Here is a 242,278-nt window from a genome sequence, read left to right on the forward strand (position 1 = left end):
GAAAGCGGCCAACATACATTTATTGATTAAGCGCCGGCATCGCCAACGTCCGTCAAGTCCATCGGGCCAGCTTTGTTGCTGTCTCTTAAACACACCCTGCTCGGCCCCAACCCCGCGCCTCTCCCCCAGCCTTCTCCCCGCGTTAGAACCCGAGCCGCTCTAAAACTCCTCCTCTTAGCCCTGCTCCTTCCCGCGGCCGCGGGGAGACCACGATCGTGGGAGACCTGGGAGAGAACTGGAGGTCTAGTGCAAGACTCCCATTCTGTAGACGGGGGAAGTGGAGGCCAGGCCGGCTCGGGCCGGAGGTGGTGAAGGAGCAGGTGATACAGCAGCGGGCAGCAGCAGGAGGCCGGTCCTGGGAGCTCGGACCTGGGCTGGCTGGGCCACCGCTCGAGCCCGTGATCCCGGCTGCCCGTGTCCTGGTCAGTAAGTGAGCTGGAGAAGGGCATGGCGTGGCCAGCCCCAGGTGCCCGCGGCTTACCGTCACCTAGCCGTTTGGCAGGGTTGTTTTTTTATGGCAGAAAGCAATCTTTGAGGCCCAAGATCTGAGTCCCGGTTCTGATACTGGCTACTTGCGTGACCTTGAGCGCATCCTGTCCGTTTACAGGTGATTTCAGCCCCGGAGGTCACCAAGGCCTTCATCCAGCAAGGGCCTGTGAAGCCCTGTGCTCTCACACGTATATGTGTGTGTATATGTATAACACACACGCACACAGTCCACGGCCTCAGTTTTCTCCTCTGCAGAAGGAAGGGCTGGATAAAATTATCAATACCATAAATCTTCCATTTCCTTTGTATTCCCTTTTCCACCCTGCATAGTATTACATATGAAGATTCAATGAGATAATCTGTAAGTGCCACCGTACCAACATACTGCACACTTAATAGGTAAGGTGCTTTACAAACCTTAAAGAGCTGTATAAACATCAGGTATGATGATGATGGTGATGGTTCTGTGTTCTAATACATTTACTAAATGAATGTTCTGATCCTGACTTTTCTCCTCTTGAAACTTGCTTTCCAGAGTGTCCCAGCCTCTCAGGACCCCTGTTCTCCACTTACAAGTGTGGAAAAGAGTAAATCCAAAGGAAACTCAGTCTCAGGATTCTCCTCTCACTTGTCAAAACCATCCCAGTATTGAATACAGTTTATCAATAAAACAAAGAGGCAGGAATATTCTCACAGATCAGAAACTTAATATCAGCGATAGTCATTTATGAAAGCCTAATGTCACACATCAAAACAGCCTGTGATAATTCTTACCAATTTAAGTGTAAATAGCTTTGAGTTCAACTGCTGAAAAGGGCAGATTCAGAAAATACTAGAGGACCATATACATGCAGGTAAGTGTAGTCTCCTAACTTTAATAGATCAATAATGCGTCTCCTTGTACAAGTATGCTCTTTTCCAAAACAGACCTGAGCCTGCAGTAGCAAATACATCAGAACCCAGATTTCAGAGTATGCTGATTGAGAAGCTGGGAAGTATTGTTGACCAGAAGCAACGGTGACTGTGTAAAAGCTAATTTACAGCTCTGAGGTATAGGGCAGTTAGAGAATTAAATAATTGGGACTGCAGTAGAAAGTCCCATTTCCCTTTCTGATGTGCTTCTAAGAAAAGGCAAGATAATCATGAACTGAAAATTGGCAGAGTCTAAGGTCAAGCAGCTCTCAATTTTCCATAAGCCTGAACTGGGTTACAACTACCTAATGAAAGGATCCATAGAACCAAAATGCAATTATCACACAAGCTAAAAATGGAGATTAACTTCAGAACAGAGGTTGCTAAGGATAATGGTCACAAGGTCAAACCAATTTTGCAACTGCGTACACAAAGTTAAAGGGAGCGTTTTAGCAATGCTGGAAAGAGGGCCTGGTCAGGAGCTCACCTTCAGTCTCAGTCTACCAGTGACGCATGATGAATTGATGTTTCCTCAAGTGTTATTCAAAGCTTTAAGTAAGGTTTGGGGCTGCAAGGAAGTTGATGTAGTAGAAGGAACACTGGATCAGGAAAACTGAGACCAGTATTCTAGTCGTATCTCTGTCATTAACAAGGAACATCACCCTTCTTCATCTCTCTGGACCTCAGTTTCCTGACCTATACAACAAGAACATTGAACTCAATTACCTCTAAGGTGCATTGCAACTCTAAGCCCTATAAATTCAAATGTATCTATGAATTCATCAGTCAATAAGCTTTTATTAAGTGCTTATTATGTGCTGTCATCAGCATGAGCACTCACACTAAGATGGTAGCCTCTGCATGCCTGCCCAACCTTCAGTGATTTTTGTCCATGTTCTCAAATAATTTCACAAATGGCTCCACCCAATATATCAGGGGCCTTCCTTTAATTATCCTGACATCCCAAGGGTATCACTATATAGCCAATTGGCTATGACTCCTTTGTGACAAATGACTAGGCCATCTTCTTTTTGGCGTAATATACTTCTTTGTACCAGATTTTATACCACTTATCTTTTGTAATTCTTTATTTGAAATGTGTTACAACCTGCCCATGCCCATCATTCACTTCTCTGACCCTTTGATTGATCCTCAGCTTTAGTTCTCTGGAGATGTCATGTTCTAAGGTGTGCAGTCACACAACATATCCAAAAGAACAGTCATCCAAAAGGTGGGAGTTTGTATCAAGGAAACCATGCAATCAGTTGAAACAACAAAACATCTTTGTAGTTTCCCCAAAGCAATCAATCTACCTCAATTTCCTCTAGTTAAATTCTTAGTCTTCCTAATTTTCTATTTGCTGTGTCTTTCTAAGATAGAGGAGGGGGACAAATTTAAATAGATCTATTTATGTACATTTATATAATTTATATAGAGATGTATGTAGAAATTCATGCTATAAAACTTGGACTCAATCAAAAGATTCCTCTGGGCTGTATTAACTTAAAAAACCATAAATTAATATTATCTATGTTTTATTGTGTCCAGAGAAGCTAGGTAACAAAGTGGATAGAATTCTGGGACTCGAGTCAGAAAGACTAATCTTCCTGAATTCAAATCTGGCCTCAGACTCTTACTAGCTGGGTGATCCTGAAAGGTCACTTAAACCTATTTGTCTCAGTTTCCTCATCTGAAAAAAAAAGCTGGAGAAGGAAATGGCAAACCACTCTAGTCTCTTTGCCAGGAAACCCCAAATATGGAGTCACAATGAAGACACAATGACGATGTTTTATTGTATTTTAAAATTTATTTTGTTAAATATTTCTCAATTATATCTTTTTTGGGGGAAGAGAGAGAGGCAATCTGGGTTTAATGACTTGCCCAGGGTCACACAGCTAGTTAGTATCTGAGGGCAAATTTGAGTTCAGGTCTTCCTGACTTCGGATTCCGTTCTCTCTCCACTGGACCACCTAGTAGCCTCTCCCAATTATGTTTTAATTCGGTGCCCCAACCTCCCTTAAGGATTTGGCAGCTCAATGGCAGGTGTATTTGACACCTCTGGATCAGTGATGTCAAATTCAAATAGAAAAGAAGGTATATAAGGGTCCTTGCTGTCACCTGTTGACTTGGGAAACCACATATTGACATTATGTTTACTTGTGAGATTATTTATTTCATTAACTATTGCTCAATTACATTTTAATCTGGTTTGGCTAGCAAGTATTGCTGGCAAAGTGTTTTAACACCTCTGGTCAAGACCAAAGGCATTCTTCATCCATTTTTTTTCTTAAAAAAAAAAAAAACCAACTTTTCAAATTGCTTTTAAAAAAATTATAAGGGGTTGGAGCCAAGATGGCAGAGTAGAAAGATGCACATACTCTAGCTCTTCCCCTACATCCCATAAAATACCTGTAAAAAATGACTCTCAACAAATTTTAGAGCAGCAGAAGCCACAGAATGACAGAGTGAGATTTCCAGCCAAAGGTAACCTGGAAGACCGACAGGAAAGGTCTATTGCATGGGACACGGAGTAGAGGGGAGCCCAGCCCTGGCCCTGTGGAAGGGAGGAACAGGACCAGAACAGGCCTGAAGGGCAAAATTCCCAGTAGCAGTGGAGGGTTTCAGATCCCTCAACTCACAAGCGCCAAAGAGACCTTCAACGATCAGTGAGAAGGCTTTCTCAACAGGGCGAGGGGGGAGCAGGGTCCCCCCCTAGCACCGGCCCCAGGCAGCAGCAGTAGTGGTGGTGGCAGCAGCTGCAGCAACCATTTGTGAAGCACTCTGCCTAAAGCCCCTGGGGGAATTGAGCAGCTGATCTGAACCTCAGCCCTGAGCACAGTCCTGGGGTGAGGAGGAGCACTAGGACCCTCCTCTTGACAAAGGATTCAGAAGTCAACTAACTGGCTGGGAAAATGCCCAAAAAAAGGAGAAAAAAAAATAAGACCATAGAAGGTTACTTACTCAGTGAATGGGTATTTCCTTCCATCTTTTCAGATGAGGAAGACAAGGCATACTGTCAAAGGAAGTCAAGGCTTCTGTGACTAGTACCTCCAAAATAAATATGCAGTGGTCTCAGGCCATGGAAGAGCTTGAAAAGTGAGTTAACAGCTTGCTAAAGGAGACCAAAAAAATGCTGAAGAAAATAACACCTTTAAAAATAGGCTAACTCAATTGGAAAAAGAGGTCCAAAAAGCCAATGAGAAGAAGATTTTAAAAAGCAGAATTAGCCAAATGGAAAAAGAGATTCAAAAACTCACTAGAGAAAATAGTTCTTTAAAAATGAGAGTGGAGCAGATGGAAGCTAATGACTTTATGAGAAACCAAGAAATTATCAAACAAAACCAAAAGAATGAAAAAATAGAAGACAATGTGAAATATCTCATTGGAGAAACAACTGACCTGGAAAATAGATCCAGGAGAGACAATTTAAAAATTAGGGACTACCTGAAAGCCATAATCAAAAAAAGAGCCTAGACATCATCTTTCATGAAATTATCAAGGAAAACTGTCCTGATATCTCTGGTAGCTTTCAAAGTTGTTTTTCAAATGTGGTGAATATTATATGAATTATTCTGGTTCTGCTCATTTCTGTTTTCATCACTTCATTTAAATTTCTCCATGTCCCTTGGAAATCATCACATTGCCCTCTGTTCTAAGAAGTCTGAGCAATTTTCTTTGATATCTAGATTCTTTCTTGGTCATGGGTTTCAGGTATTTATATGAGATATCTTACATTTTTCTCTATTTGTTCAGTTTTTGCTTTTGTTTTAATTTTGTGTTGTCTTGGAGTCATTATTTGGTTTATTCTATTTTTAGGTAGTTTGTTACTAGGGTAAGGTTTATCTTGTGTTAAGCTGTTAAATTTTTGGTGGTGGTCTTGTTTTCTGAATGACTCATTTATTTTGCATTATCATGTTTTCCCTCTTCCTGGAATTCTTTTATCATTTCTTCTAGGAACTAATTATTCTTGTGAGCAAACTGTTTTTTTTCCTTTGGTGCATTGATGATAAGTGTTTTTGAATGATTTCTCCTCCTTTGGATTTGCTCTTTGTTCTTGGTTTTTCCTATGTGACTAGTTAGGTCAAACTCTTATGTGATTATTTATCTTATTTAGAAGGCTCTTCAGTGCTCCTGGACTTGATTCAAATGACATAATAGCATCTGAAAATGGTAGAATCTGTAGTATCTCACTTTCCACATGGGGCACTGTGCTTTCCCTTTAGCTCCTATCAGGTTTGATATATTTATGGTTACAGAGGCTTTATGGAGAAGTAGCATGATATAACACAAAGAGTGCTGGACCAGGAGTTATGAAGAATGGGGTCTCAGTCCTCCTTCAGACACTTACTAGCTACATGATACAGTGTAAATCATTTAACCTCAATCTGCCTCAATTTCTTCAGCTGTAAAATGAGAATAATTACAGCACTTACATCATAGAGTAGAAGGTAGGAATCAAATAAAGATAATATTTAAAAAGTGATTATCACAGTGCTGGGCACATAGTAGGTACTTTATAAATGCTTATGTCTGCTAAGACTCAGTTTCCCAATCTGTAAAAGAATGATAGTCCACAGGCTTTTCACAAGACTCAAACAAGAAAATGCCTGTAAAGTGATTTGCAAAATCTAAAAATACTGTATAAATATTAGTCCTACTGTGTTAGGTGGTAATGATATATCAGGGCAGCTAGGTGATGCAGTAGATAGAGCACCAGGTCTGGAGTCAGGAAGATTCATTTTTGTGAGTTCATTTTAAATCTGCCTTTATTCATTTACTAAATCTGTGACCCTGGGGAAGTCACTTAACCCCATTTGCCTCAATTCCTCATCTGTAAAATGAGCTGGAGAAGGAAATGGCAAACCACTCCAGTACTTTTGCCAAGAAAACCCCAATGGGGTCACAAAGAGTCAGACACAATTGAAATGACTGAACAATAACAACAACGGTGATGTTTCATATTTATGTATTACAGTAAAAAGTACTTTCTTCAGAAAATTCTGAACATTTTATATATGAAGATACCAAGGTTAAGAGAGTCTAAATAACCTTTTCAAGGTGATACTTCTTGCAAATGGCAGTTGTAGGTTCAAATACTCCCTACTACATGGAATCCCTGGATTCCTGCAAGCCTTGGCTCAGGGGCCACCTTACATAGTCTCTACAGTGATTAGTGTTTTCTTTTTTCTCAAAGTAGCTCACGTTTACTTATCTGTGTATCTAGGTATCTGTAGTCTGACTTCTCCATGTTGGTTCTTCAGTTCAACAAACATTTATCATTCCCCTTTTGCAGGAATTTTTTTCCAAATTATGTTTCTTCCACGAGAGAGCAGAAAACTAAACAAATAATAATAATGTCAGTTATTGAACTTTTAAGTCCAACCCCTGCCTAAATACATCCACATTTTCAGTGATTAAAAAAAAAGGTCAACTAAAAATCAACAGGAGTGAGACTATCACTGTGAATTTGACCCCACCAACAGTGAATACAGCTCAGCAACAATTTAATGTTCTATGCATAAAGATCAAATATAAGTCTGTGTGCGTCAAGATATTCCCGAGGAAGGTGCCCTTGTCATTCTGTTTCTTAGTGACACGGTACAGAGCTGGCTCTACATGACCTGCTTTTCTGATGTTAAATGTCCCTGAAATATAGGCCTGAATGGGTCTTTTATCACCCTTATGAAGCAGATAGAAAGTGTAGCAATCCCCTTTTTCTTATCCAAAGCTAGAGATTTTGCCTAAATTAATTTTTCTGTTATCCAGTTGTTTTTTATTTGTGTCCAACTATTCCATGCCCCCATTTGGGGTTTTCTTGGCAAAAATACTGGACTGATTTTCCATTTCCTTCTACAGTTCATTTTACATATGAGGAAACTGAGGCAAGAAGGGTTAAGTGACTTCCCCAAGATCACAGAATTAGTAAGGGTTTGAGGCCAGATTTGAATTCAGGAGGATGAGTTTTCCTGACTCCAGGCCTGGCAATCTATCCACTGTGCCATCTAGGTACCTAAGTTAACTAATCGCAGAGATGGGGAGAGCCTAGAATTCCTATATCTTAGAAAATGCATTTTTAACATATATAAATGTACAAAAATGGAATGAAAGGCAAAAGTAATACAATGGATATATGGTCAGGCTTAGAATCTCAGAAAGACCTGCATACAAACCTTGACTCTGATACATACCAGCTAAATGACCATGGACTTGGCCTCTCAATGCCCTGAAAAACTCTTAAAGACTATAAATGAAAAATTAACTAGCTATCTCAGTCATAGAAGGAATTTTCATTCTTTGAGCTTCCCACAGCCATGAAATCCTAAGTCTGGACCAATGTGTTTCCCCTTTTACCCCCATCCCCACCCCCTTGAAAATTTTTTTCTGGACAAAAAAGTTTAAAATTAACCACTTAAAAAAATTTTTTTTTCCATATACAGCTTTCAAGAATTCCACAGACTTAACAGTTTGTTTATTGATTGTTACTAACTTTGTCAGCATGAGCTGTGTTTGAGGTTCACCTTTTTCACAACCACTCAGTGCCCCAGGTAATAACCACCCCCCAAAAAAAGCTACCCTGAAATTTTTGTCATTTGTTTCCAGCATAGTATATAATATTTCCAGTATAGAATCAAAGATCAAAGACAAGGCCACAGAGATTATTTTTTAAAAACTTATGTTATCAAAATTCTATCACTCCTTGGCCTTCTTGGTCTGCTATATCCTTCTTTGTACTTTATTAGATGTTCTCTAATTCTAGATGTTCTTGGGTTGACTAGGAAGGCAATATCACCCCACTACCTGCTCTCCCACTTAGTATATTTTATGAAGAATATGGCTATCAACAACTTACACTTCAAATTTTATTCCTTCTCTGGAGGTCATACACAAATATTTCTTTTTGAACATAGTATAGGTTGAGAATAGCACAAGAATAACTTTGAGTTACTTTCCACATTTGCTTAGATGGAACAAATATTTATGAAACAGGAGGGGGAAGTTGTAAAAAGAATCAGCCATCAAATACCTTATGAATTTGTCTTACAAATATTATCTTCCAGAGCAGATCTTAAGGCAGAGTGAATTGAAGTACACGGCCCAGACCTGTGTTTTGCAAGAATATGTGGTCAAACAAATCATCAGCATTTCTGTATGTTGCCCACAAAATCTATCAGGAAGAGATGTAAAGAGAAATCCCATTTAAAATAACTAGAAACAGTATAAAATGCTTGGGAATTTATCTGCCAAGACACACACAGGAACTACGTGAACATGATTACAAAACACTCTACACAAATAAAGACATCTAAAATTGGAGAAATTTTAATTGCTGGTGAGTAGACATAGCCAATATAATAAAAATGACAATGTTATCTAAATTAGTTTACTTATTCAATGCCAAACCAATCAAATTACCAAAGAATTATTTATAGAGCTAGAAAAAAGTAATAAAATTCATCGGAAGGAATAAAATGTGAAGGATATCAAGGGAATTAATGAAAAAAAGTAGGAAGGAAGAGGGCTTAGCAATACCAGATCTCAAAGTTGTAATCACTAAAACAATTTGCTACTGGATTAAGAAATAGTTTTATCAGTGGAACAGATACAGATATATAGATATAATAGATATACAGATATATCTATCTATATATATATAGATCATGTTATATTTATATAACATTATTATATGTGTATATACACATATATTGATCACAATAGCCCTAGTGTCTGATGAATCCCTAGATCCAAGGGTAAGACTACTATCTGACAAAAACTACTGGCAAAACTTAAAAGCAGGCAGGTAGAAACTAGGTATAAACCAACATTTCACATCATACACCAAGATGAGCTCCAAGGGGTACATAATTTAGACATAAGGGTGGCGGGGCATGATAAGCAAACTGAATAAGCAAAGAAGTTACCTGTCAGAACAATGCACAGGAGAGTTCATGACCAAACAAGAAATAAAGAAGTTCACAGGAGGTAAAATAGAAAATTTTAATTATATAAAATTTTAAAAGTTTGTAAGCAAGCAAAACCAATTTAGTTATAAAGTTAGAAAGTTGGGGAAAATCTTTGCAGCAAGTTTCTCTCATAAAGATTTCATCTCTGAGATATATAGGGACTTGAAGGCAAATTTATAATAATAAAAACCATTTCACATTTGATAAATAATAAAGGGACATAAATATTTTCAGAGGAAGAAATTCAAACTATCACCAGGCATAAATCTAAATCAGCTCTAAATCACTGAAAATTAGAGAAATTCAAATCATGATAACTTTGGGGTTCCACTTCACAACCATCAGATTGGCAATGATGACCAAAAAAAGAAAATGACAAATACTGGAGGGACTATGGGAAAACAGATACATTAATGCACAGTTGATGGAACTGTGAATCAGTCTAGCCATTCTGGAAAGCAATTTGGAACTACGCCCAGAAAGCTATTAAACTGTATATTCCCTCTGTCCCATTGATACCACTATTAGGTCTCTATGCCAAAGAGATCAAAGAAATAAGAAAGGGACCCACATGTACAAAAATATTTAGAGTAACTCTTTTTGTGGTGGCAAAGAAATGGAAGCTGAGGGGGTGCCCATTAATTGGGGAACAGCTGAAGAAGTTAAGGCCTATAAATGTGATGGAATAGTATTGTTCTGTAAGATATGATGAAGGCAATGGTTTCAGAGAAGCCTATAAATAAACTGATGCAATGAAGTAAATAGAACCAGGAGAAAAGTTTTATGTAATAATAATATTGTAAAGACAACTTTGAGAGACTTAGGAACACTGATAAACACAATGACCAATCACAAGTCCATGGGACTCATGATAAAACATCCAGGCCCCTCTTATACATCCCCCAAAATGAAGCAATACTTCACACTATAAATCGCATAAAAGTTGCTAATATGAATTGGTAGATAATCTCTCCTTTATATTTTGAGATTCTATCGTCTCCTGGTTCTTCTCTAAGAAGAACCATGTCTGACCACTAAGGTCAAGCTCACCAACCATGGGTATTTCCTGAGTCTATCCTGGACTGCTTTCTCTTTCTATACTATCACATTTGGTGATCTCACCAACTCCCGTGGTTTCAATTGTCATATCTATACAAATGATTCCCAGATGATAAATCCAACCCTTGACCAGATCCCCTTGACCATCATTGTCCAATTCATGGGATTTTGGTGTCATTCAATCAGTAAATACATTAGGAAGCACTGAATAATTTTCTACTATGTACTCAGACTGTCTTAACCATTTATTCTTTTTTTTTTTATTCAATTTTATTTTCAGGTACACGTTCTCTCCTTCCTAGTTCACTCTCTCCCACCACTCCCTCTCAATGAAAAAGCAAAGAAAACAAAATCTGTTACAAACATGTGTAGTCATGCAAAGTAAATTCCTATATTACCCATGTCCTATAAATAAATAACAGCAAGCCTCAACCTGCACTCTGAGTATATTTCCTTTTTCATCTAGAAGTAGATAGTATGTTTTATCATGAGTCCTCTGGAATTGTATAGCTGTGTGACCCTGGGCAAGTCATTTAACCCTGATTGCCTAAGAAAAAAAGAGAGATGAAATGATGTACCTGAAGTCACTCAGGTAGCAAGTGTGTCAGAGATAGCATTTAAACTGATATCCTCTGACTCTAGAGGTGATATTATTTCCACTGTACCATGTATAAATTAAAGGAGTTGGACTAGATAATTTCTAAAGTATTCTTATCTAAAATTCTGAGATTCTAAGTAATATGCTTCCTTTGGAATAAAAGCTTAGGTTCATCTTATTTCCAGATGGAATTGAGACAGTACTTTTTAAAAAATTAAGTATAAACCACTATTTATATAGTGGTTACTTATTTTTCCAATTAATTATTAGTAGACAAGAGATGTGGTGAACTGTGTGCCTTTAAATATTAGTGGAATTTTCTAAAGATTGGTGAAAGCCAGAAAAATCTCCAAAGTGTCTTCTCTATAAGAGGAAAAAGGGACTAACCCATTATAGTGAACTACAACTATAGCGGGTATGCTTTTCCAGTACTGTGGAACAAAAATATGTTTGCTATAAATATATGTTCTTTGATTCATATTTTCTGTCATGTGATCCTTTAGGCCCACAAACTATACTATACTATACATACTATACACACACACACACACACACATACTATACTGTTATGTTATATAATATTATGCCATGTTATATGTTATATTACAGTAATTTTGGGGTAGTAAATAAAGCAACATATAATAGTTAGAGGGCAATCTTGGAGGAAGCAAGCCCCAAGTTCAATGCCTTCCTCTAATAACTATTATCTAGGTGACCATGGAGAAATCACAACCTCCCATTGCTAAGGCAATTTAAAAACTTTTATTATATTTTTCAATTAACAAACTTTAAAAATTAATTTGTCTCTCCTACTACTTCAAAAAAAATAAAACCCTCAGTATATAGCTACATAATCTGGAAAAACAAATTCTCACATTAGCCATGCCCAAAAATGTCTGTCTGTCTATCTGCATTTTAAATTCATTAATTCTCTGACAAAAGTTGAGTGATTATTTCATCTTTATTCTTTTGCACTTAGGGTTTATTATTTTGTTGATCAAAGTTTAAAAATTTTTCAAAGTTGCATTTCTCTATAATGTTATAATAATATAGATTGTTCTCCTATTTTGCTCTGCATCAGTATATAAAAATCTTCTCAGGTTCATGTGAAATTGCCATTTCATCATTTCTTATGGTACAAAACTATTCCATTATATTCATACATTGTAGTTTGATTCCTCAAAAGGAGGATATCCCCAATCCTCTTAATTTTCAATTTTTGGCTATTACAAAAAGATCAGCTATAAATATTATTTTAATATGAAAATCCCTTTCTTTTTTCTTTGATTTTATTGGGATATAAGCCTAGTAGTGATAGAGCTAGGGCAAAGTGTATATACAGTGTGATAATTTTCTGGGCATTGACCAAATTGCTTTCCAGAAGGGCTGGATCAATTTAAATCTCCATCAACAGAGCACAGCTCTTCCATTTAGACAACGTGCCAGGCCAAGAAGTTAAAAAGATGAGGATAGCAGGTGGTATTGCCTTTGGGAAATCATGAAGTCTGTAATGATCTTAAGCGTGTTCCTGAAACAAAGGCCCATCTATTTAATGGCAGTATTCTTCCAATGATGTGCATGACTAGAAATGATAGCTCACCATAGGCTCCAAAGAATTAAACACCCTTGGGCAGTCAGTTGGTCAACAAGCATTTATTAAGTGCTTATGGTATGCCAGCCATCATGATAAGCCCTGGGGATATGAAGAGAGGTAAAAACATGGTACCTGTTCTTGAGGAGCTCACATTCTATTGGGGAAGACATCATAGAGAAAATTGTACATAAAAGATTTGTATAATAGAAATGAAAAGTAATCTCTGAGGGAACATATTGAGAGGAGGGGGAGAGATAGCAGGAAAAGTCTTCTGTAGGAAATGGGATTTCTGATGAGTCTTGAATGAAGTCAAGGAAGCCAGGAGACTAAGGTAAGTATTCTAGGGATGGTGCAAAGGCACATAGTCAAAAGATGGGAAGTGATACTTAGTCACTCCTCTCCTAATTTCACCCATCACTCCTCTGTTTAAGATATGTCTATATCTGATATTTCTCAGTGTAAATAACAATTTGATTGAAACTTTGAAAAAGGAAATTTTGTTTGAAGGTGAATTTTTTTCTAATCAGATAATATAAGAGAAGTAGCCCAATGTAACAGGACAAGCACTGGATTTGGAGTCTGAGCATCTGAACTTAAATCCTAACTATTTCTACCTGAATGAGCCTGAGAAAGTTACTAAACTTTACAAGGTTAGTGTTTTCTCATTGGTAAAATGACAATTGGACTAAATAATATGAAAGGTTCCATTCAACTCTTAGACCTATGAAACAAGGTATTATGGAAGGTACAAGTGATCAGAATTAATAGAATATACTGTTGCCTGATTAACCAAGATCAAAAGGATAGATTTAAACACCAGGTGGCACTGCTAACCACTACCTTGCTTCTACTCAGTTATTAGCATCTAGATGAGCATTCCTATGCTCAACCATGCAGTTAGGTGTATTTCCCCTGGACAGAAATCAGTGTTTCTTTTGGATTTCAGAGGGTCATTCCACCTTTCTTTGTGGGGTAGTGCTCACTCAGTTGTGTCTGCCTCTTCGTGACCCATAGAGGGTTTTGTTGGCAAAGGTAGCAGAGTAGTTTGCCATTTCCTTCTCAGGGGAATTAAGGGAAAGAGAGGTTAAGTGATTTGCCTGGGGTCATAAAGCTAGTAAGTTCCTGAGGCTGGATTTGAATTTAGATATTCTTGACTCCAGGCCCTGCACTCTATTCTCTAAACCACCTAGCAGCCTCTGGATTATTGTAGATTTACCCAGTTAGAAGCCAGGGCTCAAGCCCCCACCTCTGGCAAACTCTACACCTTCTGAACTTGTTATACTTCCTTAGTCCTTATTGTGCCCTTTGCACAATGCAGTTAATTTTCCATGGAAATCAGGCAAACATGCTTGACTGCATACAATGCCTCAATTCCTGGCATAAAATCAATAAGCAATAAACAGTACATAACACCAATAACACAATGGATAATAAAACCTAAGATCATGGATTTAGAACTGGAAAGGACCTCTTTAAAAACCAGGAGAAAACTGAGGCTAAGACAGGCTAAATGATTTACCAAGGCTCGTAGAACTACTGAGTATCTGAGGCAGGATGCAAATATGTTTTTAATTTAGTTCAGTCATCTTCTCTATTGTGTTTAATTTGTGATCCTATTTAGGGTTTTCTTGGTAAAGATACTGGAGTGGTTTGCCATTTCCTTCTTCAGCTCATTTACAGATGATAAATGGGGTTAAGTACCTTGTCCAGGGTTATACCGCTAGTGTTTGAGGCCAGATTTAAGCTGAGGAAGATGAGTCTTTCTGACTCCAGGCCCAGGGCTCTATCTACTGAACCACCTAGCTGCCCTAAACATAGCCACCTAGCTGTCCTTTATCTACAAATGACTTTATCTCCTAAGGACCAGTCAGTTCCCAGTTAGTATAGTAGCTACTCCAAACCCAAGAGTGCAAGGAAATGTGAAATCAACTTGCCTACCCCATTATTAGAACAGAGCTTTTGTGATTTAATTTGTTCCAAATTTAAAATAGCACCAACATTCACCTGCTTCCTCTTAGAGGAGTAATTATATTAGTAATTTTCAATTAGCACCTATGATTAGTTAGATAGTATGAATGCTAATTTGGCTGAATTTCCAGGCATGGGTGTATGTTCTCTTTTGTTGCATCTCTGATCAACAGACTGGTTTGAGAATATGGGCCTATCATGTACCACAGATGTTGAGTAATTAAATGGGCTATCAGTGATGCATGGTAAGCCTAGCAGGATTGCCCATATTAGCCACCATATAGTTCCTACCCATTACTGGTTATCACTCTAAGAACAAATCATCTCAATCTTGAGTGTTTGGTAGAAGCTGAGAGCTTTCTAAAACCTGTTATCTGTGATAATAGCCTTCATAACTGTCAGTAACATACCTCTCCCTGGAAGTATGAATTTCATATTCCCTGTTCCAAGTGAGGAAACTATGGTTACTCTTTGAGAACAAAGTTGTCCTGTTTTCTGTGGGAGTCACTACTAGGATGTGTAGAGTTGGGAGTTGGAATCTCCCAGTGCCTGGTCCTAAGTTAACAGAGTTTGAGCAGGTCTATTGTCTAGAGTAAGAGCCAGACAACAGATTTCTGTATGAGACAATATACTCTAAGGTCCAACTTTTAGCCACTAGCAGTAGGAATAGAATAAGGAGAGACTGATAGCCGTAGTGGTTAATTAGCTAATAGCTAGTCAAGGGTAAAGAGCTAAAAATATAGAGACTTAAAGGTGATTGCATAGTATGGGCAGAGATGAGGAAGTGCCAAAGACAAACTTCATCTGCTTTATAATCTTGCCTCTAGAACTTTCTCTATTGTCCAAGTTGAGGTTCAGCTATAGAGAAGGAATATTTGTGAGAAGAGTGAAGATCATAGAATTTTAGATCTGTATAATCTTAAGTTAAATTGAAACTCAAGAGGTTTAATTAGGGTAGAATCTCTTGCTTCCATGGCAAAAAATAGAGTAAACTTAAACAGTATAATGGCAATGATTATATATAGTATTATGAATACAGTGAAATGTCCTTTTTTGGACCAGACATATGATTTAGTGAAAACTCCCTCTGTCAGTGCAGGATAGTACCTGCTCTGCAACCTAGTCTTAGAGAGTTGCCTGGGGGACTGAGAGGTGAAGTGCCTAGTGTCTTAGCCAATAGGAATTAAGGCAGAACTTGAACCCAGTTCTTCACTGGCAGGACAGTTCTCCATCCATTATGCCATGTAGTAAGATTAGGTCAACCAATGAGTTTTTTTAATGTAAAGTCTTATAGTAGATTTCTGTTGTAAGTGGTTATTTAATCCACTGTGTAGCCAATTGAATTTACTAATAAGCCATGTTATATTGTTCCACTAAAAAACCATATGATAGTTCAATAAGTTTACTTATCAACCATTATTTAACACTTTGGTACTTCAAAAGGATACATGACCACATTAATGTGTGTACTATCTCCAACAATGTAGGTCATAGCTTGTCTATTGCTGCCCATCCTGCCTGATTTGTCCATATGCTCTCATAAATTCACCATAAAAGTTCCATTTTTACCTATGAAAAAACTATTGAATAAGGAATTAAAATTAATTATATGTGTTACAAGTCTTTAAGGGACAAACATTTGGAAATAAGGCCTCAGAATAATTTATGCAATGATAATAACATTATAAAGAAAGAAAATTTTGGAAGACTTGAGAACTCTGATCAATGCAATGAAACCACAAATCCAAAATAATGAAGATGAAACATACCATTCATCTACTGCCAGAGAGGTGATAGATTAAAAATGCATAAAAAGATGTGCATTTTTGGATAGGGTCAAAAGAAGGAGGAGGAGGAGAAAGCAGTCTCATCTTCCTCTTCTTCTTCTTTAATTTGTTCAATGGGAATAAGCACTACTTTGATGGTGTAGGATTGCTATGCTATCATCATCATCATCATCATCATCATCATCATTATCATTAGGAAAGACAGAGGAGAATTTATGAGAAAATATGTTAATTGCACAGGATTTAAAGAGGACAACCTTTGTATTTTTAAATCATTGCATTGCCAAGGCACATATGTTGTATAGTAATATTAAATAAAATAGAATAAATATTTTACATTAAAGTCTTTGTATCTATAAATCCTTAAGTCACACATAAGTCAGGTATTCCCAAGCTACACATTTCTGTAACTTACTTAGTTAAATATTGCTAGAACGTGATTAATTCTTGTATTTTGAGCTAAGTCATCAATGCTGTTGAAAGAAAGCCAGAGTAATAGAGTTTACAGTCACTTAAAAATGCCACAAAAAAGGAAGTATGGCTGAGGTGCCCTAGAAAACCAGAGACTTCTAAATGAATGCTTTTTTTAAAATGAATCCTTTTAAAATTAAGATTGTACTTGACTACAGTAGATTCTTGTAAAGAGTAAATAAAACAACAGGCACTCAGTCATGATATTTCATACTTCTGGTTACTATTCTTTTTATGTTTTCAAGACTTCAGAAGGAAGATTATTCAGAGTAAAATGATGTAACTGATACAACCTTACTTAAAAGAAGAAAACAAAGCCTTTTACTAGAAACCAATGATCCAGGTTCAACATTAGAAGGCATTACAAGTACTAGAAGGAAATAGGCTGTATCCTCCTCAGGCCTATGATCTTGCATGGAAGAGACTGATCATTTAGGGTCATATATGTAGCTGTTACTAGACTTAATGTGCTGTTAGTTTATGACATGAGTAATGAATGAATGGACGTGGTACATCATAAGAACTCACTAAGTCAGGAATAATGATTACTGCCATTTATATAACATTGTAAAGGTTGTGAAGGTCTTTACATGTAGCATGGCATGTGTCCCTTCTAATAGCCCTGAGAGGTGGGTGCTACAAGTATTTGTAACCTACCTAGGTTGGGCAAGAGCCTCTGATTCTGCCCAAAAATCTTTGGAAGGGGGGTGGTGTGAAAATGGAAAAAAGGTGAAAGCTGAGTTAGTTTAAAGAGGATCAAGGAAGTTAGCTGGACTAACCCAGTCTATTTATGCCCTTTCAGGACTATGCCTGAGCCAGCTCATACCACCTTCCCAGAAGATTATTAAAATTTCAGCATGATTATTCACACCTGGGAAATCAATTTGATTTATTGTTTTGTTGATTGTCTACATGGAAAAAGTTGTTCCCCCTATGTAGCATGGGGGTGTTGCTGTACAGCTTGAAGTGTGGTAGAATAGACATCTCCAGCCTCTTTTCTTCCCTCTCTTCTCCAGAGAACACTTTAATTCCTGCCAGAACAGGAAATAAGAGGTTGGGTCTGAAGGTCACTCTACTGTCCTCAGAGAGAGGGAATACTGGGCTAGAATTATATCTCTCTGTTCCCTTAATTTTATTATTTTTTATATTTATATAATTTTAAAATGCTTATATCACTAATAATTTTATTAATTAATTTTATTGTTAGTTTAGTGGATATGATCAGGTTCAAGGTAACTTCTGTTTGCCATATCATTATTGGGAAGGAAGAAAGACCCCAAGCTTTATATTCAAGGCTTGACCCCTTTCCCACCAAATACTAGTACAACAATGAACACACCTAGCAAATAGTCAAGAAAACACAAATCCTAACAAAATATACCAAAGAAGGTATACACAAGAGAATATATAAGTAAAGGTGCTCTCACATTGGGAGTGAGGTAATTCAGTTCAGTCAAGAGAGAGAAAGAGATCTCACTCAGGAGGAAACTCTTTGAAGTCTCTAGTGTAGTAAGCTGAGGACAGGGACATGATGGAAACTTTTCTCATATCTTCTCAGAGTGTTTCCTTTAGAAACCTTAAGTGGGTGTTGGCCTTTTCTTCTCAAAGCTGGAAACTAGGAGCACTGGAAGTGACTTGAAGGTCCAAAGAAAAACTAAAGGCTTGAGTTCTCCCACTCTTGCCAATTCCACCCTGTCCCTCACTAAGGTCAGGACATTCATTTCTACCAATGAAGAGAGACTCCCCTGTCAATGGGCTTTGGGACTGAGGTTACATCTAGACTTAAAAAAGTGATGGAGAAAATATTAGTAATACAAATTGTATGTGAAAGTGTGCTGCTTCCGCTTTGTTTCCAGAGAGCCAATTACATTTTTACCAGCATAGAGGAAATCTCCTTCCTCCACTATACTTGCTAGCGTAAAAGGGAACAGAGGCATAACTAACTGAATTGAGAAAGAGCTAGGGATGAGAAGTAGAGGCATGTTGCCTGGAGGAGGGCTCAGACCCTTTTGCAGAATGCCACAGAAGCCAGAGATCAATAAGAGCTCTGAGTTCCTGAGTCATCTCCACAAAGAGGACACTGACCTTCTAGGCTAGGAAGAAGTTCTAAAATCTTGGGTTTAGGATTACTTGCTGAAAAGGAGGTTGGGCTCCATCACAATGAGATCACTAGCTGTGATATATGGTCAAAGACGTGTTGACGTATTTATTTACATTCATTGATAATATGATTAAAGAGATATATGAAGTTTTATGCCTTTGTTAATGACTTGGATTGAAACTCACTTGAATCTGGGCAAGGTTTCCTGGAGTAGGATGGAGGCTAACTGTGACTTGATTGAATACATTCCAAACCTTAGACTAATGAGACAAGTATTGACACACACAAAAGGGATAGAATTAATGAGAGAGAGGCAGTCATCTCTTTGGGAGTCAGAGGGAGCTAGACCGTCCTCCAGAATATTTGGCATTAGTTGCTGTCCTTAATCATTAGGAATGAACAGTGAGTTGACATCACTTGGTCTCAATTACTGAGTAGGATCAGATGACTGGTCTCAGTACCTCTGGGGTCAAAATGCACCAGAAGAGACATAGACATGCTATGTGAAGTGTCTGAAAGTGCTACCTTTGTAACTGACAGCAAACATCCTCATTCTTAGGCTGATCATTCATGTACTTGCTATCACACTACTGACTGAGATAACTCACTTTGATGTTTTTCAGTTTCCCTGTTTTCCTTCAACTTCTCTGAAAGAACCTCATACTTGTTCATTTTTTAAACAACAAAGATTTTCGTGATGTTTTACTGAGTAAGATAGCTAGATCAAAACTTCATTTTGTCACTGGTTTATAGCAAACAGTACTATCTGTAACTGAATATCAGGCCTGTTTTGGAGCTTTATCTCAGAACTTTCTCTAAGATGATCACTTCACAAATCCTTATCTGGTATGTTCCTCTCCACACCCCTCATACCAATGCTCTGTGAATGTCTCCCCAAATTTAAACCTAATATCAAACTAATATCTCCTCAATATGAATTAACCAATGAACATCAATTTAGTTCTCCAAAGTGATAATTATTAAGAAAGTATAACAAGGGCAGAATTACCAAACAAAATACTTCCAAACTAGAGCACACACTCAATTTTAAGCAGCCAAGGACAAAGTGGAGTATAGAGGAAATGGATTATGCCAGTGGGTTTTCTGGGTTATTTTACTCCAAGACTTGAGCCTGTGTCTTATATATAAGATGAGAGGGTGGGACTAGATAGTTGCTGAAGTCTATTTTGGCTTTAAATCTTTGTATGAGACAATATGGTAAGGATTCCTTGATTCTCAGTCATTCAAGTGTTCATGGAAAGTCTACGTTTCAACTGGGGAGGATTTGCCATGAGTGATTAAAACCACCTCCCTCCCGTTACCCAGAGGAAGTAAGAATGTTTGTATTAAGCATGAACTTTTGTTTATCTCATTTGTCAAGAGGAGTCAAAAAGGAAAGGATGGAGAACTAAATGTTTTCAAGTTATAAGATTCAGTGCCTGTTGCCTTGCATTTTAGTACCCTTTTACCTAATCCAGTTAAACTGTTTACTTAAATAAAATGTTTATCTGAGGGATTGTGGCTAGCCTAGAAAACTGGCTTTAGAGTTAGGAAGGTCTGGATTAAATTGAAAACTATGGAGGAAAATAAATAAAAATACAATAAAATATAGAAAATGTTAATATATGGTTTTCTAAGTCAACATGTACTTGTTAGGATTCTTATGTATTGTTTAATGGCCCCTGTTTCTATTTGAGTTTGATATCACCCATCTAATCCAGCCTTTTACAGTTGAGGACATTGAGGTTTGATGAGGGGAAATGATTTGTCCAAGGTCAAATAGAGATTAATTAACAAAGTCAAATTTTTAATTCTCTTCTCCTCTCCCTGTCCCTCCAATCTCCTCTCTTCTCCTGTTTTCAAACCAAAGTAATAACTTCTGATAAAGGAGAAAAACAAAGTTATGTTTGGCAATCGAAGTGATATAAAAATTAAATATATGGAAAAAAATAAAATTAAAGAAAAAAGGAGCACCAAAAAGTTCTCTTCCCTCAAAATGTCTTCTATTGCCTTGGTAGCCTATCAGGGGCCAACATCAGCTATCAGACTCTCACCATTTTTTTGTCTTAAAAGTCTTCCTATCTTTAAGTCCATCTATTAAAATAGTATCTTAGATTTAGAGCTAGAAGGAAAGAGATACTATTTAATCCGGTCTCTCATTTTACAGTGTAGAAAACTGAGGCTTAGAGACTTTATGTGACTTAGGTCACTTACATAGGAAGGTCACATGTAGTGAGAGAGTCAGGATTCAACCACAGGTTCTTTATCAGAGGTCTACTGATAAATTTAATAATTTCTAGGGATAGGGGAAATATACACATGCCTACTTTTAAGTTTAATCTCCATTATTAGTATTTTCTCTATCACTTTATGAAATCTGAATAATCAACAAAACAATAAATCAAGACCTAATTTGTAGGGTTTGCTGATTTCCAAGGTATATATGTTCACACTGCAAATTTAACAATTCATGTTTCCAAGTTGGTTCCACCACATCCTGGTCCATGGTAAGTGGGCTCCTTGGTTACCAGTGCACCAGAAATAGAGAGGAGTGAAGTGGAAGGGGAGATAAAAGTGCACCAAAACGAAATTTCATCTATTTCACAATATCTCCTCAGATGCACCTAAGCCCAATGAGCACTCTATTATTTAGGAATTTACATAATAGACAAAATATTTTATCACAAACATTCAGGAGAAAAATGAATTCTGAAAAAAATTCAAAACTTGAAGAAGTAGTCCTAGGGTAATATTTCTCAACATTTCCACATGCTTTCCTAAGTTTTAAGAAGTGTCTAAACAACAGATTTCATAGGAAATTCGATTTTTTAATGATTTCATTTGCTAACATCATTTATTGATAATCAAGAAAGTTTTTGATTCAGCAAAATAAAGCACTTGTAAAGCTTAAAGTCTCTTCTAACAAAATTTCTCATGCACTTAATATCATGCAAGACTCCTTAATAAATAATAGTGATAGTGAGAACCCTTGTCAAAAGTGTTTACCACAGTCATAGAAGATGTCTTATGCAAGATCCAAAAGGAAGAAACATTTCATACAGGTGGTGGGGTTCTCCAAATATGTGTGTGTATTTGTCCTTCATTGCCAAAGAAGACCATGCCATCAGAGAAATGATGATATAACTTGCACTTGACTTTGTTTTGAGTGAGGGAGGGCTGTGCAGGTCACCAGCCTCACTTCTCCTCCAGAGTCATCTGAATCCAGTGACCAGATATTCATCAGGATGACTGGAGTTGACCCAGGATGAGGCAACTGGGGTTAAGTGACTTGCCCAAGGTCACACAGCCAGTGAGTGTCAAATGTCTGAGGTGAGATTTGAACTCAGGTCCTCCTGACTCCTGCACTGGAGCTCTATCCACTGCACCACCTAGTTGCCTCTGGTTCTCCAAATAGATCTCTTTACAGATGACATTGTACTGATAGCACCAACTTGCAGAACATAACCAAGATTCTCTCTTCCCTTTCTGTCTCCTCCTCTCCCTTCTCTCCTCATCTCCTTTCTTTTCTCCTTTCTCTTCTTTTCCCATCCAAGTTCACAGGCTCCCTGAAATCTTTCCAGGGACCTCAGGCTGAGAATACTTGCAGTAGATACAGGCTGATGGTAGAAATATGCCAATGAAGGATTCTAGGGGTAGGTCATTTATTTGAAGGGTGGAGTGAGACAGAAAGGACAGGGGAAGGCCATAAATGCTTTCAGTAGTTGGGCAGGCAGGGGAAGAAGCAATAGTAAGTGTTTAACAATCAGCTCTCTGGGAGAAAAAATGTGTATACACAACACATTTAAGTTTAATCTGTGTTTTAGTACTTTATCTTTTCCTTAAATTTAAATAATCAATAAAACAATAAATCAAGCTCTGATTTATGGAATTTGATGATTTCAGAGGTATCATTTCAGAGCCCATATCAAAATTTTAACAATCAGCTCTCCTGGGCTTGTTCAACCTGGGTCCAGCACAACCCTAAAGAAAAAGCATTCCCAGGAAAGTGCTGTCAATGCTGTCTAAACCTATTACTGTAGAGCAAACCCTTCATTACAATTCTAACAACACTACAGCTATCTTTCAATAAACTTTTAACAGCACTGGGGTTTTGCCTATTAAGAAAAATAAGTAAAAAAATAAAACAAAAAATAAGTTTAAAAATCCAAAGAAAACTATCAGTAAGACAAGAACATGAATAAAACCATTTCTCAAAGTTAGAGCAAGGAACAGATTCATTTAATTTAGCTCAACATATCAGTCTTGTGAGCAAATATAGCATCTAAGCCTCTATCCTGCAATATTTAAAACTATGGCTTTTGGCAGCAAATTATTCTGTCATGACTAACACTTATAGTGATGCAATATTTTCTAATAATGAAGTTTGCAAAGTGCTTTATAAACTTTTTTCATTTGATTCTCACAAGAGAGGTAGGTGCAATTTTATCTCTATTTTGCAGATGAGAAAACATACTGAGAAAAGTTAAGAGACTTGACCAAGGTCACTTAAACATAGGTCTTCCTGATCTCGAGTTCAGTGTTTTATTAATTTACCACACCCTATCAGACTTCTATTTTATAGAAAAACAAAAGTTGGCTAGATCTACAAGGAAAGGTTTGCTTAAGAAAGGCCATCATAATCCAGATATAGTCACTGTCAGTTAATGTAAGAGTCTTCGAGCAGGAATATGAGAGTCATATATGAAGCCACGTTAAGAGCTTTAGAAATTGGATAGCTGGTTGGTTGGGTGTCGAAGAGGAACAAATGACATCACTATGCTAGAGTGAAGTTACCGTGTATCTGATTGTGGCTGATCAGACCAATAAGAGCTCTGAATGTCCTACCACAGGTCGGGTACAAATAGTCCTTGTGAACATTTGGGGTGGATTCTCTAAATCTGTGCATCTCACATTTCTTTTGAGCTACTTCAATTCTGTTGTCCTTATAGAGAATAACATCTTCACTGATGAGAGCACGCCATTGTGCTCCTGGGAGTTCTCTTGGGCCAGTGTCTCCCATATTATTCAGTTAATTCCAGTTGAGTTGATAGAATCATGTAGGTTCTACTAGCTGGTCACAGAAGTTTCCAAAGCCCCTGGATATCAGAAAAATGTCCATTAACATTCATCCAAGGATCAGAGTTTTTATAGATGGTATTTATTGAGAAAATATAATATGGTAGAATTAAGAGACACCATTGGGCTAATCAAGGCTGACAACTCACAGAAACAGTCATTAGGAACCATGGTTATGGACAGCTTGGTGGCACAGTGGATAGAGTGCTGGGCTTAGAGTCAGGAGGGCTTGAGATTAAATATGACCTCAGATACTTACTAGCTGTATGGCCCTGGATAAGTCATTAACCTCAATCTGCCTCAGAATGGGCATAATAACAGCATCTAGCTCCTAGTATTGTTGTGAGGACCAAATGAGATAATATTTATAATGTTTTTAGCATAGTACCTGGCACAGAGAAAGCACTATATAAAGGTTTATTATTATTATTAAAATCTCTTTATGCAAAAATTTTCAATTTAATGTAATCAAAATTATCCATTTTGCACTTCATAATGTTCTCTATCTCTTGTTCTGTCATAAATTTCTCCATTCTCCATAAATCTGACAAATACACTATTCCTTGCTCCCTTAATTTGTTTATATTATCAGCCCTTATACCTAGATGGTGTACCTATTTGAACTTTACTATGGTATACAGTGTCAGGCATTGGTGTATGCTCAGTTTTCACCACACTATTTTCCAGTTTTCCCAGTAGTTTTTGTCAAACAGTGAGTTCTTATCCCAGAAGCTGGGGTCCTTGGGTTTATCAAACTGGAGATTGCTACAGTCATTGACTGCTGTGTCTTGTATACCTAACCTATTCCACTGGTCTACCCCTCTGTTTCTTAGCCAATACCGAGTGGTTTTGATGACTGCTGTTTTATAATACAATCTGAGATCTGGTATGGTTAGGCCACTTTCCCTAGCATTTCTTTTCATTAATTCCCTTGATATTCTGGATCTTTTGTTCTTCTAGACGAATTTTGATATTATTTTTTCTAGCTTTATAAAATAATTTTTTGGTACTTTGATTGTATGGCATTGAATAAGTAAATTAATTTAGCTAGAATTGTCATTTGTATTATATTAGCTTGGCCTATGCATGAGCAACTAATGTTTTCCCAATTATTTAGATCTGACTTTATTTGTGTGAAAAGTGTTTTGTAATTGTGTTCATATAGTCCCTGGGTTTGTTTTGGCAGGTAGACTCCCAAGTATTTTATAGTGACTATAGTAACTTTAAATGAATTTCTCTATCTCTTGCTGTTGGGCTTTGTTAGTAATATATAGAAATGCAAATGATTTATGTCGTTTTATTTTGTATCCTGCAACTTTGCCAAAGTTGTTTATTATTTCAAGTAGTTTTTTAATTTGATTTTGTAGGATCCCTAAGTATATCACTGTATCATCTGCAAAGAGTGATAACTTGGTTTCTTCTTTACCTATTTTAATTCCTTCAATTTCTTTCTCTTCTCATATCTAAAGCTAACATTTCTCGTATCATATTGAATCACAGTGGTGATAATGGACATCTTCGCTTCATCCCCGATCTTATTGGAAATGCATTGAGCTTACGCCCATCGCATATAATGTGTGCTGATGTTTTTAGGTAGATAATTTTAAGGAAGGCTCCATTTATTCCTATGCAACCAAGATTAGCAGGGAAGCAGAAAACTAAGAAAGAATTTTTACTAGTGTCTATCATAAAGGCCTCATTTCTAAAATATGTAGAGAACTGAGTCAAATATATAAGAATACAAGTCATTCCCCAAGTGCTAAATGGTCAAAGGATATGAACAAGCAGTTTTCAGAGGAAGAAATTAAAGCTATCTATAGTCATATGAAAAAATGCTCTAAATCACTATTGATTAGAGATGCAAATCAAAACAACTCTGAGATGCCACATCACACCCAGCAGATTGCCTAACATGACAAAACAGGAAAATGATACATGTTGGAGAAGGTGTGGGAGAGTTGGAACACTAATTCATTGTTGGCAGAGCTGTGAGCTGATCCAACTATTCTGAGAGCAATTTGGAACTATGCCCAAAGGGCTATAAAAATGTGCACACCCTCTGACCCAGCAATATTGCTTCTAGAGCTGTATCCCAAAGAGATCATACAAATGGGAAAAGGACCCAGTGTGCAAAAATGTTTATAGCAGCTCTTTTTGTGGTGGCCAACAACTAGGAATCGAGAGGATACCCATCAATTGGGGAATGGCTGAACAAGTTGTAGTATGTGAATGTAATGGTATAATATTGTGCTATAAGAAATGATGAAGAGGTAGACTTCAGAAAGACTTATATGAACTGATGCTGAGTGAAATGGGCAGAACCAGGAGAACCTTATACATAGTAAGAGCCACAGTGTGCAAGGACTGTTTATGATAGCCTTTCACAGCAATGCAAGGACCTAAAACATTTCCAAAGGACTTGATGCAAAATGCCATCCACATCCAGAGAAAGAACTATAGATTCAGAACACAGAATGAAGCAGACTATTTTCTCTTTTGTTATATTTTGTTTTGTTTTAATTTTTCTCAAGGTTTCTTACATTCATTTTAATTCTATGCAACATGACTAATGTGAAAATATGTTTAATAAGAATGCATATGTAGAACCCATATAAGAATGCATGCCATCTTAAGGAGAGAGTAGGAGGGAAGGGGACAAAATTTAAAACTTAAGGAAGTGATTGTTGAAAAAAACTAATTTAAAATATTTTTTAAAAGTAAAGAAAAAAGAGTTAATAACTAATACGAAGTGCTAAAAAGGGGAGGCCTGGCTAGAAGAAAGTCTCAAATCATTCTGCCCAAATAAAAATGGGATATTTAGTAGTTATATAATGGGATGTTTTATCTTCTGCTTCAATATCAATAAATGGAATATTCTATCTTAAAAAAACTTTTTAAGAAGTGAGTCAAGGGATGGCCCCTTTAATAAAAAAAATAAAACTGACAGAGGAAGATCTCAGGATTTCTAGTCAAAAGAGAAACAGTTACTATTTCATTTATTCTGAGTCTTCTTAAAGAGGTCTATTCATTGGATGGGCATTGGTTGCCTCACTCAAAGTGAGAACCTGAAAAGACCTTAGCTTAAAAGGGCCAAGGTCTCCCACTGCATCCTGGGTCCTCTCCAGTCATCCTAATCATTATCAGGCCATTAGACCCAGATGGGTGATGACTTTGCACAGCCCTCCCTCACTCAAATCAAAGACAATTGCAAATCTTGCTATCATATCCCTGATGTCATGATCCTCTTAGAAAACAAAAAACAATCACAACCACAGCCACAACCACACAATTTTAAAACCACCAAATGAACATATACTTAGCTATATAATTTTTAATTTTTAAATATCATTATGGCTAACAGCTAAATTGATAAACTCAGCCACAGGGAGTAGACCGTGAAAAATGTAGGACTCCAACTGCAGGTACAGGCAGATGAGACAATAAAAGCAGTGATTTATCCAGGGTAGAATGGGGAAGAGTGATGAATAATATAATCATATTCCCACGTTGAAGTAAACCAGTGATTAAAGGCTTCAAGCAAGGGAATTTTTTTGCTCAGAGGTCTATCAAGTCTGCCAGCAAAATCCATCCATAACAGTGCCAGAGCTGGAGTCAGGAAGACCTGAGTTAGAATTTTGCCTCAGACATTTGCTACATATGTGAACCTGGACAAGTCATTAAATTTCTCTGATCTGGTTTCTTTATCTCTCTGTTGGGAATAATAATAGCACTTACTACACACATGACTGCTGTGAAGATGAAATGGTATGTATGTAAACTTCACCAAAAACCTTAGAAGTTCAGATAGCTATCAGCTGTCATCATCATTGTATCCACAGGAGGTCATGGCAGATATAGATTCCTACTCATAATTAGGTAAGGTTTTATCCTGTTTATCTAATGGTCAAATATATAGCAATCTTAGTTACTGAGAGCATGGTCCTATACTCTCTCTCAACTCTGGATTCATCTGGACTTCACTGTGGAATGTTTTGGAAGATGTGTATCATATTTAGCTTTGGCCCTTACTGTACCTCACTTGGGAGATTCTAAGGTCATCTTTCTGTTTCGACTACAGCAGGGAAATAGGTAATGAAGTTTAGAAAAAAAATTGTCTAAATCGTTAACACTTTCCCTATTTCATGGTTAAAGGAAGCTGTTTCCTGATTTAAGAGAGAAAGCTTTGGTGGTCTAAAAAAAAACCAAAAACAAACCAATGATGAGACAATGCCAAATGAATGAGGCATTACTATATTTCATATGAGAAGGCAATTCCTATAATTTGAGACTCTTAGTCCATCAAGTTCATTCTGCCTCTGTACTCTTGAATTATCCAGGTATTTAAAAATATGTTCACCTCTAGAAGTTAAATATTTTGTCAGGTTTTTAAAGAAAGGATTTAAAAAAATGTTTCAGATCTTCAAGTTCAATGGTTACTAAGCTTTGACATTATTCTGCATTAAAGAAAATGTATCTCACCCTATAAGGATTAGTTCTAAAGCAATAAAGGTCCATAGAGGAAAATGTATCTTCATTTTTTATTGATTTACACTTGAGTGTCCATTAAAATACCAAGCACTCTAGTTAAACTAGATGAATGGTTATGGCATTTTCTCCTAAAGGCAGTGGCAAAAGGATTCTCTGAAGTTCAATGAGGAAAACAGAGTAAAAGACTAAACAAGTAATACCAGACCATGACTTGAATGACTGCATAGATGGCACACTTATCAAAATTTTGTTGCCACAAAGTTGGATAGTGTAACTCACAGTTAACATTCTGTAACATTAAGCACCCCAGCATACACAGGAGGACCTGCTACACAGGTTCTTAGATCTTCTGAAAGAAAAGCAACTTTTGAGGGGTCAACAATCTTCTTTAATTACATTCACCAACAGAGAAAACACAAACAGAGAAATAAAGAGCAACAGAGAGGGCTTCTAACTGTCGGACCATAAGCAATACATCACAGATCAACAGATAGATCCAGCTGTCTGACCATTACATACGTACATAGTTACCAGAGAGAGAAGCATCAACATCTGGGGGGCTTCTTAAGAGCTACCCAGAGTCTTATCTGGGCATCTGACCCAGTACCTCATTGAAATGAACAAAAGCTTCCCTTAATGGGCTTCAGGTGAGGCCTATTAATGGGTGGTGAAGATCTTTAACTTCAATTAACATTACACATGCTGGAGTCAGGAATGGAAAAGATGTTGACGGGAGAAATTTGGATCTATTCTAATAGGATGAAATTTAAGAGGGTTAAAGGAAAAGGCCTATATTTAGGTTCATAATTTCAATGGCACAAGCATAGGGTGGGAAGACATGGCTAATTCATGTGAAAAATATCTGGGGGGTTTTCAGGCATTACAATAATCCTGTGAGTCAACATAATGATGTGGCAGCTAAAAACTAACACAACATTAAGTATCATGAAGAGTGAAACATACATGGAGAATAAGGGAGGGGACAGTCTGGCTATATTGAACACTGATCAGACTACATCTGGAGCATTATGTTTGATTTTGGGCACTACATTTCAGGAAGGATGTAGACCACTTGGAATGTGTTCAGAGGAGGGGGGACCAAAATGGCTAGAGGACTAGAGACCCTGTCATAGAAGAATCAGTGGAAATAGCTGGAAATATTTAGATTGGGGAAGAGAAATTTTAGAAGATCTATTACTCTTCAAATAATAGAAGACAATTTTCAGGTTGAAGAATGATGATTTTTTTTTTTTTTTGCTTGACCTGAGGAGGCAGAACTAGGACCAATAGTTGGAAATTGCAGTGAATTCTCCTGTGACCATTCTCAGGTCCCTCATTCCTATATGCCTTAGCCTTACCTATCCTATACCCCTATTTAGCTCTACCCTCCCTGTCCATTGTATCCTCTGGAGCCTGAATCTTTTTTCTTTTTAAACAAATTCTCCTTCATTTTAGATTTCTTTCTTTCACACTCTTTCTATCTTTTTGAATTCATGGAAACCTGGCTTCCCCAAGTAGCTTCATGCTTTGTCATGAATTCTTTATAATCAAGGTTGATCACTGCATTGATCAGAGTTTTAAAATATTTCAAATCTGTTTATCTTTACAATATTGCTGTCTTTATACAAACTGAGGCAGTTAGTGGCTAAGTAGTTAGAGCTCTAGTCCTGGAATCAAGAAGATCTGAGTTCGAACCCAGCCTCAGACACTTAGCTGTCTGACCTTGGGCAAATCACTTCACCTCTGACTCAGTTTCCTCATTAGGATAATAGTGATAATAACAGCACATATCTCCTAGATTTTTGTGAGGAATAAATGAGATAATATTTGTAAAAAAAAAAAAAAGAGAGAGAGAGCTTAGTACAATGCCTGGCACATAGTAGGAGCTATATAAAGACTTATTCCCTTTCCTTTCCCCTCCTCCATTTTCTGTTTCTAGATACTCCTTTTCTCACTGGGCCAAGAGAAGTAGATCTATTCATTCCTTCCTACTAGTACTTTGTCTCACTTTTGCCATCATTCAGCAGCCTAAGATTCCTCATTTGCAAAGTGAGGGAAGTGTGATTCCTTCTGGCTCTAGCTGTGAGAGCTGTGAAGCTCCATCCTGCCTAGACCTTGGTTGTGTGACCTACCCCCTCCACCTCACCTCCTATCCTGGGAGGTCACTCTCTTGCCTCTTTCAAAGATGTCAGTACTGGTTCATAGCCAGTGATATTTAGGTATCAGCTTGGAATCAACTCTCCAAAGATGATGGTTAGATTTTCAGAGTAGGGATTTATACCTCTGAAAAATGAGCAAACCCACAAATCAGTACTGAATTGATTATTTTGTAGATTGTCTAGAAAGTGATGAAAAAATGTTAATAATATAGATTAAACTTAAAAGAGGATTATATTGTTTTGGGTTTTTTTTTAAGAACTGGTTGTTAAAACATTTACTAGCACATCCCTGTGTACAGTCTTCCATTCCAGTCCAACCCTTGCCCTCATACTAAAGATTTCAGTAGATGTTTTCATTCTCTCAAGCACCCTGATTTCCAGGTTCATAAACTTCCTCAGTTCTCATGATTTGCACCTTCTTTCCACTCTGCACCTCACAAAAAGATGTGACATCATTATTATCCACAAATGTTCTTCTACAACCTAGAACTCAAACATTCCTTTATCTCACCATAATCTCCTTCCAGTTCTCCCTATCCCTCATTCCTTCTAATTGATTCTTTTTTTAATTTATTCATTTTTTCAAGTTGAATTTTATTTTTTCAATCAATAATCATTGCCTTCAGATTCCACCCCTCTCCCCAATCCCTAATGGGAAAGGATGTAGAGCAAAATTCCTGTTATAAACATGTGTAGTCAAACAAAACAAATTCCTGCATTGGTCATGTCTTAATTTGCACTCTAAATCCTTCACCTCTCTATCAGGAGGAGGGCAGCATGCTTTATCATGAATTTCCCAATAGTATTGCTGGTCACTGCATTGGTCAGAGCTTACAAATATTTCAAAGCTGTCTTTACAAAATGGTTGTTTCTATATAAATTGTTCTGGTTCTGCTTATCTCATTCTGCATCATTTCATTCAAGTCTTCCCAGTATTATCTGAAACTGTTCCCCTCATTATTACTGCACAGTGATATTCCATCACATTTACAATCAATTCTCAACATTCATGCATTTAACTTTCATGACTTCAAGATAGAATTTTAATTGTAACCTCATTTTCCCTTTTGCATTGGCGACCATGCACATTCATTGGTATGAACAGTAGAGAAAAAAACGAAAGGTACAACCACACAAGTTGGTGAAGTGGCTGGTCGTGCTCTCTCTACTGTTATAAAGGGCTCCCCATGCATTTGTTGAATATTTCCATTGTTTGTCTTTGAAACTGGAGTTTTGTGTTACAGCTTTGCCCCCAAAGCATAGCACAAGTCCTTTGGGCTCCAAATCCAAGCATGCAAAGTCAGTGATGTGGCTTAATGAGAAAATAAAGGTGTTAGATAAGCCTTGTGGCTGAAATGTCTATAGCTGCAGTTAGTCACAAGTTTGGTGTTAATGAATTTATGATTTGTTGAGTCACAGAATGCCAAAGAATTGTGAGCAAGAAATAGTGTTTTGCATGTTACCAATTTTATTTTGTGTACTGCATTTTATGGATTATTTCATGGTTACTGTGTTAGGAAAAGTGCATATTACTAGAATTAATGTTTTTTTTTAAAGGAATTATATGCAGAAAACTGCATTTTCAGCAATCTCTAGTGAAAGGTTACAGTTTTGGGTAGATTCAATATATCAACCTTTATGTTTTTGACTCTTACACCATTTTCTAGGGATGTTACCCCCACAAGAATTGAGGATTGACTGTCTATACCATAACTTGTTCTGCCATTCCTCAACTGTTGAGCACCCCTTCAATTGCCACTGGAAAAAGAACAACTATGAATCTTTTGTACATCCTTAGAGTTTCTTTTGCTTGGAAACAATTCCTCCTTTAAGTTATCTCTCTCTTATTCCCCACCCTTCTTTCTGTGCCTCTTCTTCTCCTGTTTCTCTCTTGGATGAAATGTATTTCTGTAACCCAACTCTGTGTGTGTGTGTGTGTGTGTGTGTGTGTGTGTGTGTGTGTGTGTGTGTGTACACGTGTATGTGCATGCACCCACAGGCATGTATTTTTCCCTCCTTTGACCAATTTGGATGAGAGTGAAGTTCAAGTGTCACCAATTTCCCATTCTTTTCTCTTCCTTTCCCTTCCCCATATGTTCCTCTTCTCTTCTCATTCTTCTTTTAAGATCATCAAAACATAATAGAATCACTTCCAGGCTCTCTGTCTAATTAAATTCCCTCTATGACTCCTGATGATGATAGAGTCCTGAGGGGAAACATGGATCCTCACCCACATTAGAATGTAAATAGTTTATTCTTATTTAGTCATGCTTGCCTTTTTCATTTTTTTCTTGATTCCTGTGTTTGCACTTCAAAGTTTCTGTGCTCTGTTTTCATTATCCTATATTTTATGGTTTCATTATTTTGTATTCTCTCTTCATTAGACATGTTTAGAAGTCCTCTATTTCATTAAAAATTCATTTTCCCCAGCAGGATTATAGTCAGTATTGCTGCATAACTTGTTCTTGGTTGTAAACCTATGTCCTTTGCCTGTTGGAGTATCATATTACAAGTCATTTGCTTTTTTATATTGGTGGTTTCTAAATCTTGTGTGATTCTTTAATTCTTTCTTTCTGACTACTTATAATATTTTTTCTTTGACCTGAAACCTCTAGATTATGACTATAATGTTCCTGGGATTTTTCATTTTAGGGGTTTCTTTCAAATTCTATTTCTACTCTGCCCTTTGACTATAAGAAATTTGGGCAGTTTTCCTTTATGATTTCTTAAAATATGATGTCAAGGCTGTTTTTTTCTTTCTTTCACTATGACCATCAGGTGGTCGAATCATTTTAAAATTATCTCACTTCAATTCATTTTCCAGGTTAGTTATCTTTGCAGTTGAGATACCTTACAGTGTCTTCTATTTTTTCAGTCTTTTGACTATTTTAATATTTCTTATTGTTTCATAGTGTTATTGTCTTGTTTTATTCAGACAAATTTTCAGATTTGTTGCCTTAGCAAAGTTTTGTAACTCTTGTGCCAAGCAGTTAATTTCCTTTCCTATTCTTTCTTCTACAGTTCTTATTTCCTTTCCAATTTTTCCTCTAGTGCTTTCATTTTATTGAAGAAAAAAACTGACACATTTTTAACTCTTTTAAAAATTTTGCTTCATTTCTTCCAGGAACTGTAATTGAACTTGTGTTCAAACTATAGTTTTCTTCAAGGCAATGAAGTCCTCTGTTTCCTTCGGGTTTGTGTCTTGAGTGTTCTGTCAGCATAGTAGTTTTGTTGGCTCATGCTTCTAGCTTTCTTCTTACTTTTAGGCTTTCTTTTAGGGCAGGGCTCTGAGCACTTTTAGAGGAAAAATGCTGGCACAGTGCCTAGGGTAGAGAATTTTTTTTTTTTTTTTTTTTTTTTTTTTACTATTATTGGCTCTGTTGTAGTAGATGCTTAATAAAAGTTTATTGGCTACTGTTGGTTCTAGTGTTGCTTTCTTGGGATACTGAGAGAAGTAGAAGAGAGGGGCAGAGAGAGGAGAAGAGAAGAGAGTGGAAGGGATCTCCCAGGAAGCTTGGTTAGGGATTTGTAAGCTATTAGTGTTCCTCATATGGTCTGATCTGGGGCAAAAACTAATTTCTGCTCTCCTAGTCTGAGCTCTTCCATTTTCTGATCTGGGTTTGAGTTGGAGCAGCAGTAGATTACTGCTGAACTCAGCCATTATCAGCCTGCTAGAGAACTCTGCTGGTTCAAAATGACAGAACTAGAAGCTCCCCTTTAGTCTGGGATTCCTACTTGGAGTATTCCACTCCAAGTTTCAGCCCCGGCCTGGAAGGTGGAGCTAAGATCTCTCATGTAGTTGCTGCTTGTTCCTTGCTCAGCACACAGCTTAGGGCCCTTGATGGCTCCTCACCTTGGGATGCCACTCGTAGGTAAAGATCCCCTCTTTAGTCTGCTCTGGATCTGTGACCCTGAACTGGGGAGTGAGCAAGAAAGCTATCACTCAGTAGCTATTCCTGCCCCCCACCCATATTTAGAAGCTTTGATGCTGGATTTGGTATCCCTTCTTATGCAAGTGCATAGCCTTTCACTGCACTGGAATTCTCTGCATAGCTTTTCTTGGCTATATCTCATTTCCAGTGTCTGTAGCCGTCTTTTGTCTCATGATGCCAATCCAGGCTGAAAAAAAAAATGGCTCATGGAGATTTTTTTTCTTGGATTTCCCAATAAGGACTTGGTCTTGTGCCTTTTCTAGATCTCTTTGGAGGAGTTGTGGGGTAGAGCTCAGCTGTATTTCTTCCTGCTACTCCATCGTCTGAGCTCCACACCCTCCCTCCACCGCCTATTCTTCATTATCACAGGAACCTCTTAGTCACTCCACCCCTCCCCACTTTCCAAGGCCATGTACCCCTGTTTTGTCACTGCTTTCTTTCCATTGCAGTCTTTACCTTAGAATTAGCCAGTCAGAGGTTTTTGCCCTTTTTGTGTGTGACATGGATCCCTTTGGCAATCTGGTGAAACATAGGGAAACCTTCCAAGAATGTTTTTAAATGCATAAAATAAAATATATATCAGATTGCCAAGGAAACCAATTGTATTGAAATACAGGTAAATTTTTTTAAAAACCAGGCAAACAACTTCAAGTTCACTAGCCCTTAAAGAACTCTGTATATAAAGTGTCAGGCCTGCAGGAAGACATCTTCCCAAGTTCAAATCTAGCCTCAGACACTTACTAGTTGTGTGACCCTGGGCAAGTTACTCAACTTTGTTTGCCTAGTTTCCTAATTTTTAAAATGAACTGGAGAAGGAAATGGCAAACCACTTTACTATCTTTCCCAAGAAAACCCCAAATGGGGTCATGAAGAGTCAGATACGACTGAAAAAAATGACTGATCATTTGCCCCATTGTCCTGTCTCTGTTAATCTTTTTCTAAGATTACTCCCACCATCACTCTGCTCTGTTCCTCTTTGTTAGCTGCTAAACATTTCTGGAAGAAGTCACACAATCACACTTACTGGATCCATTACAGATTTGTGATTTTTAGTTTTTGCTGGACCTTCAGTGTCCCACAGCCATCCTTTTTCCCCTTTCTAATTACACATCGCCCTAATACGCTCCTAACATCATCTATTCTAAACCTCGTCTATCCACTAACCCTCAGATCACCCCCTCCCTCCCTCCTCTAAACAAAGAATCTTGACTTTTTCTTGATGAATTTGAGGTCTAAGAAGATTCCTCATCTTCTCACCTATACCCCTCAAATTATATCTATTCAATCTTCTATTTTTTCTCCTTTGTTCCAGTCTTGGGGAAGATATGATCCTTTTCCTTATGAAGGCCAACCCCTCTACCTGTGCCTTTGATCCCATCCTCTCCCATCTCTCCCCTTCTTAAAAAAATCTTTATTTGACTCTATGGTCCAGGAAAATTGGGTTTGTTTATGTCTCCTAAAAAATTCCATTCATTTCCCTGCCTTTGTGACTTTGCTAATATTGTTCTCTGTGCCTGTAATGTCCCCTTTTCTTTCTTTGTCAATGGAATTCTTTCACAATCTCTGAAGATCAGCTCAAGTCACCTCCTTTCCTACTCCTCCCCTATTCACCCGATGTCAAGAGAAGAACTTCCTTTCCACCTCATATCTCACAAAACATTTTGTTGAATACATTTCTGATGCCCTTAGTTTAAATTTTATTATATTGGTGCCATATCTTGACACTAAAGCGTAAGTTCTATCAATGCAGGATCTATTGTCTTATCTAAACTTTGTTTATTCCCCAGCTCTTAGTACAGTAGTTTGTATACCTTACATACAGTAGAATCTTGGTTTTCGAGTAACCTGGTTTGTGTATGCTTTGCTGGATGAGGAAAAAATTTTTGCATAATTTGTCTTGCAGTACGAACAATAATTTGCAGTACAAACATCATGTTTGGATTTGAACAGCTCGCAAAGGGATGACGCTCAAATAGGGCAATGGTTTTGTTTTTTTTTTAACCCATATAAGATTGCATGCCATCTCAGGGAGGAAGGAGGAGAAAATGTAAAACTTATGGAAGTGATTGTTGAAAACTGAAAACAAAAAAATTAATTAAAAAAAAGTAAAAAACAAGTGTTATTGGATAGATTCCTAGTCAGAAGTTAACGTATAGAAAAAAAATTCAATGAGTCAAAACACGAAAGTGATTCTAAAAAAGCAAAAAATAAGTGAAAGCAGTACTTCTAGTCTTACTTTTAGTGAAAGTGTGTTCATCCTTTGTTGCTGAAGAAGACCATGCCATCAGAGAGATAATGACATGACTTGCCCTTGACTTTGTTTTGAGTGAGGGAGGGCTGGGCAGTTCACCAGCCTCACTTCTCCTCCAGAGCCATCTGAATCCAGTGACCAGATATTCATCAGGATGACTGGAGATGACCCAGGATGAGGCAATTGGGATTAAGTGACTTGTCCAAGGTCACACAGCTAGTGAGTGCCAAGTGTCTGAGGTGAGATTTGAACTCAGGTCCTCCTGACTCTTGCACTGGAGCTCTATCCACTGCACCACCTAGTTGCCCCAGTTTAGTGAAGGTAGCCTAAGGGAGAATACTCCTGACATTGAAATCCCTGATATTCTTACAGAAGGAGATTCTTCTTCCAAGCAATAACTCTTCCACCTGCTTCTTGTCTCCTTTATGCCAGCCACAACTCTTCTCAAAGGTAAAGTGCAGGTTAATTTATTTTTGGTTTATATTGTATACTAAGCATTGCTATTGTATTTCAGGAGCACTAGGGACAAAAAACTTACTTGAAATTAAAAGTAATTATTTTTAAATGAATATTGTCGGGGATGTGATACCGATCATCCGACTTTACATTATTTCCTATGGGAAGATTCTCTTTGCAATATGAACAAATTGCATAATGAATAGAAGCTTGGAATGAATTAAATTTGTAAACTGAGGTTCTACTGTACTTAATAAAGGTTTATTTCACTGAATCAAGTTAAAGAGAGATGTATGTTGACTATTTTCTTCATTTCAACATTTATGTATGGAGTAGTATTTCTCATAAATATTTGCTTTTGATGTTAACTTAAGGTACGACTAGTTTTGAAAATCCTAATCATTTCATCCTAAATTAAAGAGGTGACATTTCAGACACTTGGGTAGAATTATGTAGGGGATATTTTGGGGCAAGTTGACTTTTTGACCTTCTTCGTATTAATAATAGCTAGCATTTATACAGCACTTCACAATTATTAGCTCAATTTATCCTTACAGCAATCCTGGGAGGTAGGTTCTATTATTTTCCCCATTTTACAGATGAGGACATTAAGGTTAAATGACTTGCCCAGAGTCACACAGCTAGTAAATATCTGAGGCTAGATTTGAACTGATGAACATGAGTCTTTCTGATTCCAGACCCAGCACTCTATCTGCTATGTCTCAGGCTAGATTTGAACTCAGATCTTACTGTTTCTGGGTGCAGTGTTCTATGCACTGTGCCACCTAGGAACCTGTAATGCCCCCTACTCAGCCTATTGGTAGAAGTGACCTTGGTCATCAGAGTCCTAGGTTTCTCCTCCTTAGTGAACCTAAAACAACGACAATAATAACTCAAATTTATACAGCCCATCATCCAATGGGTGGCCTGCATGAATGGTCAAGTGGGTTTGTGTAAAGCTAATAGTTACAACAGGAAATGTTATAACTTAGTAGTTATTTCAAATTCAGGCTTCCAGAATTTATTCTAATTAAAATTTCCATCTTGCCACTAATCTTACACTATAATACAGCTTTTGTGTGTCTAAGAATATATAACCATGTCCAAATGCTGTAACATCATCATTATAAATATAACTTATTAGCCACTAACATAGTTGACTGCCTCCATTGTCTGCCAATTTGTGCTTAATAGGGCCTCAAGAAACCTTGAGAGAGTGGAGAGGTGTTGTCATCCCTTTATGTCTAGTCATTCTGCTGGAATTGGTAAATTTCTGTTCAAATCAATGCCAAGAAGGTAATTAGCCAAGCCAATATATGCATAACATTCTCCAAAGGAGATTGAAGAATTCATAATCCACATTTTTTGACCCAGAAACCAATCTAATTAGAGAAGCTCAGACAGAAGAAAACAACCATTAAATATAATTAGAACCATCTTACACCAGGAGGTAGGAGATAAATGGGGAAGATCTCTGTCTAAGTTATCATTCAGGCAACCAGCTCCCTGAGTGATTCTCATGCTTCCTTTCATGACAGCCCAGGGTGGCGCCAATTATCTCAAGCAATCTCATGAAATTCTCAATGTATATGAATATCTTCATTTTAATTTTAAAATGTGCCAGATTATAGTGCTTGAAGGGTACATCCCATAAAATCAAATAAAAGTTGATAGAATGACACTGTTTCAAAAAGTCTTGGAATCATCCCTTTAGTTCATAGTGAATGAAATGACACCATTTTTCTTTTTTAGACTTGCTTAACTTGGGAAGTACCTTTTGAGAAATATGTCCCTAGATGACACTTTCTATTCTGGACTGATCAGTACCGAGCCAAGTCTCATTATTCTTTTCTCCAGTCCTCCCCCTCCATCCTGCCACCTCTACTTTCTCCACTCAGTTAGGTGCCAGCTTGGTTCAGACCTTTATAACCACTCATCTAGATTACTGCAACAGCCTTCTCATTGGCTCTTCCTGACTCCAGTACATCTTCCACCTTGCTGCCCAAGTGATGTTCCTTAGGGGTTGCTGTGACCATGTCATTCCCCGACTAGATAAACTGTAGTGGCTTCTTATTACTTCTAGATAACATAAACTAAGTTTAGCTTTTAAAGACAGATAGAACATTTATTAAGCACTTGCTGTGTGTAACACTGTGCTAAGTGCTGGAGGTGCCAAATACAGTAAAACAAGATAGTCCCAAGTATCAAGGAGTTTATAGCTTTATGTTGTTGTTCAATTGCTTCAGTCACATCTGACTCTTCCTGACCCCAAATGGGGTTTTCTTGGCAAAGATACTGGAGTGGTTTGCCATTTCCTTCTCCGACTCATTTTACAGATGAGGAAACTCAGGCAGACAGGGTAAAGTAACTTGCCTAGGGTCACAAAGCTAGTAAGTGCCTGAAGCCAGATTTGAACTCAAAAAGATGAGTCTTCTGGACTCATAGAATTCATACCATCTTACACCTGAAGTAGTAGGTAAATAGGAAAGATCTCTGTTTCAGCTGTCCCAGCACTCTATCCACTGTGTCACCTCGCTGATGAGGATAGTTAATATTTGTATAGTGCTTACTGTGTGCTAAATGTTTTACAAATATTATCTCACTTGATCCTTACAACAACACTAGGTAAGTGCGATTATTATCTACGTTTTTACATCCGAGGAAACTAAGGCAGCAGAGGTCAAGTGACTTGCACAGGGTCACACAGCTATTATGTGTCTGAGGCTGAATTTGAACTCAGGTCTTCCTGACTTTGGACCTAGAGCTCTATCCTCAGAGAAGAACAATGAATTATATATTTGGAGGAAAGATCTATTTATTTGATAATAATGTTTCCTTCCGACCTTGAGGACAAGGATAATTTTGCCAGCATTTTATCAAAGCTATCTGATATAACAAAGTTTAGCATGATCTAGGCTGTTTAAAAGATAACACACTAGCATTTATGTCAAAGTGCATATTGTCTACTTTTCAGAGACATTGTCTCTAAAAAGTTCATTTCTAAATGTCATCCTATCTCTTGATTTTGTTGTTCTCCTTATCTGATATATCTGTCTAGTTAATTTCACACAGAAAAATGTAAATGTAAAGCCTTTTGTATTACAGATAAGATGTTAATTCATAGTAATCTGAATTTAAAATCATTAAAACCAAGTATGAAACTCTGTTCTAATATCTCCACTGTGTTAGGAATATATAATAGTTTTATTATTTGAAAATGTTCTTTTTTCAGTATGAGAAGATAAATTCTTTCCCTGCTAATAGCATAATAATATAAGTTTGAAATGCATGAATAGTATAGGGGAAAATAACTTCAGGAAGAAGGCATACATTTCTGCCATTAAAAGAATTTTCTTTATTTCATTTGCCCATCACTCTTTAGCCAGAATGTGCTGTCTCACAGTCATAGTTTCTTTGACGTTGAATATAATTTCTTTTTCCTGTTACCATTAAATCATCAAATGAACATACTCTGAAAAGATTATTAAAACCCAATTCTCCCACACTAAACCCTCACTAAAAAGAGCTAGTAGCTTTGTTCTTGCTCTGCTGTTTCATCTGTGTCTGAATCTTTGTGACCCTATTTGGGATTTTCTTGGTAAAGACACTGGAGTGATTTGCCATTTCCTTTTCCAGTTCATTTTGTAGAGGCAAAAGTCATGGTTAAGTGACCTTCCAAGAGTCACACAACCAGTAAGTATCTAAGACTATATTTGAACTCAGGAAGATGAATCTTCTTGACTGCAGGCCCTCTATTCACTGCTCCATCTATTTGCTAGTAGTTTACCAGCATGTAAATTGCTTCTGTGCTATATATTTGAAAGTTATGGTGAAGAAATAAATAATTATAGGAAATACTAACAAATTTGAACACCTGGATACTAAATATTGCTCCATTGGTGGTCTCCATTATTATTGTTAGTGTTTCATCTTTCCAAACTTGGGGTCAACTATGACAAATATGAAAGATATGAAATAACTGAGGTATCTACCAAGACCTCTGTCTCTTCTTACATCGCCCACATACTGACTCACCATTTCTTCAGCTAAGTATGAAGCAAGGACCAGTAGGCAGATGGGCAAGGCCAAACAAAGAGCTAGGAGGATTCTTCTGTCGGTGCCCAAGAGCAACTGGGTGAAGCTGTTTCACAAAAATTCTTTGATCCCTCATCACCTCAGGGCATATGTCAACCCCTATTAGCTATTTAAACATATGGGGGAGGCACATCCATTCATTTGGGCCACTGGACCAGACTGTCATTTGGTATATTTAGTCTCTGACTGAATAGTCCTTGATGACCGTGTAACTTACACCCTAGGCAGAATTTGGTTTGTTTTATTCACCCACTTGTTTTGCCATTAAGAATTTGAATTATCTAAGTCTAACACTCCAATAATTCTCAAAAATAGAAACCAGAATTCCAAGATCTTAATTCAGTAGAATGAGTCACAACTTTTTTTTCTTTCAATCAAGAGTGGCTTAGGAATCTATCCACAGCTTAAATTCTCCATGAAATTCTGTGGGATTTAAAAAAAAATGAGAATGATGCAGAAGGGTGTGGAAATTTGTGGCTTGGGAGAGAATACCACAGGAGAATTAAAGACAAAAGAGTGTATGCTCTATATATGCCTTTCTGAAACATATAAAGTTATTGGATCTAAAGGAACTTTCCATAAACAACAATGAAGATTTGCCCATTAAACAATTTTTAGAACTTTAGAAGTTGTTCGTACAATCTCAAATTGGCCATTTAAAAATGCTTAACTTTACCTTGCTTTTTACATTTGTAAGATAAGAACTTCTCATGTATTTTCTACTGGGAGATGGGAAATAGTTGCTCAGTACTCTATGGGAGATGATTTGTACCTTTTAAACTTTTAGAGTGTTTTTAGGGAACACCATTGGCCTACCACTTCAGAAAACTTCTAGTGGTCTGGAATCATGGGAATTTGCTTGATTGGCTTAATGGAGATATCTCAACCTTGTATTCTCACAGCAGTGGCAGACTGGAGATTGAATAGAGAAAACCTCCAATCTTTGGAACTCATAAGAGGGCTAAGGGGTTTCCACATAGGCCACAAAGGAAAAGCAGGCAACTGGGGAACTTATTTTGTTGTTTTTTTACACAGAAGCCCTTTAACAGCAGAAATGAATCTTCAGCAAACAATTTGTCACACCATTCACTAGGGTTTAGTCCAGTTCCTACAACGGCTGAGACCTTCAAATATTCAGATACTACTCGAAGAGTTGTCATCATTAAATCACAAGCTCCCAACAAAAGGAATGGGATATTTATCCTTTGGAAAAACAAACTGCAGATCAATAAGTAATAACATCTCACTGTGCTTTGGATTAACATGAAGCATGCCACCTATAATCTGATCAAGATAGTATTATGCATCATCTCATTTGTTTCCCTTCAATAACCATGTGAGATAGGTGCTACCGTGGTTTGTATTTTATGCCAGAGGAAACAGATTCAGAGGTGTTGTAAATAGGTGCCCCCCAATCCCTTCTGTGCAAGGCTCACGCTCGGCCCAATGCCAACACTAAAGTCCGGAGTGAAAGAAGAATCTTTAATTACGATCCTTACAAGAAGAGGGCACATTCCCTACCATGGGAGAAGTGCTCACCTCAAATAAAGAACAATATTTGTTGTGAAATCAGGAAAGCTTTCATTAATTTTTACATTCAGAATGAACAGGTAGTTCCTAGAGGAGTACTACAATTTGTTCAGATCAATGCAAGCCCCTTTATACTGTTCCAAAATTCAAATCCTCCACCTCACCATCTAGAAGGAGCCTCTTCATGTTCTCTCTCTGACAGGCTTCCCCTCAAACAGCTCCTTGAGCCTGCACACAAGTTTCTGACCTTTTACCTGACCATGCTAGGTCACAACTCTGATTACTTACTATCACTTAAAGCTGAGAGGAGTTTTAACTCTGTGGAAACAGAACGTCATTTGTTTCCCACAAGAGAGTAAGTGACTTATTCAGGACCCCACAGCTAGAGTTGGAGGGAGGATTGGAACTCAGATCTTCTGGCTCCAGGTACAGCACTTTATTCACACTCCCTCTTAAAATAAACTTCAAAAGCACAAGTACTACACAGACAGGGATGCAAAGAATAGTAGTTTAAAATATCATGTACATATTTTTCATTAAGCCAACCAACCCAATCTATGGAAACAAAAGGTTAGGAACAGACTCTTCAAAAAGAAGGTTTTCCAAAAGGAGAGGATGGTAGCATTTACTTCTTATCAGAGATGGTCTTTGGAACAGAAACAGAATAAATAATATTTATCATTGTTCTGGCAATTGCCTATAAACCCAGCTTGGTTTTTCTCCAGCATGTCCTCTTTGATTTGTGACTGATCTTATCAGTTTTTTATGGAAATCCATTGACAAATGGAATAATTTTTTTGTGTGTTTGCAAGAAACGTTTTGATTTTGAAAGGCTTATGGGAAGACTTGGTGAGGAGGTCACTGTTGTGCCTGAACCTCCAGGGCAAGACAAGTAAAAAGAACAAAGTCTGGCAACATAGTTTGATATCTGAACCTTAAAGATAACAATTAAAATAAGAATGATAGAGGCAGAGTAGTATACTGGAAATAGAGCTGGCATAGTCAGGAAGACCTGAGCCCAAGTGCCGTCTCGGACACTATACTGTCTGTGCGTCTGTTGGCCAGGCCCTTACGCTCATGGGGCTCCAAGTGACACAGGGAAGACCTACGTTAAGTTGCAGTGCACCTGCTTTGTTGGGGGCGGTTTCCTCAGTGAAATTTCTTTACACTAATGAAATCTCAGCTTCAATTAAAAAAATAAGAAGAACTGACTTTTTTTTTTTATAAGGCTAGCGAGATGGGGAACCTGTGGCCTCAAGGTCATATGTGACCTTCTAGGTCCTCAGGTATACAGCTTTTTGACTGAGTCTAAGTTTTACAGAACAAATTCTTTTATAAAGGCGATTTGTTTTGTGAAGTTTGGATTCGGTCAAAGGGCTGTACTTGAGGACCTGGAAGGCCACATGTGGACTTGAGGCCACAGGTTCCCCACTCCTGTTTAAGGTGGGTTTTACATACAGTGTTTCATTTGAACCTTAGAAGAGCCCTGTGAGATAAGATCTACAGGTATTATTGTCACCATTTAAATTTTTTTTTCATTTATTTTTCCATTTAATACTTTATTAGTTATTCCTCCTTACTACTCCTCCTCCCAACCAACTGAACTATTCAAAATAATAAACATATCTCTTACAGACTTTTTAATTCCCTATTTGTTGTGTGTTGTGGCCTGTTTATACCCACCATATATTATGTTATGATGAGATATGATGAGATGAGATGAGATGTTGTTGTATCTTCATGCACTTTGGATAATACTCAGTTTCACCTCTTCAGAGATTGTATTGTCTGTCCTCTGACTCAAAGTCATACAACAACAGTAGTAGAATATTGACATTTAAAAAGATAGGTCTTGTTTTCAGGGAGAAATTTGGCACAAATAAAATAACTTTACAACTTCCTAAAGACAATTCAATCTGTTTTCTTCCTCTCATTCAACTCTAGATTCAATTCATTGTCCATTTGTTGGGTTGGTCTAAGGAAAAGCTCTATAGGTTGTCTATTCAACTGCATGCCACTTTGAGCAAAAGGCATTCTTTATCCACTTGGATTTTCCTGTCTGAATAGTTAGAATAAACTCTTTAGAGCAAACGTGGATCTCATTTAGAAGGCTCTGACATGTTTTTAAGTTTAATACAATCAACACAACAACATATGAACAGGAGCATCTGAAGGATGTTATCCTTTACAGGGAATCACTTTGTATCTTGGACCCTGTGTTAGCTCTCTTTGGTGACAGTGGTGAATACTTTTCATAAGCTTAAAAATCTCCCCATTTTGTGCCTTGTTTGAAGGTTGTTGAAAAATTTTCTCTGTCATATCTTTCAAAGAACTTTGTATAATACTTTCATATGCATGGGTACCCTTGTTGGAAGAGATCCTTTGAGGCAGTATCTTGCTCTACTGATTCAAATGCTTTTTGAAATACATAGTAAAAAACAAAAAAAGAAACAATGCACAAAGTGGGATCTTATATTGTGTATATCTTTCAATCAACTGTATGATGGAAAAAATGTCCATGGTGAAATTTCAATTGCAAAAGCTTTTGGATTCTCTTCTAATACAATCTTCAAAAATGTCTTGAATAAATGTATGGATAATTCTCATATAAGTTTTATATAGATGAATAAGTAGGCATATAAATTCATAGTTAGGAGGCAGTGTGGATTCCTACCTCAGACACTTATTGTTGGTGTGATCCTGGTCAAACCACTTAACTTATGGATGATTTAGTTTCTTCACCTTTAAGATGAAGAAACTAGATTTAATGGATCCAAAAATCCTTTACAGATATAACTGGATGATTATATGAGTTAAATTATTATTATCTAGGTCACCCTTTAAAATATATATTTTTCTATTTTGTCTGTCATTTTTTACATTTGAAGCTTTTACTCATATCCATGGTACCTTTCAGAAATGAAGAAATGTCTGAATCCAGGGAAGGGTGGCCAGGATGGTAAGGTGGCCAGAAATGATGCCACTTGAGGATTAGTTGAAAGAACTAAGGCTATTTTGTTAGGAGTATCAAAGTGCAACAATGTCGAAAAGACCTGAATTCAAATTCTTAGATGCTTACTAACTGTGTGATCCTGGAAAAATCACTTAACTTCTCTCTATTCCAGTTGTTAACTTCTCTTTAGCACTAAAAGTTTTATAACTTAAACAAATCAAACAAAAAATGCACAATAATGGCTGTAGCAAGATGGAAGCCAGATTCAAGATGAGACTAAGCACATAGCAATGCCCAGAAATGGGATGCTGATTAGCTTTTATGGTTTGTTCTGTGGGCATGGGTGGAGGCAGTACAATTTCACTGACTCAGATACCCTAGTGATATTAATTACTTCAACAAACATTTATTTGTTAAGCATCTGCAAAGTTCAAGACTTTGCACCAGGTGCTAGATGGTTACAAAGGTAGGTATGATCCAAACTTAGTTCTCAAGTAGCTAATAATTTATCACAGGAAAATGCCATGTAGACATCCTAACCTATGTATCTACATGGGCTGGATTCAATCTATTGGAACTTGTCCCCCAAATTCCATCTCACTGACTTATTTTGCTCCCACATAGATTCTCTCCTTTAAAACATAAAAAGCAATTCATGAGTGTAAGTCAAAAAAAGAGATTGGCAAAATGGCTCTCATTCCCATGAAAGCAACTGGTCCACAACATTGTACACAGGAGGACCTTTATTTCACCCCCACAGAAAATGTAAAACTCAAAAAACAATCAAGACACTCTGGTGACTTCAACTTTCTACTTCAGGGACCTCTAGTGTTCCAGACTAGCCCTCTGGTCTTATAGTACTACCCTATGGGTTTGGAGTTCTACAAGGTAAATGAATTGAGGCTTACCAGAGGGTCAGTCTCTCACACTCCATTCCATCTTGTACATTTTACCTCAGAGACCAGCCTTAGAGTAAGACCTAAAGAATTTGAACTGCCACTGGAAAATAATTTAAGTTGGTATTGCTGGAGAGGTGATTTCCTTCTCATTGAATCTACTTCTTGGGATTAGAGATGGACAAATGCTTCTATTTTTCTCTTTATAAATTATCCTCATTTATTTTTAACATTTTTTTCTCCAGTTTTGAAAATTTCTCCCTTCCTTTAGCCCCTTCCCCACCCACCGAGAAGGCAAGCAATGTGCTGTCAATTACATAGGCAAAATCATGCAAAGCATATTTCTATATTGGCCATGCTGCAAAAAAAGCAAGAAAAATAAAATGATAAAATCATGTTTCAATTTGCACTCAGAGTTCATCTCTCTGGAGGTGAATAAATGCTTCTATTTTGAGAAAGGAGAAAGATATCAATATTTCAAACTATATTAGCTTGGGAATTTGATGTCTATTTCTGGTACAATTCTAGAATGGATTGGTAAAAGGACAATTTGGGAGAATTTAGGGCAGAGGTGATTAATAAAAGGCAGCAAGAGTTTTTTGTTTTGTTTTGCTTTTTGAAAAAAATCATTCCAGATAACCTCATTTTCTTTTTTGGGTTTTATAGACTCAGGTACTCCGATTTCAAATCCAGTGTGCTTTTCTCTTTTAAATTTTTTTTTTTAGTATGAACTTGGCAAACATCAATAAAGATGAACATTTCCTGATACAAACTATAGAAAAAGAGTGTTGCATGTCATATCTATATGAAATCTATACTTTATACATCTTTAAAAAAAAAAGAAGCATGTGTTAGATTAAACTCAGTAGTTCCAACGCTGTCCTTCTTGTCTGTATCTCCTTCTGAACTCCCTTCTGCTTTTTTCTGTATCTAAAGCACTTTGCTCTATAGCACATCATCTCAATTTTACTTATTTTTAATAGATGCCAATTAATGTTGGTAATTATTATTATTCTCATCTCTTAATAGCTGAGAAATAGGAAGAGAATCTAGGAACCAGAGAGTGAGAAATGGAAGACTTCTTAAAAGAACTAGGACAATAAACATTCAAGTAACGAGGCAGGCATATTGCTGTCTAGCCTAAGAAATTAAAATGGCCAATTTTTGTTTTAAGTCAGTTGATGAAAAACAGGTGTAATTAAACAAAAATCCCAAAGACTTGGAGAAAAAAAGGTAGGGCCATAAAAGGCCCTGTGTTCGTTACATGCTAAGAGAACAAAGGTACCCAAAGCTTAATGGCTTAGATTTCAGGATAACATTCTCATTAGGGATGCTCCACATTGAATTATTTATTTATTTTTCTTTTCCTTTAAAGTTTCAAAAGTTTTCTGGTCATTAGATTCAGGTAAAGTTGTTAATACCACTAGTTCTGCTTTTCTGAGTTCAATAATTGTAAGCCATCAATGAAGCAGCAACAAAAACTTTGAGAATAGGGTGCATTTCTGCTTCATCCAAAATAGAAATGTGTCCAGAACTGCAGGTGACGCATTGTTCCAATTTACTCAACTCAGGGCTTAAATGGACATGTAATCATCTTGATTCAGAAGTTCTCTCCAATGGTGCAGACTCGTATAATCCAACCATCTATGCTTGACCGTCCTGTGCTTATGTCCTCCACTATGTACACCACAAAAGATCAACCCAACATGCTCGAGTTCTTCCTTGCTTTCTCTTGACATTAAGAGGATGCCTGTGGAACACGCTGGCTGTCATCCACTTGTCGTCTGTCCATCTTCTCTTTCTGTAATACAATTCCTTGATGACATCTTTCACTCCTGTTTTTCTTTGGAGTTCCTCAATGTTATATGTTGAAGCCTGTTCACATCCACCATCCATCTCCCTATTGGCTTCCACGTGATTTGAATTTTAATTCCTCAGAGACAATATATTCTATGTCATACCGTCATATAACACTTAGAAGCAGTTAGTTCTTGGAATCAGGAAGACCAAAATTCAAATAGGGTCTTAGATACTTCATAGTTGTTGTGACCCTACACAACTCATTTAACTGCTGTCTGCCTCAGTTTCTTCTTCTGTAAAATAAGGATCACCTGTCTCCCACAAGGTTGTTGTGAGGCTAAAATGAGATAATATTTTTAAAGCTCTTTGCAAATCTTAAAGTATTATGTGTTATCTATAATAATAATAATTTTTATTATTGCCATTATTACATAGCAAAATCAACATGATGTTGGCATTAAAAAGATGGGGTTTTGCTTTCTTAGGAAGCTTAGGGCCAGTAAAGGAACTTTGTAGTTTCCCCAAAGGAATTCAACTTATTCTCCATCTGTTAAATTCAGCCCAACTCATTGTCCATCTCTACTATTGTTCCAGAAATACAGACAGATGGATAAATTCTAAGGCAGAGTGTTTGAATCATTTTTTCTGTCATGGACCCAATTTCATGAGAGCTATGCATTCTTTCTCAGAATAAGGTTTTTAAATAAATAAAAATACACAGAATTATAAGGGAAACCGATTATAATGAAAGATGCAGTTTTTTTATCACATCCAAGTTCATGAGTCCCTTGAAATCTTAATTTCTGGTTAAGAGCCCTGTAGTGACCATCCAAATGTATGCTAAAATCTAGGCAATAGATATTCATCTTTTTGTCTTTCTGTGTGTATGGGAAGGCCAAATTCCTTTGAATGATCCCTATGACAGATCTCTTCCAGGAGACATGATAATATTCCGGGGCTTGATGAAATCAGAACAATGTAATCTGCAAATACAAGCCTCTGAAGGACCTCACCATCCTTAGGAAATCTTTCTTTGACCTGGACTCTGTGGTCCTGGATTCCCTTCTATCATAGTGGTGAACAACTTTGTTCATCCTGATTCTTTGCCTAATGTTAATCATCAGAGGGTCAGAAAACAAAGTTATTTTTATGGTTATGTATCCCAAGGAATCTTTACTGATCTTGATGCATGAATGGGAGGCATCTTATTGTAAGAGTCTTTAAATCAGCATTTTGTTTTCTCAGATTAAATGATTTTTTTATAATAAAAAATAAGTTCAATGGGATTTTATATTTTCTATATTTTTCATTTCATTAATTCAGAAATTCACTTATCTGTTCACAATCTATTGTCATTCCACCTTTCCCTCTGCTCTTTGTGACCTATAGGCCCTTGACCTCTCAGTTCTTTCCCAGGCCATCACGCTTACACTGGCTATACTCTCTTTCCTTCCCCTCTGAGTTCTTAGTGAATCAGTTCAATATCCTACTCACCATAGTGGCTTTTCTAAACTTTGTTTTCTCTCTCCTCCTCCTTTCCCTATTTCAACTCAAAACTTTGTCTCATATTTCACTGAAAAAAAACTGAGATCATTTGCTAAGAGCTTCCTCATTTCTCCTGCTCTTTCTCTCACAATTTTTTGATACCTTCTGCCAATAAATACCTCCTCCTTTATCTCTATTTCACATGAAGTGGTCTTTCATGCTAAATCAAACTATTATACATGCACAAGTGATCACATTCCATCTTGCCCTCTCTGATTTACCCCCTTGAACATCTCCACTCTCACTGATCTTCAGAGACTCTCTATCTACAAATATGCCATGTCCCCTATCCTCAAAAAACTTCACTTGAACCTTTCATTCCCACTAGCCTATATCTCTCCTCCCTTTGGGGATTAAATTCCTTGAGAAAGATGTCTACAATAGAAGCCTCTATTTCCTTTCCTCTCATTTTCTTCTTATCTCTTTGCAGTCTGACTTCTGACCTAATCACTCAGCTGAAATGCTTTCTCCAAAACTAACAATAATCTGTTAATTGCCAAATCTAATGTTCTTTTCTCAGTCATCACCCTCAACTTCTCACCCTTCTTCTCATCTTTGTTCCTTGATATTTTCCTCTCTGACCTCCCTTGGTTCTCCTCCCTATATACTGCTTCTTCTCCATGTTCTTTCCTGAATCTTCATCCATCTCATGTCTGCTGATGGTGGGGGCCCCTCAAGGTTCTGTCCTCTTCCCTCTTCTCTTCTCCCTCCACACTATTTCATTGATGATCTCATCAGCTCTGATGGATTCAATTACGATCTCTATGCTGATGGTTCTCCAATCTACTTATTCAACCCTACACTCTCTGCTTACCTCTAGTCACATATGTCTATGTATTGGACATCTTGAATTGGATGTTCTGTAGACATCTCCAATTGAAGATGTTCAAAACTGAACTCACTATCTTTCCCCTCAAGTCCTTCCCTCTTCCTAATTCCCTGTTACTGTCAAGGACAGCACCACCATTTTAGTTAGCCAGATTGGCAGCCTAGGCATTATCCTCAACTCCTCATTCTCATCTCCCCCAATTCAATCAGTTGTCAAGAATTATATTTTTTACATTTATAATATATCTTATATATGCCTCCTTTTCTTCTTTGACACTGCCACCACCTTGGTGCAGGCCCTCATCTGTGTACCCCTGGACTATTACACCAGCCTGCTGGTTGGTCTCCCTGCCTCAATTCTTTCCCCACTCCAATCCTATCCTCCATCACTTGTCAAGAGAATCTTCCTAAAATGCCAGTGTTGCATCTAAAAACCATCTCCTTCCAGTCGGCAAGTCAGATATTTGCTGACTAAGGTGCTTACTGTTCTCTCTGTATCTTACTGTGGCTATTAATTTACATTGGTTAAACTTCTGGATACAATGATTATGGACAGGGTTGATGTCATTTCTCATGTTCATTTCCATTTTTTTATTATCAGTTCCTTGAATAAATGAATATATTAATAAATAAATGAATGGATTAAAAAAACCTTTCATTTAGTCTTTATTATAGTATAGGAGCTACACTAAGTGCTAGAGATATAAGTACAGGTGAGTAAAATAGTCCCTGCTCTCAAGGAACTTAAATTCTAGTAGAAGACAACAACTGTAGGGGAACAAGAATTAGAATGTGCATAACTTAGACATGGCAAGTAGTGATGTGGTGGGCCTAGAATTCAAGTATAGAGGTGCCATTGCCATGTGGCATGATTTAGCTGCCACCATTATATTCACAGTTGTAGGTTGGGGTATATATTGGTAAATATTTAATAAAGGAGCTCAAAAATGTGTATAATAGACTTTAAAGTTTAATTTGCCTCATTAACAATTTTCCATAACTTATTTAAGTCTAGATTATCAACGAAACCACAAATCAAGTGCTGATCCACGCAGTCTTGCCTATGTCTGAAGTATAAAAGTTCATGCTGAAAATTTAACAATTGACTCTCTCAAGACTGCTAGAGTTGGCTGCAGCACACCCCTGGTTTTAGGCTTTTAGATGAAGCCACAATTTGAGCTCACAGCATTAATCTCTTCATTCATTCTACCCAACTACTCGTCTATGTAGGGCATTGGAACAGACATCTATTTTTCATTCCAATATAAGCTGCCAGCAAAAACAATGGGCATTCAGTACATTTTGAGTCCTACGTTGCTCCATTTGGATGTACCTCAGACTTTGGTGGTAACCTCCACCTCTCCTTCCCTAAGATCTGGGCTATTGTGATGTTTGGTTTATTTGCTGTAACCATGGGTGTACTGTGGCAGTGCTGGAATTCCTAGCCAGTCCTAATTGGCCCATTAGACTGTGGTCCATTTAATTATATCCTCTTTTATAGTTTGCCATTAGGTCCTCACCTCTAGTAACCTGGTTACTCTATATCTCTGGTACATCCCCATGGCTAACACTGCACAGAGATCAGGATTCAGGACCCTATAAAAATATGTTGAAGATTACATTAGTAATCTTTTCCAGTGGCACTTACACTGTTAGTCCAATTAGCAGGAGGAAAAGGTGGAGAAATACACACCCGAGTCAGCTGATAACTGAATCAGCAGACTCTTGTGGGAACTGTTGTCAAAACTTAAAAGCGAGATAGCAGAAACTTGAGTTTCTAGCCTCAGATGGAAGAAGGGAAGGGAAAGAAAAGGAAGAAAGAGTCAGCATGGTAAAGCAGAAAGCTTGCTGCATTACAGTCGGGAAATCTGTATTCAAAGCTGCTTAGCAGCCATGGGACCTTAGACAAATCACTTGACTTTTCTAGGTCTCCAATTCCTTATCTTCAAAATGGGAAAATTGGGATAGATGATCCCTAGAGTTCCTTCCAGCTCTAAATCTTCTGAGTTTGCTCCCTGTTTTGTTAATGTTCGTACCACTCACCCCATTCTACATTTAGGAAGATGATAGTAGTATTACTAGAAGGCAAAACTTTACAGTACAATTACAGAAATAGTCTACTTTTTCTGAGAAGTTGCTAACGCTTGATTATATCCTTGTCTTCATCCCCTCCCAAAGCCCTACATATTGTCATTTCCATATTAAGGGATTCAAGGGTTTAAAATGATGACCTAAAACTGAAAGTTAGGTTCTAAGTGGACATTACAGTGGTCTTGGAATATTTATTGGTCAGTTACTAATTGTTCTTCCAAAATTCTTATAATAGAATGGTTCCCTTAATACATAAGGTGTTTAATATGTTTTTCTATCTACTTGTAGATTAAATTGATAATAGGAATAATAAATTATCTTAGATATGGTCTATTTTTTGACCATTACTCTATACTCCAGATAATAAAAAAGTTTTGGTAGAATTAATGTTGTTAGATTATATTTCTAGAGAGAAGACTCTTGGACTTTGGAATTTGTTATGCAATAAAAAGTAGATTGTGTTAACATCTGGTAACTGTCCATTCAAATATAAAGAAGCAAATGCAGAACTGAAGGAAAATAAGTTCTATTAGAATTACTTTGCAAACTCCCATCCAATCTTTTGGGAATGCAGTAGTTTCAAAGAGGACTTGTAGTCTGGACCTGGATCATGTATTTACATATTAGTATTCTAGACCCACAGGCCTAGACACAACATGCCCCATGTTTACATATTAGCGTTCTGGACCCACAAACTACAAAGTCATTTCTGATACTGAAAACATTAGCACTTCCTATTTCAGGACCACAGCAGTCAGCGTCATTGAAATATAGGTCAAAGATCTGGAATAATATCACAGGATCACAGATTTAGGGCTGAAAGGGATCTTAGAGATCATCAAATTCAACCCCCTCATTCTTATAAATAAGGAAACTAAGACCTAGATAGAGAGAATAACTTATCCAAGGTCACACAAGCAGTAAGTGGCAGATCTGGGATTTGAACCTAGGTCCTCTGACCCCAAATCTAGCATTCTTTTAAAGGGTATGTCCGTGTCTGGGGCAGCTAAGTGGTACAGTGGATAGAGTGCAGGCCTTGAGTCAGGAAGCTCTGAGTTCAAATCTAGTCTCAGATACTTACGAGCTATGTGATCCTAATCAAGTCACTTAACCCTCTTTGCCTCAGTTTCTCATCTGTAAAATGACAAGGAAATGCAAACCACACTACAATCTATGCCAAAAAAACCCCAAATGGAGCACAAAGAGTTGGACAATACTGAAAACGACTGAACAACAACAAGCTTGTGTCTGAATTCAGACTGTGGGCTTCATGCTCCTAGAGCTAGATGATAACAGAATTTCTATTTCCAGCTATGACTTATGGGCTCATAGTGGTTACTCATTAAACATAAGGAACTCCAGTAGGTTCCTATTGCTTCCAATAACAAACAAAATGCTCTGTATGGCATTGAAAATCCTTCATAACCTAGGACTCTCCTACCTTTCTAGGCTCCTTATACTTTGTTTCCTAACAAGTGCTCTTCCATCCAGTGACACAGGTCTCCTGGTTGTTCCATGAACAAGACAATCTCTCTCTTGTTTCCAGGCATTTTCTCTGGCTGTCACCCATGCCTGGAATGCTCTCCTTCCTCTTTTTCAGCTACTGATCTCTCTGGTCCCTTTAACCTAAATCCCACCTTCTACAGGAAATCTTCCCTAATCTTTCTCTTAATTCAAGTGCTTTCTCTCTTTTAATGATTTCCTATTTATCCTTCATGTAGTTTGTTTTATATATATTTGCATGTCATCTCCCCTATTAGACAATAAGCTCTTTGAGGGTAAAGACTGTTTTTTGTCTCTTTTTATATCCCCAGCACTTAGCACAGTGCCTGGCACATGTAGGCGATTGATAAATGCTTATTGAATGAACAAATTCCTAAAACAAAACAAAAAACATCCTTTGCCAAACAAGGTAATGAATTTCATAGTCTTTCAATAACTACAAAATGCTTTCTAATTTATCTTAAGCTACAATATGATTTGATACATTTAAAAAAAAATCTCTTCCTCATCTGTAAATAGTTAAAAGAAAATAGAGGGGAACAATGATGGAAAGACAAGATTCTATTGGATATTTAAAAATGTGACCCCTCTAATTCTCCATCATCTAATTGGGCATCATCTTTTTATATCAAAATTTTTTACACCCCCCCCCCCAGTTACTTCTTTGAAGATAAACTAGCAAATTCTGATGAACAGGTTTTCTTAGTCAAATAAAAAATCATTTGGATAAGTTGATGGGAAATAATAGTTTAAGTAGTTAAGTAGCACCATATGTTCTTTCCCTCTAGGGAACCATACCCTATCCAGCAAAGCATTTAGGCTCAGTAATCCAATATCCTTTTCCATTTTTGAAAAGATTAGTCATTATCCAAGCCATTAGTAGCAATTATACATATACTTTTAAGTTTGTCGTCAAATTTTTAAAACATAATTCAATTTTTAAAAATCCCATGAGATGAATAAAATAATGTTCTCTTTGCTGAATAATGAGGTAGAGACAAGAAAGTGACTTGTTCATTCTAGCAGTAATCAAACAGGAGCATGTTACATTTGCAAAATGTTTTGTGTTTTTACCTGCCATTAAGGTTGTTTTCCATGAAACTGCCTACAAATAAATCCGTGTGTGTCTACTACTGGGCTGTGCTACGAAGCTAGCTCGCACTGTATAAACTTGGTCTAGTTCTAAGAGGAGAATCAGATACGGTTGTTCGGTCGGCTATTGTCTTTCACTCTTGAAGAGGATTGAAATGAATCAACATGTTGGAGTCAAGATCCAGGGTGTCTGACTGACTGAGCAACAAGTTCAGAATGCTTTACCACGGCTTGGACGCAAGGAGTCTGGATGATTCAGATATCTCTGAGGAAACAACGATGATTAATGCGAATAGGAGCTAGAAAGGGATAGGAACTGTTTTACTATCCTTTGTAATCCTTAAAGTATGAAAGATAGAAACTGTCCTTTTCTCTGATATATATTAGCTGCATGAACATGGGAAATTCATTTAACCTTTCAGTTCCCAAGGGGCTCTTTGAGATCCCAAGTTACAAAAGAGATGCTGATCTATATTGGTGGAAGGCATTTCCAAATCAAGGAAAATGGAAGTAGAGGTGGAGGTGGAAGAAGGAGAAGAAAAAGCAGAATTAGAGGAAGAGGAAGACATAAAGGAGGAGCTGGGTATAGTAAACAGGCTCTCTGACTTTTTGAGTTCAAATCTCGCTTATGAGTTAGTTACCTGTGTCACCTTGGACAAATTTATTGACCTTCCTGGGCCTTTGTTTCCTCTTCTTTAAAAGAAGGGACTTGGATTAGCTGGCTTCTGAAGCCCTGGGCATACTGGAAAATGCTTAACAACTGAGTCTCTAAAAAATTGCATACATGACACACTTTTAAATTAATCTGCATTATTAACATTTTCTCTTTCACTTTCTTAAGTCTAGACAATCAATGCAACAATAAATTAAGCCCTTCTTTCTCTTTTTTGGGGAGTCATTGGGGGTTAAATGACTTACCTAGGTCACACAGCTAGTAAGTATCGGAAGCCACATTTGAACTCAGATCCTTCTAACTCCAGGGCTAGTGGTTTATCCACCACATCACCTAGTTGGCCCTAAACCCATATTTCTGAGGTATAAATGCTCATACTGATAATTTAACAATCAGTTCTCCAGAGACAGTTCAAGCTGACTCCAGCACACCCCTCCTTGTAGCTCATAGTCCTATGAGGAAGTGACAGTACAGCATACTCTATAGAAAGCTAACCATGGAGACAGGAAGATCTGAGTTCAACTTCTATATTAGGCACACGCTAGTCATGTGACTACAGGCAAGTCATTTAGCTTCTCTCAGGAAATTCTGTAAGAATCAATCTTCATCACTGGAGTATTTCAACAATCACTTCCCCAAAGTTTTCTGTGCCTCCTAATCATAAAGCTTCTCTCTCTCTCTCTCTCTGTCTCTCTGTCTCTCTCTCATATATATATATATATGTTTTCTCTTGCACTTCCAACACCTGAGTACCTGTTAGAGGAAGAAACAACCTCTGTAAGATTTGATGTTTGATATAAGGCAGCACTTACCAAGATTGGAGGGATCTTTTGTAAGAAAAATGTCTCTTGGAATTTCCACTTTAATCAAGTCTTTTGGTGCAAGTAGATGATAGTGTCATTGATTTATGTATAAGTGTTAATAACCTTGAGGCTCCAAATGGGACCTTCAGGTGCTATGGATTAAATCCTGACATTAGTCTTAAAAGCAATCATTCTTCAGAAAACTCTTTGAATCAAGTAATTGACTGAGGGTATAGGTCTGGACACCACCCTGGAAACCTTTTTTTAAGATTCATTGTCAGACTTCTATTTCTCTTACTTAGAAAGAGTTTGAACTCAGTGACATTGATGGGCATCATTTTTTCCCCATAGGATCATAGATCTAGGCTTGGGAAGAAACTTTCAGGCCATTTTGCCCAACACGCTTATTTTTACAAATGAAGAAACAAGTTAGAAAGGCAAAGTGATTTGTCTGAGTGATAGAGTAATAGAGACTGAGTTTGAACCCAGGATCTCTGCCTCCAAAATCAGGGAATTTTCCACTGCCTGACACTGCCTTTTATTAAATGAGCATTGAGTTTGAAGAAAGCAATAAGAAATGGGCTGACCAGTAAAGGCTTTGTATGAGAAATGGCACCTGAGTTGGGCCCTGAAGGAAGCAAATGATTATCAGAAGAAGGCATGAAGAGGGAATGTATTCCATGCATGGGGAACAGATCATATGGATATATGAAAGGTAGAGCACAGAATAAGATTAGAGGACAATTGACAAGTCTACTCTGGATGGAGGATTGGACTTAAAAGGTAAATAGTATGAGATTACAAAGGTAAGCTGAGGCTGGAACTAGAACATACAGGGCCTTAAAGGCCAGATAAGGAGGGAATAGAAAGGCATTGATGGTTATAGATCAAAGATGTGGTCAGATCCCTGCATTTGGAAAATCATTTTGTATTTCAGGTCCACCACATACATAATAGATGAATACTTACAGCCTCAGAAGACTAACCCAGTTATGAAATACTTTATGGGTCATCCCATAATGAGGGTCAGTCACCATTCCTTAGTTTTCTTTTGGTTGGCTCCTGCCCAATGGCAACTGTTTCTGAGAAAGTTAGCATTCACTTAGATCTCAAAAACATAAACACAGAAAGAGGGATGGGGGAGGGGAAGGGAGGGAGAGAGAGAATCCATTTTAAGTCTTGGTCCTGGCACAGGCACAGACAGTTCCTGCCATTACCACATGACCATATCAATCAGAGTCTGTTTCAACAAAGGTCAGGGGCTGAATGGGAGGAGGTAAAAACCTTTCTAACTACATCCTCTAGAGCATTCTTCTTTCATCTTTCTCCTTTAAGCTCAAGTAAACTGGGTGATGCAATGGATAGAGGGCTGGGCCTAGAGTCAAGAAGCACCTAAAAGCAGTGTGACTCTGGGCAAGGAACTTAACTTCTGTCTGCCTCAGTTCCCTCAACTAATAAAATGGAGAGCATGATAACATCCAAACCACATGGTTGTTGTGAAGATCAGATGAGGTGATATTGGTAAAGAGCTTAGCTTAGTGTCTGGCACACATGCGGATTTTCTTCCTTTAAACTCTATCACTATTCATTTTGCCTCACATCTGAAAGATAAGCCCATGTTAGGACCACAACCAAGTGAAAGAATGTTCTATTACTAGAAGTTAGAGACACTTTCCTCTAGTTTCTGGGATTATATCTCAATGGACTCCCTTCATTTGGTAGTTGTGTGGAGAAGGAATTGGAGAAAGGGGAGATTGGATGCACAGATCCTCAGAAGAGCACAAAGCATTAGGGCGATGGCTTTGATAGAGGCAAGGGAGGGGAGGTGCAAATACTAGAGATGCAGCTTGATGTGGTATGTAAAATGCTGGACGTGGAGTTAGGAATTTCTGGGTTCAAATTCTGCCATCTGCTAGCTGGGTACCCATCAGCAAGACATTTAACCTTTCTTGGCCTCACTTTTCTCGTCTGTAAAATGGGGGTAATAATCGCACTCACTTCTCAGCGTTGTTGTGAGTATCAGCTGAGATTACATATGTACAGCTCTTTGCAAACTTTCAAGTGCTATATAAGCCTTAACTATTATTAACATTAGCCTGGAGTCAGGAAGACCTGAGTTAAAATCTGGCCTCAGGTACTCACTAGCTGTGTGACCCTGGGCGAGTCAATGAACCTTGTCTGTCCCAGCTTCCTCATCTGCAAAATGGCTGGAGAAGGAAATGGCAAACTACTCCAGTATCTTTGTAATTATGAAAATTTAGATGTGACTGAAATGACTAAACAACAATGATATAATTAATATTAATTACATGTTATACACAAATTAATACTAATTATGTTATATACAATTATGTGTTATATACAAATATATTGTACTACGCATAATATAATGTTGTATAACATCAACAGTAATGATAATGATAATAAGAACCTCTCTAATCTTTAGTTTCCTCACCTACAAAATGAAGGACTTGAATCTAATGGTTTCTGAGGCCCCTTCCAGCTCTAGATCTATGATCCTAAGTTGTGGACTTTTGTTTTAAAGATGAGGAAACTGAGTCACAGAGAGGTTAAATGATGTAAGATATAAGGTCAAATATAAGCTTCTTCAAATCTAATTTCAAATCTAACTTCAAATCTAACTTCAAATCTAATTCTCTTTCTGTTACACCTTCACGACCACTTTCCCTTTCACCATCATTTGATATTTTAATATCAGGATAAATTGTATTACAGAGTCTGACTCATTCTGCCTGTTCAGGATCTCTCTGCTGTCAAGAGACATAAGAATTATGAACATTACTGAGTGGACTTTATACATCATGTGTAGGGAGAAGAAATCTCTCTCAGTCTTTCCATTAGATGATGAACCATGACACATTAACCTATTGCAAACTTAGCTGAGTAAATCAAAGATAAAACTGGGTGCAGAGTTGTACCATCTTTCCTTTCTCCTTTGGTACCTTTCCTTTTTCTTTCAGGGTCTACCTTCAATAGTAGATTACTACCGAGACAATTCATGGCTGAAGTAAACTCAAAGACAGAGCATGGAATGAAACACTTCTTAAAAACAGAATCTTTGATACTTTGATGGATCCTTGAAATTGATGTGGGCACATTTCTCACCGGTGCAAGTTACAATCCAATTATACCTTTGCAACTTAGGTGATACTTGCCCATGCTTTCTCTTAAATCCTCCACAGAAGATATAACCACTATGTTGGAGAGCTTCCTCTAAATCTTTGGATATTTTGTGGGTGCCAGTAGAATTCTTGGATAGTGCATTTATGATCCCTTGACCTTGACATATGACTGCCTCATGTCCTTCTTTTAATCATATAGTTCCTTGATACCATTTATGCTACTTTTTATGGTATAGCTGGGCGGCACAGTGGATAGAGTGAGAGGCCTGGCGTCAGAAAGATTTGTCTTCCTAAGTTCAAATCACACATCAGATACTTCCCAACTGTATGACCCTGGGCAAGTCACTTAACCATTTGCCTCAGTTTCCTCATCTGTAAAAAGAGTTGGAGAAGGAAATGGTAAAAACCATTTCAGTATCTTTGCTAAGAAAACCCCATGAAGAGTCAGATAAGACTGAAGTGACTCAATATCAACAAAAAAGTATCCTTTTCCTTCCTTATCACCACTCCTCATCTCTTTACAATCAGGCCTATGGCTGCACCTCTATCCAAAATTGGCTCTTCCCAAGAATCCCATACTTGATGCCTTTCCTGCTTCGTAGGACCTGTAAGAGCTAGTCTTTTTCTGACATGGCCTCTGAAAATCCAGGCTCTCCTAGAGTCAGTCAACAAACATTTACTGAGTGCTTAGTATGTGCCAGAGGCTGGGCTTAGTGCAAAAACTCATACCACGATAAGACATCTTAGGAACAGGATCTCAGTGGAGGTTAAACATTAAAGAAATATTAAATCATAGTCTATGATATATAATAAAGCAAGAATAAGGACTAACATATACATCTGTTTTTAAAAATTTTATTGTTAATTTTGGTTTCTATACCACAGCTACTATTTAACTACTGTCTCCCATCTTGTTCACTCCAATTGTAAGGGGGAAAAAGCCCTTTAAGCAAAACCAACAGACACAGTGACCACATCTGATAATACACCCCTCAATTCATATCTGAAGTCTATGGCAGGGGTTCTTAACCTTTGTTATTTCATTTGGGGACTGTTGAATCTTAATTCTTTCCAGAATAATATTTATTACCTTCATTTAAAAATTTTAAAATTCATTTTGAAATTAAATACAAAAAATAGGAAAAGAATATTTCCACATACACAGCACAACAAAAAGGACAATTAATATAAAACTATGAATTTCCATTTCACACTGCTTACTTTTAAAAAAATTTATGTAATAAATACTACACTCCATTTTCAAAGCTACCTTGTTTTTCTCTGCTTCCTTCTAAGTTTTCTTTTGTTCTCTGCTGCGCACTTTTTTCTCCCTCCCTCCTTCCCCACTCACCACCCCAGCCCTTGAGGTTACCACTAGACACAAACACACATATACACACATATTTGTGTCTAGTATCCTTTTTACATATATATGTATGTATTATGTAAAACCATACTATACATACTCCTATTTATCAGTTCTTTCTCTGGAGGGAGACAGCACCTTCCTTCCTAGGTCCTTTGTAATTGATTTGAGTATAATACTCAAAATGACTTAGTTATTCAGAATTGTTCTTAGAACAGTATTGCTATTATTGTATACAATGTTCTGTTGGTTTTGTTCATTTCATTCTTCATTATTTCATGCAAGTCTTTCCATGTTTTTCTAAAATCAACCAGTTCATGATTTCTTATAACACAGTAGTATCATATATCACAACTTGTTTAGCCATTCCTTAATTGATGGACATCCCTTCAATTTCCAGTTCCATAAAGAGAGCTGCTAAATATTTTAGAACATGTAAGTTCTTTTCCTTTTCCCCTAAACCTTGGGAAACATACCTAATAATGGTATTTCTGGGTCAAAGGGAATATACACTTTTATAACTCGTAGAGCATAATTCCAGTTTGCTCTCCAAAATGGTTGAGTCAATTCACAATTCCACCACAGCGAGTTAGTGTCCCAATTTTTCCATATAATCTCCAACATTTGTTAGTTTCCCCTTATATAATTTTAGCCAATCTAAGAGTTATAAGATGATATCTCAAAGTTGCATTAATTTGCATTTCTCTCATCAAGAATGATTTAGAGAATTTTTTCATATGATTATATATAGTTTTGATTTCTCCATCAAAATAATGCATGTTCACATTCTTTGACTATTTATCAATTGAGGAATGACTCATATTCTTAAAAATTTGACAAAGTATTTTATTTGAAATATGAGACTTTCATCTGAGAAATTGTCTATAAACCCCTCACCCCCAATTTTCTGCTTTTCTTCTAATCTTGGATACATTGGTTTTATTTCTACAACTTTTAAATTTAATGTAATAGAAATTATCCATTTTACATCTACAATGCTCTCTATTGTTTAATCATAAATTGTTCTCCTATACATGTCTGAGAGGTAATATGTTTCATGTTCTTCTAATTTCCTTGTGATATCTCCCTTTATATTTTGGTAATGTATCCATTTGAATATTGTCTAGGTAAATGGTATAAGATATTGGTCTATGCCCAATTTCTGCCAGGCTGCTTTCCAGCTTTCCCAACAATTTTTACCTAGTAGTGAATTCCTATTCCAAAAGCTTCAATCTTTTATGTTTGTCGAATACAAAGTTACATTTGTTACTGTGTATTGTATGTCTCCTCTGTTCTACTGATTTTCTTTTCTATTTCTTACAAGATAGTTTTGATGCCTTCATTTTTAATTGAAGGGAAATATAAATTTTAGTTAGTGAAAATAAAGATTTTTAAAAAATATTTTTTCCCATCTAAATTCACTGACTTGAATAAAACTAACCCAGGTCTATGAATTCTTGAAAGATCATTTCTTTCAAATATTAAATGACTTATTCCTTTCTTCCAAAAGTTTTGATATTACTATTCTGAATTACAAGTTAGGGTTTGAACTTATAAAAAGACTCAAAGCACACAAACAAAAAACTTAGCATCTTCTAACACTGCCAGCAGAAATTTATCAATCAATCAGTAGACAAATTTATGAAGTACTTATTATGTATCACACCTTGGGCTGAATTCTGGGAATACAAAAAGAAGCAGAAGATAGTCCTTGCTCTCACGGAGCGGAGTGACACTGATTTTTGTTGTAATACAACGATGGACCTTTGGGTTCACAGATGCAGCTGTTCCCTTTACTGATACACAGAGTTATCACTTTACATCTTCTCATCCTGTATGACTCTTATTTATTTCCACGTATCCACCAGAGAGGATATACTTGATGGGACTGATTTCCTTTGGTTTGCTTAAGATTTCAGGAATAGTTATTCAATAGCATTCTCTTATTTCCAGTATACAACTAGCTCACTTCTTTATCTCCTCAGTGATGTCTTTTATACCAGTGATTGTGTGCTAGTTATCAATGATGATATAGGCTATAACCTGTGTATGCCCACTATGTCTCTTTCTACTCACTGTCTTTTGGGCTACTTATAATTCTGATTTTTCTGAGATTATGATGTTCCATGATTTGCATCCACTGGTGTTAATGAAAGGTTTCTGTGCCTTTGGGATCAATGAAATTTTCCAATTCAGATCAATCTCATTTTCCTATTGAATCTTGGGACAATATCCATAGTCCAAAGAAGTTTTAATTAAAAACTAGTCATTTATAGACCAACTCAGTGGATTATTTGTCTAAATGCACATGATTATTTTTTAAGTCACACATTATTCTCCTTCTAGCACTCTTAGTTCCAGTCAACCTGGCATTCATGCTTTGACTCATGCTTTTCCATCTTCCATCTTTATGCCTTTGCCTGAGCTCTTCCTCTTGCTTGGAACATTCTCCTAGAATCTCTGGTTTCCTTCAAAGCTTACCTCTAGCACTATGTCCTACATTAGGCTCTTCCTAATTTTCCTCAGTTTCTAATACCATTTTTTGCCCCACTCCTCCTACAAATAAGCTTGCGTATACTTTGTATATATTTAATATTTTCTTATGTGTATATGTTGTGTCCCCTAAAAGAATGTAAACTCTTTACATGTAGGACCTATATTATATTTATCTTTGTATACCTAGTGCCTAACACAGTGCAAGATATATGGTATAATAAGCACTTAAAATGCTTTTTGAAAATGCATGACTGATCAATTGTCCAATATACAGTTTTCATCCATTTTGGTTTTTCTACTGTAGAAGGTCAGGCTGATTTCAATTCCTTGTTGACTATATCCAAAAGGTTTTGTAGTGCTCTGGGTCTCAATGTCCTTAGCATGATGACCATTACAAATGGGAACATTTAGAAGATGTCACCATCAATAGATAACCCTTTACTCATGTTGTCCCTGCAGCACATATTCTATGACACTAGCAAATCCCTTAGGTGAGTAAAGGTCAATCCATAATAGGTCATTGCACAAGGTCACCTCTACAGTCACATCTGTCAGAATCTTATATAATTTAAATGTTTGTGCAGGAAGTAGCTTGTTTGTACAGAGTCTAGTTGGTTCCACTATTAATTTTAAAAAATCAGCAGAAAGTAGACCCAGAAGGATCTTTTGTTCTCTCTACTTTGACAGTTGGATAGCCATATTGGTTTTGTGCTGATGCCTCACTTCATTGTAAAAGTGACACTTGTTTCTTGAAAGCCATGGAGCCAAGTTCTGGAAGGTTCTATCAAGCTAGAGAGGCTTCAAGTATGGAACTGGTGCCATGGTGCTCTTCAAGGACTAGCCTAGCTAAGTTGGGAGAGTCTCACCAACAGAAGGAAGGGAGGCTATCAGGCGATTTTTTTTAAACCAAATTGGTCTCAGAAATGGAGAGAAATACAATGGAAAACAATAAAATTCTCATAATGGAAAACAACAGAATTGGCACACATGAAATAGAAATTAAGCAAGTCAATGTATTATTATGGAAACAGGCTCAGGCTTCCATTTTCTATTTAATCACTGATATCATAGCTCATACTCACATTGCATTTATTTAATTGAGTCTTATTGTTCAGTTGGCTTGATTCATTTACCATCTGAGTGCCAATGGCTGGTGCCATAGTGGCTCAGCTGTTTGGGGGAATGGAAAAGCTCTATTGAGGTTGCCCCTTTTAGTGTTATTCATAATGCTAATTGGAAGGCTATTTAATTCTTTATTAGAAACTAGCAATTTCACTAAGTTTAAGTATATTTGTAGGAATGGAGAGTGAGTTATAGTGTTGGGTTTCTAAGACATAAATCACTTTTATTTCATGGCAAAGAATTCTCCACGTGGTTATGTATTATGCATTATTCAGTTATTCTGATCTCATGCCAATCTGTTTGGTGAATGTCAACATCAGCCAGCATATCCAGATGCTACATTTTATTTGGTGCTGCCAGTGAAAGAGGCACAATAATGCACAAGCGCAGGTGCCATCCATATTACAGCAGGGGATGTCTGATATTTCTGCAGTAATTCTGTCTTATTAGCTTAATCCACTCACATTATGGGTCTTACATGCTTAATTGGCTTTCCAAATGTCACTGCAGTAATCAGTTTTTTTAACAAACTTTAATTTCAGCTATGGCCTGAGAATTCAACCTCTGAGTTACTGGAAAGGAAGATAAGCTAGTTTCCTGTTTTATAATGATCCCTGGTACTTATTCTAAGTCTAATCAGTTTAAAGAGTCAGCCACCTAGGAACCATACTAATTATTTCCCAAGACAAAAGGGGCAAGTGAGAGTCAAAACATAACTATAAATGGAAGGTTTCTCTTCAATATTTTTTATTTTTTTTTTAAAAATTGGCATTTAATTAGCTTGTTAGAGGCAAGTTGTTAGATCTTATGTATGAGTGATTTCAAGCTTATAATAAAATAGAAACATTTTTCAAATAAAATGGGGAAAGAGGATGCTTCAGGTTTTCTTTTGAAATGGAAAGGACCAATTACATGAAAATTTCAGTCATTCATCATATATATTTAAAGTTGAGGAGGAAGGGAACATAAATTATTCCAAGATACTCTAACATCCAAAGGCAAATAATGAAGCATTTGAAAAAATTTCTCATGTTGCTCTTGCGGAAAAGATGGATCTGGACCTGTTTAAATGGTCAGACACAGAATAGTCATTGGTGGTTCAATGACAACTTGAAAAGGGTCACCAGTGGAGTTCCTTAGGGATCTTTGCTTGGCTTTGTGCTACTTAACATTTTTATCAATGACTTGGGCAAATGCAGAGATATCATGCTCTTTTTCAGGTGATGCAAAGCTGATAACACACTGGATGATAGAACTTCCAAAACCATCTTGACAGACCAAAGCACTGCATCAAACTGAGAAAAATAAAAATTAATAGGAATGTCTTTTTCTTTCCAGTTTTGAAACATGAAGAGTATCTGAACCATGTTTGGAGTAGTCAGATAGGGGAATGGTGGAAGATTTTGCCTGCATTTGGCCCCGTATAGCCAGGAGCACACATCCTACTGAGTACAGAAAAAGAGAGAGAGACAGAGTGAGAGAGAGAGATAGACAGAGAGAGACAGAGAGAGATAGAGGTAGAAAGAGACAGAGAGAGACAGAATGACAGAGACAGAGAGGAAAAGAGAGAGAGAGAGAGAGACAGAGACAGAGAGACAGAGACAGAGACAGAGAAAGAGACAGAGACAGAGAGACAGAGAGAGAGACAGAGAGAGAGAGAGAGAGAGTGGCTGGAAAAGGTAATCATGCCTGGGGTGTGAGCAAGGGTATGTGCTCAGTACAGGTGAATTGTAAAATAGTTAAGTAGTAGAATTGCCGAACTGTATTAGGTCTTGATGAAGACTACTAGATATAGATTGAGTTTCTGAATCATGTTTCAGTCGTTGTGTTAGCACCTGCTGCAATTCTCTTACGTTTATCATTATTTTCCTTGTACTAATAAAATGATATCACCAATAAAATCATCGATCCTTAAAGTATGAAGATGAAAAGGAAAGTTCAAAAACAAGCCAACAGCAAACTGGCATTTGACTCAATATAAAGAAGACAGTTTGAGGCAAATAGGATCATATGCAATTTTGAATCCTTTGTAACACTCTTGGAAATACTCTGTTAGGATTTCTCATGCATTATGGGTCATCATCAAATGATAAATTTTAAAAAATTGTCTCCTGGGATAGACGTGGAGATGGAGAGGTACTTTAATATGTTGTATCTATGACTTAGATAATCATGAGTACTACCCTCAAAAACATAGATCATTACCTGGCCATCCTCTCTCCCCACAATCTGTTCAACTTTTGTCTGTATCTTTCAGTACATCCACTCAACTGCATCCACCTACTATAGGGGGGCCTTCTAGAATGAATGCCATTTTGTGGATAACAGTAGAACACACGGGCTATCCATTAACCCTAAATCTTCAAGCATTTTTATTTCTTCCATGTATACATTTCTCTGATGATACCCTCATACTGCTTTACTTACTTAGAACTGAAAAGGACTTTAATTTAATAATTCTAAATCTTAAAAAATGTTGTCTTAGATCTTTTATATGTATTAAAATATCCATTCTTTCTTTGAATGATAGGGAAAGAATCCATTCAAACCTCTTATAGTATTAAAAAACAAACAAGACTTCTGTAAAGCCAAATGCATTTAATGTAAATCTACTAGAAGTAGTAAAGCTATTCCCACCAATGACCCTTTAATAGACCGCCAAGGTCATTATCTCCATGAGTGGGAAAATTGGCAACAATTTGTATTTCACTTGATAGAACCTGAAAGAGGAATTTCTTACTAGGCACTGGGTGACCATCTGTACATATTGGGCAATGCTATTCCCTGAAACAGATCAACACTGTGTAGCAAAGGTTAAGTCTGTCAGACAGCTTCATAGAATGAAAGAAAAAGAAAAAAGGAATTAAAGATAAAAGACGGACATCCCAAATAGATGAAGGAGGGAAACCCACCACACATGTGTAACATAAGCAAAAATAATGCTACTGACTAATTAATCAACTATGTGGATCTTTTTTTGGAGAGGTAATCAAATATTTCTTTTGAACTAAAAATTCATTTTATTTAAACTTACAAAATGTTCTGTCTTTGATACAAGCCATGCTAGAATAGCCTCCTAGTTAAAAATGGAACAGAGAATGATACCGACAGTTACACATAATAAAGTTCCAGTCAAAGTATAAAGAGTAATACGGTAGGAAATAGGAGACTGATAAGTTATCAGAGGAAAAAATTATTAGCAACAAAATAAAATTAGGTGTATGACATCATGTTATTTATCACATAGCATTCAGAAATAGCACCAGGACAATGAAAGACATGGAAAGCTACTAAAACATTAAAGTATACAGCATGTAACAAATGAGTCTGGAGCAAGTATTTTCTTTCAATTGGAATGGAACTTGTGATTTGTCTTTCTTTCTAAAATTCCAAACATAAAATCTTTCAGTGATAATATTGAATGAAATTTTTCAAAGATTTTGACCTTGAATTCCAACCACTGTGAATGAATTATCTGAAATCATTTAAAAGTCAATCAATATAAGTATGATTTTATACATTTGGGTATTTGAACTTTTCTCTGACTTTATTAAAGAATTCTGTCAATTCTCAAATGTAAGAGTTAAAATGCTAAACTCAACTTCTTATTTCAAATGTGCTTTCATAGATAGTTTCATTTGTATTTCTGCTTCCTAGCACATAGCAGGTACTTAATCAATGCTTATTAACTAATTGAATCTAATCCAATTAAATCCAATGAAATGCCTAATTGGAAATATTGATAACTTAAAATAGAGGTTAACCAGAAAGTATACAATTCTTATTTTAGTAAAAAGTTTGGCACTTGATTATACTCATAATCACCATATCATAGATAGTTCACTGTTATAGGAAGACACTAGCAGTATCTATGAGCAGTGTCCAAATATAATCTTAAAATGGCAAAAAGGTTTTTTTAACCAAACATTCCAAATGTGTTCACAAAATGTGTCTGTATGTAGTAAACCTCTTACTGACTCGTTTTGAAAGTATGCTGAATCCTATGAGTTTGAATATTGTTATTAAAAATGGACCTTCAAAATGAACTTCCTGTGAGTTTTTGTTTAAACAATTATCCTCTCTTAAGTGAGCATATATGGAAGCTGTAGAAATCAGCAGACAGGGCATCAGGAAGACTGGAAACTGCATCTTCCAGGTAGGTGTTTTTAGCCCATTGGGTGGAGAAAAATAGTCTCTTTGTCTTTGTTAAAACACTTCACAGAGTTGAATGTCCCTTTGTCAGAGTCTAGTGAAAAAAGGTTAAATGTGGTGGCAAAATCATATCAATGTTCAACCAAAAATATTTATTTCCAATATTTATTATGTACCAGGCACTGGGCTGGGCAAAAAAGAAACAAAGGAAAAGAAATAATCTTTTTGAGTTTGTATTCTATTGAGGGTCAGAGGATATAACCACAAGTAAAAACAATCATGTTCAAAATACAGAATAATGGCTTTTTTTTGGTGAAGGGAGTGGGGAGTACTAACAATTAGAGGAATCAAGAATGAGATTTTTAGTCATTTGTATTTGAGCTAAGTACTGGAGAATTCTAGGAGTTCTAAAAGGGAGAGGTGAGGAAGGGGGACAGCCTGTGCAGGGGCATGAAGATGGAACATGAAATATCCTGCAAGAAAATACCTAGTAGATCAGACTGGTTGGATTGTAGAATGAGAATGGGCAAGGTACAACCATTCTGTTAAGAGAGATTTAAACCAGATTGTGAAAGGCTTTAAATTCTATATAAGGGAGGTTTCATTTTATTCTAAAGGATATAGGGAGCCATTGAAACTTCTTGAGCAGGGCAATGACATGGTCTGACCTGTGCTTTAGGAATATCAATTTTGGAAACCGTGTGAATGAATTGAAGAGGGGGATAGTTTCATGTCAGATGGCCCATTAGCATATTATTGCAAGAGTCCAGGGAAGAGGTGATGAGGGCTTTAATTATGGTGGTTTGTGGTATAGAGAGTAGAATAGATTGATATGGGAGAGAAAAGGTCATGAAGGTAGAATTGATAAGACTTAAAAACTTATTAGATTTAGGGTGCATAGAAGATTAAAGAGTTGGGCATAATATGGAACCTAGATTTGGAACCTGGATTACTGGAAGTATGGTGGTATCTTGATAGTACCAACTCCAGAGATGATACTTCTCTAGAAATGGAGATGTTAGGAGGAGAGGTGGATTTAGAGTGAAAGATAATGATATCTGTTCTAGATATGTTGAATTTGCAATACCTAGGGCCATCCAGGTGGAGACGTGCAGTAGGCAGTTGGAGATAAAGGACTAGAGGTTAGGCAAGAGGTAAAGGGTGGATGTACAGATTTGGGAGTCACTGCATAAAGATGATAGCTGAGCCAATGCAAATTTATGAGATTACCAACAAAGATATAAGAAAGTTAGAACATTTTTTGTGCCATTACCTTCACAGAGATCACTGATTCAAATACTGTCTTAGACAGGTTTTTGGGGTTCTTTTTGCTAAGTGATAGAATAAGCTAGTATTTTTATGGTAGCTAGTATTGCTACTGTAATTATTACCTTTTGTCTACTGTGATTACAAATACATTCCCAATTTTGGGGACACTTCTGAGAAGAAGAAATTTATGTATTAAATTGGTTTATTGAAATCTTTTCTGCTTGCATATTATGAGCTAACAGTTTTTTTTGTAGCATAGTTATCTGTAGCTTCATAAATTTGAATGTTAAAAGTGCAACAGATTTTCCCCCTTCCTTTTGTATAACTTCTGTAAAAAGTTTTGCTACTGTTCCCTTCAATGATTATAAAAGCTTCTGTGGAGGTATTATCGATTAGTATCTGAGCTGCACAGATTGCCCATTCTGAGACAGCTTCTGCCTCCCCATCTCACTGGCTGTATAGATCTGTAGGTTAATTACAAAGACTAGCTCTTCATACATAGGTTTCTCTTTAGACAAACAAGTTTGAGATGTATGCCAAGGCGAAAGATCATGAGGATAACAAAGACCACGAGTTAGGCTTGTGTGCCCTGATCAAGTAACATTCTGGGATCTTCACTGACTCTGGAGTCAGGTAGATCTGAGTTCAAATATGACCTCAGATACTAATTAAATAACTCCTAACTAAAAAAATGCCTCCTCCCAACTACCTTCCCCCTCAGCCCCCCCCAAAATACAACACTGTCAGAAGTGGAGCTTTAAAAAAAAATCATATAAGCAGTAGCAATCCAACTTCAAATCACACTGCTCCTAAAGCAGTGTGACCCTGTGACCCTGATATGGATACTGGCTCTTATATTGACATGGAGAAGACCAGAAGAAATTCTATGGGTCTGGAGGAGTGTGCCCTTCTTCATCTGTAACCACCCAATGGGGCCATAGGAAGCATTTTACTCCAGAACTTTCTATCCACCTTAGATTCAGTTGTAATTCACCTCTGAAATATTTCCAATATCCTTTAAAAAGACTCAGCAGAATATGAGTCAGGCTTGGTTTTTACTTTCACCTTTTAGTGGCACAGGCTATATATTCTGCATAAATTTGTTTAAAGAGCATTTGCTGCTAAGTATTGGGGAATGGGCAGAAGAACTTATCCACCTTTCCAAACTTTGGAATTATCCCTAGAAAACTAGGATAGGTATTTTCACATTTTTAGTTTATAGTCTTCTTAGCCTTGAGAGGCTTATATGAAGGTAAAAAAGGAACACATTTTAAAATGATGATAATGATAGGAAGGCAAATGGTTATTAAATTTCTTCAGTCAGTTATGTGATTTCTTTGGGTCTTAAACACAGAGGAGGCTGTTATTCACATATTAAGTTTTTATGGAACTTGAACTCATTGTTAAGCTATATACCAGTCTTTCTGTGAGAAAAACTAACTGGAGAATCAAATTACATGTATCAGGGTTTTAGAAATGCAGGTCTAAAAGAGTATTCAAGAAGCCAACTAGTCCAAAATTCTGTCCCTATCTGTGACTGGACTGCATTCAGGAAAATACCACAAAGTCCTCTAGCCTTTAAAAAAAAGCCATCAAATATAATTTAACAATCAATGTTCTTGGAAACTCACTTTTTTTCTTTTGCCTTAAATGCTTCCTAATATCTAACCAAAGTCTGTTCTGGGTGCCTTTTACTCTTTACCTCTTCTCCCGTCCTCACTGGCAATGGTGACTATTCACCATCCTATGTCTGGAATGCTCTCTTCACTCTAACTTGTGGCTTTTCCTGGTTCATGCCCTACTCTCATCCCTCTCAACACGGCTAGTGCCCTCTCTCTGAGATGACCATCTCCAGTCATCCTGATCTATATCTTGCCACTGGACCCAGATGGCTCCAGAGGAGAGAATGAGGCTGATGACTTTCCACAGCCCTGCCTCACTTAAATCCAATTCACTTTTAAGTCATGACATCACCTTCCCAATATCATGGTCCTCTTTGAGAACGAAGGACAAACATTAATCAACAATCTGTGTGAGTAGTAGAGTAGTAGTAGCTGCCTCACTGGGGACCCAACTGGCCAGTTCCATTTGGACAATGCATCTCTCTTCCTCCCTCCTTTACTCCTTCCTTCCTTCCTTCCTTCCTTCCTTCCTTCCTTCCTTCCTTCCTTCCTTCCTTCCTTCCTTCCTTCCTTCCTTCTTTCCTTCCTTCCTCTTTCCCTTTTTTTCCGCTGTTTACATAGGGAATTAGACTCTTACCTGCAGGTACTCTGCCCAAAGGAATATAAATTTTGATCACTAAAACCTTGCAAGGTATATGGGCTAGACACCGTTCTTTTTAAGGACCATGCCTTAAACCCAAATCACTCTGGTTCTCATTGATTGGCCAACAACAGGTCCCAGCCCATTTGGTCATTGTTTGGCCTCTGATGGCTCAGAGTGTGTGTAAATAGCAATTGTTTTGGTCAGAAACCTTGATGGTCTTTACCTTTCAGTCTAATTTTTTTTTTTTGGACTAGGTAAAAGAGGCCATTTTTTGCCTCATTTCTTATGTAGCCTTCATCACTGACTGGGTGTTGCCTCAGATAAAGGCCAAGATCTCTCTCAGCATCCAGGGCCACTCCAGTCATCCTGAGCTCTATCTCACTATTGGACCCAGATGGATCTGGAGGAGAGAGTGAGGCTGGTGACTGTGCCCCTCCCTCACTTAAATCCAATTCATTTACAATTCATGGTATCACTTTCCTGAGGTCATGGTCCTCCTTTGAGAATAAAAGACAAACATCATCTTTCATTTAAACTGTATATAGCCTGAAGCAACCCTGTATTCTTGGTGTAAATACAATATGTCATACTGTATAAAACATGTTGATGTTCTTTTCTTTTGAGATTGGATCTCAAAGTTCAGAAGCCACTCTTAGGTTTGACTCCATTGTTGACGGGCAAGGAAGCTTTGACCTGCTCCAATTTCCAGCCTGAGACTGTTTATCCCTTCTTGGTGACCTCCTACTCTCTAGTTCTCTGTATATTGATGCTGGACTTGCAGACACTAGGTTGACCTTAACCCTACTACAGCTCAAAACTCTTGAACTCTAGCAATTTTCCAGTGGTAGGACCTATAGGTATGTGCTGTCAAGCTTAGTGATGCAGCTTTCTTGTTTTTCCCCCCAATATTTTTGGATCAATTTAATTTTATCTCCCTGATTTAGGTATCAAAACATTATCTGTATGATAGGAGGAGTCTAGCAGGATCCCTTCTTTTTCAATTTTTGCAGTTCTTATTTTGGAACTAATTGTTCTTTGAATGCTTTGTACTTTTATGGCGTTCTTTTTCTGATATTTAAATTTTCTTTTTTGTTCTACTAACCTGAGCATTTTTTTGTAAATATTCGTCTATTTTATCTGTATTGTTGATGCATAATTGGGCAAAATAGTTTCTAATAATTTGCTTTATTACCTTTTAATTTGTTGAAAATTTTAATTTATTTTTGATAATAGCTATTTTGTTTTTCTTTTTTTCTTTTAAAATTGGTTTATAGTTTATTTTATAATTTAAAAAACTGCTCCTAGTTTTTTTAAACAATTCAAGTTTCCCTTGCTTTAAATATGTTAATATTTTAATTTTCAGAATGTTTTTATATTGAGGTTTTCTGATTTGTTGCTTTTCTAAATTTTGCATGCTCAAATTACATTTTTTCAATATCAATAAATGGATGAATGGATAGATAAATAAAATTTCTTCTAAGGATTGAGTTGACTACATCCCCAAAGTTTTGGTTCGTTACCTTGCAGCTTATGTAATTATTTCATTCACACTTCTACATGTTATTTCCTTTCATTCTAGTACCTTATACTTTTTCCTCTCTTCTCTCTCCCCTTTCTCTCTTTCCTCTCTCCCTCTCTGCCCCTTTCAAGAATTTGGTAAAAGAGATGTGGCCAACATAAGGAATCTATAATGGAATCAATCTGCTTCTGTGCCACCGTCCTGCCTTTCTTACCCCTCTCCAGAGCCTGATCACTGTTTTTTATCCTTATATTCTTTACCTTTCAAACCAGAACTTTGTTTTGATTTTGACCATTCCCTGTACACTCTCTCTTAGTTCTTTTTCTCCCTATACATATTTGTATCTCTGATAAGTTTAATAGATTTCTATTTCAAATTCTAAGAGGTGTATGTGCACATGCATGTGAATGCATGTGTGCAAATGTATGTGCATTCGATTCTCCTGTGTCCATTTAAGATAAAAGTTTATATAATGCCTGTTCCTCTCTTTCCTTTATGTTTATATAATCTTATCACAAACTCTGATTATAAGAAATGGTAAGTTTAAGCCTTTTCCTCATTCTTTGCTGGTATATTTCCCCTTTTCTTTACTCTCTAGAGACCATCAAAACAGAAAAAAAACCCATGCTTAGGCTCTTTGTTTTAATAGCACCTATTACCTTTGAAGTTATAAGGGTTTTGAAGGTATACTTGTGTATATTCTCCAGCTATTGGAATATAATCACTTCATCATTGGCTCCTTCAAATAGCTCAAATATATTAATTTTAAAATTTTCTTTTGGCTCTTTTGTTTGCATTTCAAAGCATTTATTCAGCTTTGACATTTTCATCAGGAATGTTTCAAAATTGTCTCATCCATTACAGTTCTACTTCTTGTCCCTTACTCTCCCCAACTCAGATTCTATTTTAGTCCTTCACAGTAAGTTATTCTTGGTTATGACTTAATAATTTGCCTTTTGTAATATCACATTCTAAGATTTGTCTTCCTGATATTATTATTTAAAGAATAATTTGCCAAGTCTTGTACGATCATGGCTGTGTTTCCTTGGTACTTGAACTCTTTTCTTTTTGGTGCTTGCTGTATTTTTCTTTGACCTAGAATCTGGTGATTTTGGCTACGGCTTTCCTGAGTATTTTATTTTGGAGTTTATTTCAGGAAGCAATTGACAGATTATTTCTGTTTTTTCCTTTCCCCTCTGGTTCTAATAGATCTGGATAGTTTTCATTCATGACTTCTTAAAACATAGAAGTCAGGTTATTCTTTAGCCAAGGTTTTCAGGTTATTATTCTTAAAATGCTCTTCCTTGACTCATTTCCCAAGTTTTTTTTTTTTTAATTAACTGACACCTTATGTTTTCTTTTATTTAAAATTTTTTTGATTTGTTTTAATATTTCTTGTCTCATAGTGTTCTTGAGTTCTAATTTTCAAGAAGTCTGTTAGTTTGGTAAGATTTGTCATCTTTTTTTAAAGTTTGGTAATAGTAAGCAGGGTAAAATACGTTGCATTCTTCACATTGTTTTGGTGAGGTTTCAATTTTTGTTACTGAGTTTCAGTTTTTGGTGTGACATTATAGTATTTCAAGTGGCTAAGTCCTTTTGGATGTTTTATGAATTGATACTGGACATAATTGTGCGCTATCCTCTATAATATCTTACAAATGTGTTTATACTCTAAATTGAGGTTATCCTTGGCAACCATCTCTCTCTGCAGGCAAGTATTTGCTAAGGTGACTTTTAGGCTCTTTTGGTTCCCCCCTAACTATGGCATTTGATTTACCTTGGTAAAACTTCTACATAAAGCTGTTCTAGTTGTTATCAATGTCCTTTCATCTATTGTCTTCAATAATTAAAAACATAAGTTGAATATGTCTTAATCACATGATAATTATTCTTTTCATTTTTATTCTTCTAGTTTTGTATTAATTTATATGTTGGTATTCTGACTGTACCCGAGGACTTACAAATGACTACCACATCAGAAACAAATACTTTCCTCTGCTAATTATAATAATTTTCTGTGTGTGTGTGTGTGTGTGTGTGTGTTATTCAGTGCTCACTCTGTCTGGAGCCTTCTGATTCTTTTCTTGAAGAAAGTATTTATGTAGCCTAAAAGTCTTGAGGTAACATAGTATATTAGACAGAGAAAGGGACTAGGGAATTAGGAAGACCTACCTAGGTTTAAATGTTACTTCAGAATTAGCTGTGCTGCTCTTGGCAAGTCATTTGACCTCTGTGACTCAGTTCCCCCATGTAAAACAAGAGGATTATAGTGACCTCTTGGGTCCCTTTCAGCTCTGGATCTCTGAAACTATGATCATGTGATTTCTTTCATTTCCTGCTGTTAAATCATGTTTTTAACTGTTCTCCCTTATTCCCACCTTCAGTAACCTGAAGTCAGTAAACATCAAAGTATATGTTAATTTACTTTGGAGGGTCTTATCCAAGTTCTAGACTTCTACTTCATCTTCTGTAACAGATGTTGGCTTATAAAATGCACTTATTTTCATGCTGGTTTTTTTGTATGTACCTATTTATTTATAGAGTGTCTCCCCAGACAGTATGTAAATTCCTTGAGGATAGGGACTATTTTTGTCCTTCTTTACAATTCCAGCATTAGCACAATGCCCGAAACACAGTAGGTACTTAAAATACTTGTTGTTTGGTTGAAATACCTAACATAGCCACTGCAATATAAGATGACAAAATATCCCATGAGATGATTTTTTCTTGTCTTCAGACACAATAAAACCAACTAGTTTGATTTCTAATTTTGTTTAGGGTGACAATGTCAAGGATTGATACAATTCAGTTTCTCTAGTCCATTCACTGATCATTGGACAAGATTCACATTTACACGTTTAGAGCACCAACAACTAAGTTATTGTTTACAGAGAGTATAAAAATTGCGATGCTTAGTACCTTCTGTCTTGTTCTTTAACATCATTACTATAGAAGAAGGAGAGGGCCACAGACAGCTGAGGGCTAGTTTATATTTTTCTTTTTCATGGGTTGCCATGGCCAAAGAAGTCATTGCCAAGTGGCCAGCCTATTGGTGAGCAGCTGTCTCATAATTAGTCAGCCTGGACCTTGGAATGCAGTCTATTGCTGGGGCAATAGCTGAAGCTTTTCCAGCTAGGCAGAGCTTTCACTGTTCTGGTATTGCTTTCAAGAAACCAATGGTTATTGTCACAATGCCATGATGAACCACTGGAACAGGATTTTGTGGAGGAAAATGTCACTGTAATGGTATGACCTGTTCATTTTGTTGGGTAAGGGGCCATGAAGCAAGAATTTCCTGGAACATGGACTGCTATTGAGTCCTGGGGTTCCACCACTTCCTAGTTGTATGATATTTGGCAAGTTATTTCTACTCTTTTAGCCTTGGTCTCCTCATCTGTAAAACTGAGAAGATAATAACACATGACGACTTACTTCACATAACTTGTTGGAATCAAAGAAAAGAATGTGACATATTTTAAAACGGTAAGATGTTATACTGGTGTAAGTTGCTGCTGTTACTCTCCCGTGTTTTCATTCAGAGGATTTTTACTCAAGTCTTAAGTCTCTGTAAGTCACAGAGTCTTCACAAAAAACCCTTCCAGTTTATCTATGTTACCACCATGGTGGGGAAGAGGGTTTCATTTTAAAAATCAGACTGCCAGGCAACCACTCCTACCCCCACACTTTCTGCCCTTTGTAAAAACAAAACTAAGATGCAGACTTAATAGAGCTGCTATTTTAACAGTTTAATCAAACCTTCTCAAATGCTGCTGTGTGGATATTTTCCTTTTTACTATAGGTTAATGCCTTTTTGATCAAACCAATATATGGCACATAGCAATTTTCTCACAGTTGGGATAGAAAATATTTTGCCAACTCCATCTGCTTAATTTTTGCTGAGTGGGAGCAGACTGTACAGAAACAAAGTCCTGAGAAATGTCCCTTTTTGTATAGCGGAGAATGGGTAACTATTTCTATTTTAACATATTACTAGCACCTTATCCAACATACAAAATTAAGAGGTGACTTATCAGTGACCTTTATTATAAAACCCAAAGGGCACAAAACCAGCCATGAAGGAAACTGCTTAATTTCTTTACATAAAAGATGAATACAAACAAAATTTTACATAACTTGAAAATGTCACTGCATAAATTAAATTCACTGTCAAAGTGACTCATTAACAGTCCACTGATAAGAAAAAAGATTTTTTCATACTATATTTTATTGCAACTATCACTATAATACAAAGACCATGAACATGGAATTGAAAAAAGATATGAAAATATGAATGGTACTTTGATTATTTTCAAGGTTTTTATTTTGTTTTAAAGTAGAAAATATTCATCAGGCAGTTTTACTCAAATGATTGAACATGGTTGTTTTATTTTAATAGTTCAATAGATTAATCATGTTAAAAACATTTTGATAGATTAAAGCTAGATCAGACACCGAAACACACCTTTAAAAAACACAGTTTCATTTGCATTTACTAGGGAAGACATCTCTTCTAGGCAAGTTAAGGGAAAAAATATTCAAAGTTATAAAACAGGTAATAGAGTTCTCTTCATCTATGGAATTTCTGAGATAGGGTCTGAAAAGAGTTAAGTAGGAGGTAGGTAGGCTGAAATGAAGGAGAAAAATTAAGTTGAGTATAGTATGCAAGATCTAAGTATAGAAAGCAATGAAAAGGACACAGGGAAGAGATTTAAGAAGTCCAAATGAGGACTGAAGCATAGTGTTTAGAGGTCTTGGAAGGAGAAAATGAAAAAAAAATCTCAGGTCTTTGACCCAGGTCCTATCCCAGCTGTGCCAACTTACTATTTTGGGGACGCTAGACAAGACACTTAACCTTTCTTCCTCATCTGTAAAATGTGGAGCTTGGACCAGATGACCTCTAATATCACTTCCAGTTCTAAATCTATCAAATTAATAGAACAATATTGAATGGATGGTTGAAACAATTGAAAAGAGACTAGGTATATAAGAAAAACTGGATTTGGATCTTTGTAGCATTTTAGGTAGAAAAAGAGAGGAAGACATTACAGACTGCAAAATAAACAGCCATCAAAATTCCTGGCATAAGAATAAGAGACCTGGAAAGACTACCATATCTCAGCAAGATGTCTTTGATCTAAATTTTCCTTTTTTTTAAGGCGCCATAGCTTGAGAGTGATGTGGAGAACTTAGGGATGCTTTAGGAAAGAGAGATGATTAAGGGATTTGAGAACATGATCTCTGAAGGGCAAAAGAACTAGAGAAAGAAAAGGCAGAGGGACAACTTAATAACGATTTTCATGAACATGAATAGCAATTATACACCAAATGACCACTCTCAGAATTCCCACTGAACAAAGGTAAACAAGTTTTTTAACGTTACAACATGAAAAATCGGGATTAAAAATAAGAAATTCCTGACAGTGACTGCTGTTAAACACTAGGATAGGTTGCCAAGGGAAGTTGTAAAAATTTCTTCCTCTGAAGTTCTCTAATAATAGAATAATCTCAACTTTGTGAGGCACTATCAGAAGGCAGCAGCATAGACGTGTCCTAAGATTCAACTGGTATACTACTTTTTTGATAGCTACTCATCTGTCTTTTAATTTGCAATGGTCACAGTCACCCATCCTGGGTTATGTCAAGTTCCCTACAGACTTCTTTTGGGATTATTATCGTTGCAAGCTACCAACCCCTACAGAGCTGGGATTCCTGCTCCTGTCAGTGAGTCATAAATAAATAACTTTTGTGAATTGTATACAGCCCACTGATGATTATATTATGCTGGTAAACAGATGGGCTCAGAAACTTTGGGATCCAAGATATAGTATAAATATTAAATGATAGCTGAGAATATTTTGAAGCTATAGCTTAGTAAAATACCCTGGATTCTTTATACTGTATTGGTGAGGCTTCAATTTTTTATGTCAGTAAATTTCAAGTTTTGACGTAGGTTGTAAATGTCACATACCCCTTGGCTAAGACTCTTTTATTTCTATTTTTTTATTGCATTAAAGTAAGCCTATGGCTATTGAATATAGCTGGTATGTCTTGCTTTTGAAAGCTTAGCCTGTAGATTATTAAATGAAAAAAAGGGACTTAATCATACTGAAGAGAAAGTGAAAGAAGGGAGATTTAACAAGCTATTGTAAATTGTTCTCTTGTGCATGGAAACAGAGAAAAGGAGATCACTTGGCTTGATAGCACTGCATCTTTGGAATACTAAATAAGGCATTACATATTTTGATAAACATCGGGAGCTTTAAGCTTCTGTGATTACATATATATATCTCGAATCTAAGTCACTGGTATTAGGTCTTGGCCTGGCACTATTAATACAATGTGAAAGCAAGGAAATACTTTTATAAATGCTCTACAACTAAACACACAGATTTTTTTTGCTGCACTCAGATGAAAAGTTGGAACTTAAACAGCTATGGTAAGTACAGAAAAGTAAATTGGTCCTATAGTATGAAGATGCTTCTTCTTATAAGCAAAATAAGCTTATTATACATTTAAAAATCTTCATTTGCTTCTAATTTGGACTTTTCATTCCAAAAAGTTTGACACTACTACTGACACTGACTGAAACAAATTTAATTTCTGTAAAAGATTGAATAAGTTGACCTAATTTTTCTTTACTAATTCATTCCCATAGTATATATTTACGACATAAGAGCTATATATAAACATGGTAGTGGATGCCTCCAAAAGGGAGTGGGTTGAGGGAAAGCAGTTTACAGAGATGGTCTGGAAGCTTCAGAAGAGGGATATTTATCTAGAATAAGCAAAAATATATGAAAGAACTGATACACTTGAGTAGGACTTTATACTAAGAACTATGCTGAGGGAGAGAACTCATCCTAGTACCTTTGGTTGGGGTATACAAGAGCTTTAGAAGACTGAATGTGAGTTCCATAACTCAGAATATTAAAAATTTCCCATCATTTCTATCTCTACCAAAATATCTTTGTTTCACCTTTGATTTCTTATATATATAAGGAAGAACAATTTGTTTTCTCTAAAATTCAAGCATACCAGATAATGTCTCTAAAAACTTAGTTCTGGAGAGAATATTGAAAGACCACAAAATGAAAACCCTAAACATGCTTCTAATTAAATTACATCCATTGGACTTCATACCCTTGATGGACATGTTCTGATCCCTGCTAAGAGAGCCCATGCATATTTTACTTCAACTGAAGAACAGGCACCAAGATTGCTTAAATGGATTTTCTTCAGTTGAGCCAAATGGGGTTATTAACCCAGAATGAGAGCAAACACCCAAACCTATAATCAGATATGCTACTTGCTCTAGCAGTGTCTCTAACTCTAGTTTTCTGAGCAGCTAAATGGAAAAGGGAATGAGACACTATGATGCCGGTGGATTACAAACAAGTCTGAGAGCTTGAACAGAACAATGAAAACTTGAATATTTTGATTGTGCCGAATGACTGGAAGCAGGCACTCAACTCCCCTGTCCAGGTAATTCTTCACAGAAGAAATATCATGTTTTGATTGTTCGTTTACTTGAACATGATACTCTATTGTTTCAAAACAGAAGCTACCAGTCTAATTTTTTTGGAGGAGGGAGGGTCTCATTTGGAGAAAAGAGCAAGTTGTCATAGATTAAAAAGCACAGTCACATCATGCAGGGGGGCAAAAACAAAAACAACAACACATAGTATATTAGTACAGTCTAACATTCCCCCCTGGTATATTATCAGGTTACAATCATACCAACTACAAAACTTAAAAAGTTATAATTAGTAATATTTACATAACTACATTGACATCAAAAAAACTTAACATTAAGAAAAATCTGAATTAGAAAAAGTTTTGTAACATTCAAAGTAAATAATAAATATATTTTTAAAGTTGCTGAGATTTAACAGAACTGCTCATGCTGATAAAACCAAGTATAAAATGAAAAGAAATTTAGCTAAATGCTTTTTTATTTGATAATAAAAAGTTAAATTCTTATAAGTCAGCATGAACAGCATGGCTTATTTAAGGGGTTATAAAAATGTGTAAAATACTTGGATTTCAGTGTTTTAATTTTTTAAGAGGAATATATATATAGATGGAAATATTCAACATGAGCAACTTGTTGCAAAGAGTTCTGTTCACATGAAATTACTGTGCAATTTCTACATGTTATATTTTAAATCCACTTAAATGCTAGTAATTAGGATAATTTACCACTTATTTAATTACTAAGAGGAAGATTGGTGAAAAGCATAATAAGGACACTAGAATCTCTTCCTGCCTAAAAGAACATTTATGCTGACTGACTCTAGGCCAATTTAAAACTAGAAAAATTAGTTTGCTCACTAGGTTTGTAGCTTTCCCCTTATTGTTACTAATAAGAATGAAAAGAAAAGTATAGTATAACCCCCCTCCTTCCAAATGATATGCTGATATTCTTTGGGACCAAAATGAATTTTATGTATTGTACCAGAGGACTTTATGGTTTGTTTGGAATTGAAAAGGATTCACCAACCACAAGAAAATGGTGTAAATCCCCCCAAGAAGCACTTATTTATCATCAGAATAGGGTTGGGTGACATCTACTGGAATATATGACTCGTGACTTCACTTGTACTAAAATCTATTTTTTAAAGACTGTGGATACATGAAGGTTTCTGAGTTCAAACGTATGTTAAGTATGATTCATTCAAGGTCTTCAGTTTCTTCAGAAAATAGGTCCGCAAGATCAGCCACTGTCAAGACTGAAGCCTCTGACTGCTTCAATGATGAGCTAGTATGACTGTAGAAATTTTAGAGAGCAGAATGAGATTAGCCAAAGTCAATTTCCTTGAGAAAGCAATAGCACACAATGCAAAGAGTTATTCTAAAACTTCTGCTATCTGCACTCTGATGCATATCTAGAAGAACCTGGGTGGTAAAATTACCTGTTCATTCAAAAGCAGTGAACCACATTCTATTTATTTGTTGTAGTCTCTTTTACGAAAATGTTGTTGCGTGAGGAGTTTAAAAGGCACCAGCGAGGCTCAGACCATACAACTGTCTTCTTATCATAAGTTAAACTATCTTATAGAAAATTTTAACAGTTTTCTATCCTGAGGTTATTTAAAAAAATCAAAGATGATTAATAAAGAGAAAACAACAAAAAAACAAGTAAAATTGAAGCCTAAAGCTAACTTTTATTTTATTGATGTGGTAGCGTCTTTTCTTTTAGACTTCTAATGGAAGAAAACAATTTCTGGCTTCAAATCACTATTCTGCTCAGCACAGCAACTCGGCAGAAATGACCCCTTTTAAGGCAATATTCTACTTCTTGGATTTCCTCCAATCAGACCTATCTTACAAGGATGTCATGAGGTATCAGTTAATGATTGTTAAGGACTTTGAAGGGGAAAGACATATGGTACAAGTGTTAAGAAGTTTTATGATTCCCAAATTGGATTTGTTTGCTGATCAAATCAAAAGTTTTGTACAGTAGCACCAGACTCTTCTACTTTTGCTGTCAACAATAAAATTAATAGCTAAATTCTATGCTCACATTCTCCCTTTTGTATATGACTTTTAAGTACACAAAAAAAAAAGTATTCATATTTATCCACGCTAGGTTAAACCTTTCAATTTCGGGAGGCAGAAATATTCTTTTACTTATAAATTGATCAAGGGTTGTTTTATATCCAATAGTTTTAATACACATTTTACACACATATATTCCCAATTTATTATTTCCTGTTTTGAATTAAAATTCAAAATTAAAGTGAAACCAATGTGTAATCAGTGTTTTTGTCTGTTAAAACAAAGTTTTAATATATTTAATATTGTATGTAGACTCTGTTTTAAAAGGCATAAATGCTTTTAGTTTGTGAATTAAATGTGAAAGATAATAGATGAGAACTACTAAATGCTCTTCTTCCAAGTTAAATGAAGATAAATTATTTTGCAATTTATAAATGATTATTCTAATGAAATCAGTTATGTCAAATAAAGGTCTTATTTGTGCTTCTTCACACACACATATATGTATGCTTGATAAAATTGCTTTTTTAACTTAATTGATCATTGTTACCTCCTCTCAGCAGTTTTCAACATTGCCTGCATTCTTTCTTCAATAGTTGCTTTAATTAGGAATCTGTGAACAATGGTAGGCCTATAAGACAAATAAAAATGAAAATGTCACAGGGATAGGAATAAAGACTGGACCTGTGGTTTTGTTAGTGTATGGAATTCCCAGGAGAGGAAACTCTCTCTAATAATCAATATAGGTTGACATCTTTTCTGTAACTTATGGTTTTAGAATTACTTGGATGACTGTGTGACTTGTCCAGGCTTACACAGCTAGTATGTAAAGGTCTGCTCTCTCTATATTATATAGCGCAAGCTTTACATTAAAATGTAATAAACATACTAATTAAAACTAGTTATAAAACAACCAATATTGCATGCAATTCTTTAAACTTTCAAAGCAAGATATTAAGGTGCGTAATAGTTAAAGAAATAGCAAAATATTCTAAACAGAAACTGGTATTATTTATATAGAAAATAAATGTCTTACAACAGTCTGCTGTCACAGAGATGTCCAGAGAAAGAGTTCAAGTGAATGTGGAAAGATGGGGGGAGCACTTAGAAAACTTTTCTCTAGCAGAGCACTACTGGTGATTGCTCAAGGAAGTGATGTGTATAAAAACATAGTACGCAAGTCTAAACCACGCTTTCCACCCCCTTCCTTTCAAAACTAACTCTCCTTTACCAACTTCCCTATTTCTGTCAATGGCACTGTCAGTCTTTTGGAAACGTTAGCTTGAAACTCTTTTTGGGGGAAGAAATTGGTCAAAATGACTAATGGGGAACTATTTTGGTTTTAGGCTATAAAACTTTTTTTCTTTTAAATTAGTGATAACATAAAAGAAATGGAAAACCAGCATGTATATATTTTGACATACCAGGTTTCCTCTCTTAAAAATGTCAGGATTTAAAACCTAACTTTACTTGTCATTTCCTAGACCGAACAATTTAGAAAATAAAAGAACAACTGCTGGATTTGGAGTCAGAAGAAACGAGTCTGAGCCCCTGCTCTGGCATGTAAACGTGAATAAATATCACACCTCCGAACTTTTCTTATCTACTATTGATTATAATGATAATAATACCTCCATTTATATGATGCTTTACATATATTTGATCTTCATGAAACCCTGTGAGGTAAGTGCTCTTCTTATACCCATTTTGCATTAGAAGGAACTGAGGCACAGTTAGGTTAAATGACTTGCTCAGTGTAACATAGCAATTAGGTATCAAAGGTGGGATCTGAATCTAGGTCTTTTTGACTCAGTGTCAATAAATGCCCACTGGTACTTCTCTAAAATGAGGAAGTTGGATTATGTGACCTTTAAGATCCCTTTTAATTCTAATATGCCATCATCTGATGGTGACAGAATAAATAATGAGTACAAACAAGAATTAAAATGAAACATAGTAAGTTAAAAAAAAGTTCAGCTCTGAAGCCTGCCATCCCCTTGTATTTTTCATTACTTATTACTGTTTAAAATAATTCTTTGGTAAATTGGCTTTAGCTATGAACATGTTCCTTTCACATAAAAGATCATCATAGCATATTTATACTAAATTTTCTTGTCCTGTTGGTTTTTTGTTTAAAATTAGCAACCCCTCTTTCCCCAACAAAAATAAAAATAAAATTAGATCCCATAATATGAAAAGTGACTGGTCCTAATCATTAGATAGGCAGACACAGTTAATTGCTGTGGAGTTATCCAGGATCCTTGTCCAGGTCCCATGATTTGGAAAGGAAGGAAGAAAAACCTGCCCTAGGTTAAAACTTCATTCAATTTAACAAGCATGTACTAAGACCCTAATACCCAAAGAGTCTCCTGGAGGTCTGGCTTTAGTCTGTAATTGCCTGGGCTGATTTTGGATTTGGGATCTCTGAAGAGAGGCAATGTTATTCTGCCATATTTCTGACATCCCTCCACTTTTAAATAACCAGGAGCTGTCAACCTATCGGCCTTCTGTTATATGCCCAGTACTTCCAAAGGCCGATCACTCAGTTTAATAATATTCCAACCACAGTGCTCACTATGGATCTATTTTTGTAAATACGTGTTGTAAAACATTGGGCAACATCATCAATTTGACATTCATATCTAGGCAGAACTGAAGAAATACCTTCTTGTTACAAGATTCACTTTGAGCACTGAGTTAAATCTAGCATATTTGACCTAGACAGAGGCTGGCCTTTTCTTCACAGCAAAAGTTGAGAGGCAGAATTGTTTGTTTCCATCTGAATTTGATCTACTTTATTTCACACGTAGCCTGGACAATTAACAAACTATAGTTTCATCTAAATGATGGTGTTTGCTATCAATTTTATTGCCAAGCCAAGTTTTTCCAGCCCTTTCCCCAGCTAACAACCTTTTTGAGGGCCCAAGGGATAAGAATAACTTGAAAAATTAGGAAGATGAATATCAAGTAAAATAAGTACCTGCACTGCCCACACTACAGACAGGGAAAGGAGTACTAAAAGAGCCCTGGAGAGTTTTTGCTTTCTAATTAAAAGGCTGTCAAGACTGTTTTAACACAAGCTAAAGAAGCACAAAGTTAAAAGGAGTCTCAAAGGTCAATTATCACAATTGTTTCTCAAAGCATGTATTCCAACTACAGTATTACTAACAAGTAACAAGTAACTAGCCTCTGCTTGAACAGTTCTAGTGATTAGGAACTAATTATTGAAAAAGGTAGCCCATTTTCATGTTGAGATGGTTCTAAATACTAGGGAGTTCTTTTAAAAATATATCTAAATGATGCATGACCAAACAAGAAAAAGAGAACATTATAAAATGCAAAATGGATAATTTTGGTTACATTCAATTAAAAAGTTTTTGTATAAAGTCAACACAACCAAGATTAGAAGGAAAGCAGAAAGCTGGGAAACAATTTTTATAACCAGTGCCTCTGATAAAGGCTTAATTTCTAAAATATATAGAGAACTGAGTCAAAATTTATAAGAATTCATGTCATTTCCCAGTTGACAAATGGTCAAAGGATATGAACAGGCAGTTTTCATATGAAGAAACTGAAGCTATCTATAGTCATATGAAAAAAATGCTCTAAATCACTACTGATTACAGAAATGCAAATTAAAGCAACTGAGGTAGTACCACATCACATCCATCAGACTAGCTAAAATGACAAAACAGGAAAACAATAAATGTTGGAGATGTGGGAAAATTGGAACACTGATACATTATTGGTGGAGTTGTGAACTGATCCAACCATTCTGGAGAGCAATTTTGAACTAGGCCTACAGGGCTATAAAAATGTGCATACCCTTTGACCCAGCAATACTGCTTCCAGGGCTGTATCCCAAAGAGATCATACAAATGGAAAAAGGACCAAATGTACAAAAATATAGTAGCTCTTTTTGTGGTAGCCAAGAACTGGAAATCGAGGGGATGCCCATCAGTTGGGGAATGGCTGAACAAACTGTGGTATATGAATGTAATGGAATACTATTGTGCTATAAGAAATGACGAATGCACGGATTTCAGTAAAACCTGTAAAGACTTATATGAAGTGATGCTGAGTGAAGAACCAGGAGAACATTGCACATAGTAACAGCAACACTGTGCGATCACCAACCTAGATAGACTCAGCTATCTCAGCAGTGCAACGAATTAAGACCATTCCAAAAGACTCATGATGGAAAAATGCTATCCACATCCAGGGAAAGAACTATGGAGTCTGAATGGAGATCAAAGCATACTATTTTCTCTCTTTTTTTCCTTTAGTTGTTTCTTTCTCATGGTTCATTCCATTGGTTTTAATTCTTCTTTACAACCTGACTAATGTGGAAAGATGTTTAATATGATTGTACATATATAGCCTATATCAGACTTCACTCCATCTTGGCAAGGGGAAGGAAAAAAAGGGGGAGAAAACTTAAAACTCAAGATCTCATAAGTCAATGTTGAAAACTAAAACTGAATAAATATTTAAAAAATAAAAAAAAAATCTAAATGAAATTTGCTTCAAGGCAACAGCTGCCATCTGGAATCATATAGCCTAAATCTAGAGAAAGAGTTAGATTATTCATTTAGGTTTCTAAATATCTGAAGTGAAAATGCTTGATTTTGTTATCAGTCTTACTTTGTTTGTCCAATTCGGTGTACTCTTCCAATAGCCTGAAGCTCATGTGCAGGATTCAATATAGGTTCCACTAGAAGAACATGAGTCGCTTCAATGATATTTAAACCATTGGAACCTGTGTGCAAGGGTAGCAGCAAAATATTGATCTTGGGATCATATTTAAATGCTGAGAGGTTCTCCTGAAAGAAAAAAAGCAGACTTAAGTATTTCAAATGTCACCACAGAAAATTGAGATGCTCATTTTCCAAATCAGTATGATGCTTTGTTGCACCCAGATAATGAAATTCTGTAAAATGTAAAATATTTAAAATGTGTAATTTTCAAAAAGTCAAAACCTAAATTAATTCAATGCTGCGAGAAAGTATTGTGTGGACCATCTTGGTCACACAAGAAGTATAACATATGTTTGTGTGTATATTTCACAGGGGGGCTTCCCTATATTAAATTTTCAAATTTAAATTCACTTATTTAAATTTTTAAAATTAAATTTTAAAAGATTAAATAACCACTATTGAGAAGCAGTCTGGTAGGTCATGGGGTGAGATACAAACTTAGGTAAGATATAGTATATGCCCTCACAGAGTTTACCATCTATTAGAGGAATAAGAACTATACAATGATAACTATAATAATAAAACATTATATGATAAATGTGTCAGGGTAGTGTTAATCAAAATACCAGGCAGGCTCTAAGAGGAAGGATTTGTCACTGATGATGGATGAGGAAAAATTTAATTGAGGTTATCTCCTCTACTTTACATTCCTAGAAAGTCATCAGACTTTGAAGGGCCAGGAAGGCCAGGTAAGGGAGATACACAAGATCCTCAAGCAGAAGTGGCAAAATAATTGATATGTAAAGAGCAGACTGAGCACATTTATAAAGAGAAGTTGAGCATAAAGATGTACAAATCTCAGAGCAGTGTGAAGGGAGAATGGAGACAGGAGACAATAGAAGCTGTTGTGGTAATCTAGTCAGAGAGCAATTATAATTTACGGTAGAAATGGTAATAGTGTGAGTAGATAAATACTAGAGATACTGTTGAAGAAAGCTTGGCAGGTCTTGGTAACTGACTGGATTTCTATGAGAGACAGAGTCAGAGATAACACCACAGTTTTATACATGGAAAATAAGGTAAATTCTATGGACAAAAATAAAGAGGTTGGAAGAGGTTCCAAACATAATAAACTTAGTTTTGGATAGAAGTTTGAGGTCTTGATGGAACAGGCAGGTAGAGATGCCCCAAATGCAGCTGGAGATGTAGACCATGTCCTTGAGAGTTAATAGGACACTGAGTCTCCAGATATCACCACCATGACTCTTGCTGCATTCTCACCTTGAACTTCCCTCAGCTCCTGGGACCTTCCCACTTAGGCACACTGTTCCATCATCTCAGTTTCATCCCAATGAGTTTGTTCTAGGGACTCCATTTTGGGGACATAGACAGGATGACCATATTTCATTACCCTCTCAGATATGCTTCTGACAGTAGATTGTGCCACTCTTATTCTAGCCTCCCTCATCCTGCTCTTTTTAGCTCTTCTGTCTTCTGTCAATTAGAATATAAACTCCTTGATGGCAGAGACTGTTTCCTTTTGCCTGTATTAGTAGTTTGGCAAAGTACCTGGCTCATAGTAGGTGCTTAATAAATGCTTGTTTACTGACAAGTACAAAATCTTCCACAACACTGTAAGTACTAAGTTTGTTGAACTGAAAGATGAGAGGGCTGCTTCAGACTGATAACCTAAGAGTCCTGAGTCAAATTTTCTCATCTCTAAAATATGGATGTTAGAACTCTTTTTACCAACAAAAAAACCCAAAAGCCTACAACAGAGAAACTGTATAATGACAAAAAAGCTTATATGGATTTAATAAAACTTTAAAATGATTTTATATTCTATTAATCATATCTAAATGCATTAAAACCCATTATTCATGTTACATATTTTGCTGGAGCTAAATAAAGATCACTATGACAACATATATAGGTTTAGGGATCCCATGGCAAACCATGGGTTAGTGGTCTACAGGTTGAGAATCACTGGATTTTACAATGTCTTTCATCTAGAATCCTAGGAACCAATGATCCAAGTTCTGAAGTGTCAAACTAGAAGGTCTATGAAAATAAGAACCACATGAGACAAGAATATTTTATCTTGATAATTAGGTGATAGCAGATGTTGAGTGAAGAAATTGATAGGACTTGACTGTCATTTCATTACTTTAATTTTAAAGTGATTCTTAGCAATTAAGAACTCTTTTCTATACAATCTACCTGATGGGTATTTACTAGGTATTTGCTGACTGATTTCTTTTTACTAAGTAGACTAGTTGACAGTAATATCAATCTATAAATAGAGAGTCCCCTCTGAATAACTTATTTATACATAGAAAGTTTTGTCAGCATACCTGAAATCTGTGAATTCCATTGATTTGTGCAAACACCATGTTGTTATCATACAGAGCTTTTGAAATAATGTCTAGTACATCTTGCCACTGGAATACACAAAATAAAACAAAAACCACTACTAAGCACAGTTCTCAGAATTTGAAAAATGAGTCAAGAGCAGCATTAACTTTCTTAGGCTAAGGATATCTAAAAATTGTCATCCATGCATATTACCTGGTTATATTTTGAAAAAAAGAAAGTTGAGGTTTAAAGCACACAAGAGAGCAGTGTTTAACTGATTAGCTATAATTGCCTTTTAGAATTAAGAATGAAGAGATTAAAATGAAACGACTTGTTTCAAAAATAGAATAAAATCCAGCATCCTTATTTAGTACTCTATTTACCATATCAGCTTCTGCTACCCTTTTATCCTCTCCAATACACACACAAACAAAACAACAAAATGAAATCCATCAATCTAACGTGATGTGAAAGAGTAGGTAGGCAGTATATGAAGTCTGAAGGTTACAAGCTCTAAAATATTAAAGTGTCCCAAACTTAAAATTATGAAATAAAAATCATATCATGTTTCTGTGTGTATATTTATAGGAATGGACTAGACGGCCCCTTAAAAGTCTCTTCCCACACTGAGATTCTGTGAATGGCCCTCTGAAGTGACATCAGACAGTAATTACTGCTGTCATACTGTCAGGTAGAATTTGTCTGATTGACCCAAACCTTAAAAAAAATCATTTAACAGTTATTAACATTTAGCTAATGGGTTGTCAGATGGAAGTAGATTAGAAAGCATTATCAACATTTTATAGTAAAGAGAAAAGAGTCAAATCAATATTAAAAAGGAAATGCTGATCATACCGTTGAGAAGACGAGTGATTTGGCACCTGGATTTTTAAACTGGATTCTCTTTAGAGTTCGGACCACAGCTTCTACTTTTGTAGAATGGCTACCCTTTGAACAAAATGAGAGAATATATCACCAAAAAACCAATCCAAAGAGAGAGAAAGCATAATCAACAGGGAGTACAACAGTTAAGTAATAATGCAGTAGCTAGAGAATATTCAATCTACTCCAACTCAATTAGAAATAGTCATTAAGCAAATAGTGTGTGAACGCTGTCTAAGGGACCAGAGTTACAAAGTTAGATAGGACATAGGCACTATTCTCAAGCATTTTACAATCCAATAATAGGAAGGGAAAAACAGACAAAAAGGAAAAATGAGAAAAGCTCAAAGAAAGAAAGAAGAGGTCCAAGCAAAGGACTATAAGAAATATCAGTGAATGAATTTTACCTGGGAAGTGGAAGATGGAAAGAGTATAAAGAAAGGTTTCTTGCAAGAAGGAGCAGCTAAACTGAGCCTTAAAAAATGGGAAAACTTAAATAGATGGATTAGAGAAAAGGGAGAGAGTCTACTCTGTGCAAGAACAGGTGAAGTGGCAGCTGAAATGATGCAAGCACCAACCAAAACTTTAACAGGGTTACAGAAAGATTTCCAGGGGGGCACTAAGGAATTTTTTTTTGAAAAGGGGATGGTAGGCTAACCTCTGGTAGATAAAAGTGGAGGTTAATGTACTTATTCCAACTCATAGAACTACACAGAACAGTGAAGAGAATGTTGGACTTGAAATTCAGCAGACCTGGGTTTGAATCCAGATTCAGTCACTGACCAGTTAATTTGACTCTGGGAAGCTACAGAAGCACTCTGGCTCTAAGCTGTTTCATTTGTAAAATGAGGGGGGTGAAGGGGAGGTAAGGTCCTTTCTAGCTCTAAAGTTAGAGTTTTGTGGTAACTTTATAAATTTTAAGTGCAGAGCTCCTCTTTTTTCTCCACTGGGGTCTGCTGTTTTATATTCTTAATCATATTAACCCAAATTCCTTAGGAGACATAAGGAAGGTTATTGACATAGATCAAAATGACAATGAGACGTTGGGTTCACCAGTCTTCTTCTACAATGCTATTATACACACACACACACTTCCAAAAAAAAATTACAAAAAACAAAAACAAGTTTTAACATTCCGCTCATCACTTTAAAGTGACTGGCCTTTAAAAAGCTTTTTGTAGACCATACTGAGGAATAAATTTGTGTCTTTCTCTGTGTGCTTTATTTATTTTTCAGAATATAATAAATATTTTTAGAATGAACTAGATTATATTACAGAGGGCTGTAATTAAGGTGAAAAAAAAATTCCCAAAGCACATCCAAAAAACTGTGAGAACTTCCTGCTTCCCTTTCACAACACCTCTTCATAGCTGCCCCTTTTTCTTCACTCACAGAGTCCCTGACCTCAATCAGATCCTCAGTATCTTTTGCTTAAACAATTATGCCCCTATTTCAGTTTTTCTAACTTTTCAACTCAACTGTTACACAGAGGATAAAATAATCTTAAACCACAGGTCTGGTCAAGCTATTCTCCTGATTAAGAATCTTCAGTGGCTCCCTACTGCATCTGGGATACATTACAAACTCTTCAGGCCCTGCACACTTGCAGACGTCAGTCTTTTTTACAGATTCCGTATTCTAGTCTACTAGCTGGTTTTTGGTTCCCTACACTCAGACGTCCAGTTTGTGTCTCAGGGATTTTGCCCAGGTTGTCCTCCATGGCTGACAAACACGCCCACCTCCTCTTGGCCTTTCAGAGCTCTCATCTTCCCAGAGGTGCAGTTCAGGTGCCATATACTTTTTGAAATCTTTCCTGACCTTCCCAGTTGTCAGAGCTCCCTTCCACTTGAAATTCTGTTGTATTTCCCAGTTTGTATGTTCCATAATGCAAAGGCTCCTGAGGGCAGGGATACTTTCTCTTTTTGTCCTATGTCCCAGCACAAAGCGGCTGCTTAAGAAATGCTTGTTGAATAAAAGTGACAAGCAGGTAAGTAAGGCAGGAGTCCATGTGTGCACAGGGTCCATGTGTGCAAAAATTTAAAAAAAATAAAGGGCAATGTAAAGCAACTTTCAATTGTCAAGAAACAATATGGTATAAATAAAACGGAGAAAAAAATAACAATTTGCACCATAGGGAAAAGAATAAAAAATCCCCCCAAAGACAAGTAAAAAGAATTCAAAGGGGAACAAGGCAAATGCTTCAGGATTAATATGGCTCTTCTCCTATTCCACCCTTCCCCCTCATTCATTGGTACAGTTTGGTATTAAAGATATCATTTAGAAAGATACACTCAAGTTTCCTGCCAGGGCACTCTATGAAAATATTTTCAAGGAAGACCATTTCAGTACCAATATGATCTTTCATTTTCTATAAACTATATTCCATATTAAGGTGATGGCTCCATGAATAAAAAAAGAAATATTTCCTCTACCTCCACATAGGTTAAAAAATAAACACCCCCTGCCCCAATACAACCTTGCAAAAATACTGAACTACCTGGCCCCAGCACATGTACTTCTCCAGACTTTAAAGGGTCAGTAACAAGGAGTTCCAGAATGTGAAAACCCTGCCTGGCAAAAAGCTCCAAGAAGCTAGGGCCAGCAGGAATTAATCCCTGCTTCTTACAGATGGTGAAAATGTGGCTGGGAGATCCAGAACCTGGAAAATGAGGAAGAGCTCGTGGTCAGTAGATGACCCATATCTGGGTGAGATTTCTGTAATGTGAGCATGTTTACTTTGGGATACCTTTGAAAACACTTCCAGTAATTTCTAAAGTAGCTGTGCTGGGCAAAAGGAGAATGAATGAATGAGGATCATATTAGAAAGGGAAATTGGGCAATTAAAATTTTCACATTCTATTCTATCTATGGAGCAATGTTTGGATTGGTCCCATGGTTCCCACATGAAGAGAGAATTTTGGATTATTTTTTTCCCTCCCAAGTCTATTTATTTATGAGGATGACATTTTAAATTGCTACCAGTGAAAAGACGTATATTTCTTTCCTTAAATCACAAGAGATGATTTTAAATAACCATTGTCTATGCATTTTTATTTAAATAACAATATTTTGTTTACAGGGTTCTATGATACCCCCTCCCCCTCTCCCCTACACTCCAACACTATGAGCAACAAGAAACAAATTAAGGTTGTAGCCTTTAATGTTACATGTGCTGCTTACTACTCACAAAGAGCCTGGTTTGAATCTATTAATTACATGTTCTGAACTTTTAGCACATATCAGTCATGAAATCTGAGTTGGAAGAGATCTCAGCAGCAATTTGGACCAACCTGTATACAAAAGATATCCATTCTAACATACCTAAGCACGAGTCACCCAGTCTCTGCTTTAAGGCCTCCAAGCAGAGGGAGAACTCATCATCTCTTGAGGCAGCCCAATCTGCTTTTAGAAAGCTCTAATTGTTAGGAAATCTTTCCTGACATCAAGCCTAAATGTCTCTTTATAACTTCTACTCACTTGCAGCTCCAGGTTCTGCCCTACCCTCTCTTCCATGTGACTGCCCTTCAATCACTTTAAAACAGCTATCACACCCCTCCTTTTAGTTTCCTCTTATCCAGGATAAACATGACTATTTCCTTCAATCAATCCTCATATGATACGGCCTCAAAGTCCTTTATCATCCTGGTAACCTTCCTCTAGACGCTATCCAGCTTGTCCTTGTCAATTTATGGTGTCTATATTTGAACATGGTACTCCAGTTGAGGTCAGATGGGAGCAGGGTACACTAGGTCTATCACCTCATCATTCCTGGGAGTTACATCTCTTAATGTTGCCTAACTTTTTGACTGCCATATCATATTGCCAATTTAATTAATTAATTAAGTAATTTATTCTAAAACCCCTCCAGAACTTTTTCAGAACAAGCACTATCTATCCACACCTATCCTGCCATATCCTTGTGAAGCTGATTTTTTTTTTTTGTACTCATACCAGGGCCAGTCTTAGAATAACAGCCTACCTTTGTTCCAAACTTGTATGCTTTTGCAAAAGCTGTTCCTCTGCCTCCTTAACTGTCATAAAAGGCATAATTTCCTTCAAGGGGTGGTTCTTGCTCTATCTCCTAGAAGGAACCTTTCCTCATCTCTCTAGTTTTTAGTGCTATTTCCCTCCTCAAATTTTCTTAGAATACTCTAGATCTATCCTTTTGCCTGTCATTATTTGGGAAAATTGTATCGTTAGTCAATCAGTTAACAATTTGACTCTCAAAATAATCCTATGAGGTGATCCTCATTTTACAGTTGAGGAAACCAAAGCAGGCAGATGCTAATTGGTTTTCACAGGGTCATACAGCTAGTTAAGTGTCGGAGGCCTCTATTACAGGCTCCAGGCTCTATACAACTAGCCATGAGAGAGGATAACTATGAATGTAACTTACAGACAAGCTCCCAAATAGCTATACTAGAGGGTAGCCATCTTTGACTTTGCCTTGATCTTTGCATCCAATTAGCATAAAAATCCAGGATGGTAGGTTGTATTGGTTTTGCTTCCACAAAATTTTTCATATTTGTCCCCTCCTGTCAATATATTTCAGGCTCACATCAGCTGTCATACTTGAATTGCCAAAACAGATAAGTGACCTCTATGCTTCAAGTTTCTCTCTCACCAATCTATCCTGCCAAAATAATTGCACACACACACCCCTTCTCTCAGTTAGGCGTTTGTAGCATTCCAGTCTGGCTACAACCTACCCCTTCTAACCTTATTTTACAGAATTCCCTTTCAAGCACTCTACATTCCAAACAAGCTCAATACCTTCCTGCTCTCTGACCTTGCTCTAAACCATTAGGTTGGCTTCATCCACACAGGCTGTCTCAAACATCTGTGGAATGAACTCTGTTCTGCCCTTCACCTACTGAAATCCTCTCTCTTAAATTCAGGCCGGGTACCACCCTAAAGCCTTTCCTAATTCCCCATAGGTCACAGTGATCATTACCCAAATTTACCTTAGATACTCAAATCTCTCCTCTGTCCTTATCACATTATATATTTTTCCATACCATTTTCTGCAAATCATAACTCCTATCCCCAATCATACTGTATGATTCATATGTGAAAGGATTATGCCATTTTTAATCTTTGTGTTCCAGTGTCTGCTCTACAAAAAGCACTTAATAAATGTTTATTGGAATGAATATAATGGGAGTTCAACTGAGACATTATTTTTGAGTAAAGGAATCATGGAAGGCTACAAGGAATAAACATCACTCAAACAGCCTTAAAAGATGGCTAGGATTTGGACAAGTAGAAACTGGTGGGGAAGGACAGTATTCTAGGTAGTGGGAATAGAGAAGGCACCAAATGGGGGAATCAGGGTAAGCTGAGTAAACTTAAATATGGAAGGAGTGATGTTTTATTGCAGGATACTATCTCACAGCTGCTAGACCACAATCTAATGGTGAATATTGGGAAGAGAAGGTTTGGGCTCAATGTAAATGACTTTGTCCTCTGATTACATTCTTGCTTCTTTTCTGGTCCAAGGACAACTAAGGAATTTAAGAGAAGTTAGTTTAGGTCTTGGGAAAGCATTAGGGTCTTTCCTGCAGTTCCAGATAATTACATAAGTCTGACTACCACCTGCTATGGTGCTGCTGCATCTTTTGGAGTGGAAGTACACTACCTTTTGTTCCTTATGGGTTTGCATGTTTTAGAGTTTCATCCATGTAAAAATACTAGTGAGGGAGATAAAAAGAACTAGATTGAAATTAGGCTGTGGTACAATGCTCAATACAATTTGAGCTCAAGGACTGTAGGAAAACAAGCCCGTGATACCGTTCACTTTGCTGCTTCTCCAGTGAAGATATGGAAGTTGGCTAATAGCTTTGCAGTTTTGCAAATTAAAAAAAAAAATGGAATTTTCTTTTTATTTTATACCAAAAACAAATACAAATACTTTTCATGAGGACCTTTGCTGAGATCAAGTCACCACTGCTAATGAAACAAAATAGGTGCCAAAAAATTACAAGCCTACAGCCCTTTCCCTTTCGAAAAGACAAAGCACTTTTTAAAGCCTCAGACTTCTGAGAAGGAAGTAAAAGCTTCTGGAAAGAACAGAAGAGATCCATTAACACAAAAGAAAATTTGTTTTAGAGTTTAGTCTGGAGGTCATCAGCATCTTAAATGCAGACTGGAAATGTCATGAAGGCCCACATCTACTAAAACAATGGCACCTAATCAAATTTATTTTCATCCCAAGTTAAATTTCATTTGGAGTGATTTTACTATACAATATGAGGCCTCACAGTAAAATCCTGAGAACATACAGTGTGAGGTAAGAGTTTAGCAGGTAGCAAGCAGTATAGAAGAAAGACCAGTACAGAAAAAAGAAGTGGACACACAGTACCTGGCACACAGTCAGCACTTAATAATAGCTTGCTGAAGGACTGACTGAACTAGAAGTTTCCATCCCGGCTCTACCACTACCTAGTTTTGTAGCCTTAGGTAAACCATACCACCTCTCTGACTTTTAATTTCCTACAAACTAACATCACAGGTTATGAGGAGAGTGCTTTGTAAACTTTAAAGTACCAAAGAAACACGAGTGAAGAGCTAGATGATAACTAGGTCTTTTCCAGCACTAATCTATGGAAGCCATTTTTATTTGGACAGAATGTCAGATTATATGACAGTACTATTGTAAATAAAACATTAATAGGAAAGATAGGTACTATTTTGTCTCTGTGATGAGTGTTAAATAGATAAAAACATGATTGATTAGAGCAATAAAACATTCCAATGCTGGTAAATTGGGGATCCAGTTTGAAAGGACAAATTGGATTGAGGGTTCTGCTGTTTGCTGACTTCCCTTCTCCTCACCGATGAGAATATGGGCAAACTAGAGAAGGCATGGCACAGATGGAATAAGACATTAGCAGTCAGTCTGGGAAATCTATTAGATTAGGCTTAAAGAATGATCTATATAGACAGTAAATATAGCACCTTCTCAAGTCTGACAAGTCCTTATTTGCTCATTCATTCAGCAAACATTTACAGGGTATCTCCTATGTGCAAAGAACTGTGATAGCGCTAAGGAGAACAAAAAGACAAATTCAACGTTGCTCATATTTCTTCAGAATAACCTGCAAATTATGCTTGTAAAAAGAGTTGCCAACCACCTACTGACCTTTTTGGAAATACTGACTTTGGGCAAGTTATTTAATCACTCTTGGTTTTAGTTTACTCCTACAAAATGAGGGGGCTGAACTGCATTAGTCCCCTATATCCTTTTACTAAGGGGATTTGTTTTGTGAAACTTGGGACTCAGGCATAGGGCCACACTTGGGTACCTAGAGGATCAAATGTGGCTTTGAGGCTGCAGGTCCCCACCCCTGGAATTATTAAAATACTACTACTTACTACCTAGTTAATATTTAGGTTTTACTTTATAGAACAAAAAGTACTTTTCCTCATAATTGCCATGGAGGTGGGTAGTACAAGTTCAGAAAAATGAAATGATTTGCTCCTACTGTCACAGTTAAGAAACGTTAAGAATTGAGAAGTTGACCCCAGATCTCTGGAATCCAGGTTCAGTCCTTTTTTCTCTTATAACGTGCTACCTTTTGCAAAAACTACCCATTAAACATGCTCTAATCACTAATACCAAGTGTGCAACTTGGCCATGGTGACAAGAGAGAAATTGTTAGTGATGAGAGGCTGTTGGAAGACAGGCACATCGACACATTGTTGGTAGATCCTTGAATTGATCTAAGAGTTCTGAATTTCAATTTGTAATCACGCAAGAAAGGTGACTAATTGTGGGCATATATACTTCAAGGAAGCTAAAAAAAATTGGAACAAAAGTCCAATATATATATAAAAAAAAAAACCATTCATAGAAGCACTCTTTGTGGTAGGAAAGAAGTGGAAACAAAGTGAGTTCCTAATTGTGATATATTTTATAAAAGGGAATATTCCCTATGCATTTAGAAATGACAAATTTGAGGAATTCAGAGAAATATGAAAAGATTTAGATGAAACGATTCAGAGAAAAATAAGGAAAACCAAAATAACAACATAGAAAATAACTATTAAAATATAGTAAATAAATATAATAAAAATAAACTTAAAATATAGTAAATCAAAAGATCAACAAAAGGAAGCTAAATTCTAATTAATGGAAAAAAAAAACAAGAGGAGAATGAAACATTTCTCCCACAGTACAGAGGGAAAGGATCACTGGACAGAACAGCATTTTCAGACAAGGTCTCTGTATTGGATGTTTTTGCTTTATTCCTTTCTCACAAGGGGGAGCTCACTAGGGATGGGTGGTAGATGAGTAGGAAATGACTACAATATAGAAATAAAAGACATCAGTAAAACAAAATTTTAAAATATCCACTTAAAAGTACTCTAGGGATATGTAATTTCACTGAAGCAGATTCAACAGATGATCTCTGCGAGTTGCTGTGGCCAAAAGAATATATTATCTTGAAGCTAAAACAGTGATAAATGTCTCCAACTTAGCTAAACTAGTCACCAGATGAAAGGCTTGTACTCTGGACCCTAATAATTCAGCAGGACTTGCCTGAACTCTACCAGGACAACTCTCAAGAGATAAGGACCATTTCTACTAGATTGATATTCTGCTGAATAGGATTAGAACCTATAATACTGAAATGTGGAAGAGATCCCCTGTATTCTCAAGGGCTGTGCACTGGAGAAATAGAGATTCTCTGGTGGGTCCTGCTGAAGAGGATGGAATTCAAATAAAGTCCTGGTAACTAATTATTTTTCTATTCTCTTTTTAAAAATCCATAAAAATTTAGTATGACTTCTGTTGAAAAGAAAACGAATTACTACAAAATTCAATAAATAGGTACCAAGCTGAAAGGATAAACTTTACATATTTCCACTTGGTTATTTGTTGATATTCAATAGAGGTCTTATAAACTTCTCAGTATCCATCTCTCCCCTAATGTGAAGTCTGGTAAAATGTATCAAATTCTGCATTTTATGTTGCTCTAGAATTAAACTCATAAATAGCAAAGAAATGATAAAAAACCAACCTCTATTACTACTGACAGACATAAGTAAACATCAGATACCTACAAAATTAAAGCAGGAAAGCAGAAATCTTCTGTTACTTTTATGAAAGGAGGGCAAAATTTGTAAATCACCAGTTGTCTTTAAAGTCATTTTCTCTCATTTCACTGGTACAGAAAGTAGCTCAATCCAATTCATCCAATCCAACACACATTTAGTAAATGACTACCATATGCAATAACTACTATGAGCAAATGACTACTACTAAGGCCTACTACTAGGTTTGGGGTATATAAAGACAAAATGAAAAATAAGTCGCTGTACTTAAGCTACTTGTTTTCTACTGGAGGGAGTCAACATGTGGCCAGAAATGCATATACATGATCATTTTAGGAAAGAGACAGCAAAAACAATTAGAGAAAAATGAGTTTTGAGAGAGAGGTGAGGAGGGAGTACTTTCCCATAAAAAAGTTTAAAGGCAGGAATGGAATTCTATGTTGGGAACAGTGAGCAGGTCAGTCTGGCTGAAGCAGGGTAGTAATGTACACTAAACCTAGAAGGAGAAGAAAAAGCAAGATTGTGAGGGGCTTTAAATGAAAGAGTTTGTCATCTATTACAGAAACAATAACAGGGAGTCTCTGGTGCTTCTTGAGCAAAGTAATACCATAGGCTAACTTAGGCCTTGGTTAAGACTCCCTCTGTAACTGTGTGGAGGATGGTTCAGAGAGGGGAAGCTAGAGGTTCAGCTAAGACACAAACTCCAGGTTAGATGGTGCAGGAGTAAGACAGAAATCATCTAATAAAAGCATGGTGTGCAGGACAGTTGTGGGATGTCACTTTCTCAGACCAGTGGACTGGCAGAGAAGGTTCTCTTGTTTGGCCATCTCACTCACCAGATCTATCTCCATTAGACCTTTTCTTGTGGGGCCATATAAAAACTACTGAATATGTATTAAAACTTCATGTTTTAGATGACACTGAATCTAGGATTATAAATGCAATCCTTTCAGTCACTAAGCAGTAGATGATGAAAGTTTTTGCAAAATTTCAAAATCGGTTATAGTGATTCGTAACATAAGATAGTTATAACTGACTAAATTTTAATAAGAAACTATCAATGTTTTTTTTTTTAAATTGAAGAAGAAACTTTTTAATTTTGGGAGGTAAATTTGTAATACTTATGCTTCTGAAGTTATTAAACCTTAAAACTGCACTGAGACTTTTGGGACACCCTGTATCATCTCAATGAAACCCTGACCTAATTAAAAGAACGTGAACAGAAATCTATGACAAGAGTCATGATTGATAAAGTCTTTAGACAATGGTAGAGAAATTAAAAGGTGATGATTTTATAATTAGAAACAAGGTTTCAATTATTAGTGTAGCTCTAATACTTTTGCCCAAAACATAAGTAGTCAAATTTTAATTTTTAAAAAGCTATTGTAAAAGACATCGGTGCAAGTACTATGTGTCATTTTTCTTAGTCCTTACCCTCTCTAACAATAAGAACTGGTATTTAAAAATTTTTTTTATGGATATTACCTTATTCAACCTTCATTTTCTTTTTAAAGAAAACTATCGACGAGGTGGAGCCAAGATGGTAGAGTAGAAAGACTCACATACTCTAGCTCTTCCCCCACTGCCCATAAAATACCTATAAAGAAAGACTATCAAACAAATTGTAGAGCAGCAGAAGCCACAGAACAACAGAATGGAGAAGATTTCCAGCCCAGTGACCTGGAAGGCTGACAGGAAAGGACTGTCACACTGGACGCAGAGCGGAGTTGAGCCCAGCCTTGGCTGCGGCACCAGGAGGAGCAGGACCTGAGCAGGCTTCGGGGGCGGAATCCTCGGCAGCAGCAGCAGTTCACAGATCCCTTAACCCACAGGCACCAAAGGTCAGGCATTTTCAACCAGAGCAAGAAGAGAGCAGGGTCCTCCCCTAGCCCTGACCCCAGGCTGCAGCAGCAGCAGCAGCAGCAGCAGCAGCAGCAGGCAATAGCCAGTGGTCCACAAGAGCTGCCAGGATCCATTGTTGGAGATGCTCAGCTTAAAGCCTCTGGGGGAATTGTGCAGCTGATCTGAATCTCAGTCTAGAGTCGGGCCAGGGAATAAACTCTTCTCCCTTGATTGTACCACCTTGGAGGAAATGAGAACTTACAGGTCCCCAGAGTATACCCTACTCTTGACAAAGGACCCAAAAGGCAATTAACTGGTTGGGAAAATGCCCAAAAAAGGGAAAAAAAACAAGACTATACAAGGTTGCTTTCTTGGTGAACAGGTATTCTCTCCCATTCTTTTAGATGAGGAAGAACAATGTTTACCATCAGGGGAAGACATAAAAGTCAAAGCTTCTGCTTCCCAAACATCCAAAATAAATATGCAAGGGGCTCAGGCCATGGAAGAGCTCAAAAAGGATTCTGAAAATCAAGTAAGAGAGGTAGAGGAAAAATTGGGAAGAGAAATGAGAGCAATGCAAGAAAATTATGAAAAACAAGTCAATAGCTTGCTAAAGGAGATTCAAAAAAATGCTAAAGAAAATAACATCTTTAAAAATGGGCTAATTCAATTGGAAAAAGAGGTCCAAAAAGGCAATGAGGAGAATGCTTTAAAAAGCAGAATTAGCCAGATGGAAAAGGAGGTTCAAAAGCTCACTAAAGAAAATAGTTCTTTGAAAATTAGAGTAGATTCTCCAATTGATAAATGGTCAAAGGATATGAACAGGCAATTTTCAGAGAAAGAAATTAAAGATATCTATAATCATATGAAAAAATGCTCTAAATCACTTCTGATTAGAGAGATGCAAATCAAAACAACTGTGAGGTACCACATCACACCAATTAGATTGGCAAACATGACAGAACAGGAAAATGATAAATGTTGGAGAGGATGTGGGAGAGTTGGAACACTAATTCATCGTTGGTGAAGCTGTGAGCTCATCCAACCATTCTGGAGAATGGTTTGGAACTATGCCCAAAGGGCTACAAAAATGTGCATACCCTTTGACCCAGCAATATTGCTTCTAGTACTGTATCCCCAAGAAACCACAAAAATGGGAAAGAGTCCCACATGTACATAAAATATTTATAGCAGCACTCTTTGTAGTGGCCAAAAACTGGAAATCAAGAGGATGCCCATCAAATGGGGAATGGCTGAATAAATTATGGTATATGAATGTAATGGAATACTATTGCACTATAAGAAAGGATGAACAAGAAGACTTCAGAAAGGCCTGGAAAGACTTATTTGATCTAATGCTGAGCAAAAGGAGCAGAACCAGGAGAACTTTGTGCACAGCAATGACCACAGTGTGTGAGAGTTTTTTCTAGTAGACTTGGATCTTCATAGCAAAGCAAGGACATTAAAAAAAAAAATTTGCAATGGTCTTCTAAGGCAAAATGCCTTCCACACTGAGAGAAAGAACTATGGAATTCAATCGCAGAAAATTAGAATGGAACAGAGGGAAGCTAATGACTTTATGAGAAACCAAGAAATTACAAAACAAAACCAAAAGAATGAAGAATGGAAGATAATGTGAAATACTTCATTGGAAAAACAACTGACCTGGAAAATAGACCCAGGAGAGACAATTTAAAAATTATAGGACTACCTGAAAAACATGACTAAAAATAAAAGAGCCTAGATATCAAATTTCATGAAATTATCAAGGAAAACTGCCCTGATATTCTAGAACCAGAGGGCAAAATAAATGTTGAAAGAATCCACTGATCACCTCCTGAAAGAGATCTGAAAAGAGAAACTCCTAGGAATATTGTAGCCAAATTCCAGAGTTCCCAGGTCAAGGAGAAAATATTGCAAGTAGCTAGAAAGAAACAATTCAAGTATTATGGAAATACAATCAGGATAACACAAGATCTAGCAGCTTCTACATTAAGAGATCGAAGGGCTTAGAACACGATATGCTAGAAGTCAAAGGAACTGGGATTAAAACCAAGAATCACCTACCCAGAAAAACTGAGTGTAATACTTCAAGGGGAAAAAATGGTCATTCAATGAAATAGAGGACTTTCAAGCATTCTTGATGAAAAGACCAGAGCTGAAAAGAAAATCTGACTTTCAAACACAAGAATCAAGAGAAACATGAAAAGGTAAACAGGAAAGAGAAATCACAAAGGACTTACTAAAGTTGAACTGTTCCTACATGGAAAGATGATATTTGTAACTTGAAACTTTTCTCAGTATCTGGATAGTTGGAGGGATTATACACTCACTCACTCACACACACACATAGAGAGAGAGACAGAGACAGAGAGACAGAGAGCACAGGGTAAGTTGAATAGGAAGGGATCATAGCTAAAAAAATAATTAAGGGGTGAGAGAGGAATATATTGGAAAGAGAAAAGGAGAAATGGAATGGGGCAAATTATCTCTCATAGAAGAGGCAAGAAAAAGTTTTTCCAGTGAAGGTGAAAAGGGGGGAGATGAGAGGGAAAAAGTGAAACTTACTCACATCACATTTGGCTCAAGGAAGGAATAACATGCACACTCAATTTGGTATGAAAATCTATCTTACACTACAGGAAAGTAGGGGAGAAGGGGATAAGCAGGGTGGGGGGATGACAGAAGGGAGGGCAAATGGGAGAAGGGGGCAATTAGAAGTAAGCACTCTTGGGAGGGACAAGGTCAAAAGAGAGAATAGAAGAAATGGGGGGCAGAATAGGATGTAGGGAAATACAGTTAGTCTTACACAACATGACTATTATGGAAGTCATTTGCAAAACTACACATATATAGCCTATTGCTTGCCTTCTCAGTGGAGATGGGTGGAGAGGGAGGAAGGAAGATAAGTTGGAACTTAAAGTTTTAGGAACAAATGTTGAGAATGTTTTTGCATGAAACTGGGAAATAAAAAATACAGATAATGGGGTACAGAAATTTATCTTGCCCTACAGGGCAAAAGTGAAGATGGGGATAAGGGAAGGGAGGGGTGTTAGAAGGGAGGGCACATTGGTGCAAGGGGCAATCAGAATGCATGGCATTTTGGGATGGGGGGAGGAGAGAGATGGGGAGAAAATTTGGAACTCAAAATTTTGTGGAAAAGAAATGTTGAAAACTTAAAATAAACTAACTAAATTTAAAAAAAAGAAAATTATCATTTATCTTTAGCATTCTTTTCTTTTTAAATTTCAAGTTCCAAATTCTCTCCCTCTCACCCCTTCCCCATTTACTGAGGAGGCAAGTAATATGCTATCTATTATACATGTAAAATCATGTAAAACATAACTCAACCTTTACAAGAGGTATGATAGAGGCACTACAGAAGGACAGAAGATTATGTCCATTTAACCAATGAGAAAACTTCTGGCTCACAGAGGGTAAATGACTTCCCAGAGCCCTAAAGGCTGGTGTATGTGAGAGGAAGGATTTGAACACAGCTCTGTCCTGATGTCAAACTCAATGCTTTCCATGATACTGTGCTGCTGCTGCTGTTATCTACAGGCCCTTCAAAGAAATTGTTTTCACAGCCAATTCTGTTTATTGTGTGGCTCTGACCATTCCCTCCAATAATCTAGCAGAGGCAACTATCTTTATCATAATAGCTGAGACTGCTCAGTCTGCTTGTGGTCACAGCCTGAAGTAACATAACAGTGACATAAGGGATGTACAACTTTTCAACAGCTCTGACAATGCCTGTGAGTGTCAGCTCCCTCATAACTAAATCACCAACCCTCACAACTAAGCACAAATAACACTTTCATCTCCTAGTGAAAACAATCTCAACAAACTAAATGTCCTTATTTACTGATACTGAGGAGACAGGAAGATGGATCAGATTTTCAATTGGGATGACTAGGAAAATTTGGGTTGATGCTCAATACATTTTCTCTGGGGTTCCATGGCTGTTTCTATATAGATTCTTCAGTTCATTCATTTTTCTGCTTTCTGTTTTATGTCCCCACAAAAATCCTTTTCTTTCTTACCCTCCTTTGTGTTTCAATTCTTTTGAAGTGAAACTTCACTGTCATACAGTTTCAGGCCTACAAAACAGTTTCAGCTAGGGAAGTGTTGGCATGCATTGTTTTATTTCTGTCTGCACCTGTTCTCCACATGCTGAACAGCCTATCTATGTTGATGGTGCTAACAGTGACAGTCAGATCAAATTTAGTGCAGTCATGCTGCATGTGAGCTTGGTGGGGATGGGTGAATATTGGTCCAAGTACATGCTTGAGGCCAATGTTGGGTACTACGAGCATTCACAAGTTGCTGCTTGGTATTACTGCTTAATGATTACTCATCTAACTACGAAAGATCACAGCTGGCTCAGGCTGTAATAAATTCTCATTGCTTTTTCTATAATTTTGCATAATTATTTAAAATAAAGTTAGGAATTGTAGAGAGTTGTTGGATTTTCTTCAAGTTAAGCATACTTCTGGGCACTAACTGTAAACACATGCAACTCCCTGCCCCTTATTAGTAACAACATCCCTGCACTCCTAAACAGCACTCTGCTCCACATTAATGATGTACATACTGATTGGCTTACCTACTACTAGACTCCAATCAGTATGTATTTCTGAAGTGCCTACTATGTGCCATGCACTATGTTAGGCAGTGGGGATACAAAGAAAAACAATCCTGCCCTCGAGGAGCTTATACTTTACAGGGAGATGACATGCATACAAACTTATATAATGAATACAAGATATGATATTTATTTTTTGGGGGGGAAAACTATAAGTTGGGTGGATCAGAAAATGACTACTATAGGAGGTAGCATTTGGAGTGATATTGGGAGGAAACTAGGGATTCCAGGAGATGAATGGAAAGAGAAGATTGTGTGTAAGAAACAACTATGTGGTCAATTTGGCTGGACCACTGTGAGTAAAGGAGTATAATGTATTATGGAGAGATTGGAGTCAGGTGGCAGAGGGTTTTAAATGCTTGAAGAATATAAATTTTATCCCAGAAGCAACAACGAGCCACAGAGAAGAATGACAGACATGGTCATACTTGTTTTAGGAGTATCACTTTACCAGCTGTGTGGAGAATGGATTGGAAAGGGGAAAAGACTAGAGGAAAGGAGACCAATTAGGAATCTATTTTAATAGTTTGAATGAGAGGTGATAAAGGCCTGAATTAGGGTAGTGGCTGTGTAAGTGAAGCAAAAAGGGAAAAAATATGAGAGATGTTTTGGAAGTATAACTGATGTGATTTAGCAACTGACTGAATAGCAATGAGGCAGTTGGTGGCACAGTAGAGTGCTGGACCTGAAGTCAGAAAGATGTGAGTTCAAATCCAGCCTCAGACACTAGCTGTGTGACTTTATGTAAGTCATATAGCCTCTGTCTCACTTTCCTCATCTACAAATAATAGCACCTACCTATCAGAGCTCTTAGCACAGTCCCTGGCCCAGAGTAGGTGCTATACAATTACATATTCCTCTTTTCTCCAATACAGTTAATGATGATAATACTGATGGTGAGATGATAACAGCAAACAGTAAGTAGGTTTTAAGATGTGCAAAGCACTTTATAAATGTTATCTCATTTTGTTCTCACAACAACCCTGTGAATTAGTGCCACTATTGGCCCCATTTTTCAAATGAGGAAATTCAAGTTCGCAGAGGTTAGTGACTTGTCCATAGAGGCACAGTTAGTGAATGCCTGAGGCAGGATTTCAACTCAGTCTCTACTGGAAAAGTGGGGCAGGAGAGAATCAGGAGTCCAGGATGGCTCCAAGGTTGTGAACTTGGGTGGTTCCCTCCACAGGAAAAGGAGAGGTGTATAAGGACAGGAGCTGTGTGCTCTTCCAGCAGCCAGCCCATGCTCTGGGCACAAATGGCATTTGATAAAAATGCTTCTTGTTGCTAATACTGTTGAATTAAACGGTAAACAAACACTTCATAAAGTGAATTTATATTAAAAGCCCTTTCAGTACAATGGGTTTACTTCTAGATAAACAAGTTATTGTGGCTCTAGACTAATTGTAAGAGAAGACTAAGACTGAATTGAACGGAATGGAAACTGCAGGGTGGATATAAAACACTCTATGATGATATTTGTGGGGCACTCATTCTGCATAAGATTTCATTCGCTAATCATGTTCATGTGTATTGTCTTCTGTAAGCCTCTAAAGTATTTTAGACAATTAGATATGAATTTGTTTAGTAGTGAAGTTTGACTAGTTTGTCAATCTATTTTATGTTTATTCGAAAAGTTAGAATTTTTCCAATCTACTTAAAAATTTTTAATCACATTTAGCAGTGACTTCAATGAATGACACTTGATTAACTTTAAAAAAAAATAACAAAATGAAAGCCAAATAGAGAGTTTCTTGGGGATTTTAAGTTAACAAGTATTTTTCCTCTGAGATGAAGAGTATTTTTATATCAGCCTGCAGAAATTGCAAAGGATTAAGAAATTCGAAATTTGATTCACTGTGGGTGAATACCCGCATCTGTGCAGTATTTCCCTAAGGGCAAGGAGTCATTTATACCAAGGATCCTTCCCCACTTTGGGGTCAGGGCTCTTGCTGGCAAGAAATCCTCTGTATGAAATGCAGCCAGATTTAGGACACAGAGAGAACACCACGTGGGGTGTGTGTCCTGCCAAAGAGGGCCTCCTCACAATCCAAACTGCCTGGTGTCTGTCAGAACTTGCTGGGGAATTTTGTTTGCTTTATGAAGTGACTACTGAGTTCCAAGGGTCATTTAGGAATACTGAAAAAAACGGCCATATGTATTGTTAAAATAAGTTAATACAGAAATGGTTTTAATGTTTCACTCACTTAACATAAGTACAATCATAAAGAACAGTTGCAAATCCAACTTGCAAATTGTAATTTGTAAATTGATTTCCCGAATCAGGTAATGGGGTTGTAAATATAGTAGAGTATCTCTGGATTTCAAATAACTAAACAAGTAGGGTCTCTACTATTCTTTTAAAATATTCTTTTATACCACTGGAATATTTTGTAATCCATAAATCAACTACATTCTGGAGGATACTATTTGAAATTATTTATGCTGTTAAATTTTCTAAGGTAGGCCTGACATGAAACCCTGAAGCAAAATATGCAGTATGGACAATATAAATATCTCCATGTTTCAAATAACTTCTTTAAGACTGTTTTTCTAAAATATAAGGACAACATTCTTTAAGGGGAAAAGTTGAAGAACTTCTTGAGGATCAACAGAAAAAAACAGTGGGAGCCTAAGAAGACATTAGGTAGGGGCAGCAGTAAGTGGCACCAGTGATGGCAGAGTGAATAATGTGACAGGAAGCAGCAAGCCAAGATGGCAGAGGAGGCAGAAGCCAATGTGGTGAGAAATAGTCTGAGGTGAGCAGAGGGAGACAGGAAGGGACAAATCCTTTTGCTTCATAAGAAATGCCATGTTGGTTCACTTGTCTGCCCTAAAGAGCATTTATGGAGCTATCACAGAAGAGGGCACCTATTACTGGGTTAATCCTACATTCCTATCAAAAACTGTCAGTTATTTCTCATGTTTATTAATAGTAATAAAGTAAAAAGCTAGAGCACAAAAAAAAGGACAATATTGACTCCTACCCGGCATGACATCAAACATTACTGTTTCTGATGCCATCTCAAGCTCGAAATGGCTTCTACCAAATGAACAGATGTCCTGAGTTAGAGGAGATGAATGATTCAGGCTCATAAAGGCTGTGCTATTGATCCACTGATGGCTATGCTAATCACCTCCCAGATCTTACTGCATGAAGTATGATTGCCAGTTCTAATTTGTATTAATAATTTAGATTTGATTTTAGGCTTTGGTAAAATGTCTTAAGTTAGGGGATAGCAACTTTCTTAGCCTTGAGCACCAGGTGTACTGGTAAGGAAAGAAATGTTTGTGTATTCCCACAAACCTACAGTAGAGTCAGAGAAAGTAGAGAGGAAAGAAAAAAATGGGAGAACAGCAACAAAAAGAGGAAGGAGATAGTAAAGGGGAGGTAAAGCTTCATTTTCTCTCTCCTCTCTGTCTATAAGGGTGCTCAGTCTCATCTCTCCTCAGACACCCTTCCCTGAGCCTGTCAGTACTTTAGGCTGTTGCCCTACATCGTGCCTTCCCTTCACTAATGAACTTTCCATCCATACTCCACTTCCTCAGCACCCTGTAATGGCTTTTTCTGTTGTTCCCAATGTTCTACTGAAATTGCTCTCTGTGAGGTCACCACTGACCTTGGCCAGTGCCCACACCAGCCTGAACTTTTGTAGCAACTGACAAAACCTATTTCTTCTGCTTCTGTGAACACGGCTCCATCTGCCTGATTTAATTCTTGGTCTTTCTCTGTTCGGCCTACTGCCATTGCCCTCCTCAACCCTCCCCTGCTCCCTGCTACCTCACAGCCTCCTTTGATTGTTTTCATCTCCCATTAGAATGGAAGCTGCTGGAGGATGGGGACTTTCTTTTGGCTTGTATTTGTTTCCTCAGTGCTTAGCACAGCACGTGGTGCAGTGTAAGTGTTTAAGAAATGATTTTTTGATTCCTTCCTTCCTTCTTCCCTGAGCAAAAGTGTCCTTTCTTTTTATCCCTCAATAACGATCATTAAGTCGTTTAATCATCTACTAATAGCATCAAGGGGGTGTAGTATATAGAGTGATGGGTCTGGAATCAGGCATTAGTTCAAATCTGGCTTCAGACACTTGCCAGCTGTGTGACCTTGAATGGGCAAGTCTGCCTTAGTTTCTCCAACTGTAAAATGCAGACAATCATAGCACCTCTCTTTTGGGGTTGCTGTGAGGACAAAATGAGATGATATTTGTAAAGCAGTAAGCACAGTGAGCACCGAGGCAGAGAAGGTGCTTAATAAGTACTTGTTCCTATGCCTGAAGGACTATAGAACCACGCATCCCCTTTGACCAAATAATGCCACTACCACATCTGTGACCCAAGGAGATATGGACCTATGTGTACAGAAATATTTATAGTGGCTCTTTTGGTAGTGGCAAAGAATTGGAAACTGAGGGGATGCCCATCAATTGGGGCATGCCTAAACAATTTGTGGTGCATCTCTGTGATGGAATACTATTGGGCTTTAAGAAACGACAAGCAGGATGCTCTTGGAAAAGAATCTACGTAAAGTGAAATGAGCAGAACCAGGAGAATACTGTGCACAGTAACAACAACACTGTATGATGATCTTCTTTGAATAACTTAGCTGTTCTCAGCAATACAATGATCCAAGACAATTCTGAAGGACTTATATTGAAAGGCGGTATCCAGCCCCAGAGAATAAACTGGTAAATCAGATACTTTTTCTTTACTTTATTTTTCTTGTTGTTTTTTTGTCTGTGTTTTCTTTCATAGCATTACATGGAAATGTGTTTTGCATTACTACACATGTATAATGTAGGTCAATTTGCTTGCCTTCAAAATGGGGGATGGGGAGGGAGAGAATTTGAAACTCAGAATCTGAAAAAGTGTTAAAAAATTTTTTACACATAATTGGGAAAAAAATATTCAATAAACACTTGTTCTCTCCCCTTTCCCTTATGTAGAAGACTACTAAATTTATATATGTAATTCTTGACCTTTCTCCTCAGCTCAAGTCCACTACTTCTTTCTACTTGTTAGACTTAGCTTGGATTTCTTATTGGCAGATCTAAATCAATATATCCCAAGATAAACACATCTTTTCACTAAAACTTACCTACCTCCTCTTTCCAGGGGCCATCTCCAGTCATACTGAACTATATCTTGCCACTGAACCCACATGGCTCCAGAGGAGAAAGCGAGGTTGGTGACCTCCCTCACTTCAATCCAATTCACTTGCAAGTCATGGCATCATGTCCTGATGTCATGGTCCTCTTCGAGAATGAAGGACAAACACTTCTGTCACCTTCTCAGTTATACCACTTAGAAATCTTAAAGTCCTCCTTTACATCTAATCAGTTAGTCTTACTGATCCTACTTCTACAAAGTCTCTTGAATTTCTCCTTTCTCTCCACTCACACAAACACAACCCACATCCTCAACATATCCAATGGAATAGGAGTTCCCTGAAGGCAAAGACTATTTCATGTATACCTTTATATCCCTTATACTCACTACTGTGCCTGACACGGAGTAAGCACTTTATAACGTTCACTGAGTTGAATTTAATTATGTCTTACCTGGACTACTGCAATAGACTTTCTAACTGGTCTGTCTACTTCTAGTCTCCTCTCCAATTCATCCTCGGTACAACTGACAAATTAATTTTCCTAATGCATAAGTCTGACCATGTCTCTTCCCTGATCAAAAAGTATCAGTGGTTCTCTATTCCCTGTAGGATAAAATACAAAACCTTAGTTTGGCATGTAGGGCATTGCACAATCAGTAACTCAACAAATACTTATTAAATGCTTATTAAATACCAGCCACTGTCCTAGGCACTGGGGGTACAAAGCTAAAAATGAAGAGTCTCCACCCTCAAGTAGGTTACATTCAATCAGCTAACTCCAACCTTCCTTTCCAGCCATATTTCACATGAATTCCTCAGCTCTGCTACTTGTTATCTGTTCGACCTTGGACAAGACATTTGATCACCAATGACTTCTTTTTCCTCATATGTAAAATGGGGGCACTGAGTTAAATGATTTCTAATGAGTCTTTCTAGCTCTAAATCCCATGATCCTTCAAATACTCTATGTTGCAGTCAAATGGCACTACTAGCTAATCCCCAAATTTGCCCTGTACTTTATTGCCAGTATGGCTGTGCAAGACACTTGCCATATCTCAAATACATTCCCTCCATAGCTACATGCTGAAATCTTCCTTTTTCCGTTGAGTTGTGATGGTGAATGTCTATAATTCCTAGTACCACTGATGGATTAGTTGAGCTCAGTAGTTCTGAGCTGTAATGGATTAAGTTGATCTGGTGGCTGCACTAAATCTGGCACCAATAAGGTAAACCCCCAGGAATAGGGAGCCACTAGACTGCCTGGAGAGTAGTAAACCCCCCTGGTTGGAAATGGCACAGGTCAAAGCTACTATGCCAATCAGCAGTGATATTGGGTTTGTGAGAAACCACTGTACTTCTAGTTTGGGCAAGATAAGGAGACCTAGTCATAAACAAAACATCTTTTCTTATTTCTATGTGACTTAACTCACCTACTATCTTGGTGTAGCCATCTGTGAGTTCCCTTTACTGAAAGTCAGTTTCCCTTTCTCAAATTTTCTTATAGTTCTCTGGAATTTTCCATTCCCCTTATCATGTTCTATTTTCTATCATATATACTTATGTACATATTGTAACCCCGCCATTAGACTGAAAGTCCCTTGAGGTCAGGGACAACACTATTTCTAATTCTTGTATCCCCAGTGCCTAGCACAGTTCCTTGAGCAAACTTGGCACTTAATTAATGGTAGGGAGTGGAGGGAAGAGAAAAATCAAGTATCATATATGATGAGTACTAACAAGAGGACCATTAAAAAATATCTTAAGTGTCACTTAGGAGCAGCGGTGTAATCATACCCTTTGACCTAATAATTCCATCATTGGGAATATGCCCTGACAATGTTTTGAAAGATTTTATAAAAGCTGTTACAAGATTTTCCTAGCAGCATTAATTGTAAAGGCAAAAAACTGGAAGCAACCTAATGTCTACCAATAGGGGAATGGCTGAACAAACAGTGGCACATCAATGTAATGAAATGCTGTAGCATTAAGACAGACAAGGATGAGTAATACAAAAAATTTAGAAGGAACTTTATGAAATAATACAAAAGTGGAAAACAAGTAGAACCAGTACACATGAACTACAATCACATAAGGAAAATAAATAAGAATGAACAAAGAATTTGGATAAAGATTGTGAAGAAATGAAAAATTTAGGATATTTTTTGCATTGAAATTAATTTAAATGTAAATAGTAACTAAGAAAAAAAGATACATGGCAGATTTATAGCAAGCACAGGAGCTACAATGCCAATAAAATATTCAGGTTTTACTAGAGATAACTAAAAAAAAATAACCACTGTGAAATGATTAATATTTCAGTTCAACTTTTATTTTTACTTCTTGCATACAACAACCTGTATCAGCATCACCTGTCTAAAATTTTGAAAAGAGAAAGTGACTCTACTCCATTAAGAAAAATGCAGACCCTTTAAAAAAAAAAAAAGCCAGAAAGAATCAATGTTGTTGTTACTGTTCAGCCATCTCAGTCATATCTGACTCTTCATGACCCCATTTGGGGTTTTCTTGGCAAAGATATTGGAATAGTTTGCCATTTCCTTCTCCAGCTCATTTTACAGATGAGGAAACTGAGACAAACAGGGTGAAGTGACTTACCCAGGGTCACACAGCTACTAAGTGTCTGGGGCCAGGTACATGAATATTCCTGACTCCAGGTCCAGCATTCTATCCATTGTATCACCTGTTGCTGAAGCATCAATATTAACAACTCCCCAAAGGAGCACTAAATGAAATTATTACTCTGTATGATCGACAGTCACTACTGATACCTCTCAAATTGCTTCTCCCTTGCTGTCTAGATTCTCCCTCCCAACTTCACAGTAACACAGTACAAAATAAAATACAAACACCAACCTTGGACACACTTACACACACACACACACACACACACACACACACACACACACACACACACACACACACACACACGACACTCTGTCTCACCACTGTGCCTTTGCACTGGCTATTGTCCTTCCCTTCCTTACCTCCAACCTTGCAGAATCCTTTTACTCCTTCAAAATGTGGCTCAAGCACTACCTTCAACATGAAGCCTTTCCTGAGCCTCCCAATTGCTGGAATCTCCCCTCCACAATTACCTGAACTTTAACAGCTTAGTATTTATTTGCATTTATTCTCTTTATATTTATTCTGCACATCCATTTACATGTATTTGTTTTCTTTCCTAGTAGAATGATAGCTCCTTGCTAACAGGGACTGTTTCATTCTTTTTATGTGTATTCCTAGAATACAGTTTCTAGCATATAGTGAATACTTGTATATTGATTGATTTGAAAGAGAAAAGAATTTGTAGTCAAAAGACTTGGGTTCAAATCCTGTCTCTCCTATGAACTACCTGTGTGATACTGGATAAATTATTTAACCCATTGGTTTAAGCCTTTTCATCCACAAAATGAGGACAAATTCTTCTCTAATGCTTCTTCTAACAGTAAATCTATGATCCAATAGCTGATTGCCTCCCTCTTGTGGCAACATTCACTCACTTAATGCCTACATTTTACATTCATCTTTGCTTCAAAGCAGTAAGAAACATCCTTGTTCTCAGTTGCCCAGGTCAAATGAGGAAAAAGGAGAAAAAATTCTATAAACAGATTCCCATTTAACCACAACTCTTATCTATTTACAGAGGCCAAGAAGGTGACAAAAAAACAGAACCCTTTAACAATGCTCCTTTTTCTGCCTCAGGTTTCAGGGATGTTTGTGTCTGCTGCTATCTATGCAAGGACAAGGACCCTGCCTCTGGTCTTCTGCAAAATGAGAAAACTGTTGGCTACAAGGAGAGCTGGTGCCTTAGATAATTGTTAATACCTATAGCCTTCCTATCCAAATCTTTCCTGATGACTCCTGTCATTTGGCAGATACAGTTGCTCCCATCCTTTTGCTCCAAATTGTGTTTTAACAGGTCCCTGAATTATTGTTACCTTCACAGGAATATCCTCTTCCTGGTTTGCAGTCTCTGCAGTGAAGACATAGGAGATTTCTTTATGTGAAGTTGTCTGCCGGCAGATGGCACACTTAATTGAGCTTCTGCGAGTGCCCACGCTGTATTGCTCGATGATAATGGCAACACATTCATTACAAAAACAGTGCCCACAGGTCAGTACAGCCCACTAAAGGAATAAAACAGAGAGCAACACCTCAGTGGGTTGCTATCAAAGATGCCAAAAATGTGAAAACATTCAAACTTTTGTTCTAGACAGAGAGGAAAGAGTTTGAAAGTTATAATTCTATCTCCTCAATGACGACCCTAATATTCTTTAAATGTGAATCAGAAATACAATATATGATTATTTTTGTTTGTTTCCTTTTTTTTTTTTTAAAGAACCTATCTCTATCACCAGCAGACTTAAATAGAAATTCTGTTTGGTGTTCAAAGCTCTTTATTATTACCTTACCCTCTCCTACCTTTCTGGTCATCTTACACTTGATTCACCCCATTCCACATACTTTATGGTCAGTGACACCGACTTCCTTGTTCTTCACACAAGACATTTCTTCTCTAGACTTCTAGCATTTTCACTGGCTGTTTTTCACTGGCTGTCCTTCCTACCTGGAACTTTCTCTTTCTCATCTCTGCCATCTGACTTCCTCAAGTCCAAGCTAAAATAAGCCTTTCCCAAATCCCTTCCTGCGAGTGCCTTCCCCTTGCAGATTACTGCCAATATACCTTGTGTATCTCTTGCATGTACATAGTTGTTTGCATGTTGTCTCTCCCATTAGACTGAGCTTCATGAGAGGAAAGATTGTCTTTTGCCCATCTTTGCATTCCCAGAACTCAGCACATAACAGATGTTCATTAAGTGCTGACCTGACTAAGTATTCAGGCAGAGCCTGGATTACTACTTGCAACAACTGTCCATCACCATTTTCCTGCTTAACTGCTGGAGTACATTCTCTGCAGTCAACCAAAGCATCCTTCCATCGTCCAAAGAATGCCAGAAATTCTACCTTTTCTACAAAGCCTAGAAATTAAGGGACAACTTTCCCTGATCATCACATTGTCTGATCATGGAACTCACATTTATCTTTTCACTAACAGCCATAAAAAATATGAATGCACTTCTTTTTGATACTAAAATTATTTCAATGCTTTTCTTCAATATTTGTATAACTGCTCATACTGATGTATACGAGTTTGTCTGCAATGATCTCCTGAAGATCAGATCATGAATTGTCCATTTTCTTTGTTGGATACAGACTTGATGATGGAACCACACACAAAGGAAGACATATGGTAAGAGGAGATATGGCATAGTACGAAGGTACCAGCAGCTACATGGGTTTGAGTTCTACCTCTGACCCCAACTAGCCATGTCATCCTAGTCAAATCATTTTTCCTCATCTATAAAATGAGGATGCTTTGTAATGTATCATGTCCTATACATAGGGAAAGGGAACAGATTTACAATTTTGGAAATAGACCCAGAAAGGTTAAGTAACTAACTCAAGGTCACAAAAATCAGTAAGTGACAAAAGCAGTATCTGAACCCAGATCCTCTGTCCCCCCAGACCAGCTAGTGCTCTTTCCGCTGCTTCTACTCTGCAAGATTCTTCCTACACCACTACATATGAAAAGGGTTTATCTACTATGTTGATGTAAATATTTGACTCCTCTGTAGGAAAGAAATACTACCTTCATCTTAAAAGCTTCTGTGAACTAACAAGCACAAGAGAAGAGTCATTGACACTTGTTGACTGGTACAATATATTTCTAAAAGGCACTCTAATTCACCACAAGGAAGAAGTTATGTTTTTGATCTGATTAAAAGCTGGAACTCATGGTATTTTAAAAGAGCTAATTACAGTACTAGGCTCTCCATCAAACCAGACGAGTATACCATTATAATGCCAAACAAACACATTCTTTACACTCTATTTCTAAACAACTGCCAGCAAACCAAGGCAAACACACAGATTCAAATCAAGCTTATTCATATTTCAAATTAAATCCCTGGAATAAAGCAAGGAGTATAATTACACATTCTCAAAACTCTATTTAAATAAGATGGCCTACTCTAGAAATGTCTAACCTGCTAGCAGTAGGTAGAACATGGTAGTCAGAATCATAAGACCTGGGTTCTGACGCTAGCTCTTCCACTACTTAGTTAGATGACCTTGAGTACAATGTTAAATTTCTCTGGGCCTTAGTATTCTCCTCTGTAAAAGAGGGTAGTCTAGAAGATGTCTAAAGTTACTCTTAGTTCTAAAAATATATGTATTTTTCTAAGACTGTAATAATAAATGGAAACTAAGAGGTACATGAAAATATTTTCTCCTTTCATTTTTGCTCCCTTTTGTATAATTCATACCCCTCAAATCTCAAAGCATTCTCTATAGACTGAACAATCCTGAGCAAGGGTAACAAGGGGTAGTGCAGAAGGGAGGCACCAGGCATAGGAAACCTGCCTCTAGTCTCTGTAGTGGCACTTACTTAGCCATGGGACATTGGTCAGGTCACTTATCCCCCAAAAGTTTCTCTGTAATAGCCTGTAAAAAGAGGGATAATGATATTTGCTCTACCTAATTGTAAAGATTACTTTGAGGTTCAAATAAGCTAATACCTGCAAATTATAGACTGTTTTATAAATGTAGCCCACTATTATTTTACCTGTTTCCCCAGTTGCCGAGCACAGATTGGACAAGGTTCTGGATTTATTCCTCCTGTGGTCTTATCTTGAGACTATAAAATATTAAGAAAAAAATCCATCACACGTTTTCAGGACTAATCATGCAGTTGAAATATAACAAATAATCTTAGAAGTCACATTAAAATATAATGCAAAATCAATCATGTGGTCCCCATCTCTTGTTGCTTTCACTACTCCAAATGTTACTTACAAGTGCATTCTTTCTGCCATTAACCTGTCCCACCTCCAATCTCTCCTCCACACTTCTGCTCCCGTAATATTTCTAATGTGGTAATTCTGTGATTCTATAATATATTATGATCATATAACTGTAGGTTGCCCAATGGCTACAGCATAGAATACAAAGCTCGCAGTATCCCTTTAATTTATTCTAGATTCTAGGCAATGTGAACCATTCTCCATTTCCCACTTTCTCTTTTAGGCCTTTAGATTTCACTTTTTTTGACTGCCAATCTGTAAGTGTCTTCCTTCCTTCAAGGTCTAATTTTGATGCCATTTCTTCAATAAAATAATCTTTTGACACCTGCTGTCAGGGTAAAAATGGAAAGAGATCTTTTCCTTCTTACTCTTCTCAGGGCATCTGATCTGGTTCTCTCCTTTGTACTTTCCCTTATCTCATCTATTGGTATACCTATCATCTAGTCATTAGAATGTAAGCACTTGGAGAACAGGACTCGTGTCATTTTATAGATGTATAAGCACATGCGCATGCACATGCACACACACACATCTCCAGGATTCAGAACATCTTGCAGGTACTTCATAAATATGATGACCAGATCTGACATTATGGAAATAGTGATTTCCATATAATTAAGATATAATCTGATCAATGCTGGTAATTGACACAATCTGCTATCACTAAGGCCACGAAGTGTTTCCTTAAGTGGAATATTAGTGCTCTATTTCAAAGTCAGTACTTTAAAAACTTTTATAAATATGCTAGGGAATACAATTTGAGGCAAAGCATGACATAATACTGCTAATTTTTCAAAATTCCATTCTACTGCAAAGGAACGTTGTTTCCCTTTAAGTACTTACCAATTAAAATGTGAAAATGAGATGTTTTTAGCCAAAGGAACACTGTGACTATGACGGAGGCCTATTTATTTTCCATATAAACTTAGGTAATTCATGGAAAATTAAAAAATAAATTCAGAAAAGCAACAATTTGGTATGTATTCTAATTACTACTAGTTTCTAAGCAGAATCTTTTTACTTTTTTTTGGAGTGGGAAGGTGAGGCAATCAGGTTTAAGTGACTTGCCCAAGATCACACAGTTAGTAAGGGTCAAGTGTCCAAGGCCGCATTTGAACTCAGGTCCTCCTGACTCCAGGGCCAGTGCTCTATTCACTGCGCCACCTAACTCCCCCTTTTTTACTTTCTTTAGCAAAACAAAGAACTTGCTGATGTGGAAGGAAAGACCTGCAAATTAGAAAATAATATTAACTGTTCAAAATCTCTATTAAATAATTCAGTGCAAGGGTACAGTCCCCAAGCAGAGGTCTTAACTGAATTTCCTAATGAAAAATTAAATTAAATAATTACCTAACCCTTTAGGGGTTGGATGAAAAGGATAGTAATCTAGATAAAGAAGTAGAATAATTTATCTGGAAATTATCTTGTGAAATATTTTTTAGAATAATTTGAACAATAATAAATCCAATTTTAACTTTGAGGGAAAATATTTTCTAAACTACCAAAACAGGTCTCTGATCTCAATGATTCAGGAAATAAGGGAACTGACATTAACACCAACTATACTAATTTTATACAGAACCTTAATCAATGGAAATTCATTGCTGTAACTGGGAGACTAAGAATATACAAAGTGCTTGAGTAATTAAGTAAACCAGAAGTATACGTAAATACACTAATATTTTATCTGTTCTTTTAAGTATCATTAAAAGGTCTGCTTTTTCCTCTTCATAGACATCTGCAAATCTTTTCAACTGATTCACAACTAACCATATATGGTAAGCTAATCTTTAAAAAACAAGCCTTGACAGAATAATCCATACAAGGACTGCATAACCTGTGGTCTGGGCCAAGGATTTTCTCTACACACAAAGGATGTTTTCTCTACATTTTTCACAGGTCACCTGAAATCCTTTGGCATGCTGCAAGTGGAGTGAGGGCTGTAAATGGTCCATGGACCACAGGTTATGTGGGCCTGATCTACACAAATGCATGTGACTATATATCATCAAAAATTGACTGTGAAGAACAATGAACCAGACCCATAACTACACTGCCACAACTGGTCTCCTGACAAAAGACAGGAAGAAGATAGGAGGACAGGGCTAGAAAGTTGGAGGAGGCACTTGGTATTGGGGTGGGAGTAGATTAACAAGCAGAGACTGTGAGAGTGGAGTAGGGTTTCTATTGCCATGGCAGAAGTAGTTTAATGCATTCCTGGGTTTCTTAGACCTTCGGACTAATGGGATTCAAGGTCTGACCCAAGCTAGGAGTGGGGGAGAAGAAGCCCAGCTCTTGCCCGGTGAAGACTGCACCCTCAGTGCCAAGAGCAGGGCACCTTGCAGTATGTTTTGCTCCCTGCTAGGAAGGGGCAACTGATGACAATCTAGAAGGACCCTCTTCTTCCTTTCCTCACAGTCTCTGGAGAGAAGTGTCTTTGGCTAGAAAGAAAGAAACAATGCATGTGTCCCTCCTTATCTAACTGGATATACTTCTGCCTGTCTATGTCCAAGTTTTACCCTCCCTTTCTTCTCAAGCTTTCCCAAATCCCCTGAGCAAGGAAAGGGCCAAGTTGAAAGTGTGGTGGATCAACTTATAAGGGGAAAAGGGGATTCAGGAATCCTGCAGGCCTGGAGGTGGAAGACAACATTTCCCAAGGCCTAGAGTTCTCTACTGCTTCTAAACATGGTTTGTCCTGGGAGAAAGGCAGGGGAAAAGGCCTAGTCCCTAAGCCCTTGTTAGAAAGCCACACCACTCTGGGTATATCTCGGCCTCTTCTCACCTTTGGGACTTTTTCCCCTCAAAACTTTGACTTCTCAAAATGAGGATAACTATAAATATCTCCTCCCTCCCATCCCCTCAAGTGAAGGTGTGGCTTTTGTGTCAATTGTTCTGGGCACAGTCTGCACTATTTGCACCAAGTGCAAAAACTCTTAGTTGTATGCTTCACAGACATACGTTTAAATTTATGAATATCTAAATTTGTGGGATTTAAAAAAAATAAAGACAGATATGAGAGTAAGTACATATGGTTCATGGGAAATTTCAAGTCTAGGACAACTGAAGATAAATTCATGTTACAAACTCAGCCTTTTCCAAGTTAAAATTTTCCCATACATAGCCCACAAAGTCAGAGCCAACCTTTACAAATAATCAATCAAGGTAAAAATCAGTTTTCAAGTTACACAAGTAAAACGGCAGAAAAGTTGGTGTATAAAGGTTCCCCCAAATCCCCCAAATCCAGTTAACAAAAATGAAAATTTGTGGGCTATTTAACAGTACATTCTGGAAAAGCTTTTAAGAAAACTATTTGATGTATTATAAGTGAATTTCTGTGGCAGTTCTACATTTGTGAAATCATTATATCTAAGAATCTGAGTTGTACCTAAACCATATCTAATCAACCATTAGCACCTAACAATTTAGCTATGTAGTTAAAGAGAGCACATAACTGACACACGGTAATGCAAATATGACATTGCTAAGTAACAGTTCGCCCTACTCAATCAAAATTAAATGAATGTCTCACTACTCTAGAGGCAGAGTATATGTAATGCTTGACTGTGAGGTCAAATATATCCAGGTAATTTGGTGGTAGGGTTGTACGGAAAGGAATATATCCAGGTAATTTGGTGGTAGGGTTGTATGGAAAGGAATAGCATTTAGTAAGCACCTACTATGTGACAGACATTAGGCTGAGTGCTTTGCACCTATTATCTTACGGAGTCTCATTCACAAGAACCCTAGCAAGAAGATGCTCCCTGTTTTACAGCGGAGGAAATTGAGGCAGGCAGCCAGAAGTTAAATGACTTGGGTCACACAGGTGTGTCACACATGTGTGTCACACATCTAGTAAGTGGCTTGAGGCTGAATTTGAACTCAGAGCTCCCTAACTCTATGCCCAGTGCTTCATTCCCTGTGCCACCTAGCCGCCTCAGTAAGAGATTAAATTAGATTGGTTTATTTATACAATACATAACAATGGGAGTATTTCAGCTTTTGATTTATCTGACTTAATATTTCACATTTTATAAGTACAGCATGTACCCTTTAAAAGCTATTTTTAAATATGTACATAGTGTCAATCAATTTGATATATAACTATGTTAATTTACTATACTTAGTTTCATTATATGGTAGTTATATGTAGATGGTATAATGGATAGTGTGCTAGACCTGGTACTGGGAAAACCTGAATTTGAACCTTATCTCAGACACTTACTAGCTGTATTAACCTGGGGAAGTCATTCCAACTCTCTCAACCTAGGTGTCCTCATGTATAAATGGGGACAAAAGCATGTCCTTCACAAACTTATGAAAATATAAGGTAATATTTGTTAAATGCTTTGCGAATCTTAAAATACCACAAAATTTCATTTTTGTTATTATCTCTGTCATACACAAAACTGTCAAAACACCCTAACTAAATGATACCTTCACTAATAAGCTATGGAATCCAATTTTGTACATTACAATGAAAACTGAAGTTAAAAAAAAATTTGGCAGATGGCTGCAGTATCACAGTTTACATTCTGAGTAATTTGACAGATCCATAAATATATTACTTAAGGAAAGCAAATATGGGGTGGAGTCAGATTCTCAAGCCTTTAAAGTTGAACTAGATATCCCATAATGCCTCAAACTCTATTAGGATAGTTCTTCTGCTAACTTCTTAAAAAAAAAAAAAAAAGGACTAAGGGAAGGGAAGCAAAAGATCTTGTGGGAAAAATAGGGAATTCTGTTTTGGACATTTTGAGTTTGAGGTACCAGTTCATCAAGCATAATTTTAAAGGCTTAGGGATGCAACTCACCGAAATATCTACTTTCCACAAAAAAATCTATTATGGATCTATCATTAATTTGTCTAAACTGGATATTTTTGACCTTTATGATAATTTGTGGCAGTGAGTTTCATAAGTATGTCATTTGCAGTTCTTTCATTTTCCCTTTTAAATTTCAACTGGTATCCTCCAGTTCTGGTATTTCAGGATAATGGTAGATGCTCAATAATTATTTATTAATTAACTGGGTAAAGAAAATCACTCCACTACAGCCCTACATTCTGATGTTTCATCCCAGAGTGGCAGTGATGCTGGGTTCTGACTATGCCAGAAAAATAAACATGCTGGAAGCAGGAAAGGTTTTGAGTACAGTCCCAGTAACAGACTATCACCCACTAATCACTAGAATGTTGTCTAGACCAGTTGTATCAAACTCATAGAAATGGATCCCTAGAAGTTGCATACTGACTTAGAAAACCACAAATTATCATGATCTGTGTTTTACTGCATTTTTAATTTGTTAAATATTTCCCAATTACATTTTAATTTGGTTCTGGTGGCACTCAGTTTTTTGAGCCACAAACAGATCATGAATTTAACATCTCTGTTCTAGAAGATGAATTATTTTGGCCACAGCAACTCATGAAGATCATTGACTAAGGTGTAGAAGGGTTTTGACAAAAATGAAATGGTCAGTCTTTTATAGAAGTGGTAAATATATGCGTTAATCTTGTGCATGGCATGTATGATTTTACATTGTGGCTATGCTTCCACTCTCAGTCTATAAATATATTTATTGAGCATTTATTATGTGGTGACTCAAGTTAGGAACTGTGCGAGGAGCTAGAGATAAAAAGACAAAAATCAAAGTTCCTGCCCTCAAGAAGCTTACATTCTACCAGGAGGAAATAACATGAAGATTATAGATTCCTCTTAAACTTCATGTTTTTTTTATCATTTTATTTTGCAAGTCCCTGGATACTCTCCATTCTAGAGTAGTTTTCTTGAGATGCAGAGACTTGATTGGTATACAGTGCTTTAGGTGCAAGTACATCTGGTTTTAGACAAGGTGAGATAATGCCTTATTTTTCAACTGCCATGCTGCTTATGTTCACTTTTGGAAAGTTAGAGCAGCACACCAAGCTAATGTTTTTAGGGGAAAATCTATGAGGACTCCCAGCTCATTTTCTTGGGTCATAACTGACAGCTCAGAGTCCTTCATACTATAAGCATAGATTCAATTATTAATATCTCTTTATTTTCCGGCTTTATCTATCGCACAGTTCTCTCATTTGGCTCACTTTTTTTTAAATTCAATCTTTTGAATACTTAAAATCTAAATAAATTCCAGGTTTTCAAGTTTCTGTTACCCAAATGATCACTTACATTTTTAAAGAAATTTAACTGATTATTCAGGTATATTTTCCTCTACAGAAACAATGCTTCCTCTCTTTCAATGAGTTATGCTTGCTTTAAGTATCCAATGATCCTACCCTTTCTTATGGTTTTCAGTAGCTTTTCTGGATTGGAAGTGATCCTTATCTGTCCCAATAATGACTCTAAAGTCCTCTGCAAGGAATGGCGTCACAACGGAAATCCACCAGATCTATAGCACTGTGCCCATTTACAATAAAAGTTTACAAATCTTGGCCAGAAATTTTACAATTTAACTCTTGAACTACTTCTGAATACTTAAATCATTTCAGGTTTAAATGATCTCAATGATTTTTTCATATCCAGTCTGTCAAATACTTCTTATCTAGTTAAACAGTATATGCATTTAAAAATATTCAAGCTTATAAGTCTGCATCAAAAAACAATGGGAATCTCTACTTTCCTATTTCCTATTCCTGTCAGAGCATACATTTTGTACTATGAGGATTAGGACATCCAAGTGATTATCTAGTGAAAATTAAAATAATCTCATCTTAGTAAACTTTGTAGTTCTTAGAAAGTTGTAATTTTAATTTTTTGATGCCCTTAATTCACACATAGCTTCCTATATTTTGTGCTTTTTTTTTTGAAGGAGTCACCTTTCCTTTGACTGCCATTATTATTTTTTTATTTAGGTATTTAGACATGCATAGATTTTTTTCAGGACCTATTTTTTCAGCATACATTTTCTAGGCCACTTTAAAGTTGGTACTTTAAAAATAATGCCCCAGATCCTAATGGTTATTTAATACGTCTTTTCATTTTTTCCGCTGTATGAATTTTGCCAAAGCTATGCTTTAAAAAACAGAATAATAATTAACTGGCATTATTATTCTTTTTACCCTGAGAATATGGAGTGTAATAAATATTACTTAAATGACTGAACAAAATACATTTCCTATGCCAGTTCTTGTCAACTACTTAGGATCAAATCTACTACATTCTTGTAAAGTTTCTAAAGTAATCTGTTGTAGACAATTAATTGTCTCACCAAAAATCTTACCCCTTCATTGTATCCTCCTGAGCAGTTTCATTAATCTATGTGTAGAAAATATGAATTATTTTCCAATTTTAAAATCTTCTAAATTCAGTAAACATTTCAAGTTCAGTCTCAGATAATCTATATATAACACATTATGCTCCCTACAATGATATTTTAAGAATTTAAGCAAAGAATTCCTAAAGCACAGCTTTCATTTTTCAGCACAGTTTTATACTAAAGTATTAGGACCATAGGATCACAGATTTAGAACTAGAAGGGATAACAGAGGCAGTCATTCTAAGTTCTCTCACATTGTCTTTGATGTAAAGTACTCCTCTTTTAAGGTAATGGCCTTTCATTTATAGCAATTTGTTGCTAAGTCTACCTTAACTTTAATTCTGAAACAAGCAGTTGATCATTTTAAATGTGAAAAGCTGTAGTATACTGGAGATAAGGATTGCAGAACTGTTTTCTTAAGAGATAAATGTAACTTATTTGGTTATAGACAGAAGATGACATTTTGGTTTACTAACCATAAGCTAAGATGGGGCCAAGGAGAGGGAAGTGAAAGGACAGATTTTAGAACTGTATCATTTAATTTGAAGCTGGAAATGATGGATACTACAGTTGCTGTTGAGAAGTTCAGAGAAATAGCTGAGAAGCAGAGAATCATAAAAATGATTCAGCAGATCCACTAGACAGTGATGCCATGCTTAGTAAAGTTAGTTAGCTTGACAAGGGAAACATCTGTTCCACACAGACCTTAAGTTCACCAGGGAACGTGTATGAATAGTTTCTGAGATAGAAGACAGAGTTGTGCCAGAGTTGTGACTCTGAGGACATGAGCTTAACTTACTTCTGTTCCCAAAGCAAATGTCTATAAATGCATGTCTATTCTCTCAGAAGAGTCTGTACGTGGATTGTGATGTAATCATTATTCCTTGATTCACTTTAATGTATGACCACACCTCTGATTATATTATTTCTTTTACTCTAATGTTAGGTAAATGCTTACATTTAAGATCTAAAAGTGTCCTTTTCATGAATGGCTGGTTTTGTATAAATAAAGAGCATTAATGAATGCTTAAGAGCTGAAGTGGAAAAAAGAGAGAACGTATTCCCCCCCACACCATGTTATCCCTAGGATCCTGAGAGAGTTTCAGTGCAATGTAACGGTTGGTGGTCCCTCTCTGAGAACCTAGACCTGCCAGTGTGAGGAAGAGGTACAGTAACTAAGCCCAAGCAGTGGGAAGGTACCCAAGTATCATATGTGAAAATTAGGAGGTACTGCAGTATGCATGGTACCCTCATACACTTGCAAACTCACATACAGTGACATACTCTTTGTTACATGTGTCTGTCTCTAGATTTCCTAAGGATGATATGTTCTTTTTATGTCCCTTTGGAAAATATTAACAACAGCCGGAGTTGACTTCATAACTTTTTAAAAACTAGACCTATGATTTAATCTGTGTAGAGAGCTTCCAGCAAGGACCTCCTTGACACATGCAGGAAATCACTTCTCTGAAACTTATAATCTTAGAGAGCTGCCTGGGGCACTCTATATATCTTTACAATCTAAATTAATACTTTAGAAAATCACTGTTACTAACTGTAGTATTGTTTGACTTCCACTAGAGGGAACCATGACAACGCAACATGCATAAAGGGAGGTATTACAACCTTTTCCAAATTAGTAAGGTAGAGAAGCTGGCCAAGTTTCTTCTGAAGCTGGGATTTGGCAACTGCTTTGTCATTCAACAGCTTTACTCGATTTTGTTCTACCTAAAAACAAAACAAAGTTCTTATTTCTACATTCTTAAACAGTAAAATCATAAACACAAACATGAATATACCCTTAACTAAGTTAGGTAGGGGTATCTGCACCCTATTTAGTTTTAGCTCCATAAAAGTAAAATTTGCAAGCACTGAGAACAAATAAAAATCGCTGAAATGTTTAGGAAAAGGAACCTATAGAGACTATAAAGGAAAGAATTAAGATTATATGCAAAAGTAAAGACTTGGGAATCAAAAACAACCTATCTTTCAGATACACAAAGGGATTTACAATAAACAGAACAGATATCAATTGTTCTCTTCTGGTAAAAACCTAAAATATTAAAATATGAAATTCAAGTAGACTTTCCTGTCCTTGAAAGTGTGAGAGATGTGACAGAGGACTAAAAGGCTCATAGGACATCTTTTCTGACATATCTCCTGTAAGGAAATATGTAGATAGAATCCTGTAGGACACAAGGTCTGTGCTACACCTAAACAGTAACATAAACAAAAATGTGTTATGCACGTAGATAGGCTCACTAAGATTTGTGGATTGACTCACTGCTTACACTACATAACTTCCAGGTCTCTGGAGTCAGGTAGAGTCTTTTGAGCTATAGTGCCTGGGCCTGATTCAGTGGCAACCTACTTCATGAGGTTCAATTATGTGAAGAACAGGAGGATTGGGCTTTGGTTCATCAGGATGCCGTACTCTTAGACGTTCTGTAGCCATTGCAAGTTCATCAATAGCAGACACATGATCCCTCAGAACCATCCAATATTCATGAAGCAACTGTAGAAGAAAAATTAAAAGTTGTGCACTGAATATTAATGTGGGATAATTCATCAAAAATCTTCATTGAGATCTTTAGGGAAATCTAGACAGATTTCTGGACAGAGATCTAGACAGGAAAAAAAGACAGAAGGCTCACAATTCTCTGGCCATGTAACATTTAGGAGATAATGCTGAGCACCTATACAAGATGACTCATTTATTTCCCTATCCGCACAATTGTAGTTATCTAATTTGGAAACTTCAATTCCAACACAATATAGATGAGTAAAAAAGGAAAGAGAAACCACACTCCCAGGTAATTCAGATTAATAATGTGGGAAGCCTGGGCTAAAACACTTTTCATAAGCTAAACATGTGATATCAAGTTCTTACTACAGTTTCCTTGACCTCCCACTGCCCCTTCAAGGCCATTTTAGCATGGAAAGCACACCACAAATTGTGATTACTGCATCAGGGATGAGGCTTGAATCCAGTTCCCTGGATTCCAGAGCTAGTGCTCCCTCTCCTATAGTACTAAGGTAGGGAATATGAATCAAGATAACATATAGTAGGAAAGCGCTGGACTGAGGGATTGGACAATTTGGATTTTAGTTCTGGCTCTGCTGCTAACCAGCTATGTGACCAGTTAGACAAAGTCACTTCCACTTCCTGGACCTCATTCTCCTAATGTTTAAAATTAAGGGGCTAGTTTGGATAATCCCTATAATACTTTTCAACATAACTAGATTAGGAGCACCTGGAAGGTTGGGCTCATATCTTATTATTTACGTATTTTCTAGCACTCTCTCTTTACTTCCATCTCACAGAATCCTTTACAGGAGTTTTAAAAATCTTTAGATTGACTGATTCCTTTGTGACCCTGGGCACTATAGTCACTTAACTTCTCTGGCCCTTAGTATCTCCATCTGTAAAATGATAGGATTGAACTAAAAAGTTTCAAAGGTTCTTTCCTGTTCGAAATCCTAGGAGTTTCTGAATCAATATTATAGACTGTACAAAGTTCTTTTATAACAGAATCACCACTATAATTTCTCTTGTCACATGCGTTTTTACATAACCCACAATATCTTCTAGCTGACTGATCTAGATGCAATTATCTTTTCAGAATATTTATTTCCACCCAAATTTACCATTTGTATATGAAACTCAATACAACTACTCCATGGATACAAGGTAATTCAACCACTTTCATTGTCTTTTGTGGGTAAGGGAATTTTCTGTTTGATTTTGAAAAGTAACCTGCTTGTTTTTCTCCAAGTAAGCCTTCAGATTTCCAAAAATCTGTCAAAGGAATCTATGATTAGCCTTGAAATGCATTGTTGCTTCTCCTTTCTCCAACACATTTCAACAGAAAAGTAGGGGCAGTGGCAACAAGTCCTTTACATCGGAGTATATGAAGAAATGTGTACTAAGGAACAAGTGCTGCTGCTGGAAAATGAAAGAGAAATAGTCTCTGACCTTGGTGATTCTGCAGTGTGGTAGGAGACATAACACAAATGCACAGGTATTTATAATAGAAAGGTGAGAGAGAGAGAGAGAGAGAGAGAGAGAGAGAGAGAGAGAGAGAGAGAGAGAGAGAGAGACAGAGAGAGAGAGAGAGAGAGAGAGAGAGAGAGAGAGAGAGAGAGAGAGAGAGAGAGAAGCTCCATAAGAAAGTTTCTAACAAAGTGCAGTGTAGAGGGAGGAGGCATTACTTTTGGTTGGGGAGAAATGGTCCAAGTTTCCTGGGGGGGGAGGTGTATGAGGTGAGATGCAGAGAACATCCTTCTCTTCTCCAATTTCACAGAACTGTACTAAGAGTGGCAAAAAGAAATCAACAAAGATACGTTTGCCTGAAAAAGGAGGTGGCTTGATGAAAATTAGATAGACAGGTGGATATGTAGATAGGTATCCAGAGCTAGCCTTTATTCAGTACTTACTATGTATCAGGTAATGTGCTAAGTATATGGCACATAAATAAAAGCTGGTAAATAAACCTTGGCCTCCAGGAATTTGCAATGTGAAAATGGAAGACCATACCTAAAGGAATATAAATGAAAGGGAGTGGAAGGGTAGAGTTAGCAGTACTATGTCATGGAGATGTTCAGGAAATGTGAGAAGAGGCCTGATGTAACTAACCCATGAATGTATCAAAGCAATAATAGTACTAAACCAAAGGGGAGAATACATCAGAAGTGGGACTAACTTTTTGCAAGAAATTTTACTACTTGCAAAATTGAATGCTAAATGAAAGGTTTGATATTTATAAAATTACTTCATTAGGAATTTGCTTCTAGTCATTCAGTAAAGGAGAGAGCCAGGAATTGAACCTCTGATTTCATTAGCGCAGTGAGGAAACCCCCTTGACCACAATGCATGCAGGCACTTTCTCTGCAATTTAGGATTTCAGAACTGTCTAGAGTGCTGAGAAATTAAGTAACTTGCCTAGGGTGACAGAGGCAGGGCTTAAGCCTAAAACGTAGGTCAGCTTTGAAGCTTGCTCTCTATTCGCTCCACTGTACTGCCTCTTGATCATTCAGTGCAGAACTCAATACAAAGTGTTCCTATTCTACCTTGTATTCCTTCTTCCACGCTTCAAAGAGTTCCATTGAAGTATTCCCTTCCTCAATGAGTCTGAGGTCTAGTCGGTGTGCTTTGGCAAAAGACAGGATTGCTTTCAAGGAGCGCTCTGTCTCACTCGTTGCCCAGAGTCCTCGGCTCGTGGTAGGGAGCCGATCATCCACCAGGCCTTCTTCATCTTCGATCATCTCCTCAAAAATTGCAGTTTGGCCTTTCACCCTTAAAATACACAAGGGAAAGACAGTTCTAACCATGATAGCTGCTGAATTTGTCCACACTCTGCCTTTGTGGAGCAGCAGTGTGAGTGAGCATAACAAAATCACTGAGGTTTGCTCTGCTACATTCCCATTATAGCTAAAGAAACTTCTTTGTGGGTCTCTGGGAACTACAGCAATTTTGAAAATTATCAGTCTGTACAAAGGGAAAGAGAAACACTGGATGGAGGAGGGGAAATAAGGAATATGGAGGAAACTGTTAATAGTTATGACGAGATACTAAGGATAGCTAGCAATTACAGAACACTCAATATGTGCCAGGCACTGTGCTAAGTGGTTCACACATGTCTTATTTGATCCTCACAACAATCGTGAGAGGTAGGTGCTATTATTCTCTTTTTACAGTTGAGAAAATTGAGACAAAAGGAGGTTAAAAGACTTGGCTCAAGGTCACAAAAAGTGACACATTTCCAGCACTCTCCCCACTGCTTCATCTAAATGCTAGCTATTATTATTGGTATTATTAGAATAACCATTTGCTTCAGGATTAACTACTACCACCTACAGATTGCCTAGTGGGGTCCTTAAGAAGCAACTTCAGGTTGGGAAACCCCCTCTTCCTTTATTGCCACCTTAGGAAAACAAGCACCTAACTTCATTCTACCCCCACCCCTTTAAGCTGATGAAAAAATGTTTAAATAGCAGGTGATTTATTGCTGGGATTGCTCCCTGCAAGTTTAGTCTACACCACTTAAAAGTAAAAAGAAAATTATTATTAAAACTCTTTTACTGGATATCCTTATGTTGCCTATAAGAGAGCTCAAAGTTTTAAAAATATGTGTGTATATGTACATAATGTATAATATTATGTATGTATACATATACACATGAATTGTGTGTACATATACTCATAGCTACTCTGGGGGGAAAAACTGAATAACTTATAAACACTGTTGTCCATCCTTTTCTTCCGATGGTTAATTTTCCAATAGAAAACTTGGAAGCATGATCATTGTGAAGAAAATGGAATCTCAGATTCAGAACATTATACCTCATATTTCATTTTCCCAATAAGAAATAAGCAATCAGAGAACTTACGTGTGAGAAAACAGCTTCGACTCATACTCTGTGAACAATTCATCAGCTTTACAAAAGACACAGCTGGAAAAGAAGAGATTACCAAGGAAAACATTTTCAGAGGTAACTAGCAATCACGTAATTTATAGGAGTGTTGAGTATTTTGCAACCCACTTGTTTACTTTAGGAAAAACACATGCACATGTTAAATTTTCAACTATTTTGTGCGGAAAAAATGAATGCAAATTACAGGTTGAAAGTGGAAAGTGTTTAAGGTTTACTTAACCAAGTTAGATCAATATGAAGTTTACTTTTCTTTCTGAAACCAAATGAAAAAGCTTCACAGCTTTAGTTATTATTTATTCTACCAAAATATGTCTAAGATGATAAGGGCGTGACACCACAATACATGCTTTCTTCTTTTACCTACTTGTTGAGGGGCAGTCTGACAGGTCGAAGGTGGCAGACTGTGGCAGCTTCAATGACATCACGGGATGGAGGTCCCTCCAGGTTCTTCACAGCCTCTCTAACGAGTTTTTGGAATTTCTTCAGCTCTTCCATTTGTGTTGTGAGTAAGTACTGAAGACCTCTGCAGTCCCGGAACCTGATCCCCAACAATAACAACAGTAATACCTCCATCACCATCAACGATGACCAAAGCAGGTCAGGGTGCCCAGGCAATGGTTGCCAACCAAAGTATTACAGTGACATCAGAGCTGCTGTGAAACTTTACCCATTCAGAAAGTATTTACCTATTTATTTATACCTAATATTAAGTATTGATGGAATGCCTATGTGTATAACAATATGCTAGTAGCTACTGAGGACACAAAAGTACTAGATGACACAGTACCATCCTGAGAAAGCACATAATCATCAATTTAATTTAACAAAAATTCACAAGTTCAGATCATGTGCCAGGCATCAGGGAAGTTCTTCCCCTCCAGAAGCTGAGGTTCTACTGGAGAAGTACAATATCTATTCTCTGATGCACTCCTCCCATACCTTTTATGAGAGACCAACACTGTCATCAAAAAGAAATGACCTACGACAGTGCTGCCAAACTCAAGTAGACATTGAGCCAAGAAAACACCCGTAAGGATTCCTGTGGGTCCCATAACAACTAAGAAACCACATTATAACATTATCTACGTTCTGTATTTTTTTCATTAAATTTTTCCCAGTTCCATTTTAGTCTCCTGCACTCTGGAGTGTGGTGTGTTTGACACCTCTGACCTCCAACTGTCTCCTAGTACTTTTCCTGCTTCTAGGCAATCTTCTTATTCCTCTTTTTTAAGATGTAGGAGAGGAAGGGAACTGCTGGAACTTATGTGAAGGTTGAAAAGCTTGGAAGAGAAAGAAATGAAATCTTTCATGAAGATAAAAGACTAAGGGGAATACAAAAAGATAAGAAAAGTAGGTGAGCAACAGGGGCTATGGATATAAATGAGAGATGAAGGAAACCTAGAAAGTTGGGAATAAGAAATAACAGACCCTCTTTGGAGGCTTATAGCTACCAAACCTAGCATAGAGAGAGAAATAATGAAAAGTAAGTACTATAGAGTATCTATAAATTGAAAGATTTTAATGCTTCTAATTTCCTCTATTCTACTTTCCAAATCCTACAACCCTTTTAATGCCCACCTTGAGTTCCATTTCTTTCATTCCTTCCCTTAACAATACTAGTCAAAAATGGCTTCCCACTTTCCAAAATATTTACCAATTACATTATACATGATGGCATTCAACTGAATTCAAATATATCCTCATGTCATGCTTTAATCATTTCATGTACAAATTTTGATTGTTTACTAAGACTGTAAACTCCTCAAGGTAAAAACAAAAAAATAACCCAAACCATGCCATATACTTCCACTTTATAGTATGTGTCAATCCCAGAAATTTCTAGTGTGTTGAAACTATAGAATTTGTTTGGAGATGTTTTGAGCAAAAAGAGGTTAAAAACTATCGGTATAAGAAATCACAAACAGAAGGATCTAGTTTCTGATATACTAGAAGCATATTTTTGTCTTTGAATATGAAACTTCATATTTGAATACAAAGGAAAAGTCACTTGATATATATTCTCTTAGGTATTTACATATTCAAGTAATTTGATTAAATCTTTCTTCACCTCTCCTGAACTACTGAAATAGTCCTCTAACTGGTCCTCTGCATTAAGTCTTTTCCCTACTTCAATCCATCCTTTCCTCAGGCACCATGGTAGTTATTCTAAAGTGTAGGTCTGGGACTCCCAATCAACTCCACCCTCTAGGACCAAATATTAAGTGTTCTGTCTGGCATTTAAAGCTCTTCATAAACTATCCCTTTTCTATCTTTCCAGACTTCACATACTTTACTCCCCCACTTCCACATACTCTGTAATCCAGCTATGCTGGACCCCTTCAGCTCCTCCAGTACAACATTTTGTCTCCAATCATGATGTCTTCACTGTTCCTGCTTATTCCCCCACTGCTCTGCCCACTTCACTTTGCTTCTCGGATTCTCTGGCTTTTTTCAAGGCTCAGCTCAAACCCCATCCCCACTGGAGGCTGGTCCCTTCCAGTTCCTAATGCCATCTCCTTTAAGTTGACCATTATCTACTCTGTGTATATCTTCTATGTATCTAATTATTTACTTTTTGTCTACTATCCACTAGAAAATATGCTTCCTACAGGTAGGGACTGATTTTGTTTCCCTTTCTTTGTATCCTTATTGATCAGTGCAATGCCTGTCACGCTTGTTGACTGGCAAAGCTGAACCACATGAACAAAACCATAATCACAAAATAGCTCTTCACTAGTATCTAAGTGCATACCATTTTCTCACTTAGATCCCATGATAAAAGGCAGAAAAGTTTATTTAAAAAAGATGAATAATAATTAGCTTCATGGCACAAAACAAATGGGAAAACTCCCCATGATTCTGCGTTTGAAAACTAGTATAATGATAAGGAAAACAATTTTGAATCTTCAGTGGCTTCTCATCTCCTCACCTTAGCATTTAGAGCCCTTCGGAACATGCTTACAGTTCACTGATTTAGAGGTAAGAGAGACTTTATGTTTAATGTCTGAGAGTAACACTGAAAGTTGTAACACACTAAAGTGTCTTGTTCCAATAGGTCTCTCACAGAGTCTGGTTTACTAATTGTTCCCATTTTTGAGTGGAGGCACTGAAAGCTTTTGTTAAAATGAGGTTATGTTACCTGAGAGAGGGAACTCATTATCATCCATTAACAATATCACAAAGAATAAATCCCTAGAATAGCTCCTCTTATACAGGAAGGAATGATACAAGAGAGAGATATATTCTTATGGAAGAGCATAAAGGTTGAGGAAACAGGGTAAGGTGAAATGTGATAGTAGAGGCAGCTAGGTGGCACAGTGGATAGAGCGCTGGGCAGGAGTAGGGAAAACCTGAGTTCAAAACTAGCTTTACATACTTACTAGCTATGTGACCCTGGGCAAGTCACCTAACTGATATGCCTCAGTTTTCTTTTCTGTAAGATGGGGAAAATAACAGCACCTCACAGAGCTGTTGTAGGGATGAACTAAGGTAATATTTGTAAAGTGCTTACCATAGTGCCTGGCATATAGTAGGCACTTAATAAGTGCTTATTTTCTTCCTTCCTAACAGCAGAGAACCTTGGTAGTCAATGGGCAAGCATGAAAAGTAAATGTAGTTGCACAACACCAGAAGGGAGTAGAACCTTGACAGCAGGGTAGAGTAGGACAGAGGGGGAGTTCCCAAAATACAGTTCAAGGATCTGTCTACTTGATTACAATAGACATAAGACAAAACTGCCTGGTACAAAAGAGAGAATTTTTCAAGGCAGAATGGAGCTGTAGAAGGGCTAGCCTTGAAGTCAAGAAGACTTGGGCTCAAGTCTTGTCTCTGACACAAACTCTTCTATAAACCTATCAAGTCAGATAAACTCTCAGTGATCTAGGTAACTCTTTAAGACCACAAGCTGCAGAGAAGCTGTCTTCCTTGGTCTAAGGCATTTGTTCATCTGGGAGGCTTCCTATACCAATGAAATCATAAGTGCAGTTCCTATCCATATCCCTTTTCTGGAACACATCTGTGATTTCCCTAATAACAGGAACTCTGAATATGGGCAGTTCCTCTGCAGTTTAGAGCTTTAACTTGGCTAGGGTACTGAGAAGTTAAGTGATTTTCTCATAGTCAGTCAGTATGAGTCTGAAATGAGACGTGAACGTCTTCCTCACTTATGCAACAGTTCTCTCCACCACTTCACGTTGCCTCTCTAACCAGAGGCACTGAGAACTTATAGGCAGGTAGTCTCTGAAGTGCTGTGAGCAATACAGAGACGAATAAGATAAAGCTATTCTCAAAAATACTACAACCTAACACTTATATTTAGATGGGTCCTATTTTTCTTACTTCTCCGCCATGGAAAGTTTACTAGTTTGTTGCTTGTAGTTGCAGGTTATTTCATTCTGCACACGCTGAACAAGCTCCTCATCAATAGCATATTGAATTGCTGATTGGATCACATCTAGCCACCAAAGTGAGCCTGAATGAGTCTGTAGGGAAAACCCCCCCCAGAAATATCAATCATTAAACTAATATTTACTGAGTGTCTACTGTAAGACTAACACTATGCTAGGTAATGCAATTGTTACAAGAAAAGGATTAGTTTCCGCCCTCAAAGAGCTTTTCTGCCTATAAAAACAAACCCCAAAACAAAGATAAATGCACTCTGAGGCTGCAAAGCAGAATGCAGCAAGTCTGGAGTCTAAAGACCTGGATTAATATCCCACTTCTGATTTTTACTCACTGTGTGACCCTGGGCAAGACATTTAATCTCTCAGCTTCAGTTTCCTCATCTGTGTAAATGGGGAGACTAATAATACTGACAGTGTGTCTACCTCACATAGTTATTGCAAGGATCAAATGACGATGGAAATAATGATAATAATTCTAAGGTTTGCAGAGTGCTTTCAGACAGTAATTCATTTTATCTTCACAAAACCCCTGAAGTTGGTGCTGCTACTATTCCCATTTTCTAGTTGGGGAAATTGAAGCAAACAAAGGTAGTCTGTAAGGGTTTAAGGCTGGATTTGAACTCAGATCTTCCTGTTTACTGGTTCAGTGCTTGATCCACTGATACTTTGTAGCCTGGCACTTGTGATACGTAAACGTTGGGTAGTTAGGCAGTGCAGTGGATAAAGTACTGTTACTGGAGTCGGGAAGACCTGACTTCAAATGCAGCCTCAGACACTTACTAGCTGTGTGCCCCTAGGCAAGACACTTAATCTTGTTTTCCTCAGTTTCCTCATATGTCAAATGAGTTGGAGAAGGAAATGGCAAACTACTCCAGTAACTTTGCTAAGAATACCCTAAACAGGGGCACAAAGAGTCAGATGTGACTAAAATGACTAGACAACAATATAAATGTTAATTATTATTATTATCCCTTGAACAAGTAGTTCTTCATTTAGTCTACTAAAAAGAACCACTATTGCTCAAGCATTCTAGACATATGAATATTTATTGTTTACACATATGTAGAACTATTATAAAATATTATACCATTGATTCTAGATTATTAAAGGGTAATTATTTGGTTCTGGCAATCTATAGTCCTCTCTAGCTCTAAGAAAGGTAATATTTCTAATCATTTAATAGCAGTGGCATAATTAGATTTTAAATAAAATATAATCTAAGATAACCTTATGGAGACATTCACAAAGGTCAAAATGTTTGGTGAAGAAACATGAAGAGAGTAGTGACTCAAAGCTTGAAGAAAAGCAGTTATTTGTTTACCTAGGGCTTCCATTTTTACTTATTTTACAAAATGGAAACCTTAAAAAGGGCAAGATGTTCTTGTTTCAACTCAAAGCAGGTTTGTCAACCCTAAAAAATCTTTTTGGAAATCACGAAGTCCAGTTTAAAAATGCATCAAAATTTTGGGGATTCACATTCTCAGAAAATCAAAATATATATAAAATATATATATATATATATATAATATATGTTATATCTCACAACCCAATATGCCAGATTCACAACAGGTTAAATGAAGTGGTGATACCACACTTCAGGTGATGTTCATAAAACACTATAACTTCTAAGCCCTTGCTAAACATTCCACAGAACAGTAAAAGCAGAAACTGTCAACCCTGGTAAAATGGCAGAGCTGGGACTCAAATTTGGGCAAGTCTTTTGACTAAATACTAGAGAACAATCTAAAAACAATGGTGTCCAACAGAGTTCCCAAACTAATCATGATTATAGATCACTGAGTCAAACTGGGACTTAAATTAATAACTGCAGCTTGCCTTCCTTTGCAGCTCCCGGATAGTCTGCAAAACTGGCTGTAAAGCTTGATGGGCTTCTGCAACTTCTGCATTAGATTTACTCATGTAATGTTGTCTAAGTTGTTCAGCCTGACAATAAAAATAAAAATAAAAAGACTTTAATTTCAGAGCTTGAATGCAATTTTGTATGACATTTTAAGAACATTACTGTGACTGATACTAATTAGTTACTTAACATAGTTCTAGTGTGTACATGTGCTCTTATTTGAATGTAGGTGGCACTACAAACACAGCTGGGATGAGCAAAAGGAAAATAAAATGGCAAATGACCTTTATATAGCAAGCATCTTTACACCTCTACTTGCCCTCTATTTGTGTTCCTTTTGTCAAACCCAACATTTGCAATATGACAATTTACTGAACGTTAATGTCACATGATAGCATACTAAACTATCACAATAAGTGGTGGGCTCCTTACCACTGTAAGTATTTAAAGAGAATTTGAATAACAGTCAAGGTTGTTTAAAAAAAAAGATCCCTGCACTGGGTGATAAATTAGGCTAGGACCACTGATTTAGAGTTGGACAGGAATTTTTGAACTTTGCTCAGGAAGATGTGATATATTACTAACAACAGTTCTTACAAGGATGGAGTAGTTTGGAGGGAAGGAAGGAGTGAAGCACCAACTGCTGCAGGCTATCCTGCTGAATATACGGGATGGAGACAAAAGGGAAAATGATAAGCACCGAAGGTTAACATTTAACTCCGTTACAATGTTTCTTGCCCTGGTTTGGGGTACATTTATTTGATACAGTAAACATTTTAGAATATGGAGAAAAAAAACTTTCCCTAAACCAAATCTTCTACAGCTATGCCTTTATAATTTCTTACTTTACTCTTATTTCTAAACTATGCAATTGGCTACCGAAGGTCAGAACATCTATTTCTTCTACTTACACAATGGCAAGTAACTCAAGAAAAGAAATAATTACAGGTGCTGACATTTTTCATCCAATTCAATCCCAAGAAGGTTGAATGCAGTAAAGGTAGCAGGCTACCTATAATCACATTCATTCTGAAATGTTGGATGCACTTAAAAATATCAATTACAAAAAGTATAAAATCTGAAAAATTCACTCTTCCAGAGTGAATATTGATAATTACCTCTTCCTCAAGTTTGCCATCTCTCAAGGTAGGAGGTATTCCTGGGTGCTTGGCTTGTAATAATTCCATCAGATTATGTGTAGAATGAAGTCTCTATGTATACAAAAAAAGCAATAACTTTCATATCCCATTCATGGAACAAGTGAGTGAGCATAAGCTACTCTGGGAAAAACTTTTATCATGTATACTGAGTACCAATAACATTAGGCTGCACGAAAAAGAAACTTTTCATATAAATGGAATTTGCGTCAACCTTCTGAAATACTCAATTCTATTTCATTAAAAAAAACTTTAGAAGTCAAACTTGTATTAATTCCAAGTGGCATCAGCATACCAATCTGTTTAATGATGCTTCACTTGTAACTTCATCATTTATCCAATCTGTAGTAGCAACAAAAATGTAATGAACAAATTAGAGAGAGGCCTTTCAAAATAAGAAAGGTCAAAGTCAGATGGACAGGTGTTATTTCTTTCGTTTTGTTTTGCACACATAGGATACAGGTTTTTACTTGTTTTTCCCAATAGTGGTTATAGATTGTAATGAAATCAATGGGCTGAAAGATAATTAGCCAATGATGGCATTGCAATCTGTGGCCACAGTAGAATGGAGTGAAGTTTCTAATGGCCTTCATCTGACTCTGCTCTCAGTCAAGTGTCAATAAACATTTATTAAGTGCCTACTGTGTTCCAGGCACCATGCTGAGCACCACACTTAGAGCAGATGAACTAAAAGGCCACAAATTAGTGCCATTCACCCACCGTCCAAAGTGATGTGAAACTTTAAAGAAACAGTAAGCAATATTCTTCTATGTTATATCAGATTGTAGGATGCAGAGGAACAAACATAAAATTAGAAGTCAGAAGAACTGGGTCTGAAGTGCTATCACTGCCAAGGCTTACTAACTGGACAATTTTTGGTAAATTAGTCCATCTCTCTCTTTCCTCATCCATAAAATGGAGACAATAAAGTTTACACTACTTAAATCAGAGGGTCATTGTGACAATAAGAATGTAGGCAAAATACTTTCTAAGACAGTGTTGGCTACTATTATTACTGAAATCAAAGTATTAAGATATGCTTAGATAAGGTCTTTTTTTTAAAAATAAGCCTCAACTGAAATGTTCTGTTGCTCTCTAGTAACATTTATTGGCATTTACAAGTCATCTCAAATACCCAGGAATCCTTATTTAAAAAAAAGAAAAAGAAAAACATCCAAACAAAACTTAAATATTTACTCACTTGTAACGAATCAGTTTTGAGTTTGTCTTTGTGTTCCTCAGATGAACGTAATACTTCTCTGTACAGGTCTACTGCTTGGGCATACTCATCTGAAGAATTAAAGTTTATTTAAAGCCAAAAATACGCATTTTAAGCTAAAAATTTCCTTAAGTTATCTACTACATACATAAATGGCATGTCCTGTAAAAGTTGTAATTTAATATTCATTATTTTTAAAGGAAAGCAAACTTCACAGACTTCTGGTGTTAGGAAGGATTTCAGATATTTAGTTGAATCTTAAACTAAAACATCAATCCTCTCATTTGAGGACTTAATTTGGTGTGAGTTTTATTTTAAAAGTAAGAAAATGAAATATCTTTTATTAATTTTAAGGAAATATAACAATACAAATGAAGATGATACTGGTAAGAGAAGCTAAACAAGTCCAATTTTTTTTTTTTACCTAGCTTTTAATTACATAAAATAAAAAAATACAATGTTAACCTGGAAAACAAGTGTCACTTTTATTAAAAGCTAAAATGTTTGGGGGTGGGGAGCGAACTTGTACTTGAAATTAATGATAGGCTCTAGTAAATCAGTTTTAACTTGGTTTAATTACAACATGGCAGACAATTTTAGCAAATTTTTGCAATATCTTTTACCAAAGCATGCAAATGTGGAAGAAAAATAATTTCTATTTAAGTATTATTTTAAATGCCAAAGTCCTTTTTCATTAACCATAGCTTAGTAACTTAAGACTTTATCATTTCTTCCAACAGAACTCACAAAGAGTTAAAGATGATTTCTTTTTCTGTCACTTAGTATGAACAGCTGTTTCATCTCAAATGGATGCAAACATGTCATTTCTAGGTAAGTTGAGGCTAGTCTGGTGATCTGCGTGAGAAATGTCACTTTTTTTCCTTTTGGAAGCAATTTCAAAACACAAAGTGAAGGCACAGATGAAATAGCATCTGTTTTGCTAACATCATCATCACATGATTTTAACAAAACCACAGCACTTTAATTATTCATAATTTACTGAATTCTAAAAGTCTTATTAATATAAAGTTAGAGAGGTTTATTTAAATGTCTTTTTAAATATTTTCTAAACACATAGTTTTCATCTTGTTTTTATTTTTTAAAAAATCTAGTTCCAAAGGTTACTTTATTCAGGACTTTTCTCCACACAATGCAATACAATTTCAGAACGTTAGTCACTCAGTTCTTATTCAATCTGGGGATGCAGATCATCTGACGAATAACTAAAACAAACATGGATAGCCTTTGATAATTCAAGCATAAACACCCAAATAATTATACTACTTCAAGATGGAGTTACATAATTAGTTATCCTTGTATAAATTCTTACAGATTTCTGATGAGGGTGCTTCAAAGGGCAAATGGATTCTACAAGTATTTATATCATCTTTTATTGGAAATGGAATATCTTTAGTCAAGCAGCATTTCAAAGTAAAATGATAGACTATCCTAAATTATTTCCAACAAGCTCATATACATGTTTATTTTCTCAAAGAAAGCACAGTGATTGCAGCAGAATTTAAAAAAGAGTTGAACTTCATTTTTTCATTATAATATGGAGTCTGACATGCTTTACTTCTGCAAGAAAATATAAATGTATAAAAACATTCCAATTAACACTTGGTTATTTTTGGCCATTTGATGGCATTAAATTTTCAAATACTCATTCTTCTTGACACTGTAGAGTCCATTCTTTCTATTAATATCTGTAAAAAACACGCTATTCAAAAGCTAAGCAAACCAATTTAATGAAGGCATCAGTAGATCTATGTATTATATTTGTGTATGCACATTCACATTTCATATAAAAAGACTAATGTAAGAGTTAAAATTCATTTTGGAGTTCCATAAAATTAGTTGAGAGAAAAAAACTTCAAGTTTCATTAAAAAAGGTATGTGATTTTGTCTATGAGCATTTCCAGTATTATTATTATTATTATGTCTCTATCAGACATGTAGCATCAAATCCCTCTTAAGCTTGTTTCATTTCCAAACAAATGGAATTTAGAAAAGATACCTTTAACTGAGAAGCATTCTGGGCTGATCTTCTTTTGATACTGAACAATGGCTGACTATGACTCCAACCCACAAAAAAGGAAGAAAACCATAAAAAGCAAATAAAAATAATTGGAACAGAAGACGCTGAAAGCATGTTATTAGCCAAGCAGGAGTTATGAAACATGCTGATCCTGCCATTTGCCAAATACTTTAGAATAAGATCAGATGATCTACTTTTTCTTCCATTTATTGGTTTATTTATTTTTAACCTTCTCAATGGGGTAAAAAGGAAAAAAAAGTCAAGAGGGGAAGAACACTTAGCTGTTTAAGTACCCGACACACGCAGACACACACACGCACGCAGACACACACACGCACACACACACACACACGCACACACACACAAGCCCAGGAAGTGTAAATTTTTTATTCTTTTGCTAATTTACAAGGGAGAAATTATGACTTTAGACATTTGGAGCTATGAATTTTGACATCTACTGTCACACATTTCACAACACAACACACTGTGATTATATTTAATGAAGGCAAAAACATTTCAAGGTATATTTTATTTTTTACTTGTTTTTATACCTGTCCAAGACAGGTAGTTAGAGAAGAGTATCATAGTGAGATGTGGGTTTACAGTCCATCTCAAACCTTTATAAGCTGTGTGGTCATGGACAAGTCTTTACTTCTCAGAGTCCATTTTCCTCATTTACAAAACGGAGATAATATTCGCACTATCTGTCTCTCAGTTATTGTGAGGAATGCATTATATAAATCTGAGTTGTGGATGTTATTCTTCTACTGTATTCCTATTCCGATGCTTCAATAAGAAAGGAAGCTCAGCCTGGTTTCTCAAAGGCTGTGTTAAGATCACAGGATCTGGCAGGTCCTACCAGCTGGAAAGGTTTGGCGAACAGGCATATATCTATTATATGAGGACAACCTAAACAGATTTCAAGGTTGAAAAGTGATCAATTTTTTGGCCACAGTAGCTTTCAAAGACTGTCTGATAAAATTATAAAGGGGTTAATTGTGATCTGTTTTAGTTGAGGGAGTGGAATTACAGATCTTAAGTACTGAACTACTGAAATACTATTATTTCCAAGTTCTCACTACTATTGTAAATATACCAGTTTTTGTTTTCAGACTGGTAGAAAATGATATTCAGTGTAATAGAATTTTAGCTAATTCTAAACTAACAAGAGAAAAAATTATTTTTTAAATTTGCTGGAAAAATTCTACTTCCTCATATGTTTTCGATGACATCTTTACCAAATAGTCACTTCGGGTTGGCTTTTATTTCAAACTCAAAGTAGGATAAGAGTGCTGGGCCTGGAGTCAGGAAGATCTGAATTCAAATCTGGCCTCAGACGGTTACTAGCTGTAAGACCCTGGGCAAGTCACTTAATCCTGTTTGCCTCAATTTCCTCAACTGTAAAATAAGCTGGCAAAGGAAATGACAAACCACTTTCTTTGCCAAGAAAACTCAAGATGGGGTCACAGAGTTGAATACAGCTAAAAATGACTAACCAATAACAACATTTCCACCCATCAATTCTAAAGAATAAAATCCTGATCAAGCTGCTGTATGTAAAGGGTGGTCACCTGCTGAAGTTCTTGATAACTTCTAAGGTCTCTTCCAACTTTAAGCTTTCATGAACTTAACAAAGCAATGCATAGCCACCTTCTATTCTAATTTCTGTAAACCTATTTTGTGGTTTCTGAGATATCTGGGTCGATTTTATGTATGAGATTTTAAGATAGGGAGGGAAAGTATCTCCTGCTTAGAGTCATTAAAAGAGTGACAATAATAATTGTCCACACATGTTGATTGACAATGAGAGCTATCTGAAGAGGAATGGGCTACTTGGGTAGGTAGCAGGTTTCTTCTCTCCAGATATCTATAAGCACAAGACGACTATTAGGTATGTTTGTGGGTGAGGTCTTCGTCAGGAGTAGCTGGCCCTAGATGGCCTCTGAAGTTCCTCCCAATTCAAAGAATTCGGTTTGTAATATAGTGGAGAAGTGCTACTGTCACTGATGTTTGCAGAAGATCCTATACAGTTTCTTTACCAAAGCGAATGAATTTATGCCTCAAGAGCTCCTTCTCTAGCACTTCAGGTCTCAAATTATAAATCTTTTACATTTTCTGCTAGCTAGATATAGCCTGATGCATATTGTGTACCTCTTAGCCTATCTTGGAGTTAAATTTTTTTTTTTTTTAAAGTATGCCTAGAGAGAAAGCAGGGAACAGTAAAATTTTCTGTATAATCCTTATTGTATGCCTCGTGCTTGAGGATAAACCAAAAACTTTGCTTGGAAGAAATGAATGGCATAGCATATGATTTTATTTGTATATCTTATTTACATATCACCTTCTCTAAAATCATTTAGATTGCTGTCTAATCAAATATTATTTCACATGATTTTCTTTAATAACTACATTTTCCTTTAACTTTATATTTTTAATAATAAAATTACATGAACCAAAGCAAATACTGTTGAAGAAGAGGTAGGAAGATGGAGAATAAGAAAAAGAAAACTTAGTATTAACTTCAAAATCTAATCTAAATCTCATGAACATGCTAGAGAAAATAGCCAAAGACGATAAATGGGTGAACTAGAGGTAAGGAAACACAGAGTTCATGTTAAGGTTACTATAAAGCTCAGTAAAAATGATGGAACTATCTAATTAGAAGGTATCTTTGTTTGTTGGTTGTATTCTGGCAATTCTTTACCCATGACAAAAACTATTACACCAATATTAAAAGATTCCTTAATTACTTTGTAGTTTAACAATATTGCCTACGTTTAATAGCACAAGGCCTGAAAGTACCAGCTATAATAAAAGGTTACTTTTGATTTTAAATAAGCTGCAAAAGTAGACATCTGTAATATTTATTTATAACTTATTAAAGTACCAAGTTCCACTTTATCTCCTTTAGAATTTTTTAAGGGAATCAGAGATAAATTAGCAATCTGCTTCTACCTTTAATGATATGGATGCCAGCTAAGCCATTAAGAGCACAAACCAGTTGCCGATGTGCTTCTTCACATTCAGTCCGACATTTCTTTTGCAGCGAAGTCAATAACTCTTCCATGGTCATGGTACTGAAACAAACAGCAAATTGGTCAAGCTTAGACAGAAAACATGTAGGCATGTCTTCAGTGGCAGTAGTATGGCAAGCAAGAATAAACTACATGAATCCTGGAGGGGAAGTGAGGAAAGGAGACCTTCTGATTCAGAGGTTGTGATTCAATGGCTAAAGCTCACACGGTATCCTTCACATGACCTCAAGGCTGGTGTTACTTCCTACAATAAAGCTTTATTAATTTTGTTGGGTAATAATAGAAGATTTAAACAAAAATTTAAACAAAAAATTAAAATTAAAACAGAAAATAATGTAGTATGAGCTTCACTGATTCAGTTTTGATTCTCTGGTTCATCACAGAGGTATCAAGAAAAAAAATTTTTTTAATTGATATTTGTACACATGTATACAGAAACCATGAGCCAAATATCTTGCCTATTCTGGCAATGGCCTACTGAAACAGTAGACAGGGTTATCACAGAAAGTAATATATCACAATCAATGCCTAGAAAGAAGCATCCTTCAAAATAGTTCTTTTTTCTCCATGTTCAGAAAAGAAGCCAATATATTTCCAATCTACTATTATATCTCAGCTATAATAGATCAGAAATGTTTCTTCTTCAAAATCAACAAATTTAAGGTAGCACATGGCACATTCCAATAGCAAACATGTATATTTAACTAAAATTATTCAGTTACTTCCTTGGTATTCAGCCAGGGTTAAAGTAATCCTGTATTTCTGGTTTTGCTATGAATATTTCTTCTTAAAACCAAAGGGAAAAAGGCAAGTTCTGTGAACCACAACCACTATCATAGGGGGCCTATTAAATGCTCCACAGTGAAAATGACATATTTGCATATTTGGCAACTTCACAGGGCTCAAGAGCATCACCAAGCAAGAACCAGTATGGAAATCTAGAGAACATGAAGGGTTTCCTACACTTGGCAGAGATCTGAAATTTGCAAATACCAAATTCATAAATAGTAGGAAGAGGGGAGAAGTAAGAAGCAAACAATCCTCTCAAAAGTAAAAAAATAACTATTTAGACTCAGGATTGAACTCACTATTTAGACTCGGGACTGAACTCAGTTCCCTGAACGGAAAAAGCAGTGTGACACAGGAGACAAGTGTTGGATTTGGATTCCAAGGACAAGTATTGGAATCCCGGCTGTTTTATCTATTACTTAGGGGAAACTGGTGAAAATAACTTTACTTCTTTCTGTCTCAACATCATTATCTGCAAAATAATGGGGAATGAGTAGATGATGTATAATGTCTATCCCACCTCCAAATCCTATTAACTTTTTTTTTTTTAAACAGAAGACATAGGAGAGGGAAAGTTAAGTTTTGAAGGACAACAAAGTAATGACTCACCATGGGAAGTTCCAGAGGGGAAAATGTCTCAAGGGACAAATACAGAAGAATTTCTGTGCAAATACAAGTAAGGGTACTCAAAACCCCCCAAACACCTTTTATATTATAAGTGTAGTTGTAATGCTATACTTGCCAAATAGATAGGTACTCAGCACTACATAATCAAGAAGAAGGAACTAGTACTGAATCTCAATAATGCCACTGATTTTATACTTGCCAAATAGATAGGTACTCAGCACTACAAAATCAAGAAGTAGGTACTGGCACTGAATCTCAATAATGCCACTGATTTTCCTTGTAACTCAGGAAAAGTTATCTTTCTTCTTGTCTTAGCTTCCTGATTTACAGTGCTATTTGTACACATAAATCTGTGTATGTTTATGTAGGTATGCATGTATATACAGATCTGCATTCTAAATTGAACGCTGCATTTATGCAATAGCAGGCTTAAACACAGGAAAGGAATGGATTGTTTATAGTAATGATATCAAATGCAAAATGAAACCATCATATATAGTGATCATTGCAGGCTGAATATTGACTTAGAAAACCACATAATAATATTATCTATGTTTTATTGTATTTTTATTTATTTTGCTAAACATTTCCTAGTTACATTTTATTCTTATTTGGGATGTGCTTGAGAGTGTGGTGGGCTGTATACTGCCTGCAGGCCACATATTTGACACTTCTGGTTTACAGAAGCTAAACATTCAGGCTCTCAATAAAAATATTAGATGTCCTAAAAGCTAAAATTTTAAAACTGTTAAAACTTTGACAGCTGAAAATTGCCAAATAATTAGTCTTTTTGACTACTGTACCACTGCTATGAAGAGAGATCTGTTTGGCTTACAGTCAATGTTCCTCTTGCTTTTAAGTTTTGAAAATTTAAGATGTTAAAGACAAAAGCTACCAAGGAAGTACAATTAGAGAAAAATAAAATAAATGCAAAGGACAAAATTTCTTTGGGATTGTATTAATCATTTTCCTAAAACTACTAATCACAACAATCAAGACTATGGCTTGTAATTGAGTTTAACTGTAAAATTTTGATATGACTGATTATAAACATTAGTTGCTTTGAGGAGTTCAAATATATAAAAATTAATAATAACAATAACATCTAATACCTATACTATATATAGCACTTTATACTTAAGTGCTTGTAAATAAATTCTCATTTCATTTTTGCAACAGTCTGTTTTACAGATATGGAAACTAATGCACAGATAGTTGAGAAACTTGCCCATACAGCAAGATAGCAAAGATTCCAATCCAAAATCAATTTGTGATCTAGATAAAGTAAAAAAAATTTCAATAAACAGATTTGCAATACAGTAATCCAGTCATTCTTTACCTCAGTAGTATGAGGGTTGAGGCTAAGGGTGGGTATGGAAGAGTCTATTTGGTGCTTTTTCCCCTTGAGTGATCACTTTAATGAGTCAATGTTACTTAAGTATTATCAATAACAGGATAAAGGAATTATAAGTAAAACCTTTTTTGTAGCGGCAAGAATTCTCCTCGAACAGCCTGTGGGTGGCAGCAAGCCTGTCTCAGTCTCAACAGTGGGTAGAGAATAGACGTGACGGTCCTCCTGTCCAGGCTGCTGAGTTTCAGAGCCCAATCGGATATCTTTCTAAGCTTTGCCAGAGCATCCTGACAACACACCTCATGCTGACGGTGATAGAAATGTCTTTCCACTGGAGAAAAGTGAAGCCAGTGAATATCTTCTGTCTGTGGAGGAATCTGGATCTGAGAATGAAAAGTGAACAAGATACTCCATGGAACATTTTTTTCTGTACCGGGATACTGGTTGTTGTTGTTTTAAACAACCTTAAAAGAAAACTACAAATTTTACTGACTTGGTCAATTACATCCTTCTTTGCAGACCTCCACATTATCTTGGCAATAAGGTCGTAGAGAGGTTGAGGATTTTTCCTGCAGTAAGGACGATACAGGAGTTGATCCCACCAGTGTTTGACCCAATATGGATCAACACCAAGGAATAGCACTAACCCATAGAGATCTAAATAGAAAGGAAAAAAAAACCAAGGTCATCTGTTTCTAAGGTTCTTTGTTATTCTTTAGAAATACTACTTTCAATGAATACTACTTTAAATGAAATGATTCATCATTAATTATACAGGGCACAACACTTTTAAAGGAATTAAAATGCATATTAGACAGGCCCTTAAGGAACTTATACCACAAGAGTACAAGTTCAGTATGACACATGGTTATATGAAATGCTAGAAAATTTCCATTTGTCATTCTAAAGATCCTAGGACCACAGAATCCTGTTTAAAGTCAAAGGCACTTTTGTGACAACTATTGTAAAGTCAGAGGCACACTTGCTAGAGACATGTGAGCTCCATTTGTTGAATGAATGAGTGGGATGAAACTAATACAAAAACTATATATACAACACAATATACGCTGAATCAGAAAAGGCCAAGTAAACGAAGGGAGAAGGATGGTTCACAGGAAATATTCTGCTTCTCATTTTAAAAGATTCAAGCAAAAAACTATTCAAAGAATTGTTGGCAGCTGGTGCTGGTTTTAATTTCCTTATAAGTACCAAAGAAATAGAGTGATAGTTAAGATAATGAGTCCTCAAACAAGTTATTCTAAAGCCAATATCCTAAAACACTCAAAAGCTAAGTGAACATCAACAAGAATTCAGGTAGGACACACTACAGAGCACACATCCTGAGGGTGAAGGAAAGGAGCATTTCTGCCTTACTTACAGTTTCCAAATGTTCTTCAAGGAGGAATAATCACCCACAGAAGTCATTTGGCAATTATATGCTACTAGATAACATGAACTATGATTTTGAACTCTTAATTTTCAAATGTCTGAAAATTTTGATGCTGTCATAATGAACAGGCAAGAGATTGGGCTTTTTAACAACACATGCTTATAATCTGTTTCTTTAACTAGATTGTAATATTCTGGAGGGCAGAATCTGAGTCTTATGTATCTTTGTACCCCATCTCCCCCAATATAGTGCCTTGAACGTAGTAGGCATTTGACAAAGATTCATTGCCTTAATTCAAAAGATCTACCTCTTTGCTGCTTTATTTCATAAGCAGAAGTTGGCAAAACTACAGTGTTAGTAGAGGCTATATTTTAACAAACATTTCTATAGAACTACTGGATGATGAATGGAAAAATGTGAGGGAAATCGTTAAAAATACATTGATAAAAAAACAAAAGACCACAGCAAGTTTTCTTTATTTCCTGGAGTAGAGTACTTGAGATTCTGCTCTCATTTCCCCTGAAAAGGTTCCTGAAGGTAAATGTCACATGGTTTAACCTCTATGTCTACTATAATGCTGTCCATTTCTATACCATAAGTAAACCTGAGCTAAAACTTTTATGAACTTTTCCACCTATGTATCATTTCAGTTTTTGTTTCATGTGACTTAGGGCAGGGGTCTCAACCTGCAAAAGGGTAGTCCAACCAGATTAAGATGTGATTGGGAAATGTTTAATAAAAAAAATACAAAACAATTTAGATGATGTTAATTTGTGGTTTTCTAAGTCAACATGCAGCTCCATTTCAATGTGAGTTTGACACTACTACCACAGAGAATAAGCAACCATTCTCTCTAACCTTATGGTGTCTTTGTAAGGGGTTTTAAAAAACACTGAAGGTCAAGATGTTCATACCATCAAAGGCTCTATATTCAGACTAAAATAATTTATTTAGTAAGGTTATATGGATGTTAATCTTTAGGATGCTTTCTAAAAATCTAATTACATGGGAATGAAGGAAAACTAAAAATCAGGTCTAAAAATTAAACTTTCATAATAATTTTCCAATATAAAAAATTCCCTATATAAAGATTTATGATTCAAACATTGGTTTAAATTTCTGAACTCAATATTACAGAAACCAAAGTTTGAAATAGATTTAATAAACATTTCTAAACATAAAATTATATATTATCTTGGCAAACTTTAGCTTTTTCATACATTTGCAATTTTGACATTTTATGATTATTGAACAGTTTCTTAAATTTGGGCTTTTAAAAACTCTGGCATTAACCTTTAAATAAATACCTTCAAGTTGTCCATATAAATTATGGGGTTTTTTTCCTTTACAATAAGGTGAAAGCTCTGTCTAAAACTGATTGTCATGTATTGGTTTTCAAATTCTACTTTATGAATGCATTCAATGTTTTCAAGTTACAGTAATCAATATTTGCAATTTTATTTTAATAAAATACATGGATAGTGGCTATTCACTTTATACTAACTTGGAGATGGAAGGTTCCTTTTTAAAGGTCATCTACCCTAAACTCATTTTTTGATTCCATCATTCCTACTAGTTATCATCCTATATTATCCTACATCTCTCTTCCCCTTCTTGACTAAATTTCTTCACAAAGCCATCCATACTAAGTGCCTCCAATTCCTCTGCTCTTATTCACTTTTAAAACTTCTACAGTCTGGCACCTGACTTCATCATTAGTCCTCTTGCCAAAGTTATCAATGATTTTTAATTGACAAATATAACAATCTTTTCTCCATCCGTATCCTTCTCTAAAACTTCTTGACCACCCTCTCCTTCTGGGTACTCTCTCCTCTCTAGATTTTCATGATATTGCTTTCTCCTGGTTCTCCTTCTTGCCTGACTGCTCCTTCTCAGTCTTCTTTGCTAGATCTTCATTTCAGGTCATGACCATCATGAGACTTCTTCAAGATTCTGTCCTGGGTTCTCTCTTCTTTTTCCCCTATATTTTCATTTCATGATCTCATCAGCTCCCATAGGTTCAACTATCATCTCTATGCAAATGATTCCCAGAACTATTGTATTTATCCCTAATATCTCTATTACCCATCAACAATTACTTGTTGGGTATCCTGAATTGGATATCTGGCAGCCATTTCAAACTCAACACATCAGAAACAAAACTCATTATCTATTCCTTATCTTCCCAACTTTCGTATTACAGTAGAAAGCCACTTCCAGTGAGGCAACGCAGCCCCTTCCTTCTTTCCACTCCCTTCCTCCTTCTCCCTCTGTCCACAGCCTTACTTGCGAAACTCTATCCAAAGGAAAGTAAATTTTGGTCACTGAAACCTGGAAAGATATCTTGCAGTCTAGGGCTTGATTTTTTTCTTAAGAATCATGCTTTAAACCCAAATTACTCAGGCTTTCATTGACTGGCCAACAACAGGTCCCAGCTCAAGCTTCACTTAGTCATTGTTTGGGCCCTGAAGGCTCACAGCAAGTGTAAATAGCAATTTTTCTGTTTTGGCCAGAAACCTTGAGGTTTCTGATTTTTTCAACTATGTAAAAGAGGCCATTCTTTGCCTCATTTCTTACCTATCCTTAATCACTGAATGGGCACTGCCTCAGTCAAACTGAGACCTGTGAAAGGCCTTGACTTTAAAATGCCAAAGTCTCCCATGTAGGGCTATCTCCAGTCCTGGACCCAGATAGCTCAGGAGGAGAGTGAGGCTGGTGACTTTGCACTGCCCTTCCTCACTTAAATCCAATTCACTTGCAAATCATGACATTATTTTCCTGAAGTCAGACTCCCCTTTTAAGAAGTATCTTTCTGGACCATTAATGAGCCTCAGATTAGGTGAGGTTGGTTTTGCAGGAAGGCCCACACCTTTTTTAATTAATAAGGCACTGAACCCTGAGGGTCATGCCCTCTGGCTCTGAAAAGTATATGTGTATACATACACATATAAATATATACATACATATAGACACATAGACACATACATACATATATATGTGTATATACACACTCTGAAGTGAAGTTTTGCTTTGGGGGCTTACTCTTTGGAAGAGGTTCAAGTGCAAGATGAGACTCTGGGTAGCCATTAAGGAACACCTCTCCACCCCTCCCCAAAAACCCAAATGTTGGTGCTTCTCTCTCTGGTAACTATGTATGTATGTAATGGTCAGACAGGTGGATCTGTCTGTGGATCTATGATGTATGTATTGCTTATGATCAGACACTTAGAAGCCCTGTCTGTTGGTCTATATTTCTCTGCTTGTATTTCCTCTGTTGGTATACGTGATTAAAGAAGATTGTTGATCCCTCACAAGTTGCTTTCCTTTTAGAAAAGCAGATCTAAGAACCTGTGCTAGCAGGTCGTCCTGGATGTGTCTGGGTGCTTGCTGATACTAGGATAAACAACAACAACCATCCTCCTCATTACTCAGACTTGAAATCTTCATTCCCAAACATTTTCTACTTATCTGCCAAAACAATTTTCCTAAATTGCAAGCCTGACTATGCCAACCTATCCCACAAACAACAACAACCTTATTCAATAAGTCCCTCTCCAGAGTCTATAATTCGGCTTCAATGGTCTCCCACAATGACATTCCATCTTCTGACTCCATGCATTTGTGGTGGCTGTCCTGCATGCCTAGAATGCTCACTCCCCTTATATGTGCATCCTGACTTTTCTGGCTTCTTTAAAGAATCAGCTCAAATTCCACCTCTGGCAAATTTCTGTCAGTCCTCTGGCTGCTAGTCCTTCCTTCCAAGATCACTTTCTATTTACACTGTGTATTAATTTATACGTACATAGTTATCTGCATGTTGTCTTTCTCATCAGAATGTAAATCCATTGAGTACTGTGGTCATATGTTTACCTTTATTTGTTTTTTAAATTTCCACCACTTAAGAGTCATCTGGCACTCAGAAAATGCTTCAATGAGGCTTACTGACTGACTGTGATGAAGAACTAAAAGTCCAGATTATTTACCCAAAGTCACATATACTTGATGTTCGAGCCAAGACACAAACACAGGTATCCTGACTATATACACAATGCTCTTTCTAATATACAAACACACTTTCTGCTCAGAAATATATTCTAGAAAAGTAGTTTACAACAAATACTATTTATAACATTACCAGCTATATTTAAACACTTTAAACTTTTTTCAAAGGGCTTTTTCCACATCTAACATCCCTTCTAATTTTTCATCTTTGATTTCATAATGTATATTCCTCTATCCTTACAACAAACAAGATTAGCAATTATAAATCATTTCGGGAAAATGAGGAAACAGGCACAGAAAGATAAAACAACTTGGATTATGGTCAAACTGCTAATTAGTGACAAAGCCAGAATTAGAACAGAGTGTGCCAAACTCACTGATTTTTCTACCATACACTTTGCTCCTTATAGTGGCCTCTTAAATTACTGCCTTTAATTTCCCAGTTATGTTCCGCAGGCACTTCAAGCCAATCTAGCTTAAAGTGAATTTATCACCACTTCACCAAAAATTTATTTTCTTTTTTTGATTTCTCCTATTTGTCACTGGAACCAACATTTTCCCAATCTCAGAATTATCTGATAGCTTTTTCTCTCGTTCCACAGTCAATTGGTAAAACATATTCAATTAGTAAACAAATCCTGTGGATCTCGTCTTCACAACAGTAGTGAGCCTGTATCCATCTCCTTTGGTAACAGGACCTTTGATCCTATTACCTTTACCTGAACTACTTGAACTACTGCAGTAGCTTCTCTGCTCCTAATCTCTTTATTCTCTTATTGATCCTACATACTACTGCCAAATTAATCTTGTTGATACAGAAATTATTCTTGTCTCCATCCACAGCTCAAAAACTTACTCTCCTTTATCTACAGAACAAAGTAGGGCTGCCCTAGCCTGACATTCAAATCTGACTACAACCCATGTTTGCAGCCTTGCCTCACATGTTTTTTTCTTAAATTCACTATGCTGCAGACAAAATGGACTATCCGCCATGCCCTCTGGACTATGGCAACCTCACTCCCATCTAAAATCATAACTCTTGCTTTTTAAAAATTTCTCTTATGTGTTATGTAGAGGAAAAAGGACAGGGTTTGGATTTGTGATTTCACTGATGTAGGGGGTTCCCAGATGATTCAGTTCCAGAGCACTAAAATGCTAAGAGACTTTCTTTGTATCACCCAGCCAGTACATGCCAGATATGCTGGGTCTTTCTGGCTCTAAAGTCAGCTCTCTATCCATCATGCCATGCTGTCTCTCCTTATGCACTTAACAATTTTCAAATGTGCAGTATATTTTTGCATACATGTCTTACCAAGCTCCTTTAGGGCAGAAACTACATCATCTTTATCTTTTGTATGTCCTCCAGAGACTAGCAGAATATGTTGCACATGATAATATGCTTAATTTGTGCTAAAAAAACAAATGAATCCCTCCTAGGCTTGGGATCACATATTTCAGGATTAATTTCACATCTCAGAAGCCCCAAGAGCCAAAATTTCATATCATCTTACAATAAATTTAGAACTAATATCCAATGTGAAGAGGTTATCTCTCCCATATAACATACTTTACAAACCATCTGTGATTGCGTTAAACAGGCAGTCATTATGGGCATGCTCAAATACTTTGCTTCTCAAAGACTAAATAGATACTTTGTGAACGCTAATGCAAACAAGTTGTTATACAAAAAGGCACCATCTTGGGTTAATTATAAATAAACGTGTCAAATAAATCTCCTTTCCTATTTTGATAATGTCACTAGAATAGTTGATCAGAAGAATGTTATGGATGGAGAATACCTTGATTTCAGTTGGGCATCTGACACTATACCTCATAAGCTCCTAATCTGTAACGTAAATAAATCTGGGGTGAATAATAACCAGAAAGGTATGGTATTTGAACAAAGAACCCAAGGAATGTTGATTAACTGATCGATGCCAGCCCTGACAATCTGGAATGACAAACTTTCTAGCTTCATATTTCATATTACTCTCCTCCAAACAAATAGGACTGCTCTTAATTCCCCTTTCCTCTAGCCCCACACAGTGCTGTTCTATTTGCATGCCTTTGTTCTGAATGCTCTCTATGCTCACAATACCATTTCTTCCTCTCTTTTAGGCTGTTCAGTAATCCCACCCATTTTATAAAGTTTCATCAAAATGACACCTTATTCAAAGGTGTCATTCCAAAACAATCATATAGGGCATCAGACAGTAATTTGTTTTGCAGTTCTCTAAAGCACCTATACAAAATATTGTCTATTACATTTGTTCTATTTGCCCATCACCATCCTAGACTGTCAACTCAACAAGAGCATGGATCAGGGATACTTTATTTCTGTTTTGATGCCTAGCAGAAAGCTCTTCACCCAATAGGTACTTAACAAGTACTTTTTGAAGGAATATATGAAATTGCACATAAGTTAGCTGTGCGTTATAGGACTCTTGCCCTATTTTATGCCCACACAGATATTTTCATATCACTAACTCAGATGAAGACATAAAAAAGGCATGCTTCTCAAATTATCAGTTGATGAAAAGTCAGGAAGGGGCGTAAAGTCGGATGAACTTTAACACTTCTGAAAATATTCTTATAGGATCATATGATACTAAATAATAATTGCACACATCTGCATTCTCTCTTATTGTTATAACTGTCAACCCTTCTTAAAGTACCTTCTTTTTCCCTATATAGATACAACAAAACCAAAAAACATCCTTTTGTTTGTCCTTAGCATCAGCCTCAGCTCATGCTGGCTTGAGCACTGGATACTTTTATGGAATTGTGATATGCTTTTGTATTCATCCTCTGTCATCTTCTGTAGCTGGGTGGTGCAGCAGATAAGAGTGCTGAACTTGAAGTCAGAAAGACAGAGTTCAAAGCTGGCCCTAAGATACTTACGAGCTGTGTGACTCTAATAACTGTTTTTGGGATTTGATTGTTACTTTCAACATCATAAGCTTCCCAACCCTGTTCCTGGTTCCTAGAATTCCAAAATATGCTGTTTTACTTAGAACTTCTCTCAGTGCCTGGGGCCCCTTGGTACTCTGGAACATGCAACCATGTCTTCTTAATATGGAGCATTATCTCTGGAAGATCCACTCCCTTCTGAGTAGACCTACTTCATTTTGTGGAGGAGCCCAGGCTAGCTAGCTGCAATTTCCCTGCCATCATTCTGCACCCTGTTTGTGGCTCCCGAACTTCAAAATCATGCCTCCAAAGCCAGATACCTTGCCTCTTAAGGAGCTGAGGTACTTTCTTTTGGCTTATATTTATATCCCTAGCATTTGGCACATATTTTGCACATAGTAAATGCTTAAATGTCTATTTTCTTCCTTCTTAAATAAGTTAATGAGTGTCTTGAATTCAACCATAAAAAAACTGTTGGAAGAATTTAGAGACACTTAATTTAGGGATAAGAGTTAGATTGCAATATACTGGTCAGCTTTCGGTGTCTAAAGGATTATCATGCACAAGACGGATTAGGACTACACTTTATATTTTGGGAAGAGGAGCAGAATTAAGAACAAATAATAGAAATTACTGGGAAAAGGAGATTACAAGGAAGGAGACTGTTGGTCAAAATAAAGGAAGAATTTCCTAACAATTTGAGCCATTCAAAAAAAAAATGGGCAGCCTAGTAAGGTAGTTTACTACTCAACACTGGAAGCACTTTAAAAAAAAATTTTTAGTTTTCAACATTCACTTCCACATGATTTTGAGTTCCAAATTTTCTCCCCATCTCTCCCCTCCACCAACCCCAAGACATCATGCATTTTGATTACCCTTTCCTCCAATCTGCCCTCCCTTCCATCACACACCTCCCTTCTCTAATCCCTATCCCCTCTATTTTCTTGTAGGGCAAGACAGATTACTATACCCCATTGCCTGTATACTTATTTCCAGTTGCATCTAAAAACAATTTTTAACATTCATTTTTAAAACTCTGAGTTCCAACCTCTCTCTCTTCCTCTCTCCCCACCCATCCCCACTGAGAAGGCAAACAATTCAACATAGGTTATACATGTGTAGTTATGCAAAAGACTTCCATAAAAGTCATGGTGTTAAAGATTAATTATATTTCCCTCCATCCTATCCTGTTCCCCATTTATTCTATTCTCTCTTTTGACCTTGTTCTCCTCAAAAGTGTTTATTTCTAATTATTCACTCCTCTCATTTCCCCTCCCTTCTTTCATCCTTCCCCCACCCCACATCCCTTTCTCTCCTACTTCCCTGTAGTGTAAGGTAGATTTTTCACCACAAATTGAGTGTGCATATTATTCCCTCCTTAAGCCAAATCCAATGAGGGTTTCACTCTTTTCCTCTCCTTTCCACCCCATTGAAAAAGCTTTTTCTTGCTTCTTTTATGTAGGAAATAGTTTACCCCATTCCATTTCTCCCTTTCTCCTCCCAATATATTCCTCTCTCACCCCTTGATTTTATTTTTTTAGATATCATCCCTTCCTATTCAACTCACCCTCTGCCCTCTACCTGTACAGATATGTCCAACTACCCTAATACTGAGAAAAGTCTCAAGAGTTACAAATATTATCTTTTCATATAGAAATGCAAACAATTCAACTTTAGTAAATCCCTTATGATTTGTCTTTCCTGTTTGCCTTTTCATGCTTCTCTTGATTCTTGTGTCTGAAAGTCAAATTTTCTATTCAGCTCTGGTTTTTTCATCAAGAATGCTTGAAAGTTCTCTATTTCATTGAATGAACATTTTTTTCCCCTTCAGTGTTATACTCAGTTTTTCTGGGTAGGTGATTCTTGGTTTTAATCCTAGCTCCTTTGACTTTTGGAATATCCATATTCCAAACCTTTCAATGTAGAAGCTGCTAGATCTTGTGTTATCCTGATTGTATTTTCACAATAGAATTGTTTCTTGCTGGCTGCTTGCAATATTTTCTCCTTGACCTGGGAGTTCTCAAATTTGGTTACAATATTCCTAGAAGTTTTCCTTTGGGATCTCTTTCAAGAGGCAATCGGTGGATTCTTCCAATATCTATTTTACCCTCTGATTCTAGAATCTTAGGGCAGTTTTCCTTGATAAGTTCTTGAAAGACGATGTCTAGGCTCTTTCTTTGATCATGACTTTCAGGTATTCCAATAAATTTTTAAATTGTCTCTCCTGGATCTACTTTCCAGGTCAGTTGTTTTTCCAGTGACATAGTTCATACTGTCAGCTATTTTTTTCATTCTTTTGGTTTTGTTTTATAATTCTTGATTTTTCATAAAGTCATTAGCTTCCATCTAATTAGTTTCCATCTGCTCCATTCTAATCTTTAAGGAATTATTTTCTTCAATGCTCTTTTGGAACTCCTTTTCCATCTAATCAATTTTTCTTTTTAAGGTATTCTTCTCCTTCTTGGCTTTTTGGATCTCTTGTCATTTGGGTTAGTTGATTTTTTAAAGTGTTATTTTCTTTAGCATTTTTTTGGGTCTCCTTTAACAAGCAGTTGACTTGATTTTCATAATTTTCTTGCATCGCTCTCATTTCTCTTCCCAATTTTTCCTCTACTTCTCTTAACTGATTTTCAAAATCCTTTTTGAGCTCTTCCATGACCCACCAATTCTTACTTTTGTTGGAGGCTTTGGATATAGGAGCTTTGACTTTGGTGACTTCTTCTGTTTGTATATTTTAGTCTTCCTTATCACCAAAGTAAGATTTTATACTCTGATTCTTTTTCTGGTTTTTGCTCATTTTCCCAGCCATTAACTTGACTTTTGAGCTCTTTGTCAAGGTAGTTCTCTGCTTCCAGTGGGGCTTGGGAGTAGAGGGGAGGTACTGTCAGTCACTTGATTCCCCCCCTACAATCTGTGGTCCTAGAGCTCCAGAAACAGCTGCTGATGCCACCCCTGCCCCTGCTGCTGCAGGCCTAACATCCTGGCACTGGGGCTGGACCACTCTACTCTCTCACATAGGTGCCACAGGTTTTTTCCACTGACCTTCCAATTTGTCCTTCCCATTTTGCAGTCATGAAGTTTGGAAACCACCACAGGTGCCAAAGATTCAGTCCCCTTGAGGCCTGCTCAGGTCCAATCTGTCCCGGCGTGGCCCATGCTGGACTGCCCTCTGCTTCCAGTGTGGTGTGATAAGATACTTCCCGTCAGCCTACCAGACTCTTGGGCTAGAGATGTGCTTCACTCCATCATTCTATGGGTTCTGCAGCTCTAGAATTTGTTTAGAGTCATTTTTTACAGGTATTTGGCTGGGCTTGAGGGGAGAGCTCTAGCAAGTCCATGCTTTTACTCCATCATCTTGGCTCCACCCAACACTGGAAGTACTTTAACAGAAGATGGATGATAATCCCTCAAGGAGGTTAGAAAGGGGAATTCCTTGTTGAGTGAAGTGAGCAGAACCAGGAGAATATTGTACACAGTAACAGCAACATTGTGGGATTGACTAATAAATTTAGCTCTCTTCAGGAATGCCACAATCTAAGACAACTCCAAAAGACTGATGAAGGAAAATACTATGACATCCAGGGAAAGAACTTTGGAATCTGAATGCAGATCAAAGCTTATTATTTGCTCTCTCTTTTTTTTGTTTCTTCTTTCTTGTGGTTCCTCCCACTGGTTCTAATTCTTTACGACATGTCTAATGTGAAAATATGTTTAATGTGAATGTATATGTAGAGCCTATATCAGACTGCATGCCATCTTGGGAAGGGGGAAAAAATTTAAAATTCAAAATCTTATGGAAGTGAATGTTGAAAACTAAAACTAAATACGTTAATTTTTTTTAAAAAAGAGGAATTCCCATATAAAGTGGGAAACTGTAACAGCCTCTGAAGACCCTTCTAACTCTGAAAAAGCTAATAGTTAGAAAATCTGATTTTCTAGGTAGAAAGGCTCAAATACAAGTAGATATTCAAGCTACTTTCATTGTACTTTAACAACACTGGGAGGAAGCAAGATACTCCACAAAGCTACTTTTTATGTACATGTTGCCTCAGGCAGAGTTGGGTACACCTAGATTTATGTCTCCCATCTGCAACACACCGGTTCTATGACCCTGGGCCAGCCACTTACCTCTGAGTGCTCTAAGTGGTCCTCCAAGACTGTAAATTGCAGAGGTGCTGACTTACACAGTTGGAGGGTAATTCCTCATTCTGAAATTCCCTACATACAGTCCCTATTCAAGTTCTTATTCCTATTCCTATTCTACTACCTTCTAGGAGCAAGTAAAATAAATTAAGTTGCTATTCTTCACTACTTCCTAGAGAACATTATTACTCAACTTTGAATATATTCCAAAGTTATTTTTAGAATTTTTACATGTTAGGTACAAAAATACTTTTAGTAAAGTAGTGCTTTGTGTCTGCAATTTATTTTCACAAAGCAAGAATACTTTTAATGTTGAAATGACAACAAAATCATGTGTACACACACATACACACAAACACACAATTTTACTTTTTTTTTTTACAGGTTCTAATATTTGTCTGCTATCAAAAGACTTTGGAATGCTTAAGTTCCAATTATGCTCCAATAGCATGATGGGAATCAGTTTTGGGTAATGAAGATCTTTGGAATACTGCATTATTAAAAAGTGTGTTACAGTTATTATTTTTAGAACAACATGGAGGAATATAAATTTGTTGTCTCATAATCAAAGATCTCATCTTCAAAATGAAAATTCATCCTTGAGCTTATTTTTAAAAAACCTTTATATTTATGTATGAGTAATAAGTTGAAAAAGAGACAACCATCTGAATAAAATTTAGTTTCATTACTTTCAGTGAAAATATAAGTACTGTTGTAATATATAATTAAAATTTTCCACAAAAAAGTTAATCCTCTCAAACTAATAAGCACACTAATACAAAAAGAAGAGAACACAACACATAAGCAAATTCTCCTTCACCTTCTAATCCTCTCTGTACTGGAGTGCCACTGACACACCAGCGATTGATTCCACTCAAGCGCAGAGCCATTTCAGCAGCCTAATGAAAGGGAATAGGAATAATAAACAAATTATGTGAAAAAAGCAAGGAGTCAAGAGCAAATGACTCAGGAAAAATCTCATGAATGTTTGTACTGCAAATTAGACATATGTTGCTATTACATTTAACTGAAACTATATGTATATATATATGTGTATATACATATATATGTGTGTGTGTATGTATATATATATATATATATATTTTGTTCAATGCATAATCACTTAGTAGATTCACAATCACAAATTCAGTTCAGGCTATACTATAAAATTCTGGGAAGTTAAATAAATAGCCTGAGGTAATCATACAAATATTTATATCCATATATTTCTTTCTCTCTCCCTCTCTTGTCATTTTAGTGAGTTAAATCAGACTGTTTTCCTTTAAAGCAACAATTCTGCCTCAAAGTGGTCTCCCTAGAATCACCAATTAACAGTCAGCTTGAAATCATACTATTTAATCCTACCAAATGAGCTTCTACAATGAGCAGACATGATTGTGAATACTCCTTAAAACAGATTTTTTTTCTATTCTGAATTGCATTTTACTTCAATCTATTGGACACAGATACAAAATGATTCAAGTCTTTATACTGGCAAGTAAAAACTGATAAATACCTTTTGGTCATAATCACATAGCCTAAGATATGAAGAAATATAAAACATATATCTACAAACCTGGGACTAATGAGACAACATTCTGGGTTGTTGTGCATACATGCTATATTATGAGAAGGAATTTCATTTTCTAGGAAATTAAATGCTAAACAGAGATAATAAGGAATCCCCCTCCCCAGCCCCTGTGCATACTAAAGCTTTTCCATGAGTATTTCTCACCTTTGCTGTGGTACACTCAACCATCTGAGCTTCATCCAGACAGATCCTCCACCATTCCACTGCTACCAGAGGACTTGGTATGGCCATATACCGCTTCTGATTTCGGAAGCGACGTCCATCCTCACTGTTGCTGTGGGGGATATCTACATAATTCAATTCTGACCGAAGGACATCATAGGTAGTGATAACTACATCCTGCTCTGCCAACATGTGAGGCTGTAAGAAGCCATGTTTCTTCACCCCTTGATACACCTGGATAATTATTAGCAAAGACACAGAAACAGAAAGACTTATAGATAAGATATGGAAAAAAAAATCTTTAAACTTTCAGACAATAAATATTATCAGTAAGAGTCACACACTTTCTTGGTTCATCATACCTGTTTTGAGATTATATACTGCATCAAAATGCAGGAAGGAGCATGAGCATTGAGAGTAAAATAGAAAGAGTACTGAATTCTAAGTGTTGGATTTGAGTTCCAATTATACCATTATACCTCATAGTAGCATTATGAGGATCAAAAGATATCTCTAAGGCTGGTAAGGCCTCTGAGGTCATTAAACACAACTCTCTCATTTTCTTTATGAGGAAACTCACTCATTTTTTTCATGAGGAAACAGAAATACATAGAGATTTATGTGACTTGCCCTTGTTCAGATATGTTGTACTACAGAGTACAATTTCTCCTACACAAGAAGGGCTCCAAAGCCAACCACAATAAATAAAGATGATTCATTAAAGACTCCCAGGAAAAGTGAGATTTCTTATTTCCTCTGGCTCTTCCTTCAGGTATATGGATATTAGATGATTCCTCTTCTTATTTATCATCACCCTTCATGTAACTGAATTCTTATTATTACAATCTACCTTCCTATCTTCAAAATGAATAAACCTTTTTTTAGCTTTGTGATTATAATTTCCTATTGTACTTTAATTATTTTCATTGCTTTCTCCCCGATTTCTCCACATTTTCTCAAAAGCTGGCATTAAGAAAATGGGTACAATCTAAAAGGTGTTATCCAGCTCATGTTAACCTTTTCATTCAATGACTCCGTCATGCCAACATGACCCAGCCATCTCTAAAAAAAAGGGTTGCAAAATGCTCATCTGAAAGGGAGAGCAGCAATAATGCTTTTGTAGCCTAAAGTTGAAAAAGCATTTTATAGTTTACAAGTGCTTTCTTGGTTGCTACAAAAGCTGATTCAATCTTTGGTTTCAATAAGAGAGGCACAGTTTCCAACACTAGGGCACGTGACAGTCCTATTGAACTCTGTGCTGCTTAAGACATGTATCTTAACTACTTTGTCCAGTTCTTGGAGAAACACTTTAGGAAAGAGCATGAGAAACTGAAGGATATCCAGGGGGGAATCACAATGGAGAAGAGCCACAAATTCATTTAGTCAGTCAATCAACAAAGTATTTGTTAAAATGCTTAGTATACGTCAAGCACTCAGTGGATCACTAGAGATACAAAACCAAAAAATGAAACAGTTCCTGTTCTCAAACATCTTACATTCTATTGGAGGATAAAGTGAAGTAACTGGAAATGATTAGTCTGGAGAAGGCTAAGAGGGAGGGAGAGGGTTATGTGGAAGAGGAGCATTATGTGGAAGAAGGAGAGGCCATGTAGGGCAGAATGAGGAATGATGGAACAAAGTGGTAAAATGGTGAATAGAGGCTTGCTATAATGAAAAATCTTTCTAACAAAGCCATCTAAAAGTAAAATGGGCTGCTTAAGAGGTAGTGAGTTACCCTTACTGATTGTCTTCAGGTATAAGCTAGATGTCAGGTTTGCTGTAAAGGACTCTTGTTTGGGCACGGATTAAATTAGATAGCTGTTGAGGTATCTTCCAATTCCAAGTTTCTAGGAAGCGATGTGAATAGTTTGCACTGAACAGGCTCACTAAAAAAAAGGTACCTCTTTCTTTGAATGGATGGTTTTTAATCTCAGAAAAAATCAAAATTACAAGTGATCCAAATGGCAATGGAAAGATACACAGTAGCTATTAATAACAATACCTGGTACCCAAGAAGTGGCAGAAAAGATGCTATTAAAAACTTATGACTGGCAAAGGAGGTGGCTGGTTTTGAGAAAAGTTAACAAAAGAAGAATTCAAATGTTAAGCATGATTTCCTTGAGATATTTAAAAACCACAACAATAGTAACAAAGGAAAGTCTTCAAGTGAATTGGATGGATCCTAGAAGATTTGCTTAATGGTAAGGCAGAGAACTGTACAGGATGGGAAGGCCTGGCAGAACTGATGAGAAACTATGAGGTCTGCACTGGTAGAATATACTGATTTTGATGAGGTCACAAACCCATCTAAACAAGTATTCATGAGCTATATACTAAAGGCAATTTTTATCTTGTGTTTGTGAATAAAACTAAGTATTTGCAATAACAACAGCTTGTTTTTACATTTTATTAAATATAGGGACAAGCATTATGATTCTCATTTTAGAAATGAAGAAAATCAAAATTGGAGTAATTTATCCATTTCTAACAGCTGACACAAATGGAGGCTAGATTCATACCTGCATCTCAGAAGCCCAGGACTCTAGCTACATTAGGGCTGTTCTTTTATAGTATCTCTTAACAATGAAATATCTGGAATGCAGCGTATCTTCCTATACTGTGGCACAACTTGATATGTTAAACATGATATTTTAAAATGAACCCCTAATATCATTCCTTTAGTTTTCTTGCTAATAACTCAAATCAAAAAAGACAAAGCAAAGCAAAAAAGCAAAGACTTTGGGTAATATTTATATTTGTAGTTACTTTAATCAGCTGATGAAAATTCCATCTGTCTACTTAACAGGTGTCTATATATATTTAACTAACATGTTATATTTAAGTTGGTCTTAACCTAACCAATAAATGTTTATCAAAAGATGTAATTTAAAAAGTCATTATAGTAGCCTTCAACATTCTTTGTGATTCATTAGATTTTTAAGAATACGACTATGTCGTTAGATATCTTGTGGGGGAAAAGTTATTAACTTGACAATATTGACACATATTTTAATTATATAAACTTGACAATATTGACACGTATTTTAATTATATAAACAATCTCAAAGGAAATAATCAGTAAACTCTGGGGAATAAGATAGGAAAAAATGAGACATGAAATGTATGGTATATACCCTAATAGAGTTATCTTTTATCATGAACTTCTAAAAAAAGAAGTATAAACAAAAAACAAGTAATTCTCTGTTGAAGTGAGCTATCATGGAATCTCATTTATCTAGAACACAGCTGCAAAACAGGAAGTGGAAAAAAAAAAGACTCTCAGAAGTAAAACAGATTTTATAAAGTCCATGCATTAAATTTCATGCATACACCTTGGGTTATTCATTTAAGCCTTACTTCTTTTTATTTTATACCCAACTCTAACAAACTTTCTAAGCCCAAAATAGAGTATAAGCAATAAATTAGGAGTAAAAACCACTGCTATGACAAATACAGGATAGGTAGGTAGGTCAATGGATAGAGAGCATCAAGGCCTAGAGTCAGGAAGACTAATCTTCCTGAATTCAAATCTGCCCTCAGACTTACTGTGTGACCCTGGGCAAGTGACTTAACCCTGTTTGCTTATGTTTCTTCATCTGTAGAATGAGCTAGAGAAGAAAATGGCAAACCACTTCAGTACTTTGCCAAGAAAACCCCAAATGTAGTCATGAAGGGTAGGACACAACAGAAAAATAACTAAATGAAGATGACATATACATTGAGAGCAAGAAGTGTTAGCTAACAATGAGAAAAGCCAGAAAAATTATATGAAACAGAAACAATAATTCAAAACATCCTAATGACAACTATATGACCTTAAGTTACAAGTTCTTTGAGCTTTAATCAACTAATTCAAGAAGACAGTGGTGGAGTTAGAAGGTAGGGAAATAGAGAAAGTAAAAGATATTGTATAAAGAGCACTTTACATGACTGTACAAAGCCAAACTACATGTGTACTCATCATCTCAGTGTTTAGTATCCATGGACAATTACTTTATAAAATATAAAATATCTAAAATAACAATAGCTGGTATTTGTATGACATTTAAAAATTGTTTTACACATCTCAGATGTATTATTTAATCCTCACAGTTCCATGAAGTAAATACTTAGATGTGATCCCCATTGTACAGATAAAGACTATGACATTCAGAAACATTAGTTAATTGTTACACAACTAGCAATTGTTACACAACTAGCAAAAGTCAGAGGTAGAAATGGAATCCAGTCCTTGTCTCCAAATGGACTTGCCTCCAAGTCTACCAGTGCACTGAAATATTAATAAATCATTGCATTGAGAAGTAAAGACTACTCACTTTTCAATTTTGTGGTGATTTTTAGGTTGGAGAACAAAAAAGTTGTATTTTTGGTTACTTCTCAATTACAATCAATTAACTAATTGGGAATGCATTCCTTAAATTCTGCCTTTGGGTGTTACATTTTTGTTCCCATACTTACGGTAAGTATATTCTATATTTCACATATTCATATATATAAAAAAGAAGCTTGATTTTTAGATTTCCTTGTTTATTTAAAATCTTTCAAAATATATGCTTATTGACTGCTGTCATAGCACATGTATACATGTTTATCTTCCAAAGTACGCAACTTTTTTCCTTTTGCCAATATTCAAAAGAAACACAGTATTTTATGCCTAATCATACTGTATTTCCACTTCTGGCTAAATATGAATTATCCCCCTTTGCACCTAGGACTTTCCAATTAGTTTATTACATGAATACTAAAGTTTTCTTGAGATGGCATGACAGATTCTGAATTCTTAAATGCATATATAAAGATCTATTCATCTATATTTTTTGGCTTTTTGCATCTTTCCACTCAACTGCTTTACTTTTTGAGCTTCCACTGTTCAAAAAGAACAATATAAAACCATAAGTCCTATTTCTAAATTTATTTACAATTGCCTTAAAATTTCTGCTTTAAGATTCCTCTACAATTATCTAATTCTAAAGTCTTTTGGTAGGTTAAAAGATATGGAAGGTTCTACAAACATTTCAGAGAAACTGGAAAAAACCCCATATTTTCTGTCTTTTCAAAAGACAACCATCTTACCAAGACCTGAAGAGAAGACGATCTCACATGTCTGTTGATTTCATCCACCCACTGGTGACAGATTGAACTTGGAGAGATGATCAAAGTTGCTCCCGTGGAAACTGGTTTCATTGCAACTAGGCAATGGGGGCAGTAAAAAGGCTTAATTTTCAAGTTTTCCTCCTTGTAGTTCACACATTCTGCATGTTGCCACAGGTGGCACTTTAGACACTGAACACGGGCTTTACAGTCTACTAGGCCAAGTTCACCACAAATACACTCAAAGCGATACTCAGAAGTATTGAAGGGACTTACAGAATTGGCATGTAGTTTCTCACAATCAGCATGGTCTTGAGATTCAGATACCTTGTCCTTCATATTATCTTCAGAATCTGTTTTACTTTCAGAGACAGTAGCATGAGTACTTGGGCAATCACTGGATGAAGGACAGTGTCTTTGCAAATCAGCAGCATTTGATGCTTCAGCTTCAGGCTGAAGTTTTTCATTCGAGTGCTGGTCAAGTTTCTTCCTCAGTCTACCATGGTATCTATTGACCTCACAATAATTATGCTCATCCTCAGTCATGTCCAATGATAGGGATTTTTCTCCCTTATTTTCAGAAACTGTGTCATTACTCTCTGATTGATGTTTTTCTTCATCAGAAGGTTTATTCTGACTCTTTTTAGGACTCTTTGTTGCCTATTGCAAAATCAATAAAGAGAAGGGTTTTTTAATGGCACTCTAAATCTAGAGGAAATAGAAATAAAGTAGAAAAATACAAATGGTTATTTTTTATTAAGTAAAATTTCAATTTTCTAACATTGTTACTCTTACTCCTGAGTAATATCATTCAAGAACAGTTTTTATCTCATGCCACGTAAACATCCTTAAATGGTTTCCTGGTCTTCCAAAATAAGTAAGGATGTACTGCTAAGTCAGGTGAAAGAAGGAAAGAAGAAAGGAAGGGAAAGAAAGAAAGGAGAGAAGGGAAAAAATGGAGGAAGGGAAGGAGGAAAGAACAGGAGACAGGGAGGAAAGGAAGGAAGGAACAGAAGATGAGGGAAGCGCTTAACTCCTTGCAACTTCATTGACAGAAATACTTCAACTGCTGTTTAAAGCAAAAGGTACAATCCTTTTTACCCCCTTACTTGACAGTCACTTGATCTTTCTCCTCTACTTTCTCTACTTTTGAAGCCCTAAAATTCATGGCAGAGAGTGCAGTGGCTCATAATGCACTGATCTGAAGGAAGTTTTCATTCAGAAACCAAATAAGAACAATAAGGTAGACCGATCATCTAAAGGTATCTTCCCTGTCATAGCAGAGGATTAAAATACTTGAGAACCACCACTTTATGAACCAAAACTTCTTGGTTTGCTACTTCTTAAAAGATGAATGTCTTTCATATTAAATATAATGACTACACTAGGGTCTGCAAATATATACACACAGTTATTTATAAAGAAACTATTCATTTCAATTTGCAAATATTTCAGCGATTATTTTTTCCTAAAAGTAAAATGATATTCGTGGCTCAATGAAAACAAAACATTTAGTTATTTTAAACACCATCAGCCTTGCCACTTAAACATTCACAAATCAATTAAGAAAAAGGAAATCCAAATCAGAATTAGAAAGTATACATTAGTATTTTATAAACTAAATCTTCACCTTCAAAACCTCCTAAAGGCAGATGCTATATCTTTCTAAAACAATGAACAGAGAACAGACACTTTAATATTTATTGGTGAAAAAAAAAAAGATGTTAATGGGCCCCTTTACTCCAAAAATAATAAAATTCATTATTTTACCTGTTTTTTAGTTCTATCGCATGTCTTCTGTTCCTTATAATTCTTTCCCAGTTTAAAAGATCCAGCCAAACCATGACCTTTGACTTGTTCCACAACTTGTTCTGCAATTAATTTTTCCAAATTTTTCTTCAGAAGCCTCCGATTCCGCTGTACGTCGTACCTGTATATGGTGCTGACATACTTGAAGATGGCAATGATGGAAGCTCCCTTCTTCACATTCATTTCTTTCACAGCTGCTAGTATCATCACACGCAAACCTACATAGAGAAGGACACAGTGATTCAAGTAAAATAAATGAAAAAATTCATAGGGAAGGGGGTCAACATGGAAAATAAGGGTTTATTGCAAAAATGCTCACCAACAAGTGTACAAAATTATTTAAAGTACTTTCATCAGTAACTGAAATGACTTCTATATTCAATGATTAGGAAATGACTGAAAAGATTGTGGCACATTAATGTAATGAATGATGATAATCAACTGAATCAAATTTTGGTTATCAGAAATGACAAATGGGAAGAATATGAAGAAATCTGACGACGTTTATATGAACTGAAATAGTAAAGACAAAAAATCAGAACATATGACTACAACTTTTATTTTAAAAAATCTAACTTTGATAAAAATATAGGAGAAAAAAGACAGGAAGGACACAGAAGAAAATAAGATACCAATATTTTTATTTTATTAAAGTTAATTAGCCTTTCTTCATTTTAGTAACCTATAAATAGTTTGCAGTTTATCAGTTTCATGTCTGATTAAATATTTTATTTGGATGGTTTGTTGATGATTGGTTATACACTAAACACTTTAAAAAATACAGAACTTGTAAAGAAAACTAAGCTGTCAATAATATGGAATTCATCATCATAATGCTAAATTGTAAAGACATAAATGCTACTCATGTTAAACTAGGGATCTTGAAGTCTGTGACTCTCCATATGATTTGATACTAGTTACCACAACATTAGCTTTACATTTAAATATGAAATATACATAGTATTCTAATATGATAAAAAAGTTTTCAAAATAAACTTTAAAAACTAGAAAAAATCAAACATAGTAAACTTTGCCAAAACATTAATTGGATGAAGAGGAAATTAATAACCTTAAGAACTATATTAAATCAGAAGAATTACCAAAGGTGTTTTCGAAGACTACAAGAAAGGCATCAACAAACATAAAGTGTCTCTATTGGAAGGTTTCCAAGAATTATAACAAACATCAGAAATATAAGTATTTAAAAATATAGTTACAAATACTTACTGGGGTACTGTACTTTTTCCTTAGATTGAAACTCCACCACCTTAAGTTTCTTCTTTTTGCTTCCTTCAACAGGTTGTGGAGGTATGAAGTAATTTACCAGTTTTCCCTGATATGAACAATATTCAGCAGTCACCCATTGGACTTTCAGGTTCATCATTACAGACTGCTTATTAATATTAAGCTTTAAATTTGGATATAAGCTATCAGATTATAAGGAGATACACAATATATGATATACACTATGAAAGGAATTAATATGTATGTACTTACACACAAACTGGACTTTTTTTATCCTACCCAAAGTTCGGAGTCTAGCTATTCCCTTTCTTAATGATATTTTAAATACTCAAAAATAATGAACCTTGTACATTTGCATGATGGGATGGAAAAGCATTGCTTTTAGAGGCAAAGGATGACCTGGGTTCATTTTCTGCCTCGGCACTTACTACCTGCTGTGACATTGGGGCAAATTACTTCTTAACATCTCTGGTTCTCTGCAAAATGAGGGGTTGGACTAGAAGTGGGTAAGGAACCTGTAGCCTTGAGGCCTCATTTGGCCCTCTAGGTCTTCATGTACGTCCCTTTAACTGAATCCAAACTTCACAGAACAAATCCCCTTAATAACAGGATTTGTTCTGTAAAACTTGGACATAGTCAAAGGGCTACACCCAAGGACCTAGAAGGCCACATGTTTCCCATTCCTGGATGATCTCCAAGGTCCCTTTCCAGCTCTAATCCTATGATATGAATACAAACAGTTATTTCATATAATGCAGTATAGTGATTGTCAACTTCACCCATTAAATGTATAATGGTATCACAATAATCAATTAAAAAAACAATAAAAATTTCCCTTTCTCTACCAACAAAAGGTTACTGCTATATTTTGCTGAGTTATATTTTTCTAAGTAGGAGTGATAGAACTAAACAGATCTATTCACATTTTCTCATTCACTTCTACTGGTGATCAAGAACACATACTCATATGAGGCTTGGCTAAAGACAGGCATGCATTATGATCTTCAAATGGAATGCAGCTAATAAAACTACATCACATTTGTCCGTTATACTTTAACTATCTAATTACAGACCAATATTTTTTCAATAAGCAAGTGAAAAGACATCAACAATATTCACTTAATTATAAGAAATTAAAGGAAATGTCCCTTTGCAAATAAAGAGGGCACTACCAATATGCCTTGAATGGTTTACTCAGTAAGGAGAGGGTGGACTAAGCCAATCATGCATTCAGATCAGGGTCCCCCAGGTGATCTTTGAAATAACTGTTTGGGATAAGGCATTAGGTGGTCTGTAAAATATAGATTTTTTATTTAAACTTAATTCAACAAATATTTACTAATCATTTTCTACATGAGAGGCACTGTGCTTAGTATACAATGAGGAAGAAAACAGTTCTTGCCTTCAAGGAGTTAGTAATAATAAAAACTGACATTTACATATTTCTCTAAAGTATTTCACATACTTTATCTCATTAGAGCCACACAACAACCCTGTGTGGCACATGCTATTATTTTCCACATTTTACAGAGAAGCAAAATGAGGCTGAGACTGGTTAAGTGACTTGCTCAGTGACACAACTAGTAAGTGTCTAAGGCAGGATTTGAACCCAGGTCTTCCTGATTCCAAGTCCCAGTGCTCTTTCTACTGCACCAGGATGCTTATAATCTAATGAGGAGGTAAGATGTAAACAAATAAATATGATACAAAGTAGATGGTGAGAAAGGCAAAAGAGAAATTTAGAAGAAATGCATTAAAAAAATTTAAGGTGAAAGTTCCACTATGGGGATCAGAAAAATCTTCAAGGACAAGTTGGCACCTGGGCTGGGCCTTGAACAAAGAGAAGGATTTTGACAGTGGAGAAAGGGTATTACAGGTACATGGGATGGCTTTTATAAACAGCCAACAGTCCTCTGTTCTGGGAGTAGATTTTAGGAAATAAGTTTGGAAAACTAAGATGGCAGCTGGTAGAAGGTTCTAAATGCTATACTAAAGAATTGAAATTTTAGGTATCATATAAAACTTTGGGTTTGCCAATCTCAAATTGGGTTTCTTTTGCAAATAAATTCTAAATTTGAATTTTTCAGAGGTTGAGGAAAAGTCAATTTTGGTAGAGAGCAATGGCCTAAGAATACATAATCCACTCAAAAAAGTTCAACTCTTAAGCATACTGTTTACTAAGGTATTCTAGATAAATGTAAAGGGTTCAGGTACGGGTTGGATCACATGATCTCTTAAAGTCCCTTTCAATTCAGATTCTTAAGTCTGTCACATCGCTTCATTAAGTCCCCTTACAAGTAATTTATGTTGTAACTTCAGGAAGGCTTCTGGAAATAATAAGAAAAGTAGTAACAATCTTGCAGGTAGCAGATTACAGTCAATACTGAAGCAAAGATGTTTTTTATTGCTATCCTAAGGCAGAAATGAAAAAGGGTACATTTCCGTTGGCCAGTACTGGTGGCAATTAGCTTAATTCACAAAAAGATCTAATCCTTCCAGGTTAACTATCTTCAGTTCCACAAAATATTAAAAGCTTTGACTTCTGTGTCAAAACAAGCATTCAGGACATGTTGCTTTTCTTGAACATAATAAGTCCCTTACTTCCCTAAGCCTTCTATGGTCATCCTACCTCAGGCAGTGTTAGAACATCCTGTTTGACATCTTGTCGAGTGTGTGAAAGAATCAGAGCCAAAACCTCCACTGTTTTCCCCAGACCCATCTCATCTGCTAAGATGCCACCAGGCCACTGTGGCCCAGCATTTGGGTATTCACGGATGATGCTAAAGGAAAAGTCAAACAAAACAAAAATTATGTCAAAGTAATTCAAATAAAAATCATACTGGTAACTACTCTAAAGAAAACAGGAAGAAATGCATTAAAATGGAAGATTCTTGAGGCTATGTTACTATGTAAAAAGTGAAAGTATTTAAGAGTTCTAGAAATCTAAACACAGAAACTATGATATTCAATCAAAAAAGGCAACTAAGTTATAATACCAACTAATCCTGCAATAGGAAACAATAAATTATGCTGGTGATTATAATTTTTCTTCCCTATGGTTAAAATAAGAAAAATGCCCATCTCCTCTTTACTGTGACCTTCAAAATAATCTCTGAAAAGAAAAGATAAAGAACAGTAGTCATTCAGTTATTAAATCATCAAATATTTCCCAGTGATTACCAAAAACCTTTTAGCACAGAGGTATACCTGAATTAAAAAAAATAAAATAACTGATCCACAATGAACACGGTGACACTCAGTCTCAAATTATGCTCACTCTAATTCTTTATATTATCTTGAATCCAATATCTGGCATTCGCTAAATGAAAAGGGACAAATGCTATTTATTCTGTATTTATCCTACGAGTAAAAGCTTTTAGCAAGATTTTCACTAAATATTCTTTCATTAGGCAATGTTATAGATAGTGAGGTTCTCAACAAATCTCTTCTGTAGGCTTTCAGTATGGATATATACATGGGAATATGGGTTGTGGGAAAGGGAAGCAGCATATTTACAAATATAAAATTGCCTTACCAGCCTGTAAATGGATTATAGTAGAATTTCATCCCTTCTGTCGTAATGACCTCTCTCCATAAGAAATGTAAAGTATTTTCTAAAGAAGAAAAGAGCCATAAGAACATTTTCTCTCTTGTTTTCCTCCCAATGATAATACCTTGCATTTAAATAGTGCTTTACAATTTTTCAAAGCCTTTCACACACATGGTATATAACCCCTTAGGATCCTTCTGTGACTCGAGCTTATTACCCCTGACTGCCCTTCCTCAGCCAGGCTAGCCTGCTTGCTCTTCCTTACCCCTCAGCCCCAGAAGTGCTGCTTCTCCTTCCCTGGAAGGCACTCCTTTCTCACCTCTTAAAATCCTTTACTTCCAGCCAAGATCAGCCCAAATACCATCTCCCACAGGAGGCCTTTCTTAATTTCCTCAATTGCTACTGCCTTCCCTCAAAATGATTTGTATTTAATGTTCCATATTTTGTATTCACTTCTATGAATTCCCCCACCGCCTCACCAAAGAACAAAAGAGACTTTTTTCCTTTTATCCCCAACCCCTAGCACATGCTTGCTACGGACACTTTAAATGCTTGCTTATTGACTGATACTTTCTTTACAGATAACTGAGACTCAAAAAGGTTAAGATGCTTGACTGGTAAATGAATCCATGTCTACACCAGGATACTATCCTAGGTCCCTTAAAATTTCATGCCAACACTGAGACAGCGTACAAGAACCCCTTCTGTTTATTTCTACCAATAATTCCCATTTAGCTTGTCTTACTAGAAATATTTTCTAGGTAAAAAAGGCGAAAGAAAGATGACAAGAATGCTTCATAACATGATAGGAAGTGATCTGAAAGAGGAAATTGGTATGCATAATTTTAAAAACATTTATTGAGCAAGGTGCAGGGGAATATAGTATAAAGGGGTCTACTTTGGAATCAGGAAAACCCAAGTTCAAGTTCTACTTCTGAAACCTATTTTTTTAAAATTTATTTATTTAACTTTTAACATTCATTTTCACAAAATTTTGGGTTCCAAATTTTCTCCCCATTTGTCCACTTCCCCCCACCCCAAAACACCAAGCATTCTGATTGCCCTATCACCAATCTGCCCTCTCTTCTATCATCCCTCCCTTCCCTTGTCCCCATCTTCTCTTTTGTCCTGTAGGGCCAGATAACTTTCTATACTCCATTACCTATATTTCTTATTTCCTAGTGGCAAGAACAGTACTTGACAGTTGTTCCTAAAACTTTGAGTTCCAACTTCCCTTCATCCCTCTCTCCCCACCCATTCCCTTTGGGAAGGCAAGCAATTCAATATAGGCCATATCTGTGTAGTTTTGCAAATGACTTCCATAATAGTCATGTTGTCGTGTTGTGTAAGACTAACTATATTACCCTCCGTCCTATCCTGCCCCCCATTGCTTCTATTCTCTCTTTTGATCCCACCCCTCCCCAAGAGTGTTGACTTCAAATTGCTCCCTCCTCCCATTGCCCTCCCTTCCATCATCCCCCCCACCCTGCTTATCCCCTTATCCCCCACTTTCCTGTATTGTAAGATAGGTTTTCATACCAAAATGAGTGTGCATTTTATTCCTTCCTTTAGTCGAATGTGGTGAGAGTAAACTTCATGTTTTTCTCTCACCTCCCCTCTTTTTCCTTCCACTAAAAAGTCTTTTGCTTGCCTCTTTTATGAGAGATAATTTGCCCCATTCCATTTCTCCCTTTCTCCTCCCAATATATTTCTCTCTCACCGCTTAATTTCATTTTTTTAAAGATATGATCCTATCCTATTCAATTCACTCTGTGCTCTCTATCTGTGTGTGTGTGTGTGTGTGTGTGTGTGTGTGTGTGTGTGTGTGTGTAATCCCACCAACTACCCAGATACTGAAAAGTTTCAAGAGTTACAAATATTGTCTTTCCATGTAGGAATGTAAACAGTTCAACTTTAGTAAGTCCCTTATGACTTCCCTTTGCTGTTTACCTTTTCATGCTTCTCTTCATTCTTGTGTTTGAAAGTCAAATTTTCTTTTCAGTTCTGGTCTTTTCATCAAGAATGCTTGAAAGTTCTCTATTTCATTGAAAGATCATTTTTTCCCCTGAAGTATTATACTCAGTTTTGCTGGGTAGGTGATTCTGAGTTTTAGTCCTAGTTCCTTTGACTTCTGGAATATCATATTCCATGCCCTTCGATCCCTTAATGTAGAAGCTGCTAGATTTTCTGTTATCCTGATTGTATTTCCACAATACTTGAATTGTTTCTTTCTAGCTGCTTGCAATATTTTCTCCCTGACCAGGGAACTCTGGAATTTGGCCACAATGTTCCCAGGAGTTTCTCTTTTTGGATCTCTTTCAGGCAGTGATCGGTGGATTCCTTGAATACTTATTTTGCCCTCTGGTTCTAGAATATCAGGGCAGTTTTCCTTGATAATTTCATAAAAGATGATGTCTAGGCTCTTTTTTTGATCATGGTTTTCAGGCAGTCGCATAATTTTTAAATTGTTCCTCCTGGATCTATTTTCCAGGTCAGTTGTTTTTCCAATGAGATATTTCACATCATCTTCCATTTTTTCATTCTTTTGGTTTTGTTTTGTGATTTCTTGCTTTCTCATAAAGTCATTAGCCTCCATCTGCTCCATTCTAATTTTTAAAGAACTATTTTCTTCAGTGAGCTTTTGAACCTCCTTTTCCATTTGGTTAATTCTGCTTTTGAAAGCATTCTTCTCCTCATTGGCTTTTTGAACCTCTTTTGCCAATTGAGTTAGCCTATTTTTCAAGGTGTTATTTTCTTCAGCATTTTTTGGGGTCTCCTTTAGCAAGGTGTTGACCTGCTTTTCATGCTTTTCTTGCATCTCTCTCATTTCTCTTCCCAGTTTTTGCTCCACCTCTCTTACTTGATTTTGAAAATCCTTTTTGAGCTCTTCCATGGCCTGAGCCCATTGAATATTTATTTTGGATGTCTGGGATACAGAAGCCTTGACTTCTGTGTCTTTCCCTGATGGTAAGCATTGTTCTTCCTCATCAGAAAGGATGGGAGGAGATATCTGTTCACCAAGAAAGTAACCTTCTATGGTCTTATTTTTTTTCCCCTTTTCTGGGCATTTTCCCAGCTGGTTACTTGAATTCTGAGTGTCCTCTCCACACCCACCTCGCCTCCAGATCTGCCCAGCCAGTGCTTGGGGTCTGAGATTTAAATACTGCTTCCCAGCCTCAGGGCTTTGGGTGGGGCTGCTATTCAGTGTGAGATTAAGTTCAGGTGCTCAGATGGGGGCAGGGCTGCCACTCAGGGCTCAGTTCCCTCAGGGGGTTTATGCGGAGACCTTCAACAATGGATCCTTCAACAATGCCTGCCCTGGGAGTCCCAGTCTGCTGCTGCCTCCTAAGGGGGCCTGAGCTACGGAGACACCCCGATCCCCTCTCAGGCAAACCGAAAAGCCCATCTCACTGACCTCTGGCACCTGTGGGTGGAGGGACCTGTGCTGCCACTGGCGATTCCTTCCCTGAAGCCTGCTTGGATCTGCTCCTCTCAGTGCCTCGAGGCCAAGGTGGGGCTGGGCTCTGCTCCAGGTCCGGTGCATGAGGGACCTTTCCTGTCAGTTTTTCAGGCCTCTCTGGAACAGAAATCTCCTCCACTCCTTTGTTGTGTGTTGCGTGGCTTCTGCTGCTCCATATTTTGTTGGGGGTTCTTCTTTACAGGTATTTTATGGGCTGTGGGTTTGGAGCTAGCATATGTGTATCTTTCTACTCCACCATCTTGACTCCTCCCCCCCTTCTGAAACCTATTAACTGTGAAAATGGGCAAGGCTTTAACTTCCGAGTGTTACAAGGCAGTATGTAAGTCTATAAATTACGAAAGAGTTGCTGATCTACACAGATACAGAGTTTCCATACCAAGAAATCTCAACACAAATGAAATCATTGATTGGAATCCCACCCTCCCAAAGAGGCAAGATTTTCTCAAAATCCTCAAAAATAATTTTATGATTAAACACTGAACAGAGATTGCAGCTCTCCTATCCTTAGGTCTCAGTGCTTCTCAAAACAAATTATGCTTCTCCCAAAATAAGACCATACCTTTTCCACAAACACAGGCAGAAGAGATTTGGCCTCATTCCAAATATTAAATTAAATTAAAATATGGCATTTTCTTTTAATAAGATCTACCATCATATATCTTTTTACTGACCACTACTGTTCCTAGCTTAACCTAAAAGTAAAATAAATGTATCTGAAGAAAAACACAATAGCGAAGTAGAACATGACAATTTAGGGGATGGTCTCATGTGTAATTTATTTATTTTCTAACACATAACTTAAAATTCCACTAAATTTAGCAAACATTTATTATCTACAATGTGCATGGTACTGTGCTACAAGCTAGATATTCCAAAAGTTAAACTGACACACTCCCCTGACCTAGAGGATGTTATAATCTATTGGAGAAATACAATGCACATACAAATGAAGTATAATGGAAATGAGAAGGTGTAGGAGCAGAGAAGATTTTAAAAAGTTATGAAAGAAAATAAGAGAAGTCAAAAAATACTTTTAGCTAAGGAAGGAGATAAAGGGACGGGCTACACGGAAGAGCAATTTCTGGAAATTCCCTGCCTTTTTGAGAATAAGTAGTCCCTGAATAATGAATGGGAAATTGCCCAAAAGAACAAGGCCAAGGAAGGCAGATAGTATTTATTGGGGAATATTATACAAAACCAATGACATCTTCCCTTTTCTCTACCTCACCAAGAAAATATTATTTAAAACATAGGATTTTGGAGCTAGAAAGGCCCATTGAGATGAATAATCTAATCTAGCTCCTTCTTTTTACAGGGAAGTCACAGTATTCTTTACCATCTCTCATCAGGTTTTTGAAAGCCATTCCTAGAGGAACTAACCCACTAGTGACTGGATTTCTTGCCTCTTAAACTGGATCAAGACACTTTAATATGGTACAGGAAGAAGAATCACTGTGATATATTTTACAAATTAAGCCCTAATCATACATGAATGATACTGATTACCTAAATTTCCAAGGAATTCCTTAAAAACAAATTTTGTGCATAAGCCCTTCTGTTTCATTCTTTACCTTCTAACACCCTGCTTGGTAACCAATTCTCTCATTACCCTCCCTGCTCCCCTCATCCCTTCCAAGAGCACTAAGATTGCTATGTGCCTTCATTTTAAGTATCTTATACTTGCCACTGGCAGGAGAGTTTCTGAAATTTTCTCGTAGCAGCATCCAATTAACAGCCTCACTTTGGTATGGCCTCAGGACAGGGATCAGTGCAGGGTGCTGCACATCTTCTTGTAGGTGCTGAGCCTCTTGTTGGTGTGTATGTCTCACAAAGTCATATAGCTCCTCAATGTTCTGTCTCTCCAGCTCACTATCAGACTCTTCTTCATCCTCCTCCAAAATATCTGTGCAAACCGAAAAGGAAGCATTCATTAAAATCTGATTTATTTTTAAAAGATGGGAATAAGAACTCACAGTACTTTTAGCACATCTGTGACATACCTATATTCTAATGAGATTTTTCATCATTATATCTTCTTACTACACAACTTCAGAATGTAAACAGGACTTTTCTACCATTACCCCACATAAGGTAGCATTAATCAATACTAGGTGCTGGGGAGTTTCCAAATGTTGATGGAACATTAGCCTGGCTTTCACAGAGCTGGAGGTCTAGCAAAAGGGAAAAGGTCCTAACCATAAATGACTATAATACATCTTCCAGTTCCTGACCTTTTCCTGATATGGACAAATTTATATATTATTTAATATTTTATGATTATGGCAGAAAATATTACAACTGAAGTTCAACTCTTAGCAATAGAAGCAACAGGGCAAAACAAGCAATAGAAAAGATCAGACAAGATAAAATGGGCCATTTTGGCTATGTAAAATTAAAAAGGTTTTGAATAAACAAAATCAATACAGTAAAGATTGGTAAGGAAATAGATAATTAGGGGAAAAAAACTTTGCAACAAGTTTTTCCAATAAAGATTTCCTAGTCAAGTTTTAAAAGGAAATTATTCAAATTTGAAAAGGTAAGAGTCATTCTCCAATACATAAATGATAAAATTATATGAATAGGAAGTTTTAAAATGAATAAATCCTAGTTATCAACAAGTATATGAAAAAATGTTCCAAATTACTAATAATTGAAGAAATGCAAATTAAAATAATTCTGAGGTTCTATCTTATATCACTCAGAAGCAAAAATGGCAAATGTTGGAGGGACTGCAGGAAAAAAGGCTCACAAATTCATCACTGGAGATTGTTAATTGGTTAAGACATTAGGGAAAGCAATTTGGAACTTCCCCACCAAGTTACTAAACTATGCATATACCCTTTGACCAAGCAATACCACTGGTAAGGCCTACATCAAAGTGATCAGAGGAAAAGAACATATATGGACAAAAATATTGAAAGCAGCTCTTTCCATGGTAGCCAAAAGCTGGAACTGTGGGAGTGACTACCTATTGTGAACATCTAAACAGATTATGATATATGAATGTAGTGAATTATTACTGTGCCATAAGAAATGATGAAATGGATAGTTTCATAGGAGATGGGGAAGAACTCTATTAACTATCAAGAGTAAAGTGAACATAATTAGGAGAACAATTTTTATACGACATTATAAAGAAAAATAATTTTAAAAGTCTTTAGAACTCTGATCAATGCAATGATAAAAACATAAATGCAGAGTCAAGAGTGTTAAACCTGAAGAGAAAAGGATACTTGGAGGTGACATACTGACTTAGAAAATCACGTTAACATTATCATTATTGTACTGTATTTTTATTTATTTTGTTAAACATTTCCAGTTGTTTTCATCCGGGGCTGCATACACCAATTTGACACTTCTGGTCCAGAAAACTAAAGACGAAACATGCAACTCTTATTACGGAGGTAATAGATTTTAAATGCAGGATGGGACACACATTTTTGGACAAAGCCAATGTGGGAATTTATTTGCTGAACTATCATGTTATGAAGGTTTTCTTATTCTTTTTAAAAAATTTTGTTCAGTGGGGGGCAGTGGGAAGGGAAGATAATAAATGATAATAAAAATTCATAAAATACTTTTTTTTTTAAAAAAGAAGTAAATGTATACAGTATGCAGCAATGAAAGGAGAAGCAGGACATGGCAACAATACTGGGCTTAGAAATAACCATTGGATTAAGTTAAACCAGGTACAGACTACGGTCATAAGGAAATAATATTTGTAAAAAACACAGCACAGTACTTAGCACATACTAAGTACTATATAAATGCTTATTCCTTGGCCCTTGTCTAAGCTGCAAATACAGTGCAAGGATGTCAAATTTATAATCTTACAAGTCCGTGTCTTAGAGATAGCACTCTCTACCCCTATAACACAGCTAGTTCTACCAGGAGAATCAGGCTGTGACTAAGGTCCAGAGTCCCTTGGCTTTGTCCTGCAACATCACTCCATGAAGACTGGGAACAGAATAATTCATCTACCACAGATTGTTATATGCACTGCTAGCAAATTCCTACTACCTATTATTGCTCCTAGTCTGGTACTGCTTAATTACTAGTTATCTGGAAGTCAATTATCCCCAACATCCATCTCTTGTTCTCTCGTATCCATCTTCTTCAATCCTACCACACCTATGTCCCACTCTTCCTCCAAGTCTTCCCAATCTTTTCATTTTGCCCTACAGGACTCCCCTCCCATAATGAACACAAGCCTTCATTCTGCACCTTTTCCTTTTACTCTTTCCATCTGTATGCTATCAGTGAATCTAGACCTCCACCAAACAACACTGTATCCCTGGACATTTGAGTTAGTCTATTTTTAAAGGTGCTATTTTCTTCAGCATTTTTTCTGGGTCTCCTGCTGACTAGTTTTTCATGATTTTCTTTTATTGCTCTCATTTCTCTTCCCAATTTTTCCTCCATCTCTCTTACTTTATTTTCAACATTCTTTTTGAACTCTTCCATGGCCTGAGACCACTGCATATTTATTTTGGAGGTTTTGGATGCAGAAGCCTTGACTTTGATGTCTTCCTCTGATGGTATGCATCGTTCTTCCTTATCCAAAAGGATGGAAGAAAATACCTGTTCACCAAGAAAGTAACCTTCCATAGTCTTATTTTTTTCTTTTTTGGGCATTTTCCCAGCCAGTTACTTGACTTTTGAGTCCTTTGTCAACACGGGGATACACTCTGGGGACCTGTGAGTTCTCAGTTCCTCCAGTGTGGCACAATCAAGGGCCTGCACTCTGGTCTTGGAGCTACCAAAGCTTTTCTGCCCAGGATCTGCAAGTAGAATTCCCTTTCCAGAGCCTCCACCAGCTCCAGTCAGCGCTCTTCCTCACCCCATGGTCACCATTCAGGGCTGAGACCCAGATCAGCGGCTCAATTCCTCCAGAAGCTTTAGGCCGAAGGCTCCGAAAATGGATGCTGCTGCTGCCACCACCACTGCCTGAAGCTGGGGCTAGGAGAGGACCCTGCTCCCTTCTCACCCAGGTGGAAAAGCTTTCTCACTGACCTCTGAAGCTATCTTTGGTGTTTGTGGGTTGAGGAATCTGAGAACTGCTGCCGGGATTCCACCCCTGAGGCCTGCTCCAGTCCTCTTCCTGCTGGTGCTGTGTGGCCAAAGCTGGGCTGGGCTCCATGGACTACACTGCGCTCCGTGCCCCATGCGATAGACCTTTCCTTTTCCAGGCTGCCTTGGGCTCGAAATCTCTTCCACTCTGTCATTTTGTGGCTTCTGCTGCTCTAGAATTTGCTTAGATTCATTTTTTACAGGTATTTTATGCGCTGTGGGGTAAGAGCTAGAGTAGGTGCATCTTTCTACTCTGCCATCTTGCCTCTGCCCCTGCGAAGTGATTTTCTTTAGGTATAGACTTGACTATGTCACTTTTACACCTATAACTCTTTATTGCCTTTAAAACTCGTGATTCCCTGTTGCCTCAAGGATCAGATGTAATTCCCTTTGACTTTTAAAGTCCTTCACAACCTGGATCCAATTTCTCTCTCCAGTCTTATTATACATCACTCTTCTTTCTGATCTTCATGGCCCAGCCAAAGTGGCCTTTTCCTTGTTCCTCATACATGGTACTCCATCACCCATCTCCATGCCATTGTGTGGAATGCACTCTTTCCTCACCTCTGCCTCGCAGAAGTCCAAGACGCAGGTCAAGAACCAACTTTTATACACTTTTCCTAAGCCAAATCCCTCTCAATTGCTTAGGAGTGTCATCTCTGTCTAATTAGCTTGTACTTATTTGAGACTTTGTGTGTGTACACATATATGTATGTATGTACTTGTTGTATCCCCTTATAGAATGCAAGCTCCTTCAGACAAAGAACAATTTCATTTGTTCTATTTGTTCCTCCAGCACCTAGTAAAATGCCTCACTCACAACTGATTAAAACAAAAGGTGGACTAGTTAACACTGAAAAAATTTCTATTACCCTGAAAGTGCTTTATAACTAAAGTTTAGATTTAAATGAGGGGTCACAAACCAGTCTCTACCATTCTTCTTATTTCCACACTACTCTCTAGTAATCAAATATTACTAACAAATATAATGTAAGTGATTTCAATGTGGTCATCTATTATTATTAATTTTGTCTAAAGTGATTCAGTATAGTTAGTTATTAAACTACTACTCTTAGTTTTGCTTGGCATAGTTCTTATAAAACTAAAATGTTGGCAAGAAGTAATAGTTCAAATATAGGACTTTTAGATGGAAATTACCTGGAATTATAAAGTTGTAAAACTTTTCCATTAGTTTCTGGATCAGCTGATTGGCCTTTTTTATTCTTCCACTTCCATCACTGAGAAAATCAGGCTTGGCTAAGCCAGATTCCAAGAGATATATTCCAACCTACAGAAACATATTCACCAATAATATAAAAAGTTTAATTTACCAATATTTAAAAGGACATTATGACAAAAGAAGAAAATGTATTTGATGAACATGAGTGTTCTTTTTAATCATTTTTCGATGAAAATTGCAACACCTCCTTTTACAATAATGTTAGATATAGTACCTATTATATATATGCTAATATGTACTATATTCTTTTTACAGTAAGTATCAATGTACATATACATAGATATTTTTCCACTAAAATGGGAAACAAGGGATAACAGGGAAACATAAATCTATCTAGGGTCTTAGAACTTTTCATTAATCTCTAAAGCTCTCAACACAACAACAAAGCTCATATCCATTTACTAAAGGATGACTCATTCAGAATTACACAGAAATAAGTGAAAAAGTAATTAAAATTCCTAACTTTTTTCTTTCAGCAATTTCTCAATTTTGAATCAAGGCTACTATTTCATCTTTTGGTAACTGCAGGGGAAATATACAAAAAAATGAAGAGGAAATTTAGGATTTGCTTTTCTTTCAATAATTTATTTTGGGACCTATGCATCTTTGGTCTAAAAGAAAAAAGGAGGCGGCTGTAGTCTCATTTCAATATCACTATTTATTACAGAAGGGCAGCTAGGTGGCATAGTGGGTAAAATGCTGAGCCTGGAGTAAGGAAGACTCATCTTCATGAGTTCAAATCTAGTTTCAGGCACTCACTAGTTGCATGACCTTGGGTAAGTCATTTAAGCCTGTAAATGAGCTGGAGAAGGAAATGGCAAATAATTCCACTATCTTTGCCAAGAAAACTTCAAATGGGGTCACAAAACATCAGACATGACTAAACTGACTGAACAACATTTAATACAGAAGGTTAGTACAATGGGATGTGAACAAGTTTGCATCACCATCAATGGGGGTGGAAGGAAAAGAAATATGCATGTTAGACTCCTATAGAAGCCAGCTGACTTACCATTCAGGGATCTATCTAATCTGGGTTAGAAGCAGTGGGAAGTATTATTAGGTGCTACTATTTAAAGTCTTTGGGCATTTTATTTTTTTTACTGGTAATAGTAATTGTAATAATATTGCAATAATAATAATACCTGAAATAGAGAATTTTTTCTTCTCTTTATTTTCAAAGTAATTGATCTCATTTGCTGCCTCTCCTCCAACCCAGAACCTCATTATCATGTTTATGACCTTTCACTGATTAATGATCCTGATTACTCACTTGGAGTGACTGTCTGACTTCAGGCTTTTTAAACAAGAACTGTGCCTTTACATTGATTAACTAGGCCAGAAAGGCTCACAAAGAAAAATGAAAAATGTCAGCAAAAGGAGACAAAGAAGTACTGGTTAATTCTTCTCTCTATCCCAGCCAGCTTGTTGCTTCTTTAAATCAAAACTGTCTGACCATGAAAGAAAAAATGCTTGACAAACACTTTGGATTACTTTTCCAAATGAGAAAAAAATGAGGTAAGAGATATGGTAATTAATGCAAGGAAAACATCTTTCTTAACTTTCTTCTCAAAGTATACATATGGAGAAATATAAGAAGATGAAAATACTCTTGTAAATATGTTGCAATAATTATGAGAGGCTACATTGTAGGAAATAAGAGTTAAGATTTTAAGTATTGCTCTAATACTCAATAGCCATATGACTTTGGGGAAGTTAAGTAATCTTTTAGGCTCAAATTCCTCAGCTGTAAATGGGGATAATAATATATACGCTATCTTACCAGGTTGTTTTGGGCAAAGTACTCTGTATACCGTAAAATGTTATATTAAAATATGAGCCATCACCATAATAACAAGAGAAAACTAAACTCAGTAGAATGAATGACAAAGCAAAGAGCCACTAATTTGCCTCATAAATGTTTATAAGCCATAAGTAAAACGTTACTTTTAAAATTAGTAAGTAAAAAAGGTTTTCAAAAACTAAAATCCACAGAAGACAAACTCCTGTTATAGGAATAAATTCTTGTATTTTTAGAAGCTAAAGAATGATTAATAGATTATGAACACCATTTTAGTACTTTCTGTTTTAAAAAATAAATAGGATCTATCCTAACATTTGTGCATGCTTCTTGTTAGAAAGTTGGATTTTTATAATACTCTTCTTTTGAAGAGCCCCAAGAAAACTTGAAGCTTGGTCAAAATATCCCATAAATCTTTAAAACTACCAAAAAATCCTAAATATATTAGATTTCAAGAGGGTGAATGCTTCTATAGACAGTTTGATAAGGTAGAAAGAACAATGAATTAGAGATCAGGAAAACTGGATTCTAGATTTGAATGCTCTGCATTCTCTCTAGCTGTCCTCTCTGTCCGGAATGCTCCTACTCCTCATCTGCCCTCTGGCTTCTCTGGTTTCCTTCAAGTTCCCAACTAAACTCTCATCTGCTGTACAGGTAGCCTATCACAACCACTCTTAATTCTACTGCCTCTTCTCTCACTTAACTAGTTCCCATTTATATTATATACAGATTTCTTTGTACATATGTGCCTGTTCTCTCTCCTACAGCTGGACCTGTCTTTTGCTTCTTTTTGTATCCCCAGAGCTTAGTACAGTGCCTGGAACATAGCAGCTGCTTAATAAATATTTATTGACCTGTTATTTCTCTATGTTACCTTAAGAAATTAAGTCTCTTAACTTTGTGTGCTTCACTTTCTTCATCTGTAAAATAAGGGTCTTGACTAGAGACTATCTCTAAGGTCCTTCCCAGCAATAACATTCTGCGAAATATGCAGAAGTTTATGCAAGGTTTTCATATCTTTTTTAACCCATAAAAACTTATTGCTAAGTTAAGATAAATTAAAGTAAGCCACCATTATTGAGCACCTTGATGGTTTGAATCCCTTCAGGTCTGTGGTAAAGTTCTACTATTCTCTTCTTTTGCAGCCACCTCAGATCTTCTAACATTTCACTACTGAAGGATGATTCCACCAAAATACTCTTTTCAGAAACAGTGTCAGGCTCATCAAGTCCTTTTTGTTGGTCTTCCACCTCTTTACACTTTGGATGAACAGAGATCTGCAACTGATCCCTTGAATCTGCTGTCATTAAAGTAAACTTTCTTTCATGAAAATTTTCAATTAAAATCTCCTCAGCAAGAAGCTGGAGCGTTAGCTCACCTAAAAATGCTTTCCAAGAATTAGTTGGGTGATAAGGAGAAATGACAACATTTAATTTTACAAATAAAGATGGCAAAATACAGGCAGTTTCCTCTTCATCTGTTAATGAACTCACTGACTTTGAACATCTTCTTTTGGTCTTGTGTTCTTCTTCCTCTGGACTATCATCATCTAAAATAATTAAAGGAATAGATGAGGAACTTGGGCCTGGGATAGGCTCATCATCATCATCATCAAGGATAATCACTTCATTTTTTCGGTCTTCATGCATATTCCAACGGAGTTGTTGCTGCTTGTCCTCATCCACCCTGACTGGAGGAGCACGCTTCCGCCGACTACTCATTCTGAAGCTTTCTTAGGTGAGCAACACAAAACCTAGAAAACAAATATAATAAGTAATAATAGTCTCATTCCACCAAAAGGTTTAGGTCACAAATATGCTGTCAGATAAAGAACTCATCCATGCTCATAACCTAGCTTCTGTTGGAATAAACAAAGCAAGAGGCTTTTTAAAAATCCGCAAGCACTACTAGCAAATATATAAACTATAACTAATATGGTAAATATTTTTTAGAAGTTAAATGGGTTTTAATATATACATTTAGCCAAATCATTTTGATTAAAATAATACAATCCCTACCAAATAAGAACAAATTGTTGTGGAAGGCAAATCATTTTGATTAAAATAATACAATCCCTACCATATAAGAACAAATTGTTGTGAAAGGCAATTTTCTCAAAGACTTGTGAAAAGCTTGTTTTTGGTAATGGGCCATTCCTTTTCTCATCACTTAAAACTAAAACAGACAAACAAACAAATAACAACAATTTTAGTTGTCAAAATATTTCATTTCAGTCTTCAAAGGCATTCAAAATCTTCTCCTAACCCAATATTAAATTTATAAAAACTAAACAAAAATCCAAAACCTTATCTTCCTCTTAGAAGGGATAGATAGGTAAGGAAAGAGGCAAGGAATGAGACTTAAAAAGTATTAAAAAATGAGGCCTAAAAAGAAATCAACTAACACTTAAGTGCTGTAGGACTCAACATTTAAGTGAGTAAGTAAAGTGAGTCCATTGTGTAAAATCCTTCCATCTTGTCCCTGTTCCTTATCTACTTCAGGGTCTTTCTTACTAACAGATATGGCAACCTCTCCCCCAAAACATGAAATGTTTTAATTGTATGTCTTTCTGATACCCATGGGACAGCCTAAAGCCACTTGGAAAAGTCCCTTGCTTCTTTACCCCTATATATAAAAGCCCATCTCCATGACATGTAGACCCCTTAATCATAGTCTCATGTGGACTACCTACACAAGAATACTCTGGGTAATTGCTATCTGTTGAACTTCATTGGTGATTGCTATTTGTTGAACTTCATTAAGTTTTTGTTATTTCCGTCGAACTTTGGTATCTAGATTTGACCCTACAGTGCCTATACTGAAAGTTATGATGTCCTGTAACCCATTATTCCTAGCCCTGCTTATCAATCAGTATCGGGGGAGGCAACACACAGTCTGCAGCTTTTGTACAACCTGCTATCCAGCACGTATCCCTACCTGTCAGCACATACAGGCAATTGGGGAAGAGCTGAAATGCAATGGCCCATGGCATGGACCTATCTTAATTGTCTTTATCTCATTATGAAAGTTATCAATAAAAGCTGGCCCCATTTTGAAACCCTTGCTGATCTCCAGTTATCTGCCCATCAACATAGTATTCTCAATAAACTCTTCTAATTCTTTTTCTTGAGCTTTGCCTCATTAATCAAGATGAAAGCTGGAACAACAAGGGCTCAGAATGAGATGTGGGACCATGCTGAAAACTGATAAAATATCCAGATTTGCAGGACATTGTGGTCCCTTGGATCTTTTATGTGTAATTATTTTAAGACTATGGTAAAAGTTTAAAAATGAGAAATGATATAACAATTTTGAAGACCAACTGATAGCTAAATATGGACTATTTATTTGACAGGGGAAATTTAATGAGCTGTTACCTCAAAAGCAAAAGGTTCTGTTCATTTTGTTCTTCATTATTTCATGCAGGTCTTTCTGCATTCTTCTAAAATTACTGAGGTCATCATTTCTTATAGTACAGTAATATTCCATCACAATCATATACCACAACTTGTTCGGTCAATCAATGGACATCCCTACAATTTTCAGTTCTTTGTCACCACGAAACTAGTTACTATAAAAGTTTTAGAACATATAGGTTCCTTTCCTTTTCCTTAATCATCTCTGGGTCAAAGGGATAGGTAGTTCAATAACTCTTTGGGCATAATTCCAGATTGCTCTCCAAATAATGAAGAGAGAAATGAACAGAACCAAGAGAACATTGTATATATTAATAGCAATATTGTTTTAAGAATGACTTTGAGTCAATAAATTATTCTATTATAAATACCCAAATTAACTGAAAGGACATCCGAAGATACCATCTGCATCCAGAGAAAGAATTGATAAATACAAGTATATAGAGAATAATTTTACACACACACACACACACACACACACACACACACACACACGTGTATCTAATGGTAGGTATCTATAGGGTGGGAGGAAGGGAAGAAGAAAAAGGGAAAAAAAGAAACTAACATGACAATTTTGTTGTATATTTGAAAGGAATAGCAAGTTGTGCGTAGCAGATTTATAGTTTCACATGCAAATGTACTATGTTATGGAAATGCTTGTTTTATTCCATAAATTAAAAATATAATAAATTAAAAGAAAAAAATTGAAAGTGAGTCAAAGAGTTCCAGGAGACTTTGATTTAAGCCACTGAGAGTAAAGGAAGCTAAGGCTAGTGTGAACAGACTCTAGAACCTGGCAGAATATGAAGACTCAGCAGAGGATCAAAAGTACAGTTTTGTAGGAGCTGTTTGAAGAAACCACCATGGAGAATAGTCAACTGACAAGAACGTTTATGCTCTTAGTTTCTGATGGGCTGAATAAAGAGTCAATTATTTCCTTTCTGTGACACCTAGAGCTTAGAAGAGGTGAAACCTCAAGTAAATACTTCTTGTTTTTCACTCACCCACTCTAGTTTATGACAAAGAAGCTGAAAAGGGAAAAGAGTTATGCAGGAGGTTTAATTAGATAGTACAGATGCTAGAATTGTGTGCCTTGATCTGAGAGTCAACCGGAACTGTTTTTCTGTGAGCTATTTGCTACCATTTGATTAGACAGCAGCACAACATCCTGGTGAGTGAATAGCTTGGTTTATCTTTATGTGCCAGAGAGAGTCAGCTTGATGAGGTTTGCAATTCTCAGGCTTAAAGGAAACTATTAACCAAGTCAATAGTGTAAGACTTTTCTAACACTCATTTAAAGGCAACTATAAACTAAAAGAGCTTGTAAAGGCTACATCAGTTTGACACTAGAAAAAGTGCCCAGACAAGAACAGTAAGGACTAGCAGAGAAGCTGTTAGCAGGGAAGAGACTTCATAGGGGTGCAGATGTTCTTGAATGGACCACTGAAACCAAAGCTAGCAGTCCCTAGCTAGTTCTCCTGAGCATACTGGTCTTCCTCCATCATGTGCTTCACAGCTAGGTTCTTGTAAGTATATATACTCTCTTCCCCTAAGCTAATGGATGTACAGGTGGGAGAGTGACCCAAGTTTATATATGAGATTGTAATGTATGTATTATTACTACATTCGCTTTAATATGTGAGTACCAGTGGTGGTAATGTTATTTCTTTTGTCTTATTGTTAACTAAATGGTTATATTTAAGATCTAAAAGTATAATTATTGTGAGTGGCTATTTACTTCCTGTCTTCTGTTTATAGTTAAATACTTACAAACCATTAATATATACACATATGTATATACACACACATATATAGGGGGAAAGAGAGAGAGATTCATATGGGTATATATCTATGATGGCCTAATGGCTTGCAAACTAATCAAAAGAGTTTCAAACTGATATGGGAGAGGGAGAAAACTGCCTACACATATCTACCATAAAATAGGTACAAATTCAGAAGGTATGAGATAAAATTCAAGTGAGGAATCGGTAATACAGCACATAGCTTAAGATGTTTAAATGCAAATCCACAAACTATGGGTTACAAACAAGGAGTATTGGAGATAAATTTGATCTCATGTGGCATTAAGATTTGATGAGATGGTAGTCATTACTTCCTTATTTAGAAGGAACACAATAGGTCAAGGGGGTCAGGAATGGAATAGTACTGAATATTATGAAGATATACTAAAGTACTGAAAACCAGAGGATCAATCATAGTAGAGAACATCTGAAAATCATTATTGTTATCAGAGTACAGCACAGACTTCATGGACAGCGTACAGCACAGACTTCATAGACAGAAGAAAATGATGAATGGGGCAGCTAGGTGGTGCAGTGGATAGAGCACTGGCCCTGGAGTCAGGAGTACCTGAGTTCAAATCTTCCTTCAGATACTTGACACTTAGCTGTGTAACCCTGGGCAAGTCACTTAGCCCCAACTTCCTCCCCCACAAATTATGATGAATTCAAAAAACAGAGCATAGGTTGGTATAGTGGCATTATTACTGAAGTTATGCAAGACTTGAATTATGTGGATGAAAAGAGCTCAAGGAGCTCTTTCTCTAATCTTCTTTAATGATAACTTCATCTTTTAAGAGATAGCGGAATCAACGAGAATTTGCTAAACCAGATCTCATTTTCACCATGAAGAAGAAACCAGTAGTCAAAGTGGAAATGATAGGAATTTAGATGGGAGAAGTGGGCACTGAATCGTAGAGTTCCTGATAGGGGAGAGGAAAGCTGCGAATGATCTTATTGCTCTCCTAAAATCTAGATGCAGCAAAAAAAAAAAACCAGTAGACAATCATTTATGACTTATTTTTTATTGTTAATAGCTAGGTACTGTGCTAAACAATAGGGATCAAAAGAAAAAGCAAACCAAATGCTTGTTTAAGGAGCTTAGGAAGATTAGGAGCTTACATTTTGTAAAAGGAGAGACAACAGGTGTATGTGTGTGTACACACCCGTATCCCCTCAATATATACATATAAGTATTTATACATATGCATACATACATATATGTATATGCACATATACACACATGCATATATACAGATCAGAATAAATACAAAGTACCTTAGAGGGGACCACAAAAGCTGCTGGGGGTACTGGGAAAGGACTCCTAAAGCATTTGATCTGAGGCTTAAATGAAGTAGGGGATTCTAAGAGGCAGAGGTGACCAGCAAGAATATGGGGAAGGGGAAGAATGGGGTATAGAGCAAAGTCATGAAGCCTAGAGATGGAGCATAGCACGTGAAAAACTCAAATAGGCCAGTATGGTAAGACTACAGGATGTGTGGAAGGGAGTATTATGTACAATTTCAAACAAAAAGATACAATTTAAAGGGAAGATAGGAATCTGTAGCTTAAAATTCTATGCCCTCACATTCAAGCCAAACTGTCCCTATATACACACTACATTCTAGAGCCAAGGCTCAGATAACATTTCTAGCAAATTTGCCAACGATTCAAGGCCAGGAATGATGGTTATTAATATACTGAATGAGCAAGTAAATATTCAAAAGGAAAAAAGATCTTGTCAGGCTAAAACACTTCACCAAACCTATTAGGATGAAATATATATAATAGGGGTAAACGTAAAATCTTATGCTTAGATTTCAAAAATCTATTTAACAAGTATAAGATGGGGAAATGTGGCTAGATAGGATGTCTTTAAAAGACCTCATTAAGCTAAAAGTGTGCTATGGCAACCAGAAAAGCTAATGGCTTTTATTATGATTTGGTTTGGTTTTTGGTGACAATATGAAAACTTACACAATCATTTCAGAAACAATGGAAAAAACACTATCCATTATTAGATTTCTTTTTATTTTTTTCCAACATAATCTTCCCTGGGTCACAGTGCTAATGAGTCTCTCATGCCCCTTCTAGTTTGAAATTTATAATAACAACTATGCCAGCTATGTAACCTAATGCAAATAAATCATTTAATTCAGTGTCAGTTACCTCATCTGTAAAATGGGGGTTAACAATCACAACACCTACTTCTACCAATCATACAACATACCAATTACATGACTGCTGAGGATCATGTGATCTTATATATGTAAAGTAATTTGCAAATCTCAGTGTACTACACAATGTGAGCTATTATTAACTGATGCAAAGCAAAGTAAGCTGAAACAGAGGAAGAATTCAAACAATGACAATAATATAAGAGAAAATAGAAGAATAAACAAAGTGGAATGAACAAAAAATGAAACTGAACACCGCATAATTATACTTAACCATGCCTACCCTCAGAGAAGAACTGAAAAATGACCTCTTTTTCTTCATGGCAGAGACTATCAATACAGAATTTTACAATATTGATAGCCATAGGGGTTTTGCTATTAGTTTTGCTAAACTGTTTTTTTCCCATTTCTTTTGAGGAAAGACATTATCTGTAGGGAGATGGACCATCAGGAAAGACTTGATGTAGAAAGTGGTACTTGAGTGGATCCTTGAAGGGAACGAGGCAGAGGTGAAGAATAGCTTTGCTTATTTTATTTTAGTCAATAGATCAACAAGCTTAAGTGCTTACTCTGTTCCAGGTAACTGTGCTAGGCACTAGGCTACTGAGAAAGGCAAAAATATAGTTCTTAATTTCAAGGAACCATGTTTATATTCTAGTGGAGGAGACAACATGCAACAACTAGACATATTTAAGATATAAACAGTATAAATGTGAGGTAATCTCAGGGAATGGGGTGGAAGTAGAGGGGAGGGGCTGAGATCAGGAAAGATCGGAAATACAGGTGAGGAGGGAGAGCATTCCAGGTATAGTAGACCATAAGTAAAAAGGCAAGAGGTAAGGAGATGGAGTGCCATGTGTAAAGGAAAGCAAAGAGGACAGTGTCAACTATATCTCATTTTATATGGAGGGAAGTAAAGCATAAAAAAAGCAGAAAGGTAGGAAAGGGTCATGTTGTGCAGGACTATAAAAGCCAAACAGGATTTGATATTTGATCAGAATAAGAGAGGGCAGTAATAGGAAGTAACAGGAGTTTACTGATTAGGTCAAACCTGCACTTTAGGAAGATTACTTTGACAGCTGAGTGTTATAATGAGGTTGAAATTCAGACTGTAGAAGGTCTAGAAGAGAATGAGATGAGAGGAAGTAGAGGCATAATTATAGGGATTCTCAAGGAGTTTACCTACAAAAGGAAAGAGAGATATAGAATGAAAACTAGTAGGGATGGTAGGATCAAATGCGGAGTTTTTTGTTTTTGTTTTTTTAAACAATGAAGGAGACATAGGCATGTTTGCAGGCAGCAGAGAAGCAGCCAGTACTTGGGGAGAAACATTAGTGAGAGTAGGAATGAGCGAGGAAGAAAATGTTGGAGATGATTTGATGATATGGGAGTAAGAGCTTTTGTGAAGGGGTTTGCCTTGGCAAGGATAAGGACTATTTTGTGTAGAATCAAGGTGAAGAAGGAGATAGCAGGGGAAGATGTCAGTGATTTGAGAATGAGGGGGTGAAGTAGAGGGAGCTTTCCTCAAGTGGTCTCAATTTTTTCAATGAAGTAGGAGGCTAGATTCTCTGCTGAAAGGGTGGGATAAGGAAGTGCCATGGGAAGCCTGAGGAGGGATCAAAAGGTTCGGAATAGCTGCTGTGGTATAATGTTTTCGTACAGGTGCCAAGGAAGGATTAATATTCTATGGCAGGCCTGTACGACATACTATTGGAGGGCTGCTTGTGGTCAGCCAAAGTGGTCTATGGGAAGTATGCTCTTTGGGGTTTTTTACATCCTCTACATATTTCTCAGGATGGGCCACAAGCAGGATGGCCAAATGTTGTGCAGGCCTTGTCTAGGGTCTATACTAAGGTTGTAGGTTTGGATCATTGATAATTTCTGTACACTAAGTAGAAGGCTGATGATAGAAGTTACTCAATTGTTTTTCTGATATGATGAAGGAGCTGGAAAGCTTTAGGCTTCAGAGGAGTTGAGGGGTGAAGGTGGAATAACTGTCTTCAAATTTTTGAATGATTGTCATGTGGGAAAAGGATTAGACTTGTTCAGTTTGACCCAAAAATGCAGAAATAAGAACAAGAACTAATTTGCAAAGAAGGAAATATCTGCTCAACATAAGGAAAAACTTTCTAACAACTATAACTATCCAGAAGTGGAATGAACTGTCACAAATGGTAATGGGTTCCTCCTCACTGCAGTCCTCAAGTAATGACTGTATAACTATTTGCCAGATTGTTGTTGCTTGTCCTTCATTCTTGAAGAGGACCATGACACCAGGAAGGTGAGGCCATGACTTTCAAGTGAATTGGATTTAAGTGAGATAGAGATGTGCAAAGTCACCAGCCTCATTTTCTCCTCTGAAGCCATCTGGGCCCAGTGGTGTGATACAGATCAGGACAACTGGAGATGTTCCCTGATGCAGTAGCCTTCTTTAAACTAAGGTTTTTCCCAGGTCTCAGTTTATCTGAGACAATACCCATTCAAGTGATTGAGGCTAGGTAAGAAGTGAGGCAAAGAATGGCCTCTTTTACCTAGTCAAAAAAAAAAAAAATTCAGTCAGCGAGGGGAAGACCCTCAGGGTTTCTGGCCAAAACAGAAACAATTGCTATTTACACTCACTCTGAGCCACTAGAACATTAACAATGACCAAATGAGATTTAGGCTGAGACCTATCATTGGCCAATCAAGGAAGAGCCAGAGTGATTTGGGTTTAAGGTATGGTTCTTAAAAAAGACACCAAGTTCATATCAAGAGATATAATATATGTAAAAATATGTAATTTATTTAAAAGGACTGTAAAATTTGTAATATATATGTTATTAATTATTGTTAGTTATTATCAGAAAAAGACAGTTATCAGTCATATATTTGGAAGATTTTCACTATCACTGAAATGATTAAACTAAAACAATTCCACCCAACAGGTCAATTCATTTGACTATTAATAGATATTGTAGTTAAATTATCCCTGTTGGCTTTTATCCATGATGCAGTACTTAAAATTAAACATTCTGCAGGCAATGCATTGAGATTTTTTGATGAACAGGCAATTATCTAGTAGTATCTGCCTTAAAAATGTTTCAAGCTAAAACTTTAGGGAACTTAAACACCTTTTGAGGAGATCCAAAATTCTTTTGGCTCTATAAATATGTATCCCTGCTAAATCTTGCATGCTAACATTTATTGGCTTTTTGTTAAGCAAAATATGTGGTTCTTAAACTTTAGTAACAGAATGATAATTTTGCGATCTTCATGTATGGAATCTAAAGCATATTCTTTCAACCACTGGTAAAAGACAGCTGTCCTACAGGCACTTGTTGGAGTAATCACAGTATGTATGAGTTAAAGGGACCATAATAATCACATAGTCCAATACCTTTAACAACATGACTGTAATCCTGGGTAAATTATTCAGATATAAAGGCTGATACTATAAGCAAAGCAAGGGAACAAGGAATAGTTTACCGGTCAGTTCTATGGAGAAGGGAAGAATTTATGACCAAAGAAGAGATAGAAGCATTATGAAATGCAAAATGGATGATTTTGATTACATTAAATTGAAAAGTTTTTGCACAAACAAAGCCAATGCAACCAAGATTAGAAGGGAAGCAGAAAGCTGGGAAACAATTTTTACGATCAATGTCTCCGACAAAAGCCTCATTTCTAAAATACATAGAGAACTAAGTTGAATTTATAAGAAGGCAAATCATTCCCCAACTGATAAATGGTCAAAGGATGTGAATAGGCAGTTTTCAGATAAAGAAATCAAAGCTATTTATAGTCATATGAAAAAATTCTCTAAATTACTATCGATTAGAGAAATGCAAATCAAAACAACTCTTAGGTACCAAATCACACATATCAAATTGGCTAACATGATAAAATAGGAAAATGATAAATGTTGGAGAAGATGTGGGAAAATTGGAACACTAATGCATTGTTTATGGATTCTGGAAAGCAATTTGGAACTATGTCCAAAGGGCCATAAAACTGTACATCCTTTGACCTAGCGTTACTGTTTCTAGGGCTGTATCCTAAAGAGACAATAAAAATGGGAAAAGGCCTGACATATACAAAAATATTTATAGCAGCTCTTTTTGTGGTGGCAAAGAACTGGAAATAGAGGGGATGTCCATTGTTTAGAGAATGGTTGAACAAGTTGTGGTGTATGAATGTAATGGAGCACAATTGTTCTATAAGAAAGGATGAACAGGCAGACTTCAGAAAAACCTGGAAAGACTTACATGGGCTGATGCTGAGTGAAATGACCAGAACCAAACATCGTACACAGTAACAACCACATTGTGTGATGACTGGTTTTGATAGACTTAGCTCTTCTCAGCAATGCAAGGATCTAGGACAACTCTAAAAACTCATAATGGAAAATGCTATCCACATCCAGAGAAAGAACTCTGGAGTCTAAATGCAGATGGAAGCATACTATTTGCTCTCTTTCTCTTTTGCTGTTTTGTTTTGTTTCTTCCTTCCTGTGGTTCCTCCCATTGGTTCTAATTCTTCTTTATAGCATGACTAATGTGAAAATATGTTTAATATAAATGTATATGTAGAGCCTATACCAGATTGCACATCATCTTGGGGAGGGGGGAGAGAAAATGTAAAACTCAAAATTTTATGGAAGTGAATATTGAAAACAAAAAATTAATTAATTACTAAAAAAAAAAGCAAAACCCATGACTACAATCCAGCACCTGCCAAGCGCTTAAGACACTGAAATACTTTAGAATAATAAACTAATAAACACATTAACTAGCTATCCATTCTTGTAGATTCTCCAAATTTTCTCTATGTATTCTAGTATATCTGCCCAGAAAACCTCAAATAGGGTCATGAAACAACTGAACAACAACAAAATTAAAAGTAGACCATTAGAAAGTAAGAAATCTGGAGCTTTCTCTTTTCTCTCCTCTCTCTCCACCTAAACTTCATCAAGTTACAATCTAGCCATTTGGATAGCATTTCTGTATCTTTTGCAGTAAACTCTAGTTTGAGTCTAGTTTTTAAAAAGTTTATCTGCAAACATGTTTTCTTTTGTCAGTAAAGGAAAACTGTAACACAATGTGTCTTCCTTTTTAACCTAACTGCCAAGAAACTCTAGAGTCAAATTCAGAGCTCTTTACCAGCTTAATTTAGGTAGTAACATTCTCTGTTCTTTTTCTATCCCTAATTGTTCATACAGCTAGTGAGTGTCAAGTGTCTGAGATGAGATTTGAACTCAGATCCTCCTGACTCCTGCACTGGTGCTCTATCCACTGCACCACATAGCTGCCCCAACTGCCTTCAATCTGGGTCATCTCCAGTCATCTTGATGAATATCTGCTCACTGGATTCAGATGGCTGTGGAGGAGAAGGAAGGTTGGTGACCTGCACAGCCCTCCCTCACTCAAAACAAAAAAAAAAGTCAAGTGCAAGTCATGTCATCATTTCTCTGATGGCATGGTCTTCTTCAGCAACAAAGGACGAACACACACACGTGTCCCTAATTATTTTCTTGACATTCTGTTTAAAATGAAAACCAACTCAAATCCTTTTGGAAAAAGGTCTTATCAAAATCTTAAATACATAAAAAGATTCTGAACCAGTCATCAAGGTTTCAGAGGTGAACTTTACTTTATTAAAGTCAAGCCCACACAAAAACATATTACCTTCTCTTTTAAATGAACTACTCTGTTTATTTGAGACTGAGGTTTCTAGTACTCCCCAAAACTGGAAAAATGCAAACTGTCAAATTTTCACAATAGACATTTTCATCAATCAATGAAATGATATAAAATCTGCTGGTCTGATAACCAACAAAGTACCCTATTCCAAGAGGGTCTGGCTCTGAAAAGTCTTCACCATACTAGTGATGGAAAGGGATGGATTCTTCCATCCCCAGAGGTTAGCCAAATTCTACCTCAATCCCAGGGGTATGAATAAAAATCAAGTATGGGATCTGGTATGGATAAAAAGGGGTGGGAGAAAGTACTGCAATTCAAATTTGTAGAATTTTGCTCTGCAATTCAATAAAGCCCTAGTTCATGTCTATTTTGGGTTCAGTTAAAGAAGATTTAAGGGTCTCAGATCAGACCAGATCATGATTCTAAAAGCAGATCTGAATCATGAAATCAATCCTACAACTGATTCAGGAGGCACATTAGGCTTTTTAGATACTTCAGAACAAATACAAACTCAGAGAAAGGATAGATCCTACTAATTTAAGCTTTCATCCTTCCTTAATATCTATTTTGGATTAGAGAAATGACTACTTTTATGACACCTCACTGTGCCTCTAAAGGCATAAAAAAGATAGATTCTCAACTAATTATATTTTAATTAGTCAGTCTTAAAAGAATATAATACATATAAGCCATCAAAGTACTTTTAGGAAGAAAACTCAGAAAGATCAAACCACGGTGAGGTCTCAATCTAAAACTCAGATCAGGAAACATTAAATTTTCTTTTGAAATAATGTAAATCTTCAGCCTTGACATCAGTTTTATGATTGAACTTAACACTGCACCCACAGAAAAGACAAAAAAAATGAATGAGCTAAAAATGGTTTTCCTAGTTCTGACCCTGTTTAATCTTGACTCAATAATTTCAATCTTTCTGTGTCTTCATTTGTACACCAGTTAAAAAAAGGAGAATATTTAATTCTGCTCTACTTTTCAGGGGAGAAATGAGAGAGGAGACCTCTGAGTTTCTTCTGGGGGATAAAGGCACACTATATGAAAGGTTATGCACTAAAGTACAGTACTCTGAACTCTGGTCTAATCTCCAGAGATAGGGTAACAATATTCACAGTCATTTGAGAGGTGCCAGTGTAAGCAGTGTATTTTATTTCTACTCCATAGAATGTAAAGTAGGAAAACACACAAGGAGACACACTCAAAAATGATCTCACCTTAAAGATGTCTGCCTAAAATAAATTTTAGACTATAAAATAAATTAAAATAAATTTTAAGTCACTTTGTTACGATAAAATGTTGGTGAATCATTTTTTCCCATAAAAGAAAACAGGAGGAAGGAAATCACTTTTAAAAGCACATTACCAGCAGTCTGTAATTCTTGGGATAGGTTTAACAAACGCCCTATTTCAATTACTTGTATTACACTAAAATTAACCAAGGAAAGTGATCTTGCATCTAAAATTTAGGATTTTGATGTAACATCTGATCTTTAATAAGGTTTCTGAAACAACCACTGATTTAAAACAATATTAAATGACTTTATTTCTACTTTGGCCGTTTCTACCTTTCCACTGGCTGTAACCAAAGTTACCTCTACCGACACCGAAAAGTTTTTATTACTATTAGCATGAAGAACTGTCTCCAGTGTTTCACCCTTCTATACTGGTCCTTTTAATACCACCAGTGAAAGTCACAAGCCAAGTTAATCAATACTTACAGAAAAAAAAAAAGTAACCAAATCCGGTATTTCCATCTTGCTGAACACAGCAGGTGCCATGGGTAGTGGGGTTACAACTCGGATAAGCAGTATAGGTAAATAATTCACAGGGATTTGGGGGGAAATTTCTTCTTTCGTTTCAATAAATCTATCAACTCCAAAGGAGCACAAAAAAAGCACAATATTCCCTAAAGTTCAGAACAGTTTAACTGGACACCAAAGACCGCTTTCAGATAAGAGAGATTGTTTGGGGCCCAAGTCTCTCTTTTATCAATTCAGGGCACGGAATCATTGCCCAGCCTGGGCAGCAGTTTGTCCCTTAAGACAGCAGAGGCTCTCCGTTCCCTGCGGGATCGCAATACGTGTCAAGGCTATTGGACAACAACGCGGTCGTTCACAGCGGCCAGAAGGCTCTTTAAAGCCCCAGTACCGGCCCTGGGGTGGTTTAAAAAGCAAAAGCAAAACAAAAGCCTTTCTTCGCCCCCACCCCCCAGGAAAAGCCCTCTAGGCATTTCCTCCCACAAACCCCACCTAGCCCTAAGGAAAGAAAGGTACCATGGCTAATAATCGGGCTCCAGCAGAACGGGGATGGATGCCGGGGGCAGCAGCGAGGACAGAGGACGCCGGCCTCCCCCGCCCCCCCCACTCCACGTCCTCGAGGCCGTTCTCGGGGCGAAGGAGAAGCCTGTCCTTCCCCCGGACCCCCGAGCCGCCATCACCAGGTGTCCTACCTAAAAGTATCGGCGGCGCTGCGCCGCTCTCCTCTCCCGGGCTCTCCGGCCGCCCTGGGCCCTCTCCTAGCGCCGGCGCTGCGGGGAGGAGCTGGCGGCCGTGAGGATCTCTGAGCCGGTCGGGCCGGGAGATTGGTGCTCGGGGCCGCAGGGCTCGAGCCCCACAGAGTTCCGCGGGGCGCGTGGGGTCGGGAGGTCGGGGAGAGCGCGCGCGTCAGGAGAACCCGCGGCGGCTCCACCTTCCATCACTCGGACCGCCCCCCTTCCTTCATCCCGCCCCCTCTCGCCTTCTAGTGCGCTTTCTGCGCAAGTGCCAGCTAGAGGTAAAGGGGCGGAGGGGGAAAAAAAAGCGCTAGTCTCGCGAGATGATGTTCGTCGCGGGAGGGGACGGGAAAAGGCCTTGGAGGGGGCGGGGCTTCTTCGGGACCTAAGCTGCTTGTGTAAATTACAAGCCCAGAGAACTGGGAAAACCTTGTTTTGGCTTACGTCCTTAGTTTTCAAGAGCAATTGATTTGCTAAACCCTGGTGAAACTCCCCTGGATCTGGTCTTTTAAAAGAAAGAACTGGGAAGTGATGTTATCCATACTCATTCCTATAATGCTTTAAAATGGACAAAGTTTCACTTTATAACCGTAGCTCTAGGAGATGAGTGGATGCAAGGATTTTCTACTTTGCAGATGAAGGAACTGAAGTACTGAGAGGGGAAATAAGTGCTCACCCCGAGGAGGTATCTATCTATGGCATCTATCTGAGGTCTTTGATCTGGTACTATCCCATAGAATCTTAGGACCACGGATTTAGAGCTGGAAGAAACTTTAGAGATCCCAACTCCCACTCCCATTGGTAGAGTTCATGGTGGGAAAGCAGTTTCTCATAAATCTGGTATTTATCGCTATTACACAAATACTCAGAGGCTCACACCTGGAAGGAACTGCACAGGTTATACTGTGCTTCACTGAGAACTGCCTCCAAAAGATCTCAGCAAATGGTCTTCTGGCCTTTGTTTGACAACCTCCTGAGGGGTTTGCTACCATCACAACCCAGTTTCTCTTTTGGTTCGTTCTAATTGTTTAAAAAAAAAAATTAATCCCTGTAGCAAACTTCTTGAGGGGACTGTCAAACTTATTAGGGTTGTCCCAGAGAGAACTGTGTCTCCTACCACGCAGGAAAAACTGAATGTTTCCCACAGCCCCACCCTGCTTGATCTCATCTCCCAACAGGTGGTGACAAACACATCACCTAAGCCATGGGAAGTGTTTCTTCCGGAGAGCTTTGAGCTCGCCTGGCCAAAAGATACAAAGAAAGAGGAGGCACACATTGGAGTTCCCCCTGTGAACTACTACAGAATTAGCCGTGACAGAGAGCTGTCCTGGCAGCATCAGAGGACTGCTGAGGGAGAAGACTGGGGATTGTAATTAACTGGAAAGTTAAGCAGATTTTCTTGACAGCATTGAATTCTGTTCTAGATTCTCTCCCCTCCACTTCGGTTTTTGGTTTTTCAGTAAAATTCCTTTTAGTTTTGCTAGGTAAGAGTATGCTAGAGTTTCCAAATTTCCTGTGTGGGGACCACAAGTCAAGAGAGTGAGAAAATCCTTCAAAGTATACCCAGGACCATTATTTCTTGAGATTCTCTGACACAAGAGACAAGCTTTACACTATCTACCTCACAGTATTATGAAAAATCCAGTTTTTAAATCTCAAAGCTCTGATAAGTGTGAGTTGTTATATAAAGTGCTGCCTCAAGCATTGATTGTGCATTTTTTTTCCAGACTTGACTTAGCACATACATCCTCCTCCCTCCATTGTTAGAGTTCAGGATGTGTAGGCATAGTGGAAAGGTAGTTTCTCATAAATCTAGGAAAAAGTACTCATAGCTATTACATGGATAGTCATAGAATCACAGCTGGAAGGAACCTCAGAGGTTATCTAGACAAGTAGTGTCAAACTCATATAGAATCTAGGGCTCCTGAATAGTATATAAGGATCTCTACAGGCAGTATATTGACTTAGAGAAACATATATTAAGATTATCCCCATGTTCTGAATATTCTGCTTGTGTTAATAAGGCCTAAGATCACATTAGTTTTTGGGTTTTGGTGGAGTTTTGGGGGGGTTATGTACTGAAAGAACTGGACCCTTAATTAGTATGACAGGCATTATACTATATGTTACACTACAATTTGATTTTGAACCTAGCAAAAACCACTTATTGAATATCAAGACACTCACTAGTGAAAGTCATCCCTGGGCCCCACATTTCCTGACTATACATAGCCAAAAGGTGTCATAAAAGCCAAACAACAATGACAGGTTGGGAATAAACCTTTCCAGGTTACAGAGTAACAGGAGCAAGTTTGCCTAAGAAATAGTCCCAGAGTTACAGCAATATAACCAGTGCTATGGTACTCTGGTGTTATAGTCATTATACATAAGAACAAAGTGCCTGGCATTGTCCAGGATCCACATTCCAGGCTACAGTAACTCAAGGAGGTGATTATAGGTAGATTTTTTTGGTAGTATTCCAAATAGGAGTTAGCAAGAATTGTGTGTTTTACATCAATAAGTTTATAGTATTAAGAAACGGTCCAATGAAAATTAAATATTTTAGTGTGACCAATCATGAGTATAAATTTAACTGAGCAGTTGATTAACCAAGGTGGAAAAATAGGTGGAAGCAATATAGTTCAGTTTCTTCTTACAACTTTTCCATAAAGATCTAGAAAATACACCAGGATGAGTCTTGATTGAGAAATCCAAGAAAAATCACAATCATTTTTCTAGCCCAGGTCAGTATGAGACAGATCTCTATTGACATTGGGAATGGAATCTATCAAGGAATGTACTGCATGGGGATCTTTAAGTGGGGGAAGCTAAAGCAGGGCTGAACTAGGACCTATGTGTATACATTAGAACAAGAAGAGATCACAGATTAAGCAGAGGGGTCTGATGCTGTGCAGGGAGCAGGAATAAGTACCAGCTGGCTGTTCTGTTATGCATAATGCAGACCTGAGTCACAGATCCAGTGCAGACTGAGGAGGGGACCAGCATTTAGAGGCAGCATTCCATGGCAAGGAATAGTCATGGACTGAGGCTGTATACTAGGCAAAAAACAATAACAGAAGCAAGCAGCAGCTCTATGGCTCTACCCTGAGAGAGGAACAGAGCCTCAGACCCAGTACCTAACTCAGTATGTATCCTACAGCAGAACAACCAGGCAGTGAGGGAGTTTCAAACAAAGGAAAGCTTGCATTCTGTGACTGAATCTACAGAGCTTTGCATCTGACTAATAACAGCTAAGTATAACTGTAGTCTACTGGAGCACCCACTAGGGATAAGGCTGTCGTTTTGTTGTCTAGATCTAAACACAGGTCAGGAACTTGCAGAATTTAAATCAGGAGGGCAGCATTCAGACTCTGAGTGCACTGAACACTTGCACATTTCTAGACTGAGCTCTCTCTGAGATCCTTGATAACACAATGCTTAATACCTGGAGAAAGTAGCAGCCAGAACTTGAGGACCCATAACAGTCCCAAGTTCCACCCAAACATTAGCTCCAGAAGTACATAGAATCTGACCCTAATGAAAAGTTTAAAGATAAGAATTAAGGCTAGAAGGATGATCAAACAAAAACAAAATCTTTCCATAATGAGCTGTTATGCTGAGAGGGACACCCAAGATGCAAATCCAGAAGAAAAGAACACCCAAAACATCTGTTAAACTAGAATTCCTGGAAGAAATTAGCAAGAGCTTTTTTGTTTTGTTATTAAAGAGCTAAAAAGTTATAAGTGAAATGAGTGATAGAGGAAAGAATTAGAAAAGAAAAGAGAGGTGAAAGATCAATTGCAAATAGAATTAACAGCTCATCGGAAGTTAAGAAATAAGAGAAATCAATCCATGAAACAGATTAAGGACTCAGCATACAGAAGCAAATGATCACAATAGCCTTATGTTTAATAAATCCAAAGATCCTGGGATAAAAAACTCCTGGGAAAATCAGAAAGCATCCTGGTAAAAACTAGGTGTAGCCTAACATCTCACACAATATACCAAGAGAAGTTCCAAATGGGTACATGAATAAGTTACCTTTCAGAGCTATGGATAGGGAAAGATTTCAAATCAAGTCAAACTAAATGGAGAAGTATTTATTAAGTACTTAGTATTTATCAAATACTGTGCTAAGTTCTGGGAATACAAACATAAGTAAAAAGAAAGATGGTCCCAGCCCTCAAAGAGCTTAAATATTGATGGGGGAATACAATACATCAAAGTGAGCTATAACGTTGAAGAAGCAGGAAGGTACCCATGGAGACATGTGATAGCAAAGTGCAGGGAATGAATGGATGGTTTGCCTGAGCCCTTCTTCAAAATAAAGGTTGCAGAAGGAAATCACCAGTGGGACAAGAGGATTTCTGGGGTGAAGGAAGAAAACAGCTGAAACATGGTGTCGAAATCTAGAGAGTGAAGCTTGACTGATCTGGGTGCTGTTTTAAAACAGAAGTTCCATATGCCCAAAGGGCTACAAAATGTTCATACCTTTTGACCCAGCAATACCACTGCTAGGACTGTATCCCAAAGAGATCATAAAAATAGGAAAGGGTCCTACATCTACAAAAATATTTATAGCAACTCTCTTTGTGGTGGCCAAAAACTGGAAATCAAGGGGATGCCCATCAATTGGGGAGTGACTGAACAAATTGTGGTATATGAATGTAATGGAATACTATTGTGCTATAAGAAATGATGAACAGGATGACTTCAGGGAGGCCTGGAAAAACTTATATGAAATGATGCTGAGTGAAAGGAGCAGAACCAGAACTCTGTACACAGCAACAACCACAGTTTGCGAAGAATTTTTCTGATAGACTTAGTCCTTCATAGCAATGCAAGGGACTAAAAAATTCCCAGTGAACTCTTGAGGCAAAACGCCTTCTACATCCACGGAAAGAACCATGGAATTGGATCGCAGAATGAAGCAGACCATTTTCTCTTGTGTTATGTTTTGTTTTGTTTTATGGTTTCTCCCATTCATTTTAATTCTTCTATGCAACATGACTAATGTGAAAATGTGTTTAATGGGAATGTATGTGTAGAACCTATATAAGATTGTTTGCCATCTCAGGGAGGGAGGGGGTGAGAAAGGAGAGGGAAGGGAAAACAATCTAAGATATATGGAAATGATTGTAGAAAACTAAAACAAATAAAATAGTTTAAAAAAAAAAAGACGGTACAGGAGAAAAGGGGAGCAGAGAAATGGAGGGAGGGAGTTCATTACCAAATAAATGATAGAGAGGATAACAGAAGATAAAATGGGTGATTTTGATTATATGAAATTTAAAGTATTCTACACAAAACCAAATACATTGAAAATTAGAAGGGACGTAGGTAACTGGGAAAAGTCTTTGTAAGCAAGTTTCTGGGATAATTGTCTTGTTTCCAAGATATATAAGGAACTGATTAAATTTTATAAGAATAAAAGTCATGTCCCAATCAATAACTTGTCAAACAATATTAATAGGCAGTTGCCAGAGAACAAAATCCAAACTACCAATAACCTTGTGGAAAAATGCTCCAAATCACTAATAATTACAGAAATGCAGACTAAAGTATTTTTGAATTCACATCATAACCATCAGATTGACAAAATTAATCAAAAAGAAAAAAAAAATTCTAGAGGGACTATTGGAATGTAGACTTATTAATGCACTGTGGTTAGAACTGTGAACAGGTCCAGTCATTCTGGAAAGCAATTTGGAACTCTGTTCATCAAATAATTAAACTGTTCATACTCTTTAATTAAACAATGGCACTATTAGGACTATGCCTCAAACAAGTAAAATATAGAGGAAAGGGGACCATATGTAGAAAATTATTTATAGCAACTCTCTTTTTGTGGAGGCAAAGAATTGAAATCTAAGGAAATACTCATCAATTGGGGGGTAGATCAACAAATTTTGGTCTATAACTGTAATGGAATAATGTTGTGCTATACGAAGTAATGAACAGGAATATTTCAGAGAAACTTGAGAAGATTTTTTTGAATTGATGCAGAGAAAAATGAGCAGAACTAGAACAATTTATACAATTACCACAACATTATGAAGACAAACAACTGTGAAAGACAAGAACTCTGGTGACCAACCACATTTCCAGAGGACTAATGATAAAATATGCTACCCATCCTCTGCCAAAGAGGTGATGGACTCAGCATGGAGACTGAAAAATACATATACACGGACACACAGACACACAGACTATGGCAAATGCTAGAATATTGGTGGGGGGAAGGGAAGAAAAATATGGAAGGGAAAGGAGATTTTTATTTAAAAAATAAAATGTATCTTAAAATAATTTAACTAACTACAATCCCTTATTTTTTGTTGTTGTTGTTCAGGTGTATTAGCTGTATCTATTTCTCTGTGACTCCAGTTGGCTTTTTTTTTTTTTGAGTGGTTTGCCATTTCCTTCTCTAACTCATTTTACAGATGAGAAACTGAGGCAAAGAAGGTGAAGAGATATTCCTAGGGTCACACAACTTATAAGTGTCTGAGGTCAGATTTTACCTTAAGACCTTAAGCTATACTGGCTATCCATCTAGCATCCCACTTTAACTTAAGTGGGGACAAACATGTATGCCAGCCAGTCAATAAACATTTATTAAGTGCCTACGATGTGCCAATCAATGTGCTATATGCTAGAGATGTAAAGAAAAACAAAAACTCCCTGCTTTGAACTAGGAGAACTTAGCTCTTGAAGGAGAAAATCAACCAGAGTGGTCTGGGTAAAGATGAATTCCTTTGTTCCGCTTGCTGGAGATGGCTGAGTCTCATGATCAAATCACATTCTTAGCAGAAGGAGCTGAAGACTTTTAGCTCACCTCCTGATTAATATGTTCACCATATAACGTCAGTAATTGTTCACCAGTCAGGGTTGATTTTCACATGTCAGGAGCACCTCCTTTTCCAAAGGTATTTAAGCATGCAGGGATTGCCATGGTTTTGTCTTTGGTTACTGAAACTACTGACTATCATTTTCTTGATGATCAGCTGGCCTAATTAGTAAACTGATTATTAATTACTCAGAAACTCTGTCTGTTAGCCTTTTCATTCATCTCATTGTGAAGAGTGAGGGGCTTTGCCAAGTTTTCATTTTGATATTATAGACTGATTTTGTATAGTTGGTCTGTTTCTTTGAAGTTGGTCTTATTTCTTTGAATATAGTTTTAATTCTGGGTAAAGTTTGAATCTAGAATTGGCAATTCATGCATGAACTATGACTTCATACAATCTAAGGGGCATAATAATCAGGACTATGATCATGTAGGATAAAGTATGACCATTTTTAAGGCATGGAAAGCAATTTAGTCTTCAGAAAATTTCAAACAGTGCCTTCATGGGACTGCTTCTCCAATCCTTACTACTACACTATGTTTTTATGTTTTATAGTATTTTTATTTTTAAAAAATCTATTTATTTTTAGTTTTCAGCATTCACTTCCACAAGATTTTGAGTTCCAGATTTTCTTCCCATCTCTCCCCTCTACCCACCCCAGGACATCATGCATTCTGATTACCCCTTCCCCAAATCTGCCCTCCCTTCTATCACACCTCACTCTTCACTCATCCCCTTCCTCTCTATTTTCGCATAGGGCAAGATAGATTTCTATATCCCATTACCTGCATTTCTTATTTCCCAGTTGCATGCAAAAACAATTCTCAACATTCGTTTCTAAAACTTTGAGTTCCAACTTCTCTCCCTTCCACCCTCCCCACCCATTCCCATTGAGAAGGCAAACAATTCAATATAGACTATACATGTGTAGTTATGCAAAAGACTTCCATAACAGTCATGTTGTGAAAGACTAACTATATTTCCCTCCATCCTATCCTACCCCCCATTTACTCTGTTCTGTCTTTTGACTCTGTCACTCCTCAAAAATGTTTACCTCTAAATATCCCCTCCTCCCATTTGCCCTTCTTTCTATCATCCCCACCTCCCCCTTGCTTATCCCCTTCCCCCCTACTTTCCTGTAGTGTAAGATAGATTTTCATACCAAATTGATTGTACATATTATTCCCTCCTTAAGCCAAATCCAATGAGAGTAAGGTTTGCTTTTTCCCTCTCACCTCCCCCCTTTTCCCCTCCATTGAAAAAACTTTTTCTTGTCTCTTTTTTGTGAGAGCTAATTTATCCCATTCTATTTCTACTTTTCTCCTTCTCCCAATAGATTCCTCTCTCACCCTTAATTTTATTTTTTTTAGATATCACCCCTTCATATTCAATTCACCCTATGCCCTCTGTCTATGTGTATATAATCTCTCCAACTACCCTAATACTGAGAACAGTCTCAGGGGTTATAAATATTATCTTTCCATGTAGGAAGGTAAACAGTTCAACCTTAGTAAGTCGCTTATGATTTCTCTTTCTTGTTTACCTTTTCATACTTCTCTTGATTCTTGTGTTTGAAAGTTAAATTTTCTATTCAGCTCTGGTCTTTTCATCAGAAATGATTGAAAGTTCTCTATTTCATTGAAAGACCATTTTTCCTCCTGAAGTAGGATACTCAGTTTTGCTGGGTAGGTAATTCTTGGTTTTAATCCTAGCTTCTTTGACCTCTGAAATTTCATATTCCAAGCCCTATGATCTCTTAATGTAGAAGTTGCTAAATCTTGTATTATCCTGATTGTGTTCTACAATGTTTCTTGCTGGTTGCTTGCAATAGTTCAATAATTTTTAAATTGTCTCTCCTGGATCTATTTTCTAGGTTAGTTGTTTTTCCAATGAGATATTTCACATTGTCTGCTATTTTTTCATTCCTTTGGTTTTGTTTTATAATTTCTTGATTTTTTATAAAGTCATTAGCTTCTATCTGCTCCATTCTAATGTTCAAGGAATTATTTTCTTCAATGAGCTTTTGGAACTCCTTTTCCATCTGGCTAATTCTGCTTTTTAATGTATTTTTCTCCTTGTTGACTTTTTGGATCTCTTTTGCCATTTGAGTTAGTTTATTTTTTAAAGTGATATTTTCTTCTACATATTTGGGATCTTCTTTAGCAAGCATTTGACTCATTTTTCATGATTTTCTTGCATCATTCTCATTTCTCTTCCCAATTTTTCCTGCATCTCTCTTACTTGATTTTCAAAATCATTTTTGAGTTCTTCCATGGCCTGAGACCAATTCTTATGTTTATTGGAACCTTTGTATATAGGAGCTTTGATGTCTTCTTCTGTTTGTGTATTTTTGTCTTCCTTGTCATCAAAGTAAGATTTTTTTGTCTGATTCTTTTTCTGGTTTTTGCTCATTTCCCCAGCCCTTTACTTGACTTTTGAGCTGTTTGTCAAGGTGGTTCTCTGCTTTCAGAGGGTATTGGGGGGGGAGAGCATACTGTCAGCAGGTCCATCCCCCCACAATATGTGGTCCTAGAACTCCAAAAACAGCCACTGCCACTGCTCCTGCCCTTGCTGCTGCTGCCATGGGCTCCTCCACCCAACTTTTTCCAATGTCCTAGGACTAGGGCTGGACCACTCTACTTTCTCACACAGGTCCCACAGGTTTTTTTCCATTGATTTTCCAATTTGTCCTTGGCATTTTGGGGTTGTAAAGTCTGCAAACTGCCAAAGGTCCCATCTGTGGTGGCATGGCTCACACTGGACTGTGTTCTGCTCCCAGTGGGGCATGATAGAAGCTTCCCATTGACCTTTCAGGCTGTATTGGGCTGGAGATTTGCTTCACTTTGCCATTCTGCTCCAGAATTTGTTTAGAGTCATTTTTTTACAGGTATGTAGCAGGACTTGGGGGGAGAGCTTCAGCAAGTGTCATCTACACCATCTTGACTCTACTACACTACTTGAGGCAGAGTAAATATTCAGATAGGAACATAACAATTTTTATGATTTCAAAAAGCACTCCAGGAAGCAACTTGCTAACAATTGCTATATCTTACCACTTGGCAAGATCAAGTATTTGATAGATAAGTAGATATTAAGTAGATTCTAAGGTTTTTGTTTGTTAGTTTGTTTCCTTGTTTTGATGGTTGATTGCACTGGTAAAATTTAGGATATTTGCTCCTTCTTTGGGGGGAGCAAGGAGAAAGAAGACTTAAGCTGAATAAGAAAAAAATTATGAAGGCTATTTGCGGCTTGAGCTTATGAAGAAGACCATTGAATGTAGGAATAAATTGAATGTAGGAAGGTGAAATTCAGAGAAATTTATGAAAATTGGAGGGAAAGTTGAAGGATGATGTCTGGGTCCAGATTCTACATCTGATTTCTACCAGAGAAGATCAAAGGGGAAAGGAACAGCATTTAAAAACTTTAAGGAATATTAGGGAGTAAGAGCTTGAAGCTTCTCAAGGAAGACTCAAGAGGGAAAAGGAGAAAGCAGTTGTCAAGGGAAGTTCAGTAAGAAAAGGTAAGTAAAGTAAATTAATGAATAAAACAAATTAAAAAAGTAACCAACAATAGCATGTACAACAAAATGACATGCATAAAAGAAACATGTAAAACAAATAAACAAACAAATATGTAAAGCAAATAAGAGGTCCCTGCTAAAGGGAAAAATGTGGTGGTAAAGCTGTCACTGAGACAAAGAGGAAGTTGAGTATTGGCTGTGAAATCGTTTTGAACTGAGTCTAACTCAACTTGGTCCCCTGGAGTAGTTTGGGTCTGATATTGATGGAGTCCTAATAAGAGCTGCCCCCATCCCCAATAGTCGAACTTCATTACAGGCCCACTGTACCTAACTAGCCCCTCCCTGCCCCCCACAGTGTCCTAAGTTCCTCATATATGGCTCGCTTCTCCTTAGAACAACAAGTGTGTCCCTGAAACTCATAGTTCTCATAGAAACAGCAGGCATATCCATAGACTCAACCACAGCCACATCCGTCTAGTCCTAGACAGGACTGCAATATTCAGCCGATCAGAAAGTCCAGCACCAGGATACCGAAGCAGGATGTGGACCCTGAAACAATAGAAGGGACTTTCCCTAAGTAGGCACTTGCACAGTAATCATAAAGAAGTGACCTAGAGTGAATTTACAGAGAGGCTTATTATAATATCATTATCATATATAACTACCCCCCCCAATAGGTTTCTCTGTATGCATTGTGGGTATGTATTCTCTGCGTAATCTGGAAGAACAAGAAAAATTATCACTATCTGTGCTTTCTGTTTGTATTTGTTTACTCTGTGTGTAAAAATCTTTGAATCTGCCACCTTGCAAGATTCAAAATGCAGCCAGCTAGAAAAATAAAAATAAAAACTGTACCTGGGCTAGAAAGACTGATGGTCTCTTAAAGAAAGATTGTTGCAAAAAAAATTCTCTCTCCCTGTCTCTCTCTCCTTCCTTGAACTCTGGCCAAGTTCTAGAAGGGGGGGAGGTGATATATGGGAAAAAGAGGAAGGAGGAAACCTCTCCCCTCAGATCAATCTAAGAGAAAAGGGGTCACTTCACTGATCAAGGAGAGACAGGTTTCAAACCTGCACTTTGGAATAGGACTAGCACTTAATCCTTAACTAGTCACAGAAAGAGAACTGTGTAATGTTATTTAGAATATATATCCAGGTAATTGAATTCATTCTGGTTACTATTTGGCACTAAGATAAATTGGGAAAATGCATAGATCTGAAAAAGAGACACCTCAGAAACAGAGCTTTGAGCTCCAGTATAGGGAAGAGGGGACTATATGCCACTGGATTTTTTTCAGAGTCCCACTCACCTAGATTGGTAGGTTCAAAGCTCTCACTTTCAAAGAAGTTTTTAAGGAATGGATACAGAAGTAAAGTTTACTTGAATAAAAGCCCAAAAAATCCACTAAGATTCTCCTTCCTGTGGTCTTACCTATGAAGGCTACAGTGCCTTCTCCCTGACATTCTGGCTCTGACTGAGCTGAGGATACAGTGAAAGGTTAGAACCATTAAGATCCTTCACCCTGTCCTCCTGGGTCTGACCGATCTAAGTCTGCAGGAGAAAAGTTAGAAGAATGGCAGGGAATTTGAGTTAAACTCCCCCTCCCCACCGGGCAAAAGGAATGAGGGTGGAGGCACAGAAGCTACAGGGGCCCCACTGACAACAGCCCTAAGCCCTTGGGCACCCTGAAGCCCACACCTCTAGGCAAGCACCAGCTACAATGGGGACCCCACTGGCAACAGCCACAAAATTACAGGGTGAAATAATTTTCCATCCCAAGACAATTTGGAAAAACAACTGACTTTGGAAAATAGACCTAGGAGAAATAATTTAAGAATTGTTGGACTTCCTGAAAGCCATGATAAAAAAAAAAAGGTTAGACATCATCTTCAAGAAATTATCAAGGAAAATTGCCCTTATATTCTAGAACCAGAGGGTAAAATAGAAATGGATATAATCCACTAATCTTTTCCTGAAAGAAATCCCCAAAAGAAAACTTTCAGAAATATTATAGTCAAATTCCAGATCTCCCACATCAAGGAAAAGCTATTGCAAGCAGTCAAAAAGAAACAATTCAAGTATCATGGAGCCATAGCAAGGATTATACAGAATCTAGCAGTTTCTACATTAAAGGATTAGAGGGCTTGGAATATGATGTTCTTGAGGGCAAAGGAGCTAGGATTACAGCCAAGAGTCAACTACCCAGAAAAATTGAGTATAATCCTTGAGGGGAGAAAATGGATATTCCATGAAAAGAGGACTTTCAAGGATTCCTGATGAAAAGACCACAGTTAAATAGAAAATTTGACTTTCAAATACAAGGTGCAAGCATAAAAACATAAACAGGAAAGAGATTAATAGGAACAGGAAAGTGATTTAATTAAATTAAACTGTTAACATTCCTATTTGCAAAGATGATACTTGTAATGCCTAAGAACTTTTATCATCATTAGGGCAGTTAGAAGGAATATAGACAGGAGGCATGGGTGTGAGTTGAATGTGATGGAATGATTATCTAAACAAATAAAATTAAGTGATGAGAAAGATGAATGCACTGGGAGAAGGGGAAAAGGAGAGGTAGAATGGGATAAACATAAATATGGGGTCTCACATAAAAGAATCACTTACAATGGAGTGGAAGATGGGGGATGGTTGAGAGTGTGTGAACTGTATTCTCTTCAGAATTGGGTCAAAGAGGGAATGAAATACACACTCATTTGGGTATAAAACTTTATCTTATCCTACAAGGAAGTAAAGAGGAAGGGAGGAAGGGCAGGGTGCTGATAAAAGAAGTGGGAGAGTTGGTAGTTAGAAACAAAACACTTTCGCGGGTGGACAGGGTGAAAGGTGAGACAATAGGATAAATGTGGGAAAATAGGATGGAGTCAAATACACAGTAAACATAACTGTGAAAAAATATTTACAGCAAGTTTCTATGATAAAGGCCTCATTTCTCAAATATACAGAGAACTGAGTCAAATTTATAAAAACAAGAACAGTTCTTCAGTTGAGATTGGATTAAAAGGATAAAATAGGCAGTTTTCAAATGAAGTAATCAAAACTATCTCTAGTCATATAAAAATGTGCTCTAAATCACTATTGATTAGAGAAATACAAATTAAAATATCTCTGAGATACCACCCCACAACTATCAGATTGGCTAATATGACAGAAAAGAAAATGACAGATATTGGAAGGCTGTGGAAAAACTGAGACACGAATCCACTGTTACTGGAGCTGTGAACTGATTCAACCATTCTGTAGAGCAATTTGGAACTATGCTCAAAGAGCTATAAAACCATGCATTTGATCTAGCAATACAAATACTAGGTCTGTATCCCAAAGAAATAACAAGAGAAAAAGGACCAATTTGTACAAAAAAATTATAGCATCTCTTTTTGTCTTGGCAAAGAATTGGAAATTGAAGGGATGCTCATTAATTGGGGAATGGCTGAACAAATTGTGGTATATAATTGTGATGGAATGCTGTTGTGCTATAAGAAATGATGAACAGGATGCTCTGAGAAAAAAAGGGAAAGACTTACATGAATTGATGCAAAGTGAAATGAGCAGAACCAGAAGAACACTGTACATTGTAACAGCAATATTGTAAGATGAAGAATTGTGAATGACTTAGCTAGTCTTAGTAATACAATGATCAAATGTAATTCTGAAGAATTTCTGATGAAAAATGCTATCTCCAGAGAAAGAACTGGTGGACTATGAATGCAGATCAAAGCATACTTTAAAAAAAACCCAGTATTTTGGGGGGTTCTGCATTTTCTTTCACAATACAACTAATATGGAAATATGTTTTGCATAACTGTACACGTACAATCTATATCAAATTGCTTCCCTTCTCAATGAGGAGAGAGAATAGGGAGGGAGGGAGTGAATTAGAAACTCAATATTTTAAAAAAATAACATTAAAAGTTTTTTTTACATGTAATTGGAGAAAATAAAATATTAAATAAAAAACAAAGTCCAAAAAATGTGGGGGATGAAACTTAGTCAATATAGATCTGGATGACTATATCTTGTTCAGGAGAAACATGAAAGGTAAACATCAGGAGGACTGGGGTGGTATTGAACATTAAGGAGCTGTATTCATTTGAAGGACAGTTAGGTGATACAATGGATAGAGCACCTGGAGTCAGGAAGACCTGAGTTCAAATCCAGTTTCAGACACTTACTAGCTATGTAACCTTGGCAAGTCTCTTAACCCTGGTTGCCTCAGTTCCTCATCTGTAAAATGAGCTGGAGAAGGAAATGGCAAACCACTCCAGTATCTTCGTCAAGAAAACCCCAAATAGGGTCACAAAGAGTCAGGCATGACTGAAATTGACTGAACAACAAAACATAATCATTTGACAAAATCAAGTTGTCTGATTGGGGAAGCATGGAAAAGAATATTTGGGTGAAGATCAATAGGAAATGAAAAGATTTGGATTATATCACAGACCACGTAGGCAGAAAGAGGAAATAAATGAGGTGTTCAGAAAATGGATTATAGCCTGATACAGAGGTATGGTCATTACAGGAGACTTTGATTATTCAGATGCTCCTTGAGGCCAGTACTAGTTTTTCATTTTTCCTTTGTGCCTAACACATTATCTTTTACATAGTAAATGTAAAAGTAAGTAAGCTTTTTGTAAATGCTTGTTGAACTGAATTAAATGACAATTTTAAAAAGGTGAAGGAAACAATAAATACAAATTCTATTCTGTATCTGATTCTCATGTGTGTGTTCGTCCTTCGTTGCCGAACAAGACTATGCCATGAGAGAAATGATGACATGACTTGCACTTGACTTTGTTTTGAGTGAGGGGGGGCTGCGCAGGTCACCAGCCTCACTTCTCCTCCAGAGTCATCTGGATCCAGTGACCAGATAGTCATCAGGATGACTGGAGATGACCGAGGATGAGGCAGTTGGGTTAAGTGACTTGCCCAAGGTCACACAGCTAGTGAGTGTCAAGTGTCTGAGGTGAGATTTGAACTCAAGTCCTTCCTGACTCCTGCACTAGTGCTCTATCCACTGCACCACCTAGCTGCCCATCAGATTCTCATAGAAAAGAACTGATTGCTGGAATGGAAATAGTAGAACCTTGGGAGAAGTGATGACTACTTATTAGAATTTGTGATAAAGAGAGAAAAGCTAAGCATAGTCTAAGATGAAACTTCAATGAATTTATTAAAAGTAGGATCCCTTGAACTAATATGGAAGAAGGTGTTATCTCAAGAGGGATGGGAAACTCTCAAGACTAAAATTCTGAATATGCAGAAGCAATCACAGTGCAAAGGAAAGCTGGGAATTGTCTGAAGAGGCTGATGTAAGTACACAAGGAACTCAGATTTAAATCAGCTTGGATATTTAAAAAAGATAGGTACAGAAGACTAAAGCAAGGGCAGATGATGGTGCCTATATATAAATATGTGTGTGTATACACACAGATGTGTGTACGTATGTATGTATGTATGTAGATAGAGAGAAAAAGAAAGACAAGACAGAGAGAGTATGAAGTAGACCTGTACAATTACCATCAGGAGTGTTAAAGCTCAGAATCAGCTGAGACTGACAAAGAAAGCAAAGGACAAAAAAAAAAGATACATTTTAAAAATCTACATTGGGGAAAAGATAAAGATCAGAGAGTGGCTGATAAATGACAGCAAAGAGAAGGGAGAGCTACTCTATTATTTTCCTTCTGTTTTTTTCTGCCAAAGAGCATGGCCTTTCCCCTAGAAAATAGTTCACAGGGAGTTGGTACCCAATGAAAAAAAAAAAGATCACCTAAGTGCCCTTGATGAATAAAAGTTAGTGGCCCAATGCTTCAAGTATGGAAAGAATATCAGATGTGATTGCTGAGCCACTTTCAGTGATACTTAAAAGATCATTGAAAATGAAAGAAATACAGCAAGATTGGAGAAAGGCAAATGCTTTCCTGATTTTTCCAAAAAAAGAACAATCTATAAACTATAGGTGAGTGAATTTAATTTTAATTTCAGGGAAAATTATAGAGCAAATGATGAAAGAGGTGGTTTGCAGTCTATTCTAGGAGAATGAGTGTGTACACTGTTATATCACAGATCTATTATCATAGAAGAGAATATTAAGACTAAATAAAACATGTTATCCACATATAAGACCCAGTTGAACTGAACTCTCTGACTTGTTAAAATCATGGAGTTTCTTAAAGGAAAAGTGGAAAAGTACATTGGAGAAAGCCACTGTCCACCATTGCCTACTTCCCTGTTACTTCCCAAGAACCACAATTTCATTGGCACTAGTACAGTCCTCACCACACCCTTCCTGGACAATTTCACAAATTGCTGTGACCAAAAACAACAGTATGTGGTGGCCAACCTTCTGGTCATGAGACTCTCCATGCTTAGGTATGTTGATTCTTAGATGACAGATTCACTGTCCATTAATAGGGACTACCACAAAATCTTTACAATTTATAAAGATCTTATATAACCTACATTCTGCTGGTCTACTCATCTATAACTCAGAATCATCTCCATGCTTGATGAAATGTCAGAGGAGGATTTTGCTGAAGATCTGTGTTTTTGTCTCCATCTCTCTGTGTGTGTGTGTGTGTGTCTCTCTCTCTCTCTCTCTGTTTCTCTTTCTCAAATGGGTCTATGATGTCATAAATCCAGGAGTTATCCTTCATTTATGCTCATCCTTTCCTTCCTGTTCTATGTAACTCTTGCTCATGTTCTCCCAGGAGTATTTTTTTTTTCCTGCAAGGCATACACAGTATCTAAAATAGTTCTTGTTAGATTCATTGTAAGTATGTGGGTGTGTGGGTGTAGATTATGAGTGAGGGAAGTGGCACAAAGGATCACAAGATCATAGATTTTGAGCTGAGAGGGACCTTAGAGGTCATTCTGCAAATGAGGACTTTCTCCAGGAGATACCTGTTTCTTTTTTCAGTTAGCAAAAGGAAATAGTATCTTTTGGAAATTTTTGCTTCAGAATTCAAAATGTAGACCTATGCCTTTACATAAAGAGTTTCCTTTTGACAGGTTTGTAACAACTTTGTTCATGTGAACCAGAAAACTGAATTTGATATACTATTGAATCTAGCTAATGACTTACAGAAATATTAAGAAAAGTGTATTATGTAATTTTGTCTTTGCTCCTCTTAATTGATTCAGTACCCTAGAGAGAATGATAATAATACCATTTAAGGACTAAAAATCTCAGATGAGTATAAAAATCCTGAACAGATGACATTCTATATTCTAGAAATCTAGTTTGATAACAAAGAAATAATATTTTGCCCTTTCAATTTCATATGGTGTTTTCAGTTGTATTTTTAACGTGCCTAGGCTATCAGTATCATCTTTTAGAATTTATTCCGTGGTATAATGGACCTTAGAGGAAGGATGACCAAAATATATTTCTGTAAGCACAATTCACATTTGCTTCTTGGCCCTGTCGCAACATCCAACTGTGGGACACCTGTCTGCCAGTAACTACACTGAGTTCATCAGTCCTATTAGATGTTAATGATTTGGTGTCATTCCATGGCAAGTGTAAGTTAACTGATATAAAGCTTCTTACCAATGATTCTTCCAGCATTCTATTTCTTCTTTATATTATACATTTATGGCTGCTTAGATCATGTAATTAAAGCAAATTGCTAGTTAGACCATGGTCATAGATTCAATTCTTCTGTACTTTCTTTTAAACATGAATTTTAACATTCAAATGATGTTAAGTAGAAGAGAGTCTGATTGGAAAATTATGGATGAAGCACACGCAGAAGGTGAAATAACTTGCTAGAGATTACAACTAGTAAGAGGCAGAGTCACTATTTGAAGTGACTTCTTCTTCTAAGTCAGGTGATCTCTTCACTGCACTGCAGTAGAAGAGAGACTGAGAAGGCTCAGTAGAAACCAAAGACAGAAGATGATAGGAGTTGCTGGGCGATGATGCCAAGTTTACTTACTATGCAGTCCCTCAGCTCCTACCTCAAGCTGATTCCTGGCATCCCAGATGGATCAGATCCCCAGGTCAGGCAGCCGTAGTTAGAAGACAGGGATCAGAAAGATAGTTTACTTAGCTCCTCCATGGCGGGGGTGGAAAGACAGCCTAGGATAGGAGCGTAATAGACATAGATCCCTGGAGGATGACAGCTTAGGGGCCAAGTGAGAGCTGAGGGGCAGATCTACTGGGTCAGGAAATGTGCTGCCTTGGAATAGTGGCATCTGGGGTAGAGCCTTGATTGCTCCATGTTTATTCTGGCTCTGACAAATGGGCATAAGTGATTGCCAACAAGACAGGTTCAGGTAATAAGAACTTCTAGTCACTAGGGCTTAGGTGTTGAGTATCATGAGTTATCAGGAAAAGATGGCTAGAATTAAGCAATTCACATCAGAGAAGAATGCCTGTGCAAGTGAAACAAATGTGTTGAGTTGGTCGTGTGATGAGCCATGAGTTATGCATTTTACACCACATCCTTTTGAGGCCACTTGGATAGAGAGCTGGTTTCTAAGCTGGGAAGATCTGGTTCAAGTCCATCTAAGATGATACAAAAAAATCCAAAGTGTCATTGATACAAAATTATCCTCATGCAGTTTCATTTTATCATTTCAAAAGTGAGAAATGAAACAAAAACCAGTTGTAGTCATCAAAAAAACTATCTTTGCTGTCTAAATAATAGTAACTTGTATACTTCTCACTCTTTATGGTTACAAAGAATTATCCGTGTTATCGTCTTTGATACCATAGTTGTGTGAGGTTCCAATGCCAGTGCCAGTATTATTGTTCTGATTTTTACTGATTAGGAAATAAGTTTCAGAGAGATTCAGTAATTTATTCAGGATGATGAGCAAAAGTATAAGAGCTACGTTTGGAAACTCATTCTTCTGATTCCAGTTTTTCCCATGTTATTTTGCTTGCTATATGCAAAAATGTTCCCTCACTAAGGACAGTAGATCAGATAACTTGAGAAGGCAGAGGATTACAATGCTCACGGGGTCACTGCTGAGTGATACTCATCTGATTTGTTTCCAGTCAGTTGATCAGTCAATAAGCATGTATTAAACATTTTGTGACAGAGTAGGTTAAGTGCCTGAGATACTAAGAAAGGCAAAAAACAATTCGTACTCTCCAAGGATTTACCTTCTACTAGGAGAGACAATACATAAATACTTAGATACATAGAAGATATATACAGAATATATGAAGATAACCTGAAAGGGGAAGGTAGAGGGGAACCCAGGAAACAGGGAGGCCCTCCTGACCAATTGATACAAAGTCACTATAAAGCAATCATAAATTAGATAGGATGACTTGATGGACTAAGTAACCAGAGTTCCGAGAAACCCAAAGTTTTTCAGGAAAGCCCTTGTAATTCTGTGGTGGTTGGATCAGAATTGAACTATGCGAGCCTTCCTGAGGAAGTAAAGCAGTTTGGATTTTTCATTTCAGGAAGTCCAGGCCATAGCATTTCAATTATCTCTCGTCAGTTCACATATACAAGGTCCTTGAGAGCTCAAAGAAACAAGACAGAGAGAAATTAGGCAATACAGATTTTTGTAACTTTATTGCTACTCTGAGCATTTCAAGCTCAACAAGAATAAAATGGAAAGTAAGTAACTTCTTTTGTAGTTTGTAGAGTATGGGAAAGAATGTCTGGCCGACTGACAAGGAAGAAATCAATTGCAACTAGACAGTGGACTAGGTAGTGTTGGGCCTAGAATCAGACATATCCAAGGTCAGATCCAATTTCAGGCATTTACTAGCTAAGTAACCTTGGACAAGTCATTTCACCTCTATTTGCCTCAGTTTCCTCAGATGTAAAATGGGGATAATAATAGCACCTTCCTCCCTAGGCTGTTGTATCAAAGGAGAGAATAAATGTAAAGGGCTTAGTATAATACCTAGCACATATTAGGTGCTATATGAATGCTAACTATTATGAATTGCTAGTTTGACTTGGGCAATGCTCAGGTTGTGCTCTTTCTCAAATGTTCTTCATTTCCTTGTCTAGTTAAAAAGTCTATTTCTCTAGACTGTTTATTAATTATTACAAGGTCCTCAGGGGTAGGGACTCTTACTTATCTGCGTTCCCAGAGAATCTACACTCAAGATATAGACAAGAAGAGTCAAAAGCTCATCCAGGTTTTCTTAGGTCTTTATCTCTAACTCTTGTTATTCAAAATACAATGCTGATTGTAAACTAATTTTATCTTTTGTGGCTCGTTTAACTTATTCCTTCTTACTCCCCAGTTCTTTTCTTGAGCACAGTGTCCCTCACTCTGGGTCATAGTTTCAGTTTTCTTCTCTGGCTTTCACATCATATCAGTTTTTCTTAAAGGAAAAGGAGTTTGCCATCTTCTCTCCCATCCTGATATTGCTTGAAGTCAGGAAATAAGAAATAGGGCTTCTATCCAGAGTTTACACACTGGCCTATTGTGGTGCTTTTGCAGAGCTGGTTGTGTTTGAAAAGGGAAAGAGGGAAAAAGAGAAACCTTCTTCAAGTTGGATCAATCCATGCACCAGCAGTGGCCAGGCATCATTATGTGGCTTTCCTGCTTAAGTCCCAAAATGTTCTGCCAAGCTGCCTAAAACCACAGTCAAAAAAACAAACCATAATCTGAAAGGTTTGGTGGTGATGAACCTGTTATAGCATTAGTGAATGCTGCCTGTTTCCTTATGCCTTCTGAGTCATCCCTTACCATATGTGCCTGTGTCAGAGTTCATGGGACCGTGACAGTCAGAGAGGAAGAAGACCCTCCAAATCATACTTGACAGGGATGCCAAACTGATAAAGCACAGGTTTGACCCTGCTCAAAAGGCTCTAGTGATTTCCTACTGACTCTAGAACCAACTACGTTCTCTTCTTTTTGGCATGGAAAGCCTTTTACAATCTGGCTCCAATTTACTTACTGTGTCTCCGTTATATCCCGTGATCTAGTCAAACTGGCCTACATCTGGTTCTACATGATATTCCCTCTTCAATTTCTTTGTCTTTCCATAGATTTTTCCCCATGTGTGGAATATACTCCTTTCTCACTTCTACTTTTTAGAATCCCTAGCCTCCTCCACAGTACAGTTCAAGTACCACCTCATCCATAAGACTTTTCTTGATCCTCTCAACTTTTATTGTCTCCACAACACTTGAAATTATTTTGTATTTATTTGAGTGTATTTTGTATTTAGTGTGCACTCTGGCCTCTTTGTCACAGTGCCAGGCAGGCTACATTTGTTCTTCAGGGTCCTAGGGTCCTCTGAGGGATTTGTGGGGTGTCTCTACTACCATCAGCTTGACCCCTCACCAGCTGTGTTCCCCTGATTGTTGGGGGCCAGTGATAACAGCCTCAATTCCACTTAACCACTTAACATCCTATAGCTTTTACAAAGGTGGGGGAGGCTAGGTGTTGCAGTAGATAGAGTATCAGCCTTGGAGTCAGGAAAACTCATCTTTCTGAGTTCAAACCTGGTCTCAGACCCTTATTGGCTGTGTGATCCTGGGCAGGTCACTTAACTCTACCTCAGGTTCCTCATCTGTAAAATGAGCTGGAGAAGGAAATGGCAAACCACTCTAGAATCTCAGCCAAGAAAACCCCAAATGGGGTCGTGGAGATTCAGACAACTGAACAATGACAAAGATATGGAAAGAACAAAGAACAAACATTTCCCCCAATTCTTTGTCCCTTTATGCCACTTCTGGCTTTAAGGAAAGTAGGCTCAACTTAGCTCTGCTCCTCCAAAGTATCAGTACTACCAAGTCACATCCAAAGATGGTATCTGCTGCATGAGTACTCCTCTCAACTAGTGGGCTGGGGTCCCAAAGTGTACTCCTGTGCTTCATTGACTACATACTCAGACTCTGAAGTGCCAGAATACTTAAAGACCCTGTGGACATTTAGAACTCACAAAGTTGTAGTCTCTACCCCTTTCATTAGCCTTGGTGAGCAAAAGAATTACCAAGCTTCCCAGAGAATGCTGACACAAACAGTAAATGGCCAAAGGCAGCAAGGTAATGGATAGAGCACTAGGCCTGGAATCAGGAAGACATAAATTCAAATTTGGCCTCAGTTTGACCCTGGACAATACACTTAACTTCTGTTTTCTTCAGTTTTCTCAACTGTAAAATGTGAATGATAGAAACACCTACCTTCTAGAGTTGTTATAAGGATCAACTGAGATAATATCTATACATTACCTAGCACATAGTAGGTGTTAATGCCTCTTCCCTTCCCCTGAAACTGACGGTCCTTTTTAAATACCTCTGTAGCTAATCAAAAAGATTCCTCTTTATCTCAAAGTTAGTTAAGTAGAACCAGTAATGATATTCAAACATGCTCCAAGGTTGTCTAAAGTATTCCCTTTCCAAGTCATAATGACTCTCCCAGAAGCAGAAATCAGAATCCCTAGAAGTTGGAAGCAAAGAGAACCTTGGTAACCTTTTGTTCAGTGATGCCTTGCCCAGCAGCAATCTGTATCAACCTCAGGCCCAGATGAGAACCATTAGGCAGCAGCTATTCAAGACCATCAACAATCAATACCCTGCAAGGGCACATGTCACATTCACAATGCTGTGGAACTCCCCAACTACATTCTAGGCATGGTCAGAAGGGAGCAGCATCACCAGAAAGCATCAATACCTTTACTGTGTTAATCATGACTTTTCCCTCTACCACATGCACTGGCCACCTATATTCATTACATGTACGCCCCTTCATGTATGTTCCATGACCATGTGTGCTCCCCATCTCTATATACATCTGTGTTTGTATTTTTAAGGCTGGCCACTCTTACCAATGATGGTGTTTATATTTGGGAACAACATGCTCCAAGTTTATGGGGAGAATAATTTATTTCTACTTTTATTATTATTCTATTTCATTAAATGCCTTTTATTTGAACTAATCAGATCCTCTGACTAGTGAAAATAAACATATACTTGAAAACTTGTGTTATGTTTTTTGAGTAACTGGGGTTGCTCAAAATACCTTGAACTTGGTTCACTTCTCTGGTAAGATCCACATTAAAGTTGGTTGTGCTTCTTTTACTTAGCAGGTTTTTCATTTTAGGAGCAGAATTTCTTGAGTAGACATAGCCTTAATGGTTATCTTTTAGTATAATCTTCCTGAGTGACTTGCAGGCCATTTTTATTCCATTAACAAACCTATTCTTTTTTTTTTTAAAAAAAATTTCTTTGATGTAAACAATCTTGAAATTAAAAACTAAAGTTATATCCCTTTTGATTCTTACATTATAATTTCTAAAGAAAATTTTGCATTTGGGTTTTAGCTGTCAATATTGCTAATGGTTCCTCAGATAAAATATAATTTTTTCCCTTATATTTTCTTCTGATTGTAATAAACTAATGCTTACTAGGGAGCTGAAGAAAGATGAAACTGAGAACGGCTATATGTGAAAATAGGGTATTAGTAATAAGTATTAATGAAGTTTTGTGATTAATAAATCATTAAAATCAGAATTCTATGTCTATTGTTGATTTGTCCTAATCAGTGGTGTACTACTACTGGTTCACTGACTCCCAAAGCAATAGATCGTTAAATTTTCAAAGTGAGCATTTACATCTTAGAATGCTACAAATCAGGGTTTGACTTATTACTTTGTTGATTGTCTAGACTTGAGAAAGTGATAGAGAAAATGTTAATAATGCAGATTATACTTAAAAGTCTGTCATATGCATATTTTGGGGGTAGGGTAGGAAGAACTGACTATTAAGCAGTTACCAGCACACTTTGGTATTAATCTCTCCTTTCTCCATTCTCATATTACTTATATGAGACACCCAAAGCAGTTATTATGGAGATGAGATAAATGGCTTGGTTTCTATTTTTTGCCCTCTGTGAAAGGAGTGTTTGAAATGTTCTAGTGATTAAAGACCAGTTAGTAAGGTTTGAGACAAAGAACCTTGTTGGGGAAATTAAGGCAGGATGCAAATTATGACCAGGGTAAACTGAGTGGCATGTAAAGTCAAGCTGGAATTCGTGGGGTAGATTTAGGTGGGAATTACATAGAAGGGTTCTACTTAGCTGTTTAACACACGGTAAGTCAACAAAGAGTAGGAATGAATGTTCTTAGTAAGTAGAATGGTATGTATCTAACTAATGAAATTTGTCTTTAGAAATCTTTTCACCAAAATGGGATCCTTGTATGGTAGTGGCTTACTAACCAACCCTCTATTTTCTCCCCTAAATTAATGCTACTATGGTCACAGACATCATCCCTTCCCCTAGAACATTTCCTTGTGACTCTAGGATAAAGTTTGATTGGGAGGTCTCAGTGGAAATTTTCTACAACTCTATTGCCTAGCCTAAATGATAGATCCAGGTCCCTATGCCCTTTTTTCATTCCTCTACCCCTGATAAAATTCTTTCTTCCTCTTCTCTCTCTCTCTCTCTCTCTCTCTCTCTCTCTCTCTCTCTCTCTCTCTCTCTCTCTCTCTCCTGTGTATATAAATATGTATATATTAATTTATATTTATATAGACACAGATATAGTTTGGGGTCTACATTAGTCCATTGAAATAAAAATGCTTAAATATTAGCCTTCTATAACTTCCTCAATATAACTGACAAGTTGTCATCTAGCTTCTGAATTTGTTTAAATTTCATCCTCTTCAGTAATGAGGAACCTACTTTTTCCTAAAGCATCCTATTCCTATTCCTGTCCTTGAGGACAGTTATGTTTGTTAGGAAGTGTTTCCTTACCTAACATCTAAACCTTTCCACTTTCCAAATATTGCTTCTGCTTCCACCTCCTGGGGGCCAGACAGAACAACTCTATTCCCTGTTCCACATGCCAGATACTGGAAGACATTGAACATGTTCCCACTCATTCTTCTCTGACCTAAAGATTCCCAGTTCTTTCAACCTGTTCTCATATGGCAGGGTTTCCAGTACCCCAGAATTACCCTCTTTTGGACATACTACAACAAATTCCATGTCCTTCCTAAAATGTGTATAATAGAACTGAATGCAATACCCCGAACATGTTCTGACCAAGGTAGAATGCAAATAGGATATCTCCTCTTTTATTCTGGATACTATGTTTCTCTTAAATGATGCTTAAATTGTAAAGTCACTCTCTTTGTGGTGGCAAAGAACTGGAAATTGTGAGGAAGCCCATTAATTGGGGAATGGCTAAACAAATTAGGGTATATGAGTATGATGAAATACTACTGTACTATAAAAATGATAAGCTCATTGATTTTAGAAAAACATGAAAAGACTTGCATGAAATAAAAGGCAAAATGAGTAGAACCAAGAGAGTGTTGTATATAGTGACAGCAGTCTTGTTTTAAGAACAAATTTGAGCAACTAAGTTCTTCTGACTTTTTTAAATACCCAAATTAACTACAAAGGGCCTATGAAGAAAGATGCTATCTGCTTCCAAGAAAGAACTGATAAATAAAAGTAAGTATAGTATGGTTTTATATACATGCATATATACATATATATATACTATATAGTATATATGTACTATATATATACGTATATGCACACATACGTATATATATAGTATGAATAATATTTTGAACCTAAGTATGGAATTTTACATTTATTTCTCTTAAATTTCACATTTGTCCTCCATTTTAGCTTGTTAAGATCCTTTTGAATCATCATTATTAAGTATATTAGCTATCCCTTGCTCCCTGCTTTGTGCCATCTGCAAATATGATAAGCTAACTAACTATGCCTTCCAACAAGAATTGGACTGAAAAAATGGGGCTGGATTTACCCTTCAAGTAGAAGCTCACCTATTAATGACTATCCTTTGGATCCTGTTATTCCCAAAATTTTGAATTCACCTAACCACTGCATTCTAGGCAACATTTTTCTGTCTTGTTTACAAGGAAATTGTGGTAAACTTTGTCAAATGCTTTGCTGAAATCCAGATATACTATAACTACAGGTGTCAGAGATAGAAGATTCCAGGAAAGGAAGAGTGACTTCACACCTAAGGCTGCAGAGGCATGAAAATGAACTTTATTCCTTTCTCTGGGCTTATTCAAGAGCATCTGGAAGGAGCATTGGGGATCTTGTGGTTTATCGAGTTTCGAAACTTGTCTTGGTTTGATAAAGTAAGAAATACAAGCAAAAAATAACATGGTAGAATAAGTTAAAAAGATTTGAGGGACTGAGAGAATTTTTGAGAGATAGGTAGATCAGCATCCTGAATGAAAATCAGTTCAGTGTGAGAGGGATTCAGCCTGTCATAGGAAGTAGTGATTAAGGGAGCTTTGAAAGAATAGTGAAAGAGTGAATTCAGGGAAAAGGAGGTGCAAGAAAAAAGAGAGCAAGTGAGGAGCTCTATGTAGCATAGAAGGTATAATTTGTGCAGTGTGCTAGACTCTGCCTTAATGTCAACCTATAGACCCTGTAGATCAGCACAAAAGAATAGCAAAGAGTCTCACACTGATATAAATTGGGGATTTTTCTGAGTTAATATGCTTTGGAAGGAGAGTGCTGGGGAATTAGATGGAAAGGACCAAGACATCAGGTGTCTGTAATTATGAGTGACAATGATGTAACAATAGTTTGATGATCTGTTTTGCCAAAACAATATGCTTCCTTTTTCTTTCTCCGTGGTGGGAAATCTTACATAGTGGAAAGACAACTGGCTATTGAACCAGGAAACATGAGCTCAAATCCCAGTTCTGCTACTTAATACTGACTGACTATGGGCAAACCACAATCTTTCTGGGTCTCAGTTTCTTCATTTGTAAAATGAAAGGGTCATGCTAGACAATCCTTATTGTCTATATTCTTCTATGACCACACTGTGCCCTCTTCATTTCCCTCATTGCATACTTTCTTAGTGACCTTACCAGTTCCCATAAACTCAATTGTCATACTCAAATAGGTGATTCCATACTCTATATTTCATCTTCTGAGTTTCAGTCAAACATCACCAACTGCCCATTATATATTTCCAGCTGGATATTCTGTAAGCATCTCAAATTCAACATGTCCAACACGAAACTCACAAATCCACTCTTTTTAACTTCTGCATTTCTCTCAAGTGCACCCATAGTCTTCTAAACACCTTAACCTCATGAACTCTCTCTTTTCCCTCACTCATCAGATCTAATCAGTTGACAGAACTTATTAATTCTATCTTCACAATATCTCTTTAATTATTCCCTTCTCTCCATTTACAGGAAAACCATCTTAGTTTAGGTCTTCATTATCTCTCACATGAGGTGAAAAAAAAAAGCCTCCTACTTGGTTTCCCTTCCTAATTCATCCAGATGGATGCTAAATTGACATTCCTGAAGTGCTGTTGTGACCCATGTCAATGCTCAAAAAGTTTCAGTAGCTTTTATTGTCTCTAGGATAAATTGCAAACTGGTCTGTCTAACATTTAAAGATATTTACAATCTTGTTCCAGCATACCAGGCTGAGTTCACATTATTGCCCTTCAAAGGCAAAAGAAAGTAAAAGTGACTGGAAGAAGTGAGTGGAAGACTCAGGCAAGGTGGAAGATGTGGGCTGTACTTAGAATCATAGTCTAGAGGAGAAAGAGTGTCCAGATTGAGGGAGAGTATAATGAACTTAATGGGCTATTTGAATGTTTTTTATGTTTCTCTGTGGGTTCTCTTGAGTCCTTCACATCTGATATAATTTCTGGAGTGAAAGAAATAAGCAAAACCATTACACATATTGGAACAAATATCTTTATGGAAGGTGATTCTATTATCTGCTTTTGAAAAGTCCCTAGAAGTGAATCATATGAGAACCTTGCTATAGGAATTTTCCTGGAGGAATCAAAGTGGGGTCAATAATAGGTTAAAGAGCACTTGACTCCTTTAGGGTCAGACTCCCTCCATATCAAACTTGGGTTTCTATGTGCCCAGAACCTCTTGCCCCAGGGAGGGGCAAATGAAATGTTCAGCTGTTCATTTCTGAGAGTCAATGATTCTTACTGATTTGGGTTAGTAAGTACCTCTCAAAGTGCAAACGTTCTCTGAAAAATAAATCTATTAGCTTCTTTGATAGCCTTCTACCAAGTGATATTACCTCTCTCTCTCTACATACATATATGTATACTTCTATATATGTGTGTATATACATATATACATATGAATATTTGCAGCATAATTTTGCTGATAAATCTAAAGCATTAAGGAATAATCAGAGGAGATTATTTCAATTATTTTCATCTATCATGAACATTATTTGTATATATACATATGCATGTATATATACAAACATGTAAATACAAATATGTATATTTATATATACATACATAGGCATAGATACAGATAGTTCTTTGTAAACCTTAAAGTGCAATATAAATATTAGTTATCAAGTCGACAAGCATTTATTAAGTGCTTACTATGTGCCAGGCATTGCGTTAAGTGCTAGGAATGCCAGTACAAGCACAAAGAAAGACAGTCTTCAAGGGGCTTACCTTCTAATGGGAGGAGACAAGATGTAAAAGGAAACTGAAAAGCAGGGGTGGGGGTGGGGAGAAGTGATGAAGGTATCCATTGAGGTGCCATGGGAAAGTCCAGCAAGGCAGAAGTATAGCCTAGAGAAGTATGAAGATATGATTGGCCTGGGTGGGTTTAAAATGTAAAATCTGAGAAGATCCATTTAATGAGAAGGATAAGCCACAAGGGTGGAAGGAGTTTTCAGTGTGTGAAGTCTAAGAGTGGCATAAATATCCATGGTAAAGAAGTTTCTATGGCATGATGGAGAAAGGCAGGAGAGTTGTGTGTAGTCTGAAGAGGAGAAATATGTGCTAAAAGTATTGTTGTTATTATTCTTATGTCTCTCCCTGTTCCTCCTGTGGGGGCGGGGGAAGCACGAACCCTACCTTACTCAGATTGACTGCTCAGAGTCATCTCAAGGTAAAAACAGAAAATCTCCTTTATTGGGTTCTTGCGAGAGAAACCAGGCGGTGCATTCACCAGTAAAGCTGGAGTAGGAAGGCACCTTACAGAAGCAGAATGGCAATTTATATAGACCCTGACTCAGAAATCCCCCTCCCACAGCTGAACATTATTCTCATTGGCTGAGGAGCATGGTCTTACATTCCAGGCACGAAATCTAACCGATCCCTTTTGAAACCCGGTTCAAATTTCCCGCTCCCTGATGTTACAAAGCCCGTAAAAATACACGTCATTATATGCAAATTAGGCATTGAAAATATACGCAAATGAAGCATTGATGACTCATGCAAATTGGGCATTGAGAACTTATGCAAATCAGGTAGACCTGTGTGAGGACTGCTGACTGCGTGTGCATATGCAAATTAGGTATTAAGGAGTTAGTGAGTCATATCCAATCATTGATCCTAATGCGCTACATAGCCCTATATGGAAATCACCTGATCCTGGAGGAATGGAAACCTGGGCCTAAGGTCTCTTCCACTCCAGGGAGAAGACTCCATATTCCTGAGAAGTCTTCACTAAATCTGTTCCCTTTCACTCCTCATCCTCACTCATGGGAAAGATAGGAGTTGAGTGGAGTACTATAATGAGGAATTTTGCACAGACAACCATAGGCAGAACAATGATACTAGATGTCCTAGAGTCAGGGGGCCATATGTATATGAGACTGGAAAGAGATGCAGAAGGTAAGTCAAGTAGGTTGGAAAGAGTCAAAAACAAACTTTTCCTATTTTCCAGTTTTGCCCAGGGCTCTAGTGCCAAGGATGCAAAACCTAATTATATTGCTTATGCCATGCATTCATTCAACAAACTTGAATTAAAAAAAACTACTCTTTGCAATACATACTATGGTTCTTCCTGTGATTTTCTATCTGCCCTTTTTGAGGCTGAACATTACTTTGAGATGCTTGTACACCATATTTTTCTCAATCTAAATAAATCTTGAGCAAATTGTTTATATTTATTCTATAACAGATGAGCTTCAGTCAAATAATATTCATGATAGATGAAAATAATTGAAATAATCTCCCTTGATTATTCCTTAATGCTTTAGATTTATCAACAAAATTATGCAGCAAATATTCATCTGCTTCATTTTTTCTCTCAGAGATGTTAACAGTATATTAGTTTTTCATATAATTTCCCTTGTACATCATACCCTTGCTTTTGGATTTTTTCTTTTTGGAACTTTATTTAAATGATCTCAATTTAATCTCAAAAAATATTTCTTTTAAAACCAAAGAAAAACAAAGTTTATTAAAGATTTGCCATACTGGGTTGACTAAAGGAGCCTAAGCATTTGTGACACTTGTATTCACAAGCAGGTCAGATAGAATCTTAGCTAGACAGTCTGAGCTGGATTGAAACTGAGTGCCTTCATGGAGGTGAGATAGAACTTAAATACAGAAAAAGACTGTAGGAGAGATCTGGGGCAGGTCTGGTAGTCTAGGATGATGGGAGGAGGGGTTAAGGGAGGGTCTAGAGGAAAAGTCCCAGGAGGACCTCAATGGGACTGGGGTGACTGGTCAGGGGTTGGAAACAGCTGGAGGCAATAAGGAGATATCAGATTGTGGAGGGCTTGGGTGGGAAACAGGTGGGGCAATTCTGAGGTAACTGAGGATGGAAGGCCAGGCTAGGCCAAGGACAACAAGATTTGAATATGAAAGGCCAGAATAAGTGGGAAGATTCTGGAAGATTGGGCTACAAATTTGAGTATGAAAGGCCAGGTTAAGTGGGGACATCTAGGGGAGTTCAGGGAAGTTCCCAGAGTCTGAACTCCATCATTCCCCCCTCAACAGATTGGACCTAAATTCTTTTGGGGTAAAGGGTGAAGATCTCAGCTTCTGAAACTGCTTTCTGCTGGCAAGAGTGGTAGAGCTGTCCCTGCCTCGATAGGTCGTCTTCAAGGGGTACATAACCTGAATTGTCATCTGGATGTTGGTGACTTGCACTCTGGAAAAGACAAACCTGTCAAGGAGCTTAGGCAAAAAAGGACCAAACAGGCACAAAAAGAGTATAAAGAAAAGACAATTTCCCCGGCATATAAGACAATTTTTCTGGAGAGAATTAAAGATGACTATGGCAAGGCCAAAACATAGAAGGGCATATTCAATAGGGGAGTTTTTTCTGTTAGGTATCCTCTTTCTTTCCAAACTGCTCCATGGGCATGTAGAACAAGGAAAGCATATTTTGAATAAATAAAAACATCAACTAGCCTGGGGTCAGGTCGTAAAAAGTGGGTTAAGACTCCCAAAACCTGTCCTCTCCTTTCATCAGCATACAGAGTGAAAGGTTTTTCTAGATTAGGCTTAGTTTTCAAAATCTCAAAAACTTTAGCCTGGTCTGAGTCAGTGCCCTGAGTAGGGACATAAAGGGGTTTAGCAATAAAACCAAAATCAGGAATCCAGAGTCTACAAAGTCCTGCCCTCCCTAAAAAACTCGAAGCTGTTTCTTAGTGGTTGTAATAGGGAGAGTCCTTTTGTTCGTAGAAGCTAAGGAGAGAGAGGTGGGCATGAGTTCATGGCCCAGATACTTTATGGACTGGCATGACATCAGGATTTTATTCAAAGAGATCCTATAGCCTTGAGTGCCCAAGAAATTAAGGGCTTCTGTAGCAGGAGCCAAAGAAGCCTCCCGGGTGGGGCTACAAATATCACCCACATATGGAATTAAACTACTATCTGCTAATTGCAGGTCCCTTAAATCCCTTCCCAAAGCCTGGGGCCACACTGTCCATGTTAGCTGGCATGAACTTGATTCCCCAGGAGGAGTCCGTTCAAAGGCAAAAATAAATTGTGAGTCTATGTGAAGAGGTGTACAGAAATCCCCAGGGATCTGAGTTAGTATAGTGTATGGGTTGGGGACTATTGGAATAACAGCTTCATTAATATCCCTGAGATCTTGAACCTTTATTCCTGGAGAGATTTCAGTGTTGCATAGAGATAAACAAGGGACTAGGATTGTATATTTGAGGAATTTTTCAACTAAAGGCTGTAGTCCTTCCTAGGTCTCAGGCTTAATCAGTTATTGACTGCAATGGGAGAACACTTTACGGGTCTGGGAGGCAAACAATGGCCAGGGTGGCAGAAGTAGCTCGCCTAGGAATTCCCTGATCCCAAACAATTGGCCCGATTGTCTCCCACACTTTCAAGGGAACATGGGGAGGTCTGGTAGACAGAGGGAAAATGGAAATGGGAGGCTTGACTAGAGAAAACTAGCTCCCCAATTTCACCATCAGGTCCCAGGCAGGACGAGATCATAAAGAAGGAGTATTTAAACAACAGATCCTCAACTAGGTTGGAGAGGAGGTATATCTGGAGACATTCCTTAGTTTCCCCTTCGATGCCTATGACCTGAGGGGTCAAGGGGCAGGTACGGCCAGAGTAATTAGTTAAAACAGAGAACTGAGCCATGTTAAGGTGGGTAACCTTACCTTCCACCTAGATTTTTGCCCCTGGGGTTGGAGAGAGAGGTTGAGAAAGTAAGATAAATGTAAGGAAGTATAGGTATGTCCAAGTCTAGAATATATATGATTGGTCAATGAGTGGTAAATGTCGTTATGACCTGGTACACAGCCAGTACAGTACACACCTGGTTCAAACTGATGAGTCCCATAGATGCAGCTGGCTACTATAGTTGGAAGAGAGACAACAGTTGTTGCTAGGGCAGGAGATGTCCTTGGGCTTGGGAGAAACTGCCGGAGATAGTATTTTGAGGCTAGGGAGAAATGTGATTTTTAAGAGAAATGTGATTTTAGAATTGGGGCCCAAGTACATGCAACCAAGCATCCCATCACTACCAGCATCCAGGCTTTCCAGTCGTTCCAAGTCTTGAGAAGACTAGAGGACAGGGTACTAGGGGGTGGTTCCACCACTTTTCCAACCTGAGGGACAATCTTTCCTCCAACGTCCCTCCTGGTCACATGGGCACAGTTCCGCAGGCATTGGTTCCTGGGACTCCCTCTGGGGGGGGGCGCCCTGGAGGAGCACTCCTTGGACCAGTGACCCTCCTTGTGGCATCGAAAGCAGGTTTCCCGACTGCCCAAGTAGCTGGGCTTCCTCCAAGGGGGTGCCCTGGAGGGGTGCTTCCTGGGTCTTTTCATGGCAGTGATGGGGTGCTTGGGTGCTTGTTCTTGGACCCCAATTCTAAAATCACATTTCTCTTTAAAAATCACATTTCTCCCTAGCCTCAAAATCCTATCTCCGGCAGTTTCTCCCCAGTCCAAGGACACAGCTTGCCCTAGCAATCACCATTATCTCCCTTCCTGCTAAAGTGGCCAGCAGCACCTATAGAACTCATTAGGCTTGACCAGCTGGGTAGTGGGTCATGACATTTACTACTCACTGACCAATCATATGTACCCTAGACTTAGACATATGTATACTCCCTTACATTTATCCTGTCTAACAAGACATTGATGAGAACAACCTGAGTTTTCTGAGCCAGCTCTGGCTGTAGATTGACTTAGTGACATTTTAGGCCTAAAACCACACCTCCAGGTAGTCTCCCCTTGGGCTATTTCCCAATGAATTTTGGGTAAAATACCTGTGCAGTAGATACCCAAAGTGCATGTTCCTTTAAGAACTGACCACTCCTTAACCACTCCCTAATCCCACCCCAAAACGCCTAGTTAGCATATTTGGCACAAGTGATACTCTAGAATATCCTATATAAACTTTCCCTGTACCACTTTAAGGTTGCAGGTTCCCTAAGAACTCTTGCCCCCTGGAAAGAGTAATAATTCTTTGCCTTGACTTCAACAATGCTTGAGTTCATGAATTCTTCTCCAGATGATCTGCCCCTGGTACCTTGGTCTTTGTAGGAGTCTCACATCCCATTTCCAGCCCTCAGCAGCAGCAGCCAAGGACTGAGCATGTTCCCTGTCTCTGGCCCTTCCTCTGGGTTCTCTTTCCTCTGCTGCAATGAGGTCTCTGTTGTTAAAGACTCCAAAAGGCCGGCTCCAGTAACTGGGCCTGAGGTGTTTGGGGTCCCACTGCCAATTTCTGCAGTTTCCTCCTTAATCTCAAAAATTTGACAGCTTCTTTGAAAGTCTCAGGTCTTTTTTTTAAAATAACAGTTGCATTTGAGTAATACTAATCTTTACATCATGTTTACGTTATTTACATTATAAAATTATAATTTTTACATTATATTATATACATTATAAAATTATAATTTTCTACAAACAGTATGCAATGATTACTGAGAACTAAGATAATTTTTTTCATGAGTATGAAGAATTTGTTTATATTATTGGAATAAAGAATATATTGATGTTCTCAATTCTACATGGAAATGGTAAAAAAATTATGCTTCAAGTTGTAAGCACTGAAATGAGTTGAAGATGCCATAGGGGTGATGATTAATGCTAACATTACTTTTGTTTCTGTAAAAGCAAATTTTCTAATAACTAGAAGAACCTAAGTCTCAGAATATATGAAACCTGAGACATAATTAGCATAGTTTAAAGATTATTTAATTTTATTCTTTCCTTTGGTCCTAGGAGGATAATCAAAATGAAAAATCTCTTCTGATCCCAAAGATTCTATGGAATGATTGTTTAAGAACAATTGCTACTCCAAAGAATCTTCCATTTGTTTTAGCAATCTCATTGGTATGCTAGGTAAATGTGACCTAAAAGAGTCTCCTATTGTACATTAGTTTTCTATATGTGTGTTCATCCTTCGTTGCCGAAGAAGACCATGCCATCAGAGAAATGATGATATGACTTGTACTTGACTTTGTTTTGAGTGAGGGAGGGCTGTGCAGGTCACCAGCCTCACTTCTCCTCCAGAGTTATCTGAATCCAGTGATCAGATATTCATCTGGAGATGACCCAGGATGAGGCAATTGGGGTTAAGTGACTTGCCCAAGGTCACACAGCTAGTGAGTATCAAGTATCTGAGGTGAGATTTGAACTCAGGTCCTCCTGACTCCTGCAGTGGTGCTCTCTCCACTGCACCATCTAGCTGCCTTTCTATATGTAGGAACTGTGGTGAATGTATCAAATTTGGCAAAAAAGACGAAATCTGGCAAAAAAAAATGTTGCCAAGGAAATATATGATTGGAAAAGGGAATGTGTTGTTCATGAATGAGAAGAGAAGGTGGATAGACTGAATGCTGCATTGATACCCATGAAAAATATTCAAAAGACCCAGAGGAAACACTTGCAGAGCACTGGGTAAATACTGCAAAAGATATAGAAAGGCATGAGTAGTAATCACATAGGATGAGAAAATTTGCACAGTTGTGATTTAGACTGGTAGAGAGGGTATCTTTATAGATGAGCGCATGCATCCAGTCAACATTTGAAAGCACTTAAATGGGAGTCATCCTTAGTAAATACACTAGGAAGGATCACTATAGCAGTCCCAACCCAGAACTGTATCTACTTATGAAAATGCTTTTTCTTAATTCTGGAAACCTTGGTGTTGGATACTTATGAACTCCCTTAAATCCTTGTACTTGTATAATATTAATCATCTCTCACTATACTTTGAGATTTATTGTCTATGTGTATCCTTGATCCTTAGATACTGGAGGCCACTGTGGCATTGTGAGCTTTGAAAGATTAGAATGGTGAGCCAGCAGAGGTCCAGGAGCTAGAATCTATGACAGATTTTTCATCCAACTGAGACAGTGAAGAATGAGGTGCCAGGGGACTTGTTTGACCCAACATAGATGGAAATCATTGGAAAGGAAGCAACAGCAACAGCAATATAATTCATCCATTGGCTGTGGCTTGATGAGAATACCTTGTGGAAACTTCTTTAATTCTGAGCTCATGGTTATCCCAGGGATAGATGTGATAGATGGAAGAGTGCTACCCCCTGATTTAGGGGGTGGGAATGCTCTGTAACTTCTTTTCCCATTATATCTTTGTGGTAAATAATCCTTTGTAAAAGTTAATAGATGTTAATTGGTTAAATGACTTTGGGTCACTAATCATTGGTGAATGCTATGGGAGAAAACACAAAAGACACTCAATTGTTCAGAGCTATTCCTAGAGCCCTAATAGAGAAGTTGCTGGACTTAATACGGGAGAGTCATTCTAGATTCTCACTACTTGTGGGACATCATGTGGAATAAAATTGGGTCCTTTGAATTTGCAGGAGCCTTTTGGAGAGATTCTCCACCTGGGATTTTCATGCTGAGATACTCTAGTTTTAGGATCCACTAGAGAAAAAAATGGCAGCTTTTTATCTCTTTTGTTTTAGGTTATAATTCGGTGGTCATTCCTCCCTGCCCCCCCCCCCCCCCCCCCCGCCCCCTCCAGCTTATTGTTGTTTGTCAACACAGCTCAGTAGTAGATTAACCCTTTGTTGTAGGTGTGGCCAACTCTTTTGCTTTGGATTTGATGTTTGGGAAAAAATGAGGCACTGGCAAGTCACTGAATATTTAATAGAGGAAGAGGTTTACTTTGCCCTAACACAGTAAGAATATGCAACAAATGTACAGTAGCTCTTAGATTTCTTGGACATAGCCCCTTTGTCTCCATTTTGAAACGTATCTGGTCAGTTAAATCATCAGGGTATTGCAATTCTGCTGCTCTCAGATCCACCAAGTCTGAGTCCCAACTACAGGAGGCTGGGATTTTTTATACCTCTCAATCAGAAAGCTGTTATCAGGGAAGCCAGGAGAAGTTGTCTTAGGAAAACACTATAGTCATATACTTCTGAAGGCAAGATGTCAGGCCTTACAAACAAGGGGGAGATTCTATCCATTGGTTATTCTAAATTCAGAAGTGAACTTGGTGGAACAAATGCTTTTTAGAAACTGCTTAAAATATGAACCAACTTACCCCAAGAATTGAAGTAATAGATAGGATAGTGTTATAGCCCCACCCCCTTGGGAGGTGACTGCTTTGTAATTATGTTCCATGCTATATCTTTGCAGTAAATATCCCTTTGTGAAATTTAATTGATGTTAACTGATTAAATGAAACCTTGGATGCCTAATCACTAGAGGGTGATGTTGGGAAAAACACACTGGAATGACTTCAAGTGGATAAGATTAGAAATATGTACCTACAGCCCTCTGGTGTACCCTTAGAGCCCTGAGAGGGATCGAGTGTTTTACAGAATTCAATTAGTGGTAATTGAGGTATCTATCCCCATTTTCACATGAGACTGTGGCACAATGTTTTCATTAGTGGAGGGAGGACTATCCATATTGACAAAATTATATCTCCCAAATACTCTAATACACACAATTAATCCACAGTTCTTTTCATTACTTCATCAGGTAAAGGTAGGTTGACTGTGCCAAGGATGTGTATTTAAGTCCACTTTTGTGGGAGCCCACAACTACGCTACTTTAAGTTAGGAGGTATAGGGAGAGGTGTCCATTAAATCACTAGTTATTAAATGACATTTTTTTGAAGTGATCTTTTGAATGAAACAAATCTCCATTATCCATTACACTCTTCCCTCCATGTTTTTTGTAGCAACCCTTCCCTGCTCATTGTCACCTGACTCTTGCTCTACCTACCTAAATCCCAACACACTCTGGAATTCAGTTGGGAGAAAGCAGGGTCAGTTCACTCTTTCCCTTTTAAATTCTGTTAAGTTTTAATTTAACAACTAATCACAAATAACTAATTATGATAGCCACACTGATATGGGCTTTTAAATTTTGAATGCATACCACTAAGAGTGAATGCAACACACCCATTTTTCTCTCATACATATTTGCATTACAGAAGAGAATCTGGTTCAAATCCTGCCTCTGAAAATTCCAGTTATATCACCATGGTTGAGTCACTTACTTCACACACCTATAAGGATTAAGTGAGATAATTGATGTATAAAAATTTGCAAATTTAACCATCAATATTATTTAGCTATTTTTATTATATCACAAGTATTTTCAACTTATTAATAATCCTTGCAAAGTATTCTGGGAAGCCAGAGTTAGCAAGTAAATCAAAGCTCCTTTTCTTCTTCTAGACTCTAGGAAAGATGCAATACAATTCTTTATTCTGAAAGCCACAGAATGGGCTATCGGATTCCCTGGGGCCAAGAAACTGGCTGATTTGATTCAACAAAAACATATAGTTGATTCTCTGTCTGTTTTTCTAATCATTTCTTGATCTGATGCTTCTCATGCCAAAGACAGTTTAAGAAAATTTACCTTGTGGTTTATATGAAATGAAAATGGGCCTGAGACAATTATATAAGCCCAGACATTCTAATTCTTTGCAATTCCAGGGAAATATCCTTGATCTCTATTCTCCCACCCTATTAACTTGCATTTTTGAATTTTCACTGATGGGTTCATCAAGAATGGATCATGTCAGACTAATCCCAAATTTTTTTAAAATATAGTTATGAGACTCATAGATCATGGAATGAGCTAAACATAACTTACCCAGATTTTCATAAACATTTGACAGAATTCCTTCTAATGTTCTTGTAAATAAGATGTATCAATGACTTAGATGAAAACATCTGGTGACCTTGCACAGCCCTCCCTCACTCAAATCAAAGTCAACTGTAAGTCTTGTCATCACCTCCCTGATATCATAATCCTCTTCGTGAATGGAGGACAAACAGAACAACAAGATAAAAACATACATAGCACATGCTCTGGAGCTTACTTTGTATTGGGTGCTGCACTAGGAACCAGATATACCAATGCAAAAATGAAGTAGTTCCTGCTCCCAAGGAATGTACAGTCTATCAAGAGAGACAACAGTTATAGTATAGCATACTAACCACATTTGCATATGACAGGAAGTTGAGAGGGATAGCTAAAATGCTGGATGCCAAAGACAGACTGCAAAAAGATCTTAACAGGATAGAATACTGGGCCAAGTTGAATAGGATGATATTTAATAAGTAGAATAGAGGACAAGGGCTTGGTAGCATTCTGGGAACAGTCATGGGATATGGTGTGATACTGCAACCAAAAAATACTCAAGCAAACCCTAATGCAACTATATGCTATATTAAGACACATAGCATCTACAACAAGAGAGGAGATGGTACCAATGTATAATAATCTGTTCAGACCATGTCTGGAATATCCCATTCAGTTCTAGATACCACATTTTAGGAAGGACATTGGTAAACTAGAGAGCTTCCAGAGAAGGGTAGATGGAATGTTGAAGAACTTTAAGCTCATCATGAAGACTGGTTAAAAGGCATGGGGATGTTTAGACTGGAAAAGAGGAGATTTAGGGGATATTTAACTGTCTTCAAGAATTTGAAAGTCTGTCATGTTTTGCCTAGAGTCAAATCTGGCCTCAGACACTTATTAGCTGTGTGACCCTGGGCAAGTCACTTAACTCTTTTTGCCTTAGTTTCCTCATCTGTAAAACAAGCAGGAGAAGGAAATGGTAAACCACTCTAGTATTTTTTGCCCAGAAAACCCTTCATGACCATGAAGAGTC

General features: G+C 37.0%; 1 protein-coding gene across 3 annotated transcripts; it reads right to left on the bottom strand.

Moving 5' to 3' along the window:
- Positions 1-78,746: 78,746 nt before the first annotated feature.
- Positions 78,747-202,895, bottom strand: SHPRH (SNF2 histone linker PHD RING helicase). 3 transcript variants are annotated; one of them, XM_072643640.1, is made up of 30 exons: positions 202,586-202,895; positions 188,141-188,808; positions 185,173-185,302; positions 180,629-180,847; positions 175,449-175,527; positions 174,543-174,693; positions 171,896-172,001; positions 170,630-170,886; positions 168,842-169,519; positions 163,751-164,002; positions 162,836-162,914; positions 150,064-150,227; positions 149,697-149,953; positions 146,724-146,845; positions 141,713-141,801; positions 140,473-140,565; positions 139,330-139,437; positions 137,429-137,571; positions 133,455-133,628; positions 133,046-133,108; positions 131,726-131,951; positions 129,027-129,170; positions 128,282-128,383; positions 119,164-119,235; positions 116,477-116,665; positions 91,849-91,941; positions 90,993-91,079; positions 88,586-88,764; positions 84,492-84,572; positions 78,747-83,210 (listed from the first exon to the last, which is right to left on the bottom strand). In XM_072643640.1, exons 2-30 carry the CDS (start codon positions 188,774-188,776, stop codon positions 83,114-83,116), a joined length of 5,070 nt encoding a protein of 1,689 aa, XP_072499741.1. In that variant the 5' UTR covers positions 188,777-188,808; positions 202,586-202,895; the 3' UTR covers positions 78,747-83,113. The 3 variants fall into 3 exon arrangements, with proteins under 3 accessions (XP_072499741.1, XP_072499739.1, XP_072499740.1); XM_072643638.1 differs by having other exon boundaries at positions 128,282-128,379; positions 129,023-129,170; XM_072643639.1 differs by lacking the exon at positions 202,586-202,895 and adding an exon at positions 189,135-190,877 and having other exon boundaries at positions 128,282-128,379; positions 129,023-129,170.
- Positions 202,896-242,278: the final 39,383 nt, after the last annotated feature.

This window comes from Notamacropus eugenii, chromosome 2 (genome assembly GCF_028372415.1).
Source record: "Notamacropus eugenii isolate mMacEug1 chromosome 2, mMacEug1.pri_v2, whole genome shotgun sequence".
In the NCBI taxonomy this organism is placed as follows: Eukaryota; Metazoa; Chordata; class Mammalia; order Diprotodontia; family Macropodidae; genus Notamacropus; species Notamacropus eugenii.

Coding starts and splice junctions, on each gene's coding strand:
- SHPRH (XM_072643640.1), bottom strand. CDS start 188,776: ATGAGTAGTCGGCGGAAGCGTGCTCCTCCAGTCAGGGTGGATGAGGAC. Junction 141,802..146,723: donor TGGCATCCATATCATTAAAG/GTAGAAGCAGAT, acceptor TTAATTCTTCAG/ATGAGTATGCCCAAGCAGTA. Junction 139,438..140,472: donor ATGGCAAACTTGAGGAAGAG/GTAATTATCAAT, acceptor TTTTATTGTCAG/GCTGAACAACTTAGACAACA.